Below are 288,358 nucleotides of genomic sequence, written 5' to 3' on the forward strand. Positions count from 1 at the left end.
GGTAGTATTCTAGTAGAGACCACTGAATGCAGAAGCAGTAAGTTTAGGGTTTCAAATTGAGAATTTGGAATTTTTTTAAAAAAGCAACACACCTTTTCTGCTGATAAATGCACCCAGTATTGCAGAACAATATGAAGCAAAACCCCTGCTTACCTTCATGTTATCCCAGGAGTTCTCAAACTGAGGGTCGTGACCCCTCAGGAGGGGCCACAAGGTTATTACATGGAGGGTCACGAGCTGTCAGCCTCCACCCCCAAGCCCCTCTTTGCCGCTCGCATTTATAATAGTGGTAAATATAAAAACAATATGTTTTTAATTTATAAGGGGGGGTATGAAAGGCTTGCTGTGTGAAAGGGTCACCAATACAAAAGTTTGAGAACCACTGTGCTATCCATTGTTTTACTCTATGTTAGGGATATTCTTACAGTTTACCTAGAAACTGAAATCCACTCAAATTTGGGGCATAAAATATCAAATGAGACTGTGCTGTCTGAAGTTCATTTTCCAGCTGTAGGCTCCCCCTTTAAGCACTGACTTAGGAAGCAATTTTTTAACACTGTGTTTCACCACAACCCAAGATAGCTAAATATAGCTTTGTGAGTAGACTGAAAGGGAGAAACAAATACAATGAAAAAAAGGGCAAGGAAGCAGCAGGAGTTTTGAAAGATAGTGCATGCTCAACTCCCGAAATGGAAAAGCGCTTAGTAAAGGCCTGTTCCTGTAAGGTGCAAAGCAAAGCCAATCCTGATAGAAGCTATTGGAGGGCACTTGCTACTTTTTAGGAGGTGCCCAGCACTTTGCTTAATCCATACATTAAACATCTATTTTAGTATTCTCAGTGGGAGAATGGAGGGGTTTCAGCAATTGAAAGCAAGAGGTTGGAGAACAAAAAGGGAAGGGAGAGAAAAGAGGGGAAGGAAGTAGAGCAAAAGAGTATGAGATGGTGATGAGGTAGCAAAATGAGACAGAGATTGGACCCTGGCTCCTATCTTTCTCAGTTTTCATCACAGAGCATATTAAAACAGCGTGCAAAAGGAATATGCTTGCAGAACTTGAACAACGTATTAGAAATCTCCTGTGTAGGCAGAGTATACAGCATCATCCCTGCTTCTGTGGATTGCAGCTAGGGTCGATTGTGGGCTGCTGCAGTGTACATATCCCATGGAAATACCTGAAATAGGGAAATGATTATATAAAAGAAGCGGTGGTCAAAGGTCTATGAAATCCCATGGGATGGGATGGACAAATCTCACACCTGACAGAAGTAGGAAGGGGTGAATAGTCTGTCCTGGAGGCTGAAACTGGCCAGGATCTCAACTCCTGCCAGTAATTTCAAATCTGGAGGGAGTGTTCTTCAGACTGAGATATGCAGGAATGAAGGAAGCAAGATTCAGAGCTGAGCTGCCTTGACAGAAAGAGTCTGGATTTGATGAAGCAAAATGGACATAAGTGGGGGTATGCTGAAGACCCCGTAGCCAGAGATGCTCTGAACTGCAGCCAAACCTGGGAAGAAGATTTGAACTGATCTTCGTTGTTTTACTATCTACTAACTCGTTAATCAAGACAAATCCTAAGAAGAGGATTGACAGTGTTTGGAGTGTGTCTTAGAATAGGTGGGAAAGCTACTTTCACTTGTACAGTACCACACTGACACACCAGAACACTAGAGTGAGCATAATGCAGATTAGTTTTGGGCTGTTTTAAATTATTCTCCTTGTAGGTGCCTGATGTGGTAATGCCCATATCACTTGTGTTCTGTATTGGAAAAAATACAACTCCAGGAAGCCTTTCATCTGCAAATTGGTCAGGCTTCGGCAGCAGCAGTTTTGTCTGTAACCCCATGTAGTTGGAACTATGCATACTTCTTGTTAGTGCCACTTCCTACATCACTAAGTATTCCTTCCTTTCTCTCTAGGCTGTGACTGCCGGGTATGGTTGTACGTTATTTGCTAATAATAATAATAATAATACCCAATATGGAGCAGTGTGAGTTTAGCTGGCTTCTTGGTCTTGCCTTTGAGCAGTTACTATGAACTCTCCATCATCACGGCATGTTGTCATGTGCAGTCATTCTGAGGCAGCAAAATTACTATAGAATAACATGACCATTTTGCAGTTACATGGAAAAACACCCATTCCCTTTATATAGTCCCCACTTCTCCAAGCCCCTGTTCTATGCACTGTGCTGAGGGAGCATTGATTACACTTACTTTTTAAATAGTTGGTATTGCTGTGCAGTGCACTTTATGTTCTAATAGGGGAGGGGTAGGCAACCTATGGCACGCGAGCTGATTTTCAGTGGCACTCACACTGCCTGGGTCCTGGCCACCAGTCCAGGGGGCTCTGCATTTTAATTTAATTTTAAATGAAGCTTCTTAAACATTTTAAAAACCTTATTTACTTTACATACAACAATAGTTTAGTTATATATTATAGACTAATAGAAAGAGACCTTCTAAAAACGTTAAAATGTTTTACTGGCACGCGAAACCTTAAATCAGACTGAATAAATGAAGACTCGGCACACCACTTCTGAAAGGTTGCTGACCCCTGTTATAGCAAATACAACCACCAGGCAGCTGATAGCAAAATAGAGAGAATGAGCCCTAATACAGAGAACACTGAAGCTGATTCTAAATATTTTTGGAGTAGTGGGGCCCAGAATAAAAAACAGAGAGGATTTAATGGGAGTTAAGCTAAAGAGAAGAGAATGGGGCAACTGAGGTAAGTGTAAAGGAAGAGAGAAAATTATAAGGAAAGAGAGAGGGGGAGTTTTGGAGTAGGGAGCCAGGCTGGGTCTTGGTGAGATAGATGGAAACATTCATGGATGAACCTTAGGATAACTGGGGAAGTGTGAAAACCAGGGAGAAATAAGGGGGCTTTCTAGTTGCATTACTTGAGGTTTGGAGACCTCCATGCAAGTTTTATTGTTAGTAGCAGAAGACTATTTCTGGAGAGTTTAAAACATCTTCCATGGTAGGCACATTTCCTCATAAAAGGGCTAAAGAACGGGAAATGGATGAGTAAAGCCAAGATGGTCAAGAAATAACTTCAGGGTCAGAAAGAAAGCCTTTGGGCACTTAAGTTAAAGGGTCCCATGTCACAACAAGGACTGTAAAGTATTAGCTTGTTATGTATTTTCCCAATTATGTAGGTAAACTAAGGAGAATAGATACAAGCCATCATTCTATGACAAGTGCACTGATTATAACAGAGAGGAAGGGTGGTAAGAACCTATTGAGGAAATAAAACTGTTAAAGCATTGTTCATATTCCCACCTACATGAGAATAAAATTTTCCATCTATATGATGAGGGTAAGACGTATTTAAGAGGAATTGAACCCTATGTGATCTTTCCAAGTATGGATGTATCTTTGGGGCTTGGGTTGTTGGTGGCCTCTGTAAAAAAAAAAAAAAAATCTAAAGTGATATGTGAAAAAGAAAAAATAACAGACAGGATCCCTTGAGAATGTGAGGTGAGAACTGGAATAGTTATCATAGATAGTTATTTACCAAATAACACCTACACCATATCTTGCAGACATTTTGGTGCCATTTAGATATTTCCTGAATTGAGATTCAGAGTTTCAGTGGTCCCCCCAACAAGATTCTGCCTTCACTAATGTAAAGCAACAAGTTACCAATGCAGGCACATTGTCGCATGAAAAAAGGTAAATAGATGCATCCAAGTGGAAGTGAGGAGGTGTGCTACTGAAAGAAAGGAAATTAGTCTTTTATGCATCCAGGTCTCTCACATCCACAGAAATAAACTGTGCACAGATTCAAAGAAGAGATGTATGCAGTTGTAAGAGGTTGTGATTGCTTCCATCAGTGTGCGCATTGAAGAAAAGTTAGAGAAATCTAACCATAAGTCCTCAAAGGCAATCATAAAAAATCTTGCAGCAGCATCACTTGGCTACAAAGTATGATGTTGTACCTATAAAATGCAATATTATGGCTAATATCAAAAACCAGGAAATGCTAGACCAGTCACTGGTCTATTAAGCAGATTGCTTCTGGCAAGGCATGAGAACATGGAGAAGTTATTGAAGTACAATTAATTTAGTCATGTCCCGTTTAACTGTGTCTGAGAAGAAATTGACAGAGCTAAGGTTTCAACAAGCGGTGGGGAAATATCAAAAGTTGAAATATTTTAACAAAAAATGGAAAATGTTTTTTGTTAAAATGGTTACTATTTTGTTTTTAAACATTTTCAGATATCTGGTGACATCTAAGCAAGCTTTTGGGTTATTCACATTGTTAGAAATTAAAACAGCTGATTGGCCAAAAGAAAAAAATGTTTATGTCTGCCACAGTGATAGAGTTCTAGACATTCCATGAGGAACTAACAATTATGGATGATCTGATCTTTAAAGATGAAAGACTTGTAGCACCACAAGTACCAAGGTCTGAAATGACAAAGATCATTATTTTAAGACACATGGGAATAGCTGGATGAAACACGGGGCCAGATATTTGCTATTATGGTCTGGAATGAATGTACAAATTGAAGTGGTAAAATGTCCAGTTTGCTTGAAGCATCCCATGCCAAATACATGACCCTTCTCAATGTGCCACCTTGCCCATGGCAAAAGGTGGCATCAAAGACCTTTTCACAGCACACACTTTTCATTATCTGCTTGTTATGAATCACTACAGTCTTAATATTTTGAGATGGAGCGACTGAGAAATGCAAACATTCCACAGTGATCAGTTAAGTACAAAGGCATCTTTGCCCAACACAGAATACTGTACCTGAAGAGCTGGTATATAATGAGGCCTGGTACAGTGATTCCACAGGGATGCCAACAATTTGCAAATAGCTTTGATTTTTATCACACCACACTAGCCACAATCAAATCTGGCAAATGGAGAGTAGACTGTGAAAATCCCACTAGGAAACCCAAGAGACCTTGCTAAATAGAAGTACAGGAATTATACCAAATAATGTCATGGGATCAGATGCTTAGCTTTGTGATTCATTGTTTCCATTTGATTGATTCTTCCACAAATCAGAAGCTAAAGACTCATTCCAGCTACCGTTCAAGACTAGGGTGACCAGATGTCCCAATTTTATAAGGAGAGTCCCAATTTTGGGGGGCTTTTTCTTATAAAGGCTCCTATTACTCCCCACCCCCTTCCTGATTTTTCAAACTTGCTGTCTGGTCACCCTATTCAAGACAATCTTAAAATTAACCAGAGCACAAGGCCAGATATTACAAATGGAACCTACTGCCTCACCAATTCTCCAGGTCTAAGTGACTGAGTATGCAGAATCATGATGGTCAACATGGCCATACCTTGAAGTCCCACTCCACACAGATGCCTTATTCTGTAGTTATTCCACCTGGAATATTCTGCCTCTTTTCATTTTTTTTTCTTTTGAACCAACTGCTGAACAAGACTGCATCTTCTGCATGTGTTCATTAAACCAGTGACTGGCACTGTTCCATGTCTGGCTGCTGAAACGCTGAGAAATATGGTCTTAGACTGACTGAATATACATGATGCTGTCAAGTATTGCTGCTTGGTGGCATTAATATTACTATTATTTATTATTTACATATTTAATGACCTTATTGATATTATGCACTGTTAGCAGTACTAATTATAACACAATAAACATAATTTATAAACATAGTTTATAGGGATATACATAATCAGCCCTTAGTGACAATACCTGAAACAGCTGTAGAGATATTTTTTTATACCACAGACCATTTTAAATTGCTATGATTGTGATACAAGTCTGTTTTGATAATTTTATGCATCAGCAAGTGACCTATATAGAATCATTTTTATCTTTGGCTGAGAACTGATCAAAGCTATAATTATGGTGTGATTACCTTGTTTTTAACTAAAGTTAGGGAGAAAAAAGACAAAATCTCATGTACAGAAGATTATGCAGAGAAAGAAAATTCCAACTTCCCTGACTGCATGTTACTTACTTATCTAATCTATAGAATATTTTCTGAGACATGTTGACTGTCTTCTGAACACCCAAGCAATGGCCAGTATCTTCCAGGATTTGGCATAATGTTCCCAAAAGAAAAACTTGGCCAAAAGTGTCAATCTCTTATGTTTCAATTTAGGCACCTAAATCTATATTGATAATGTGGCTGTATTACAATTTCAAGGAAATCTTTGTAAGGCTGATAGGAGTGAAGGAATTCATGTGAGTCAGATCCTACCCATAGCCTGCTAGCTCCTGCTGTGGCTAACCAACTGTCCACCATTTATTTCTGCCTCAACCTGTGGTGAAGTCTCCAGGAAGACTAGGAGATGGGAGGAATGACTGACTTTTCCTTAAGAGAAGGAGAAATCTGGATAGTCAAGAAGCCCTCACATGCCTGGTTTGGGGGAACAACCAGGTCCTTTGGTATAGATAAGAACTATCATTATAACATTACACATCACTGAAAATGATGAGGACCCAAAGCTTTGAGGGTCCCTTCTAACATATGATAGTAACTGCTGAGGGAGGTGATTGGTAGGGAAGTCAGATATGACTCAGCACCAGTCTGGCGTTTGCAAAACTCCAAGATATTAATCAGCTTTTGCAGTTGTAATGAAGTAGACTGGCTCTGTTATTGATCCCGTGATGGAAAAATCCCAGTGTTGAAACATATGAGGTGATGTTAATATCAAAGGGGTAACCTGAAGATTTGGAATATTCAAACCAGACCCAAAGACAGGTGGTTACTGGTCCTATAGAAGCTCTCTTTGTTGCTCTGGGAAAAACTTGGAGAGTCTATCACTGCCAAAGAACAGCAGCTGTACTACTGGAGCTGAAAACCTTATGTCCATTGAAGCCTCCTAGGACTCAATGTGGACTCCAAGACCAACTGCAACACCTGCTCATAGAAATCAACCATGAAATTGCCATAAATGAGGTCTACATACTAGCAGTAACATAAACTTCTCAGAAACACAGGAAATAGCAAGATGCTCAGATAAACTAAAGCCTGCATTTGTCACTTTCTACATGGAAATAAAAATGAAAATATCTCAGCCATTCTCCAGAATCTTCTGTGTAAAGTTGGAAGATCAACGAGTACCCGGGTAGAGCCAGCCATACCAAATGTGGGATGGCAACATTATTCAGGCAAATCTTGAGTATATTTGCCAGATTCAGGTGATGCATCATGATAGAAGTGTGAAGTGTATCAGCTTTATACAATTGCTTTGGTGTTGCTCAACCAAGCCCTCATACAGGGGGAATCTGAATGACTTTTTCTCTCCAGGCTACCTCAGTATAATATTTCACAGTGAGAACCAGGAAGATTTACAAATGAAGCCTACAAAATGTGTGCCTTCAGCCATTCGCTAGGCTTATTTCCTTTAAGGAGGATACTACTCATGGGTATTTTTAAGAGCACTAGCTCAGTTCCTTCATCCATCCCCTTATCTCTCTGTATGGAGCCATTTTCCATTTATACCAACAAAAAAAAAAAAACTAATAACAAAAACAAGGCACTTGGTCTAAAAAACACTCAAAGGATGGACACTCATTTCCCTGCCCTCAGCTAAAAAGTTACACCACCCACGAATGACATAAAATGCTTACTACAACCCTCTCCCCTCCCCCGTCCCCCAAAACCCAAACCTAATGCCACCACACAAACCATAACCCAAAGTAAAGCTAAGAATGAGGGGCACTTTTCTAAGCCGAGATGTGTGCTGTGAAAAAAAAACTGTGTATGTTTGTTCTAGTGAACTCTTGCTAGCAAAAAAAATGGTGAGTGAAACGAGAAAGCATTGTAAATATAACCCATGCTGGATGTATTCACTTGACAATTTTGAAAATTCTTTGTGAATTTTGATGTAACCCAACTAGGGAATCAAAGTCATATGATCCGTCACATAGCAAGAACAGTGAACTGTGAATAACTAATACTCAACATTAGTTAAGGTGAATAGTTCACAAACAATCTATAGGTTGAAATTTGTTTGCCTAAACCATTCAGCAACTAATTGTAAATAATGAAGACACAAGATGGGTGAGGTAATATCTTTTATTGGACCAGCTTCTATTGGGGAGAGAGACTAACTTTTGAGCTTACACAGAGCTCTTCTTAAGGAATAATGAACACATTCATAAAGATCTGGAGTGTGTTTGTGGGACATTCTGGAACATTAATGAATAGCAAAAGGGGCTAAATTCTAGAACCGATTTTAATTTTTTTTTTGTAAAAATGTTAATAATAATAATAATAATTAATAAAAAGCCTGCTTCCAGCTCTACTACATTCATTGAGAAAACTTTACTCCCTAGGAATAGTTTTCACCACTCCACCTACTACTCCTGACATCTAAACAATAAAAGGAAAAAAGACTTGAGGCTATGCTGCCACCAATGCTTTTATGGATTTGGGGCACTTCATTCTCCACCTACTTCTGCTTGTGCAGAACCTATTTTTATGTATTTAACCAGGATAGTTGTGGATATATAACACGTCCTGTTTTCTGTACTTTGGGGTTATAACTCCATATGAACTTATTTTTTGCTTAGAGTAGGATGATGGCGATTGCTATATACAACTTGCACATAGGGTGAAAACCTAGCCTCACTGAAGTCAGTGGCAAAACTTCCATTGGCTTCAAAAGGCCAGGATTTATCCATAATATCTGTTGTAATAAGTGGGCCTACAAATTTATCCTAATTGTGAATTATATTGTAAAAAGTGAATATAAGTTAGTGAGCTGTCACAATAACCTATAACAACAAATGTTATGTCATGATAACCTATAACAACGGTGTTAAAATCATGCTTGGTAAACAAGAAAAGTGTAGAACCAGAAATCAGTGAATCAGAACTGGTGTGTCAGAAACTAGGCCTAATTGGTAGACAAAATAATGAGGGGCTGCCCACCATTCCCTTTATAAGTCCAAAAACAGAGAGACTTTGGGGAGAAAAATTGTCTGCTGGAGTGAGCTTCACCATCATGGCTGACACCCCCACCATCTCCTGGGAACCCAGGTCTTCATAGAACTAATCCTGAGAGACATCCTGACCAGAACAAGCCAGAGAGAGGGACCAAGATGACATTGCCACCTCTCCAGCCCATCTCAATTAACTTCTCTTTTCCACAAAAGGACAGTTATTACCATCTTCAGTACCATCGAAGAGACTGTCAACCATGGCTTTTTTTCTTCTAACAACTCTCTCCAGCTAAAGGGAAAGAGAACAAGGGATGTTAAAATGAAAGCCTTTTAAAATACTTTATAGTTCAAATGCTAACTGTTTTACCTTCTTTTCTTTTTTAATGATGTGTTTGCCATGGTACTAAGCAGACTGAGTTCTCTCTGTATACCAGACTTGAATCTTGTTTAACATTGTTTAATATTGGACAGTGACTGGGTTATGTTAACACCTTTGGCCCATATATTCCATCTAAATCAATACAACATGTCTTCAATCAGGGAAAACAAAGAACAAGTTATTTAAAAATGTAGTCAGATTTATACCAGAAAATACATCATTCAGCCTGGTACAGTATTCTCAACATTGATTCTAGGAACCAAAACAGGGAGGGAAGAGAGAAGGATGCGGGAGAAAGCTGGGGAAGTAAAGAGAAAAGAAGAGTAGAAAATGAAGGCACGGGAGAGGGAGAGTAAGAAGGAATATTGAAATGAGTGGGAGAAGCACCTAAAAGGACAGACCAAATATAGTGTAGGCCTCTTTTATCCTGACACACAAAATAAGCATCTTGATTGATTTACAACTATGGATTCAAAAGTATGACTATTTGGCCTGTGTCTGGTGCCACAGGCTATTCCACTAATTTGAGACACTAAATATAAAATCAGTGGGAGAATAAATGACATTATGTTCAGTAAAATAAATATTTACATGTATGATATGACTTTGGTTAGTATAAAAATAAGGACCAGAACAACAGAGAACAGCAGAGGTATGTTTTACAGTACTCAGAAATGTAGAGCACTCTTTCAATAACATCCACAGATGACAATATCAAATAGTTAGGTATAAATGGCAAGTTTTTCTTAACTACAACTTGCTTGGCATAATTCTGAAAACCAAAATCTGACCTCCCTCCCCTCTATTGGGAATTGCTAATTTATGAAGATTTTCACCTGTGATATATGCAGAAGTAGCTCTGAATAGAGCTGGATATAGTTGAATGTAAGTGTAATTATATGTAAGTACTATAATTTTATTACCATGATGCTATAGCTATTGATTACAGATAATCATCTGAAGTCTAAAGATATGGTTGTGTAAAGCTGATAGTTGGTATCCTCTCTTAGGTGACATCTATCTGTGCTGGTGGAGGAAAATGAAATCACATTTTAAAGCATATATAATAGTTTTGTTTAAATAGATATCTTATATACAACGGATGAATACTTTACTCCACAATCTTGAAGTCAGGTTTTTCTCTGAAAAGTGACTGTAAAAATGGCACTGCAGGGTTCCTTGTTTAGTGTTTATCAATGACTTCAGATCAAATGTGCTTCGTTCAAAGGTAAAAGGTTTATTTGTTCCAATTGAAACTCCACCTAGGATCTGAAAGCCAAGTTGGTTTCTTTCTTGCTTATGCATCGTTATTAGTAACAAAGACTCTGGCGAGAAAATTCTGCTATTACTTACAGCCTGTACAATCCCACTCTTAAGATTTGGCCCTCACTTCCATCTGTGCAACCTGGTTGTCTTTCATTCAAATCATTATCAGGGTATGATTTGCCCCTGCAGTTGAAACTTAATTAATCATCACCTGCAAGGTTGTTTGAAATGTTTTGAATTTTGTAATTATGATTTAATTTGGGGGGGGGGCAATTTTGAATGTAAACATTTCAAAAACATTGCAAAAATGTTTGAGAAAATGTTCATGAAAACGCCATTTTCAACCAGTTCTAACCTTCTGTTATTGTTCTATTAGCCAGATTAGGATTTAGATTAGCCTCCTATAAATGTGCAGGCTATGCCATGCTAAGAGAAGTAAAAAGTAATAGAAAATTATTTTTGTCATTCAAGTCAGCAATTCTGACCCGAAACACATACTGTTTGCACTATATGTTGAGTAAGAAGGTATCATTTTTTTCATGGTCACATTTCAAACTATACTTTAAATATTCATTACTGGTGGAAATTTGGAAGAGGAAAAACACACAGACCTGCAATGTTGTTCTTCCACAGTTATCTGCTGAAGTTTTCAAGGGTCTCTGGACACATGAGATTAAATGCTACCTTGGCATGTACAAATCTCTCTGAAGTTAGAGAAGTGCACCTGTGAATGCCAGAGCTTCATAATTCCATAGACTTAATGACTTCAGATGGGGTAGCCTGTTGTGAAAAAATAAAATCAATACAAGACTTACCATGAGCCGCCAAACCTGGGAGAAATGTCAAAAAGGGCAGCTCCAGGAATGCTGGACAGCTACACAGGGTCTAAAGCAATCCTGAGCACCATAAGCCAGATATTAGCACGGGATCATGAACCACTGGATCACCCAGTGTGGGTGTCTAATGTGTGTGTGTATATGTGAATGTGTACATGTATTGGTGGATGAGGGGTGTAATAGCTATGTAATAAGGTGCATTTGTCATTTGACTTTTGTTTGCCATACCCACCCTCCTACCTATTAATCCATCTCATTTAGGTCTGCTTCTAAAATCCTAAACCTCTCAGCATGTTAACATAGTCACCAATTGGGTGTTTTTTTAAATGCCAGGGAAAATATTTCCATTTCCCCACCAAAATGTGGAATCCACCACCTCCAGCCCCACATACACACCCAGTGGCCTGAAGTCTAGGATACGGTAATTCAGTCCTGGACAAATGACACATTTAATGTCCAATATCTTGCCATAGGTGCAGTGGGATATGGTGATGGATGTGGGTGTCATGTACCAATGGAAAGGGCAGAGTCCTTTCAATGGGGATATACAACACTTGCTTTATGAAGACATTATTATGTAATAAAGTCATTTTGATAAATTTGTATGTGTTTCTAAAATTTATTCATTATAATTTTCCTCTTCTCCCTGAGACTCATCATCCTGAAGGATATGGATATGATCGGGTATGAAGAATAGGACCCAGGAATTTTTTTAAAACTTTGTCTAAATTCATTTTTCTCTAAAATACTTGATGTGCACAGTACGTAATGATGTAGTGTGGTATGAAGATTGCATTGGTTCATGTTTGAGACCTGTATAGCTCACTCATGCTTTCATCACTTGCGTGTAATGTATTCATCTCGAACTCCTGCCACTAAAACCTTGATATTACACCATGCCATAATGTATTTTCAGTACATCTCTTTCTCTCATGTATTTCAATATATTGCATATACACACACATCTCTTCTCAACTATCTATGTGTATGTTTGGGCGTGGGGCAGGTGTATCTAAACTATTTTAAAAGGATTCTGCAAGTGTGAGAGTTAGAGTCCTGGGATGCAAGGAGATGGAAGCCATTTGATAGGGTTGTGTGTAGGAATTGAGGCTTGAAAAGCAGGAGTAAAATGGATAAAGACCTTGTAGCCTCCCTCTCCCAACAATTCCAAGAAGGTCCGGAAAAAGGGCCAGATTTTATGAGTAATTTTGTTCAGTACTAAAAGCTCAGCCCTTGACAGCTCTTTGTAGACTGAGTTAATTTTAGGGTACTTTTGCTATAGGTTGTTTAGAATTATTTTATTCCCTGCCTTTTCTGCATCTGTAGTGAGCGTGCCCTCTACTTGTAGAGTAACTTCACTCAAAGACTCTCTTTGCCCACCGCAAAGAAGCCTGGCTCATTACAATTAGTTACACTGCCTCTTACTATAGATTTGTAAAATGCCCAAAATAACGGGGTCCTGACCTTGGTTGGGTCTTGACTCTACTGTACTACAAAAAATAATAATCGCTGATTCCAGTCATGATGACCTGCCTGGAAGCACAGTCCTTCAAGGAACAAACTGTCTGCTGAAAGTGGTGACAGTCTTAAAGAAAAGAAAAGGAAAAAAACCCACTGCTTTTAAAAACTTCCTAACTTCTTAATGAGACCAGGCAATGGCAGAACATGAATCCATTCCCTGGATGCTGCTGCAACATGGATAGGAAATTGTACTAACCTAACCTATTCTCCTTACCGCCTGCAGACTGCAATGGCGGAGTCCTCCTGGATTCGTCTCACACCGAAAAATCCAGTGAAACATCTCCTTTGGGTCACTAGCCTAATTAGAATATCCTGAATTCCAAAGTCAAAACCTGGCCAGAAGCCTTAAAGAGAAACCTCAGACTTAATAATGAAATTAGAATAACAGTGCAACCACTGAGAAACTCTTCACATGGGTGGCTTGTGTGTGTATGTTTTAAGGAACCTATTAAAGTGATGATGCTGTTCTTTTATTTCTGCTTACATACTCTATGGTACTGAATCAAATGTAGGTCTTAGAATCAGCATTCAAACCTGTTCACATGGTTTACTTTTACACTTTTACATTTAGCTCATTGGAACATACAAATGTGCTAAAATGAAAATATGGCGTGTCTCTTTTATGTTGCTTTTCTCACTAATGCAATGGAAAGTTGTGGAAAGGATCACATCATTGACAAATACATTCATGTTCTTGAGCATGAAAAATCTAACAAAATCAGGAGATGGGTCACATAATAAAATCTGGGGGAATCCTAATATGTGTGTCCCATCAACAAATAACTGCTGGTTGTTTTTAAATGCTGGGTGTTTCTTTAAGCCGTTTGCTCTGCTTGTAGCTACTATGTGCAGTGCAATGTGGTCAGGAAATATTTTTTGAAATGACCATCCCAAGCCTTAGTATTAACTTTCCTGCATTATAATGGCCTCAATCCAACAAAACACTTAAGCATGGATTTAACTTTAAGTGAGTGAATAGTCACATTGAAGTCAATGGGATTACTCATTTGCTTAAAGTTAAGCATGTGCTTAAGTGCTTTTCCTGGATTGGGGTCTAGGATTACATACACATTGCAGCTGGGAGGTGAAATTTCCAGCTTGAGTAGACAGACACCTGCTAACTCTGATTGAGCTAACATGCTAAAAATTACACTGTAGCCATGGTGGCACAGGCAACAGCTCGAGCTAGCCACCCGAGTACAATCCTGTCCCCGATCCTAGGTACGTAGTGGGCAGCTAACCTCAGTCACCACTCATGCCATGGCTTGTCTGTTATTTTTAGCACACTAGCTCATTCCACGCTGGCATGTAGATGTCGACCCGAGCTGGAAATTACACCTCCTGGTGCAGTGTAGACATGTTCAAAGTGGATATTTGTGGTTCTGATGTTCACATTCTGAAGAGTACACTGGGTTGATTACATCTGCTTTAGCAATGTAAGTGCACCAAAGACTATCAGCAGGCAAATACCAGTTTAATGTTTTACAACAGGCATCCACTCCAGTGCTGCCTTTTTCCTTTTAAAATTCCTCTTAGAATGTTTTATCCAGGCCTCTTTTTATGAGATGTTAATAGAGTCTTTAAAAAACTATGGGTTAGTTAAAAACTTCCCTTCGATGACAGTGTCATTACTGTTGGGCCCGTGCCGCTCTTTTGGCATTCATCAGCTGGAGGCAAGTGGATTGTCTCATGGGGAGTTGAGAACTTGCAGGTTATCACTTTGATTAGCTGCTGCAGGCAACTGGTGGTTACTGTAATTGCCTCTGCAAGTCTAAAATGAATATACATTTCCTCTGACAAGGAAACTGTGGGAATATATGCCGAGTGGAAGCTTTAGGTACCTATAATGCCATGGAGATCAAATTAAAAAAGGAGAGAGAGAACCTGTTGCTATAGTACTTCATTAATTAAACATTGATTTAGAAAATACCATGGCATTGACAGGTTTGGGGCTTGGCTGCTGATGCTGTTTGGCAGTGACAAATCTTCAAGTGGGTTAAAATGTAAGTTTCATAGAAGATAATGATAATGTGGTAATTGGGATCCTGCCTCTTTAAAATATTAGCCTAAATTAGTGTGCACAGTCAGTCTAATAACTTAAGTATTCTTTTTGAGTAGATCTTTCACTCATTAGCAGCCAAATGTAGGCAGTGCTCAAAGTAGCAGGGAAATAGTGGGGTACACTGAGAATATTGTAGTAGGGCAGGTTTGGGTTGGAGAAAAGCACCTGAGGGAAATGGAAGAATAGGAGGGAGCCCTGCAGATCAGATCTAAAAAGATCTCTGCATACCTTGCCCTGTCTCTCTCTCTCTCTCTCTCTCCCTTCCCATTTTGATTTACATTAGCTTTCTATTTTATTCTTTTAATCTTAGCATCATTCATTTTCTTTTTCTTCTTACAAAACTTGCTTGTGTGTATTTCTTCAGGAGACGTGCCAGTATTGGGCTTCGGCCATGGAAAAAGTGCAGGAGCTCAGCTCCTGGCAGCACCAGTCCGCTTTAAACATTGACAGTTTGTGTGCTGAAATGTGAATTCCAGAATAAGCTGTTTCCAGAGCTGGCTGGCTCACTGTGCTTTTGGCAGTCAGAGCTTACACAGTGCACTGTCCAGAATCTAGAAAATTCTAGAGGAAGAAAAAGAGGATACACGCTGATAAAGTACAGAAGGGTTCTACTCGTACCATTTAGCCAAACTTGTTTCTATCAAATGAACCAGCTATCTTTAACTTGCACGTCCACCAGTGGAATCATTATATAACTATAGACAGGCCAAAGACTCTAGTTCTTGATTTTGGTTCATTCCAGTTCAAATTGAGCATTGCATGAAGGTTTGTGTTGATGGATTCATTTTTTTTTTGCCCATCCCGAAAGTAATCTGACCCTTCACAAGTATCAACAGACATTCGTTAGCCAAAGAAAAAATGCATACATTGAACAGTAAATCCAGTGGGCCAAGTTCTGTTCTCAGTTACATCAGCACAACGGCTCTGAAGTCAATGGGGTTGCACCAGTATAACTGAGAGAAAAATGTAGCTCAATCCATTTAGGAATAGCAGGAAAATAAAATTAAAGACTAAAGAATACTTATATTGTCTTCCCTCTGTTTGCAAACATGTCTGCCATTAGCGCTGCTGGGAAGAATAGTGGAGGTGAGGAGGAGAAATATTATGTCCCTAAAATTTGCTTTGATTTGAATTTCTTAAGTCAATACATCATTTGGGGGAATTACCCCATCGTGTTTTCACCATGGCAATGGCACATTCCACTGGGGTTAATTTAGAAGGGGGCCTTCATGAAAAGTGTTATGTTTCCAAAGATTTTTTTTTATTAAAGTAGAAGATTCAGTCTACATTCTCTTTCCCTCTCCTCTTTTCAAGAAAATGAGTTGGCTGTTTGGCAATCACGTTCTTTAGGATAAAAGTGGTGTGTGTGCTTTTCACACATTTTCTGCATAAATATTTTGAGGTTCCTGTAAAACAGGACAACTGTTTTTTTTATTCTTCATGAATCAGCCCCTATGTTTGAAACAAATCGTTGCAGCAACAAGGAATGACAGCATGACAGCCTGGTAGGTTATTAATGGGAATGACAGCCTGCAAATCAGAAATCATGGCAGTGCATCTGTATGAACGGCAATTTGTGCTCAGCTGAATAACCAGGAAACCCAGAAAATCAGAAGAGGTTGGGGGAGAAGATGAATCAAACACACATTTTTAGATATCCCAAACTACCTGAAAGTAATTGGCAAGGTGGGGAAACGTCAGTGTTCAAAAGTTTGCCATGGCCAAATACTCAGGTTCATGTCAGCCTATTTCTATGTACATTCAGAATCTGGGACTGGACAAAAGAATGAAATGAATGAAAGAACAAAAGTGCTTTTTCCCCCCTTACTTTTCTAAAATTGGGAAAGTGCAATTGCATCCCATCTACTTGCTTTGTGCCAGATTACTAACTAGCGTTGTTTCAGAAGCTGGATGCAGAACTGGGTAAGCTGAAAACTGAAAAATTGTGCAATTTTTTGGTTAAGCTCAGTGTGATTCATAAATTCAGTTGCATTGCCTTGTCTATCCTTAGTTATTTTGTTCTGTATCAGAAAATAACCTCTTTATTTCTTCCCTAGGATGCAGTGGGAAGAACTGGTGCAGTTTAAAAGGTGAGTCTGCAGGATCCCAGGGATATTTTAAATCTAAGTTCATGAAGGAATGGGGTATTGCACTACAGAAGAAGTACTGCATTTTTTAATGTAAGACACAGAGGTTTCATAATCTTCCCTAAGGAGGTTGAGTATGGCTCCTTTGCATTTCATTCCCAATCTTCTTTCCGCTGCTCTGGAAATGAGGGTGTCCCACTTCATCTGTCTCTTGAGGGGGTCTATTTCAACACCTCATTCCTCTCTTCCTGGGCCTAAAGATCCCAGCCTTTTTTTTTTTTTTTTTTTACTTTTTTTAAAGCTTTTGATCATTTTTGAGACTCAAACAATAAAACATACAATAGAATGTATTTTAATGCAAAGTAGAAAACTTTGGTATCTATCTCTGTAATCTTAGGGTTTCTATTGTTCTCATCATGCATTATATTTAGACCCTGAGAAATACTCAGTCACAGTGTTCCAGATACATATAGAGACCAGCAAGGAAAGAATATTTTCCTGTGAGTTGGTTTGATTATTATTTAAAATAGATTATTTTACTTGGCATTATCAAAAATGCTGTCTGTGAATTTCATGTTTTAGTTTTCTTTTAAATGGTACAGTAGCAATTCTCCATCTCGTTTTCATCAGCCTCTGTGTTTGATTTGCACTAGAAGTTAGTGTGCTGCTGTGGGTTATGCTCCAGGCAGTGCTATAATTTTGCTCTTCAAGTTGAGAAAAAGCTCATGCCTTTCTGAGTAACTTAAAAAACTAAAATAAAATAACCAAAAGAAAATCCCTGTGGGCTAAAAACATTTTTATGTCAATTCAAAATATAAACAAAAGCGATTTCAAAATGGAGTATCAAGAAAAATAATCCTTGTTCGCAATTGTTACACTAAAATTGTCCGCTATGATCCGATATTGTGAAGACACCCATGCAAATATGGGTGACATAAAAGCAGACATATGCTAACACGAAAAAATGAAAATTGTTCATAGTAAGTTATGATCTGTTTGGAGAAATACAGCCAGACGTGGGAATACAATATCTCAATCCATGTGTAGAGCAGATATTTCTTTACCCACATACAATTGTTACATTTGTGTAGCCCCTTTCATCTAGAGGAACCCAAGGATGCATGATGTATCACCAGCAGCAACCGGGATGAGTTTAGTCTTAAATAAAAACTTTCCCACTTGCCTCGGAATCTACTCATGTATGTTTCAGGTAACGAGTTTATGACTATTTGGCACTATCAGAATCATTTCAGCTCATTTCGGAATGTGTTCCAGTGTCTAACTGAACATAAAAAAGCCCCCAAAATCATCTCTATTCAAACTTTAGAGAACATAAACATTATGGAAAATAAATTGTCTTTTTTTGTTCATCTCTGATGGAAATCAGTATTGTATAGTGCTGAATATGGGACAAAGTACAGGAGAGCAGGAATTGTCTTTCATTTTTGTTTGTAGTGTATTTTTACAAATCTAATTCAAGTCAGTAATGCCTGAAAGCGGTAACGTGGCAACTAGTCGGTGGGTTATGTGAAATGGATGAGTGGTCTCACTTGTGCTTCACTGAGAGAGGCCGTGTTGCCTACTGGATAACACTGGGTTCTCCTGGCTGAGTCACCTTACACTAGTCACTTCCCCTCTCTGTTCCTCAGTTTTTTCCTCTGTAATATGGGAAAATGACACTGCCCTTCTTTATAAAGTGCTTTGAGATCTACTGATGGAAAGCGCTATAGAAGAACCAAATATTTTTACTATTATTTATTAGAATGAGTAAAGGAAAGGTGATGGTAGCACATGCTTCCTCACACTGGGCTGCCAAAGACCGTCAGAGCTATATTCCAGAGGTGAGGCTAAAATCCTTCTCGTGGGTTTCCAGCCTTAGCTTTCACCTGATCGTATCTAGGCTAGAGAAGTGGTCTAATGGGCTGAACACATGCCTGGGAGCCTAATTTGACTCATATTTTACAGAAAATGTGCTATGTAGTGAAATGAAAAAGTAAACTCTCTAGAAAAGCTAAGTAATTTTATTTTACTTTTCGGGCATTAAGTTGCTTCTTTATTACCAATAAGACAAAACTGCTACTTAAGTCTTTATTTATAATTTTCAATATCCAATATGTTATGGGCTAATCTTCATAGATTGAGGATGTGATTAATAAAAAAATGAATCTAACTGAGTCTCAATCTCTTTTAGGAACACACAAAATGGGAGGTAGTACAATGGAACCTTTAATCATCTAGCAGCCTCTAAAGAAAGCCAAACACCACAGGCATTATTCAAGGTCCACCAGGACATAAAATTGAATCTGGCAGCCCAGTAACATAACTAGAGATTAAGTAATGCCGGGTCCCCTCATCCTTACGGAGCCATGAAATACGGACTCAGAGCAGATCCTTTCTCTTCTTGTGGCCTTGCCAAATAATCCTAACAAAGGTTTTGTCAGTGTCTTCAAATATCATTGATGGAAGATAGTTGAACAAATAGTAGATAAAGAAAGTAAGCTGCTGTGTTTATATTTATGAGATAAATTCTCACAGCTAGAGATGGGCCTGAACCAAAACCACAAAATCAGAACAACTCAGAATTTTAAGAATAGTCACATCCAGATTTGCTGCCGAACTTTGTGCTTGACCCATAGCTCTAACTAAAACCCAGAAGCAAAATTAACAGCTCAGATCATTCTCTGTTCATGATCCAGAACACAGGATTGCCACACATGTATGGATTTTTTCTCCCATCATGACCTCTCTTTCCCCTCACCCTTTTCCCCTCTTCCATAATACAGATACATACTAGGGTTAGGAGAGATGTGCTTTTATGAATTTTCAGATTTGCTAATGAAATTATATTTTTATGCCAAGGTTGGGATCATGATAGTAGTTCACATTCAGAATTCAGTGATTATTCAAGAATGGAGTTGGTGAAAAAAGAAGCTGGAGATTGGTGATAGTGGGGAAGGCTGTAAGATATCTTACCCCAGTCTCCATAAATCTTGGCTGCAGCTTGTCATGAAGGAAAAAACATATTAGATCAGGTTCTTGGTCCTGCTCTGGAGAAACTGCTTGGAGTCCTCATTGGCTGCAGAGCAGGAGTAGTTGGCGTCTCCAGTCCTAACATTCCTTCTGCCCCTGGCATGTTGGGAGCAGTGAGTTCCAGCTATTCTCAGTTGGTAGATAGTCACTTTGGAGACCACTGTGAAATGTGCAGTTTAGAAAAGCCCTAACCTGTTTTAACATGTGCTCGGGTGGAGCCTGGCAGAGAATCAGTGAACCCTAACTAGTTCTCCAATGGTCCCTCTGAGATGCAGTGAGTACATCTCATCTTTAGCAGACAATCTGGCACATTGCATTTCTATCTGTTCCCATAAATTAATAGTCAGCTGGAACTAGCCAAAGACCTTTGTGTTATCTAAAAATCCTTCCTCTGGCTGTATGGAAGAAGGAAGTAGTTAGGTACAGTGGTTAGGATGCTGACTTGGGAAGCTTGGGTTCAATTCTTGTTGCACCACAGACTTCCTGTGAGACCTTTGACAAGTCATCGAGTCTTTCTATGCCTCAGTTCCAGATATATGTTATGGGGATAATGGGACTTCCCTTTCTCCCAGGGGTGTTGTGAGGATAAATACATTAAAGATTGTGAAGCACTCAAATACTGTGGTAATGAGGGCCAGATAAGTACATAAAATAAATAGGTATTACTTCTGTTCTAGGTTGGACTCAGGTACAGTTATTGTTACAACTAAAGGGCGACTCTGTCCCATAGAAATATGGATGAAATTGGCTGTCTTCCTGAGCCTCAGGGAATTTGAAAAGTGATTTTGGGGTTCAGTACCAGAGGCTCCATAACCTGCAGCATCCTTCCTAAGATATGGCCATTATTTCACTGAGAATTATGGATCTACTGGGGGTTGTATTGCATTAGACCATAATTACTGTCCACTGACCTGATTTTCTCAGCAAAAAAATCTCATTGTATAATCATTTCAGTCACCATTTCAGTTTATAATCATTTCAGTCTCCAGTCCTCTAAGCTGCATACTGTACCCCAGATCATAAAGATTTTAAATAGATTTTTTCCCAGGCATTATCAAAAATGCAGTCTGTGAATTTCATGTTTTAATTTAATTTTAAATGGTACAGAAACCATTTTTCTTTTTCCTATGTCTCATTGGGATAATGTGTTATGGGTGAGTTCTCAGTTCACTGTGTACCTTGTTATCTCGTATATTTTTGTTTTTGTTAAATGTTTTTTTATGATATAAAATGTCAATCGAGTTTTTTCCTTTATTGCTTAAAAAAAACAAAAGTTTTCTTCTTCCCAAACTTCCCACTGGTGTTGATGAAGACTGGGAACAGACAAGAATAGAGAGGAAAATAAGGCTTGAGGGAAGTGGAGATAGGAATATATGCAGCTGGAAGATTTTTTCTTTCCTTCTCTAGAAGCAGATTTCATACTTTCTCTTTAACCTGATGTACTTAGAAACTAATTCTCAAAATCCAACAGGCCATGGATACCACAAGCAAGGTCATTGAAAATTGTGTGAAATAAATTGTGTGTAGAGAGTGAAATTATTATGACTTAGGAATCTACAATGTATTCCCGGACTTCTGAAGTAGTATTTTGCACTTATATGATGCCTCTTATCCCAGGATTTAAAAACACTTTGCAATGACTTATACTTTAAATATGAAGAAAGTAAGGCACACAGAGGTTAAATGACATGTCCAAACAGTGAATCAGTGGCAGAATAGAGATCAATGACTGAGACAAGCGAACGTTGCTACTGATAAGGAGCAGGAGAAATATATGGCAATGAGGATGCCACATCTTGTGTTGCTTTCGTATTCTGTATATGCACCTATAGACCTTTCAAAAGTGTTATAGGCCTCAGATGCAGACTGACTACTGGTGTATCATACTACTGGTGTATCAGACTTGCTGCAGATTTCTTGGCGGCAGAGACATCTCTGGAACTGAATAGTCTCTGAATAGAGAAATTGAACTGTGTGATGTAGGATGTTCAGGAAAAGAGGAACCTCTGATTGTTTATTTCTTTTGATTTCGCTCTCCGTGGCTATTTTATCTGGGTGAAATCTGTGTGCAATGCTCTTACCTCTGAAACACACAAAGAGCCCTAGTGGTGCAGCATTAGATTCCAAACTGATTATTTTTATAGCACTCACCGAAGTGTAGAGCTGGTTGCGGATTTTTCCTGGGAAAGTGCCGTTATGTCAACACCGAAACTTTGGATGGAAATACACAGTTCTGACTAGACTTTTGTTGGGAATGTCTCTCAGCTGTAGGATAGAATTTCTGGCCAAAACCAGAACCAGAGGCAGAGCAATGACTTAAATTGGGTCTCCCACATGTTAGGTGAGTGCTCTAACCCAGAGCTATTGGCTGCCCAGGGAATGATCTCTTGCCTTTTTTTTTTCTCATCACAATTTTTTTTTTATATTTCACTCCAGTGTGGAATGAAAACAAATTTCAGAACCTCAAAATTTTTCATGAAATGAAATTCTTGTTTTCCAGACAGCCTTACTATTGTGCTAGGGAATTTGCAGGAAACACATAAAAGATGGGTCCCTTCCCCATAGCGTCAACCATGTACTTAAGTGCTTTGCTAGATCAGGATCTAAACAGTGAAATGCACAGACAGCGAGCATATATAGGTTTGGAAGGATTCGATTTTTATTGGTTAATGTTGGTAATGTTGGCTATTTCACCTGACACACACAAACCAATGATAATCATTGAAATTTACAGATAGGCAAAGTAAGAAAAATGCTTCTTGAGAACTTATTAGAGTTTAAGACGGTTTACTCTTGACCGTGATATTGACAATTCATGTTTTAACTGTTGTAAGGTTTATAGTTTTGAATTGCAGCATCTACTATCATTAAATAATTATTGTCTGACCCCCACATACTTTCCCATAACTGTGAACATTTAAATTGATAACAATAAAAATAAAACCCATAATTTTATGCAACTGTAAAAATTTAAATTGGTAAAAATAAAAATTGCTTAAAAATAAACATTGATATTATCAGTGAACATTATTTTAAAAATGAATTTTGCCAAGCCAAGTATATAACTTACACTAAAAATGTAGGGGGAGGAACAGATATGGGTTACAGAAATAGGATTACCTGGCTACTCAGCATAGGCACATGCACATCTGAATAATTCAGGTGTCGTGCATCTCTTACTGTTTAACAATGCGAATTTTCTAAAGATGATGCTGTTGCTGAAGTGGTTTTTGAGTAGAGACTTGAGGCTTTATGAATAAACTTTGGAAGGGCATTGCAAGCAGAAGAGACAACAGAGAAGAAAGTGTGGAGACCACAATAGAAGGAGACAAAGGTGTTACAAAGCTGGTATCATTAATAGAGCAGAGCGGGTTAGAGGTAAGCACTTTGCTAAAGAAAATGTGGAGAGGGACAGCACATTCAGAGAAAGTGCAAAAGAGAGTGGTAGATGGCTATGCTGTATTGTTTAAATTTAGAGAAGTTGCATCAGTTTAACTAAATTTGTTTAAAACCAATCTCACTAAACTGGTGCAAACCCCCAATGAAGACACTTAAATTGGCTTAACCCGCAATTAAACTTGTTTCACTTAATATAGTCATTTATCAATGCAAGAATTAAATGGTTTAAGTGCATCAATTTAGCAGTTTAACCAGATATTTTAATTTGATTTAAACTGGTGCAACTTTTCTAAAACAGACACGCTGTTTATCAGAACAGAAGGAGTCTTCCTAGGGATGAAATTGTTGCAAGTTAGATTGATGTCTAAGACACTTTTATTCTGAATGTGATAACTGCTTGGTTACGCTGCATTGCATCCCACTATTTAGCTCTAACCTACTGAGGAAAATGGACTATGTTTGGTACTCCAATCAGTATTTTGTTCATTTTGGTGTTGTCTATTTTCATTTCCTGTGTCTTTTTATTAGGTGGCATTAAAACAAGTAGTCGTTTTGTTGCGATTAAATGGCCTTCTCCTCCTACCAGTATTTCCCTGATTCCAATGTAATTTACATCTCAAAAACTCTGCTCATTTGCTTTTACCTACTGTGACTTGAGTAATCAGAGTCCCTGTCATTACAATCTCTATTTGAGGCATTCCTCCATCTTTTTGCCTTGTCAGAATGTTTGTCTTTTCTTCTCAAGCAGTCTCTGAAAATCTCTTCACTTGTGTTTGAGTTTAATCAGATCTCCTTCAATATCCCAGGGAACTAGAAGGCATCTTCTACACCTTAATCTCTCTGATTCTCCCATAGCCATTGAGTGTGCTATGTATATCTAACTTCTGATCGCTTGGGGCATCTTGTGAACCATCTCTTAAGGCAGGGGCGGGCAAAATTTTTGGCCTGAGGGCCGCATCAGGTTTTGTAAATTGTATAGAGGGCAGGTTAGGGGAGAGAGTCATAGACTGGCCCCTACCTCCTGTCTGCCCCCGCCAGGACTCCTGCCCCATCCAACCCCCCCTATTCCCTAACATTACCTCTGGGATCCCTGCCCCATCCACACACCCCTGCTCCCTGTCCCCTGACCCCCGCCGCCCCATCCAATCCCTCCTCTAATTCCTGATGGTCCCCCATCCAACCACCCCTTCTCCCTGTCCGCTGACAGCCCCCGGAACCCCTGCCCCTGACTGCCCCCTGCCACCCCATCCACCCCCCCTCCTTCCTGACTGCCCCCCGGGCCCCTGCCCCCATTCAACCCCCTGTTTCTCCCCCGACCACCATCCACACCCCCTCCCCCTGACCACCACCCCAAACTCCCCTGGCCTCTATCCAACCCCCCCTGCTCCCTGCCCCCTTACTATGCTACCTGGAACATCGGTGGCTAGCGGCCACTGCTGCCGCCATCACACAGCTCTGAGCATTAGGTCAGGCTGGGCTCTGCAGCTGCGCTGCCCCAGGAGCTCACAGCCCCACTGCCCAGAGCATTGCGCCGGTGGCGGAGTGAGCGAGCTGAGGCTGTGGGGGAGCGGGAATAGCGGGGGAGGAGCCGGGGGCTAGCCTCCCGCGGCAGGAGCTCGGGGGCCGAGAAGGACGGTCCCACGGGCCAGATGTGGCCCGCGGGCTGTAGTTTGCCCACCCCTGTCTTAAGGGCTTTGCATTTGTGCTTGTAGTTGGTTCCCCTCTCCACCCTTTGGACTATCACAAACAGGCTGAAGGCTTCCCAGTTTATAAGCACCAGTGTGTTATTTACTGGGTTCCCTTCACCAATTCACCAGTACAGTCTTGTGCATCAACATACAATTAAAAGTAAACTTTCACCTCAGCTCACTTTTTGGGGAGGGACAGGACAGATTTCACCATCCTGGGACCCTGTTTCCCCAGGCCCCTGCCAGCCTCTCCCCTTGCACTTCCTTCTAGTCCTCTAACTGTTCCCAGCTGATGAGTTGATTTTTTTCATTAGCTCATCCACCGCCTGCCTAATTAAGCCACTGAGCACCCATCCCCCAAACTGGATCCATCCCAGGGGGAAAAACTAGTACCTTTGTGACCACAGTGCTGGGTCAGCTCTCGGCTCCTAGCACTCTGTCACGGTGCTATTCGTAGATGATATTGTGGCCCCTGCTCTTTCTTGGTTAAGAATAGCTGACAAAGAAGATGGCGGGAGGTGGGGAGGGAAAGCACAAATCATCAGTAGGAATGGAGTCCATGTGACCTGCTTTCTGCAAGACAGATAATAAGGATATGATTCTCCCTTACAACCAATGCATACTAGAGATGCACAGAGGAAGCAGTGCTGATGTTTTGGCGTTGCAACCTTCATCAGCCAGACTTTGGTTTAGCAAAATAAATATTTGGGAATCTCTGATGCAGAAGATTTCAAAGGAAATTATCTCCATGACACTCATATTACAAACCCCAGTCTACCTTGGGTGGTTCAGATTTGAGATCCATTTTGGCCAAATGCACTTTCTGGTTTGTAGTGTTTCTTTAACAAGCAAACAAAGTTTTTGTTTTACAAGATTAGTACCAAAAAACAGGGGTGGTCAGATCTGGATTCCATTGTATCTAAAGCACCAGCATTTGGGGACTTGAGATTAGATTCTGATTTTTGACCAAATTCTAACAAGTGCTGACAAATAGGATAAGATGACAATGAGCATCTGGACAGGAAAACGTCTGTGTTTGGAATTAGTGTGAGGATTCATGGCCCCCAGGCAGCCCGGCCTCCACCTAGTGGCTTGCTAGTGACAAGTGGACTGAGTGCCTAATGGAACCCTGACCCCACCAGAGGCACAGACAACGGGATTCATGACTGCAAAAGTGTCCAGCTCACCAATTGGTCCACCTGTATTATTGAAGTCAGAATGGGGTATAGGAAGGTGTCTGTGCAACTGGGTGAATTCCTGGCTGGTTGCCACATCAGACCCTGCCTTCTTGCTTGACTCTTGAGCCCTGCTTCCCTGCCTTGCTCCTGGTTCCAGCTTTCCTGATTTGTTCCTGGTCCTGCCTTCTTCCTAATACCTGCCCTGGTCTCTGACTTTGGTTCCAGCTCTGACCCTTGGCTTGATTCCCAATTCCAACTCTGGTCTGACTTTTGACTTGACTACTAATTCCAGCTCTAGTTCTGATCACTAGGTCTTGAACACCCAAGTCCCAGTCATGACAATTAGGATGTTACCTTAAATGATCAAGGACATCTCCTGGACTTAGCAGTATAGCAAAGAGTGTGCTTGGCCATGTCCCTTCCTAACCGTCATCCTTTATTATAGGTCTATTGTCTTTCCCCAGAACTATGAAAACTCAGTGCAATGTTCTATTAAGCTTTGTAGAACAGTGGTTCTCAAACTTTTGCATAGCACAGATCATATTTTAATACAGATTGTCTAATGGACCATGTAAATGCACAGTCCTCCCTCCATCCCATTTGTGCTCATATAACATCCCTGTAGCAAATATAGCAATTGCTTCCATGGTAAAGTAACATTAGGAAAACATTTAATTTATCTGACCTGTCTTTAATGGGAAGTAGCGATTAGAATCAGAGGAGGATCCATCACTCTTACCAGTCAACTTTCTGCAGACAACAGCAAGTGTTCCATGCATCAGAGTCTGGAAATCTCTGATGCAGAAGAGTTCAAGGGAAATTATCTTCATGACATTCATATTACAAACACTGATCTACTCTTTAATTGAGTTTCTTTCTTTGTACCAACTCCACAGTCTGCTCATTTTTCTGGCTTTAATTTGCAGGTTCTCTCCTCTCAAATCCTAAGAAACTATGAACACTATTATCTGGTCGCAAAGTTTACTCTGTGCCTATCATTGTGCCCAGATTTTATCTGTAATCTTTTAAATTATATAAAATATCTGTGAAATACAAATATAGATAGATGTTAAATTACAGTGACAATGGGAAATGAGGTCAATATAATAAACCAATATCTTCTAGACAGATGGTGAAGAATATACTAATAGAAAATAACTGTTGATGAAATAAGATAATTTTGTTCTCTGGAACATAAATATAAAAATCCCGTAAGCAGCAACAGTTGATTCTAACTATATATTATTGTTAATAGTACTTAGCTCTTATTGATTTAGAGCCTAATCCAATGCTCACTGAGGTCAGTGGAAAGACTCCCATTGGATCAGGACAAGAGTACTTTATTTTTTCAGGGTACTATGTAAACATTGTCTAATGAAACATGTGGGGCTGTATTATGGCCTTTTAAGCACAGGTCCGAAAGCTGGCATAAGCTATACTGGTAAAGCAGTTATACTGGTAAAAGTACATCAGCTCTAGGGCTTTTGTTAGCATAGCAATGTTGGTTAAAAAAAATTCACATTCCTAACCAATATGTCTACCGTCAAAATTTTTGCCAGCATAAGTTTATAGCTCAGGCCTAAGTGATTTTGCTCAAGAATCCACAGATATGCTGGCAGAGCCAGAAATTTAATTCCAATCATCTGAGTCCTAGCCCTATGCCTTTTCCACAAGACCATCTTTCATCCTACAACAGCCTTCTGCGTTAGGAAGGTAAGAATTATTAGCCCCATTCTACAGATAGAGGAACTGAAGCCCAGTGGTTAAAAGACTTTCCCAAGGCCTCAAAATGAGGTAGAGCATGAATTAGAAAACAAAAGTAGCTAGTTCTCAACCCACTAGATCATTTTAGTCAAAATAATTGCTTGTTCATTTATCCCAAATAGTTCCTGATCCAAATAGTTAAATGAAGCTCCCATAACATTTCCCAGGTTCCACATCTGTGAGATGATCTGCTACACTTTGAATTATGGTTAGTACATTGAGTTTACAGCATGGACACATATACTCTTTGGATGGGTAATGCTAGAACTGCAAAATTCTGTTCTCTTTGAATGTCTCTGATGCTATTCCCACACAGTTGGTGAAGTAAAAGGTCAAATATCAAATTAACATTATCTCCTTTTTCCTAAACAACAATAAGGGAACTGACTATCAAAACATGGCAGGCCCACACCTTATGCAAATATGTACAAAATACAGTCCACCTGAATGAACAGCTGTCAGAGCAGCCTCCTGTCAGCAGTTGGGAGAAAGTTTGCTAGAGTATATGCATATGCGGACACACATATTCAAATCTGTATAGGAAAAACAGATCCTGCCTTATCTCATGAAGATCAACACCTGAGCAAGAACAACCCTTCCAAGGCTTTTTTGCAGTAACTTTCTGGATACATTAGCTTTCTTTTGTCCTTTTATTTCCAGTCCCCATCAGCCACACTTTATTTTTCTGAAGTAAGTTTGTCCATCATTCAGCAATGATACTTTATCCCTATCTGAATTTTTCCCATAATTAACAACTGGTGGCAGGAATATTGTGTGACTTTTTAGCTTCTTGTTCTTTCATTGTCTTTTAGTATTTGAAATAAAGGGTTTATCGCCTTAACAATTCCACTGCCATATTCTTCAGCAGATAGACATTAGTATGAGTATCTCCCAGGGAGTTGCAGAGTACCGTGGCACTCTGGGTTCAATCCTGTAAAACCTTACTCCTGTGAGTAAAGGATTGAAGTATCTCTCCCCCTCTCATCTCTGCAAAATGTCATCACATGTGCAATGCTACACTGCAAACATTGCAGTTCAGTGTCAAGACTGTGTGTCTTACTTTCTGTGCCTCTTTGTGTAACACAATTACTCTTCTACTGCCTCCTTCCTGGCTATTAGGACAAAGATATTTTTCTTTTTTCTTTCATTTTCCTCCTGCCCTCAATTTGTGTCTCTTGCCACCTCCTGACTGCTTAGAGGGATGGGGACAAATCTTGGTTCTCTAATCTGTGTTCCCATTGGGTGTTGGATTGCATAGGAGCACTCCTGAGACCAATGCTCTTGTCGCTCTGACAAAGACTAGCCTAATGCTTCTGACCTCTACTCCACAATAGTTGTATGAGTTGCCCAAATAATCCACGCAGAGCTACAGACTAGGAATCACTTATTTAAGGTGTACTTACTGTCAACAACTATCATATATATACATATGAGTCTGTCACCAGCAACTGCCAAATTCTAAACCTGTCTCAGGAAGATGCTTCCACAAGGCCAAGAATCATGCCATTTACAAATAAATTAAATGTGTAAACATTTTCCTATGCTAATTGGCATAGATATCCCTTTTTTCCCAATTAGAACCAGGTGTTCTGAATAGCATAAATCCCTTTGATAGTTTCATTTGGTTTGATACTTAATGAGTTACTTTTCTGAGCAGTCACTGCTCAACACTTAACTTTTTAACTTTCCTTTCGGATAAGTGCCATTAATTTGCAAGGTGATTTAGAATGCAAATCATGAACAGCGCTCAATACTGTTAGCTCTAGTCCTTTATGAATCAGGACCTTATACACTTTAGTCAATATCTGTATTAAACACTTATTGACTGAAGTTTTATAGAGGCCTTATTCACAAAGGATTAGTGCTCCTAACATTATTTTAGATCTTTGTACAAACATGGCAATTGAGTTGCTTGTGATTGACTAGGTGTCAGCTCCCTGACACCTCCAGTCTGTTAGCCACCCAAATAATCTCCTCTGGGCTATATCAGCCCTTATTTTGCCTTGCAGGTTAACAAGAGAGGTTAACATCATCCCCAAGACCCTTTGAAGCCTTCTTCCTGCAGAGTTTAGCCCCTTATCCACTGAATACACTCAGTAATACCGGGTATGCTGTTGCCAATGGAACAAGGTACAGACCAGCTCAATTGATTCAACTCATGATCAGCTCCTTGTACAATACTACAGACATATGTTTATAGTGAAAACAGTTTATAGTGAAAACTCACATATCTTTATAGTGAAAACAACCATGAATGTATTATGAAATATCGAGATTTAAGAGAAGTGAGTACGGATAATGGAAACCGAAGGGTTACATATCAAACAAAATCAATACATACTTTCTAGAGACTAAACTTAACTTAACCTGCTAACCTCCTGTCTAAAACAATTTTATGTCACCCAAAGTCTTTTTCATCATTTCCAACCAAGGTTGGTTGGGATCCTGTTTTCATTAATGTGAACGTGCTGTCCAGTTACTTCCTAGGTGCAGGATAAAGGGATACCGCCTTGCCTTCCAGTTATAGCCCCAAAGTTCATTGTCTGTTCTCTGAGACAGTAGAATCCCATCGCTTGTTTTTCCTGTTGATTTCACATCCTCCTGTTGACTTCATATATAAATGACTCCCCATTGTGTTACCTTACAATGCTTAATTTACATATGGACTGATAGAGCCAGGTGAATCGACATCCTTTGTCTGGAAAAAACCTGTTTGTGAACTTGGCATGGATTCAGACTTTAGGAACAGATTTTTATTATACACACATAACATTTTACATATTATTTGTATGTACATTTCACAATGATATTAATGATCATCTGGTTTTCATTTAAGATCTTACATGACACACTTTGGTGAACCAGAATGTACATACCAGGATCAGGATCTTCTCTTACCCCTTTATCAGTAAGGTTATGTCTACACTGCACCTTTGTCATTAAAACTTTTGTCAGTCAGAGGTGTGAAAAAACACGCTCCTGACCGACAAAAGTTTTAACAACAAAAAGTGCTGGTGTGGACAGTGCTATGTCGATGGGAGATGCTCTCCTGCCAACAAAGCTAATGCCCCTCACTGGGGATGGTTTTATTTTGCCGGCAGGAAAGCTCTCTCCTACTGGCAAAGAGCGGCTACACTGCACACCTTACAGCAGCATGGCTGTAGCGGCACAGCTGTGCCACTGCAAGGTACGCAGTGTAGACATAGTCTTAGCATTGAGAGGTTCTTAGGGTCACCATATGGTTAGATGTATTCCTTACTGCTGTATTCGAGATGCTTTTATCAGTCAATGGCCATATGCCACTCTTTACTAACCCAGTGGTTTGTGGCCCTAAAATGAACTTCCAATCTATAAGAGCAGTTAGCTTGTGAATGAAAAGGTTTGCTTTAGCTCAGTTCAACTTTTGTGCAAAGATGCAGATCAATTCTTATTTTATCTGCACCAGTTCAATCACCCACATAATATATTATGCTTTTGGTTTTGAAAGCCGAAATAACTACATCTATTTGCCCTGTAATGACTCAATACATGCCCCAATATGTAAATTATCTGCTGCTACACAGTAATTAGATAGTCAACAATTCCTATGGCATCTAGAGAGATTTAAATTGGATCCTTTCAGAGTAAAATAAGTGTTACCCATAATAGGCTATCCCATCCCACCCCCATGTTTAAAAAGCTGGCTAGTTGAAGATTTAAACAGTATTAGGTTTGGCATTGTGTCACTATTGTGTAAATCCTTGTCAAATATTAAATATTAGAAAAATGTGTCTGGGTCATACAGTATGTGATTTATGTGACAAAATCAGCAAGGGCCATGTTTGTCAGCAGCAACCTATAAATCTGAATCATTCCACTAAATAAAAAGAATATTTTGTGGGGGGAAAAGATTGTTTTTCTTGCTATACTCTGCATAGGCAAGACTTTTCTTTGTGTTTAGGCACCCTACACATGAAAAAGTCAAGCCAAGCCCTCAGGCCAAGTGTAAAAAGATGCGGGGGTGGCGGGGGGGGGAAGGAGGGAAGGCTCCTCTTTTTGCATTAAACCAGTACTGATAACATATATATATATATATATATATATGCATGTTCTGGAACTCAGATTGTCAGATAAAAGTAATAAAAATATGTCATTTTTTCTATACATTTTTATGTGTATAACAGTCTGAAGCTCTTTCAAATACGAAGGCTGTAGGCCATATGGACTTTTGAAAGACTTGCATATATATATATATAACTTCACATCACTCAGCATTATTCTTCTGGGACTTTCCAAACAATTGTGTTCATATAAATCCCCAATGCTTTGTTAAAAATATCTCTATATAAAAAGTAGCTAATAATTTCCTTCCCCTGCCCCCAAACATATATATAAGTTACAGCCAGAAGTTATTGCTTGCGTTCTGTGCTAGGAAATACAAAGGCAAATTCAAAAAAGACCTGGTCTCCTTTCTTCCTTTAAATTACAATTTATTGCTTTAAATCATAAAAATAAAACAGTCAAATGTGGCATAAGCAGACTCTCAGTTGAAATAAAAGAAAAGGCAAAACTGAACTTCCCATAAACCCAAATCCCCTAAAGCAGAGCTTTCTTCAAGACCGTAATTAAATAAGCCCTGAAGGAGTTGTGGGGGGAGGGATAAGTATATGTAAACTTTCCAACATAATAAAAAAAACCCAAAACACTATTATTATTTGATTTGATTTTTTTTAACAAAGAGAGAACTGTGTGTGTGTGTGTGTATGTGTATAAAAACTGTACCAGCTACATATGAAAGACCCAACCAAGGTATGCAATAAAATACAATGGAAATTGTAATTTAGGAAATCTAAAGTTTGGTAATAACATTGTTTAAAAACATACCCACTAGGGCTGTCAAGCGATTAAAAAAATTAATTGTCATTAATCGCGCAATTAAAAAAATTAATCGTGATTAATCGCACTGTTAATAATAGAATACCATTTATTTAAATATTTTTGGATGTTTTCTACATTTTCAAATATATTGATTTCAATTGCAACACAGAATACAAAGTGTACAGTGCTCACTTTATATTTAGTTTTGATTACAAGTATTTGCACGGTATTAAAAAAAAGAAATAGTATTTTTCAATTTGCCTAATATAAGTACTATAGTGCAAACTCTTTATCATGAAAGTTGAACTTACAAAAGTAGAATTATGTACAAAAAAACTGCATTCAAAAATAAAACAATGTGAAATTTTAGAGTCTGCAAGTCCACTCAGTCCTACTTCTTGTTCAGCCAATCACTCAAACAAGTTTGTTTACATTTGCAGATAATGCTTCCCACTTCTTGTTCACAATGTCACCTGAAAGTGAGAATAGATGTTCTCATAGCACTGTTGTAGCTGGGGGTCGCAAGATATTTACTTGCCAGATGCACTATAGATTCATATGACACTTCATGCTTCTACCACCATTCTAGGGGACATGCATCCATGCTGATGACAGGTTCTGCTTGTTCATTTTCATTATCTGAGTCAGATACCACCAGCAGAAGGTTGCTTTTCTTTTTTGGTGGTTCGGATTCTGTAGTTTCCGCATCAGAGTGTGCTTTTCTAAGGCCTGGTCTACACTGGGGGGCGGGAGGGGAGTCGATGTAAGATACGGGAATAGAGTAGCTGAAGTCGACGTATCTTATTTCGACTTACCTCTCGTCCTCACAGCGCGGGATCGACGGCCGCGGCTCCCCCGGCGACTCCACTACTGCCACTCGCCCTGGTGGAGTTCCGGAGTCGACAGGAGCACGTTCAGGGATCGATATATCGCGTCTAGATGAGATGCAATATATCGATCCCCGATAGATCGTTCGCTACGCGCTGATCCGGCGGGTAGTCTGGACATACCCTAAGACTTCTGAAAGCATGCTCCACACCTCAGCCCTCTCAGATTTTGGAAGGTATTTCAGATTCTTAAACCTTGGGTCCAGTGCTGTAGCTATCTTTAGAAAGCTCACATTGAGGTACTTTCTTTGCATTTTGTGAAATCTGCAGTGAAAGTGTTCTTAAAATGAACAACATGTGCTGGGTCATCATCTGAGACTGCCATAACATGAAATATATGGCAGAATGAGGGTAAAACAGAACAGGGGACATACAATTCTCCCTCAGGGAGTTCAGTCACAAATTTAATTAACACATTATTTTTTCAACAAGCATCATCAACATGGAAGCATGTCCTCTGGAATGGCGGCCAAAGCACGAAGGGGCCTATGAATGTTTAGCGTATCTGGCACATAAATACCTTGCAATGCCAGCTACAAAAGTGCCATGCAAATGCCTGTTTTCACTTTCTTGTGACATTGCAAATAAGAAGTGGGCAGCATTATCTCCTGTAAATGTAAACAAACTTGTTTGTTTTAGCGATTGGCTGAACAAGAAGTAGGACTGAGTGGACCTGTAGGCTCTGAAGTTTTACATTGTTTTGTTTTTGAGTGCAATTTAACACAAAAAAATCTATATTTGTAAATTGCACTGTCACAACAAAGAGATGACACTACAGTACTTGTATGAGGTGAATTGAAAAATACTATTTCTTTTGTTTATCAATTTTACAGTGCAAATATTTGTAATAAAAAAATATACACTTTGATTTCAATTGCAACACAGAATACTATATGAAAATGGAGAAAAACATCCAAAGTATATAATAAATTTCAATTGGTAATCTATTGTTTAACAGTGAAATTAAAACTGATTAATCATGATTAATTTTTTTAATCACAATTTTTTTTTAGTTAATCGCATGAGTTAACTGCAATTAATCGACAGCCCTAATACACACCCAAGAGGCATGTGCCTCTTAGATACTATGTAAGTCCAGGAATACAGTTCTTATATCTTTCTTCCACAAGTTTGTCCTCAGAACTAACATCTGAGACAAGGTGGTGGATTCACCTCAGAATGTCTACCATCCAGAAAGTTTTTGGCTGAATCATAATCTTGAGACAAAAATGTGTCTTCATCTCAGGATTTTCTTGCTTGAGGGCTAAGACAGAATGATTCACATAATTTGATATGGCTGTTAATTTTATTAGATGACAAGGTAGGAACTAGGGAAGGGCAAGCCACAACATGAAGGGCATACAGTTTGGTTTTGGATAACCATCCAAAAGCTTGGATGCTTACCTGAGGTTTGTCCAAGATATTCATTGGGCTGGAAAATTGGACTGGTAATCTCACAAGAAGATGCTTTCTCATGATAATTTGGGACTTCAGCATCCAGGTGGAAAAGTAAATGAAGAGGTGTTGAAAATGAAAAAAATAAAGGGATGTTAAATGTTTTTAACTTTAAACAAACAAACAAACAAACAAACAAACAAACAAACAAAAAAGAGCTTGGTTTGGGCACAGACCAAGTTTTTGGTTGGTTGTTCAAGAGGAAGAGGAGTTCCTAATCAGTTCATTTCTAGTAGCAATGAGGATTAATAAAAATATACAGGGCCTGTTTATTTTCTCATTTATACCAGTGTGTATCAGGAGTAATAACGCTAGTGTAAGACGTGTATGTGAAAGCCCATATATTTGTTCTTAACTGAAATGCATATCAAGGTTTGCAAAATTTACTGCAAACTTCACACACTGACTTAATGACCCAGAATGCTAACTAATGTCTCATTTTCAGAGTAGCAGCCGTGTTAGTCTGTATCCGCAAAAAGAACAGAAGTACTTGTGGCACCTTAGAGACTAACAAATTTATTAGAGCATAAGCTTTCGTGGGCTACAGCCCACTTCTTCGGATGCATATAGAGTGGAACATATATTGAGGAGATATATATACACACATAAAGAGAGCATGAACAGGTGGGAGTTGTCTTACCAACTCTGAGAGGCCAATTAAGTAAGAGAAAAAAACTTTTGAAGTGATAATCAAGATAGCCCAGTACAGACAATTTGATAAGAAGTGTGAGAATACTTACAAGGGGAGATAGATTCAATGTTTGTAATGGCTCAGCCATTCCCAGTCCTTATTCAATCCTGAGTTGATTGTATCTAGTTTGCATATCAATTCCAGCTCAGCAGTCTCTTGTTGGAGTCTGTTTTTGAAGTTTTTCTGTTGTAAGATAGCCACCCGCAGGTCTGTCATTGAATACCAGACAGGTTAAAGTGTACTCCCACTAGTTTTTGAGTATTATGATTCCTGATGTCAGATTTGTGTCCATTAATTCTTTTGCGTAGAGACTGTCCAGTTTGGCCAATGTACATGGCAGAGGGGCATTGCTGGCACATGATGGCATATATCACATTGGTAGATGTGCAGGTGAACGAGCCCCTGATGGTATGGCTGATGTGATTAGGTCCTATGATGATGTCAGTTGAATAAATATGTGGACAGAGTTGGCATCAGGCTTTGTTACAAGGATAGGTTCCTGGGTCAGTGTTTTTGTTCAGTGATGTGTGGTTGCTGGTGAGTATTTGCTTTATGTTGGGGGGTTGTCTGTAAGCGAGGACAGGTCTGTCTCCCAAGATCTGTGAGAGTAAAGGATCATCTTTCAGGATAGGTTGTAGATCTCTGATGATGCGCTGGAGAGGTTTAGTTGGGGGCTGAAGGTGACAGCTAGTGGTGTTCTGTTATTTTCTTTGTTGGGCCTGTCTTGTAGGAGGTGACTTCTGGGTACTCGTCTGGCTCTGTCAATCTGTTTTTTCATTTCAGCAGGTGGGTATTGTAGTTTTAAGAATGCTTGATAGAGATCTTGTAGGTGCTTGTCTCTATCTGAGGGATTGGAGCAAATGCGGTTATATCTTAGAGCTTGGCTGTAGAAAATGGATCGTGTGGTGTGTCCTGGATGGAAGCTGGAGGCATGTAGGTAAGTGTTGCGGTCAGTAGGTTTCCGGTATAGGGTGGTATTTATGTTGACAGGATACCAGATAAGCTGCAAAACAAAGCAGAAAAACAGAAGTAGCTTGAAACAGAGGTGTGCCTGTTGAGCTGTATGTACAGATTTTAAGGGATACTAAAATATCAGTGGTGTTAGAAAATAAACCTTTTTTTAAGCTGTTCTACTTCCACCTGTGCCTAGATATGCCCCAAGAAACCAGCATGTCCATTCATGGGGGTAGGTAGGTGCATTTTGACATTATTTAAACATTTTGCATTGATTTTTTTCTAAAGGAAATTTAGTTGAAATAGGCTGTTGGAAAATTTTTGATCAGCTCTATTGCTCAAGGTGGAGTTTCCTGGCTATATAAGAGAGGAAACTTCCTCATGATAGGTCCTCAACTTTGGAACTTACAGATCCCCTTGGTATATAATAGCCCAAATCTATTAGACTTAGCAGCTGCCCTGGAAGGTCATCTTAGGGTTATGTGGGCATTTGGGAGGTGGGGATTCCATTTTGGGAATCTGGAGGTTGGGGTGATCTTGTTCTGAAGTGTGTTCTTGCTAACAGTGGTGCTTTTGGGGGGTGAAGGTATTTGTCACTGTTGTGTTCTGTATTGGTTTTAGTAGAGATGGTGGAAATTTTTAAAAATTATTTTGCAACAGTTGTTTCAATTTCACAGGGCGTGAAACTGGCCCATTTTTTTGGTTTTAGCTGTTTTTATTCAAAATTTTTCATGGAAATTTTTAATAAATACAATTATGGATAAGTTTTATTGGTTATTTGAATTCAGTAAATAATATGGGGCCACAGTGTCCCTGTATTAATGAACCTCTCTAGAGGAGTTCCATGGAAAGGGAAGAATTGGGTAGACAAAGGAAATGTAGTAGATCTAATCTGCCTGGATTTCATAAAGGTATTTGATACAGTTCCACATGGAAAATTATTAAAGTCGAGAAGGTGGGGATTAATATGAGAATTGAAAGGTGCATAAATAACTGATAAAAGGAGAGACTACAATGGTTCATACTGAAAGGTGAACTGTCAGGATGGATGGAGGTTACTAGTGAAGTTCCTCTAGGATAGATCTTGGGACCAATCGTGTTTAACAGTTTTTTTAATGGCCTTGGCACAAAAAGTGAAAGTGTGCTAATAAAATTTGCGGAGGTATAGCCAATATAGAGGAGGACCAGAATATCATACAAGAAGTTCTGGATAACCTTGAAAACTGGAATAATAAAAATGGGATGAAATTTCATAGTGCAAAGTCATGCACTTAGGGACTAATAACAAGATTTTTTTCTAGAAGCTGGAGAGTTATTGTTTGGAAGCAACAGAGGCCAAGAAAAACCTGCATTTATTGGTTGATCACAGGATGACTATGAGCCACCAATGTGATGTAGCCGTGAAAAAGGCTAATGAAATCCTAAAAGGCTAATGCAATCAGGCAAGGCATTTCCAGTACACATAGGAAAGTATTAGTACTATTATACAAGGCACTGGTGAGACCTCCTCTGGAATACTGTGTGCAGTTCTGGACTCCCATGTTTAAGAAAGATTAATTCAGACAGGAAGAGTGCAGAGAAGGGCTACCTGGATGATCAGAGAAATGGAAAATCTACATTGTGAGAGGAGATTCAAAGAGCTTGGCTTGTTTAGCAAAACCAAATGAAGGCTGAGGGGAGATATGATTGCTCTCTATAAATACATCAGAGAGATAAATACCAGGGAGGGAGAGGAGTTATTTAAGTTAAGCACCAAGAACAAATGGATATAAACTGGCCATCAACAAGTTTAGGCTCGAAATTAGGCAAAGGTTTCTAATCATCAGAGAAGTGAAATTCTGGAAGATCCTTCCAAGGGAGCAGTGGATGCAAAACTGGCTTCAAGACTGAGCTTGATAAGTTCATGGCAGGAATGGTATGATGAGACTGCCTACAAAGCATGTAGCTGATCTACCACTGCTAGTAGCAAATATTTCCAATGGCCAGTGATGGGACACTAGGGCTCTGCGGTACTACGGAGAATTCTTTCCCAGGTGTCTGGCTGGTGGGTCTTGCCCACATGCTCAGGATTCGACTCATGGCCATATTTGGGGCTGGGGAGGAATTTTCCGCCAGGTCATATTGGCAGAGACCCTGGGTTTTTTTTCACCTTCTTCTGCGAGCATGGGACCTGGGTCGTGTGCAAGTTTAAACTAGTGTAAATTATGGATTCTCTGTAACTTGAAGTCTTTAAAACATAATTTGAGAACTTCAGTAATTCAGCCAGAGGTTATGGGTCTATTATAGGAGTGGGTGGGCAAGATTCTGTGGCCAGCAATGTGCAAGAAGTCAGACTAGATGATCGTGATGGTCCCTTCTGATCTTAAAGTCTATGAGTCTATCAGCAGCTGGATGTACTGATCTCCTCTTACAAAGTCCCAGTTTATGCTGTGGCTACAGCAATAATGCCTCTTGTGCCTGAAAATACCTTTTGGGACTTCTCTTCATTATAAAATCAAGTGGTGTTAAAACACAACGTTGAGGAGTTGAATATAATGTTCACAGTCAGTATAGACAGGAACAAGTTACATTTAATATTCTGTCAGCTGAAAGTGGTTAACATTATGGTTCCATTAAGGTTTACCCAACACAATGTTAAACATTATAATCCCTGTCTATATTGATTATGAAGTCGTGTTTAACATCATGTTAACACAACTCCCAAAGATAGTATTCTAAGACTACCTAATTTTCTAATTAAGACAAGCCCAAGGGCAGGAGGTTGTGGGGGGTCAGAGGCAAGAAAAGCATATCTCCCTTGGATGAAGAGGGGGCCAATAGATCAGCATGGAGATGACCTTTTGTGGGAGTAGATTGGGGTCTGTGACACTCTTTCTGGATTCCAATTTTACTGACAGTTCCTTTCCCCTTTTGTGCTGGCCCAAACGCTTCCCACCTTAGGAGAACTGATTACTTGAATTTCACATGTTGTAACTCAAGGAGTTTCAGAGGGAAATTTTACCCTCTTGTGAATTCATCTATCGGAGGGTACAGTCACATGAGACCTGTAGTGCCCTTTATGATACAAAAGTGTTGGGACTTAGTTATAATAAATATAAAGGGGACTCTTAATGAAATGGCAACACACAAACAGGACTCTTTAGTTTCCTTTGCTATCCAGCTCCTAGACTAGCTAAACACAGCCTGTGTTGACTGATAGCATCAGATGGGGTCTTTCTGGACTGGAATGGAAGGGACGGTTGGCTGCATTACATGGTTAATGAACAGAAATATCATAATGTTTTGTAATATATTCCAGAAAACATAGTTTTCTTTTATTTAACCTTGCCTTGACAGTGTTGTGTGAAGCCACTCACAATGACACTGTGCTGCTGAATACAAACCAGAAAGTAAAATTGGCCAGAGACAGATGTGAAATTGGCCTGTCATTTGGTGTCCAAGTCGACAGCATAACTGGTGAAAAGTAAATTAAGCCTTTTAAAATATTTCAATTTTAGTAATCTAAGGTGCTGTTAGCAACACAATATTTTGATGAATATGATTTTTATCTTGACAGCATCCCTTTAAACAATGCAAATATGTTAGACCTCATGGACCAAATTCTGCTCTCAATTAAAGCCCTGCTATTATTCCAAAGTAACTTAATTGGAGTTACTCCTGGATTTACACTGGTGCAATTGAGAGCGGAAAATGACAAGGCAAATTGAGAGGCATGCTGAAAATACGTATTTGTTCCATGCTGTAACAGTGGCACTGTGCTTAAGCACCATATTGTTATACTGCATGGACTTTGAGCTGAAATGAAAATGAATACAATTCATCTTCAAATTAGATTGCAGGGCCGTGTGTGTTGTCAGTTTATCAGTATACTAACAAAATTGAGGTTGTTGAATGAAAGTGGCTAGGTGACTGTATGCAGCTGTAAGAGTCAGCAAATATTGCAGTGAGCTGACTCAGCCAACTGCTTCTTGACACTTCTCTATCTTTAGAATTATTGACACATCTCTAGTCATATGGAACTGATATTTAAATGTTACCTTACAGTCAGACTCACATAATGGCTGCAGAATTCGTGTCTTGGGGCAGGTTGAAGGATTAGTACATGGATTTTTCCTGCACAAATTGGGTTTTTCATTTAAGATAAAGTCTAAAATGCCTCATAGTTGATCTTGCATTCTGATTGGCTGATCATTTTTAATGAATGGCCTTAAGTCATAATAAAACAACATATTTTGCACTACTCCATCATGGCAGTATTTGTTTACTCTCAGATTAGCTGCTTCCACTTGCCTCTATAAAATTTTACTGTATTTCTTTTAAACTTTAATGCTTAACATTATTACAGTAGGTTGCAGCAGGTTATTTGTGTGATGTGTTGAGTTCATGCCACAGAGCAACTAACTATGGGTATTTTATTACAGTCTCTGAGATTAAAAAAAAAAAAGTATGAAATAGCCCATTACAAGTCCAGACCAAACCTTGGCATCATTCCTATGCTGAAATTTTTAACTGTCATCCCATCCTCCACCTCCGCCCTGGAAAAGCAAAAACAATGTAGGCACAACATTCCTAATTTCATATTTCCTTTTCAAATCCATTTTATAACATCCATGACTTCTTCAGAACATGCTTAGTTGTTTCATAAGGACTATTTAGACATTGTCTAACCCTAGTGATTCAGCCTAGTGTCATTTTGAGTCAGAAAAATCATGACATGTTGCCCATCTATATAACAGAGTGCCATTTTACTGAGTTTAGGTTTGATATTCTTGGCTAGGGCAGAGCTATTGGAGGGACGCCATAGGATGCCAACTGTAGAAATTGCCTTCCAGCTCAAGGGTCTATGCAGATCCCTGACTGAAGTGTCTATGACTTCCTCAGACCATGTGAGCATTTGGACAGGTGCCAGATTATCTGAAGATGTTCAGTGAGGTATATGAATATGTAGAAAATAATACGTCAGGAAGGCGATCTATCCCAAAGGAGCTAAAGACACAGCCTGCAGGCTTCCGAGGGAAACTGGAACTAGAAATAATATCCAAAGCATGTATATTCACAAGCTTCTAACACCTAATTGGATCCAAAAAAAGGTTTTGTTTTTTTTCCTTTTGGATCTTCATTTGCTGAAAGCTGAATTCATTGTTATCTGTATCCTAATCTCCAGAAAATGGTATTTTTCTTCTTTCATTAAATGACTGCTTTCAAAATACAAAAACTGATTCACAACATAGATTTGTTATCAACATGCAGTGTAGGCAAAAACACAACAAAATGTAGACACGACAAAATGTATGTATTCTTGTTAAAAATCTGACTAGCTGGGAAATTTCCCATGCATACCTCAGTCTTCAGTAAGTAGCACGTTTCACCAGAAATACTTTGGTCAACAAATTTGTACTGAAATAAACCTCATGAGTTGACACTAAGTTAATTAAAAAGTGATAAATCTCTCTTTCCCCAGTCTATCACATGGGTTTTTTTTAAAATAGAAGCTTCAGGTTCACAACATTAAGTCACATCAGCAGTCACTTGGGAACACAGTTTCCTTTTTATTTTGTACTCCTGAATCATATTCTGTAAAGGTAGATTTTTTTCATTTTATGTGTTATAAATAAAGGGCCAGATCCTCAACTGGTGTAGGTCAGCATTGTTCCATGGAAACAAATGTTAATTTACACCAGCTGAGGATCTAGCTCAAGATATTTAATTGGTTTATAAAATCCTCAACTCTTGGAATGGATTGTATCTACAGTACGCTAATACCAAACTGTCCAGTGTAAACTAAAATTGTACTGCACCGTCACCACTAGGAAATGTGCAATATTTTTCTATCAACTTCCTTAGGAAAAATCTTGATCTGTGTTAGAGTATTTATCTTCATATTAAATTTCTCCATGTTACAATTTTAGATCAGGGGTTTTCAAACTTCATTGCACCGCGACCCCTTCAAAAATTACTACACGAACCCAGGAGGGGGGACCAAAGCCTGACCCTGCCCAAGGCCCACTGCCCCGGGTGGGGGGCCAAAGCCCAAGCCCCACCACCTTGAGCAAGGGGGCCAAATCCCAAGCGCTTCAGGGGGACCTATAACCTAAGCCCCGCCACCCAAGGCCCTCGGCAGTGGAGCTTGGGCCTTGGGCAGTGAGGCTCGGGCTTCGGCTTTGGCCCTGGGCTCCAGCCACTCTAACGCCAGCCCTGGAGAGTCCATTAAAATAGGGTCGCAACCCACTTTGGGGTCCCGACCCATAGTTTGAGAACTGCTGGGCTAGATTAATTAAACCAGTTTCTTCCCTCATGGATGTTTATATGTGACTTCTATGCTACTGACAGTGAGAGTCTTAAACACACTCATTACAGCGTCGAGCATGGGGCAGGTCACTGATAGCTGAGCTTCTCCACACAGATGTGCCAAATGAACCTCATTCTTGAGCTGTAACACTGTCCTGTGGTTACGGTGCTCGGATTCTATCAGAATAGCAGCTGAACACAGTATTCTGCAGCAGCAGCAGCTGGGCTGAGTCTGGGCTTCTGACTCCAGCCCAGAGAGGTGTGGGGGCTCCAATATAAGTGCCTGTATTTTCTATTCATTTTCTGATCTTTGCCCTCAATGCTAAATCAAGTTGGTAGAGCAGAAACCTAGGAGCCTATTACTACTTCCAGTATCAGTTTTACCTTCAAGATCAAAGCTGGTGGACCTGCTCTCAGAAACCAATCAGGTATCTCCTTCCAGGAACTGACCAGATGACTCATTCCTCATTATGTGATAGTGACCTGATACCAACCCTTTAACAAATTCCCACTGATATATGCCTCTTCGCTTTAAAAGGCTTTCTGCAACTTATCTCTCAGTGTGCACCATGGCATTAGGAATCCTTCTCCATGCCTGGCTATAAGTTTGCTCCCTCCATGCCTGATAGGTCTTAACCATTCTCATTGGTAGATCTGGTTGAAATATTCATTGCAAATACTATTGATTGTGATATTAGGGCTTGAACCACAAAGGAACTTAGGCATTCCAAGGCCTAACTCCCTAGTGGAATCCTCAGCCCCAAATTAGGGACTCAGGATCCCATTATTAGCCATGGGGAGAGTTAGGCACCTAAGAAAGAGATCTTTGGAAGCCAGCAAGCTGAGTGGGGAACCACCTAAGATAGTGCAGAGGAAGCAGGTGGAGCTCAGAGCCAAGAGTCACAAAGGTGCCTAATACCTATTAATCTGAGCCTGAGGTGTCTATCTCTGATCAGAATTCTCAGCCGTGACCCCTCCCCTGGAGTTAGGTCCCTAAATCAGATCAGCCATTTCTCATGAAAAACTGTAAAAGGAGACCTCTCCCCCCCATTACAGTCAATAGCATAGTGGTGTCGGAGAAAAACAGAGTACTCGCTCTCTTTTTTGGGTGCAGCAAATCAGATACTTTATTCTCAAGCAATTGCATAGAGGGAGAGAGTGCACTAGGACACAGGGTTTGCCCCTCCTAGGCAGGTCTCTCAAAAGATAAACAATTAAGGCAAGCATTTATACCTTTTGTTACATACAATAATGAGCAACAGCTGCATTTTGTTTATACATAGGTCTTCCTGATATCTTATTTTTCACATCTATTTAGACTCTAGTCTACATTCCATATTTATCTACACAAGGTCGCAACAACTTCTCACACAGTTCTTTCCCACTCGCCTCACGCAATCCTCGCTTCTACAAATCTCGCGTTATTAGGGTTACAGCTAGCCTGACTCTTGCTCACAGAAGAGACTGTGTGCATTGAAATCCCCTTCAAATCCCTGTCAGTTCTTGCTCTACTTCCACAGTGGCTAGGTACTCATCTGGGATATGAGAGACATAGACTCAGATCCCTGCTGTGCCTGATTTGGAGCAGGGACTTAAAATAATAATTAATGGAGATATCCCATCTCCTAGAACTGGAAGGGACCTTCACTAGCAGGACTAAGTACTGATTTTGCCCCAGATCCCCAAGTAGCCTCCTCAGGGATTGAGCTCACAATCCTGGGTTTAGCAGGCTAATGCTTAAACCACTGAGCTATCCCTCCTCCTGAGATAGGAGACTTAAACCCAGGTCTCCCATCTCCCAGGATAAAGATGGGCCCTAACCACCAGGTTATGTGGTATTAATGGGTGGGGCTCTCTCAATCTCTTCTGTTGGGGCTATTCCACTTTGTATAAGTACTTAACTATTCATTGGGCCAGAGCGAGATGAAAAGAAAGAGATTGACTCTGGCCCAGTGGCTAGAGATGTAGGAGAATCAGGTTCAAGTCCCTGTCCCCGTGGCCATTGGGACCAGCTGAGGAGAGAGACAGAGGAATGCCTAGTTTAAGCATAAGCAAGGGCTCCAAGGAGTTTGTTAGCTGTGGTGTGGTATCAGGACTTAGGTGGCTTTAGGCTGGTACTCTATGGTGCATGCATGCCGACCAGCAGAACTTTAGGCATCTACAGGGTTAGGAGGCAGCTGCATGGTGATTTTGAGAATGTCAGTGGTACCTAACTGTTGTATTTAGGCAAAGTGGCAAAGGTGCAGTTAGGCACCTAAAGTATCTTTGTAGATCTAGACCTTAACCTCTATTTCTCTTCTTTAGTGTGAAGTCAGATTTCTACAATTGTAATTTCTAGTCAGAATGACCTAAATACCATGCTGTTTCTGCAAACCAGTTTCAGGTTAAGAATTGCTGCTGAACTGTTGTCTATTTCAGTTGTGTGACTGGTCATCTAGAAAATGTATTGTTTCTGCTCCCTGAATGAATGATTGAAACTTTTAAAACAGAAAAATAATAAAAACCAAATTACCCATTGACAAGCTTCCAGTGCAAATTGACAAAGAATCATCATGGGTAAAGTTTGGATAGGTAGGAGTAGAGTTGGTTGGGAAATGATTTATTTTCTCTTGAGAAACAGTTTGATTAAAACGATTTTTCTTTAGTTTATGTTGAAAATGTTCTTGAAATTTTTTTGTTTTAATTGAAAGCCCCAAAATCCCTCCCCCGCCCCAAATGTTAGGTTTCATTTTTTTCCCATGAAAACAGAACATTTTTTTCAAAAGATTTCTATTTTGTCACAAAGACATTTGCTGTCAAATAAAATATTTCAGTGGAAAGTTTTCTACCACCTCCATTTTCAAGATTCACAAATATTTTCATAAATACCAAATGGCTTTCAAAACATTTGAGAACTATAAATAACATGACCCCACATATAACTGTGCCTCGAACCTCACTGCTATTATGCCCAGATAAACTGGTAAATCACTTTCTTATTCTTATTCAACCAGTTCTTCCCACAGGAATGGAAGGAAATCTCCTCAGTTGCATGGGAAGCTCCACATTGAAAAATATTTGCGTAATGGTTTTGAACAATATTGAATAACAAATAAAACTGTACAAAACCAAATCTGCTTCGAGTTGCAGTAATTACAGAACTGCTATAGTGCTAAAATTTATCAAATAAAATATTTATTATAAATAGTTCATCTAGGTGTAGCTATGACCCAAAATAATTGGACTGAAATCCTTTTGAAAACTGAATCTCTGACTTTCATATTTATCATTAACTATATCTATATGTAGAGAGAGAAAATATTGGAATGGATAACCATATAGGATTTTTTTCAAATTTCACTTTTCTTGGCTTCTGGTACCACATACCCAAAGTGCACTTTTTTCAGATCCGATTTTCAGTAGATATTTTACCTGTGGGACAAATGCATTTTGTCAGTGGCCTATCTACTCATTACCTACCTAGAATCCTATTGGTAATTGTCTTTTTAAGATCACACATGAAGACAAACACTGCCATAGGTCTTTACTTGTTTTTGCCATATATCTGTTCATCACTCGGTTCTATTTTCATATCAAAGGGAAAGAAAAAAAAATGACAGCCATGGCAAGACAGGGGTCTCAACTACTGTGGATAAATCAATCCATCACACATACAAAAAAAAACCAATTCTGCCATGAAACTTAATCACTAAAGGTCATGTCGGGGAGTGAGGAACAGATTAAATTAGCATAGTATTAGATATGGAAAATGATTTCTGTCAAAATCATCTTTACCACAATTATAATATGTTAATTACGTATTTCATTAAGGAAGTTGATTATGGTTCACAGATGAAATCATGCAGACGAAGACACCTGGAAGGAAGCACTAGAGCCTGAAGCCTCTCTCTCTCTCTCTCTCTCTCTCTCTCTCTCTCTCTCTCTCTCTCTCTCTCTCACACACACACACACACACACACACACACACACCCATACTTTCCCACTCACGCTTTAGCAATTTCACTCAGGCTCATACAGAAGAGCCTTTGCCAATTTTCTTAAAGGAGTATCGAGTTAGTACAGGAGCTAAGGGAAGGGAAAGAAAATTGTACACACCAAAAGATGAGTATATAGCATTTTTGTTCATCCTCTTTAAGTGCTCAGAATAAGTGTTGGTTTATAACATCCTCTTCCTTTTTTAAAGTACCTGTAGCTTCTAGCACTGTGTGCAAGAGACTTCAGCACAGTTTTTTTCGCAGGGATATGACCATGCTGAAGGTTTTATTGTAGCTATTTACAAGAGACATAGTCAACCATATACATACAACACATCATCTAATGGGGGTGACAATGAGCTAGGAATCTGCACAGTTTGGATTCCACAGAACAGTTACTACCGTCAGCAATGTTACTGGTTAGTTAATTTCTCTTGTTTCTTTTCCTTGTAGTTATTTGAACATGGTGAACAGCCCACGTCTTTTGGTATTTAAAAGCAGCACCCAATAAAAACATGTGCACCCCTCCTCATTTTGCTTATAAAACTCTGCAGCTGAATCGAGAAGCCTTTAAAAGTACCCTGGTCAACACAGAGGTGGTGGCAGGAATTTCTGAGTAAATGTGATGGTGACAGAGAGGGAGGCAGCATTGGTTAAGTAGGGAAAAAATAATAATCTTGGTGAATTCTAACTCAAGTAGCAGCAGAAGTGGAACGAAGAGGGATACTCAGTGCCACAACGTAGGGAGATTATAGGTATCCTTACAAAAAAAAGGTCCCAGTGATGCCCCTGGGAGTGAAAGCGACTGGGTTTCAGTCAAACATAATTACCTCATTGTAATATTTCCTAGTGAGTGAGAATGCATCGATGCTTGTGTGCCCTTGTGCTGATAGATTTTGCCACACAGAATAATCATTGTTGGAATTAAGCATAATTGTCAAGAAAGACTTGGTCATCATGAGAGAGACTGTCTCATACAACTGTCCTTTTGCTTTCCAGCAGTAATTACTTTAGTAATTAATCTCTGTCATTTAACTGTATTACATTTTGAAAAGAGAAAATGGAAGAAAGACCGGTTTCTGACTAATTTACATCACAGTTTAAAATCCTAGAATAGGGTGAATCAAATGTCAACATTAGCCCTTTCGCAGGTTTCTAAATCGGTCTCATTCTTACATCCAGCAGGAGCAGAAATAAGGTTAGGTGGCAAACGTCAACTCAATAAAATCTGCTTTGCTTGAAAGCTTTCGGTTCTTCACACCAGTTCTTGTTATTGCATGTAATGGTGAACAACACACTCTGAATGAGCACTGATCACTTTCCCCTATTTGCTGCTGATCACAACAGCAGCTTCCCATAAGGCAGCACCAGCATTTGTTAATGCCAACATCATAAAGTAAAACCCATATTTCCAAAGGTGGTCACTGCTTTTGAATGCCTTCATTTTTTGGTGCGACAGTGATTGTGATTTTTAGATGTGTTGAATGCCCATAGTCCCAGATGACTTTGATAGAAGCTGCAAGTGCTCTCAACACCTTTGGAAATCAGGCTCAAGATCAGCACCCAGAATCAGTGCCCATTTTTGAAAATGATGGCCTATGCAAATAAAGATGTTATTCATGCTAATAGTCCCTTTGCTGTTGTAAGTGGGACTGAGAGTAAGGATTAGCCCTTGCACACAAGGGCTGCACGACTAGGCCATAAATGTCATCCAAGACCTACCTAGCTCATAAAGGCCAAATCCTGCTTGCTTTCAAAATCAAGGAGGTGACTCACATGAAGAAAGCAAGAAAGAATTGGTTCTCAGTGCTTTCCCCTTATTTCATATTTTTTTTTCTTACTGAGGGCCCAGTCCTGTTCCCAGTGAAGAGTCAGAATGAGTTTTGCCATTAACTTCAAAGTCTGTAAAACTGAGCCCTAAATTTCCCTGACTTTGTTTTCAAATATCAAACTCATTTTGCCTTTAATTATATCAGATTTATACTATGGTATATACTAATATGGTTTACTAGATAGTATAGTGTATTAGTACTCTACAGTATATTCACTACTATACATAGCATACTGTCTAATATTTTAGATATACTATAATTATATATTTGTTTAAAAATACCATTTAATTTGAGTTGGTTTAAAATTTTTTTTTTATATTTGGGTGAAATTGTATGATGATAATTTTCAGCATATTAACCATGAGCAGTTATTTCTACCCTCACACAAAAAATCAAGCCAAAAACTCTATGAATTCTGCAGCCAGCTAAAAATTGTTGTTTTTAAAAAAAGAGTATCTTTTGTAAATTATCTGCTAAGTTAATGTCACTGGTATGTAAAATAATCTCCCACAAATAAAATGAACCATGACACCTTCAGCCAAATCTTATTTCTTGGGAGATATACTTAGAAAGAAATATTTGCAACTTTGACTCTTCAAAGACCAAAATCAATGTGAGAGTCATATTGTCACTGGCCATACGAATGCCCTTTCTCCACCTTATGAACCATGAACCTTCCTCACCCCTCTTCCTAAAATGGGAGTTAGGGTCCTTCCGCCCATACTGTTGCTAGCCACAATCTGCAGAGGGGGAATGGAGACTACCATTCCAGACAAGCACTGCCATCAACACAAGCTTCCACAATATGAGGAACTGAGAAGACAGGCTCATGTCCCCACCAACCACTGGACAGTCGAGCTGGCTAGGTGCAGGGGGTAAGCATACATTGTACCATTTCAAAGGGTGGTAGAACTGCTGCTCCAAGGACCCTTACTCAGCCCCATCTCATCCCAACATGAGACCATGAGTTAGGGATTACACTCTGACTCTGAGATAGAGTGCCAAATTCTGTTCTACTGCAGTGGCGCAGCACCTTAAAAACTCTGTAGATATGGTTCCTGCCTTAAAGGGTTAGGATCTCAATGTCCAATGTGACACAACAAATGAGGCTGCGTATGGATGTGGATGACTGTCATAGGCTGAATTCTGTTCTAATTGTAACCCACATCCTTCTGCATCCCAAACCTACTTCATTGTTTATCACTCCACATTCATGTCACAGCTATTTTTCACATTGTGAGCTCCTTTGGTTTACTTTAGACAGTCTTTCTGCATCCTTAGTGAAGTGTTGCCTAACAACACCTTTGTGTGCTGCAAAATAAATAAATACATGAATAATCATCAGGTAAAATTTTCAAAAAGCAACAAGGCAACTTGAGCTTCTTGGTGCCTGTCACTGTTGAAAATGGGAGTTAGGGTCCTAAGTCACTTGGTCATTTTTAAAAATGTTGCCATTTAACTCTGTTTGTTTCTGTGACTCGCGGTAGTCATCCTCAGTCTTCATCGGAGTTAGCGCCTGATGGAGGATTGCAGGATTTGCTCCAATGTTGGTTCAAAAGTCACACACTAGCCAGTTGAGGCATTGTAGTGGATATTATAAAGCAAATCTTGCTGTCATTGCTAAAGCAAAACTCTAGCTGAGCTCAATGTTAGATTTTCCTGAGTAAAGACTGGGTATGGACTTCAGGATGGGGTCTGTTGAGTATGGGGGAAAACAGCTGGCTCAAATCAGCATAATTCTACGGAAGTCCAGCCCAGAGAATATGTTTCTCTGAGTTTGTAGACCCTTAAGGGATATGTGTCTATATAAAATCAGGATAGCTCTGAAGTGAATCACAATCTTGGTATTTGCTCTATAACCAAAAACGCTCTTAACATGATATAGAACATTTCTAGTTCAGTTGCTATGTAAAGAAACATAGAATTAAAGAAAAGTAGCATATCTGGATAGTGTAGTAGGAGAGGAAGGAGTCAGTTGTGACTGTGTAACAAGAGAGTCTTTAACGTGGTACATGAGGAGGGGGAGGAGGAGGAGGATGAAAAGAGCTATGGGAGAAAAAAAATGAAACAAAGGTGATTATGGTAAACAGTTATTTTCCTGTCTCTGTCCCCCAACTGCATCCAAGCCCCTTTTTAAACATTCTCTTTAGAATATGCCCTTAAACGTCATGAGGCTTTCAAGTACAGCCTTATAGGCAGAGTGTGTGCTGCTAATGTGCGTTGCTAATTATATTGTACTAAATTTAGTTTATAGTGTTAAAAAAATATCAACATGATGCTGTACAGCATCTATGTAATCTGAGGCGCTTTCTTGCAGGGCTATTTCTGGGTTATGCAGATAAAATAGGCCCTTAAAACAACAATGATTTTTTTTCCCTTCCCATTGTGTGATCTCAGTGCTCCACTTGTGATTTTACTGAGGTTACACAGTAATTCTCCATCGCTTTCTAGACAGAGGAAAGGGGGGTTAGGGCGAATGAGAAGAGTGGGGGGGAGACTATTTTTATAGGCCCAATGCATCCTGATTAGAACAGGCTTATGGTCTGCATATGTACATGGAAAAATCTCCCAGCAATTTACCCACTAAGTGAATATATATTAGAGATCAGTAAATAAAAAGACTATGAGGTTTTAGTTAACAAGAACTGACTGATACTTAAAAGCCAGGTTCTTCCCGCCCCCCCACCCTCTTACTCCTCCTCCAGTGCTAGCTTGTTATCCTTTCACACCGGACAATACAACAGCACGTCTGTCTCTCCCCCTCTTCTCCCCAAATCAAAGATCAAAGGCTGCATTTGTAAAGCAAATAGTTGGAGAGCTACAGCCGGGTTTGATGAAAACCCACTCCAGGCCTCTTGGGAGATATTACCTTCCTCATTATTCCACTGATTGGCCTTATTTCATCCAAGGATTACTGCACATTCTCCTGACGGCTGATGAGCAGCTTCATGAATATACAAAATAATCCGGCGGCACTGGGCCAGCACTGATTATTATTGTGGAACTCAGAGGAGCTGCTTCAAATGAGCTGCTGGAGACTGTGGAACTCTTCCTCCCCGTTTTCCATCTGATTTTACCACAAGGATCCTTATTAGGCTATTTTTCACATGTCTGTAAGAGAAGGAGAAAGAGAGAGAGATATTGCATCTAGTTAAAAATGATCAGGGAATTCTGGGTACCAGATGTTTTTTGCTTAATATTGCAAAATGGCTTTTATTAGATTACACTAAGCACTTACTAACTACAGTTAAACTGCTTTGCAGAGAAACCTGATGGGAATGCTGCCCTAAATAGCTTCTTTTCTTCTTCTTTTTTTTAGTGCAGTTTCGGTTTTTTGTGTATATCTGTGGTGTGCCTGTGTGTGCCTGAGTTTGGAGAGTGCTTGGTGTTGGTAGAGAGGAGAGGGTGTGCTAATGAAATGATCTGGGGCTGACCATTAGTCCTGGGATAATTTGACTTCAGACAGCACTCCAGCCTCTTTGGCCAAAGAGGTTGGCCCAGGTGTTAATGAAACAGTAATGACAAAGAGCAAAGGTGTTTATTTTCAGATTCAGTCTAGCAGAAACAGCTTTGACACGAAGTACCTCTGATGGATTCTGTACAGAACTGAATTGACTTTCTCTGGGCTTCTAACCCAAGCTTGGAACTTCTTGTTGGTGAAGTCCATTTCCTCCTCCTTTTCTCTCTCTCTATCATTTTCTTATTTTTTTTTAAGCTACTAATCCAATACACCCATGGATTATTTAAAAGTCCTGCAGGCAAGCAGTGCCCACATACTCTAGTCTAGTTCTTCTTTGAATGAACCCAACATCTGACAGAAGCCCTTCCTCTCTCAAACCTTTAATCCCAGTTAAGCCAAAAAAGAAGGTTCATCTTTTGTAGGACTCCTCTAGACCCAGAATCAATCAGACCTCATGATTTACAGTGCTGCCAATTTAATATCTGAGAAACGGGGGCCCTGTAATTATCATTTACAGGCATGTGCACTTGTTTTTAGTGATTGAGAACTACTGAACTGCCCTGTGCTATAAATGTCTGATCCTATGTTTTGTAATATGTCACATGAAATAAATGAGTGATTCCCTGCTCCTTCAAACCACTTTAACCACAGTGCTGTTCAACCAGGTATGTTATATTTTCTTAGCAGAAAAGTCAGAAAATCTGCTCCACTCCCATTGACAGTGACATGCAATCACCCTGTTTCAAATAAGATAGGTCAGTCTCTCAGTAGAGATACCAGCTGTTATCCTTTCTTGGAAATGGTTATAAATCCACCACCAGTTGGGTGTTTGCAATCTTGTGGTTTGAAACCAAAGGTTCCTTTTAGCCAAATTCAATTTGAAACAGTTTTTCAAAAATTGCAAAAGAATAGAGTAATGGGCATTGTTAGAAAGGTGTTTAATAATAGATCATTTTATTTGTTTGGCTTGAACCCCATTGCCGGGAACAGGGAGGGTGTATAAAAGAGGAGACTTGATACTGCAAGACTGACTGCTTTTTTTAACAGAGATTTGATGAATGAACCAGTGTTACATTTTAAACAAGGCTTCAACACCGAGCTACCCCAGCACAGTAATTTAATGAATCTACATTTCATGACTGAAGTGATAAAGATGAAACATTTTAAAATAACCCAAAAGGTAGATACACCAAAAAAGTCTGATGAAACATTAAATGAATGTAGTGTAACACATTATCTTTGCTTCTGCACATCCAAAAAGCGCAATGAACTAAAACATTGCATTAAGCCAAGAATAAAGCTAAAAATTAAATTGGCTCAGAAAGATCTAGTGTAGTGGTTTATGCACTAAGAACGCAGTAAATTTGGTCATTTAATATTATTCTCTTTACCTCTGATATGCACATTTAAAAAAAAACCAAGACTCATGGGAGAAAGTCAGGGGAAAAGGGCACAGCTGGATTTAGGCTTTTTCTGTATTTGCCTATTTTTAAATTCACTGTATTAATTGTTTTATTTACAGCACATCATTTAGGTACTGCGAATGCCCTGAGACATGAAATATAACCAGGTCCGTTACAGATGGAAACGGGACCAATAAAGAAGACATATTCAAATATATAATACTGCCCCTTCAAATCAATAAATAAAGACAAGCATTTCATACACTAATGCATATATCTATGACCATTATAAATTAGTTGCTTGCCAGAAAATACACTTCTTAGCACAAGTGCCATTATTTAAAGTTGTCTGTTTAATGCACACTTAGTATATTTTCTCATCCAAAGCTGCAATGCATAATTAGACAACATCCATTCTTAAAAACTAAAGTAGATGCCAAAAATGTAATACATAAGGCATGACGTTTTACAAATTTACATCTTCAAAAGTTATGTGTGGTTTCAGATAGAAAAAAATTGCAAAAAGATCACTATAATATAATGGTCCCGGTTTCATCTTAGCTTGCTTCATCTGTCGGCTGGCAGTAATGTAAGTTATAATGCATTCATTCTTATTCAACTTCAGTGAATGGGTATTTTCCAGGGTTGTTCTATTAAGTGGATGACTGGATAGGTGTCTTAATAGTTTGGTGAATTATGGCTATTTAAACCTTGGTTAGATCAATGGGTTGATTGCTGGTTGTTTTCCCGGTAGGCATTTATTGTCTTCTAGGGTTAGCATGGATTTCTCTGTCTGTGTCTGAGATTGGCCGGAGGCCTCTGTAACCCATTGATCACATGTTTCCCAACCTTTTCTATATGGGTACATCACTGGGGCTCCCCTCCCATCCAGTCAAAATATAGCTTGAAGCCCCACTCCCCCAAACACACTTTTCCATTTAGCAACCACAGAAAGGGAGAATTGTCACAATCTCCAGGGCGAGAATCTGCAGCATAGTTCTCTGTTCTCCCAGGGGCCTGTGTCACATCAACAGATATAACCCATCAACCATCTCAACTGTCATCCTTCAAGTCTCTTTTTTTGTGGTTTCATCAGAGTGGGCCTCAGCAGAGAATAACTCTCCCGCTTCCAGACCTAAAGCCATTTTCCCCATTCTCCACTTAGTCAATGGCATTTTTGGCTCTGCTTCCTGTCTCACCTTGCAGCCGGGCTTGCACATTTAAGCTGCTTTTGCACAATTCCGCAGCAGGGGCACAAAGACTAGTGAGCCGTACCAGCTGGACAGCATGCCAGAAGCCTTTATGATAAAGAGAAATGAGTCAGCAGCAGTAGATTGCAGAGTTGTGTCCCAATGCTGTCAGGGGCAAGGCCTGAACCACCTATGTCAATTAGTCAAATCAGACAGAGTCATCCTGTTGGACTAAATCTTGGTGCCTCACCTTCCCACTTGCCAGGTCATTGCCCATGCATCCCCTCACACACAGTCATGTCTCATACTGGTGAGATATCAATCACTATATATATATGCATTTTTCTATACTATATATTGCAATCTTGCACCAGTCCAGCTGACAAATAATTGGCCAGCCACTGCCCTAATCTTTAGGCTTCCCCACTACCAAATTTGCTGTCTGCACCCTTTACACATATCAAAGTGAGAAATACCCCGAAATTACTCATATTCAATCACTTTTCCCCCCTCTCTCTCCAAGCCAACAGAATGTAATAAACAAATGAAGCTGGAAAGATGGAGCCCAACTCAGTGATCGGAAGGGAGGGAGGGGAGGAAAGGCAGAGGTGAAGAAAAAGCCAATTGAAGTATCAGACATAGAAAAGGGGGCCGTAATCACACATGAGGAGGGGGCTGGATGGGACCCCCATCATCTCTTACTTCAGGCAGGGCACTGCAAATCTTAGGACTGGCCTACTTGCACCATAGTTGACCATCAGGGATCAGCACCTGTTTGATTTACTGCCAGGCTCGCTGCTGATCTCCTTTTCTGTCTTCCTCTGCTTCAAACTAAGTATATGCTAAGCTGCATGAGCCCTCCCTCACTCTTCTCCGGCATCTCACCTCCAAAAACATATTGACATTGCCTCTAGCCCTCGGATGTTGGTGGTATTTTTGTTTTATGTCTTTCCTAACAAGTTGACACAACTTAACAATGTTTGTCTTGTCACCAGATTATTGCTCTAAATGAGATGGTTATTCACAGTGAGTCATTGAATATTTTACAACCTGGTTACAGTAGCTGCTCCGACAGGCACCTGTGTATAGATGAGAGTGTACATACTGTCACAGCGCTGTCAAAATAGGAGATGCTTGCTGTACCTTTATTAATATATACCGTTCACCTTCCTTCTCCCTCAACTCACATTCTGCCCTTTCATCCTGCAGCTGAGTTACTGAGGCCCATCCTCAGGGATGGGGTATCTGTGAGATGACAAAAAAAAATGTGCTAGTTTGTTAGTAATTTTGGGCAGGACATGTTTTTAATATTTCACAGATCATTTGGAAGTGTGGCTTTGGGGCTTTCACCACCTGTGTATTTGTTCACATCGCTGCATGCCACGGCCATTCAGTATGTGGGAGGAGCATGAGTTGGGAAGGAAACCTCTTCAAAATCCCTGCCCCATCTTCCACTCAATTTCCCCTTCTTTGCCTTCTAAACGACTCTTCCGTCTTGCCAAGAAAGACCTGGATACTTTTCTGAGAGTCTGCCAAACCATTCTTAGGTCATTTGGAAAAAAAATATTTTAAAATGAAACAACCCCTAGCCCAGGGGCTGAATATATGGCTGCCAAACTCTCTACACTTCCGCTGGTTTAGAGAATGAGAACCTGAACGAGGCCCACTCCAGGTTTTTAAAAGCATGAATTTGTGTTGGTGAGCATGGGAGGAAGAAATCTGGTTCATCGGCTTGGATGACAGAGAGTCAGAACCATTTCTACAACTGACCCCCTTAGCTTCATAAGTCACTTAGCCTCTCTCTACCTCATTATTGTTGCCTATATAATAACTGCAATAATACCTGCTTCACAAGTGTTATGACACTTAATTAATTTGTGTTTGCTAAATGCTTTAAGATCCTGTGAGGAAAGGTGGTATATAAATGTAAAGCGTCATTATTAGAATTTGTGATTTAAATCGATCGGTTTCTTTCTTCTCATCCTTTTCTTGAAAGTGGCTGCTGCAAAACAAGTTAAACCAACATGACTTAGCGAGTTCCAGACAAAGCGCCCAATTCTATATCATCTTGGACCCTGTGCAGTCAGTAACACCTGTGCAAAGTCAGTGTAAAATGCTACTGTTCTGCTGTGGTCATATTTTGCACAAAGTTAGCAAACTATACAAGTTGTGTGGCCCAAAGGCCCTTGTTTCTGTCCATTTGGCATATATACTTTACAACAAATCTTAAGATTTCTGCCTTTTATTAAAGTAAAACCAAAGGGGTCCCCTAGAGGCATAACCAATATTTATTACACATGGGAACACAAATCCAGGTTTAGCCTGTGGCTGTTCCCAGGGGAGAGTGTTTGCTAGTGAAGTCTGAGCTAGTGTCAAGCAGGTACTGTAATGGAAAATACTCTGTCTGTTTATTCATCTAAATTACATAGAACAACCTGAAGTGCATTTCTGTGCCCACCCACCATGGAGCCTTTGGGCCAGGGGGGTGAGGTAATATATTTTATTGGATCAACTTCTGTTGGTGAAAGAGCTACACAGAGCTCTTCTTCAGGTCAGGTAGTTTCTCTTAAATTCTATCCAACATATGGCACTCCTCTGAGATGCTCTTTCCTTCATGGTACTCTGAATCCTCCTTTGGCCCAGGAGGATCTGAGATTAAAACTACATTTGTTCCTTCCCTTGATCAGCCTGTGCCAATATCTCCCAGGGGACCACAAGGTACACAGGAACATTACAGATGTGAAAATCCCAAACCTACACAGAGAGATTGAGATTAGTTTAAAATGAACCATAAAATAACATTAACATATAACAAGTGTTATCTTCTATGGCTGTGCACCGGCAACCCAATCCAACCCAACCAATCAGATCAGCTGCTGTTAAAAATGAGTGTACAATAAAACCCAAATCTGAGCACCCCTTTGGTGAGGGACATGTAGAACTATGCCCAGATCATTTCTTTGCAAATGGCTTCTAATGCTAAAACATGGTGGCCCAAAACACCCTATCCAGGTTTTCAGGGTTCAAAACCTGAACCAGGATCCTGATACACGATGTCCCTATCTTTATAATGGGACAGTCTTTATAAAACAGTCCAGGTAGAAACTGAACACATCTGATTAGAGATGGACCCAGAACCACCCCTTCCCCAGATCCAAATACCCTGAACCTCTGGGGTAATTGGGATTAAGATTGTCTGACCCCTCTGCTACCACAATGATGGGTGTCCTAGGTATGAGTACCTAGACATTGTAGACAGAGTGAATAAAAATAACTCTTCATGCATAGTAGCTGCTCTTATTTCTTGTAGTGCCTAGAAGCTCCAACCCACTTCAGGGCCCCATTGTGTTATACCCACTGTATAAACACATACTGCAGTCAGAGACATTCCTTGCCCTGAAGATTTGTACTCTAAGTAGACAAAACAGAAAAAGTATTAGTATCATCATCACTTCTTCATTTTCTAGGTGGGGAAACTGAGTTATAGAGAGGTGATTCTCAAAGGCACCGGAAAGAGAGCGCACCGCCAAATTGCACCTCTGAAAAAATCTTAGGCTAAGTTACCTGAGAAAGGTCACACAGGAAATCAGCAACAGAGCCAGGGATCAAATACAGTTCTTCCAGGCACTTTAACCATAAGCCCCATACTTCCTCATGTGAGAATCAGTGTCTAGACTCATCCCTAGCTAAGATTAAAAGGGACATGAACATCCCAGTTCCAGGTTCCACTGCTGCCATGGATGATAAGGGTCAGTCTGCCCTCAGACTGGCACTTGTTATCCTATCATTAATGTGAGATATAAGTAGATTATTCAGCATTGCACCCCTGAAATCTGGAAGACTGGCAGTCATGCGCGATGATTCCTTTTTTTTTCTGAGCAGTAGGTGCTCTTGACTGCATTTCCACCAAACAGAGATGCAGTATTTCGTGGAGCGGTGCACTGCATATTTCTTCAGGCTTTGATAGGCTGAGCCTACTGTGTAGTGCAAAGGCTTAGCCTCTAAGATTTGTTGGCAGCCTCCTGCTCTTTGTTCTTCAGAATGTGAAAATAGTGTAAATAGCAGCATCTGCATTTGCTCCTGCTGCTCTAGCTGCCAGCCAAGTGAGGTTCCCCCCCTCCCCTTGCAGAGCAGTCCACATGCTGCACACAGGATAGGACCAGAGAGGAATTATGTGCATAACAGTACAGCCTCAAGAGTGTCATGAAGAACACAGGCCATAAGACAGGAAGGCAGACAAAGTGCTTATGAGTTCTGGTATTCCCACATGAAATTTAAAAAATTCCTTCCCCACGTCATCACCCTTATATATTTTTTAGGATTTTTGTGACTAAATCTAGTTTGCTACCGAAAATGTTTAAAAGAACTACAGAAAATAATTGACTCTGTTTCTCTTGTGTAAGGGAAGTTATATTCTGAAACCAGCCCTGCTCCAAGCCATAATCCTATACATTCTATTCCATTTAAGTTCTTATAACCTCCCCTTCACCACTGGATACAATTTCTGCATCCAGAATTGCTCTTTACATTTTTTTGAGTCATACTTTATGCGTTTTCAAAAATGTAAACAGCTGGTCCTTTTTAGGAATTTACTAAAAGTAATCATTATCTTTTTTCTCCAAGGTAGTAGGCTCTTCAGGTCAGGTTTGTAACAGGATAATTATTCTGAATAGGACACTGGCCACTTAAAAATCACAAATTGTCTATTTGAAATTAACTAAAGAAAAGGAATTTGTGGCCAAATTCATCCAGGTTATGCATTAACACAAGCCAGTCCAGAGCCTTGCAGTAGAAAGTGTTCCTAAGAGGATTTGTATTGGTGCCACCTTCTCACAACCTCCCCTCCAACATGAGGTCTCACTCAGCCAGTGCTGCCCCGGAAGTGGGGTTTGCTTACTGGGAGGGTGGCATGGCTAGGATAGCCAGAGGATGTACTGATCCAGCACATCCCTGAGGCACCTTCTGCTGGCCAGACACTTATGAAACCCATAGTGCGATTACAGTTTGCCCTCCCTCAGCAGAAACATGAAGAAAGGCAGGTGCTGCAAAGTGCAATTCTAGTGGGAGTGAATTTGGACTTCACATAATTCTATATTTGTAGTTTTATCTAACTACCGTAGTCCCCTTTCTGTCTCTTCTACACACTTTAAAAGACAGATTGGACATAAAACTAAGATTGCAAGAGGATTCAGGTTTTGCCTTGGCTGTGTGGCAGCTGTCCTCAGTCTATGTTTCATCATAAAGTTCTTGTTTTGCACTTCAAGCAAAACATTAATTATCTTTTTAACTTCAGTTTTCAAAACTGCTAATCACAGGCTTTTTTCATACAGGATACCACAGTCCCACCCATCTACACAAAACTGTACTTCACATTAAGCCCACTTTAACATAAAGATTCACAGCTCCAAATACATGAATCTCTTTTATTTTTTATTTGTATTTTTCTAACACATGCCAACCTCTAGCATATAAAATGCTTGGCTCGGGAGAACAGACTTATACAACTGCACTGTAATTGTATAAAAAAGCACACTAATAACTCTTCGGTGCATTCAAAAACTTGTCTCATTGCAAGGGTCTGTGCAGATTGGCACATAGTGCCTAGGTGTATAGTATGTAGTACTTAGAGATTAAAACTGACACTGAATTTAAATGTTATGTAGCTAATATATATTGTATAGTCAAGACAAAAGTAAGTGGGTTTCTTCTAAATAGTGAATTTTAGCCAAATACTGGAGAATATTCATGGAAAGCAACAAATATTTGAACTGGGAACTTTGTTCTAAGAGATACACTCTTGCAATGGAGAAGACACATATGTGATGTAGGTGCCCAATCAAAACAGCTCAGATTTTGAATATCAACTGATCATGGGTGAACTACAACCTCAGGATTATTTTGAATAGCAAATAAACTTTGAGAACATTGTAATCAGGTCACTGGCACTTCATGAACAGAAAAGGAAGTGAAATACATTGAATAGATATTCACAAATTGCCTATCAGGTGTAATATGTTCTCTTGTGTATAATTTAAACATAGCTTTTCAATTCTAAATAAGCATCCTATACAACATGCATATGAAATTTTCTGTGACTAATATGGATGGAAAACTGGAGGTGATACTAGAAAGTAGTTTTTCTTATTCTGTACAAAGATTAGAACATTTACAGTGCAGAATTAATATTCACAAAAGCTGGCAGAACTCTACCTATTGTGAACACATCCACTGTAGCTTAGGAGTCTTGCTTCAGGAAAGCATCCCTATTCAGGAAAGGTGCTTAAGTATTTGCTTAACTTTAAGCATGTGCTTAATTGCTTTCCTGAATAGGGATGGACTGAGGCACATGCTTAAGTGGTTTCCTAAATCAGGGCCTAGGAGTAGCCTATTCTGAATTTATGTAGCCCTTTCCTTGAGGTGGCACTCAAGCCTACTCTCCCCTTCCATGGGTTGGGTCCTGGGTTCTTTTTGTGACACCTGGTGCCCAAGATACAACGGGTACTATTCCTTGGGAAAATGAATAATGCTACCACTGCTGGCAAGGATTATAAAACCCAGGACACAAGAATCAATAAAGTTCAACAGCACAAACCCCAGCAAAAAAGTGACAGACCCCAAAATAACAATATAACAAAAGGGGACTTTATTGGGAGCAGGAGAAAAGAATCTGGGGAAGGAAAGGGTTAGGGCCTGTGTTCCCTCAAAGCTGCATGGTTGTGCAGCTGCCCAAGAGTGAATCATTAGCAGAGTCGCGCACATCTGGCAGCGTGTGTTCAGGTGCCCCTGCCCCCGCTGCTCTGCTGCTATGCTACCATGCTGCTCCTGCCCTTTGCCTTGGAGTCCCTGGCCAGCGACTCCTGGGACCCTCCAGTTTGCTGTGCAGAGTCAGGGGAGGGGGTGCTGATGTCAGTTTGTCCCCCTTCCCCTGCCTCCCCCATACCCATGTACCCCATCTCTGTGGAGCAGGGGAGGAGGGACAGGGCTAAGGAGGAGGAAAGCTGCTGTGGTCTGAAGTCTGAATAAGCCTTCTGGTGGTAAGTGAGTGCCTTAAAGAGACAGTGCAGTCTCTCATAGACTTCCCCAGCAACCAACACACTCTCTCTCTCTCTCTCTCCCTCTCTGTCTCTCCCCCTCCTGCCACTTCCGCCCTGCCATGTACAGAGCGGGGGGAGGAGGGACAGGGCTCAGGAGCAGGAGAGCTGCTGGCAGCTGCTGGGGTCTGAATGAGCCTTCTGGTGAGTGAGTGCCTTAAAGAGACAGCCCGCTGTCTCATAAACTTTCCCAGCAGCGAGCGTGCATGCACACACACACACACATTGTCACACTCACTTCCCAACACATACTTGCGTTGTTGTTGTTACTTTCTTGGTACTTCTTGCAATGCACATATATTTGCTGTAATTTTATTCTTTCGAAGTGTGTTATTTTAGTGTTTTGACTGGTCTATGCATTTCATAACTTTTATTTCTCTCTTACACTTAAATTTAATTCTTTGAGTAATGTGTTCCAAAATGCCTAACCTGTCCTGGCTGGAGTAATTATCCCTATGGTAACTTTTTAAAAATATACATTATATCTAGGTTTTCTGTTTCTACTGGTGGCATACATCTGCACATTGCCTCGATATTGGCGCACCTAACAAAATTTATTCCGCACATGGATGGAAAAAATTAGAGGGAACATTGGTTATTAGGGCTCACTAGTGACTACTAACACATCAACAAACCAACCAATTTCCCAACACTCACAACTCTTCTCAGCGCCCGCTCCCTGTCTGGCACCTTCCCAGGATGATGGTACAGTGAGGATGAGTCCACAGACGAGCACTGCTGCACTGTGACCGTTGGCCCCCTGAAACAAAAAAGGTCCCCTTCCTGTGTCTTTGCTCCTGGATGGGACAGGGTCCTCTCCTAGTTCCCTGGTCTGGAGTCCTGTGGAGATTCAGTTTTTTGGGGTATGTCTACACTGCAATAAAGGACCTGTGGCATAGCCTCAGCTGGCCTGGGTCAACTGACTTAGGCTAGTGGGGCTCTGGCTGCAGGGCTAAAAACTGCAGCACAGATGTGCTGGCTCGGCCTGGATCCCACACTCTGAAATTCCATGAGTGTGTGGGTCTCAGCACCCAGGCTCCATCCTAAGCCCAAATGTCTATACTGCAATTTTAAGCCCCCACAGACTGAACCCTGTGACCCCCAGTCAGTTGACCTGGGCTCTGAGACTCAGTGCCACTGATTTTTTATTGCAGGGTAAACATACCCTTTGTCTCTGAGTCAGGTTGTCCCCTCCCACTAAGGGGGCTGGCAACCCCCTTGACTCAAAGCATGCTGGGGAATGGAGTCGGAGAGCTCTGGTAGCCTTTATTGTTGTAGTCCAAAAGGTAGGAACCCCAAAAGCTCAGTTCAGAGTTCCAGGACCCAGCAAACTCCAAGTGGGGGTAACATTTAATTTAAAAAAAAAGGTAAGTTCACTGCTCTCCCAAAGAAACCAGCCAAACAGTGCCACTTTTGTCAACTGAGGACCAATCTCTGTACATGCTGCACACTGATCCACTCAGTAGATATCTCCACAATGTGAGTCGCTATTGCATATTCAGCAGTCATTCTGCATTCTGGGCTCCCAGTGATATAAACAGAAGATCTTCAGAAAGGGCCAGATTGTGGCTTGCCACCGTAAGTTCAACGTTGGCACATTCATGCTCACCTGAGAACAAGTACTCCAAAGGGAGCAAGGAATAAGCAGACCATAAGCTTCCTTCCAACCAATAGAGGTAGCCCGCCATGGAAGGAAGTGCATGCTGTAGCGGTGGTCTTGTTTCCACTAATCACCGCTCACCATGGGCCAAATTTTCTGCTGGGGCTAATTGGCACATCACCACTGAAGATAATAGAGTTACACCCTATTTACAGAAGAGAATTTGTCCCTTTTTGGACCTGGAGCTGGACAGTGAAGTAAGTCACTGCTCCCAGAGTCAACAAGCCATAACTTAGGGAAGAATAACCAATGAGGAACTACTGAGTGGGTAAAAGAGAGTTTTCCTGTAAACATAATCAAACTCAAATAAACATAAGAAGGATCCAATCATCATCTTGTCCGTGGTGATGATAAACATGCTGTTTCAAAATATATTTTCTGTAGGTGTTTGGTTTGCATAATATTTGCATATATTTAGGATACAGCATAGAAATCTAGCCAACAAACACTATCCTAGCAGAATGCTGGCCTGTCACCGACCACATCCACGAGGCAAAAAGAATAGCCCATTTTATGTACTAATGTGACACGTGAATTATAAAAAAACATCAAACAAGCATTTCTCATTACATTTATTAAATTGCATTAAGGTTGTTATTAATTTACTTAGTTAAAACAAAACCCTCTCTAACTGGAAAACATAATTATTTAAGCTAATGTGCTGATGACTTAAAATGTCATGTTATAGCTTGTAATCCATACTTTTAAAATGAATGATAGAAACACTTCCTTTGACCTGATCCCACTGAATTCAGAGCTTGGGTGAAGACTGAAAAAGGGAGCCTAAAAGAACATGTACAATGGGTCTCATATTTTCTTAAGCCACCAACCTCACTGTTACATATATTGCACACACAAGCAGTATCTTTGGAAAACATATTGTATTAAGTTTATGAATGTTTTATGGAATATTGTGGGCCAGGAATTGTATGCAACTCTATGCGGGAAGGGTTGCCACAGCTCCTTCAGAGAATTGGCAGCTTTTCAAAGAGCATTATTAAGGGCACAAGAGCAAACTATCCCATTGCGTAGGAAAGATAGGCAGTATGGCAAGAGACCACCCTGGCATAACGAGGAGATCTTCAATGATCTGAAACTCAAAAAATAGTCTTACCAAAAGTAGAAATTAGGTCAAATTACAAAGGATGAATATAAACAAATAACACAAGCATATAGGGACAAAATTAGAAAGGTCAAAACAGAAAATGAGATTAAACTAGCTAGACTCATAAAGGGTAACAAGAAAACATTCTACAAATACATCAGAAGTAAGAGGAAGATCAAGGTCAGGGTAGGCCCATTACTCAAGGAGGGGGCGGGGGACAATCACAGAAAATGTGGAAATGGCAGAAGTGCTAAATTACCTTTTTGTTTCAGTTTTCACTGAAAAGGTTAGTAGTGATTGGACCTCTAAAAGCCAGTGAATGACAGTGAAAATATGGTAAGATTAGAGGCTAAAATAGGGAAAGAACAAGTTAAAAATATTTAGACAAGTTAGATGTCTTCAATTCACCAGGGCCTGGTGAAATACATCCTAGAATATTCAAGGAGCTGACTGAGGAGATATCTGAGCTATTGGTGATTATCTTCAAAAAGTCATGGAAGATGGGAGAGAATCCAGAGGACTGGAAAAGGGCAAATAGACAATCTATAAAATGGGAAATAAAGACAACCCGGGGAATTACAAACCAGTACCTAGAAAGATAGGGGAGCAAATAATTAAGCAATCAATTTGCAAACACCTAGAAGATAATAAGGTGATAAGTAACAGTCAGCATGGATTTGTCAAAAATAAATTGTGTCAGACGAACCTGATAGCTTTCTTTGACAGAGTAACAAGCTTGTGTATGGGGGGAAGAAGTAGCTGTGATATATCTTGACTTTAGTAAGGCTTTTGATACTGTCTTGCATGACCTTCTCATAAACAAACTAAGAAAATGCAACCTAGATGGAGCTACTATAAAGTGGGTGCATAACTGGTTGGAAAATCGTTCCCAGAGAGCTATCATCAGTGGTTCACAGTCAAGCTGGAAGGGCAAAATGAGTGGGGTCCTGCACAGATCAGTTCTGGGTCCAGTTCTGTTCAATATCTTCATCAATGATTTAGATAATTGTATAGAGAGTACACTTATAAAGTGTGCAGAGTATACCAAGCTCAGAGGGTTGCAAGTGCCTTGGAGGATAGGATTAAAATTCAAAATGATCTGGACAAACTAGAGAAATGGTCTGAAGTAAATAGGATGAAATTCAGTAAGGATAAATGCAAAGTAGTCCACATAGGAAGGAATAATCAGTTGCACACATACAAAATGGGAAATGACTGCATAAAAAGAGTACTGGAGAAAGGGATATGGAGGTCATAGTGGATTATAAGCTAAATGTGAGTCAACAGTGTAATACTATTGCAAAAAAGCAAACATCATTCTGGGATGTATTAACAGGCGTGTTGTAAGTAAGACACAAAAAGTAATTCTTTCACTCTACTCATCACTCTTCTCAGCACTGGATATGGCCTCAACTGGAGTATTATGTCAGTTCTGGGCACCACAGTTTGGGAAAGATATGTACAAACTGAAGAAAATCCAGAGGAGAGCAACAAAAGTGATTAAAGGACTAGAAAACATGACCTATGAGGAATGATTGAAAAAATTGGGTTTGTTTAGTCTGGAGAAGAGAAGACTGAGAGGGGGACATGATAACAGTCTTCAAGTACTTAAAAGCTTGGGAGGGAGAAAAATTGTTCTCCTTAACCTCTGACGATAGGACAAGAAGCAATGGGCTTAAAATGCAGCAAGGGCCGTATAGGTTGGACATTAGGAAAAACTTCCTAACTGCCAGGGTGGTTAAACACTGGGATAAATTGCCTAGCGAGGTTGTGGAATCTCCATCATTGCAGGTTTTTAAGAGCATGTTAGACAAACACCTGTCAGGGATGGTGTAGATAATACTTAGTCCTGCCATAAATGCAGGGGACTGGAGTAGATGACCTTTTGAGGTCTCTTCCTGTCCTATGATTTTATGATTCTATGTGCATATGGGTTAGTTACATAAGACATGCAGTAAGGGGACAGAAACAGTGCCACATGATGTAAGGTAACTAACCAACTCAGCACCAGTTGTGAATTGCAAAATGCTATAACACAATTGCAATTAGACCTTCTGTGACTGTCTGAGCATTCAAAACAAAATTAGAGCATAAAAAATAACTTAATAAATATTCAGACTAGGGTAACGCAAATACTTTTCTCCCCAATAATCATTATCTACATGTTTTTGATGAAGAGGAAAGTGGCTGTGTGATTAAGATCTTGCATGGGACCTTTCATCAGTATAAAGAACAGCTCCAAATGTCTGTGTCTTCCCAGTTCTTTTCTGCAACATGCACATAGAACTATAGATATTCACTACACACTTCCATTTTTTTCTCTCACTTCTGATTAGCTGAACTGGCATAATGCAGTTACGCAGCCAGGCAGATGAAGATGGTACATGCTGGGTCACGCTGTGCTTTCCAAAACCAAGAAGCACAAGGAAGCATGTGTACAACTTTTATTTATTTTTTTTTTTAATAGTGACTGCTTCTTCAAACAAACAGAGGTTTAACATGAGACAAAAATACCTGCAACTGGAAAAAAGCATGAGGGATTATAACTATGATATCAGTAGTTTTGCTAACTCTTTAAACAACACATTGGAGTCCCCTTCTAGTTTCAGAGAAGTTATCTACCAGAACACAAGAAGACCTGCTAACAAATACTCACTTGTGGAATGATGGTAGGCCTCACTTTGCTCCAGCAGTTGCAATTGTGACAGAAAACGCTGGAAGGCCATATCTTCACTCCCTCTTTACTGGGAACAGGTTCAGCAAGATCAGGAACCACAAATTCTTCCTTATTTTTCCTCCATGGGACAGTGATAACATTTTCTTCTTCCACTTTGTTCAGTCAGCGCAGAGGAGGAGAGAGAGGTGAAAATTGCCTTTGAACGTAGCAGTTGGATGATCTATCTGCCAGATGAGATTTGCTGTGTTGCAAGGGGGGTTAGCAAAGTGGAACCCACTTATAACAAAATGACACTTCACTTTAAACAGAGTGAAACTCCAGTATAAGCAAAGTCAAACTTCACAATAAAAGTGTATCTTCATTAACAACATTCATTGTCACTGTTCTGGCAGTGGAGGCAACTATAGAGTAGCTGGGTTCAGGTGCTTTTACTATCACGCCATTAAGTGGGAGAGCATAAAGTTCATTTTTTCTATATAATGGCAGAGGGGAAAATTCCTGTCTGTTTTGCAATGAGGAAAGGATAAAAATAACCCCCCCTTCAACAAGATGTGTGTATGTTTGTGTGAATATTATTGTTATAATTTATTATATGTGTTGTGATAGCAACTACAAGTGCCAATCAAGGACCAAGGTCCAGTTGTGCTAGGCTCTATAGAAAGATGAAGTACAAAGATGCTCTCTTCTCCAGAGAACTTACAGTTTTGGTCCAAGTCCCGCAATGTGACCCACAGACTGGGAGTTGGCTAACAACAAGAAACTATAGATGGAAGCTTATGGGAAGAAGAGAGGGTCAGGTAACTACAATGTGAACATGTTTGGAGGACTGTAGACAAATAGTGTACCCACACTCACAAGTCCCATTGAAAGAGGTTTTCCTTTATGCTCTGAGAAGCTGATTTCCTGATACTAGGACAACAACAAAACTGTTCTTCTTTCAGCATATAGCCTTTTAAACGTAGGCAGCATTATTGCTGGTGCTTAAAAACAGCTGGGCATATTCATGACAGGCCAGCAGCATTAGACCTGTCACAAAAAATGCCTGGTGCATCAAGAAGCCTCTTTAGAAAGCACCAAAATGCTACCAACCAGTTTTCCTTAATTTTTTTCTTTTTTGTACTGAAAAAGATCATACAGAATCAACCCAGTAAAAAGAATTGCCATAAAATCTCACACCGTTGACTTGTAAATGGAATTGAATCTGTAGAGTCTACATAATGATACTATCAAAAAGGGAAGGAGCTATCACATTCATATAACAGATGAGATATGAAATGACTACTATGGCAGATGAACACCCCAGAGGTATTTTGCTTTATTCTACTCACCGCGTTTATATCTCCAGTTTCTCTAATTTTAGTTATTTCTTTTCCCCTCAGGTCTCAAGACAAGAGCAGGAAGACTTTCTTTCAGTCTTTCTTGCTTTTATTTATTTATTTGTTTTAACAAATAACCTCATACGGAAGTCAATAATATAAATACTTATGTTTCCAAGGTCAGGGCTAGGGTTTTATTAAAACTGATTTTTCACAGTGTATTATTGTGCTGTTGTTTCTGCCGCTGCTGCAGGAAACCTTCCAGTCAATCCCTCCCTCCACCCCACCCCTTCCTATAACCATCATCTGGGTTGTTGAGGAGTTAAAGCACATGTAGCAGACAGGGACAGAGTACTGTCAGGCTCACCTTACCTGTTCTCCAGCTCAGAGAATTGCCCTGCTTAGGAAAATCAGATGCAAAGTCCTCCCAGCTGTCCCACCCCCAAACCCCACACATTCCTTCAAATCTTTTACTTCCCCCATTCTCGCATTCTCAGCTTTATTAGTGACTATGTAAAACAATCAGAAGATCCATTTAACTGGGATTCTCACACTCATACCTGAAGCTAAAACACGGTGTCAAAAAAATGAAAAGTCATCAGAATCGCAAAGCCTGTCCTTTGCATACAGCTGCCAGAAGAATGCGTTTATACAGCAGTGATTATGCGGTGCTGTAGTTAGTGAGCAGGATTAGTACACAGACCCTTCTATCTCTGCCCTCCAGGGATTCACACCCTGGGTTTAATTAGGGTTTGAGCCTAGTTCTTCTTGAAAGAGACACTGAGATAACTGCAGCCCCGGTATATTGAGCTAGATGATCTCTGTCTACATGGAACATAGACCCACTGGAGCAGAAATAGGCACTCACACACACACTCGCTCTTTCTCCGACCACTCTTTATAAATTATTGGTAATACTACAATTTACAAGCTGGAGGGTACTGGTTAAACTGTGTGCTTTGGACTTATTAAACATTACTGGCCTCAGGGAATGAAATGAACCAGTGCTCATTCGTATGAAGTGTTGTTGGCACTCTCTAATTGTATAGAACAATGTAATCCAATGTGATGCAATGAAGATCTATGGAGAAAACCAACCTTTTCCTTTGAAAAGTGTGCCAATGAGTTTTAATTTTCACTTCATCCAGGGACAGGTCAAGAAATGAAATGCACAGTGTGATCTTGCACCACATATACATCCTATATAAACCCTAAAGCCATGTGCACCTACTATGAATATTTAGGGGTAACTAAAGATTGGTTGGCAAATAAATAAACAAGACAGGAATTTCAAAGTTAAAGCTTGCACTGAATCTATCATTCACACCACTCTGAATGAAATAAAGAAAAGGAAATGCCCCACATTGTGAGTGAAGCATATATACCAGCCTTTGAATTACATGGTGTTCGCCAGATTGCTTCAGAACCTTAAGCTTACTTAAACTTCTTTTTTCCATCCCCTGTCTTTGTTTTGATTTGAAAAACCCTCAAGGAAGACTGTAAGATGTGTATGATTTATCTGAAAGAGCAGTTGTCTGCTGGATGAATATGTATTTAGGGTCTGATCCAAAGCCCATTGAAGTTAATGGAAATATTTCCATTGATTTCAGTGGGCTTTGGATAAGGTCCTTAAGCGGTTGTCTAAACTGAATATTTTTTCTAACTTTATGTTTATAATTCCTATATAGATTAGCAATGCAGGAAAAATAGAGGTAAAGCACTGAAGCCTTGCAAGAAAGGAACACGTATGGTAACATACTGTGTCTTGCTGTCCAGTGCTAATTGTGTCTGTTGTAGCAGGACATTTGATTTATTTATATGGGAGAGAGGGACTTGGCTCTGTACAGGGAGGACACTAGGCAGAAAAGGCAGAGAAGGGCTTGGACACCGAAGGAAAATGAAGAAAGGAATCAGGCAAGGAAGATGACACCAGGCTGGGAGAGAAATATGGGAACTGGGGGATATTTTAGAGAGAAGAGAGCAAGAGAGAGAAATATTTTTGAATACCAGAGAGAGGAAAGGAGACAAACAGGGGACAGGGAGGTGAGTGGAGGGGGCAGGGGGCAGAGAGCAGATAAAGAGTAAAGGAAAAGAGAGACAGTATAACATGGATCATTTGAATAAAAGGGACGGCCAACAGAGAATGAATGGGAAAGGTCAGTATGGTCAGTATGAATGAGAGGGGGAAAGATGCTTCTTGCCTGAAAGCAGAGTAACCTCCATCAGTGAAAATCACCATTTTCCTTTTCTGCACTGTGAGCATGCCCTGGTACAGCTGCTGATGGCTAAATCAGGGCTAGTCCCATGTACAGACAAGGCCTAAGCAAGAAAAAAACATGACAAAACTAAAAAAAAAAAAGCAAATGAAAAAAAAAGCATGTCTACATGGCAACCAAAAGGTCTGATTGCAGCAAGTGCCGACATACCTAGCTAGCTAGATCAAATAACAATAGCAGTGAAGCTGCAGGATCATGGGTTGTATGCCTGGATTCCACCTGGATGTGCGCATGAGATTCCACATGGCATATGTACTTGAGCGGCTTGGCTAAGCTGCTGCTCATGCTGCAGTGGCTAGATCAAAGCTAGCTTGTGGATGTCTTCACATGCTGCCTGCAGTCACACTTCTGATTGCAGGGTAGAGTCTCATAGCAGGCAGAGTAGCTGAGGATCCTGAGCCTAGCAAGAGGTGTGTTTTGGTGGCTCCTGCAATGGGAGGTAGCAAAAGGACCGGACAGGCTGGGTCCCACAAGATTTCCAGCCCCTCACAGTATTTCTGGGATAGGCTTGAGGTCTCGTGGGATTCGCCCCATGATTTGGAGCCATAAGATCTCATGGGATTTGGCAGGAGATTTGAAGCCATGATAAGATCCGTGTGCTCAGGGTCATTTCCTGTTTGCTGCTTTCCAGCAGTCACCCCACCCTCCCTCCTCTGCCTGACCAGATGGGGCCACAGCAGGCCAGCCTCTCTAAACTCCACCTTCTGCTGCTGCTGCAGGTGGGCCAGCAGCTGGGAGAGCCAGTGGGACCATGGCTGGATGGCTTTACTTCAGAGAAATTGACTGTCACGGTGCCCCATGCAGAGCTGCTCAAGGGCAAGGTCTGGGGTAAGGTAAGGACTGCCTCTCCTCCCCTGTGGTCCCTGCAGGGCTCAGCATACTAGGGTTGTGGGGATTAGGAATTCCTAGGGAGGACAGGAATGATCCCCACGGACCTGGCAGAGCCCTGGTGGGGAATCTTGGCTGCCTCAGGCTGTGGGCCATGTGCCTGAGAGGCTGTTTGCTGCCCTGTGGGACTTGAATTGGTGATGGCAGCAGCTGCTGGATGTGAGCTTGGCTGGCTTCACTCCAGCCAAATGCTCCCCCAGGACAGCCCAGTCTCTCTCCCCACAAATGGTGGTGGATTTTACCTGGTGACTTTGCCTAGCTGTGCTAGGTTAGTTGGTTCTTACCTTGGATCCATCACTGCTCCAGGGCAGTGTGGTGGCTGGGTTGATCCTCCTGATCTGGGACCAGATCTGACACTACTTGGCATGGTTCTTGCTCTTGGCACAGAGCCCTTTTCTGTTTGAGTATTTCCCGTGCTTGTGGTCTCATCCTAATCTCCTGTGTGGCATTAGCCAAACCTGCATCCTAAACCTCTGCACAACATGGCATTTACAGAAGTGACAGCGGAAACCTCTGATTGCAGACAATAATATGTCTGGTGTTGATGCTGCTGGTGACTTTGTCCTTCTGGCATGAGTCGCCAGGACTGATATAATCAGACACCTATTGAGGAGTGGTCATTTCCATTTCAAATTTAAGCTCAAGGTCCTTTCCTACAGCAGTTTAATGGTTAAAGCCCTGCTTCAAACTGATGCACTTTAGTTAGGGGTTTGCACACTTAGGTAGTTATTTTAGAACAAACTTCCTTAACATAGTTAGGACCTTAAATTGTGGATACAATCTGTCTCACCCCAAAGAGGGGGAATTTTCACTCCTAAGGGTATGTCTACACTGCAAATAAAATCCTGCAGCTGGCCCATACCAGCTGAGTTGGGCTTCTAGGGATTGGGCTGTTTCACAGAAGTGTAGGCTTCTGGGCTCGGGCTGCAGCCTGAGCTCTGGGACCCTCCTACCTTGCAGGTTCCTAGTACCTGGGCTCCGTTCTGAGCCTGGAGGTGTTCACTGCAAAGAAACAGCCCCTTAGCCCAAGCCCTGAAAGCCAGAGTCACCTGGCACAGGCCAGCCATGGGTGTCTAATTGCAGTTACCCTAAGTGTAACTTTCTACTGAGTTCTGGTGAACTTGGCTGTCAGTGCCCATAAATCCCACGCACAGCACTTACTAGGTAGAGGTTATAAAAGCTGCTTCCCTCCTACCCTCTCCCTCCAAAAAAGTGGGCTTGTTTCCTCTCTATCTCTGTTCCGCCCACTGGAGTGCAGAAGTCTTTGTCCAGGAGAATGCAGCCTTTCAAATTCTAATGTACAATACACTCTGGGGGAGGACAAACATCGGTGACTGAAGGCGAATGACTACTCCGACACCTTGCTGAGTCCTGCTCTGGCCAAGGGAAGCCAAGGCAATGGGGGTATGAAGAGATCGTCTAGCAAAAGGTGCTTGAAAAGCCCTGTGATAATCATGCACTGAGCAAACACTGGCATGAGCTGCAGGGAGGGACTTGTATGTGAGGCTGTGCAGAACTGATCTGGTTGTTAGCTTACTTTGGCTGGTGTAATGTCTCAACAGAGACATTGCCCTCCAATGAACCCTCACTCTGTGCTAGAATCTCTGCCATGCAGGGGATATGGATGAAGGTGGTATCCCTCTGATGTCCATCAGAGCTCATGAGACTGAACCATGTCCCCAAAGCATAATGTAGCCTTCCACTTTGCAGGCCTGCAGTCTGGTCTGTTAAATGGGAGAATCTGAAGGCAGCTCCCCTGAGCCCCATTGCCTACCTGGGGCCTCAAGGCAAGACATTTGTATAGGTGGGCCCCTCCCCAGCCAATGTCTGACTTATTAGATTATGCTTTAAATGGCTTTCAGTGTGTCCATCTCTGTCCTTGCATACCAGTCCTGCTCAAGGACATCAGTCAGTGCCAGTGCAGAATTCTTCCAATCAGACAGGTGTTTCATGGACCCACAGCCTGGCTACAGTGTAAGTGCACCAGTCACTCACTGGATGAACTGAACACGCATTATCAGATTCCTGAATGGGGGAAATGGCTCAACATCGGAATTTCTTTCATATCACTCCTTGTGTGCCCTCAAGTGGGCACGGGGAGCGCAGATCAGGTGCTGAGATAGAGCCACCCCTGGTATGGAGCACTGCTTGTCCCACATGGTCCATTCTTGTGAAATGTGCACATTGTGCTCAGAATAGGCTTGTCTGTCTCTTCTGTCCTCCCGGTGAGGAACTGGAATGCACTTAACTCCACCGTGCTGGAATGATGTAACGGCAGAACACCAGAACTTATTGAATCTCAGGTCTCATCCACTGGCCTGTGGAAGAGAGATTTGCCTTCCTAGCATGAGGCACAGCAGCCTTTCACAGGGAGGGAAACAACTGACTCCACCTGCATAGAATCCTTACTGTGACTAAGGCTCTAGACAGAAGAGATGTTTGACAATTAACACGCCCAACAGAAATGTGTATGCAATATTCATTTCATGCCAAGCATGTGCCTGGGCTTAACAGCATAGCCGCTGCTCTCTCAGTTGCAGGTCAACAGATTCAGAGCATTAGCCAAGGAAGAGCCAGAACAGATGCTAGCATCTGAAAGGAATCTTAATTGTTAGAAGCTGTATCCATGGCCAAGGGAGTACTTGTGTCACACACCTTTTTAGCTTACACAATGGCATTTGAGGAGTTTCAGGAGGGCTGAGGGCCTACCTAGGTTGAGTTTGGGGCAACCGGAGGGCTGGAACTCTCCCCCTCCCCAAAGGTCAGAGTTTGGACCTATGTAAGAGTCATTTCATTGTCACAACTTTTGGCAGATGCCCAGTGCAAGTTCTCACTGATTTAGGCTCCAGATCCAAAAAGTTGGGTATCCTCAGGGCCTCTCCTTATAAGATGGGGGCCACTAACCACTTAGGGGCAAATGTGAATCATGGGCCAGGACACTACCCCCGAGAAACTGCCCCACCAATGCACTTGACAGTGGTGCAGGCTGGGGGTCGAGGCTCCCTCTTGCATCACCCCCAAAAGGGGGAGGGATGTTAGTAAGCGAGTGGGTGCACACTCTACCAGTGTGAGTGTGATGATTGGCTCCTCATGCAGTGGGAGCCGCAAGAATTGGCAAAGGATCAGTGTGGTGGAGTGACTGCACTGAGCTGTCACCCAGTGGGAACCTTGGATGTAATTTGACTAATAAAGTTGCAGCTTGGTTAAAACCCATTGTGGTCCTTGCCTTCTTCTGTACAGTGAGCTCACCAAACTGCTGCTCTGAGAAGCCCTGTCTAATCCTAAAATGACTACAATACAAGCAGGAAATATGACCATGCTGTTTAAAGTCCTCAGCTCTCCCACCTACCACCAGCCAATGCTTTTATCAAAGGAACAGCAGTGAATATGCAGCGGGGTGGAACATTCTGTACAGTTGCCTTCTCCTCTGCCATGTCTTTTTTCATGGCTTTGCATCACATCCATCTGCGTAATGTTTTTCCACCATGTAATATTTTCTTTTCTTGCTTAGATGTAATCTATAGATACCAGGTAAAAACTCCAAAAGTGCCTAGGTGACTTTCAATGAGATGTAGGCACTTAAGTCATGTAGGTGCTTTTGAAAATGTTGCCCAGCATCACCGCACCTAAAAATGCATTCTTAGAAAGATTCAGGCAGGGCAGATGTGACTGACGATATTCTCACCAGATAAAAAGAACTGCATCACAGCTAACAAAAAGCACTTCTTCAAGAGCTAAATGAAGATAAACAGACTGTAATACACTCTCTGAATAGAGCCATCTATTCCAATAATATTATACACTATGCTAGGTACAAAGGGACAATGTATAGCAGGAATAATCAATTATTATTTGTCAAGGTCCAAATTTCTTGGTCAAGGTATCGTCAAGGTCCAGACTCCAGGAAAAAAAATTAATAATAATAAAATAAAAAGATTTCACAGTCTGTTCAAAAGCATCTGGCAGTCCAGATTTGACCTGCAGTCTGCCTATTGACTACCCCGATGTATAGATTAGTCATTTAGTTTGAACTCATTTAGTTCAGAGAAAATAAGAACTAATCATTACCACCTCTTCAGCCTTTACCCAAATTCAAACTGCACCCAAATCAAATCATTTTGAAGGTTTGAAATAGTTTGATTTCGCTATCATTACTATTAATCTTTATTTATTAGGCACCCCTGCACTTTCAGATCCCAGCCTGACTCGAGGCAGGAAGCAGAAATCTCACAAGATCCTTTTTTTCCACAAGTATGGCAGCCCAGAAGGTATGGATAGTGAAGATAAGTATCTGACCTTGGGGATGATTATCTGAATTCAACTTGCAAACCCTTTTTAGTTCACTGTGGTTTTCCTGCCCCCATCCCCACCCCAAATATATGTAGGATCTGCAAATTAGTGATCAGAAACATGGAAGTTGTGAAACAATCATATATTTTCCTTGTAAGAATGCAAAAAAAAAAAAAAGAGCACATAATAGCAGCATTTCCTTACACAGTCTCATAACATAAAAACATCTTACATTATTTTTTTTCACATATTGTGAATGGAATTTGATCCTGCACTGAGACCTTGTGTGGCCCCTTCTTTAAACCAAAAGAGAATTTTACTAGCTGAATTTTGAACCCATGAAAATATGGTCTAATAATGGAAATGCTGACAGACTTTTAAGTATAGCAACATGAATGGCACCAACAATAATAAATATGAGGAGTGATTCCCAAACCGAAGACTGGCAAATAGTTACCCAGCTGCTACAGAAATAGCAAGATAGATTTTTTTTTAAAGAAAAGAAATTAAATGAAATGGATATTAGCTGGAAACATCTGTGTTCACCACAGAGCAAAATGCATATTCAGCAGCCAGTTTATTGGCTCTTTAGAGGATGTGAATGGTGCATTGTAAATAATGACACGCCTGCAATAAATCCCCAGTAAAAAAGAGAGGGGGCCTGAGTTTGTTCCTCCCACAATTCACATTTCTGGGTCCCTGCTGTGAGTGATGATTCACAGCAGTCACAAATTCCTGTTTTCAAAATGCTATTGTATACTCCAGGGCTTTCATTAAGTTTTACACTAGCAGGGGAAATTTAAAACTTGTGTGTGTGTGAGAGAGAGAGAGAGAGAACGGCTCTGTGGTGACATTCATTTAACACTCACTGTACTGCACTGATAGATGTGATAGGATGGTGCACTTCAGAAATCAGTTTGGGTTGCTTTCTTTAAATGTAAAGAACAGCATGTAAAACCCTGACAGTGCATAAGAAAAATTCAAAAATCGCCAAAATTGTGTCTTGACAGCTTTTGTATGTTGGAGGTGTATAAGATGTTGCGTGAATGTATTGAGCTTCAGCATTTAATTTGTGCTCCTAAGGAATAGGCAGCAATCTTAATTTCCTTCTTGATGCAAGTATATCAGGTTCTGTGGCTGTTATGTATAAAAGATGTACTGCTCCCTGCTTCCAGTGTGAGGATTGAGCTAGCTGCAAAGAAAGATCTCACTGTGGAGAAAACACCTTTTCCTGTCAAGATGGATATCAAAATGTTCAGGCGAATCTGCTTGACCAGGGAATTCCTAGAACATCATTCTGGTATATGCTGTTCCAGTGTAATCCCTGCACTGGGCCTTTCACCTCCAGGACATGGTTTTATATTCAGTCTACATCATTTCAGTCAAACAGTTGTTCTTCAGCTGCAGAGCACACTAAGGAGATGAGTTTTTGGCAAACTCACAACGTTCTTGGTGCCCAGAGTTACACACATTGTACACTGTCTGTTGGCTATCTCCATTCACACTTAAGGAGGCTCTGTAAGATTTTTACAAAGAGAAAAAATAGCCCAGCTGCTAACATGCTACACAAGTTTGTACTCACACTAGCATATTTGCCAAGTCTCATTCATCTGAAGAGGGATTCCCTCATTTTAGACTAAATGTAAGGCAGTTTTCAAAGCATCTGGGTCAAATTCTGTTCTCTCTTCACACCACTGCAGTTTACTTGATTTCAGTGCAGTTGCTTAAAAGAAGGCAGAATTTGACTCTTTCTCTCTTACTGATGAAGTATTTTGCACGGTGTGTGTTTCAGTGAGACGTTTAAAATCTGAATCGTAATTTTTAGTCAAACCTACCAAATTCAAGTTGCCACAGTCTGAGAGCTCTGCATTCGACCTATCACAGCAGTCTAGATTAGAAACCGTTTGTATTCACACTAAGAGAGTTTGAAAAGGTTCCAGTTAATCCAGTTTATTTCACATTAATTTTAATGGTGCTGTGCACTTTGGGCCTTTTTCCATTTCGAATGGCTCCTTGGTCTAAAGGTTGGGAACAGCCTCATTATTTTTATATGGCAAAGATTTGGAAACATTTTCTTTTTTCTTATGTGGATCCCTCATTTCCACCAGGTTGGGGGTTAAGAGTCAATATAACCATTAATTATTTCACTTTATTAAAAAAAAAGCTGGAGTGGGAAGATTCCTGAAATACTAATTAATCAAATAATTAGACGTCATGCAGTTGTCATGTGAAGGGGCTGGAGTAGAGAAAATTAATTCCCCTTACCAAGGAGCAGGCTGCAATTCTTCAGTGCAGCCCCTCCGTAATGCTTCTGCTGCTAAAATGCTTCCTCTTCCTCTGTGCGGGGTCCTACCAACTAGAGCTGCCTCGTCCACTATCTCACCCGCATGCCAACCTATTTGAAGCCAGCATAGAGATCATCTCTCCTGTGCATAAGGAGGTGAGAGGCTCACATGTCCATGACCAGTCTTCCTCACTGTGGTGTTTGTAGGTATATAATCATTATTTTATTTTCTGTGTGTTAGACCTTGTTATTTCTAGGAAGCTGCTGTTTGCAGGGGAGCTGCCATTTTGTGGAGCAGAACTGATGCAGAAGAGGCATACACAGCACATTCTCTCAGGAGACTTTATTTTTGTTCCTTTCTTCCTTTGTAGTTATCCTAATCTTAAAAACAAAATCACAGAGGCTGGTAATATATTGTCAATCAATGTATGCAAAACATAATACCCCCATGCAACAGTACTGTGGGAGATCCACAGCAAAGTGGGCCTTCTGCTAATAGGTGATTTTCACCCATGGAGAATGTTTCATTGATCTTATCACCTCAGTTTGTGCTCAGCTTACTTTAGCTTTGTAGTGGATCTAGGTTTTTAATAAGGATGCTGTCACAGGACAAAAATGGGGATAGGGACAAGAAAGTAAGTTCAGTAATAAGGAAGGGCATATCCTGCACATTTTCAGATGCATCACAATTACAGTCAGTGCCCAAAGCATTTTTTGATTGTTTGGTTTGCAGCTGGATAATCTGGGTGCCCAAAGTGTGTTAGGGATATTCAGCTGATGTCCTATACTGTCTCAGAAAATGCACTGGATACGCCAACTGATAAATAGCTACTTTTTATATTCCAAAATAATATTCAATCCTGATCATATCTGAATAAAGAAAACCCAAAACAGGACCTCTGAGTTAGGAGAAAGGAAATTGGGTGTGGTTCTTTACATACCTTAGCTTTACATGGATAGAAACACTTTTTACTGCATTGAGCAGTTTACTAAAAAACAAAATGATCTCTTTTTTATAGTTCAGTCTTTGTATGTGGTATTGTTTTTCACTTCTAAATCCCAGTGTGATATGGTATAGTATGGTATGGTATTGTATGGTATCATACATTATGGTGTGGTGCAGTGCATGCAGTATGGTGGATATGATGCACCTTTCTCCCTGTGTGATTCCATGATAATTAAGGTCAGCTGAGGTGCTCAAATTAACAGGCCCATATGGTTAGTAGCAAAGGTAGAGTGCAGAGTAGACTCTGCACCATTGTCCTCCCAATGGCCTGTCAAAGCCCAAGTCCTTGGACTTTCAGCACATGCTCCAAAGGCTGAAAACAGACTTTGAGAAAGGGAGAGTTAAAGAAGGGGGAAAGGGAGCCACTGGTAATTCAGATGAGACAACTGGATTTGGGCAAGGGAGTATTCCTGGTTTATTTTGTAAATATTTCCATTGGGCTTGCATTTAGAGGAAATGGAGAGGAACACAAATAGATAAATAAATAAATAAATAAATGGTAGTGTCTTAAAAGACTATGCAGTATATTCACTATTTATATTCAATTGTTAAGACTAGCCATTTTGTAGTGTTAAAAAGTCATGGCATTTTTAAACAAACTGCTCATTGCAACATGGCCAATTACCAGTACTTTTTTTTAAATATATATATAATTAGGATTGTATTGCATGTACTAAAAATCCCACATTCTCTATAAATGATAGGAGTCTTTTTCCCTCCTAAAGGCACCTTTGGGCCCAATTACTTTAACATGAGGGTGGGAGTCATACTCTTTAGTGACTTCCATTACCCTATTTGCAAACCTCATTTCAGCAGTAAATCTCACAGGGCACATTGCTGTTTCTGGGGTGCACTTTTTAGAATTGAGATTGAAAAGGCCTTTTAAAATCAGTTCCTTGGGGCTTCAAGCACAAAATAAACCACTTACATATGCATTGCAGTGTGGGAAAACCAAATAAATGATATCACGATTATTTATACGTGTTCAAGACTTTGTATATGTTCTAATTCCAACACATTTTATGTAACTTAACCCACCTCCTTTGATTCCACCCAAAGAAAAGGAAGCAGAAAATCAGTCATGAAAGCCCAAAGCATTGCACAGAAAACTGCTTTCAATTCCCAGGAGAGACTGAAATATATTCCCAAACAGAGAAGTTAGAAACTTTTCCCAAAATTGCAGGCATGTGAATTATTCCTGCTAGAGAGAGAGAGAGAGAGACAGCAAGGCAAGAACAGTTGCTGCAGTTTCTCTTCACAAACCTATTCTTTCCTTCTCCGCTGCCTTATCAACATGTAAACTTTGTTTTCCCAGGAGTAATGATTGTACAGCCACCAGGGACAATAGTAAACATCAGATAAGAGACTCATTACACGTCAAAACAGCCCTGCCTGACAATACTGGAACAAAACTCAGGAAGAGAGAGCTGAATTTTAGATGTTTATGTTTTGTTTAAAGGTGGCCACTAACTGGTGGTGTTTTGAAGTCCTACATTTTCTGCACTCTTTTTTAAAATAGAACTGGAGATAGGCTTGACCTGGAACTCTGAATCCAATCCACCTGCATTCCCCAAACTTTGGAGAAATTCAGATCCAGATCTAGGTCAAAATCCAAACATTCTGACTATGGCTTATCTCTGACTACAATAGTATCCCACGACATGTTGCAAAGGGAGAGATCTGGCAACATATGTATACAGTTTTCGAATATTAGTGTGACACACATCACAGTGGCAATGACCAGCATGAAACGGACCCCTGTTATGAAATTCTGTGATTTTGCCAAGATTTCATGATGGATATTGTCTGCTGAATACTCAAACTCCTCAAGTCTTTAATTCCTAACTACATCTCCTGGTTGCGAATATTTGTGTTAGAATATATTGTGTGTTACATAATTTCAGGATGATTGCCAAATTTCTTTTCAGCATCATTACAACAGATTATGTGATATCTAATGATGGGCCACAAAAGTCTAGTATGAATCCAGGCTTTAAATTCCCCCTCTCTCCTCAAATTTTAAGGGTGTTCACACCAAGGTAACCATTACTACTAAGTAGTTACTGCAAATTAAAATATTGTTATGGACACTGCCAGAGTCTGATTCTCAGCGGGCTCTTTTGGTTGTCTTGGCTGTGCACTTACTCATGAAAGAGCACAGCTGAGACCCAATCACCAAAATGAAATATCCTTTCACCCACGCAGTGGAGTTTGACTAAGGCTGAACTGGGACTATTTGGTAGAATGGGCAGAGAAAATATCAGTGAGGAAGATTTGATAAAAGCCTTTTCCCCTTTATTTTTATCTTACACTTCTTTCTCCCTGAGCTGTTCACATTTTGCAGCTCCATTGTGGACGTGCAACTGATCGCATTTTTGAAGGCGACTGTGCAATCACATTGTCTATACAAGTCAAGTGCACTTCAATTTCTGTTGGCTCAGGCCTGCAAAAGTGGCCACACAAACTTTGGCAAACAGCACTGAAAATCTGCCCTTAAATAATTACCAAATTGTTTTGATGGGTTTGTCACCATCTTTATTTGGGATTGTTTACTAAGTGTGGAAAAAAACCTAAGGATGACCCTTAGCATAGGATCCAGTTCAGTACTGGAGAACCCCAGACTTTTGCCAGTACAGTATAGATAAACTGCAATAAAAATGCATCATGCTTGATCATAGCTGTTAAATAAATAAATATTTTTTAAAGAAACATGTTTTTAGCACACTAGTGAAGGAAAGTACTAAACTATTAAAGTGTATCTTTACCCAGTCACCTCCCAATAACTGGCTGCCCTTTCAGTTACATTTTGTGATCCAATAGTCATTTTTAATTCACCCTGTGATATTAGTTTTTATTATGGAAACTTATCATTCTTGAGTGTCTGAAGTCTCTCGGCCTCAGGTCCTGTATTTCATATGGTACCCAAGATGTAGTAACGCACACGCTGTGATAATTTGGACAGTTTGGACAACATTTTCAAAGTTGACTTGAGCGGCTGTGAATAGACATTTGCATGCCCATCTAGGAGCTTAAGTGGAAGTTGAGCACCCAGAGGATTTTCAAAGCTGGGGTTTGGTCACATCCATGTTGTATGGGAGCTCAGTGAACTGAGCACTTACAGGGAGTGTGGTGATCAGTGGGATGGGAGCCCAAACAACATAGTTACAAGGCCTAGCTCCAAGGATCCCCGAAGAGCTCAAAAGTTTGTCAAGTGAGAGGCATGATTAAGGCTGCTGGATAAGGTATTCAAGCAGCTGCAGTGTCCCCTTTTGGCTGCTCTGAACACAGAACACAGAATAAGGTCTCGTGAACATGTAAGTGACATTGAGACCAAGACAGGGATGGAGACAGAGAGACAGACAGAATTTCCTGAGTGCTTTTAGAATCAACATAGCAAAGGAGGAGGAGAGTCAGGATTGTGAGAGGGGCTTAGAGAAGCAAGGAAGAGGAGTGGAAAGAGGTGGGCCACATATATAGGGTTTTCTGGAAACAGCTGGGATTAGAGGACTAGAGGACAGCACCAGGGAGAGACTGCAATACAGCATCATTCCTTTTGTAAATTAAAACTACTTTTACTTCTTTTTTACCCATTTTTCTTGTATTTATTTTTTAACTTACGTGTTTTAATAAGAGATGAGAACATGATTAGGACATGTTGGATGTTGTGGTAATACAGTAAATATTGGCTTATTGGGCTGTTCTACCAACAATGCATATGTGACATTATATCAAAATGATTATAATCATATAGTTACATTATGCTATACATGCCAAAGGCTGGTAAATTTAACAGACATGTACAAATTATATACAGGTATCAGGTCATCCAGTAGTGAAATGCAGCAGAAGGTGAAGGCATTTGACTGGTGCACTGGGGTCAACAGCCCTGAGCATGCAAAAATTGCCACTGAATTTTTTTAATATACAGGGGGTAATCTTCAGACAGTAAATGGTGTATGAAAGCAGTCTGAAGACTGAACTTGCAGGGCTCTTGGACATCAGATACACAAATGATCTAAAACTAGGAAAAGTGGACTGACAACTTATTCATGACCTATAGTATCTGATGCTCAGGAAAGAGAGGTATAGGGAAATATTGGGTTAAGTGGACAGAATAAAGCTATACAAACAATCATCATCACCACCAGACAAGCGTTAAATTCATAAGCTAATGTGGACTCACTACAATGTACTGTATCCTTACATTGTTAATTGCCAATGCCTAGATTGGTGTAGCTGCTTATATGTAGAACTCACTTTAAGGAACTCAAGCAGTCTGTGCAGGTCTTCTAATTTAATTAGGATAGCTTACCCCCTATTGGTCATTGCCCATCAGAGGCTGATGACGCCAGCTACAAGAGAACTCGGAGAGCACCAGTTAATGTCTGCTCAACACAACAGCTGCCTGGTTCCTTACTCACAAGGTGCTGTGTTATGTTCTTAGAATATAACCTGACCCTGCTTCAGCTGAATCTGAGTCCATTGTGAGTGTTATCTTGCTCTATGACTGTTTGAGCAGATCATCGACTAACCTACGACACTGCTTCATTCTCTTCAAGGAATGGAAAACACTAACATACCTGTGGCTGATATGCTGAACCTGATATAAAGCGTCCAGAATCAAGTGGTACAACTACAAGTATAGAATACTGCTCTCCAGGCACAAGCCTGTCAACAGTATCCGGCCCCCAGCCAGTGCCCTATACCTTCATTGCTGTATAATTTTGATGGTGCAAAGGGCAATTTTGTGGTTTCCTGAATTGACATTGTCTACTTTTTCTGCTCCAGCTGCTTATGTGCTGTATGGCGCAGGCCAAGGTGGGGCTTATAATTAGCATACTGACTAGAGAAGCTCTGGATTGGGCACTGCTGCTGCTCAAGCAGTCCATTTCCATCTTGAATAACTGATGATTTCATCAGTGCCTTCTCAACTATTTTCAAATACCTGAACCACACTCACACAGTCAAAGCCTCCTTTCAGTCCCTAGAACAGGTTGCCGGCCTGTTTCAGCCTATGCTGCCCACTTGCAATGCCTTATCACCAATACTGAATGTAATGAAGAAGCTCGGGTTCACCGCTTCCATCAAGGACTAAATGACAATACTAAAGATGAGTTGGCCCGTGTGGAACTCCCAGTCATCCTAAATTCTTTTGTCAATTTGCACATCTGGATTAATGGAAATGGCATTCTGAAATTGGGATGGCCATTTTGAGTATCTAGTGAAGCCTTTAGGTCCTTCAAATGTCTTGGCCGCTTTTCAGCATTTCAGTAATGACATTTTTAGGGATTTTTAGCTCAATGTGTGGTGGTCTACCTGGACAAGAGTCTTAACTTGTTTGAAAACTAATCCTCCATGACCAACACATTCACCTAGTACTGGGATGTCTCTGGGAGCATGGGTTGTACACAAAACTAGAAAAATGTGAATTTGACCAGTCATCCATGCAATGTATTGGTTATATTGTTTCCCCCAGTGGCATAAGCATGGATTCTACAAAAGTATCCAGTATTCTGGATTTACTATGCTGGACTTGATCTCAAACAAAGACCCTTCATAAAACCCCTTGGGGACCTCATGCGTCTATCAACCCCATCCCAATCCTGGTCATCCATTTCATGTATTATGCTTATAAGAAACACACTAAATCTTTTTAAAGGGGATAAGGCAATACACCGCATTTATTGAGAGTACAATTTAAGCATTAAAATCAACATACTTCCATTCTCACATACACACCCCCCAAAAGGTTCTGCAGCAGGATTTTATAGTTACCAGTCCTTAGTGTTGCTCAGTCAGTTCCAGTGGCCAGCTGAAACGCCACATGAGGGTGGGGAGCTGGGCCTCTGTCGAATGTGTTCAAAGCTTCGATGTTGATTCAGGACAAACCCAAAGTCCCATGGCAATACACCCTTCTTTTATGATGATAAATTCCCACACAAGTCTATGGACCTTGCTGTGTCACACAGCTGTCAATCACGAGGTATTCAAGGTTGCTCTTAATTAGCATTATTTTGAGTTGTTGCCAGGAGGATCTGCAGCTGCTTCTTATCTCATCCCTTTGGCTCAACTCCTTATTTCGTCCTTGGGGATTATGCTTTTGCATTAGGGTTGCCAATCTGCCATCCAGGTGATTGATAATAAAGTTGGTGCCTCTTGACTCCTCCACTCCCTTCTTGACCATCCGGTCCAGTTGTCCTTTCTCAGTTAATTACCATACATTCTTTATTCACACCAAACAGGAAATAAGGCAATTACAGCCATAAAACTTCTATTCTTCTAAGTACAAATGTTAACATAATCAGCAAAAAATAAACTCAGAACAATATCTTCTTACTAATTCAAAGCTAGCACAATGGAGTATAATGCAAAATAAGAAAAATGGAGTACAATTTTACTGAAACAATTTCTTCCCATTAGGCTTTTGGCCTACACATGGATGTTATTGTTGACCTACCTTGCTTGGAGGGTAATACAGCAATTTTACCCATCATCTAACACCTAACTAAAACGCCCCACATTATCCCATTAGAGTCCCCACTGCTGAGCAAATGGCCTGGCTCTTTTTTCACTCATGTCATCAAACTCCACTGGCTACCATCTCTCTTCCTCACCAAGAACTTTTTAAGTTGCTGAATGTTAAGCTACATACTTCCCCTGCCTATCTTCCTCAGACTGATGGACAGACTGAATGAGTTAATCAAATCCTTGAACAATACATTTGTTGTTTCATTAATTATCACCAAGATGACTGGGTCTCACTCCTTCCTTTCACCGAATTTGCCTACAAGAACTCTCACCATATCTCAACTCATCCCAGCCCCTTCTATGCCGGATATAGATTCCATCCACAGTTCCATCCATCTTTACCGAAGGTGTGCCATGTCCTGGCAACCACCAGTCTAGTCCAGCATTTGTACCAGGTCCAAGAGAACTCAGCCAAGAGGTCTTACAAATACTATGCAGACTGATAGTGTTGGGAAACCCCTTGTTTTGTTGTCTGTGATGGGATCATCACAGAACCTTACATCTACTCGACCCTCATGTAAATTAGATCATCAATGGCTGGTACATTTAAAATTATCCAGCAAGTGAACCTCACCACACTCAGACTGCTTCTGCTCAGCTCCATGAGAATGCAGCTGGTCTTCCGTGTTTCTCTGTTAAAGCCATATACTGACAATCCCGTTCCTGGACAAGTCAAGCCTCTGCCTCTGCCAATTATCATCCAGGAACATAAAGAAATCCTTGTACAACATATCTTTGACTCTAAGTTAGTCTGCAGCAAATTGCAGTATCTTGTGTATTGGGAGGGTTATGGGCCGGCTGACTGATCATGAGAACCTGCCAAACATGACCACAAGCTTGATATGTTTAGGGAATTTCACCAAGCTTACCCTGCCAAGCCCAGACCTGGCTTGAAGGGACGGTAAATGTAAGAAACTCATGCAGCCTGTACCGGGCTTGTAATTCAGTTAGTATAGTTTACCTCCTATTGGTCATTCCCTACCAGAGGGTGCACATGCTGCCATATAAAAACCCAGCGAGCACCAGTCAGTGTCAGCCCAACACAACACTTGCCAGCTCTTTATCTACTAGGTGCTCTGCTGTGTTCACAGAATAAAGCCTGACGCTGCTTCAGCTGTACCTGTCTGTTCTTAGTGTTATCTTGTTCCATTAAACTTGCCACTTCAAACTGAAAGCCAAGCCCCATATTTTTTTAAGTGTAGCCTTGAATAACTAGAGTACTGCATATCAGCAAATATGCTTAAGAAAAAGCTGCATGAAAAGAAAAACTGAATTATTCTGTGTACAATGCATAGAACCTAGTACCCCCAATACTGGTCCCACTTAAGTCAGGATCATAAGCGTTACTATGCTGGATTTGATCGGCAATCCATCTAGTCAGGTATCCTGCCTGTGACAGTGGCCAATATCAGATGCTTCAGAGGAAGGTCCTGGAAATATAGTGAACAATTATAGAATCTACCCTGTCTGCCTTGAAATCCACTTGTGAATTTTAGTCTGATCCATTATTATATTCACCCATGGCACTGAATGAATAATAATATTTATATATTTTATTTGTTTATTTAGATTTAAGATAATAAAAATGCCTATCCCAGACTCCAGGCAGCCTAACATAACTAATCATACAGTAAATAAAATTACATTGAATTTCAGCAGCATTAAAATGAGTTTCACAGAAGCGTGGCCAGCCAGCCATCTACTCCCTTCCTCATCGGGGAAGCATATTCTCAGCCTTTTCCAGAGACCCTGTCAAATAAGTGCCTTTTGCAGACTGCTCAGAAAGTCATCAAGTTCAGGCTATTTTGGAGTAAGGTGGAGCAAGATCCAGAGTAACACAGTCCTCTGAGAGAACATTTTGCCAGCCACCTGCTCTTTTTTAGGATGGAAATCCATCTCAAGCACCCCTGCTGACTGCAGCTGTGGCAATATAGCCTGGGGAGAGAGGCAGTCCCTCAAGTAGGCCAGTCCCTGGCCCTTTAGGGCTTTATATGTCCTAACCAACATCTTAAACTCCACCCAGAGTCCAATGAGCAGCACAGATCCTGGAGCACTGGTGTCATGTGCTACCAGTGATATGCCTTACTCACTAAGCGAGCTACTTCATTCTGCACCAGCTTCAGTCTCCAAGTGGCTTGAATGTGTAGCCCCAGGTAGAGTGCATTGCAAATGTCTGATCTTCAAAAACAGTGATAAGAGTGGCAAGGCCTGCTTCCAAAAGCAAAGGTTGCAACCTCCTAGCCAGACACAGGTGGTGAAAAACTGACTGGGTTACTGCTGTAATATGATCATCAAACAGCATCTGGAGGTCTAAAACTATCCCTAAGTTGTGAATTTTACTAGGTAATGGCAGACACACCCCATCAATAAAAGGAGCTGATAGTACCTCTGCCATCTCCTATGGCTCCTTCCCTCAGCCCACCATCATCACCCCAGTCTTGTATGGATTGAGTTTCAGTTAGCTCACTTTCTCCTATGCCCCCATCTCAGCTAGACACGGTGTTGAACTGCATCAGCCAAATCAGACAAGAGAGAGAGAGAGACATACACCTGAGTGTCAGCAAACAGAAAACACAGTGCCCTAGCCAGGTGTCTACCCAGATTGACTAGGGTCAAGGAGATCAAAAGCATCTATATGCTGTGAGAGTTGTCTCACCACAACCTTCTCACAATCTGATCCAAAAAAGGAAGAGGTGATACTGGCCCTTAGCAAGATAGTCAGCATCCAACGATGACATCTTGACCAAAGGCTGCACTATTGCTTCTTTCAAAGCATAAAGTCAATCATTAGATGGGTAGTAGACAGACAGATAGATAATGGTGTCTCAGTCAACAATACATAACAATTTATTATTGGCTGAGATGTTGGTCTATCCTCAACCAAACTGGTTGTAAACATTAGTTCAAAATGAGTGTTTCTTCTATTCAATCTTCAAGTTGTTTCCTGATCTAAGTTTGGACTGTTGGAAGGATTTAAATGAAAGAAGGCTTTGTTTAAATTCAAAAGCAGCTCCTGTTCCAACTATGTAACTTATTGTCAGTTTAGGGATGATTTACTTTCAGTAATAAGTAAGACAGTAAATCATTCACCATTTTTGGACATACTTCTTCAACATTCATCTCAGCAAAATGCAACTACAATGTCTTCCCAACTGCAAATTCCTCTGTGAAACCTATTTGCTTGCCCGTTGTACTATGAAGTATAGATTAATTACTCAATAACAATTTTGAAGGTGATGCCTGATTGAAGATTCACACTCTCACATTACTGCATGAAGTCATACATGCACATGTGGTTTCAGTCTGGCTTTAACATATAAGCCACCCTATGAAGGGATCATAAAATAAAATATAACATGACAAACATGGATTCCAGTGATGTTTCTTGTGCAGAAGAGATGAGATTATGGAATATCCACATTGGTGAACCAGATGGGCAGGCCTTTATATGCCTGATCTGCTGATTCCCACCTGTAATGAATTTATTACGTTCCAGCAATGAAAGTCTAATCCATAGCTGACTGAAATCCATAGGAGTCTTTCTATAGAAAGTATCAGGGGGTAGCCGTGTTAGTCTGTATCCACAAAAACAACAAGGAGTCCGGTGGCACCTTAAAGACTAACAGATTTATTTGGGCATAAGCTTTTGTGCATCTGAAGAAGTGAGGTTTTTTACCCATGAAAGCTTATGCCCAAATAAATCTGTTAGTCTTTAAGGTGCCACCAGACTCCTTGTTGTTTTTCTATAGAAAGTAACTCAGAAGTTTTTCCATTGATTTAAATGGAAGTTTTGCTTGAATAAGGCCTCCAGAGCTTGGTCGTTAGTAAATTAATTGACTTATGCATTGGGAAAAAAGGTAATGTAAAGATGCTATTAAAATGGAAGTTTCCTGTTGCAGACCAATTGAGCCCTTATTAAGGCCATTACATAGTGATTATAAAGGCAGTGCAAATTTCTGAAGACCCACACACAGCCTCTGATTGCACTGCCTATCAAATGGCAATATAATGTCATTATGACATACACATTTAATGGCAAAACACTCTCAGCGCATTCAAAAGTGTAATGAAGGAACAAAAAGTATCACTAGTACCATCAACAAAAGCAAACACACTGTACAAACAACAAACGCAAGGAGCTTTTGAGTTAAGGTTGCCCCACAAAATTTAAGCCACAAAATCCTTAGGTGCAGCAGCCATTATGGTACCCTTCAAGTAGGGTGACCAGCCAGCAAGTGTGAAAAATCAGGACAGGCGGTGGTGGGGTAATAGGCACTTATATAAGACAAAGCCCCAAATATCAGGACTGTCCCTATAAAATCGGGACATCTGGTCACCCTACCTTCAAGACCTCTCCCACCACACTGGGTGGCTTTATATTACATATCCACAAACACGCAGAGTCTACTAAGGACCATAGCACCAGCCAGAGTCACCACAGTTGATGGTGTCTCACCCTCCATCCTGTAGTGAAGTTCCCAGACCTGGATCAATCCCACAAATTCACAAATCTCTGAGTGGTGCTCAGGACATATTGATGGAGAGTTTGAGAACAAGGCGTGCTGGAGTGTTTTTGTCTATCCAGGTGACATAGCCAAAAAGCATTTTAATGAGAGACTGGAGGAAGGCCAGATCTTTGCAAGATTGTGACATTTTACACAAAGTCAGCCCACTTTAAGCTCAGGATTTGGTTCTGCCTCTAGTTGCTCCAAGTCTGCCTGTAAGAGGGTCCAGGCTTCTGACCCATATAGCAAGATAGGTAGTACACAGGTCTGACAGATCCCGAACTTTGTCTCAGAACAAAGATGATATTATGTATCATTATATATCACTGAAAAAAGATTCATTTCACCAATCTGGTTTGAGCAGGAGAATAAAATATGTCTTGTGAACCACTGGTAATAACATTTGTAGAAATAGTAAACAAAATTTGCAATGAATAAGTAAATAAAAACTTCTTTATAATATCACATTGTATTGCTGACTTGAATATGGACAGAAAACACCATTTGTCCATATCTGTGAAGAGCTAACAACATGAAAAAAAAGTCACCCACAACTACTCTGTGCTGCAATGCTTTACCACAACAGACAGACCAACTGGTTAGACTTAATTGGTTTTTAATATTTTTGTTCATTGTCTATGGATTCTTGGCCCTGTCCCTGCAAACACATATGTACATGCTTATCTTTAAACAGAGTAGTCCCACTGAGTGCAGTGGAGCTACTCACAGAGGTAGAGTAAAGCACATGCACAATTGTTTTTAGGACTGGAAAAGACTGGGTCAGAGGTATTGCTAAGAACATGTGAAAATTGCACATGTGACAGCGGGCAAAGGCCAAGTCACTGCAATACCCTATAAAGGGGTCACCTTCATCATACCCTGAGCATTGGCCTACTAAACCCAGAATTATGAGTTCAATCCTTGAGAGGGCCATTTAGGGATCTGGGGCAAAAATCTGTCTGGGGATTGATCCTGCTTTGAGCACTAGGACCACTAGATGATCTCCTGAGGTCCCTTCCAACCCTGATATTCTATGATACCCGCTGCTTTTACAGACAGCTACAAACTAATCATTAACCCGAAATGCCTTGTCCATTTGAAAAGCACAGAAGAGTTCAATGAGTCTCAAAGCAAGTAAACAAGGTCTTCAGTTAGCCTGACTTTGTTCAAGGTGATCATAGATTAACCCCAGCCCCTTTATTTCTATGATTATGATTATTTAATGAAGGCCCAAAATTGTGCTAGGTGCTTTACCCAACAAATACCAACAAGATCTTACAATCCAGGCTTGATCCTGCAATTCATGGCATGCGCGCTCACCGCTGTGCCCATGCATAGTGTGGAAGCAGAGAAAGAACTGTCATGCATTGCATCCCCTTCCTGTCAGTTCTTTCTCTGCTTCCACAATAGCCCTACTGATTTCACTGGGGCTTCCTGTGAGTGCAGCATATAGATGCAACCATTTGCAGGCAGGACCGGGCCTAATTTTAGAGGCGATGAGTAAAAGATGAGGAAGGACAAGGATTATAGTAATATGGTAACACAGCGTGACACAGTTTCCTTATGGCAGAACAATTTGGCATACAGATTTATTCTTCCTCCTCAAGCGCTCTCCAGCAGATCACCTGTGTACTCTCCAGCACCCTAGCTTTTTGTACACAAAATGCAACAGCCTTGCAGTGACACCACAGCAGGCTGTCTCTCATCAGCCCCTGCTGCGATATTCCTAACTCTTTCCCTCCAGGGAGTGCTTCCCTGCTTGATGCTGCTAGCAGATTAAAGCTGCTCTAATTTTCCATCCTAAGCCAAATAGATGCATAAGCAAGCTGTTGGATTGTTTGACTATCAGTGCAGTACACCATCATAATGCTTTTTCTGTAGCTAGCAATGCTGGTGGATATTTGCTTGAAAAACGAGGGCAGGGGCAGAGGTGAGATTAAGCAATGAAATAAACAAGGAATGGTTCCAGGAATTTTTTTCTCCACAAATGGCTATTTTTCAAGGGGTTCTCCTAACTCCAATCTTTGGGTCAGTGTCAGGATTATGACCTGGAAATTAGGAAGTCTTTTTCTAGGATCAGAAGAGTCAGCAAGATCCAATGATTTTTAGAAATGGGCTGAATGAGCCCCATAAAGATTAGGTGCCAATCCAAAAATACAGTGCAATGCAATTTATTTTTATATACCATCCTTCACACAAAGTACCACAAAATACTTTACAGAGACAGAGAGATAATGCTTTACAGGGTTAGGTACAATGACTCCCAGACAGGCAGAAAGGGAAAATGACATATGGAAATGGAGCAGAGTAAAAGGGAAAGTTGAAATTTAAAAGCAATAAAGTACCCGTAGGGATGAGTCAGAGTGAAGGGCTCATGGAAACATGCAATGGTAGGTGGCGAGAAAGGTGAATAGAGTTTAGTGTCAATCAAAGCCCAAAGCAAACTGGAAGGTTTTTCACTTAAAGCAAGACTTGATGAGAGGAAGTAACTCAGAGGGACACCTGATTACCAGCAGCTAAGTAATTTACTTCTCCTTCAGTATCGTGGATAGATCTGGTAGTTTAGACCACCCATCTGAACCAGGCCCAAAAGAGTTTAGCTCAACTAAAGATTTCCTCTTGCCTCAGAAATCATTCCATCTGTGAGATGAGGATTTTATGATGCCCAAGCACTTCTGGAGTGAAGCCACAGACTGTATTACACAGGCAATGCTGTGTTCATGGCCCTAGGTAGAAACACACACACACACACACACACTCCTCTCATAAACCTTCACAGTGCATTCGAAATTTAAAGTTTAAACTATGTTTAATTATTCTAAAGGAACCTGAATGGCTTTGGGGGTATTTATTTGTTTGAGGGGATGAGAGGGAAGCAGGTGTTGTATGTGTGGAAGTATTCTCTTTCCCAAAGGATCTATCTATCTGGCTGGAAAATGAAAAGGCAGGAGCTGCAGATGGGGGTTGGGGGGGTGAGGGCAGTGCTTCAAAAATACAGTAACAATATGGTCATTCTATTTTGTTTTGTTGTGATCTTGACACTACCAGGCTTTGTGGGGTTTTCAGGTCGCACTTGACCTAATTATAGGTGCCTGAGAGCACATGGATGGCATTGCAATGATCATACAGCCCAGTCCGCATTGCCTTGGCAGAATAGGCACTGGGCAGGGGGGGATCACATTCCTTATGGGATTCAAGCCTTGCTACAGTGATATGTCATTACGTGTACTTAAATCAAAGAAGTGAAGCTTGAGATGTCTTCTATGCTATTGTTATTATATAACCACATCAGAGCAGTGATGCTATGGTTAAGAATTTATGCAATATGATTGTTATAAATCTCCATGTTTGCGACTGGGGCCTGTTTTGTTTATGTTTTTTCTATTTTGGATTGTAGTTAGATGAATCATATAGCATACAAGTTTTTAACCTGGTTGGAATTTTAGGCCCTGATGGTGCAAACTCTTATGCACATGCTAATCTTTATGCATATGAGTAACCCCATTGACAGATTCTGCCACCCTTACTCACATCAAATACCATCTTATCTCATGTCAAATACCATCTTATTCTGCAAATAGGCCTATTGAAGAAAATAGGTATTTGCCGTTATTTCCTCTTGGGTTTCTTTCTAAACAGACATACAGTTTGGCTATGTACATATAACCCCCCCAGAGAGTTTGACAGTTCCTGGAACTCTGGACTGAGCCTCCAGGATGTGCTACCCTATGGAGTACAATGGTAATGGCTACCAGAGCAATCTCCCAGCATGCTTGGAGCTAGGGGTGGGGACAGATAGGACTAGAAACTCCTGATGAGGTCAATAGGGAGGCTTCTGACGAGGCTGCTCAGGGTCCCCAGCCTGACTCAGTTATGAGCTTTAAGTTCGTGAGAGACTTGGGATTGGGAGCTGAAACACAACAATTCAAGAAAAAACAATGAGGCGTCCTTGTGGCACCTTAGCGACTATCAAATTTATTTGGGCATAAGCTTTCATGGGCTAAAACTCACTTCATCAGATGCATGGAATGGAAAATATAGTAGAGAGGTATAAATACACAGCATATGAAAATATGGGAGTTGCCATACCAAGTTGGGGGTCAATGCTAATGAGCCAATTCAATTAAGGTGGAAGTGGGCTATTCTCAACAGTTGACAAGAAGGGAGGAAAAATCACTTTTGTAGTGCTAATGAGTTCAATGTAATCAAGGTGGCCATTTTCAAACAGTTGACAAGAAGGTTTGAGTATCAGCAGGGGGAAAATTAGTTCTTGTAGTGACCCATCCACTCCCAGTCTTTATTCAGGCCTAATTTGATGGTGTCTAGTTTGCAAATTAATTCCAGTTCTGCAGTTTCTAATTGGAGTCTGTTTCTCAAGAATTGCCACTTTTAAGTCTGTTATTGAGTGTCCAGGGAGATTGAAGTGTTCTCCTACTTGTTTTTGAATGTTATAATTCTTGATGCAAAAGAATAAATGGACACAAATTTGACATCAAGAGACCAACATGCAGAGACCAGCATCCAGAATGGCTGAGATCTGACCCCCACATAACTTCACACCAGGAAGCTAGGAGAGGACCCTGCCCCGTCCAGGAGCAAAGACACAGGAAGAGGATCTTTTTTGTTTCAGCTGACCAACATTCACAGTACAGCAGTGCTCGTCTGTGAACTCATCCTCACCATACCATCTTGCCTGGGAAGGTGCCAGGCAGGGAACTGGGGGCTGAGAAGAATTGTGAGTGTACGGAGATGGGGAATTGGTTGGTTTGTAGATGTGTTATTAGTTACTAGTGAGCCCTAACCCTTTCTTTCCCCAGATCCTATTCTCCTGCTTCCAATAAAGTCCCCCTTTGTTATATTGTTATTTTGGGGTATGTCACTTCTTTGCTGGGGTTTGTGTTGTTGAACTTTATTGGTTCTTGTATCCTGGGTTTTATATTTCTTCCCAGAAGTGATAGCATTATTCATTTTCACAAGGGACAGTGCCCTTTGTGTCTTGGGTACATGAGGGAACATCTTGGGAGGAGACACCCAGTGTCACAAAAAAGAACCAAGGACCCAACCCAGGTGTGGAGAAGAGAGAAGCTACTCCAAGAAGCAAGCAGCAGGGAGGAGGCTTGAGGCCCCTCCTGGGTGGAAAGTGCTACATATAACACTTAAGAGGAAATGTGGTTGATCTGTGGCTGTATTGTGCATATTTACCAATGAAACATTGTATCTTAACAGAGTATTGTTTTTATCCTAGCTGTCCTTTTAATGACACCCTTCAGCTGTGATGTTTACATACTATTTTATTAAGATTCCCCTCATCCACTTTTGCATGCACTTTTATTTTGGCAGGAATTTATCAATAACTATTGATTGATTGAATAATTTCTCAAATATAAATATAATGCAGGATCAAGCCATTTAGAGGATCTAAACCAATTAAGCCTCCTAGTTGCAACACATACAGTGTAATCATCTGCCAAGGGAACTGGGCACATTTGGCGATCACCCATATTGGTATATGTGCTGCTGTGATGGTTAGGCTCCATGGGATAAGTTATAGGTGATGCATAGGCCTCAACCAGGAACTGTTTGTGTGGATTTTAGTAAGATGAAACTTAATTATGACTTTTTAATGAGTTTTATAGGTAAAAAATTCAGCACAGTGCCTTGTGGGGAGTGCATCTGTTGCACTTAGGGTGACCAGATGTCCCAATTTTATAGGGACAGTCCTGATTTTGGGGTATTTTTCTATTTTTTGGGGGGGTATAGGCTCCTATTACCCCCCCACCCCCTCCCGATTTTTCACACTTGCTGTCTGGTCACCCTAGTTGCACCGCTCTCAAAGAAGGTGCAGAGTACTCTCCTCAGTGCAGTCAGCAGCGCAGGGTGGGAGGCATGGCCCTGCCTCTTCACCTTCTCTGCAGAGGCCTCCAGCACTAGTGTCACTTGCTCTAGGGAATCCCTATGGGCACAAACTCCCATTTTGCCTGGCCCTGAATAGTGGGCACCAGTCAGGGAGCAAAACCTCTTGTACCAACTTGCTATCTGACACACCTACTCAGGCCTAGTACAATTTGGCCCCAAGGGTCATATTCTGCCCCCTTGCTCATCTGGAGAGCAATGATTTCACTGAGACTACTTAAGGAGTCAGATACTACTCAGGGTGACCAAGAGTGATAGAATATGGCCTTAAAAATATAACCAACATGGTACAGAAGAAATGACTAATGTAAAGCATTACTGCAAGAGAATGAATACAATAGGAAGTGTGTGTGTGTGTGTGTGTGTGTGTGTGTGTGTGTGTGTGTGTGTGTGTGTGAGAGAGAGAGAGAGAGAGAGAGAGAAATCACTGTTGCATAAACTGTAGTCATGAGAATTACACTGAGGATGAATTTGGCCCTGTGTAAATTCAGCAGGATTGGGACCTGAGAGAATATGATTCTCATTCTGTTGCCTTTCAGCTTGGCGTCAAGCAAAATAGGGTACAGCATTTTTTTAAAGATAAAAGGACTTTTGTGCAAATTTTACATAATCGTAGAATTATTCTTTACTGTGGATTTACATAAACATTGTCAGTGGGGAATTCTCTCTGTGGCTTCAATTACAGTATTTTCCTGTGCATTGTCTGATAGGGAGATGTGCTGGATCTCAAATACCTGCTTACCTGATTAATGTGAATTATTCATCCCATTGTAATTACCTGTGAATATTAAGGTAGCAAACATGTGATCAGAATTTGTTTAAAAGCTGTAGGATCTCTGAAAGGCAAATATATAATATATATGTATGTATATATATCAGGGCTGACATATCTCATTCTTTATGATGATATTCTTTTTGCTTTGCAGCATTTGACTTAATGCAAATGTGATGGTGCTAAGTAATACTGACACAATGTATTAAAGAGCCACACTAGAAAACAGCTGGCAATCGAAAGGTTTCAAAATCCAAAATTTTTCATTATTAATTTCACTCTTTCAAAACTCCATTCAGGAGTTTGGTGTCCTCTTTGTTTTTAAATAGGAAGGGAATTTAGTATTCATAATATTAAACAAGGCATGCCTCCCATAGAACTCTGTCAATGGTCCTTGCTCGGTCCTGGAACAACAAATGCTAGCCCAATGCTGAAGGGTCTCTTGTATATATGGCGTCATGCAGACCAATCTACATAATGGTTCTGTGGTGTGCATACATAGATATTAATATTTCTGAATTTTTCAGTAGAGTTTGAAAAACACCAGAGACGTTTAGGAACACAAGTCACATGGACATTGACTCAATGGGATTTGTGCTCCTAAGTCACTTAGGTGCTTTGGAAAATCCCACCATTCATTTTTAAGCAGTGAGTTTATAACTATATGCATCTCAATATTCCTTAGTAAGAGTTTATCTAACCTTGTGCCAAATTGTTTGATTATTGAAGGAAGACTTAGAGCTGGATGAAATATTTTGGTTGAAACTTTTTTCCCTTGAAAAATGCATATTTAGTGACACCAGCATGTTTAGTGAATTTGTGTCAGTTTTGCCGAATAGTTTTGGTAAAAACAAAACAAAAAACCAAACCAGAACATTTTATTTTGACATTTTCTCAATGAAATGTTTTGAGGTTTCTCTTCAAAATTAATTTTTGTTCAAAAATTTCCTTTATTTTTTTTTTAAAACCAAAATGGCTTTTTAAATGTCCATAATCAAAATGAAATATTTGATTTTTGTCAAACAAAATATTTTGTTTGATCCCGAATTAAGTTTTTCAACTTTTTGATTCAATAAAAAAAATAATTCATTTTCAGTTATTGCCTAAAAACTTTTATTAATTATTATTACTATTATTATTTTGGAATTGCCAGCGAATCAAAAAAATTGTTCTTCACATGGCTCTCTCTAATTCTGGAGCTGATTTCTTCCCATTTATATTTGACACCCAAAATGCTACCAAAATTAGGAGACCGAATCATAAGGAGCACGGCACAAGAATCTAGCCAATGGAATTCACAGAGATCACTTGTGATATTGTCTTGATTCTGCTCAGATATTGAAAAATATTCTTGTGAATGTTATTTATTGACTTGCTAATTTCCACCAAAGTCATTCCACAGCTTCAGGTCAAAATAGACTGAAGTGCTCTTAAAGGAGCCTGAATCATCTGAGGTACATATAAAGTTAAACAAGGTTGCTGATATGTACTTTATGATCTTGAGCACTGGAAACATATCCATGAAGAAGCAGAAACCAAATGCAGGAGCTCAATTTTCCCATTTTTTTTACAGTTCTCTCACCTTCCTTTCTTCCTACCACCATGTAGCATCCTTGGTGCTTATCATCTTCCTCAGATAGTCCTTTTTATTATCAGTGACCAGAATCCAGGGGTGACTGCTTCCTGACGGTGATGTATTGTATAAGGAGACCTGTGCATCCCCGCAGTTGAAAAATCCATAGCCCTTCAAAGGACTGGATCTAAGTCCTCTCTTGGGCATTCGTTCCATTTCCTGTTGTAAAGAACTGATGGAGAGTTAAATAGGTGTTAGATTTGTATTGACCAGAACTCACAGCACAGCTAAATTCTATTAGCATATTGTCACAATTTCACTGTTTTACCCATGTATTTGGTAGCAAATTTTATACTTGTATTGTCACCAAGGAAAATCTCAGTCTTTTACATATACATTTGCCAACAAAGTCTGCAGACTATAATGTCAGAGAGCTGTAATAGTTCCTATATACCGCTCCATCAATGGTTTCAACTTTGAGCCAATAGAATCGCTATCTGTTGTCCCTCAAGGGGACAAGCAAACGTCTGCTTCTTTGAGAAATCCAACTCAACCTCTCTCTGAAACATAGTGCCAGACATGCTGACATGCATTGAATGAAGTGTTATAATTGAATGGTTTGGACAATTTGAGACTTCAGATGTGATGAACACTTCAGCAGAAATCCTCCTGATACTTCCCTTTCATCTACAAAGAGAGTGGGTGGTTTGATGTCTGCATCACTTATTACCCACCAAACCTTACCGGGAATAATTAACACCTGATCTAAACATATAACCATTTTTTTCTAATGAAAAAAAGTGCAGAAATCAAGTGACATAATTTTTGATATTATTTATTTGATGTGTTGTACAGAACTGAATTCTATCAGATTAAGGGCCAAATTCTGAACTCAGCTATGTACATGAAGATCCCACCAAAGCTAACAGGAGCTGTACATGTGTATCTGATGACAGAATTTGGCCCTTGGTCATAATGTCACCTTTCCTCCTGTCCATGAGTAGGGATAGAAGAGACCACAAGGGTCATCTAGTCTAACTCCCTGGCAAGATGCAGGATTTGTTGTGTATAAACCAGTGGTGGGCAACCTGCGGCCCGCCAAGAAAAGCCGCTGGCGGGTCACCTGATCATTTGTTTACATTTGCATAGCTTCCCACAGCTCACAGTGGCCGCAGTTCGCCACTGGGGTTCCCCTTTGGAACCCCACTTCAGGTAGTTGAAGGCTGCTATCAAATCCTGCCTCACTCTTCTGCAGACTAAATGAGCCCAGTTCCTCAGCCTCTCCTCATACGTTATGTGCCCCCCAGGCCCCCTGATCATTTTCCTTGCCCTCCACTGGACTCTCTCCAATTTGTCCACATCCTTTCTGAAGCGGGGGGCCCAAAACTGGATGCAATACTCCAGATGCAGCCTCATCAGTGCTGAATAGAGGGGAATGATCACTTCCCTCGATCTGCTGGCAATGCTCCTACTAATGCAGCCCAATATGCCGTTGGCCTTCTTGGCAACAAGGGCACACTGTGGACTCATATGCAGCTTCTTCTCCACTGTAATCCCCAGGTCCTTTTCTGCAGAACTGCTGCTTAGCCAGTCGGTCCCTAGTCTGTAGCAGTGCATGAGATTCTTCTGTCCTAAGTGCAGGACTCTGCACTTGTCCTTGTTGAACTTCATCAGATTTCTTGTGGCCCAATCCTCCAATTTGTCTAGGTCACTCTGGACTCTACCCTTACCCTCCAGCATATCTACCTCTCCCCCCAGTTTAGTGTCATCTGCAAATCTGCTGAGGGTGCAATCCATCCCATCATCCAGATCATTAATGAACCTGTTATTAATCAATAAACCCGGTCGCCAACATCCCTACTGTTAATCCCAGTGATTGTGATAATAGTGGCTTTCATCTGCTTGGAAAGAAATACACAGCCAGACACATATCACTGGAGACCAAATTCACACCTGCTAGAAGCTGGAGACATATCCTATTATTGGAGTTGCACAACTTATAGCAGGTCTGAACTCGGTCTTGGATTAACGTGAAGGTTTCCTTTTGGTAGTTCACTTTATGGCTATTTAACAAAAATCTAGCACACACACAGATAAGTTTCACATAAGTTACCTGAGATTGTTGTAAAGTGCCTGAAGTAGATGTGAGGATATATGACAAATCACTCTAAGAGAGACATTGGAGTACCAGCCAACACAAAATCATATATTTATAATTCCTGCAGCTGCAGCCCGCTATTAGTTAACTCTTAAAACTGAGCCAGTGCTAGGTTTATCATAGACAAGCTCTCTCTCTAATAGAACAAAAATGTTGAAGGAAAATAGATGGCTCAAGTTTTTGGCTATATAAAGACTAGTCACTAGTGACTGCCAATCATTTCTATCTGAACCTTACAGTGTCCTTTGTGAAACAAAATGATGTGGTCTCACTCTAGTTCTTAGTGGAAAGAGACACGTGTCCAAAAGCAGAATTGGTATGATGCTTGACAGTCTTCTCACAGAGCACAAAGACTGTTTAAGCATAGAGACTGACTTATCTAGAGGTAGTACTTCAGCTCTAGATTGAGGCACATTGGCAGAGTATGGTAGGGCTCACGTGCACTGCTTTTGCCCCTGCTGAGTCCATTCTGAGGACAGATAGAGTAGAGTAGTGTTTCTGCTGCCAATCAAGAGCCTTTCACCAACACTTAATTCATTAAAAATACAGAAAAAAAGTACATTAAAAGAACTTTAACAGGAAACTATATAGGGATGGGCTTTTATCACAGGTTTCCACTTTGGGAGGCTATTATTCAGACAATATCACAAGTATTCAAATGTGGGGATTAGAATGTGAACATTAGGGCTAAAATGTAGGCTATGATGAGTACAATAACACCAGCATGATGACAGCAGGCAGGGAGAGAAGGAAAGCTAAGGTTTTCTTTTTCTTTTTGTTAGGAGTATGACTGCAAAATAGCTGAATCACAGGCCATGTGACATAGGGCCCAAGATATTCTGCCATGTTGCTGAAGCCTAACCGATTTAGGAGCCTACATTTCATTTTCAAAAAGGATTTCGGTTCTTGGGAACTAAAATCCCATTGACAATCAATGGGATATAGGCTCCTAAATCAGTTAGGCATTGCAACTGAGCAATACAACACCTACATACCTTTAGAAATCTGGGCCTTAGAGTCTAACAAATGAATTCAACCCTGCACTGGCACTAAAGCCTTGATGTGATAACTGCTGAGTTTCTAATGGCAAAGTAGGTTTATTTTAGTTAACTTGCGGACTCTTCAAGAAAAGAGCTCTAAGACCTATAAAGCGCTACAGCTTTTTAACATGGGACTGTCCTAATTATAACCTAATTTCTGTGCATTAAAGACAAAAATTACCATGGCTGGAAACCAGCTGAAGTCCAGCAAACATTTCTGGACACCAAACATGTAAAGGTAGGTTTTGTTTCAAACTCATAATGTAACACTAGAACCTGCTGATAGTGTCACTGAACCATCTGTGAGAGAAATTGATGTGTATAATTCATTACAAGGTCTCAGAAAAGTGAAAACTGCCCCACCTGTGTAAGTATAGAGCAAGCTGAGCATTATTAAACATGCCTTTTTGTGATTCTTAATGTCTATGTGCATAATTCCAAATCAAACATATTCACATTATTAACTTTTATAAGTTTATTAGTCTCAGTGCTAATGAAACCATTCATCCTTTGCAAATGCACATGGCTCCCTAATGAAACTTCAATAGATGGATCAGCAGTTAAGTGACTACATCCAAATGTTTATGCCAAATTCTGTTTGCTGCAGTGGGTAGGAAGACCAAATCACTTCCAAACAGATAAATGTAATCATAAATCTATGTAATATATACTCTCTCTACATAGATAGCCATGTATATATATTATAGTCTATTGATATACAGAATTGAAGAGAGAGAAATTCCACTGAAGTCAATAAAGTTACACTAGTGTAAAACTGGTATGAAGGAGAGCAAAATCAGGCCGATAGCATACACTCTATAAAATTCAATGTACAATATACTACACTACTGTGCATGGACCTGTTTATTTTTGGAGACTGTTTGTTTGGATCTGAATAAACCTTATGCTATCGATTTATGATTTTTAATTTTTTTCACCTGCCTGAATGTTTCACTAGTTCAATTTCTTAGCCTGGGTGTATTTTGCATCAGCTTTTATATGTCAGAACAGTGAGCACCAAGTATGATATATAAAAATGAGCTGCCTTTCTTTAAAAGGTTAGTAAGCATTTCTCATTTTTGACTATCAGTTTGAAAAAGTAGTCCAAACACAGGTACTCTTGTGTTTGAAGGTTTCTAAACTGCTAGTATCAACTCCCCAGTGTAACCATCCTGTCTTCAAACAGTGATTTTCTTTCTCTGTGTGAAATCTTTAAAAATTGTACATGATCTGAAAGTATAGGGTTTTTTTTCAATATTTCATGAAGCAAACTGCTTTTATTGTCAAGCAGGAGAAAAAAACACATTAGCTTCTGGACTATATATATTATCTCAGTTTTCCTCATTATTTTCTACCTATTTATTTTGTGCCTGTAGTAAAATATGTATCAGTACAAAACAAACACAAAACATTCTTAAACCACTGAAGTATTTACTTTTTTAAAAGCCATTTTAATCCTATTAACGGTAAATTATATTACCTATTGTGAAAGCAGACATGAAAGAAATATTTGAAGCATGCAGTTAATTATGATACCAAGTGAAACATAATATTTATGCTCTCCTTGTGTAGCCTGAACAATTTTTCTTTCACTAACTGTGAGTCATGCTCTGACTGAAGTTTTGAAACAGATGATGAGAAGAGTCGGCTGGCACATCTAATATAGATGTTTCATTCTACAGATAATTAATATTACAAAAAAATCTGGCTTTTATTTTATATTCCTAGTTCTTTCTTTTTTAAACAAAATCTCCTCTTCCTCCAAGATACCACCCTATTTAGATGTTATATATTTAGGAGTATTAAAAGGCATCAAAGCTTCTTATTAAGACATTGAATGAAAACTCTACTAAAGAAGGATCTGAACCACAAAATTCAGGTCTTGATTAGGAATTCAAACACACAAAACTTCACAGAAATTTCGACCAGGAATTTTTGTTTGGCCCATTATAGAGAAGGGACCATCACATAATTTGATTCATGATCTGAATTTGGTTTCTAAACCTCTTTCCCAAATTTCAAAGGTGTTCAAGAGCTCAGATTTTTGTCACGATATCCTTCCATTTCATGATGCCTGTTCCATTGGGAATTAGCAACTTTAAAACTGGAATGGCTGCGGCCACCAAAAAAATTGGAGGTATGCCTGATTTCCAGTCCTAGACTAAACAAAATTGAAGCTCAGGTCCACATAAAGGGTGAAAAGATTCTTTCTGATACTGTATTTGTGTAAAGTATCAGAGGGGTAGCCGTGTTAGTCTGAATCTGTAAAAAGCAACACAGGGTCCTAACAGAAGTCTGTTAGTCTTAAAGGTGCCACAGGACCCTCTGTTGTATTTGTGTAGTTTTTCTTCCCCTTTGAAAAATGTATATAATACTATGTATATAAAAAAGTGATGAAAGCTATCAAATTTACAATTTGGTTACTCTGGTGTGACAGAGTGGCTAGGAGACTATGAGCTGGTTAGCATTCTGTTGGAACTAAGGCTTTCAAATCAAGACAGACATCACACCTGTTTAATTAGAGACATGTTTTTTTAGTGGTAGGATTTCCAGTAAAGCCACATATATAAAGTTGAAGGATATGCTGGGGAACAAACAAGTGAGTGGACTGAAGGAATAACAACAGATAGTTCTAGTAAAATGTGATAATGTTGAGAGTTGTTAATTAGCCAGATAGAAAGAATTTCTGCTAATCTCAAAAAGTGCAGAATTTTCATTCCTTTGGATTTGTGAAGATCAAATGTGCCATTGAATTGAACTTTGCCCATTCAAGTGGAAGAGCATATCGCTCATGAGTTTGACAATCCTGCAAGTGAGACATTTTTAATCCATCATCATAATGAAAACATAACCAAAATGATAATTTTAAATCCCTGTTCCAGACCTTTTAACAGCTCTTCCACACCAGCTTCATTCAGGATCAGTCTTTGTTCATCTTTGTCACCCAAAAAAAGAGATCAGTTGGTGATTTTGCCATAAAAACATGTAAAAGGTAAAGACATGGATATAATAAGAAACTTGCAGTCATGCTGGTTTTTTGTGCATTGGATGGAATTTGGCACATTTAAGGGTTGTTGCAGATTTCCCTATGTAAAAAAGGGATTGATTATATCCATCAGTAGTAGGACCGAAGAATTACTCATAGTCTTTCTCTAGCCATAGGACAAATCAGGCAATTTTATGTGGTGATATAGGCTTTCCCAGTTGCCTTAAGAACCTCAATAAAAAACTCAACATCCTTAAAAAAAAAAAAAACATTGCCTTGGAGAGGAAAAAATCTCAGGCTTCAGTGGGAATTGGGTGAGGCCCTATTTGCTCATGTCTAGTTACAACACATAGGATGGATAGCATGGCTAGAACAATTCAGCACTAAGCTGCATTACAGCTCTGAAACACTCAAGGTACTTGGGGGGAGCAAGAAAAAGTGTGGATAAAAGGGTTTGACTTTTAAAGTTTTGTTATGGATAACAATAGGCATGATCATCAATTTGAAAAAAAGAAAAGATGTACAATTAAAGATGAACATTTTTCTGTTTCTTTCACATACACTGAGGTTGCCACTTGGTGACTCTCCTGATGGTTACTAACTATTTGATTTTTGTTATGTTCATGTTTTTGCTTTCTGACTTGAAACTAGATCTGGTTAAAAAATTGAATTTGCAGCCTATAGGACATACCAATATTCTGACATTCACCTTCATCCCAAATCAGGTTGAAAAGTTGAAATACCTAAATTTATCACAGAACAGAAAGTTTTTTAAAAAATTGATTTTGAAATGGCAATATATTTCATTTTGACATTTACAAATGAAACAAAATGTTTCAATGTGTTAAGTTTAGTTTCATCACTTAACTGTGTCTTCTTGAACTGCCATGGGGTTTTATGGAAATTCTGGTTTGTGCGCATAATGCCCCTATCGTCCTCTATGGGCTAGACTCCCTGGCAGGACTATCTCTCGCAGGATGCAGTGTCATCATGGGACTCCTATGGTGCACCATTGCAGTTCAACTAGAGGGCCGATGTCAACCTGAACTGAAATAAAATGTTGTGATGCAGTTCAAGAAACCAAAATGTTTAGATTTGGGTCAACCTAACCTGAAGTAAAATTTTTCATTTACATTTTCCCAATGGAAAATCAAAAAATTAGGACAATTTTCCTGTGGCAACTGTGTTTTCTGTGGAAAAAACATTTTGATAAAAAATGCCCAACCAGCTCTACTTGAAACATAATAATGTCCAGAATGACGCAACTCTGTGTAGACATACCTTGCTATATTTCCATTTGATACTGTAGTACATGGAAACTAATGACCTTTTCCTGTTCCTACTATATTTTATGCTAATAATTTAAAAATGCACTGATATGGGATGTTATATCCATTAATGGAATGTAACATCCAGTTCAATGTATTTTCATAACTGCAATAGGAAAAAAGATTACACCTCAATAATGAAAACTCAGCTACTATTTTCTGTCTGGAATTCCCCATTTATATTAGGTGTTCACAATGGCTGTTTAATTAGTAAACTAAGGCAATTACACTAGACGCCTGTATCCCTGATTGTGAGTCCCAATCTGGCAGTAAAGTTACATATGGCACAGCATTATTCTGCACTGTTTGCTTGCCAATTTTTTACTGTGTTTTCTTTTTTCATTCTTTTGTTTATTCCATCTTATTTTTTGTTCGGCTCACTTCCTTTCCTTTTGCTTCCAGTAAGCTGTCCTCTTCCCTGTGTTGTCATTGATGCGATTATTTTACCACCTTCCTCCTTTGAAAAGAGTTTCTTTTAAAGCCAGCTCAGATACATCCCTTTAAATAAGTACAGGAAATACGCCAGAAGGGTGTTCAGTGAGGAATACAGCTGCTGTCCTCTCCCCAAAGACTAATTCATCATCTCTTTGAAACACTCTGTCTTCATTGGCTTACAGACTGAGAGCTATAGAACTTGTAGGTGAGTGTGGGTATTCTGCACAGAAGCACCATGTACTGTTATGAGTAGCAGCAGGCCACTTAGACCTTATATCCTTTCTGTTAGGTTTTGTTTTGCAGATTGAATGACTTTATGTGCTTCAGTGACTCCAGCATCTTAAATTGCATCTGTATTCCCACTCTTAATTCTGGATTACAAAGAACATCTTTGCAAAGCAAATGGCCCCAAAGTGGTATATAGCCACTTGCTTTGGCAAGTGCTTCCTGTTCAGGGCAAGAAAGGACCACATCATATGCATAACTGAACTTAATACACAAAACATACTTCATTAGAAGAAAGCTCTTACAAAGGTAAAGATGAAGAGAAACTATGTAGCCTTTTCCAAAACCTTGAAAAGGCAGTTAAACCTCACAATAAGGAACAAACACTTTGCTTATACCTCCATGTGACCTTTAAAACACATGATAAGTGAAAACATTTCCTAATAAAAGGTGAGATCTTGCAGAAGATATCCTATCCTATCTCCTAGAACTGGAAGGGACCTTGAAAGGTCATCGAGTCCAGCCCCCTGCCTTCACTGGCAGGAGAAGATAGCAGTACCTGAATAAACAAGCTGTGGGCCACGGGAAATGCACTCAAACATCACAAGGCTTGTAGACAGAGTCCTCTGCGTCTACATGTGGTCAAGGAGTTGGTGAAGTTAGGTTGCTGCCACTACTGCGGGGTTTAGCATTATAGTGGCATGAGCTGTTCCTTTGACTTGGGTTGTTGGCTTGTGGATTCATGCTGTGCATGGACTCAAGGGCCATGCCCTTGCTGCCACCTGATATGACAACTGTGAGGCCTTCTACAGACCCATGCAGTAGGCCATCAGACAAGAAGATGCAAAAATAGACAAGCAGGGAAGAGCCAAAGTGTGAAGGATGTTAAAGGTAGAGGCAAGAAACTTTCATACAATGCTGTGGGAAAAGAAAGGTCCAATGCAGTGATTCAGTGCAGAGTGCAATATGGTCAGAATGACAAGCAAGGAAGCAAGGAATGACAAAAGGAAGATGATCTTAGCACCAGTGTTTTGAATAAACCCGATCAGGATGGAAAGGGTCCCAAGAAGTCCAAAGAGAAGGGGGAAGTAGGAGTCAAGAAGAGAGACAATAAGGGCCTGGATGAGAGTTTTAGCAATGTGGATCTTAAAATATTGTAGAGGAAGAAATGGCAGAATTGGATATTGCTTTGATGAGCAGGGCTAGAGAAAAGGCAGAGTCCAAGATGCCACACCAGTTAAAGTTGTGAGTGACAGAAAGGATAGTGATGTGTTTGGTGATGACAGAGAAGGGAAAGGTGGGAAAGGTTTGGGAGAGAAGACAAGAAATTCAGTTTTGTCCGTGTTAAGTTTAAAATGGCAGTGAGATGCCAGAGAACCAAGTTGAGATGTGGAATTGGTTGGACAGTGACAGTTCAGGAGCAGAGAGGAAGATTTTAGAATCATCAACATAAAGGTGGCAGCTGAAGCCCTGAGATCACCTAGAGAGAGAGGAGTTATCCAAGGACAAAACTCCAAAGCTCTGTGGACACTTCTGTAGACTGGGAGACAGGAAGATGAAGTCCCACCAAAAGAGATACTGTAGGAATGACCAAAGAGGTAGAAGCACAGTCAGGGAGGCGGAAGGTGTGACTAATGGCATCCAAAACAGCTGTGAGATCAAGGAGGATGAGGCTGGTGGAAAGACAATGAAATTTCTCCATATGAGGTTCTTAGAGTTTTTGGTAAGAGCAGTTTCAGAGAATTGGATAATTTTTATAGTTTTGAAAAGGATGTGACCAATGGGAAAAAAATCCCAAGTTTTGAATGGGGTGGTATCAGAAAATATGCATGTCCAATTTGACTGATAAATATGATATTGGTTTTACAGAAATAAAAGGGTTTAGATCCCTTTTTTTCTTTCCTGTAAGGTACTTGCAGGGGTCACCTAAGTAAGTAAATGTTATATTCATTTCCCATATCAATCTATGGCCCTTGTTTCTCTTCAGATGCCATTTTCTTTCTTTTAGTGATGGATGACATAGTGCTGTTGGTGGAGGTACATATGGTATATTTAATAAGCTTCCCAAACCCACAGCTATCATACTAATGTCATAGTTCAATGCTGTCATGTCAACAGAAGGCTGACAATACAGCATGAGTTTGAATGGCCTTTTTTACTGGCTTGACAGTGATACCTTATACTAATCAAACACAATACTTAGCAACAGACCAGTTCCACTACTGCTCTTAGCTACTTCCTCCTCTGGCATCACCTAACCAATCAGTTACAATCTGATTCCCTACTGCATGTGGTTGCATACTCTGCTGTCTCCCAAAATCATCATCATTGAGTGGGTAGGTCTCTAGTGGGGTCCCACAGGGATCGTTTCTTCTTGGCCCTATGCTATTTAGCATTTTTACCAATGGCCTGGAAACAAACATAAAACCATCATTGATCAAGTTTGCAGTTTGCACAAAAATTAGAGAGTGATAAACAATGGAGAGGACATATAATTGATTCAGAGCAATCTGAATCACTTGGTAAACTGCATGTAAGCAAACAATACATGTTTTAATATGGCTAAATGAAAATGCATACATCTAGGAACGAAGAATGTAGACCATTCTTACGGGATGTGGGACTATATCCTGGAAAGCTGTGATTCTGAAAAAGATTTGTAGGTTGTGGTGGATAATAAGGTGAACATGAGCTCCCAATGTGATGCTGTGGCCAAAAGAGCTAATGCTATCCTGGGATGCATAAATGGGGGAATCTCAAGTAGGAGTAGAGAAGTTATTTTACCTCTGTATTTGACACTGGTGTGACTGCTGCTGAAATAGTGTCCGATTCTGGTGCCCACAATTCAAGAAGGATGTTGATGAACTGGAGATCGTTCAAAGAAGAGCCACAAGAATGATTAAAATATTAGAAAATGTACCTTCTAGTGATAAACTAAATAGATTGAGCTCCTTGAGTCTGACAAAGACAAGGGTAAGGGGTGACTTGTTTACAGTCTGTAAGTATCTACACATGAAATAAATATTTAATAACGGGCTCTTCAATCTAGCAGAAAAGGGTATAACATGATCCAATGGCTGAAAGTTGAAGCTAGACATATTCTAACTGGAAATAAGGCATACATTTTTAATAATGAGGGTAATTAACCATTGGAACAATTTACCAAGAGTTGTGGTGGATTCTCTATCACTAGCAACTTTTAAATCAAGATTGAATGTTTTCCTAAAAGATCTGCTTTAGGAATTATTTGGGGGGAGTTCTATGGCCTGGGTAATACAGGGGGTCAGACTAGATGATCACAATGTTACCTTCTGGCTTTGGGATCTATGAATCCATGAAAAAGTGTGCTGTGAATGGAACCAATTGCTAAATAGAAGTGGAATTTCAAAAGATGTTTGTGCAGGAAAATCTGAATCTACGGTGCCCTAAAAGGTTCAAATTTTCTTAAAACATTTCTCTAATCTCATTCCCTAAATATTAATTGATAATGTACCCATGTCATCCTCAACTCTGGAAGCTTTTAGCAATAGTTATTATATATCAGCTTTCCATTGTTTCTGGATAACTCCTCTTTAGAAAAAGTAAGAACCACAATATAGTCCAAAGAGCAGAATTACAGGGAACACTATCAAACCACAGTAGAAGTCCTATGCAAATCCATTTCTGTCATAGACAACAAAAACCCAGCCATAATATATATCAGAATGAAAGAGCAATGATTTCACACAACAGAAATTAGAAGTTCCTCAGGTCCTTATTAGCAATCTGGACTAGGTGGGGGTCTAAACTCCCTGTTAGCAATTCTCTTTAAGAATTCACAACGTTTTCTTCTTCTTTTTCTTCTTTGATTGTGAAGAGTTCTTTTAATATCACTGGCACTTTATTAGTGGAGTTGGTATGTATATCCTGAGTGTTCCTAGGGACATACAATAGACACATAATATAAACTGGATATTACATATAAAGAATTCTGGTGCCATTAAATATATGTTGGTTTTGTGGCACCTTTAAAATAATCTGAAATCAGATCTTCCCTGAAAACTGATTTCAAAAAGGGGTTTTTTTTATGTCCAGAACTCTCATCCTATAAATCTTTTTGTAGAGCAACACTGGGTCATGTGAGCACTAATCATGTTGCACACACTGTAATTAGACTGATTAATTCATAACATGACAATGACGGTATGAACATTTGAAAGTGAATGACACCACAGCTAAAGATCCCTCTGAGATGAACATTTACAGTCTCCCCATCTTTCCTCTCACTATAAGCCAAAATGATGCCCCTCTGTGTTGACTTGTAGCAGAAGAGTTGGTAATTTGCAAAATGTTTCAGCTATTTTGTGTGCAGAGGTTTGTGCTAACATTCTGCCCCAGTAACCTCTCGTGTTCTTACACCTACTTTTTCTGCTAAGTGGTCCAGGGTAAATTCTGAAACAGGGTAGTGTTACAGACTTTACAGAGGCCTGCCTAAATAGGAAGGAGTGAAATAAGTGTTGGAAACACATACTGACTGGCCCACATAATCTGACCTGTCTCCTACTGAACATCAATTGAAACTGATTGATCTAATGCCTTGCATCTGCCAAACTGTCAGTCAAGCCAGAGGGGATTTGGATGAAGACAAGGAAAGCATTGTAAAAATGACTTTTGAGATTTAGTGTACTGAGCTATCCTTGAACTCCTAGGTACAGGGAAATCATCTTATAGGAAAGACCTTCTTTGTTGTGAAACAACTTCACCAAATGGAGGGAAATTTGCTATATGAGGAGTAAGTGGATTTTTCCTTTGATTTATGCCTGAAATGTATGAGTGGGAAAAAAATCCAGATGTCTGCTGCATTGTGCAAACATATACATGCATTTAAATTACTTATATCATTACTTACAGATGTAATTGTGAAATATGTTCTTTTTGCATTCAAAATTAGGGACAGAACAGATGGTGAAAACTCAGTTTAAAGCAATATGTCCATTAAAATAACCCATACTATTGGTGTGTATTATAACAATAGTAGTCTTCAATATAGCAGGGCTTTTGCAGCATTACATTATGGCAGAAAGATAGAGTGTTGTAGGAAAAAATTCAGTATGTGAGAAATTCACCCTAACAAAATGTCACTCTTTTCCATTCAATAACTGACAGCAGTTGAGTTGACCTATGTATTTTCCCTATATGTATTAAAAATGAATGGACAAATCTCAGAGTTCATGAATTGGCAAACCCCTCCAACAAGTTTTGAGGTTGACAGGAATCACAGAACTAGAAAAAGTTTGCAAAACTAGGAAAAAATTTCCTTCTTCTTGGGACTTTCCCCCCCCAAAGGAGGTTCAATTAAAAAATAATGTTTTTCAGCTACTTGTGAGGCCTGTGCAGTGTATGAAGGATAAAGACACCTATCTAAGCTGGCATCACTTAATGCCCTGTACATGGTGCATGTCTACTAGGACAGTTTCTGATCATATTTACCCTGGTCTAAATCTATAGTAACTTTGAATCTGGTCCACCGTATTAATTTTATTGTTAGATTTCATCTCTGTCCCTCATCCACATTACATTTTTATAGTTGCCCCTAACTAGAACACGATGAGCATTGGCATTTGAGTTGAATAAAACTTTTACATTCACAGCAGTCAAGTGGGTTTAAGAATGTATGAAAGCTGTACATATGTATTGTTTTATATCTTTAAAATATTGTACAGATATTAGCTAATTCATCATTTCAACATCCCTGATATATATGTTGCATTATTATTCCCATTTTACAGATTTAGAAAATGAAATACTGACAGGTTAAGAGGTAAATTTTCAAAGGGGTTTTCATGGCTCCTACAAGTGAAAGAACAACTGAACTGTGGATCCAAACTGTCACCTCCAAATGATCTGATTATGAGCATAGATCAGGCCTTTAGAGGTGCCTACACTTAGATATGTGCTTGCAATTTACTTTGTGGATGCCAATTACACATATCAAAATGAGAATGGGCTCTATCCTGGCTGAAAATTTCCCTCTAACCAGCTGGATCAATGACACACAACAAAGTCACTTTCAGAGATGGGAATTCCGAAGTTACTGGCTCCCAGTCTCGCAGTATTGCCAACACTCACAATGTACGGTGATTTACTTAAAGCCCCAGCTCCAGGGGACAACAGCTTCTCAGCTTTCATCTAAAAACAAAACAAAAAAAGTAAGTTTGTAGCCCTCATGGTTTCAGAGAAAAGTTTGAGAATGTGACCTGAGTGCATCCTAAAAGTTCAAATATCAGACAGCAGATAAAAAGGACCAACTTTTTTTGTAATCTCATGATTTTTGGGGACATGACTCATCATTTTTTAACATTTGGAGTTCCCAATATTGCAATTTTGCGTTTTCAATTTTGAAATATATTTTTCTGAATCCAGTCAGATCACTATCTGCAAAGCAAAAAAGTAGAATAGCATTGTAATAACGATGAACCATCTCCCCTGACATAAAATCTAGATCACCCTGTCATATTTTGGATAAGTAATTTCCATTCTATTTTTTCTTGCACAAGGAAAAGCAGTTAACAGAAACATTTACCCTTTTTGCTTATTCTGTCAGTCTTGCCATTTCCAACAATAGTGCCCAATAAATTTAATATCTGCTTTTAGTTCATTCATGCAAAGAAATAGCTGAACTTTTAAAAGAATAATCTGGGTCTTTGAGACAGAACTGTCTTCTTTGCTCTGAGTTTGTACAGCGCCTAACACAATAGGGACCTGGTCCCTGGTCACCTGATAGTGACTTCTAAATGCTACTGCAATACAAATCATAAATAATAATAATAATGGAGAGACTAGGTGGGTGAGGGAATATCTTTTACTGGTCCAACTTCTGTTGGTGAGAGAGACAAGTTTTCTTCTTTCTTCAAAGAAGAGCTCTGTGTTGCTCGAACACTTGTCTCTTTCAATAACACAAGTTGGTCCAATAGAGGATATTACCTCACCCACCTGTCTCTCTTTTATCATGGAACCAACATGGTTACAACAACAGTGCAAACAATGATAATGAAATGGTTACAGGGTTTTTTAAAGTAATGGGACACAATATATGTTCTCTGTCAGACCGGATGTACAGCTTTATGTGACATATATTGCAAACCCATGCAATATCTTTGGGGATCACATTGCATTCAGTTTATTTATCACTGCGGACCAAGGATTGTATGCTCCTCTAGGAACCAAATAGTGCGGGGGTGAGAAAGGTGAATCACTTAGGTTGTGAACACCAATCAGGGACCACAAGTCTCAAACCACAGTGTACAGGGTTTTTAGGAGCCAGTAAGTTCTGACCTGCCAACAGTTGCTAAAACTAGAAGCTCAACTCTGGCAAAGGACTCCAGTCCTCTGGTCTGATTGACAGAACTCTGGGGGTCCTGATTGGTTCCCTACTTCTATTCAAACCAAACACAGGAACAGAAAGTTGTCCATGCAGCTGGGTTTCCTCTGTTTAGAGCTGCTTCCCTTGTGCTAGTTGCTCCTACTGCCTGACCCGTGGTAGCCTGACCCTTCCTGCCACCTGACTCTCATTTTGTCTTCTGGCCTGTCTTGGACTCTGATCTTCTGGTATCAGACCCAGCCTGGCTCCCAATTCCTGCTCTTACCACTCATGTCCCAGTTGTGACAATACCACCTGAGAGGTACCAGCCCTGGTGAGGCTTGCATATACTGGGCTTCTCAGTAACCAATAGACAAAGAAAAGCTTTTGATTTTTTTAAAAAAAGGCTGAGTTTAAACTAACTCAGGGACTTCTTTCTGATGCACCAAAGGAACGGGGTCTTTGGTATGGGGGAGAGGGGTGAACTATAACATTCATGGGAGGGTTGGAAAGACTTTGGCCTACTAGGGTGCAGTCCTTGGAGAGAAAGCAAAGGACGGGCACAGGCCTTTAGGCAGACTGGCTTGCTGGGAATATCATAGTGTGAGGCAGGGAGCTGTGCAGCCATCAAACCTCTGGTCAAAAGGGAGTGGGATAAATACTGCCCAGAGACAGATGAAGGCTGGAGACCTGAGACGTGATTGGGTACTCCTAGAGTGGACCACCCTGAAACTGTAACAGTGTACACCTCCATTCTTCTGTTCATGGAGAGCTGAATTTGACCCAAAGAAGCTAGATGCGGGAGTCTGAAGATTATGGAAGCCAAATTACATTTATCAGAAGCTGTTTAAATACATTTATGAGCAAGATCACGCACCCTTAGTGCTGATAGGACAGCTGGGAAGTAGGGGGTTCACAATCCCACCACCACCACCAACCAGACCCTCAGGAAATCTGCAATGAATTTAAAAGTTCCAGAGGCTTTATAGCCAGTTGAGGGAAGATCGTTTCCTTGCCACTCTTTTCCTGCCCTCTCTCCCATTCAAGAATCTTGAAAGACAGCCAATTAGGGACCTATATTCTTTAGGTAGATGTCCTTTAATGTCTTAACCTTCTAAATCAAACGAGCATTCAGAGGAAAGTCTCTAACTTTTCTGGAGTGCTTTAGTTCTCCCTTTTTTAAAACAAAACAATATTATTATTCACTTCTATAGAACTGCAAGTGATTATTTTTAAAATAGATTTAATTGCTGAAAAGTCCTTATAAAAATGAGAATACTCTCTCCCATGTGTTAAGTTGGATAAGGCAAGCAAAATCCAAGTCGGGGTAAAACTAATCACACAGTAAAATGGCCTTGATAGATCACAACTATCCCGATACATGGGATGTCCACCATCTTCTTCAGAATTGTTTAAAATGTGATGTTAATTACCAGGTTAAGTCCTGTTGGTAGGAGGGGGGGAAAGGGTAAGGTAAAAGTAATGGACAAACTGTGGATGTGCTTGTTTATTAGGTGGCTCCTGATAATCAGAGGTAGGTGTAACCATATGCTACTTTTACACTGTGGCTATATTTCTCCCAGTAACAATTCTTTGTTAAATGTGAATAACAACCTTTAATTATGATTAGGGGTTTTGTATTGAAATTCCCATATACCTGTTTAATCAAAGCAGATGTTCTATCTGTGGTGCAGTTTTATTCATAATCTGTTGTTATGACAATAACAAGTTACTAACAAAATATAAAAGGAAAAACAGTATCTATCCAATATGTTCTGTTCTGTGAGTTAATAAAGGTGACTATTAGGATTGGTTCTTATTACTAACTTCTTGCCCTAACAATGAGTCAGATATAATACATGTGGATGTATCATTCAGTGCTCTGCCATTCAGCATCTAATTTGATTTTTGGTCATTTTCATAACCCTTTGCACTGATGTAGTGTTTTGCATTTGAAGGTCTCAATGCAGTTTTCTAAAGGTAGGTTTCGTACCAGTATTCCCATCTGACAGATAGCTAAACTGAAGCCCAGAGAATTGAAGTGTCTTGGCCAACATCAGACAGTGAGCCAAAGGAACAGCTGGAAATATAAATTAGATTTCCTAACTCCCAGTCCAATGGTGAAATCTGGCTCCCTTTTCCAGTTGCCTGCTGTTTGGTAAATACTCAGACATCTGATACAATCCTAGTCAATACAAAGCATTTTGAGCCCAGTTCTGGCTACATTACAGGAGTGTTCTCAGAATTAGTAACTCTCACTTTGAAATGTGCGTAGAAGAGAAATAGTGCTACTGATGTGCTAAGTCTCATTTAATTCCCTAAAGATTTTAATTATAATTTGTTTATAAAGTGTATAGAAATCATAATTAGTTACATATAAATATCTCTTCTAACTACTAAACAAAGTAGTTAATTGACCAATAAAGTTCTTCTGGATTTACATCGGTATAACGAAGATCAGAATTTGGCCCTTACTGCCTGCATGGGTTATCCAGGGTCAAACCACTTATTTCCAGGCTTTGGTTTGGGTGTTTAATACTTGTTAAATTCTTTATTATTTAGGGACAGATTTGGGGGGCAGTAAGGGGGCATAAAGAGGCGCCTTAGTTCCCTGCACAGGTTATCCATATTGCAGGTAGCACTGTGGAAGAGAGCAGCCTTCATGGAACTACATCATCTCCTTTCACACATGTGGATGTGGAGTGGCCAGGGAGAGCCCCTCTTTCTCAAATGCACTGACTCGTGTAATAAATAACAGTATTACTATCTGAGTCACAATCTGCATTCCTGGTTTGTGTAGCACAACTACACACTACCTCTTACTTAGGGCTTGTGACGGAGCCCTTAATACCTAGTATTCATACGGAGCTTTTCATTTGAAGAGTTCAAAGAGCCTTACAAAGCTGGGTATCATTGTTCCTATTGTGCAGATGGGGGAATTAAGGCACAGAAAGCTTGGGGAATTTATCCAGAATACACATAAAGTCTGTGGCAGAAGACAGAATAGAACCCAGATCTCCTCACACATAGGGTACATCTATACTTCGAGCTGGAGGCCCAGGTAGACGTACATGCTCTAGCTTTGTTCAAGCTAGTACACTAAAAATACAAGTCTAGCCACCACAGTGAAAGTGGCGAGACAGGCTAGCCATCCAAATAAGTACCTAGGGTCTCACCCATGCCACCACGGCTACACTTCTGCTTTTAGCTCATTAGTTCGATCAAAACTAGCACAAGTACTTCTACCTGGGCTAAAAATTACACCTCCAGCTCAAAGTGTAGCCATACATTGTGGCCCTATCCACAGGACCCTGCTGTATGTAATAGCTTTTATGCACTTATGAACCATTTGCTGAAAATGCTAATGCATGTGCAAATGCAATTATATTCTCAGGTCGATGTGCTATTAACAGTTTAGGGGTACAAGTCAAATGTACAGGTAGCACAGTGTGTAAGGTCCTACACTCTAGCTGCCAAAGACATTACCATGACCAATGGGCCCATTCCTTCTATCCTCACTCAGGGAAATCTCCCAGTGGCCTGAACTAGGCTATAACTGAAAATTGAAGTCTAACGCCTGTTGACTGATATCCGATTAACATGCTTAATGAACATGATGTAGACACTACAAAAAAATTGTTCCATGAACAAATGTGTATGTTGTGGAAGAAAGGTTTATGAAGTGGCCACATTAGCATTTACAATCGTATTAGTTAACATGGGTTAAGAAACAGTTAATTGTTAAGCAATACTTGTTATGACACAACTAAAAATCTAGTCTAGAAAATAATTTAATCTGTAGCAATGTGGCCGGTGCTTAATTTATACCAGGGCTGAGCCCCAAAACCTCTAGGCTTGGCAGTTCATAGTCCCAACACCTCTGGGCTTGCCGCATCAGTTATGAATGTAAAGAAATTGCTTGAACCCCAGCACCTAATTGCGTGAGCCCTGGGATCTCTTTCATTACAAATTAAGCACTGAATGTAGAAGCAGCAGCATTAAATGATCCCATGAGATAGCTTCACAAATGCCTAGGTGATTTAGTAGTCCAAGTCTTGTTTTCAGAAGTGCCTAAGTCACGAAGGGCCAAATGTACAAACTTACTTAGGTGCCTAAAGACGTAGCTAGGTGCCCAGTGGGATTTATAATATACCTACATTGATTAGGTGCCTTGGCATATTAGGCTTCTAAAACCATGTCTACTCTAGAAAAAAGGTGTATTTTAACATGTATTAGCTAATGCATGATAAAATCCTAGTATGGACAAAACAGTGATAGTTTTAACACATTAGCTGGTCAAAGTAAATACTAGGGGGCCCCCAGTATGAAATGGCCACATTAGCATTTACAATCATATTAGTTAACATGACCAGGTCTCAAGATGAAACCACAACAGTCTTATCTACACTCGGATTTTAATACATATTAGTTAACACATATTAGCTATCACCTGCCAAAAACAATTTCCCCCCTAGTTTGGGCAATGCCCAAGTGACTTGGGCACTTTCCAAAATGGGATTAGGCTCCTAAGTCACTTTGGGCCTTTTTAAACGTTTACCCATTCTCTTTCATGGGAATTTAGCCTGAGTGAGAACAGCAGTACCGGGTTCACCAACTGCCTGAGGAGGAACAGGACACTAGTGGCACTAGGATACTGAGAACTAAATCCTCACTGCACAGACATCACTATGACACATTGTTTCATCCTTACAGTAGTTAAGTGGGCTGTTGTCATGCCTTCTCTTTCAGGAATGTAAAATTGTCATATTGAAGGCTAATGTAACGTGTCAATTTATTTTATAAAGGCACTGGGTAGGTTTCTAATGTGATATAGATGTTAAGTAATCTGACAAGAAAGGCATTACTATAACACAAAGATACAAATTTTCTGCCATATTAGTACTTTTTATATTGTAATAAAAACATATTGTGCTTGAGAAGTTTGTATCAAATCTGCAAACCTTGTGCTTTGGTTTCATCCAATTTGTAAAATTTCTTTCAATCTGATTTCCATTCCACACTGCATTTGCTGCCATCCAGAACAATGGTTGGGTACACTTAATTGGTCTGTTGCCTTTGATGGCTTGGCTTTATCATTTCAAAGGATCAGACAAAACTCCCAACTGAGCAAATGATACTATTTTTTCTCATTTTTAAAACTGCTTTCAGTTTAAAAAATTAGGAAAAAGATGGGAAAATAAGCACCACACAAAGTATTTATCCCTCATCAGAACTAAATACAGGATGGTAAGTGTGATGCTTTCTTGGAGTGCCCAGGACTCTGAGTCACCCCCTACCTCCAGTGAGAGGAAGATTTGCTTGGGCTTAACTGGGTGTCAGATCCCTGACACCACCTGTCTATCACCTGCCCCCACAATCTCCTCCAGGCTCTTCCAGCCCTTACTTTGCCTTGCAGATTAACCACACATGCACCCCAAGCCCTCTTGAAGCATTCCTCTTCAGTATCCAGCTCTTAACCACTGGATGCTCACAGAAATTACCAGGTAAGATGTCCCCAGAGGAACAGTGCAGACACCACATTGTTCTGTTCACCGCGGATCAACTCCATATAACATCACAGCACTGAGATATATTTATAGCGAAAACAATCATCGGTTTATAGTCAAAGGCTAAGACTTAGAGACAGTGAGTAGGGGCAACAATGGAAACGGAAATGGTTACATATAAAACAAAAAGTATAACACACTTCCTACAGTCTGAACTCAATGTTAGCAGGTTAAAACCCTTGCCTAAAGTAATCTCCCAGGGTCTCCAACAAACATGTCTGGAATCCCCCTTTTATGAATGCAAAAAACGGTGTCCTCAGTGAAGGATAAAAGGACAGAAAGATTTTCCCTTCTTATATCCCCAACATTCATTGTTTTGTCCCCTGAGCCAGGATGACCCTTGTGGTTTATTCTGGGTGTGCTGGGTCCAAGTGTCTTTCACATCCTCAGGTTGACATCATATGCAAACAAACTTCCATTGCGTTGGCTTACAATGCTTATTTTACATGTGAATCAAGGCAGACAGGTGAACGTACATCCTTTGTCTGGTCAAAACCTGCTTGTGAAACCTGCTTTGATTTAGACTTTAACACCTATTTTCCAGTGTATACACACAATTCCTTAAACATCACCCATACATACATCTCGCAACAATTATGAAGATCAGTCGGACATAAGATTTTATTAGAACCTCACCTGGCCCTCTTTGGATAAATGCTATGAAAGCCATGTGTTGGGTATGATGAGTTTGTCAAGCCTGTCAGGAGTTACTGTTACAGAACTGTGGACCCTGTGCCAGTTGGCATTGAGAGATTCTTAGGGTCACAATAAGGCTTACATTTGCTTTTATCCTCAGAGAACTGAGCATTTACCACAGCAAGAAGAGCCCCATTACAAGATCATGGCAGAAATAACCAACACAAGTGATGGTTAGTTCAGGAGCCAAGGAATTCATGTTTATTCAATAAGCTAACATAACAGGAGAAAGGCTTCCTTCACAAAATGGGCCCAATCCTGCACTCATTGAATTCTTTGGAAGACCTCCCATTGAATTCAAGAAGAGTAGAGTTGAGGGCTTTATCTAAGGGCTCGTCTATACAAAGAGGTTGTGTTGATTTAACTTAAACCAGTGCAACACTGTGTTTGGACACTCATTTATCAGTTTAAACCTGCCGTATATCAGTTTAGCTTGAACCTGTGGTGCAATTAATATAACATGATTTAATCCAATTGAAGCATGCATGTGGACTCGTTTAACTCCTTCAGCCTAAAATCACACCTTTAGATATATCAGTGCAACTTTGTATGTAGACCAGGCCTAAGATGTGGCTGCCTACAGCCCAAAAGCCAAATATAAAAAGATATGGCTAGTAACAACCAAAATTCAAAGTGGGATTGGAATAAGGAGAACACCCAAAAGTTCTCCTCAAGCTTTCAAACTCCCTGAGCCCGTCCTTTACTAGAGCTGGTTGAATATTTTCAAATTAAATATAATTTATATTTTTATTTTTTTGTGAAAAAATTTCATTCTCTCCCCCACCAAAAAAATCAGAAAACGAAACAATGTAGCTGTTTTTCCAGTTTTTGTTTCTTTGGGGTATTGTTCTTCCTTCACCCTCCTCTTTCCTTCCCTTCCTGTCTCCCCCTTTTTCAGTAACAAAACGGGAAAGAGAAATAAGGATAAAGGTGGGGAAAGAGTGCAAAGAGGAGAAAGAAACCAAAAACAGAGCAAGTGAAAAACTAGTAATAAGAAAATTGTTTTCATTTTGAAACCTGTCAAATGGAAATGACTTCAACATTTTCAAAATTTTTAATGAAAAACCTCTTATTTTTTGATCAGCTCTATTGCTCTTTACACTGTCCCAAATGACCTGGTACTTTCTGCCAATTAGGCCCACCCACATGCCCCCACAGATTTCTGTTAACCAAAAATACAATTTGCTTCTAGCTAGTGTGTAGCCATGGGGTTGGGTAGCTGGCTGCATCTCCCTGAAGTGCTGAGACCATTTGTATCCAGTTTCATAGAACAGGGATTTAATCATCGGCATACTATATACAATAAACAGGGGCTGCATTCACCCCATCACCAACCTTTTGCTTCAGATTATAAGCATCTTATGAAACCATAGTTGGTAACAGTCCTAACCAGAGATCCTTTCCCCCCCTCCACATAGAAACTATTACTAATTTAGAGCTGAAACACAAGACCCCCTCAGTAGAAATATTGTGAAGTCAAAATAAATAAAAAAGAAAAAGTAGAAAGGAGTCAAGCAGGCAATTATTTGTAATAGAAAAAACTATTGATTTTTCTTTTGATACATAGTCTAAATTATCCCTCAAGAAAAGTAGTAATGCATCTTTAAACAGATTTATTGGTGCTAGCTGTAAAAAAGTGTGTTATTTAACTTCAGTGCTATCACATTTTTCTGTTTTTATTTGATATAGAGATAGACCATTAAGACAGACACTGGACAGGTTTGATTCAGGGATCAGAAAGGTTCCAAGTCTGAAGTACTCAAGAACATTTCAAAAAGTAATAAGGTTCTATGAATAAAAAAAAATCCTAACATTTCTCTTTTTATGGAGAAATTACTCAGATGCCAGTAAAACATGCTTTTCAGAACTAAAATGGCCTTACACGTTTACAATAAATTCATAAGCTTCACTGGATGGTAAGATCTCACAGCAGTGGATCCCTAAGTGCAATTTTCATAGATTCCAAGGCCCAGAAGGGACCACTATGATCATCTAGTCTGATCTCCTGTATAACACAGGCCATAAAACCTCCCCAAAATAATTTCTAGAGCAGATTTTAGAAAAACATCCAGTCTTGATTTAAAAATTGTCAGCGATGGAGAATCCACCATGACTCTTGGTAAGTTGATCCCATGGTTAATTACTCCCTCTTAAAAAAAAATGTGCCTTATTTCCACTCTTAATTTGTCTAACTTCAACTTCCAATCATTGGATTGTGTTATGCCATTCTCTTCTAGACTGAAGAGCCCATTTTAAAATGTGGTCCTTGTGTAGATACTTACAGACTGTAATCAAGTCTCCCTTTAACTTTCTTTTTGTTAACCTAAATACTTTTATCTCCTTGAGTCTATGATTGTCAGGCATGCTTTCTAATCATTTAATCATTCTCATATCTCTTCTTTGAACCCTCTCCAATTTTTGTCACTTTATAAAATAATTCATGTTCAGTATTCTGTACTGATATCTATCTATTGACCTGCTGGCTCTCTCTCTTTGGTTTTTCTATGATACTGATAACAATTAAACTGAAAAATGTAGTATCTGAACGAATGGAATGAAAATAAAAATAACTGGTAGATTTATTATAGTAAAATATGCAAAAATGGATATAATATTCTGTGGGATAACCATTCAGTTCTAAGGATGATTGGCAAAAAAAAAAAAAAAAAAAAAGCAGCAGCAGCAGCTAGCAATTGCAGCAATGAAAATGCCAACATTTGAAAGTACGCAGGTATTAGACTTATTTAAAAGATGCCCACAAGTATTAGACTCTGTAGCAGATGTTTGCAAGTTCCTGCTGCACTGCTGCAATCTGGGGCAGGAATAAAGAAGAGCACTCGGGAAAGTTTATCATAACAGGAGGGTGAAGCTCACCAGCTCCCATGGTTGGTGTGTCATCCTGGGTGTTGAAGTCATGTGATGATATGATATTGCATCATTTTGTGAAATGGGACCTGGCACAGGGGAATAGCATGGGAACAAGGAAATGACTGCATCTGAAAACAGTCTAAGACTGCAAGCAAGCCCACAACCAGCCAAACATAAGAGAGTCTTTGTGTGTGCGTGTGTCTATGAATACGGTGCAAAGAGTGTAGAACTACGGAGGGAAACATCCTTTGTGTTTCCAGCCACCCTACCCTGCCACACATCCCATTATTGAGGGCTGTGAGGGGGGTACTGACAGGGCCATTGTGGCTACTGGAGGGGAGGTGGTAGGGAGTTGGATGCTGCAGGCTCTTCTCCTTTCTCCCTCTGGATGGGAGGGGGAAGAAGCAGGGGACAAAAAGTGGTCCTACATCCAATGGACCTGGTACCTGGAAGACTTCTCCTGAGTAGAGGGATCCTTAGGTGTTGAAGACCTGTGCTAGGACTCTGCCACCTCCACACTGTGAGGTAGAGCTAGGGGAAAAGGGAGGCTGTGGTGTTTCCATGTCCAGGCAACCCTTGGCTACTATAATGTCTTTTTGGGCAACACTGGGGATATTGACTGCTGGTACAGGCTACGTTAGTCCTGGGGGAACAAAAAAGTCACCTTGTGTTCTACACGTCACCATCCTCAGCAGTACCAAGCATTCCTCAATCACAAATGAGGATCTGGCCCCAGATTTTCTCCCTTTCCTCTTAGCCTCATCCATTTGTTTACTCCCCAGGTCATATCTTTGTCTGCCCCATCATCTCTCTCTTATGCTCCAAAACTATCTTACTGCTTTCAGGTCTCTCTCTCTCACTCACACACACACACACACGCACACACACACGCACACGCACACGCACAAACTTTGATCTCTCCCCTCCATGGGCAAATCACCCTCTCTGATATTCTTTTCTCCTAGCTCATAGCCCCATTTTGCCTCTCTCTTGTGGAACCTCCAGATTGATTTCCCCCTTGTTCTCGTCCTCCCACTCCCTCAGGTTTTCTCATTATCTACTCAAGACCCCACTCTCATTACCAAAGCTCCCATTAGCGAGAACTAGGTGAATCTGCAGCCTTCACAAATACTGTGTTGTTGTGAATACTTCCCTTATTGTGCCTGTCTAAAATCTAGTTTATACAGGTGGCAGAATGAAGTGTGCCATCTCATAATTAGTCCCACATGCATTGCAGGCAATTTATCATCAAAACAATCAGCAGTCACCTTTTTAGTCAGTGAATATCAAAGAATATCAGAAAATTGAAGGAAGGAGAATAACACAACATTTTTTTTTTTAATTTCCATTTCTATATAAAAATATCATTTTCATTTAAATGCTCTGGCTAGCCCTAGTGACTCCATAACAAACATTGTCACTCAGCAGTCACATAGAAGAACTAGTCTCCTAGCCTTCACAGCTTTTTCTTTCTTTTATTTAAAAAACACCTGGAATTCTTTTTTTTAGCTGGACTTTTAAAAAAATGTATTTATTTAATAAACTGCTGTGGTGACAAGAATGAGCACAACCATGCTATTTCAGCTGGGATTTTTTTTTTTTTACCTGAATGTCAAAGTTGCTAGTTTTAGTGATGATGAGACGAATTATCCCCATTTTGTGCAAGAAAATGTGCAGGGCAAAGATCTGTATCCAAACATGCACCCAAATAGGCATGTGAAAAATGCTCTGTGCTAACAAGACAATCTCTGAGCACTGTAGCTGAATAAAGTCAGAATCCTATTTATTATGCATCCCCACTGCAACACTTACAATTTTGATGGTGAAATTCAGCAACTCATGAAAACAACAGGGTGCCACCTAGCTATCTAGGAATTGCTGTAAAGGCAACTCAGGACCAGCCAGGGCAAAGAAATGAACAAGTGTTCAGTGATAGGTAGAAGGCCTGGTGGACAGGAGCAGGAATGGCCACCTCTGCTTAATGGTGTGACAGGGTCAAGGCTCCTCATTCTGTCCATAGCGAGTTGAGTGTTCTACATTCATGAGAGCATAAAATGCTTTATCCTTCTCCTGCATGGCTGTGCAGTGTGTGTGTTTGGGGGGGAGGGGGCCACATTCCTAGTCGACTCTTCCCCCACGTTGTTTGTGCCTGGCCCTGTACAATGCACAAATCTTGCCTACTATATGAGGAGTATTTGATGCTCCTTGATATTTCTCTGAGTCTTGTAATATCCCCCAGTTTAGGACTAGACTGTGTGCAGCCCTTGCCTGACTGTGGAGGTATAAACAAGAAGCATTCCCCCCATATCACTGCTCAAGGACTGTGCACAGTAGCACTCCCTGTGCTCTGTGAATGAGGCACAATCTCTCTAAGCCTCCTGATCCTAGAGCGGTGTGGCTGACACACACACACACACACACACAAACACACACACAGAGCTATTGCTTAAAACATCACCCTGCCTTTAATTTTGTTTCCACCATCTGTTGCAAAATCATCATTACAGTCTATGAGTCAAAGTGCGTTTACTTTTAAAACAAACGATATGTCAATAAGAGGAATGGACTAATGCTAACTTCTGTTACCACAGACATGCCTGGAGATGAAAAGTGTTTGATCTATTACTACTTCTTCAGGGCAACTTTCCTCTCCAAGAAGGGCTTGTATCACTGTGTTCTCTATATCCTCTGCTTCCATTCGATCAACGTTCCTTTTGTTTTAGAAGCTCTTCAGTTAAATTAATATAGTGATCAACAGCAGAGAACTGAGTTCAGGCTGGGTTTAGACAATAAATCTAGATTGAAATGAGAAATGACACCACTGGAGTCCAGCCTTTGAGGTGAAATTTCACAACAGGTAGATAGGCGAAGGTCATGTTATTTTAGCCAGAATATACCATGACCTTCCTGATCATTTTTAAAACAGTACAATGTTTTATTACTGTGATGTTGAACATCAATTGGAATTATCATTTATTCCCTAAGGGTAAATGTAAACTCCCTATACTAGTAATAGTTCATGAAACATTAAAGGCATACACAGCACTCCCACAGCACTGAATGGAAGTCACCTGCATAAATTCTAGGGCTGCATTTACCCCATAAGGCTGTACCCTGACATAGGAAATGGCATTCACAAAATAAATACCGCATAACTTCACTAATTTATATTTCACCACCCCACATACTTTATAATCTGCATAAAAAATTGGTAGTCTTTCCTTATCCCCCTGAGATGTAGCTGACATGTAGTAACTGAGATCTCATATTACTACATTTCCATTATTTATACATCAACTACATTTCATTTCTAGTACAGTTTACTGTGAAGTACTACTGATAATTAAAACTATGGACAAAACAAATGAACAGAGCAAATTTTGCAGTATCCTTGGTTATTTTTTGTTGGTTTTTTTAACTATGTTTTGTTCACTTTAGGCCCTGAAATTCTCATTTGAAATGAATTAGGACACAGGCTCTGAAACCCCAACCACACAGGGATAAACTGTGACTTTAGGCACTGCCCTGAGCAAGAGATGGTACCTAAACTGCCCTACTCCTAGAGTACCTCTAAGGTGATGTTTCATCTACACTATGAGCTAGAGGTGTGATTCCCCTGCTCGGGTACACAGACTCATTCTAGCATGAGAGTATTTAGCAGTGTAGCCATGGGAGCATGGGCGGTGTCAGTGGAGGCATAACTGAGCCGTGCTGAGTACATACCTACGAGTTTCAGGAGAGCTTGTGGTTGGCCCAGCTGAGCCATGCCTCTGCTGTGGCTGCCAGTGCTACTGTGGTAACAGTGCTATTTATACTTGTACTAGCTCGGTGACAGCTAACACAAGTGCATTTACACAAGCAGGAGAATCACATCCCCAGCTCATAGTGTAGACATGAGACACTATAAATTAGAGTATGGCTACATTACACTAAAAAAACCCATGGCACCAAGTTTCAGAGCCTGGGTCAGCTGACTCAAGCTCTAGAGCTTAGGCTGCAGGGCAAAAAAATAACAGTATAGACGTTTGTATGCAGGCTGGAGCCTGGACTCTGAGATCCTCCCCCATCGTGGGATCTTAGAGCCCGGACACTAGACCGAGCATCTACATTGCAATTTTATAACCCCATGAGCCAGAATCAGCTGATCGGCCGTGACACGGGTCTTTTATTTCAGTGTAGACATACCCTTAGAGAGACACCAAGAGTAACATTGCCTCCTCTGGTAACCTTTGCTACAGAGGAGTAGTAATTTACTGAGTTCTGTCCCTGTCCTTCATGCTCCTACACTAGCCCAACCACTGTGGCTTGTGAGTAAAGCTAAGACCCAATCCATACCTGGCCTTCTCTGCCCATTATCCATCCACCTTTTACTGAGAGAGAGACAGTGGGGAAGTATTTTCCCTTACTCATGTGTGCAAGGACTAAAGGGCTAGCTAGCCCACATAGGGGCATAACAGGATTTCTTATGCTCTTTTACATCGTTACATGGGCACATAACAATGCAAAGCAATGAATCCCACCGTGGGCACATTGTCCTTGCTTCTGAAAGACCCGCGAGAGCTGTCCCTTTTTACATTTCAGCACCCCTTGTATAGCTTGTTATGCCAATAAAGAATTACTGAAATGAAGGAATGAAGGATAAGGCCCCAAATTCAGAACTCACTCTGAAAGAAATGATCAAGCAGCCAAGAAGATGGGTGGATCCCCTATTGTTTTCACTCTGGCACTAGTGGGCTGTTCACATTAGAAGCAGCACTATTTCACCAATGTCATCACTTAACAATATAATATGACAGCATCTATGGAACCGATTAGCATAAATCAACATAATACCCACTTTGCAGCATTAGTATTGAAAACTTTCATCTTGAAATCGTAGGGGGAAAAAGATAATATATGATGAATTGTGATGAATTTGCTGGAATGTTTCCAGATGTGTGTGTGTGTGTGTGTGTGTATAAAACACACATGCACACACATGCATGCTTTAATAATGTTAAGCACATGTGCATGCTGCCTTAGCCCCACAGTCTCTGTTGTACACTTCCATAATAACAGCACATGAAATTTTCTGTGATCTTTTATTGGATTAAAAAACAACTTTACAAGAGCTACCATCCAGGCATTAGTGGTATTCATTTTGATTTCAAAGCACATCAACAAGTCTCCCAATGCCCAAAGGGTCATCATGCATGGAGTCACACAAATAGAGATGGCTTAAAAAATAACTCAAGGTCATTCAGAGTCAGACCCCTAGCTTTGAATTACAGATAAATAGATTTCATAGTGCAAACTTTGGATATAAGGTAGAGGGGAGAACAACCATACATGGCACTTCCATCAATTTTGATAGAGCAGTTTCAGTTTTCAGTGTAATAATTCAAAAAAGTCTTGTAGCTTTCTGACAACACTAAACACTCTTTCCCTCCCTCCTCCTTCTCCTTCTCCTTCTCCATCCTTCTCTCCAGTTCTCCATACACACATTCTGGATTCTTAGCTTTTCAAAAACAGGATCTCTTCTCAAACTCTCCATAATTTGACTGGGTTATAAATCATTTGTTTGTGGCATTTTGAAGCATTTGGATTTACTACATGTCTTGTGCTACATGCATGCAAAGGAGAATAAAACAAAAGAACCTGTTTTGATCCAGTGCTCTTCCAAATTCTACATGCAAGATACCACTTTCTAATACAAGTTTGGATTAAAAATAGTGGAACATAAAAACACAGGGCAAGATTGTGCCTTCCTCTCGAAGGGTGTGCAAACTGCAAATGTAGGGTGTGGACATGAGAAGCCTTTTCTACCTTTGCCCCATGCAGTGGCTGCGCACAACGGCAGTCTTTGTAACTCTCCTAAGTACAAGGCCTACAAGAGCTACTGCTATTTTGACAAAGTGATGTCCCCAGTCCAGGCTGGCTTTAGTGTGGGTTCATGGGTTACACTCACAGAAATAATGAAACCAAAGGTGTCAAACCTCATGATGGAAAAGATGCCAGTCCAACCCAAGTGACACTGCAACCCCCTGTGGCAAATCGCCATGTCCAGAGTATGGAGTCAGGTCCCGCTCCACGGTACAGGAGTCACCACTTCAGGGTGAGTGTGGGGCCAGGCTCACCCTCTAACAGCCCTCTTCCCTCACCCCAGTCTCCCCTCCACACTGGGCCAGGACTAGGATTGCAATGCTGGGGTAGAGTGCTGCTGCGGGTGGTCGATACCCTCCTTTACAATTAAAAGTCATGTCCAAGATGAGTCTACTGAAGGGCATCCACTGAATTGGGAGGCTACATCTGTCCCTGCCACAGTCCCCTTCCTTGCCCAGTCAGCAAAGGTGACAAAATGCAGAAGGGACCAGATACTGTGCTCTCCCCCAGGATGGCCCTGGTCACACTCCTCCTGTGTACTGCAGAACTTCAGGAAACAGAACACCTATTTCAGATATTACCATCCTGCCATGGGTTTTCACTTGGGCAGTCCACTTCTGCACTGTCCCCTTACACACAGTAGTGCTCTTTATCTAAAGGACCTCAACTTGGCCTATAAATTTGTTTGTATGCATAGCTCTTTATGTGTTTCTAAAAATTCAGAATTTGATGCACATAGACAAATTTCATTTTTCCTGGGCACAAATGATTGTGAGTTCATAATTATGAGGGCCAGTTTATCAGCCAAATCAATTCTGTATATTTTCAATTGTATATGCCCTCCTCTATCTTATTCTTTTCTAGGTGATCTCATGATATTTCCAGAATGATGAAAACAAATGGTACTGAGATTCCATTTTTAAATCCCATTTCTGCAAAATTCTTAACAATTTCAATAAGTATCTGAAATTTGGAGAACTTATCAGAAATGAACCCCAGATCCCATCATGGCTCACCACTTCCTATGGAAACTATGGTGAAACTTGCATTGGACTCAAGGAGTTTGACCAAAGTAAGGACTGAAGGAGTGAGCTGTATGTGGTTCTCCATTAATAGTATGGAACTAAAAGATATTACTAAGGGCCCAGTTTAATTTTTTAATGTATCACACACTGTGAAACCTACCACAAAGTCAAGGAAAATGGATATTTTAAAAATTATCTTGAAGCCAAAACTGTGGTTGTGTTGAAGAACGTTTCCAATGGATAAGCCTAAGTGGAACTCCCTTTATTTAGTCTTTTCAACTAACTAAAACTTCCCACTCTCTCTATCTTCATCCATCCCTCTGTTCATCAATTGTATCACTGGAGAGTTCTGAGTACCTCATTCTTGCTTTCAACAAACCAATGGGGAACTCAACTGCTTTCTCTATAGGCCAAAGTTTGCCTCCAGTCACACCTGTGCAAATCTGCTAAAGTCAAGGAGGCTGCAATAAGGACAGAATTTGGTCTTACATGTCAATATCATTGTTACTCAAAGGCTTCTTTCTGAACAGTGTTGCCCCAGTGCTAGCACTGTAAGAAGGTGATTATGCAGCAAAGCTACCCCTATGTCATCATGGCCCACCACATATATATATTTGTGGAATAGATAGGTTAAAGCATTCCTTCAGCTTAGGACCTGAAATAAATTAGTTTGCAAATTCTTTAAAATAACTATTTCAATCATTTAAAAAGTCACATCTGATTGTAAGATTTGCTGAGCCTGAGAGGATGTGATCAATAATTTATATACTATTGGCTAACAAGTAGAGAAAACAAAAATAATGGCATTAGTTCCAGGATATATGCAGCTGTCCCATGAAAGTAAATATATTAATACATCCCTGTCGTGTTTTATGACTCTACATAAATATCAAAATAGGCTCATAACTTGAAAATAGAGCATGCATATTCTAAAATCACCACTCACATCACTTGAGTTTATCCAGTTAAATCTTCTTGCTAATGACATTCTGCAGGCAATTGTTATCCTGCTCACAAGGCAAAGCACACATCTTTCTGTGGAATGCCCAAGCTATGGAATCAGACATTAAATGCAGTCCTGCTATAACAGATTCAGAAGGGGAGGAGAAAAGGAGAGTCATCACAGGCACCAGGTGTAACACAATCCCTGCAGTGTACAGTGGGGGGGACATAGATGAAGCAATTTATCATGCTAGAACATCATGACATTGGCATATTATTCTGCCTTCCATTGCATTCTGGGCCCTAATTCCATTCTTCACCTGAGCATCAATATCTTCACCAAGAGGCACTCACTCTCTCTACCTTACTGGATAAAAAGGCACGTACGGAGAAAGTTATTTTTGCATACTGTGCTGAGCTAACATAATATCTTTGTCACTGGAGACTAGGTAGCATCCATTATGGGGCCACATTGCAGAGTCAGGTTGAAAAAGAAATGCCTTCATCAGGTATGTTTGAATTGAAACCTCCTGACAGTACCTTTTCTAGAGGTAACAGTATGTGAGTTACCAGAGATAATTAGAAGACTGAACTGAATGTGTTGAGTGGATGAACAGCACTGAAGCCTATAGTACCTAGATATCAAATGTTCAGCAGCCTCACTGGAGCAAAATGCCACAACATTTCCTGAAGACAACACAGCAACATAATCAATTAATGTCACTTCTGGCAGAAATGACATAAGCAGGAATGATAGAAATTGGTCAAAACTACATTTGTGGTGGAGATCTGCAAAAAATGTCTTTCTTCTTTTGGGTTTCTTTGAAATATTCCCTGAATTTCCTTAGATAATCTACTGAGGCAAACTGGAAACCAGACATCCAAGGGTTTCCAAATGTTTGTTTCTCAACAGATTTAATCATAATAAAGAAACCACCGGGGACAGCTTTTGGGGAGAAAAAAATCCAGGGATCTCATTTTCCTCTACCTTGTATACCATTTTGCACAGGTCTAAATGACTACACAAGGTGCAAGGTGATGCAGACTCAGGCTCACAGTCTTCAGTTTTCCACTGCCTTATCACTACGTGATAACTGATATAGTAAGTCCTAATGTAAACAGACAAAGTATACATTGTTCTTCCTCCCCTTATCCCATCAACTGCGGTCAGTTGCATCCACCATATTTGTCAGCCTGAAGCAGCACCAAGGTCCACCTGCTTTCTGTCTTCTTTGATGCAGTCCATCCAGCATTTTCTCAGATTTCCTTGAGGTCTCTTTCCTACTACTCTCTCCTGCTATGCTACCTTAACCAAGTCCCCTTCATAGACTTTAGATAATTATGATGGTCCCTTCTGACCTTAGTCTGATCTCCTGCACAATGCAGGCCACCCACTCCTCAAATAGACCCCAACACCTGGCTGAATTAGTGAAGTCCTCCAATCATGATTTAAAAGCTTCAAGTTACAGAGAATCCACCATTTACACTACTTTGAACATGCGACTGATCTGTGCCCCATGCTGCAGAGGAAGTAAAAAACAAAACAAAACAAAACAGGCTCTCTGCCAATCTGACCCAGGGGAAAATTCCTTCCTGGCCCTAAATATGGTGATCAGTTAGACCCTGAGCATGTGGGCAGGATCCACCAGCCAGACACCTAGGAAAGGATTCTCTGTAGTAACTCAGAGCCCTCTCCCTCTAGTGTCCTATCACCAGCCATTGGAGCTATTTGCTGCTAGCAGTGGCAGATCAGCTACATGCCATTGTAAGCAGTCTCATCATACCATTCCCTCCATAAATTTATCAAGCTCAGTCTTGAAGCCAGTTAGGTTTTTTTGCCCCCACTGCTCCCTTAGAAGGCTGTTCCAGAACTTAACTCCTCTGACAGTTAGAAACCTTCATCTAGTTTCAAGCCTAAACTTGTTGATGACCAGTTTATATTCATTTGTTCTTGTGTCCACATTGGCGCTTAACTTAAATAACTCCTCTCCCTCCCTGGTATTTATCCCTCTGATGTATTTATAGAGAGCAATCATATCTCCCCTCAGACATCTTTTAGTTAGGTTAAACAAGCAAGCTTTTTGAGTCTCCTCCATAAGGTAGAATTTCCATTAATTCATCTTCTTCGTGTATCCAAAACAGTAAACACTCACTTTCTGGATTTTGACTTCCATCCTAACACATTCATTTCAAAATCTGTCTCTTTGTGTAACTCCTCTTGTGGAGTGAAGACGTTTCATCTCAAATACCTATAGGCATTGAACCTCCAGTCACTTTATCATCCATGCTTCTGCACCATAAAGCACTGCAGGTTGTACCATTGTTCTATACAGCTGGGCTTTCTGTCTCAGTGGCATACACTTATCTGAAATGTTATTCCACACTCTTTTAGCACTCCCCATTCAGAACTGTATCTCACTTTCAAATTCACCATCTTCTGTGACCAGACACCAAGATACTCGTCAGTCTGGTTTTGTCTCACTCCATTAATCTCTATGTCCAATTTCCCTGTGGCACCGCTACTGACCCAGATGACTTCAGTGTCAGTCATGCTCATTTTCATCCCAGGCCAGCTTACCCGATCATACCACTGGTTTACTAGTTCCTCTACATCTTCTTTTGAGTATGTCCTTATTGCTATATCCTCTGCATGTAGCAGCTTCTGACTGTTTCCCATTGGGATCTTCCTCCTGACATAGTCCATGAATATGATAAACAGCACCAGACTTTGGGCTGGCCCCTGGTGCTTAACTACAATAAAGTACACATTATTATCCAGTAATTAGTTGTCCTTTTGTGTCAGGAAATTAGATATATAGACACAGAGAGAGAGAGAGAGTGTAAAATCCGGTCTCCATTGAAGTCAATGACAAAATTCCCATTGACATCAATGAAGCTAGGATTTCATCCCAAGTGTTTACACACACAGATATACATATTATATACAAATCTTATCCATATGGTTCACAACCATTTAGGTACTCCTAATTCTGAAGAAAGAACAACGCATGGCAGATGATAGGCCCATTTGTTAATGTGCTTCTGGAAGGTTCTCAGATACCGAGGTACTGGACATGAAGAGAATGTGGGTTTTCAGAGATCTGGTGAAGCAAAAGGTCACATATGCAACCTTTCTGAAAAGACACATGGTGTCAGTCTAAGAGTAGTAGTATATCACATCTATATCTTATACTACTACTTCGCACTTGGAGAACATCTTGCATCTGAAGATCTCAAAGCACTTTACAAATGTTAATTAATGAATCCTTACAACACTTCTTGAAGCAAGGGAAGTACTGTAGTATTATTCCCATTTTCCAGAGTGGGAAATGATGTACAGAAAGGCTAAGTGAGTTGCCCAAGGTAACACAGGAAGATTATAGCACAGCCAGAAAAAGAATCCAGATCTCGACTCCCAATCCTATGTTTTACTCACAACTATTTCTCACTACAGAGAAAGAAAAACATGTAAGTTAGACACAATAATTGTCCCCTTTTCTATAACATTTATGAGTAGACTCAATTACTGTTTTAATATTCTCTAATATATTTATTTCATAAAAACTTTCATTTCTATAAATGCTTTCCCCCTCTTTTTTGCTTTTCCCCATATCCTGTATATACCAACAGGGGCCAACTTTATTTCAGTATTGACTTTTATTTTGATGAATATGCTTCTATTTCATTTATTCTTTATTTGTTCAGAAACTACATAGTATTTTTATATTGTTTCCCACTTCCTTTTTTATTAAACTTTTTTATTTGATTTTCCAGAAATAAACCAGTTCAGAGAAAAAGAAAAGAGAGAAAAATGTTGGCCCTGAGTTGAACCTTCTAAGAGCTCTGATCCACAGCCCACTGAAGTCAGTGGAAAGACTCCATTTGGCTGAATAGGATTTGGTTCAGGCTTTAGTCATTCCACTTCTGAAAAATGAGTGCAAAGGAACCCCACATCAGAATGTGCCTTTTTGAATTTTGAAGGTGCAAAGCAATGGTGAATTAGGCTCTTTGATTCTAAAAAGGCTAAACTTACCAAACTGGCAAAACAAAAGCATTGAACCAACAACTGCATTTAAATGACCCATGTCACCCATTTATAATTGAATCCGTTTACTTAGTGACACCACAGACCCCCTCAAACTTTGCTCTGTTTGTTTAGTGTGTCAAGAAAAAGTCATGATTTATTAATTCAGTTGACTCCTTTATTTCAAGCGCACATAACTTCCTGAAACAAACTTCTCTGGGGCTGAAGTTTTCCATTCTTGGTTTCTTTCATATATATATTATATTAAATTATATATATTAAAAACAAACTTTCCTCAAATATTCATAACAACACTCAGCAATTAACTTTGGGCAGCAATATCTTTACCACAGCCAGCAGCAGGATGGTTCCACCAATGCCACATTAGAAATTTACTCTTACCAGAGGAAAAGGAGAGCAAAAGAAGAATGAATCTTTTCCTAGAGCCAAAAGAGTAAAGCCAGGTCCAGGAGTGGTTAACTGTGTTAAAAGCAGTTCCCATGATCTTCAAGCAACTGAACAACAAACAGCAGAGACAGATCCTGAATTTTCCCAACTGTTGCAATTCTTTTTGCTCTCTCCTTCCTTTTCTGTTTGTCTTGTTTTGTTTTGAGGAAACAGGTTTGAACTTTAAAGAGCTAGGTGCTGTCACCAAAACTTAGCCTCTCTTTTCAAAGTTGCCCTGCCGCCTTAACAGCTCATTAGCCTTACCAGTTATTGTTATTTACTTGTATTTTGGTAGCACTTAGAAACCCCAGTTGTGACTAAGGTCCCATTGTGCTAGGCACACACAGCAAGAAAGTCTCTGTGCTGAAGAATGTACAATTGTGCTAGATGAGACAGGCAAAGTGTGAGAGGGGAAACAAAGAGACTTGCCCAACTTCGCTCAGCAGGTCAGAGGCTAGGAATCAAAAACAACATCCAGTGCAGTGCTAGCTCTTGTCCCTTTAAGGATCCTTCTGGCTCTTGCCTCTTTAAAGAGCCAAGATCATTATTCCCGGCTTAAGGCACAATGCTGCTTCCTGGAGCCTGCAGGCTGTCACTCTATCCCCTACCATTCTCTATCTTGTTCTGCTTCAGAAGCTACTGTCCCCTGGTTCTCTGGACCCTATTCCGGCCACTCTGCAAATGAACTGAGTTAGCTTCTGACTTGAAACTGGCTACGTCTACGCCTCAATCAGGAGATATGATTGACATACCTGAGGAAGCTTTGATCTAGCTAGCTCAAAACTAGTTCATATAACAACAGCAATGCAGTTGTGGCAGCACAGGCTAGCCACTGAGTACATATCCAGGGTCCTGGGTGTGATTGTACTGAGGAGGGTAGTCACTGATATTGTTACTCAAGCTAGCTTTGATCTAAGCTAGATTTAGAGCTAGCTCAGACATGCCTACACATGCTGCAATTACATGTCCTGACTGCAGTGTAGCCATAGAATCACAGAAATGTAGAACTGGAAGGGAGTTCGATTAGTTGTCTAGGCCAGTCCCCTGCAGAGGCAGAACTAAGTATTATCTAGACCAGTGGTTCCCGAAGTGGGGTTTGCGAACCCTTGGGGGTTCGCAGAACGTTTCAGGGGGTTCGCAAGAAAAATTTCATTAATGGCGGCCAGAGGACTCTGCTGGGACGCAGTTGCAGGGCAGACAGCCCGAGCCCCAGGGAGAGCGGGGCCGGGCAGTTTGAGCAGGCAGCCTGAGCCCTCCCCTGTCAGCCAGGGAGCCGGCAGCCCGAGCCTCGTGGAGAGCGGGCAGTTTGAGCCGGCAGCCCAAGCCCCAGGGAGAGCGGGGCCAGGCAGCTTGATCCAGCAGCCCAAGCCCTCCCCTGTCAGCCAGGGAGACGGCAGCCCGAGCCTTGGGGAGAGCCCCAGGGAGAGCGGGGCCAGGCAGCTTGATCCAGCAGCCCAAGCCCTCCCCTGTCAGCCAGGGAGACGGCAGCCCAAGCCTTGGGGAGAGCGGGCAGTTTGAGTCGGCAGCCCCAGCCCTCCCCTGTCAGCGGGGGAGCCAGCAGCCCCGAACCCCAGCACTCCATGTGGGGTGCAGGTGGCAGCTCAGATTCCTGTTCCACCTTCCTCGGTGGAAGAAAAGCTGTTTGCGAGCCAAACCAGCCAGAAGCACGTTGTAGCCAGTGTAGGAGTGTTAAGGTGTCTCAGTAATTGTCCTTCTCTCTGGAGTGCTGATTTGCTTCAGTGAGTGAATCTTCTCAGTTTCTAATTTGTTGGTTGTTAGCAGTCTCTCTCTGTTATTTTTATTAGAACTTTTGTACACAAGTTCAATGGATAAGTGGCTGAAAAAGGAAAGTGTAAAGATTCTGGAATCAGCTAGTGTTTCCTCAAGTCCACACTGTGGAAAATCTAAGTCTAATGATCATGATGGTCCTGGAAAGTCACTTACAAAGAAAAGAAAATATGACGATGATTATATAAAATATGGCTTTACATGCATTGGTGATCAAGAACATCCAAAACCACTGTGTGTGATTTATGGTGATGTTCTAGCAAACAGCAGCCTCAAACCTTCTCTACTTCGGCGCCATTTAGAAACTAGGCATCCTGCACAATTTGACAAGCCTGTTGATTTTTTCAAGCGAAAATTAGCTGAGAAGAAAATTGGCATTACCAGTTTTATATCCAAAGCAAGTACTGATAATGAAAATGCACTTAAAGCGTCATACCACGTGAGCTACCGAGTAGCAAAACCATCAGAAACCCATACCATAGCAGAGAGCTTGATTGGTCTATGTATAAAAGATGTAGTTCATTGCATGCTCGGAGAAAAGGCTGCAAAAAGGATTGACACGGTACCTTTGTCCAATAATACGTTGTCACGAAGAATTAATTACATGTCAAATAATGGAGAGACCACAATTGTACATAGAGTGAAAAATAGTCCATATTATGCTATACAGTTGGATGAATCAACTGATGTAGCTAATCTAGCTGTTTTGCTACTGTTTGTACGTTATGTGAATGAAGGTATGGTTGAAGAAGACTTGTTGTTTTGCCGACCATTGGAAGAATGTACAACTGGAGAAGATATCTTCAATCTGACTAATGCATATTTTCAAGAAAAGGAAATAGATTGGTCTCATTGCCTAGGCATTTGCACTGATGGGGCCACATCAATGATGGGGAAGTATACTGGATTTGTAGCTCTAACAAAAAAGATTGCATCAAAAGTCTCTTGGACTCATTGCAGCATCCATAGACAAGCCCTTGCAACAAAATACATGCCAGAGGGACTGAAGGAAGTGCTGGACAATGCAGTGAAAATGGTGAATTTCATAAAATCATGGCCAACAAATTCCAGAATATTTCACGTACTTTGTGAAGAAATGGGTAGTATACACGACTGTGTGTTGACCCATATTGAAGTTAGATGGCTCTCAAGGGGTAAAATCCTTGTGCGCGTGTTTGAGGTTAGAACGGAAATCCTAGGTTTTTTTCAACAGCCACCCTTTCCACCTTACCAGCTGTATGGAAAATAATGTCTGGGTCCAGAGCCTAGCTTATTTAGCAGATATTTTCTCAAGAATTAATGACCTAAATTTATCTCTTCAAGGCCTCAATATAACAGTTTTCAATGTGCAAGAGCGAGCTGAATCCCTGATAAAGAAGTTGCAGTTCTGGGGAAGTTGTTTGGAAAACAATCAAGCTGAGTGTTTCAGTAATCTTCATGACTTCCTGGCAGAACATAAACTTCAGTTGGATCAGTGCACTAAAACCAATATAACTGCACACCTAAAAGGACTTTGCACAACTTTCAAGGAATACTTTCCAGCTATGTCAGGCGATAATGATTGAATTCGCAACCCTTTTGATGATACCACTTTCTCAACACAGATATTAAACACCAAGGAAAAAGAGAAATTGATTGAGATCTCCTGTGATTATGAACTGAAAAGGAGTTTCAGAAATCTATGATTGATCAACTTTTGGCTGAGTTTAAGAAACAAGTACCCCTTTCTGGCAGAAAAAGCTGCTGCAGTTTTGTTACCATTTTCAACAACATACGTATGCGAGAAGGCATTTTCCTCGTATGCACATCTGAAAACCAAATACAGAAACAGACTTGATGCCGAACCAGACCTGAGACTTTATCTTTCTCCAGTGGTTCCAGACTTCCAAGAGCTACGCAGAGCAAGGCAAGCGAATCCATCACACTGAGGAAATTTAAACTTAAATCCCTGGAAATATTCATTTTTAGGAGGGGGTTCACGAGATGTCACAATTTAGTGAAAGGCGTTCAGGGGCTGTTAAAGTTTGGGAACCACTGATCTAGATCATCCCTGATGAATGTTTGTCTAACCCAGGGACGGGCAAACTTTTTGGCCTGAGGGCCGCATCCGGTTTCCAAAATTGTATAGAGGGCCAGTTAGGGGTGGCTGTGCCTCCCCAAACAGCCAGGCGTGGCCCGGCCCTGCCCCCTATCCGCTCCCTCCTGCTTCTCGCCCCCTGACGGCCCCCCCCAGGACTCCTGCCCCATCCACACACACCCCCACTTCCTGTCCCCTGACGCCCCCCCAGGACTCCGGCCCCATCCAACCTCCCATGTTCCCTGACAGCCCCCGGACCTCCCGCCTCTCCATCCAACCCCCTCCTCCTTCCTGACTGACCCCCGGGACCCTTTCTCCCTGTCCCCTGACCGCCCCCAGAACCCGTGCCCCTAACTGCCCCCTGCCACCCCATCCAATCCCCCCTTCCTGACTGCCTCCCCACCCCTGCCCCCATTCAACAACTGTGTTCCCCGCCCTCTGTCCGCCCCGACCCCATCCACCCCCCTTGCCCCCCTAACCCCCCCCGAACTCCCCTGCCCTCTATCCAACCCCCCCCACACTCCCTGCCCCCTTACCACGCTGCCTGGAGCACCAGGACAGGCCATGCCGCCCGGCTGGACTCAGCCACGCCACCACACAGCACAGAGCACCGGGTCAGGCCCCAGCTCTGCAGCTGCACTGCCTGGCAAGAGCTCGCAGCCCTGCTGCCCAGAGCATTGCGCCAGCGGCAGGGCGAGCTGAGGCTGTGGGGGAGGGGAACAGCAGGGGAGAGGCCGGGGACTATTCTCCCGGGCCAGGAGCTCAGGGGCCGGGCAGGAGGAGCCCGCGGGCCGGATGTGGCCCACGGGCCGTAGTTTGCCCACCTCTGATCTAACCTGTTCTTAAAAACTTCCAATGACTGAGATTCCACAATCTCCCTAGGGAATTTGTTCCAGTGCTTTACTACCCTTACAAGTTAGGAAGGTTTTCCTAATGTCAAACCTAAATCGCCCTTGCTGCAATTTAACCCCTTTACTTCTTGTCCTATCCTCAGTGGTTAAGGAGAACAATTTATCACCCGCCTCTTTATAACAATCAAAGACTGTTATCACGTTATCATGTCCCCCCTCAGTCTTTTCTTCTCCAGACTAAACAAACCCACTTTTTTCCAATCGTTCCTAATAGGTCATGTTTTCTAGTCTCTTAATCGTTTTTGTTATGCTCCTCTGGACTTTCTTCAGTTTGTCCACATCTTTCCCAGAATGGACACAATACTCCAGTTGAAGCCATGTCAGTGCTGAGTAGAGTGGAAGAATTACTTCTCATGTCTTGCTTACAACACTCCCGAATAATGTTTGCTTTTTTTTTTTTTGCAACAGCATTACACTGTTGACTCATATTTAGTTTGTGATCCACTATAACTCCTAGATCTCTTTCCACAGTACTCCTTCCTAGGCAGTCACTTCCCATTTTGTATTTGTGCAAAATGTATATACTGCAGAAGCAGTACCATACTGCTGCCTGCTAACGAGTACCTCTTGTCTACACAGTGAGGAAACGGATAAGAACCTTACAGTGGGAATAGTTTATTAATTTATTTGTTATAAAATAAGTGGGTCAGTCAACAACGTGTTCAGAGTAGTAGTAGAATGGGGAAGCCAAGGTATTGCTCTATAATGCAGTTACTTTCTATTCACTAATGCACAAAAGATAAGCACAGAGCATCTCTGATGCTAGAAGGCCACAGCCTTGGCAGTGGCATATTTACAGTATCCTGATGCTCTACAGAGCTAACAAGCAAAGAGATCCTAAGCATTAGGAATGCTGCTGCTATTGGAATGAAGAGTTGTTTTTTCTGAGCCCTGGGTTGGCCAGACCTCACTTCTTGTCACTTACAGGGATTTCAGCTTTTCTGCTAATGTGAAGGTAACTCAATTAAGTATTTCTCAAGCCAATGTAGTGATAGAAAAGGGTTTGGAGACTTTGACTACACTCAGGAGTACAAAGGAGCCCTGTTCTTCATCCATGATTTCTAGGAAAGTGATTTTCCCATAGATACCTAGGAATATCTAACACTGACCTTGGGACAATGTAATATTTACTAACTTCCACTTGGCCCAAATGTTAAAAAAGCAGAACAAGGAAAACTATGGATTTAGTAATAATGGAAGCCATATATCTAGTCCTTGTCCAAACCTTTCAGGGAAAAAAATGGTTTAGCAGCATTCAAAAATGGGAACACCGGAAAAAAATATGTTCAGAGACCCTTTCCCCTAATCCTGTATCTCTCTCCCTCCGCCCCACTGTGGAGCGAGCAATGTTTATGGGGCCAGTATTTGGAAAAGTAAGCTTGAATAACAATGGCAAAGGGTTGGCAGAAACGAGATTCTTGCATTTGCACAAAAGAAATTAAGCTTTTCTTTAGCATCTTGGGACCATCTAGGGCTCACTATTGATAGACCCACAAGTACTAATTATGAGGTTCACACTAAGGGTCATGTTATGTAGTGAAACAACAGTTCATTAGGAGTGAGGTCATGACTCCATGTGCTACTCGATTGGTCCTGAAAGTTCAGACCTAAGGAGAGAGGGTGTTGTATGACAATGCATTATAATTCATGGCATTAGCTTCTATTCTGATTTGATAGAGTTTTGTTCAACAGCAGATCACCTCACACTTTTGCTGCATTTTTAATTGTTGCCTGAAGTCCAGAAATGGATCCATGATAACTATCCATGGAATTCCATAGAACTCTTCAGCAGGATTTATGAGTCTACAGTTTTTATGCTGTGTAAAGTTTTGTAACACTTTGCTTCTCAGAGATTCATGTGAACATTTTTACTCGTTTCCATTCAGAAGGCTCACAGCCCCTGAGGCCTTGTGATATTACTTTGAAACTAAGAGTCATGGGACTTAATCTTTAGCCATGCCAAGTTTATGCTTGATACAGCTGAGGAGAGCAAAGTGGAAAGGCATGTCTAAGTCACTTTTCTGCTCACTTGATCCTGGGCTTCCAGGGGCCAAAATGGACCCCAGTGAAATTTAGAACAGCCTAAGGGCCGCTCTTAGTTATGCCCACTGCAGCAATTTTATAAGGATCAAGCAGAATGCCATACACATTGCTTTGCCCCTTCCCACACCTGCCTCCACCTCTCCATACCCCCTCTGCCAAAGTGGTAGAGAAGCAGACGACATATAACAGCGTACACCAATCCTATACAAGCAGCCCTAGCAGTCCAGGGAGTCCCAGTGTCAGGAGGAATATTCCTTAGGGTCGCTTTCTGTCTCATTTACATTGCTGAAGCAATGCACAGTGGCTAGAGCTAGGGCCAAGGATTAAGCCTATGGCTTCAAACACACAACCACAAACAAGCACAGAATCATTTCAAAGGTCTGAGAACCTCAGCAGAACTTTTCATGACTCTGGTGAGAGTTTTGAGTCATTTAAAGCTGGGATGTGCAATATTCTAGGGATATCCCATCCATATTCCTGACTAGGAGTTTATAATAACAATAAACTGCTCCCAGAGCTTTAAATAAGCTCAGAGCATGCTGACATAGAACTGCGGAAAACGTATGAAGGGATCAATAAAACTCAAAGTTATGTACTCCACGATCAAATTGTGATGCTTTGCTTCAAGGACCTACCAGTAACCTGGCATATAACAAACCGAACTGCAGTGAATACTGTTGCATAGAAAGGGGATGGAAACAATGACACAATAAGTGAAATTGACTTCAGCGAAGTCAATAGGAGTTTTGCCATTGACTTCAATGAGGCCACGATTTCAACTAATGTCTTGCCCATCTCTAATATCTATGATCCTCTGAACGCTATTGAAGAGTCCAAGCATCACAGACTCTGATTTCTCAAGTACTCTATTTGTATTCACGATCTCTCTGTCGTGTTAAGGAGTCCAGTAATAAGCTATTAAAGACATTTAATTTTACCAATTTAAAACTGAAAAACATAAACTACTGAGGTGGTGAAGTTGCCAGAAGAGACATCAGGCCCTACGTCAGCATATCTGATTCATCAGCTACTGTATGTGCAAAGCCTGCAGATTGGATAATTACAGTTCCATCACTGAAAAGGATGTTTACTAGACCCAAATTTGGTGCAGTAAAAGAAGACTGATGTATCAGAAGTATTAACAAAAGGCCTGTCACTGAAAGAGTGGGACAAAGCAGTGACACAAATAGTCAAATAAGGGTGACTTAGTAAAAGGTGCTTATTGCAATTTGTTGTTACCATTATTCTCTATGTAGTTACGATGAAATACAGTACAGTATGGTTATGCAACTGTAATTTAATAAATGGCTTGCTGTAGGTCTCCACTACATCATAGCACCCTCTTTATGGGCCAAATCTCAAAGTCCTAGCTCAGCATTTACTTAGGAAAAATTATTATTGATATCAAATAGCCTGAGTAAAAACAGACTAAAAACCAAGGAGGACTTCAAGTTTGGCCCTGTGTGAGTTATTTTCAGATGGATTAGCATATAAATATGGAAAGGAAAAGAACTATGTGTACACAGCTTGTTAAAATAAAAGCAGATAATGAGAGCAGCTCCAGACAATAATCAAGCTCTAGAAAATGGCTAGAACCAGTTGGCTTTCAGTTGCACAGTCCTGTTGTGAGAGTGTTGGAATATGTGCGCTGAATGTTAGGGAAAAGGTTCCATTCCCACTTGACCCATTCTGGGAAGATACAGAAAATAATTTTATGCATTAAAAGAAACTGGAAAAGACTAGTGCAAAAGCTAAAGGAAGATTCTGTCCTGTAAGTCAGGGTGCAGCGGTGGTTCACAGTAATGAAGACATTCTGAAATAAAAGGGAGATTGCTGAAACTTATTCTCCCTCTTACAGATCTCACACTTTCCTACTTAGATTACCACACAACATGCTCCATTAGATATTTGGCTTAGCCTCGGTGTGATTCCAAAAAGAGATTTCTTCTAGCACTCACATTCCCGTTCTCTCTCTCTCTCTCTCTCTGTGCTCACTTTGTTGAAGATCTCATGAGTTCTATGAAACTATTCATAGGACAACAGGATCTCATTACGCTTCTCATGTTACCTCTTCAGAAAAATAACTTCAGGTGGAAACTTTTTTTTTCTCAAGTTAGTTTGTCAAAGTTGCACTTGACAACATAAAAAGTACAAATGTATTTCACGATACTTCATTTGCACCATTTTCAGAGACAGTGTTGTAAAAAAAAATGCCAGCACATTTTACAGCTTCTATAATTCTTTAGTGCCACATTCCTCAACCATGAAATGTTTTCATCACCAAATTCATCTGGCTATTCTGCTGGTGCGTCATACAAGTTTAGATAAACTTCAAGAAGTATGCATCCGAAGAAGTGGGCTGTAGTCCACGAAAGCTTATGCTCTAATAAATTTGTTAGTCTCTAAGGTGCCACAAGTACTCCTGTTCTTCTTTTTTCAAGAAGTAAAGTAGCTTCTGTCACATTGTAACATTAAATCTGTTTAACAAAATGCAAAAGACTTCTACAAATGTTAATATGCAATAATGTCCCACTATTAGACATTTGCAAATAATATATAGCTTTAAGAATTGAAAAAAATGAATGAAATAGCTTTTAATTGTGCTTCACTGCTTGTAATGATAACTTTTTGGAAGTTGGAAAATTTAACCGCTCTCTACAATTTTTGACATACTCCATTTGACAAAAGTAGATGATTTTGGAATATTTTATATGGTAATGCAGCCTTCTCAGAGTCTTTTGTTTTCTTAACTATTGAATGTTTGTGCTGTGCTTTGAAAGCATAATGTGCTAATATTACTATTTGTGCATGCACAATTATCAGTGAGATATCAGGAGGAAGGCACTCAGCTCTCTGAACAATATTCGTGGATTAATTTCTTTGTTCAGAACCACAGAACATTATTTTTGGTATATCACACAAAAATGGTGAAGTTATAGCTATTACATATCACCATTTTGTATGAAACACACACCCACACACATACATATGCCTTCTGTAGGTAAGTCACTGTGTTTTTTTTCTAACACACAGAACACTTTGAGACCCAAGTAGTAATATGCCTTAAACGGAGGCTGGGCAAATTTCATAACATTTATCATTTGTGTTCAGTTGTGTATAAGTTTAGAGGCTGATTTGACCTTCTGACATTTGTAAATTTGGGGCCTTATAGGTAGATGCTTACATTTGGGGCAGTGAGAACCCCTAGGGAAAATGCCTCCCAGAGCTCCTTGGCAGGTAGGGGGAGTGTAACTGCTACTATGTCTCTGTAGAGGGTACAGTATGTTGCCCTTTGCATGTCCAGCTAGCTCCACTGGCCAGTACATGGGGGGCAGCCCCCCAAGGAGGGAGGTGCTAGGAGGGAGAAGTCACTGCATTGTTGTAGCATAAGAATGGCAGTTGGGCCTGGCTGCATGATGAGGCCATAAGGAGGAGGATGCTTCTATCAGCCTGCCCCCCTTACACAATTGCAAAACAGCTGGGCACCATTGGCTCCCTGGCTGGCAAAGGCATGAAACCAAGCTTGCCAGTACTTCTTGCTTCCAGGGTGGGTTGTACTCTTCCTAGCCCTCCTCATACTTGCTTGTGCAGCCTGTGCTGAAGTCCACACCACTGCAACCTCTCTGCTATTTTTAGCAAGCTAGTTAGATTACAGCTAGCAAGAGTAATATCTACACAAGGTGCAAGTTACACCCCTGGCTGCAGTAGAGATGTAGCCACTGTGAGAAAAGCTTTGCATTATAGTTTGGCACTTTAGTTTCTGCTCCTGGATGGAACCTGAAAGGCTAGAGGAGAGAATGAAAAGTAATCATCATGACGGGACAACAGGGACAGGAGGTACATAACTAAATGTTCTTGGGGGAACAAATGTTCAGTTCAGAATGCATTCTGGGCAGAAGTACTGGTGGGAGGGGTCACTTATATCGAAACCAGCTGGCCAATTCCTAAATAAAGCTGCCAATAAACTGTGGCTGGAGGAAAGGAAAAGAGAACACCAAGCAGCATTCTGTCTTTTATTTGTCTATTAAGCACTATATGCCACTGTAGATATAGTAACTAATAATAATAATGTGGATTGCAGTACATTTGTGGATTTTGCAATAATTACTATCATTGGAAAAGAGATACGTCTGAAATAGAATATCTCTGGGTAGGAGGGTACAGCAATTGCTACCTATTTTACTCAGGTCTTTGTGTAATTGAAGAAAAATATATATGCAGATACTTTAAGCCAGAAAACTATTATTCCTAACCGGAGCCTAAAATCTCAACCTGAACACCTTGAACAATCTCTCAGCCGCACTGTTCTGTTGAGTGTTAGGAGAATTTTGTATTTCATTTTTACAGCAGTAAATCATCAAATGAAAGAGGCTTATATTGTACATACCATTGCTAGACGTGCTCATGATATAACATCAGGATGAACTATTTTTTAATCTAATATACAACCATTTAGCAGCATTAGAAGCACATAAAACAGATAAAAGTATAGCTTTTACAGCCATTCATCAATGGCTTTTTTTTTTTTAAGAGTGCAAATACTTCCTCAGGCTAAGCATACATCTCTCTAGTTCACATAAATACACGAAGTGACAGGGCTTCCAGTCAAAATAAACATTTGCTCAGCATATACCCGATTTCCACCCAGTTCATGCAACATGAAATACATTGAGGTTAACAAACGCATGCTAATCCCTAGCCTGCAAATATCTCAGCTGCTCTATGGCTCCACACACATGTATAAGCATCCTCAAGCATGTGACTGAAGTATAGGGTTTATTGTTCACATGGCACTTCCAAACCTACACTGGGACTGTTTAGGATCCCATTTTAAAAACATTTATAACCTGGATCCAGTAAAGCTGAGTGCCAGATAGTTATTTTAGGTTTCAGGCACCAAGAACGATTCAGTGTAGTGTGCTCCTATCTGGTTCTCTGATTTAGTATATAATATGGAGATATAACTATCTCATAGAGCTGGAAGGGACCTTGAAAGGTCATTGAGTCCAGCCCCCTGCTTTCACTAGCAGGACCAAGTACTGATTTTTGCCCCAGATCCCTAAGTGGCCCCTTCAAGGATTGAACTCACAACCCTGGGTTTAGTAGGCCAATGCTCAAACCACTGAGCTATTCCTCCCCCCCAGTAGTTGTGTAAAGAACAACAGGGGCTACATCCACAAAGGGATTTGTGCCCCTAACTGCTATTTCAGACACCTATGTCAAAATTTAGATCCTCAAAACCCTGTAGGCACCTAAATTCCCAGGGCACCTACATTTCTGCCAGCAGGTTTGCATACAGCTGCCCTGGCACTTTGCTCAATGGCTAAGCCTCAGCAGGATTCTCAAGATAGGTGTTCCCTCACTTTTCTAACCTGCGAGAAGGCTCTCTCAGAGGCTGCCTGAGAGCACTTCTAACAGATCAGAATCTGCACAAAACAGCAGTGGCGGTTCTCTTTCCCACAACAGCCCATGGTTACGGCAATTGTGTAGGAAATGGGAGACCTGGGTTCAAGTGCCAGCTCTTCTGAGGCAACGCAGGAGTTTGAACCTGGCTGTCTTACACCCTAGGTGAGTGCTCTAACCATTGGGCCAGGACTGGGGAGCCCTTACCTAGGGTGGGAAACACCCATTCCATTCCCCACTCTGCCTAAGAGCTGGGACTTGACCCAGATCTCCTACTTCCTCCCTGAGTTCCCTATCCACTAGGCTCTAGGGTATTTGGGTGCTGGGGGAAGGGGATGGGTCTCCCCTCTTCTGAGGGAGAGCTCTATCCACTGGACTATTGATTAAAAAGTGTAGCAGCAGCTCCTCCTTCTTTCCCTTTTGTGAGAAAGGGCTAATCAGGCTTGGACACCTACCTCAAGGAGAGCATTCATGGCTGTGAATCCCAAGTGGAGATAGGTGCCTCCCGCTGTCCAAGTGCCTAATTCCCTGAGAAGAGTGGGGCTTAGGCTCTACCCCTCTCCTTAGCACCAGTTAGCTTAGGTGCTCCCCACTCAGTATGCTGGCTTGTGTCTCCCCCATTCTAAAGCACCTAACTCTCCCCAGGCCTAATGTGAGACGTGGATTCCACAAAGTGGCGGGTTGCCTAAACACAAAGCATTACAATGCCAGCCAGATCCTCAGTGATATTAAGGTGCCTATCTCCTGTTGATTTCAGTGGGAGTTAGGCACCTAAGTATCTTTGAGGATTGAGGATGCTGAGCCTGAGTCCCCTCTGTGGCACTAGTTGCAGGGGTCATCAAGGAGGGACTGTATCACTTTGGAGAAAGTGTAGTGCAAGATGATACAATGATGATACCAGCTCTAAAGAAATAACTTATACTCAACAACACCTACTGGTGAGACCTCAGGGTTAAAATTTTCAAAAGCACCTAGATGCCTTAGGAGCCTATGACTCATTGAAAGTCAGTGGGACTCAGAGTACATCTACACTGTGGCTGGAACCGTGCTTCCCAGTCAGGGTAGACAGACATGGGCTAGATCTGCTCGAGGTAGCGTGTTAACCATAACAGCATAGCTGAGGGTAACATGGACAGTGGCTCAGGCTAGCCACACAAGTATGTATCTGAGGGTTGAAGAGGGTTTGTTCTCAGGGGGCTAGCCGGTGCCTGTGCTACCCTATGATGCTATTTTTAGCATGCTAGCTCAAGCAGAGCTAGTGCATGTCCATATACCGACAGTGTGAAGTACCTTCCAAGCTGCAAAAAGTAACTTTTGCCTCCTAAGTTATTTAGGTGCTTTTGATAATTTTAGGACTGAAGATCATAAAAACTGTGTCCCATTCCCACAGCTTCACAGCTTGGTGCATCCTCAATGGGATGCCTTACTTTATCGGTATCCCACATGTTGCCCTATGGCTGCCTAGATCACCCAGATTTTACGCCCATGACTCCACCGCCTCCCTGAAATATATAGCACTGTTTTCTCATGCTAGGACTTCCTCACTCCTAATAACAAGTTTGAGATATTTTTTTGAACACGATGCTAATGAAAACTGATTAACTGAGGGTTCTTTAACTCAGATTATCTCTAGAGGCTACCTACAAGCTAGATAGACCAGCCAATCAATTGATAAGTGCTCGTTTTTCCCCTTCTTAATTAGCTAAATATTCTTTTACTTAAACAAGCTCTCATTTTGCTACAGACACAGTAATAGATCCATTAGCAGGGTCTATATGAGACCAGGGATCTTTTATTTATGAGGACAAGTCCAAATGGTAACTACTTTTTAAAATATATTTTTTCCCTTGATACTGTACACTGTGTAATGGCTTTGGTCCAAATAGTGATCACACAATGGTGCCTTTTTTTCCTTTCTTGACCTACCACACTCCATATGATTTAATCTATTGTTTTGGATGTTGCTGATGATTTATGGTATGAAAAATGTAAATGATCTGGATGGCAGATGTTTTATATTTTCTGACCATTCATTTTCAGTGGGAATGTAATTAAAATTTATGAAGTGTATCTGCTGAATTGCATTGGCAATTGATGATCTCCTCCAGTGCTGTCTGTCTGGAGATGATGAGTGATTGTGGACAGTGAGACGTGTTGACAAGGGCAGAAACAGACGTGATGTTACTGTCACGAGTGAGGCTACCTGCAAAAAGGGCTGATTTTTTTCCCTTCTTTTTTTTCCCCTGCTGGAGGAAGGTGGCAACCAGAACTGTCTTTCTTCTCACGAGATGGAGTACCAAGCCTGTTCATACACCTGAAAGCTGTCACTCTCCACAAGTGCAATCTCTGTCTCCCTCACCACTGGGCATCTGGAAGTCAAGATATCACTTACAGCAGCGCATGTCAGAGATATTAATTAAATTCCTGATGGCCACCCAGAGAACTTAATGAATGCAGATTTCACAATGTCCCAACTCATAAAACTACATGTTTAACCCATTAAGTGTCAATATATTTCTTCCAGGAGGAAAGAAAAAGGGAAAGTTGGCAGCCAAGGGATTGTATAAGAAAGATTTGGGGGACAAAGGCATCTAATGGTCTTTCTGGAAGTCTGAAGAACAATGTAGTGCACCAAGATAAACTTGCCCACTGCTATGGTTTTGTAATAGAGATAGACTTGAACACAAACCCCCTGGATTTAAATATCCCTGCGCTCTGAGACATAGCACAGAGAAAAGTTTTCAAAATCTGGACCCAGGTCTAAATTTTGCAAATTACTCTTATCTCTATATTGGAATGAAACTCCACATCTGAACACCCTCCAATTTGGAGGCGTTCAACTCCCAGTCCAGATGTGAATTTTGCGATTCTAATTGTAACCTTTTACTAGTTACATTCACTTTATTTCTCCATTCCCCTTCTCTCCCCTTGCCCACTCTGCTTGTTTTAGAGCATTTGATAAATTTCTAAGGGCAGGTCTTCACTACAGGGGGAGGTCGATTTAAGATACGCAAATTCAGCTACGCTATTCGCGTAGCTGAATTCGACCTATCACAGCCGACTTACCCCACTGTGAGGACGGTGGCAAAATCGACCTCCGCGGCTCCCCATCGACTGCGCTTACTCCCACCTCTGCTGGTGGAGTAAGAGCATCGATTCTGGGATCGATTGTCGCGTCCCGACGAGACGCGATAATTCGATCCCCGAGAGATCGATTTCTACCCACCGATTCAGGCGGGTAGTGTAGACCTAGCCTAAGTGACATAGAGGAAAGAATAAAATACCTGCTACCATGCTATACAGCTGCCCCCACAATAAATTACACCTAGCCCAAACGATTGTGAGGGGAATAATGTAATTCCCATAAGCACAACTTTTGGAACTGACGTTTCTGACACCTAGTTCTCTTCTCAGATCTCTTGGCCACTTGGAAATGTTTACATTTTTCGTTCAATTCTCAAACCATACTAAGTTTTTAGACTGAGTCCTAAAAATAGCGTCCATCTTAAACACTATGGCTGCCACTAGCAGGAGGCTTGTAAATGAGGATTTTATTTAAAAAGATTACTCCAAATGCAGTGTTACAGGCATCCCAGTTCTGTTTCCATTATAGTCAATGGCAACGCTTCCAGTGACTTCATTGGGGAAAAGAGGAGGTCCATAATAAGGTGAGCATGGCCATGAAGCATCCAATCCCACTGTCACTCAAGTCAATAGGACTTTTGCCACTAACTTCAATGGCAATGGGATTAAGCAGAAAGAGTGGGTCTCAAGAACACAAGAACAACCTGAGCCTCTGACCTAGTGGACTATGTGACATTTCAATATAGCTATAAAATTAAAGTCAAAATGGGCAGAGAATCATTTCAAACTGGTCCATCAATATTTTATCCGTCTAGGTATTGATATGGTTCCCAGCACCAGCATGTGATTATTATTAATTATTATTATTATTTAAGGAAGGAGATTGAAAGGGGGAGGCCAAACCTGGATTAGGAACATTCTAGAAACACACAAAGAGGGCATGCACACTAAGCTTAAAGGGCCTGGTCCCACAGAATGGCCAGTGGATAGTGCAGAGCACTGGGAGACTGAGGGAACTAAGTTCCACTCCTGGCTCCAGGAGTGACTTGTTGTGTGACTTTGGACAAGTCAGTTAGTCTCTGTGTCTCAGTTTACCCATATGTAAAACACATATAATGGCACTTACCCAATTTTGTAAAGCACTTGGATATCTAGAGATGAAAGCTGCTCCATACATGCTAAGGATTCACTGATTATTAGTGACGCCAATGGGGAGCTGATGTCACTCAGCACCTCACAGGAAGCCCAGCACACCTTGCATGATTGGGCCCCATGTCACTAGGAACAGCACTTCTAAGTCTCAGAAAGACTTGAAGTGGGAGAGAAAACAGAAGGAAAACAGAATGAACTGCCCCTCCTACCCCACAAGTAAGCACTCTCAAATGTAATTTCCTTCCTTAAAAGTGTCAGCAAATGAAGGAAAAGAAGAGCGTGGGGGAGCCCCAAAGGCAGCAATTTTGAGTGCTTTAGGTTTCATTATTGACTTTAATTAAGCTCACCCAGAATTGTGGGCCTGTCACTCGGGGAATTTTTCCAAGAAGGAAAAAAAAAAAAAAAAAGAGCTTGCTCCCAAGGTGGGTTTTCCCAAGTTTCTCAGACTCTCACCACAATCTATGCTTGGCATCCATGACAGGATCGTCAAAACTAATAACTAAGGAACTCACTGTCTGTCATTCCAAAATAATTATGTATTGGGCTTTACTTGCACTTGTGATAGATCATATATTTCATTGAGAAAATATATGTAGACTAAAAATAATAATATATGTAATGCATTGCAGGCATTGTAGAGATTAACAGTCAAACAGGGGAAAGAAGTCTGTGTGTATGCATGTTAGCCATGGGTAGGTGGGGAGATGTCATTCCAAAGCTTAATTACAAAATGCATTCATGTTTTATTAGCCCCTTATCAGTAATTAATCACCCACTTTGATGTAAAGTTCAGGCTTACAAATGCACAGTGGAAATTGTCCCTCAGATGCGTGCCAGGTTTTTAGGGGTGAGCGGGAACGACAGCAAAGATACAAACGTATTGCCCTCGAACTGCTGAAAGTGACTTCTGGCATGTCAGTGTAGTGCCTGTATAATAGCATGTGTTGTGCAATAGCATCTAGGTGCCTTTGAGGCCAAAAATGGGAGGTGGGAAGGGTGAGGAAGGAAAAAAGGAACAGCAGTTGCAACAGGGAGGGGGAGGGATTGTACTCAGTGGTGTTCTTCAGGTGCACAGTTTGAATAAAAATGCAAAACAGGATGCTTCCATTCAGTAAATATTATCATTTTTATTCACTCATTAATTAAGTTGCTTAATTGCTGCTGTCAAAAGACTCTTGAGTTTGTGACTGAGGTTGTTGCACTGTTTTGATAGTAGCTGAAGAAGAAAAAGGCAATATCGCTAAGCTTGTTCTTTACCTGATAATAAGGAGGCATCAGTGATGGGAGATCATAATGACTCTGCAGAGTTTACACATGGAAAAAAGATACATTTCCAGAAAAGGAAAACAATAAAAGGTCAGCTTTATGAACCCATCAGATGTTATTTCATTGGTGTGATTGATGCACCATTTCCTGCATATTATCATTTCAGTCATTACTCTGTGAAAATCATTTTTATGCAAAATATTTTCCCCTCTTTTAATCCAACTTTCCCATGGGGGCCTGGAAATGGAAATGGGCTCAAGCCTTGTCAGTCAACGCAATTATAATTTTTTTTTCTAGATCTATCTCAGAAGGATTACTTTAAGCTGTTTTAGGAACACATCTTTTCTAGGGCACCAGACTGACAAATAGCCAACACTTATGGCATATTGTACATATAATTTGAGGCATCATTGTTTGCAATCTATGATGATCATGTCCTGTGAAGCTTGAGACAGTCTCAGAATCCACACCTACGTTACTCCATACATGACACCTACATAGCATGCTGATTACGTGCTATGACCGGGATTCAGGAAGACAATTTAGCAAATGCCTAACTTAAGCAGGTGAATGGTTCCATTGACTTGGGACCACTGAGAGTTATGTATTTATCCTACTTCTTATGTTAACCAAACTATTTCTGAATACTAGAAGCCACTTGATGGTTTATGGATTGGGTGCAAATTATATAAAGATAGACATACCGAATATGTCCACTAAGTCTGATCATTACCCATATTTTGATGTAGTGGTTTAATTCAATAAGCAGTACAAAGATGCCCCAGACACAGCTCTTCTAGGGCACAGATAGAGAACACTGCACATATAAACACAAGGTAAAAAGTAATGAGCAAGACAGGGAGTGAATGGGTATACGATTCTGCATTAATAGTGCACAGTGCATGGCCACCAAGTTATTCTTGCCTAAAAGCAAAAAGGGAAGCATGCAGCTATATTTGCATAGTGACGACTGCACTTAAGCCCCCGGGCTCCTCAGAAATGCCTCCTCTTTGCCCACAACTACTCTTTTTTATCCTGTGCTATTGAGATTAAGTAGGTTGGCATTCAGGGAGCTTGAGACTTATTTCTGCTCGATAGGAAGAGCTATGCCTAATGCTTAACCTTACTTGTCCAGAAGCATAGCTTCAGCTCACATGTCCAGTGGAGCGTGACTATGTCTTGATGTCCCTGCTGTGCACCATGCAAGGACTTACAGGATAGAGACTTCTTTTGGGTGGTTCAAGTCACTCATGCTGATGCCTAGAACATTTTCAGACATACTGTGACTGCCCAGAACACCCTGCTTGTTGAGTCTTTCAATTCTATACACTTCCCCACAAAGCTCTGTCAACACATCTCAGTTCTGACCTCAGCACCCTCAGCTAATCATCTCCTGGCCCTCTGCTGAGCAGAAACTGCCAATTATGCTAAATTATGCAGTGCATTTTGTACTGTGGACAATGATTCTCCAGGGACTCAGATGAGCCTACCAGACTAACATGCATGTCTCATCACCACAATCTTAACCTAGATCTCCAGAGTTGAAAGATTAGCGGCCCACAACTCCACCTAGTTTCAATTGCCAAGTTATTACAATGTTTTCTAGTGCCTTGGAAAAAAGGCCATATCATTGTATTACACATAGTCATGTACCTCACTCATTTGTTTCTAAATTTGATACAGAGTAAAATCAAAAAGCAAAATGTATATGAAAAACTCCCGTTTTATAAGTTTTCATATATTCAAATCTGAGGGTTATTTTTCAGCTAAAATATTCACAAAACAAAATCCATCCATATTGTTACAATTTAGCAGTATAATACTGTTTTCAATATTTTTAAAAATCCACAATGCTAGAGAATCTAAAGCACCCATCTACTAACTTAAAGGTGTATTGCCTGTAATCATGTGCCCTTGCAAAAATAAGTAAAGTCATAAGGGAACCATTTATAAGGGGTATAAATCCAAAACAACTACTAACTGCCCTTTCATGGGGTTTCTTGAACCATCCTCTGACATATCTGACCACTCTTCGCTACAGGTTAACTGACTAGATGAACCACCGGTTTCTCCAGTAGAGCAATTCTCAAATTCCTTTGTCTGAACTTGGATCCCAGGATATTGTTCTAGTTTAGAAAAGATCTCTGATTTCCTTATACAAGCTAAGCTGTGTACCCAGCCCCTTCTGCCACCACACACACATGCTTCCAGAACTACAACAAACTGAACTATGGTTAAGAAATGATATAAGAAGTCTGACTTTCTCCGGGGGGAGAGAGGGAGGGAAGAGAAGTAATGGAGAAGGTAGAGCTGAAAAGATAAGTGCTAGCCCGTTGTTATTTTTTATTCCAGTAACTCACGGATTAATGCATACTGAAATTTATGTACAGTGCTTGGAATAGAATCCATGAGACCTTCCTCTTAGCTGGAAGTACCTGACAACACACAAAAGATGATGTTGTTGCAACTAATGTTCTATCTTAAACCTGTGGAACTTTTAAAGAGCTGTAAAGAATAGCTGCCTTAGGACAGAAGAGAGACCGCAGTATGATTTCTATCGCTCCTTGATGAATCTTTCTGTGCCTAATAAAATTTAGGCAACACCAGAGGATTCTTTTTCCTTCCTTAAATCAATGTGGAACTCAGTGTGGAACTCAGGAAAACTGCAGAAGCTACACAGAGGAGGGTTTTCTCCTCAGACAGCTTCGCAGACAGCCCTGCAGATACACTCCAGACTTTGAAGAGGGGATATACAAAATCAAAGCCCTTCTCAGTCCTTTTCAGACCTGGTGACAAGCATTCTCCACAAAGTGATTTGGTAAGTGTTATAAAAAAGGAAAGAGTTCTTCCCAGACAACAGTAGTACAGCCAACCCCTAACACGTTTAAGATGTTGTCCTTGTGAGTTTATCATGGCCTAGACCAGGATTTCTCAAATTTCATTACACCGCAACCCCCTTTTGACAACAATTACTACAAGACCCCAGGAAGGGGACCGAAACCTGAATCCTGCCTCCCACCTTGAGGGGTGCCGAAGCTTGAGGGCGTCAGCCCTGGGCAGAGGGGCTTGAACTTTGGCGTCAGCCCTGGGCCCCAACAAATTTAACAACAGTCCTGGTGACCCCATTAAAACGGGTTGGCAACCCACTTTGAGAACCGTTGGCCTAGACTTATCCCGTAGCTTATTCAGCTATATAACTAAGATTCGGTTTGCCCATTTGGTAACTAAGTCACTCCCTAAATAACTCCCTGACATAGCAGTGGTTGTCTGTGGCTAAGGACAGCATTTTAAATTTTGGGAGAAAGTTTCCCCTGAAGAGCAGGCTGAAAGGCACATGGAAGGCTCCCTTGGAGAAAAACACAATGCTTCCCTCCAGGCTTCTGTTTCACCAGCATTTCTCACTGGGACTATCCTCACGACGACTGTCAGCCTAAATAACCCCAATGAGGAATCCACAACCTTTCGATTTTCATATATTTCAATAGACGCTATGTAATTTTCTGCCCTAGCAACGGTCTACAGCACCATGCTGAGGAGATAGTTTTGTCTTAGAACACAGAAAGGTGATATCTAGGCAAAGCAGCTCCTTTCCTCAGCCAAGTTTGTCAGAAGATGACTTTTTCCACAGAGAACTTGGATAAGGCCATTGCTGACTACTCTAAACTAAAAGGAAAATCCCTTCCTGTCACTTAGAGCCCTCAGAAAGTCTTCTGCAACTTTTCGTAAATTTCAGTCTTCCATTTGCCCATATTCCCAGACACTCGCAATGAGAGATTATGGGTACTCCAGGGGAAACCCATAGAAGAAAGGGAGCTAGTGACAGCATGTCAGATTTATGCCTTCCTCCAGTTCCACCACAACTTCCTTATAATTTGAGCTCACAACCCCTGAGATAGGTAGTCTTCTCTCTCTCTTTCCCTGGAAGAATTATATCTCATCTCCTCAGACAACTATGTTAATTAAAGCAGCTAACGCACATGGGACCGCCTTCATCATCAAAATTACAGGGTTTTATTATTCTTCTGACTAAAAGCTCAGCCACGTGGATGACGACTTTGGGGTGAGCACTGTTGGATGGGCTTTCTATGTGAAGAGAGATTAGCAACCAAGAAGAAATGTCCCTTTAGCTGTTATCACAAAATACCTTTGTCACGGCAGGAGTTGACTCACACAGTAAAGAATCAAACTGTCCAGTAGCGAAACTTACATATGTAACTACAAATGGCATCAGTAGGGGTTTGGTTGTGTGTTTGATCTCAGGCTAGAAATGAAGCTAAAGTGGGTTAAGAGGCCTCTTGGCCTGGCTGAGACCTAGTTCACACTTTAATGTGTGCCTGAGTTGAAGAAGGGGTCAGGAGGTGAAACAGAGTTCAACCATAAGTTGACTGATAGCTGTGTGTGTACGGGAGGGGGATGTCTAGACCCAGGAAAAGAGTCATTAGAGGTTCATCCTGCCTGAGAGAAATTCCTCTCAGCAGTAGCTATCCCATTGATGAATTGACCCATGGCCCTGTGGACAGGGCTGGCAGTTTGCACTCACTTGTCTTACACAGCTGTGATACAGCTCCTTAACAGATGTGTACTGCCAGGCCCTGGCTACTCTCCAGACCAGCAGCCACCCATTGTGGTGCACGGACACTCTAGGGCTTAGGAAATACATTAAATACAAAAAAGATCAGTGAAAAATCCCTTGGAGGTGGTGGATATTATTTATCTATCTATCTTGCCTAATCCAGTAGGAAAAACAAGTCCATAATTGCATCACTTGCTTTTGCTTTGTGGAATCCATCGTAAACTTTCCTCAATCCTTCCTTGCTTGTTGCTAAGCAAACAGTAAGGTCTGAGCTAGAATTTCATACAGAGAGGCTAATAGCATGCTAGCCAAGAGTCTGATCCTGTGAGATGCTGGGCATTCCTGAGACACGCTGAGCATCCTCAACTCCCACTGGTTTCTATGGTTGCTGAGGGCACTCAAAACCTCACAGGATTGGGCCCCAAATGTCCTATTAAGTGTTGTTTTTAATCTGTTCTTTGGTGGGAAGGGACAAAACAAAACATTTGTGACTATTAAAGTTTTGCAGAGCATTAATTTTAGCAGCAATAAGGGTTTGCGCTTTAGAGGCCTTCAGGAAAAAAAACACTGACATTTAAAAAGATTAGTTTGTTCCATGTTTAAACCAAAAATAAGAAATTAGAGAGATGCATATGGAATGCCTATTTTCCCCTCAGTAGAGCCATGATGGATCAAAGCAAGAAAGTAGGCATCTCAGAACTGACACATCCCTAAAAATTTCATGATTGTCGCTATTTGATGTGACATGTCACAAGACTGGATGTCAAGCAGAAAAAAAATCTGACAAAAACAGGCAGTATTTTCAGAAACAGGGTTTGTTTAACTGCAGTTTTGAGAGGCATATCTGCATGATTTCAAAACTCTCCTTGTTCACAGACATTTTTTTTAAAATCACCTCCCCATCTGTTCTAAACATCTATACCCCATTAATTAAAATCAGCACTTAAAAGTAATACAAAAAAATTGGCTAGATTAGAAAAGAGTGTTGCTAAATTGAGATGTTACTATCATACACACTTTAATAAAATCACCTTTCCTGTAATTAGAGGACAAATAGTAAAAAGTGGAGATCTAGCAATCATTTTGCAAAAGAAGGAAGTATGTTGGCCAGATTCTGTCATCTCTCTCTCGCTTTCTCCCCATCCAGCAATACTCTGAGTAGGTAACAGCTGCAGATGTCATGCACTGGCAATGGCAGAAAAAGGAATGCAAAAAGGGTTCTGTAGTATGGTAAAAAGGGGGAGAAAGCCAAAGGGCTGAAGACTGTTAAATAATAAGCGATTAATTTTCTGCTACTACTACAAAAAAGGATATGGTTTGACTTTACAGTTTTTCTTCCAGTCACTGTGCTTGAAAGATACCGTTTTAGAAGCCCTAAGCTTTCCAGTATTCTGAAACTTTTTCAAAACTTTGAATGTTTTGCAAAAAACAAACAAACAAAAAGACATTTTGCAAACTAAAAATACTTGTCCTATTTAAGGAAAATCACTCAACATTCAGGGCAATTATTTTCTTTCCCTAAGAAAGTAGATTTTTTTATTTGCTCATTCAAGGAAATATAGTTGAGAATAATTTCAAATCTAAAAATAATTGCAGCCTTCATGATTGGATGTGCTTCCCAGGAATGGATCCATAAGCAATTCTCTGCCTCTCTCTCTGACTGCTTATGGAATTGTACCTTTCTGCTTTCAAGGAATGTCCCTTCTTTGCTTCCAAGACCTTATCTTTGTTTTCAGAAACTTTCTCTTTTGCTTCCAGACTCTCTCGTCTCTCTTTCTACACTCAGCAGGTCCTCCTTAACTGTCTAGCCAAGTTCTCTCCTGCTCTGCTTTGCTCCCAGCTAGAGTCACTATATGTCAGATTTTCCTGTGGACAGATTTTTAACTGTGGCAGATACATAAAATGCATTTTATGAAGGAAAGCATTCAAATTCAAATTGTTAAAAAGTCCATATACTGCATCTGGCCATTCCTTGATCTTTTTGGCTTTCCTAAATCACAAAATTATGAACATTTGGTGCCCTATACTTCTGCCCTTGTGCACACACACAATCCCATTGACTTCAAAGGGAGCTGTGCATGCACAACAGCAACATGGAAAGTCTCCTGAATTCTTTAATCGTCTAAGAATGCAGTTTGTTTATTACTGTCTCCAAAGAAAATGCCTTTTCTTAAAGAAAGTATCTTCTAAGAATATTAGCAAAGTGTTTAAACACATGTTTAACTTTATGCAAATGAATAGCCTCATTCCTGTCCCATAGAAGAGAATTTTGTTTTTAAGTCAGTGGCACTATTCACTAATTGTATGTATTTCAATACTTTACTGAATCAGGGCCATCAGACAGAACTTCCTCTTTCAAATGCATTTCCTCCAAAAGGCCTATTAATCCTAGCCCTTCCTTCAGATATGGGCTAACTAATCAGATGACAGAAAACACAATTAGAGAAAACATTCCAAACAAAAATGGTGGAACTTACCACACCTACGATCAACTTCATTGTTAATTTTGTTGCATTACATCCACCTTCCTTCATCTAGGTCTAGACTGTGGCCAGTCATTCAATGGTTACCCATCCTGTGGCTTGAGGAGAGCACAGCTTCTGGAGGGTCACAGCAACCCTTGCACAAGGCCCAGGAGTAGATAGAAAGAGATACATAATGGATGGAGCCTGGGCTGTGGCTCTCTCAGTGCAGCAATGCACTGACCCATATGCTTGTGGCAAAATGACAGTTGTTCCACCAGTGTTTTCATATTTAGGGATTGATCATACTCCCATCTGAGTCAATGGCAAAATTTCCATTGATTTCAACAGGAGTAGAACCATGCTCTTTGGTTATAAGCAATTCTGAGCAAGGACCTTGGTCTAGATCCCCAAACGGAACTTACACCCAGCATTACACCCTGCCACGCAGGAGAATCCACAGCCCAGAGTCAGGTACACAGGCTCCCCATAAAATGCATGGGAGAGGTAGATATCTAAGAATGGGATCACAAAAGCCAGCATGCCGAGCAGGGAAGCACCTAAATTAACCAATAGGAAATGCATAAGAGAGGGGCCTAAATCCCACCCTGGAGGGGGAGCTAAGCACCTAACTCTGGGGCAGAAGGAGATGCCTCCCTCTGCTCAGGATTCACATCTGTGAACCCTCTCCTGGAGTTTGGTGACTAAGCCAGGTCTGCCCTTTCTGACAATAAACTACAGAGGAGCAGGCCACACACACATACACACACACACACACCATTGCCCAGTGGTTAGAGCACTCACTCAGGATATGGGAGACCCGAGTCCAAATCCCCACTTTTGTATAAATATGTAAACAGTCACTGGAACAGGAGCTCCAATTTGGGTCCCCAACATCCCAGGTGTGCACCCTAACCTCAGGGTGGTAGATTCATTCACATGCTTTCTGGCCCAAGGACTATTTCAGTATTTCATACAAAGAAGGACAGCTTCAACAGGAGAGACAGAGAGAGGTATTATCCAGTGGTTAGGGCAATCACCACTGGATAATACCTGGGGTACAGGAGACCTGGATTCAAAGTCCCTACTTTGCATCAGGCACAGTGATGATTTGAATAAGGGCTCCCATGTTCTGGCTGAGTGCTCTAATCACTGGCGTGTAAGCAGCAATGCTGTTATGTGCAGGGCCTGATCTGGTAGGCAGCTTCTGAATATGCCTACTGGATCCAACCCTTCAGGCAAGGTAAGTGGGGAAATGCCTAATCTGAGGATCCCACTGGTGCTTAGGCATGAAGTATGTGGCGAGTGTCAGGACCTATATGGTTTTGCTCATGTGCAGAGGCAGTAATTTAGGCATCTAGAGGACTTTAGCAGGGAAACTTAGGTGCCTAGGGAATTTAGGCACCTAGAGGGTTAGGCAAAAGCTGAGCAGTGGTTTTGAGAATCTAAATTGAACATAAAAAGAACAGGAGTACTTGTGGCACCTTAGAAACTAACAAATTTATTAGAACGTAAGCTTTCGTGGACTACAGCCCACTTCTTCGGATGCATATAGAGTGAAACATATATTGAGGAGATATATATACACACATACAGAGAGCATGAACATAGGTGACTAAAGTGGCAGTTAGGTACCTAAATTCCTTTCTTGAGCTAGCCCCTTTCCTTCATATCCATTTGCAAAGCACCTTGCACTCTGTTGTCATCTTAGTGCACCTACAAGCAGCTCCCAACCAAGATACATACATTTGCAATAACTGCCAAAGATCATGCAAATCTCGGATTGGCCTATTCAGTCACATGAGACATTGCAGACCATCTACATCATAGGCTGCAATTCCCACCGTCTCTCACAATAACAGTAATAGAACTGTTATAGATCTGGGTGTTCCACACGGGCAGGGAGTGCAGACTTTGTAATAGATACTCAGACTCAAGTGAGAAGAGGAGATTCTCTGGCTACAATCTTGGCACCTAGGAGTTTTACCATTGACTTCAATGAAAGAAGGATTCCACTCCAGGATTTGGACACAGTGAAAAATACAGACAGAAATAAACAGTGCTTCTCATTTCAATTATTGCAGGAGGGTGAAATTCAACCACCACAAAGAAAATGACCAGCACAAAACTTATGCAACCAGTTAACTCCCATGTATTTTAATTAATTATAAATTAATTTTAATTATATTATATTATATTAATACATGTACAGTGAGTCATGGTTTGGAAAATAGAATTTCAATTAAAAAAACTATACACAGATGCTTCCAAGAAGTCATTGCTTTCCTCTGTGCTGCTCCTATTCCCATAATATTGTTGCATATTTGTTATTTTTCCATAATATATGGTTTCTATTTCATACATTTTTCTTTCATTTCCATATTCCAAAAAAGTCATTTTACTATTTATGTGGTCAAATCCCTACCAATGTGATTTGATGGCACATAAATAGTAATATGATTTTTATGCTGTTTACTGCTTATGTAGAGGAGTTTTCAGAAACCCTATATTATAGCCTTGTGTTAAATCCTGATAATTTTCAGGGGTCATCACTGTAATATATGGATAGAAGACTGCTACTGTGATGCTGTTGTCAGCCAAAAACCTTGCTTTCAAATGTGTGTCCAAACCATGGTGTAACATAAATCAAAATATGTGTCAGCACAGCCATATATCCTTTTTGTGACTTTAAATATTTTTATAATCACTGGTGCAGGATGAGACACTGGGGACTCTTTATAACTAGCATTAGAAAAAGCTGAACATCAAAAGAAAATCTGCACATTACACTCCTGAAGCAGAAATGAACTTCTCACTACTTTTAACATGCACATAGATTTTGATGTTAAACCTTATACAACTTAATATTTATTTCTACACCGGAAGCTATCCACCAACCCTTTGGACCTAGCATTCTGTAGTCCCTCATTCCCCAACACACACTTACACAAAAAAAGTATCTGCATTTTTTCCATAAACTGCTCCCAGGAATGACACCCACTGGGGGTGTACAAGCTCCCCTAAACAGAGATGAGGCCAAGCACACGAATTGGGATCCAGATTTCAAATGGCCCAGAGTTCAGAGGTGTTCATATCCAAAGTTACGGTTTCCAAACCATCTCTAGTTACAAAGGATTGACACATAGCTAAACACCAGACCTAACCATTGGCCTCTGAAGGCCAATGCATTCTAGTGGTAGTTTTTAAACCATGCAAAACTTCTTTCTTGCTGTCATATTCCTGCAGCTCCTATAACCTTGGTACCTAAGCACCAATCAATTCTCACTGCATTTTGAAGTGTGTGTAAGTTTTGTTTTACATCACTTTCTACCAGGAAACTTTGTGTACCTTATAGCATTGTAGTTACACATTTACCGAAAGGCAGCATAAAGTGGGGGGTGAAATGCAAATACTGCAGCTATAATGACCAAACAGGCTGCATTCAAACCTCTTTCATTAACAAAACCTTCCAGACCAAGGTTCTTGTCTGCTCTGTCTGCACAGTGAAGATCCCATGGCACTTTTCATAAAAGATGGGATTTGACTCAGTGTCTGTTGCCAAAATGTCCCCTCCCCTCACTATAGCAAAGCATGCTGGTCACTGGTTGGTTACTGCTCTCCAGCTCAGAGGTGGCTGTATTTTAATAGAGCTGTATCTATCTATGTCCAATCTTGCAAAGCTTTATAAATGTGAGCAGCCCTTACTCAGACCAGAAATACTTGTGACTTTGATATGGATAATTGCATGAGTTAGCACTACAAATACAGGATGAAGCTCATAAACTGTGAAGTGCTTTGAGATCCTTGGAGAGGAAAGGTGCTACCTAATCATAAAACAGTATTATTACTAATAATTAGAGCTGTCAAGCAATTAAAAAAATTAATTGCAATTAATCATGCAATTAATCGCACTGTTAATAATAGAATACCATTTATTTAAATATTTTTGGATGTTTTCTACATTTTCAAATATATTGATTTCTATTACCACACAGAATACAAAGTGTACAGTGCTCACTTTATATTTAATTTTGATTACAAGTATATGCACTGTAAAAAAAACAAAAGAAATAGTATTTTTCAGTTCACCTAATACAAGTATGGTAGTGCAATCTCTTTATCATGAAAGTTGAACTTACATATGTACAATTATGTACAAAAAAATGCATTAAAAATAAAATAAAGTCCACTCAGTCCTACTTCTTGTTCAGCCAATCACTCAGACAAACAAGTTTGTTTACATTTGCAAGAGATAATGCTGCCCACTTCTTGTTTACAATGTCACCTGAAAGTGAGAGTAGGCGTTCTCATGGGACTGTTGTAGCCAATGTTGCAAAATATTTACCTGCCAGATGAGCTAAAGATTGATATGTCTTTTCATGCTTCAACCACCATTCCAGGGGACATGCGTCCATGCTGATGATGGGTTCTGCTCAATAACAATCCAAAGCAGAGTGGTCCGACACATGTTCATTTTTGTTATCTTAGTCAGATGCCACCAGTAGAAGGTTGATTTTCTTTTTGGTGGTTCAGGTTCCAGTAGTTTCTGCATCGGAGTGTTGCTCTTTTAAGGCTTCTGAAAGCATACTCCACACCTTGTCCCTCTGAGATTTTCGAAGGCACTTCAGATTCTTAAATTTTGGGTCGAGTGCTGTAGTTATCTTTAGAAATCTCACATTGGTACCTTCTTTGTGTTTTGTGAAATCTGCAGTGAAAGTGTTCTTAAAATGAACAACATGTGCTGGGTCATCATCCAAGAGTGCTATAACATGAAATATATGGCAGAATGTGGGTAACACAGAACAGGGGACATACAATCTCCCCTCCCCCAAAGGAGTTCAGTCACAAATTTAATTAACACATTATTTTTTTATGAGCGTCATCAGCATGGACGTATGTCGTCCAGAATGGTGGCTGAAGCATGAAGGGGTATATGAATGTTTAGCATAACTGGCATGTAGATACCTTGCAATGCCAGCTACAAAAGTGCCATGCAAATACCTGTTTTCACTTTCTGGTGACATTGTAAATAAGAATTGGGCAGCATTATCTCCTATAAATGTAAACAAATTTGTTTGTCTTAGCGATTGGCTGAACAAGAAGTAGGACTGAGTGGACTTGTAGGCACTGAAGTTTTACATTGTTTTGTTTTTGAGTGCAGTTACATAACAAAAAAAAAATCTACATTTGTAAGTTGCATTTTCACAACAAAGAGATTCCACTACTGTATTGTATGAGGTGAATTGAAAAATGCTATTTCTTTTGTTTATCATTTTACAGTGCAAATATTTGCAATGAAAAATAATATACACTGTGATTTCAGTTACAACACAGAATACAATATATGAAAATGTAGAAAAACATCCAAAATATTTCATAAATTTCAATTGTTTAATAAATTATACTATTGTTTAACAGTGCGATTAAAACTGCGATTAATTTTTTTAATTTCGATTAATTTTTTTGAGTTAATTGCATGAGTTAACTGCTATTAATCGACAGTACTACTAATAATAAACATCCTCATTTTCTACCCAATTCAAAAAAATGTTTCTCTTCTTAGCACATGGTGTTCTTATGTTGGAACCCCAATAGCTCTCCTTTGGCTGATTTGATCCCCCTTTTAAAAGTGAACCTTTTGTTTGCTCACAGACAGGCTCCTAAGGGAAATGCGTGGTTAACAAATTGCAAAACCAGGTAATTTGCTGTAATAAAATGCTGGGAAATTCCACATAAATGTGGTTCTATAAACTAGGACCTTAATTTCTTTGGCCTCTGCAACTTATCAGTACCTTTCAACAAGGCTAATGTCAGGTACTGTACAGTATTCCTGATTTTCAAAAAGCGGTTTCCTAAGGTCCAGATGATGTTATAAGTGGTATAACATGACTCAAAGTAGTTTTGCCAGATGTGATATCCCCTGTTGTAACCTCAAATAGACTGAGAATGAGGAATGCATGCTCCATTAATTTCCATTGGAGTGAAGAATATGTTACTCCTTTGCCATCCCCATCAGTATTTTCTAAAAAATCTTCACATAGTCATGGTTTTATTTTCTTTATTCAGGAAGCCATGTATTACAGCCCTCTACAGTGTTTGCTCTTTAAGGATATTCACTTATTTTCCTTTCTCACTTCTGCAACACACATGCACACACCCGTCTGCACACACAGACACAAATTATGTCCTTAGGGGAGTATCTAAAATGACCTGTTACTGTGGGTATTTCGTAGCTGTTTTTCTCCTTCCAGTGATTAAAACCACAATTTTAGTTAATGTACAGAGCAGGTTTCATGCATAAATCTCCTCCCCGCCCCCTGGCCCCCCATAATTGCTTTTAAAATGCTGGAACCAATCTTGGATGCTGTCATCCATTTCTTTTGTGTCTTCAGTAAATCAAAATTTACATGACTATTTCCCACCAGATATTTTTACAAGATAGATCTGTTTTCTGTGTGGTCTTTTTTGGCAGATATTCTGGCAGATTATATATATCGAGAGAGAGTGCGCACAGAATATCTGTATGAAAAAAATGACCAGAATAATCTTAAAGTATAGTGACTGCTAAGTAGTCTCCCACACGTTAGCAAAGAGGCAAATCTGTCTCATGACCCATGTCTCAGAATTGGTATACTGGTCATTACAGATTGTTCATCTCACACTATCATTCTGAAGTGTTACAATATTATTAAAAGCATCAGTAACTTTGACTTTTCTGAATCAACTGCTCCTCACCTCTAAACGTTGAGAAAAAGATATATCTTTTTAGCTCAGAGGTGGGCAAACTATGGTCTGTGGGCCACATCCGGCCCGCGGGACCATCCTGCTCGGCCCCTGAGCTCCTGGCCTGGGAGGCTAGCCCCCGTCCCCTTCCCCACTGCCCCCCTCCCCCGCAGCCTCAGCTCGCTCGCTCCGCCACCAGTGCAATGCTTTGGGCGGCAGAGCTGTGAGCTCCTGGAGCAGTGCAGCTGCAGAGCCCGGCCTGATCCGATGCTCTGAGCTTCGTGGTGGCGTGGCCCGGCTCCAGCCGGGCAGCGCAGCTGTAGCACTGCCAGCCACTGGTGCTCCAGGCAGCGCGGTAAGGGGGCAGGGAGCCAGGGGGAGGGGGGGTTGGATAGAGGGCAGGAGAGTTTGGAGTCATGGTCAGGGGGTGGGGGTGTGAATGGGGGCAGGGGTCCCGGGGGGACAGTCAGGAAGGAGGTGGGGTTGGATGGGGTGGCAGGGGGCAGTCAGGGGACAGGGAGAAGGGGTGGTTGGATGGGACAGGAGTCCCTGGGGGGCCATCAGAATGAGAGGAGGGGTTGGATGGGGTGGTGGGGGGCAATCAGGGGTGGGGTCTGGGGGCAATCAGGGCACGGGAGTGGGGTGTGTGGATAGGGCAGGGGTCCTGGGGGTGGGGTGTCAGTGAACAGGAGGGATTGAATGGGACAGGAGTCCCGGGGGGGTAGGGGGGGAGTAGATAGGAGGTGGGGACTGGGCCACGATCCCCTCCCCTAACTGGCCCTCCATACAATTTATGAAACCCGATGTAGCCCCCAGGCCAAAAAGTTTGCTCGCCCCTGTTTTAGCTAGTCCCAGTGCCAAATTCCTAATCCACAAACTGCACAATTCGCATACAGAAAATGACTGCCATTCCCTTCTTAGGAAAGATTTAATGGCCGAGATGGTGCTGTAACAGGTCTCATGTTACTACAACTGCCTTATATTTATAAAATCTACTCTAGAACATTTGCTAGTATACTACATAATATTGGCATATGTTAGTAAAGACAAATTTTACACATGAAATAAATGAAAAAAGTACATTTCAGGAAGCATTATCCTCATTTTAAAAAATGTTTTTTTGCTTACCAATTCACAAAATTCAGTAACACTACCAATGGACGTTCCAATCACTGGTGCACATATAACAATGTTCTAACTGTATTTACATAGGATTTTACTGAAGACAATTGTTTTCTTTTAACCACTTTATTTACATTCACCACTCTGTGGCTGAACCTATTTGCTTAATTAGCTGAAATATTTCTAAAACTTCTCACCAATGGAAGATAGCAGGTGGCTAAATGGCTTATCTCTAAATCCACCTCCATAGGCAGATTCCACCACCTTCCACAAAAAGTACTATCAGAAAGCTGGAAATTTGGGGCAGATCCTCCAATGGAGCTATCTAGCAGGGGATCTGTCATGATTCATCACTGCTTTAAAAATAATCTTGAGTCACAAATGCAAGTAATATTACTAAACACTTTTCCTTGTGCAACAAGTCTCTTTGCAATGCATAATCCAAACTAAATCTAAGATGTTAGATCCAATATTAAACCAATAACTTAATTATTAAACTAACTTCATGGCACTGAGACGGTGAGAATGGGTAAAACATTCTTGGAAGATATGAACAAGAAAGATAAAATGGGGAAACCCTTATAACAGAATGTGTTTTTTTTTTAAATAATGTAGCTCTGATGCTGATCTCAGTTACTCATGTGGAAAGCTGGTGATTTACAAAGTCACTGGAGTTCAACTGGATTTGCACCAGAGTGAGGTCAGAGCCTGAGTGTGGATCATTCTCAGTTCAGTCCTAAGATCATTCAAGAGGGACAGGCTACTAGACAATAGTTTTCAGCAGTCAAGTAATATTTCAAGTTGGATGAGCCCAGATTATTTCTCCAATACTAGTCCCAACGTTATAAGGCAACAATTTATTGGGCCACAATTTGAGATTTCCTGGCCTATCCAATTCATTTAAAAAATAATAAGCAGCATCACTTCTCAAACCAAAGCTGAAATTAAAAAGGCAGCTTTTGATGAGTCAGTTAGGATACTTGTAACTCAGTCCGTGCACTGACAAGAGAGGGGAAGCTCACAAATCAAACTAAAATGATCTTTCCTTTTGAACCATTCATTGTCCTCCTCTGCTCTCCTGAAACCACAGACTCTCAGTGATTTCTCTTTCCTCCTTTCTTTTCTTGTTAATCTGATTGGTCTCTCCTTCTCTGATTTCCTCCTAACTAGGAACTCCATTATGTATGTGGATGGAACCACTGAACCCCAGTTTCCTATCCATCCTTGACTCCCTTAATATCTTAGTTTGTCACCCCTCAAGCTTGTGCCCATGTCTCTCTTCAATCACATCAACATCAACTCTCCTTTCTTCTTTTCCTATTCCGTTCATGATCTCAACTAGTGAGATTCAAAATTGCCCTCCTTCATGGGTTTACCAGCCTATCTGATTGTCATTCCTCCCTTACTCCTTGTTCTGGCCTCCTCTCCCTCATTTGCACAACATCGCCGCTGTTTGCACAAGAGTCTTCTCTGCATGCAAAACAGCCTTCCTGTAGCAATGCACCTCATTGACTATCCATCTTATTTTAAAGCTCACTTGATAACAGAGAGGAAAGAAGATCTAAGTGATTAGGGGTGCCAGCTTGGGGCATGAGGGATTGGGGTTCAGTTCCCTGCTCTTCCACCAATCCCTGTGTGGTTTTAGGAAAGTCCCTTAGAACTTGTCTACATTTGTGGCAGTACGTAGGGTCCATGGAGCTACACGCCGCCGTGAAAGGTAGGCTGTGTCTACGCTGTGCTGTGTAGCTACATGTGGTAGTGAAAGGCTCCAATGGGTGGAAGGCTGCAGGGAGCTGCCAGAGAGTTTCAGGGCAGTGGGGAAAGACCCAGGGCACTAAAAATAGCAGGGGAAGCACTTCTTGGGTATGGAGAGAGCTGCGTAGGATGCATACGCCAAGGTTCAGGTATGTAGGGCACTATACTTGCCTCAGGGTCTGCACTGTTATTTATGCTCATGCTACTTGGGTGTGCAGTGTATGTACTATACACACCTCCACAAATGTAGACCTCCCTTTCATCTCTCCTGCTTCCATTCCCCATCTGTAAAATAGGGATGCTAATAAACCGCACCTCCAGAGATGCTGTGCAGATAAATACATTAAAAAGATTGTGAGGTGCTGCTCAGATACAATAGTAATAGGAGTTATATATACAGATATCTTCCTTGTCTCTATCTCATAATTCTTAAGTCCATCTTCTATTATTTGCTATTTGACATTGCAGTCATATTAAATGCCGCAGAGATGAATGAATAGACTGATTTTACCTCTTTCTGCTCATAGAACGATTTCCTCGCATTTATTCACTACCTGAATTTATCTGACAAATACCTATTCAAAAGTTTTTACTCTATGACTTGATCATGAATATGTAAAATTTGAGCAGAGTTATTTAATTGATGCTGGTCGTGTAAGTGACATGATATTATTTCTTTCCCCTGATTGGATGAATTCACAAGCACTTCCAGTGCATCTATTTACACGCACAATTTTTAAAAAATCTACTTTAAGCTATTAAAATTCCAGTGCCCTTGCACATTTGACTTTAAGTTTTTAAAAATTATTTCAAAATATATATTTTTATGATAAATAACAGAGGTAGATAGAGTGCCATCAATCTGGGTACTCAAAAATACTGCAAAGCGTGAGGGTTTCTGCCTTCTCTTTGAATGATTTCTAATGTGGTAGTATAATCCTTCCTTCTCCATTTATTATCCTATTTATAATCTTCTACTAACCTTTATGTTACCATTTGTTCTTAGTGCTTACTCAAATAGGGAACCTGAACTTAAAACCTTCCCTGGGGCCTGGCAAAGATTTAGGTGGCACTGACTGCAGCTCTGCCCTTCCTCGCATGGCAGACCAAAAAGTATGTGGATTTATTCTTGCCCACAAAGATCCCTTCCCATTCAAAGGTATTCAAAGTGCCACAGGCACATAAAAGGTATTCCTTTGGCTGTATGGGCCCATAAACACTTCACTGAGAGAAGAACCTTGTTTCCTCAATGGACCTATGAGGATAAAAATTAATACTATGGAGGGAAGTAAAATCATGTTATAAAAATGTACCCACCCATCACATCATGGTAGAGTATGTGCCTGATTCTAATCTCATTTTACACCACTGTGAATCTGCAGTAAATCCATTAAAGATATTAGACTTTGGATTTACCCCTGCATAGCTGACCACAGAATTTCATTCTATGCATCAGTCTTATTATACCAAAACATATGTAAGCCTAAGGCAGCATGGATCTGCTTTTCAGGTCCCAATTAGGTGTGCAATTTTTGAGCACACAAACATCTACTAACTTCATGCAAATGTGTAAATCCTAATATGATTAGCACATCTATGTTAGCTCAGTTTATCCACAAGTATTGATGCCTGCACATTTTCTAATGTCTCTTTCATAGTTGCACCATACTTCAGGATATAGTCCCGTAGCCAAATGCAAGTTTTTGGCAGCACCTTGCTTTAGGACTTGGTGGATTCTGACCCTCTAGTTCAAAGAAACTACCTGATGACACTTGGTCACTGTTAAACACTTTGAAATGAGTACTTATTAACATTTAATTTCAATTATTTTTAGTGAAATCTTCACACTAATATTTTGTAACAAAACATAATTAGCTAGGAGATATATGTTATATCTGTATTAGTAATATACCTTTCTAGTACACCCCTCCTCCCCTCCAAATTAAGACATGATGATATATGTAAGAGCAGAGAGAGGAGGAGATTGGTGACTGCATCTAGAAGCCATGAAACTGATGCTGCCTTACTTCTTTGCAGCTGGACATGCCACAGTAAGCATTGTATCACCTGTGATCCATAGAATCCATGCCAGGTAACATCTTAGAGCGGTTCATGAAGAGTATGCATGTCATGCACCATGTTCCAGGCATATGGAATAGTGTATGGAGTGACATGTATATTGAAACCACCTTCATTAGGTTTGGCCACGGTCATGGAATCATTCTGAAATCAAAGACTCTCAAGATTTGGACTCTTAGCCTCCACCTATGCAGCTGGCTAGTGAAGATATTTTCAAACCAATGATGTAAAAATACAAGAGATCCACAACGAAGCAATGAAGTCAAGGATTGCTGCAGATGCAGTGCACAGAGAAGCCATTAGTAAGAAGCCAGAGCTGTGCATTGATTCCTTCAAACCCACTTGGCACCCAGAGGCAAAATTAAACATTGTCAGTGGTAGAGCGTCACCACCAGCAGTCAATGTAGATGACACACATACAATTAGAATTCGCCAAATGCAAGAATTTGAACACAGCTGGCCCGGCGGTTCTGTGCACAATACCAAAGATAGAAGAAACACTGACAATGACAAATAGCATGAACAAAAGTTTGGCACAGCAAAGATATTTGACATTAAATTTATCTATTCAAGAGTGATAGGCCTACCAGCAAGTTCACAAGAGGTTGACATCAAGACTATTTTGTCATGACTGTGCCCTTGTACCAACATCAATGTTCAGTGACTGGTGACATGAGGATTGCCCAGGCTAAGTCTACCCTAAAGAAGCAGCTGCAGACACAGGTGCCAACTAGACATACTTCACAAGAAGTCACCTGCACAGACACTGACAGTTCCACAGTTCTTTGGATAGTAACCTGGCCAGCAAGTGGTATAGTCAAAGTACTGTGTCCCATTTCAGAGTCTCTATTGTACACAAGCTAACAGCGGGTGATGTATATCTCGTCTTTGATAGGTACCGAGACTTCAGCACAAAGTGTCACATGATCTAGCAGAGCTACAGAAGCAAGCACAGTGCATCAGCTGAGTACAAGTACACAGCTCCCTCCACAGAAAATTGTCTTGACGGCAACTTAAAATAAGAAACAGGAGATACCATAATTTGTACAGAATTCACTCAAGACACTAATGACACACACCAAAGCACAATCTAGTCAGCACAGGCAGAGACAACACCATAGCTGAACTAAACCATGGAGGGGTGGTGATCAACAGAGAAGACATGGTCATCTTGCATGAGGAAGCTGACAACATCCTTGCACAACAAATGGTAATGGCTGCAAAAGAGAAACAAGTGGTGATATCAGTATTATCAGATGACACTGTCATATTTGTCTTATACTTACACCATTACCTTAAATAGGGCCTAGCATCTTTACTGATTATGGAAACCTGAGTCTAAGAGAGAGTTGTAATAGACACCTGTTCTACTGCAAAGCAACACCAGAACATTGTACCAGGATTGTTACAGCCTGAGAGAGCAAAGGCTGTTATCAAAGTAGTTTCCTACTTTGGCCTCAGCAAAGGCATTGTGTTGAAGATTCTGCAATCTGGATCCATTTTGGAAGCACAGCAGAAATCATGGGCAGGGAAAATTGGCAAAGGTAGCACATCAACACTAAAGTTCAGCTCCTCATCACCAACAATTAGAGCAATATAGAGAATGTAAGACGAGCAACATCTTCAGGCAGGTTTGTGGAAAAGCACTTTGGATCCAGGAGGAGCACAACTTGAAGCACTGCAGTATGGATGGATACGCAATGACAATTCCAAGCATCTGTTTTCAAAACTGTACCAGAGCATGTTATGCTTCCTCCTCCAGATTAATCAAGTGCTCTTGTGAGAGTGATGCACTTTGTAGATCCATGAGATGTGTCTGTAACATGGCCAAACTGCCACATACCATATTCTGTGCATGCCAAGGAGGTATGGTGTGTTGCAATGACCTGACAAAATTAGCTTTAGCATTTGCAGATGAAAATAGCGATGACAAGTAGTGACGTGTATTACTCATATTAGGTCACTCAACTGTAGTTTGAAAGAGACGGAACTGGTAATCATTTATAATGATTCCAGAATGTAGTATTTGGTTAAAATTATCATCGTCATCATTTTGTTACATATATTTATAATTTGTTGACTATTTTACACGCTAAAAAGAGTGGTCACAAAATTAAATGAAAATTGAGGTTTTCTGCTATAACCACAACCACCATCCTCCTATACCCCAATTATTAAAATATGTATTGTTATTGATTTATATCACGAATATTAAATACATATATTTAGTGCATTAGAACACATCAGACATGATTTTTTATGCCCCAAATCACTGCAAACTCTTAGCAATTGTGGAGTAGCGGTGATGAAATGTTGATGTTTCAAAATGTTCAATAGTAACAGTGTGTCATCAGGCAGATTCTTAAAATGTATGGTCTTGAGACATAGAATCCACACAAAAAATCCTTGTATGGTCTCTAAAGCAAGGTTAACCAGCGTGGCTGCCGGAGAAATAATACATTGTTCATTATTTCAACAGTGATCCACAACAGGCTGCAATGTACTTCATTCCCCTATGATCTGGTACAATGACGTTACCTGAAACAGGTATTTAGACTGTATAAATGGAACTACAAAAACTTGAAAAAGATTAGTCTGGAGAAAAAAGTTCTTCCTCTCTCTATTGCTTTGAGAATACGTCCAAGTCTATGTAGAGCTTCAATTAAAGTTTCTGCTGCTCCCGTACTTTAAAATATGTCTGTGATATGATTGCAAATTCCCTCACTGCACTGTGTCAAAACCAGATATATTATAAAGTGACAGGTCTAAAAAATTATTGTTCTCCTTTTGTCCTCTTCCCCATGCTGCAGACTCCTATCTTGATCCCATCTTTGAGCCTCAATAAACGCACACACTGAACATATAATATGGATTTCCCCTTGTCCCTCAGCTGCAACTTCCCACCCCTTGTTCCCCCCTGTAGAGCCATAACTAACACGGCACTAATTCTTAAAACAAAAGCCTCCTTGCCCTCTGCCCTCACAGCTGCAGATTCCGCCCCTCTGCTGCTGTTTCCAGCCCTGCTTTGCTCACATACGTCACAGAAAAGTGAAAGTTGTGCCAGGGCTTCCCCCCACCCCCGCATTTTTTTTTTTGTACTGCAATTCTTTTAAATAATTGTTTCCAAAGGGTGACTAGACCAGAGTTCCTGATCAGGATTCAGAAAAGACTTTTTAGGCCCTGTTTATGCTAGAAAAACAATCCACTGACGATGTTGGGTGCTGGGTTAACTGCAAACATAGATAAGGGCAAACTATATATAGCACTGCTTCAGTAGCCATAGTTCAACTGAAAGGGTGATGCACGTGGTTTGTCCTTGTGTATACTTGCAACTAAATCTATGGCAAACCTATAGCAAACCACCATTGTCAGCAACGCACAGTTTATTTTGAGGACCTAAGTCATCGTCTGTATCTAACTGGAACAATTAAATAAATGGCTGAAGTCTATCAGGTGGTTGATACAGCATTTGAGTATGCCCAGAGCCTCACTGAACGGGCTCAGTGTCAGTAGCAAGAACTGACGTAAGCTTGACCAGTGTCTGACAGGTGTAAACGGAGCAGGGTAAGGCAAGGAAGAATTTTTATTGGCAGGGTGAAGACCTAGAAGGACATATAGCCAGAACGTGAAGCTCTGGCGAACAGCTCTACAATTTATCATCACGCCCTACTTGTGACTGTAACCTAACAGTGTGTCATCTTTACTTTTCATGTTATTTATTTACAAGTGCATTTTTAGTACCAACCCTTTCATTCATTAATCCTAATGTGGCCTTTTTCAATGTCTACTTACCATTTTAAATACTTACTATAATTTACAGGGCTTTCTTGAACACATCCAAGGTATATTATATGGGGCTAGCTTAATGGAAAGTCTTATATACACCAAAGCAGGAAAAAAACCACATTTTAATTTACAGTGGCTTAGAATTTTGATCATAATTTATTCCTAGGGAACTATTCAAAGCCACACCAGTAAGAATTTTCAGTGGCAATAGAGGGGAAAAAAACAATAAATGCTGATCTTATTATTCATTTTTATTTTGAAAGCTTTCCTATATTGCATTCTGGGATTATGTAAATTAGTTATAACTGCTGAATACTTAGCAATGTAATTTTAGCACCTCACTATGAAAGAAATCCTATGCAATGGCATAGGAGCCTTAATATAGTCTGTTTCAGGTGTGGTCCTAAGATCTATTTCCAAAATATCCATGAAACAGAACAGTAAAAACTCAGAAATAAGAACCTGTCTAATACAGGAGAAATACATAAGATCCGTTTCTGCGGTCATCGGAAGGCTCTCAGGACTGGAAAAGGGCTTGATGGTTTGACTCTTGAGTGTGATCACAAAACTAAGCAAGTTTCATGCGCTTTTGTACTTTGCTGTGAACATTTCACACAACTCTAATATTAATACTTTCTTCCTTTTTAAAACTTTTGCAAAAGTTAAGGAACTATTGTTTGTAAGGTGCTTTGAGATTTTAATATGAACGTTTCTGTAGAACAGAAAATAATTATGATTGTTATTTGTTGTTAATTAAAATAATAACATGCATGAAAATAATGGCTGGGCTTGTTTTGTTTTTTTCTTTTCTTTCAAACAGCCAACAGTTTGCAACCACAATTTTGTGTCTGCAATTAATTGTGGCTTCAGATTATATCATTTAGAGTCTGACTCTTTGATTGTTCCTGCAGAAATGGAGGCCCTTGTAAATACGCAGCCAAGTATCATTAAATGGAGTTAAACAAGTTCAAGAGCTCAAAGGGATGCATTAAATAGACTAGAAGATAAACATCATTTCCAGTATTCATATTTCATCAAAAGTAATCTCTGTGGGCTTAGCTGTGGCTTCGCCACTACGGTAATGTGCAGCATGTTGCCCCTGGAACAGACCAGGAACCACTGTGATTTAGACAGTCATACTCTCGTCTCTGCTTCCCCTTCTACTCCAAGGGGAAAAGAATCTGTGCCCACCCTCTAACTAGTGCAGGTGACATCCCTGGTGTGCCTGCTCAGATGTGCTGGCCAGAACTTTGGGGAAGTGAAAGGGGGTACAGAACCAAGATTCTGTCTATTCCCCTCCCCTCCTCGTCCATATGCTCATGAGCGGGACTGCTTTCATACTGTAATCTCTGAACAAGTAGCTTATGCCTTACTCCTTTGCATGGCTCCATATAGCAGCTCATAACTGAGCTCTTTGAAAAGTGAATGGTCAGTCCTCTCTACCTGATAGAAAACTGTGAAATCTCAACGTTAGGACATGGGACTTGCCTGGGGGGTGGAGCAGGAGGTCAGGAGACCTGGGCTTTAGTCTGCCATTAACCTCTCTGTGCCTCATTTTCTCCTAAATTGTAAAATGAGGCTAGTATTTCTGTGTTGTGAGGTTTCATCAATTAATGTCTGTGAAGCACTTTCAGAGTGTGATATTTAAGGTCAATGCATGAAACCTATCATTAAACACTGGCAAAAAGGGCTTCATAGAGAGAGAGCAGAAGATGATGGGCAGGACTAAAGTCCAGCTAGACCTGCCCTCTGCAGTTGCAGTAGATCTGTGATTTTACAGTCTGTTAGGGACGAGCACTGCTTGGTGGTACACAGGTTATAAGAAAACCAGCTGTGGCATCCAGAAATCATGAGAGACATGGCAGCAGATAGCTCCATACATCATGACACTGTATACAAACTGTCAGTAAGTAATAATCAGGTATCAACTCACACAGTGTTGGATATACACCAAGGAGCCAGATTCTGCCCTCATTTACACCAATGCAAACCCTCTGTTTTAAAGAACTAACATCCCCCCACGTCTACACAACAAATATCTCAGAATTACTCCAGGTGCTTGCCAGAAGTTCCGTCCTATTTTGTCTCTACCAGAGGTTCTCAAACTGTGGTCCATGGACCACCAGTGGTCCACGAGCTCCATTCAGGTGGTCTGCGGATAGTTCCCTCTAAGGTGCGTGCCTGGGCAGCCGCACAGAATAGAATGAAGGGCCACCCACCTAATTAGTGGAGCCCTGCAGGCGTGGCTCCACTAATTAGGTGCCTGGACCCTGGAGAAAACGCACATGTAAGATGAGGTGGTGGCCTTGGGGGGGAATAGGAGGTAGGTGGGAGGGAGCAGTGGGGTGAGAAAAGGAGATGGGGGGAATTTGGGACATGCAGGGCTATGGTGGCAGAGAAAGAGGCGACTTTCCCCAGCTCCAGGGCTGCTGCGGCAAGGGAGAGTGGGCACATCCATCGCATTAGAAAGGGTAAGACTACGGATATTAAAATATGAGTTTTGTGCTTTTATTTGTAGAACAAAAAAAATTAATTATTAAGTTTTTTTAAATATAGCGCTTTACAATAGGTAGCTAACGGTAAAAAAAAGAGTTGGAAAGATCATTAAGTGGTCCACCGAGACTCTTAGCAATTTTTGAGTGGTCCGCGGAAAAAAAACATTTGAGAACCACTGGTCTATACCTTCCAGAAGTTCATGATGATACAAAGTGTTTGGGTTCAGCTACCTCTACATGCATAAATGACACTTCAGAATGAGAAATCTCATTCTGCTATAATATGCTTTTTCTAGGAGTCTTGGATATGAAATCAAATCAGCCTGCAGACATGGATTGCCTCAATGCTGCAGACATGGATTGCCTCAATGCTGTTTCTTGTTGGCTCTAGAACATAAAATCATCCTGCTGCTATAGAAAATTGTTGGGGACCTCTTGCTAGAAAACTAGGCAGACTTTTCTGGCAATTACTTCACAATAGATTCTACTGAATCATACATCTTCAAAGAGAACCTGGAAGATTTCTGTGATAAATGAACCAAAACCTGGCAACAATGCATTGGAAATACAAGAAAAGAAGTATTAGGCTCCAACTGCAATACTAGCTAGATTGACAGGAACTGACTAACAAAACCTATGGGGAAAGGAACTGTCTACTTTTTGACTTAGGGTGTGCATAAGAGATTCATAAATTTGTTTTCTTTAACTGGTATAACACAGTTTATATTGATCTAGTGAAAAACCACCCAAAAATAAAGTTTAAAAATGTTTAGCACAGCTCAGTCATCAATCCAAAAATCTTATTCGACATGTATTTGTCCTCAAATTCAAAGGTAATATATTTTGATAATAGAAAATGATAGATCATGAAATCATGCCATTAGGCATGGATATGACATCTTTTCCCTCAAAAATAATTTAAGAATGTAAGGATTTGACCATCCATACTATCAACTTTGTTGGAAAGATGGGTTCTACATCCCTGGGAATGGAGCAGGGAATTCGCCTTTGTGAATAATTTGTATACATTCCTGCTTGGAATACACACACTTTTCATGTCAGTATTCCATATCCATGCACAAGTTCTAAAAACAGTTGTTTGGGACTGGTTGTGGTTTTATCAGCCATAATGGGGTGCACACACAACCACCCAGGAGATTTACCTACTGCAGCAAGAATAAGAACTCATGTAGTAATAATAATACTATGCATTTAATACCATGTAGGGATGAAATAGGACTCAAGTGGTGTATACATCTTGTGTTGGTCAACTGCACACGCACAAATATCACACTCATATCAGAATACGAGGGTCTCAAATATGCACACATGTACCAATTTCCTGAATCTAGTTCATATGCTGCTTTGCATCTGACGCCTTGACTCAGAAGTGTTACACAGTACAGTGTCTGACAGAACTGTTAGCATTAGTACTTACAAATGAACTACAGCTAGCACTAACTAAACTCATCTCATCCTTTAATACACAATTTAAACACACCTATTAATTTCATTAGATCAAATGTGGCCATGCATCGCTGGCAGGAAAGGGCAGGGCAGGGCTGAGCTGTAAGGCACATCCAAGCAGAATGCCTCAGTGGAAGAGAGGTGACTAGCACATCTAACACCTGCTTGAGAGAGGAGCATAGAACGTTCCCACCTTATACACTGTCAGTCACTGGTAGACGTGTAGAGAGAGAGAGAGTGTGAGCATGCTCCCCGCTAGCTGCACACACCCACTTGGAGCTACAGAGGTTGCAGGCATTCAGGTTTGCCCCTTGCCCTTTAGCACTCTAGAGAGCATTAGGTCTGTACTGTGCTCTTATGTAGGGAAACATCACTTTGGGGGACAGAAACCACATCGGCTGGTGGCCCCCAACCTGTTCAGAGATTAGAAATTAAGCTGGAGAAGATTAAATCTCCCTGCAGGCTACCATATTTATAAGTGCTTGGTTCAGTCTTCAGTTACTATCGTGGTAGGGCTTCCAATACTTCCCTTGAAAGACTAGGCCAGAAGGTATCTTCATGATGAGCTAGTCTGACCTCCTACACACAGGCTACAGAACCTATTTCAGTCCGAAAAATCTCATGACTAAGAAATGTTTCCTGATATCTTGCCTAACTGTCTTAAGTACCTCATCATCTCATCATACCCAATGGGATCACCCTAAACTATTCCGTTCCTTCCTTGATGTGTACATCCTTCAGTTACTTACAGACAGTTAATATATAGCCCTAATCATCACTTGCCCAAGAAACAATTATTTTAATTTTTCTTTATAAATCAATCCCTACAGACTCTTAATCATTTGCATTACTTTTTTCTGGATTCCCTCCAGTTCCCTGACATCTTTCTGAGATTGACGTGCCCAAAACTGTATTTTTGATGCAGTCTGAACAGTGCCATATGTAAAGAGACTATCACTACCACTGGTCAGAGAAACTTCAGCAGAACCATAAACTGATGGAGTGTGCAATTTCATTGAAATGGAAACACTTTGCAAAATCAGGTCCTCAGCCCCATGCACTCTGATTTTCTCAGGGTCAGTGGCACAAAAGACGACAAACCCAAACCAGGTGGCCAGTTCAATGTTCTGTCTTGTGGGAATCCCCATGTGTTATAGGGCCATTCTAGTGGTTCCAATGTCACCTGACTCCAGCCACCAGGAGGCATAGCCAGTGTCTGGCATGCCTTTGCACACTGGCAGTCCCCTGGCTGCGGGATTATAGGCAGCCGTTGAAATGCAGAACACCCCAAGAGTTGCTCCACTTTAGGCTAGGGTCTGGAGCCAGTACAGATTGGCCCCTTGATCAGACAGCCACAAAGGAGAATGAAAAATCACCTTTCCATCTCCCTTCTTCTCATCAATGTAAAGCACTCCTCCAGCACGGCTGAGGAACTGGCATTATTGTTTTCCAAGGATTTTACCTCCTGTTGGATAGCTGTATTTCAGATTATTTGGCCCCAGATATATTCGTTTGCATTTTCCCAGATTAAATCACTGGGCTATACTGTGCAATCCTTGCTCATATTGGGGAACACTGACCTATAGGAGCAGTCACGCTGATTTCACTGGGGTCCCTCATTTGTAAGTGCTCACAGCCTGAGCATGTGCTGCACAATCTACTGCTCTCCTGCCCATATTTCTAACCTCTTATAACCCCTTTGCATTATTCTGGTGTCTTCACTCATGCTCGCGCCATTTCTCAATCTATCGTTGCGTAAGAGTATAAATCGTTTGTTATTATCTCCATTTATAGGCATTTCTTGGGTGATCACCAAGTACAAATCCAATCACCTATTTCCCCACTCTTCCAGATCATCATCAAAAACATTCAATAAAAAAAAGGCCTAACACAGATCATTGTATAGCACCACTGTGGGCAGCCCCCAGCAACTCATCACGCTACATCACATTTATCATCGCCCTGGGTTTATGGTCCTTCAGTCAATTTTTAGTTCATGTGGCAATGCTGACATCCACATCAATTTCAATTAATATTTCAAGTAAGATTTGGTGAGGGCCCTGTGACCTGATGCTTTACTAGAGTCCAGATACATTACAACTCCTCTGTTCCTTTTGTCCACTACCGTAAATTGATCTAAAAAGCTATTAGGTTTCTCTGGCATGATTTATTTTGAACAAACCCATGCTGTTAATTGTGCTTATGATTCCATTTCTCTCTTAATATACATTCCATTACTTTACCAGGACTTGGAGTTGGACCACTGAACAGTCATGGCCAGAGTTGCTTTTTTTCCCTCCCTCCCTTTTTTCAGTGCAGTATTTCATTTGCTTTTTCCCCCAACCCTCTGGTACTTTCCCAGTGCTCTGTAACTTTTCGTAAATAATTGCCAGTGTTTCTGTAACTTCATTAGTTAATTCCCTTAACACTCTGAAATGCATCCATACCTGCTGATCCGTATCTATGTTCAGTTGTTTTAAGTATTCTCCTACCTGCTCTTCATCTGTAGCTTTGACAAAGTCATCATTGCTTCTTAAATTATCCATTCCTCTTTCCCTCATTTTTTCTTACATTTTACAGATTTTATAAAGCCGCTCAGTAGTTTACCCACTTAGAACTATAACTGATTTAATCTTCTTCCTCATTTATTAATGGGTCTACTTTCGCTCTAGTATTTTTTTGCTTAATCAATTTTGTAAGTTTTTCTTCCTTTGGCTAGCATTAACTCATTCTTCTTGCTGCACTGAGAAGCCTTAAACTGACTCTGTATTTTGGTTCGCTTCTCTCTCTCTCCCCCCGCCCTTGCCAATACAGGGCTTTTTTTATCCTTTCAATCACTCAATCAATCACTAGGCAATTTGTAAGCATTTGTTGTCTGGCACCGGTGAGGCTGGTGACTACCTATAACTATTGACACCACTGTGACTGCCAGCTGATGAAACCACATTTGTCTCTACAATTAGCTTGTCCTTCCAAAGCCTTCTGCCTCATTTGTCTATTTATTTAATCCTAGAGAGTGCACTGTTTTTGTCTGCTTGTACAACATGTAGTACAATGGATATTGAATCCTTCCTTCAGATCTTTAGGCATAACAGCAATTGAAGTGATAAGCAATCAAAATAATAATAAATAGTTCTGGATATTTGCAAAGTCCCTCAAGAAGCCCAAGGGATCTCATCTTGTTCCTTGCATTTTTCTTTTGCATTGGTATTGTAGGTCAGTCAAAGGGAGTTGGGTGTCGTCTTCCACATTGATGGGACCCTATTCTGCCACTACAGCATACAAGCTGCTCCATCTGAAGGGAGTGGGAGTCATATCCCACGGTAAGAGAATGGGGCACATAGATTTTATCTCTATTAGAATATTGAAGACTTACTGGTGGGTGTCCCAACATTCCAGTGATCAGAGATACTTACAGTTTGGTACTTGCACTTGGTCTACATTTAATAAATATCGCACACAAACAAACAATGACATTAAACAAGTATTAAGGTTGCAAAGTCAAGCACTGAAAAGTTAGGAAATGCCTACATTTGTTGGTCTCTAAGGTGCCACAAGGACTCCTTGGTTTTTTTTGATGATGCAGACTAACATGGCTACCACTGAAACCAGTAGAGAAAGAGTTTAGTTTATAGTATGCTGAGTGATTACAGAAACCTAACCTCCCCTTCCACCTTCCACGCACAGTATTTTATTTTCAGTTTGGTTACTGCTAACTATTCGGTGTTAGTTGCAAGCCAAGTGTAGAGAGTTTATTTTCCATCATCTATATTCCCTTTTCCTTAGTGGCACTTAATGAGTTGAAGGCATTGGAAAGTTGTCCTCAGCCAAGCCAATATCCCATGAGTTATAAATGATATTTCATCCTCATATGCAAATTTTCTGTGCCTAAGTGAATTATTTACAAGGTACAGCTTGTGGGCTCCAACAATCAGCTGCCAGAGATTTACACCTACACTGAGTCCCTGCCTTCCCACTAGGAGAATATGAAGTTTTCCACTGTCCTTTAAGATCTGAAGATTTAACAGAGACTAGTTCGCCCTGAAATTGGCACTGCCTTTCCTGGGATGGTAGCTGACTAGGCCTTGCTGAGGGAGAGAGAATAATGGTGAGCTGAGAAACACCAAGAATAACTGCTTCAGTATCTTAAAATAGTTTCTTTTTCTTCCTCTGCACGCAGCTGTAAATCAAATCCGTTATGGATCATTTAAATTCTATACTTCCAGCTTTGCATGTGTAATACCAAAAGTAGTTCTGCCATTGCTTTTTTTCTTAATAAGAAAAAAATCGCTGCTGCTGTTACCTAGAAAGTAAGGAGGAGGCAGATGAGAAAAATAAGGAAATTGTAGTTGCCTCACTAATACCCCCCTTAAAGTTTGCAAGTACAAATTGCACCATATTTTAAGACAAATTATTTTAAGTGCATTCAATGATATTTTGAAAGTTGCATTTACACTTACTGAGGCTCTGCATTCATAACACTATCTCAAGGAGCAGAGTATGGTAAAGAGTGGTTGTTGTTACAAGAGCAATTATAACATGATTCAGCATAGTTAGGAGCTAAGTTACACTAGTGTGAGAGAGTGTAGGCACAGGGGTGCATGTGGTTTCTTCCAAATATCAAAAAGCAAAATTGTTTCTCTCTTGTAATCTGTAGTTTTTCCACCAGCTTTCAACCCTATGGTAAAGTTTGTTAGACCAATGGTTTTTACACATGATGGTACTACTGAAAAAACAACAACAATGTGCTACAGAATAGTCTCCCAAGAGAATCAGTAGGACCTCAATCACTTGGTACATCTAAAATAGACCAGACAAAAACACTAGTAGGTATACAGTTGGGAACAATCCCGCACTGGGAAGGAGATGGACTGGATAACTTTTTAGGTTTTTCTCCCAGTTCTAATTTGTGATTCTGAAGGACTCCAGTCTGTATTGTTCTTCTTTCCCTTTCAGTTGAAACCCCACTGAAAAAAGGTAAGTTGCTAATTCTTTCCATTTCACCTTTTCTAGTTTATTTGATATTATAATGTTGGAAATTGTGTAATTGTTGAATATTTAAATGCTCTTTAAATGACTGGCTAAGTGCATTATAGAGGAAAGATGTCTTCTTTTGTCTGAACTATCATGTTTCTGTCACTGTCAGAGGTAAGATATTGGAACTAGACAAACCTATGGTTGACAGAGATCTTGTATAGAGTGTTACAGCTTCATTTGGGCACTGAAAAATCATCATCTTTTTTGTTTATTTAGTATGGCATTTTCCACTCTTTATGGCTGCTGTGCTTCTGGGACCTGGCCCAGCAACCCATCCCTATTCAGTAAAGCACTTACACACAATCTTAATTTTAGGCTCATACTTAAAATCTCATTGAACATAAAAGTTAAGCAAGTGCTTGAGGATTTTGCTGAATTTGGGCCACACTCTATATTTGGTACTGTCTGTTAATATCTGGCTGCATCCTCTTCTGTCTCAATGAGCCCCTGGATTTGCTAACTTTCTTCACTCCCGGAACAGGATGTGGAAAATGTAGCTGGGATTATTGTTTTGCAAAGTATGTTGCATTTTTTTCATCTTTTGTCAGAAACTCAGAATGGCTGTAAAGCACTTTACGAGATTAATCTCTATGTATAAGATTATTTCCTAGTGAGGTTAGCAGAGCCTTCTCTTAAGAACAGATGAAAAAAGTTAAATATCATATCTGTCTCCAATAGGGTGTGCATTTTTGCTCTGTCTCACTCATCCTGGGAGTAAATACATGTGATTTTTTTCACCTTTAAACCAGAGAACAGTAAAATGGTAATTAATGTGGACCGCTTAAAATATACAATTACCTGGTAATAGAAAGAACATAAAAGTAGTATTTTGTAAAATCCATTTCATTACTACCCTGTACATATAAGCTCTTTATTATACAGTGCACAATACTGTGCCTTACCATTTTCACATTACGACTTGCTTCTTTTTCCCCACAGACCATCAGCACACAGTCACATTACAGTACAATGGGCAACTACATTAGCTGCTCAGACTTTCACTTCTTTATATTGTCAAAGTTATTATGCTCTATGCCCTTAGCAACTCCAAAGCCCAAAATACCTTGAGAATCTAAATAAAAAAAAAACACGTGTTTTGGATACATGTGTAAAGTTTTGATGTGATTACATTTACTTTGAAAGACATTGCAATTTTTTACTCTCAGAGAAACTTTCATAAATAAATTGAGAAAGTTACAAAATATGGATAATCATCAGTACTATTGTCCTGCTAATTTCCATCACATCCTATAGTCCAACACTTTCTTTTAAATCTGACAAGTACTTTTTTTTTTATTTTTTACATATACCACATTCTAAGATGCACACATTTTTTACTATTAAGTGGTTGCTTCATGCAAAAAGAAAAATAGAACTGTATGAAATGTGGATGCTTGTTTGGCATGAGTTTTTCCATCTGTTTCACTCCAACATATCAGCATCATGATGTCTCCCAGCTCTGTGAAACTGCCCTGGTAGTGATCAAGAGCCTGAGCTGGAATAAAGAACTTCTTCATTAGGACATCAAAACTGTAGGAATATTTTCAATTGCTGGTATAACTTTTTCTTGCAAGTGCTTTCACTTATTTCAAGACCACCTAAGGCTCTATAAGGTACACAGCAACACAGTTTCAGACATCTCTGTGATGTTCTGTACATCATATAGTTGCTAACAACCTGTCAAAGTCATCCTGACACCAAACGGAGAAGCTGATGACTTGGTAACATATTAGCAGAGATGAAAAAAGATGGTCCTCATTACTGTAATAAAACCAGCAGAGACACACTGAGAATCAATTACTGATTTGTGACCTCTTGAACTAACCCTCAGTCAAGTAGGGAACTGCACAGAGCTTCTTACATTATCAAATGATTTAGGATGGAACACTGTCTGAAGACTTGCAACAAGTCAAGGCAAATACGTTTCCTTAAATTGTAGCTTACTTAATTACCTTGTTCCTGAGCACAAAGATCAAATTGAGCAACTTAAGGTGCTAAAGCACCGTGCCAGCTGGACATGAAAAGGAAATAATTAACACACACACACAAAGAGCTAAGTATAAGGATGAGATACCTGCTGACAAAAGCAAGGAGATCCAAAGTTAAGGCAGACACTGTGTCCTTGACTAGATCCACGTACCTAGGAGTTGCAGCACATATTGGTTGGGTACATAATGTCACATGCTGCAGTCATTTCAAATAACCAGATGAGATTTTAGGGAATTCCATTTAGGGAAGACAGAATTTCTCCAAGGCTGTGCAGCTGTCTGGACTATTACCTCTTGCCTTGTTGTTGGCAGGTGGTGCCATTAGTCTGCCTCTTGCCCCCACATTGAATGATTATGGCTGGTGACATTTCCATACATAGAGGGTGCTGTGCAAACACAGAACAAGAGACAAGCCCTGCCCCAAAGTGGTGAGCAGTGAAACAAGAGGAGTAAAAATAATATTTGGCATCTAAAAATTTTAAATAGTACCTAACAGTAACTAATTAGCACTCACAACATCTGTCTTATGGGTGGGGAAGCTGAGAATCACCAGCTTTTGAAAATCCCAGTAGGTGCCTGTCTGCATCTTTAGGCACCTAAAGACTTTTGAAAATCTGGCTGTAAGGCAATATCTAGCATCTTTCATAGTCCAAACATCTCCCAAATGTAGCACAATCACGGTGTAAGCAAATTCAGCTCAACGCGATTGCTCACATGCACCCTTACACATTAACTGAGGAACTGGAATTTAATCCAGGACAACTACTTTAAACTCTTAACAGACACTTGCTACCTGTTTTTAATAGGAACGTCAATGCCTGCCTGAACAGCCAGTCAAGGCGAGCAGAAGAGGCACCTCATTTGAACATCTCCCCTTGAAGGGTGCAGTCTTTTGTGTATGGCCCACGACATACTTGTTAGGAGCAGAGAGGCCAGATGTCACTAGCTGAGCAGTTTGATGCAGTGCTACTGCTGTATGTTGCTGCTCTAGCTGCTGCCCTGCCCTTACGGCGGCTGCTATGAGTCATTGGATGTAATATCGTCCTAACTGCCACTCCAGGGAATCTCACAAAGCATGATTTTCTAACACAGCATGTGCCGTTAAAAACCCCGCCAACAGTCTTGCGCTTTATAACAGGGCATCTTCATTAGCTCTCATTTTGGGAGCCAGAAAGTTCCAGTCACTCCAGTAGTCACAAGATAATTCCTAGTTATCAGAAACATTCCATTTTACTTCTTTATTCCAGCAGAGCAGGAGTCCACTGGTTACTAAAGACAAACTCCGCCTTTTAAATCATAGGAATTAGACAGGAAAGAGGCCTATTAGATTATTTTGTCAATCCCTCTTTGAAGGCAAAATTGGAAAATACACACCCTTTTCCACTAAGGAATTGAGTGCCACAAACATTCTGCCGCTATGTTACAGGCCAGTACACTTTTACTAGTGGTTACCAATATTTGGCCTTTCTCCTGTGACAATGATTTCCTGGACATGACACATTGCTCTTCTCTTGCCCTTATCTAAGGCCTGGTCCAATTTACTTCAACGGGCTTTGGATCAGGTTTTAGGATGGCTGTCTACTCTGGCACGCTCTCTTTGCTCTCCCAAATGTAAGGATATATAGGTGCGGGTCTTACTTGCATTGATAGATGGATGGATTACACCAATGCATGATAGATTACTTTCCTTTGCATCTATCTCAACATTTTATAGGTCTCAGATGGAAAACTCCTCCCTTTCCCGGAACGAAACAAAGTGTTCATATCACTTAAGACAAAACACCATTTTGAATTAAAATCCGAGTTAGGGTAACAGTCCCTTTGTCTGAACAAATAAACTTCATCCCTTTTTTTAAAAACCCACTTTCTATCTACCTAAGGATTTTGTACTGCTCACCATCATCAGAGTACCTGAGCACCTTCCATGTTAAATGGGCAATAACAGAATCCCTAATGGACTTCAAGGACTCTCTGGCTCTTTTCCCATTTGGGATTATAAAAACTCAGATTAAGGAGATATTTTTCAGAGGGTTGGGGAGGGAGGTGGTGGTGGTGGTTGTGAATGTCTCCTGGTGATGGTAGCAAATCTTTATCATAGAAGGAAAGCTTTACTGGATTTCCTGAAGATGGTCAGACTAGATTTGTCTAATCTCCTCTGGAAATGTATTCCCTGGCTGAATCCTCTGAATCCATTTACGCATGGTGGCCTAAACCACAGAGAAGGCAGTGTCTTTGCACTTCAATAGAGCAAAGACTACACTACCCACACTTGCGATTGTATACAGTAGCAGTTAATATCAACAAGCAACAACAAATACAAAATCACCATCCATCTCAAGTTCTCTCTTCGGTTCCGGACTGAATTCCAGTGCAATCCCGCACAAGGCTGCAAGGACAGGCTCTGGGCTAGGTTGCAGCTTCTGAATGGTAGCCAAGAATGAGTTCTAATTCTGTGGTAAGTTTATCAAATAGGGAGCAACCCTTTTTATTATGTATTACCTCCCCAGTCATTATGAAATCATTCGGTATTCATTGGGATAACACCAATCATTAATGCTCTCATTTGACTTTCATGACTGTCTTATGCAGTTCTATAGGAATTCCTTTGTAATTAAGTATTAGTTAATGTTAATAGTAATGGACATTTAAAGTAAAGTGTTACCAGATAGGGTCACTGGCAGCAGACAATTAATGTACGCAAGTACTGGAGACAAGAAATAGCACCTGTTGCGTCAGAAAGCTCCTAAAAGCTAAGTAGTAAATATAGCACTTATTTCAGGGTTCTGTAATTGGAAGAGGACATTTTACAAGCATCTCACTTGAAAAATATAACCAGCATTTTTCCCACTCTTGCTGCATCACCGGAATGTAAACACAAGTTTCTATTTATGGGTCAAATGAGCAAGTAATATCATTGCTAGTTTTCTCTTTACATCATGGACAGACAGACAGAGACATTGCATCAAATATGTCATCAGGACATCAAATAAAGACACTCATAATATTGTACAATTGATGGACTATGAATTATTTTATATACCTTAAAATAAAAAAAGAAAGCACCAGAAATGTGAACAAGCTTCAAGTTACACTAATTTTATTGCCTGCATCACATTAGCACCTGGATACCCCACAATGAACTGTGAGAGAACGGAATCTGGCAATACCTTGTTTCCTGCCAGATTTGTGGTCCTGAAGATGTTTTAGAGCTGAAATTCCCTGACCTTTGTACAACTGCCACAGATCTAGCTTTCTGGTAAAAAGCCACAAATTACCATCAAGTGGAGCTGGGAGGACAATTTCTTACACAAAGCAAAAGTAGCAAAACTTGATGTTTTGCCAGTTTTTCAAAAGGCCAACAATTTTCACTCTTCAGCCAGGGGAGTTTTGTGAATTATTGTCATCAGCAAGAACTGCCTTTTGCCAAGTATAATAGAAAGTGGTGCTTTTTTCACTGTCATAATGTATCCTGGCCAGAGCTCCTGTAAACAATAACAAGCCGGGATTTCACTCAACAAGAACCCAGTCAAAATGTCTTAACAAAACTGGAATATCATTGGTCACCACCATGTTAACATAATTCCACCTACTTCAGCAGTCATTAGCCCCACTGCACAGCATCCATCTAGAAAACTTGCAAAAAATCAAGAGTCTCCAAAATTTGTTGGAAAAATAAGCCAAATTGTGTATGCAGTTCTTCAACTGCTACTTCACTTTTGTTATTGTGTTTCAGTTTATAATTAACCAACAGAATGATTCCTTTTTTTCTTGCTTTTGGGAAGACAGAAAGAATGGTGAGGAAATTCTGGATGTGAGAGGAGCAAAAGGCTAGCTCTGTGCAAATCTTTCACGATAAAAATCTGAAATCATGCAAAATTCAGCTAGTTTTGGATTAATGGATGAAACAAAAGCCATCTTAAGTTTGCAAAGCTTTTTAAAAAAAAAAAAACAAACCTCAAACTTCTTGGTATCCCTGGATAGTCCCAAAATTGTCAAGACTAAATTTTGTGACTTTATTTTAGTTTCTTAATGAAAAATGTTAACAGTTCATCACAAGGTACTTCTTGGTTGGAAGAACTTTGGGATACCCTACCAAAAAAAAAAAAATCACCTTGCTATTCATAGAGCTTAACAATACTTGCTGGCCTCGCCTTTGTCTTTTTGCATTTGAATGAAACTCAAATAGTTCAAAACCATGCGAACAGAAACTAGTTCAAAGATTTGACAAACCTCCTGGCAAGCAAAGCTAGCATGTTTGAATAGACTAGTGAAGAGAGGTTATACAAATTAAAAAAAAATCTCCAGGTTTAACTCTGGTAAAGGAAAAGAGAATGAATGAAACATGGAACAAGGTGAAATATGGAAAAAAGCAATCTCTCTTTCAACCAGGATGTATCTTACCCCACCACTTTCTATCCAGAGAAATGCTACAGACGCATTACAACAGCGGTACAAATTAGAAGCATTATCTGGCATGGTCCTCAAAAGGCTTTAGGAGATAGTATACAACCTTTCTATACAATTCTGCTGAACAGGTTTCAGATAATAGAAAAAGGTCCCTTTGTCATTCTCTGTAGTCAAGTATACAGAGAATAGACTTCTACCTGGGAAATATCTCCCATTATACACTGTTTTGCAATTGTTATAGGCTACAAAGGAATGGAAGAATGTGGTCAGGTATTATGGTGATGGGTGCCAGTAAAAGAAACTAGATAGATAGAAGTGACAATATAATTTGGTTGATACTATATTATAGGTTTTCTTCTTTGCCTGTTGCCCATTTCTTGGCAGAGGCATTTGTGTGAATGCCTGTGCCTCCCAACTCTCCCTATAACATTAGGCAGGGCTACTTCCAGATGTGTTCTCAGGGCTTGTTATCTGAAGGCCCTCCCCAATGACCCATATTCTCATAGGACTTGGGTCTCTATCTTCTGTAATGTAACCTTCTATATCACAAACATACAATTAGCATACAATGTGATGGAGATTGAGGAAATGTCCAGTTTGGCAACAAAAAAAATGCATGAGGAAAAATTCCACATTTCGCATATTTGCCATTAAAGATTTTCTTCACTTCACTATCTTAGCTTATCTACAAAAGCCATACAGGAGAAATCTTTAATTACTCAGAAAGGTCAGGCTTCAAAACTGTATATTTAATCTGGATTTAAATGAGCATTTTCTGCACAGATGTGCTGGTGTGCAAACACCTGCTGCTCACTTTTTCCTGATATTAAGAGCATGCACATTTTCTTTTGCTTGTAATCCTTCCTGTTCAATATGTTAATTTAGGTCCTTTTATTGATGGGCAGTGTTTTTAAGTTTCAAATACTTAGCTGGAATGGATTTTTTAAATTAAGCCTCGTGGATGATTAGGAGATTTTTAGTTTTGTTTTGAGGGTTTTGGGGACAGAGAATAGGTCACTTTTTTGAGTATTGCTGTTATTTATTAAGCTAATTAGGAAAGTAGAACTGGAGGGATCTCCTGGGTCTGCACGTCCAGTCCCCTGCTAGCGCAGGCCACCATGTCACACAATCCTGTTCATAAACTTATCAAACTCCATCTGGAAACTAGTTAGTTTGTTTGCACCCACTATTTCTACTGGACGACTAATTGCTCCTAAATGTGGTGACGCTGTTCAGCTGCATCCCATCGCTATCCTGATCTCAATTACACCCAGGTTAATTGGAAGTAACAACACTGACTTCAGTACCATAATGCCAATGTAACTGCAATCAGCATATGACTCTCTGTATATGCTATGGCAAAATGGTCGATGTTATTGTGGTGGTTCCCGTGCTTTTCCTTGGTGTGGTGGGACCCCTATTCTTGGGGTCCGCTAGTGCCCTGGAGAGGGAGAGAAGGGGCGCAGGAGGAGAAAGATCCAGGTTCACTCCCTCCTCCAGTCCCAGTCCCTTCAGCTTTGCAGGCTCTTACCCTCTTTCCCCTTGGGCCAGCTTTCTCTCAGACCTCTGTGTTGGAGGAGTCCCTCTAGCCTGCTTGGGCAGGGTCCCCATATCCCTGGTTCTCTAATCTTCTGGTCAACACCAGTACTCCTCTAAACTACAGTCAGCTCTCCTTCCCCTCTCCTGTCTGACTAAGCATGGGTTATTATTAGGTCTCAGGCAGGGCCTTAATTGGCATCAGGTGCTGTAATTACCCTGTAGTAACCTCTCCTTAGTCCACAGGGAATAAGGCTCTGATCATCCTAGGGCTTATATACCTCCCATCTATCACTATCCTGCTGCCCTCTGGCCCTGCTGTATCACAATGCCAATACAGTAGAACCACACAGAGGACCAGTGTACACTAACAAGTTAGGTCAATGTAAACCACATTGTATCAACCTAATTGTGCATTTATCTACACTGGACTATAAGATGGATAGAAAGCTGGCTAAATCATCGGGCTCAATGGGTAGTGATCAATGGCTCCATGTCTACTTGGCAGCCAGTATCAAGCGGAGTGCCCCAAGGGTCCTGAGCACTATGTTCAATATCTTCATTAATGATCTGGAGGATGGTGTGGACTGCACCCTCAGCAAGTTTGCAGATGACACTAAACTGGGAGGAGTGGTAGATACGCTGGAGGGTAGGGATAGGATATAGAGGGCCGTAGACAAATTAGAGGATTGGGCCAAAAGAAACCTGATGAGGTACAACAAGGACCAGTGCAGAGTCCTGCACTTAGGACGGAAGAATCCTGTGCACTGCTACAGACTAGGGACCGAGTGGCTAGGCAACAGTTCTGCAGAAAAGGACCGAGGGTCCTTTTACAGTGGTCGAGAAGCTGGATATGGGTCAACCGTGTGCCCTTGTTGCCAAGAAGGCTAACAGCATTTTGGGCTGTATTAGTAGGAGCATTACCAGCAGATTGAGGGACATGATCATTCCCCTCTATTCAGCATTGGTGAGGCCTCATCTGGAGTACTGTGTCCAGTTCTGGGCTACATTACAAGAAGGATGGGGAAAAATTGGAGAGAGTCCAGCGGAGGGCAACAAAAATGATTAGGGGGCTGGAGCACATGATTTATGAGGAGAGGCTGAGGGAACTGGGATTATTTAGTCTGCAGAAGAGAAGAATGAGGGGGGATTTAATAGCTGCTTTCAACTACCTGAAAGGGGGTTCCAAAGAGGATGAATTTAGACTGTTCTCAGTGGTAGCAGATGACAGAACAAGGAGTAATGGTCTCAAGTTGCAGTAGGGGAGGTTTAGATTGGATATTAGGAAAAACTTTTTTTCTCTATGAGGGTGGTGAAGCACTGGAATGGGTTACCTAGGGAGATGGTGGAATCTCCTTCCTTAGAGGTTTTTAAGGTCAGGCTTGACAAAGCCCTGGCTGGGATGATTTAGTTGGGGATTGGTTCTGCTTTGAGCAGGAGGTTGGACTAGATGATCTCCTGAGGTCCCTTCCAACCCTGATATTCTATGGTACTTAAATGCCTCTCCCACTGCTGGAAGATCTCCATTAGGCCAACATAGTAACATCATCTCCTCAAGCAGCATTGAGCCATGGTTGATGGTCATTGAGCCGAGGTCAGTGCAGCACAAATGTAGACAGTGCGTTATCAATGTCACCCCTAACAGTTCTCCAACAGCTGTCCCACACTGCCTGACACTGACCGCTCTGATCACAATTGTTAACTCCACTGTCCAGGGGTCACGGAGACCGGAACCCTCACCCCCGCTTTAAAACACTGAATTTTTTAAATGTCTTTTCTTGATTGTCCAGCTTGGCAGGCACACCTAGCAGCTCTCCACTGTTGTCTGCAACTGCCCAGCTGACCATGGTGGCTACACGCTCCAGATATGCTCCAGCCTAGAGTAAACAGGAGATATTTGATCTTCTGGGCCTGTGGAGATAAGAAGCTGTGCAAGCACAGCTACTGACCAGCCCTCTAAACATGGACATCTACATCAGATTGCCTGAGGGATGCAGGAGAAGGGATATGACAGGGATCAGCAGCAGTGCCACCCGGAAGTGAAGGAACTGCAGCAAGCGTATCAGAAGGCCAGGATAGACAACAGCTAATCTGGGGCTGAGCAACATACCTGCTGCTTTTACAAAGAGCTGCATGTCATATTTGGAGGACAGCCCACCACCACCCAGCCCCACTATCCAGGATACTTCCAAGGAGCCCAAGACTCAGTCTCCTGCCCTGAACAGTGAGGATGCGGGACATGTGACCAGGGGTCCAGCTATGCATCAGCCAGGACCTGTTTGAGACTCCACTGCAGCCCAGTCAGTCCTTGCAGTTAAGCATAGGCGAGCCTGATGCAGGGGAAGGAACCTCAGCTAAGTGTGTACATGTATTTCCCATTACAGTAATGGCACCTTTAACTTAGCAGGGCACAGCTATCAACTTTTCACTAATTTATTCATACTAGAAGAGGTAGCAGTACAACCACAGGGGACAGAGTTGTTACCTGCTTTTCATTCCCCTGTAGAGTTAGGCAAGTGGGAGGGGCTGTGGTTTGTTTACATACATAGGGATGTCCCTTGAATCCTCCTGAGAGATCTCTGTGAAACTTTCATGAGAGTACTCCGCAATCCTCTCCTGGAGGTTCCTGGGGATGGCAGCCTTATTTCTTCCTCAGCAGCAGGATACTTTCCTACACCATTCGGCAATAACTTTGGCAGGCACTATTGCAGTAAACAGGCTACATCATACGGGCCCAGGTGGCCAGCAGCAGCTGCACCCTCTGTGCCTTTGTTACCCAAAGGAGTGAGATACCAGCTAAAATCACTACTGCCACTATTCAATGCCATTGCCCTATAATCATCATACTTTCATGTAACTGAGCAATTCCTTCCTCATTTCCTTCATGCCTGGCGGGCCCTTCTCCTCATAGCTGTTGCTGTGAGTGATGCTATGAAAAAACATGCCCAAGCAGAAGTGTCAATAGGCATGTCTTGTTTAAAACTTTAGGGGAGCAAGGGAGGGCATTCTGCAGCGTAACTTTCGCTTTCCATTGTGAGTATACTGACAATGGTATCTATGAGTTTTATCTGTAGCTGCTGCCATTGCAGCCTTGAAGGGTTCTCACTCCACATCCATGGGCTGCTTGAGTCAGATAAGGAGGAGAAAGAAGAGGCTTCGAGATGACATGTTTGCCAAGATCCTGCAAGCCAGTGCTGCATCAGACTATGAACAGAAGGTCTGGCAGATGAATACTGAAGACCCTTTTGAGAAGGAAAGAGAAAGGCCCAGGAGTCCCAGCAGGAAAAGGGGAGGGAGATGCACTAGGACATAGTGGGGCTTCTCCAGCAGCAAACACAGATGTTGGAGACTTATGGATTTACAGGTTCAACAATGCTGGGCTTGCCTCCCTCTGGAGAACTCTAGTATAGCATCTCCCTACAGTCCTCCCTCAACATTCCACATGGTGTCTGGGGCTGCATCTATACCCCTTCCACTCCACACCAGGGGACATTAAGGACAACCACAGCTTCACATACACTGACCTGTGAGAGACAGGGTTGATGTATGTGTAGTTAAAATGGACATGAATGTTCCTTCTCCAAGCTCAGTTCCATAAATTTATTAAATTTATAATGTATTTGTTTTCAACTTGCACTGAATTTTTGAAGTGTTTTAATTACTCAATAAAACTCTATTGTTCTGAAAATAATTCATCTTTATTAGTTCTCAACATATGTTGTAGAATGCCTCGCGGTAGCGAAAGCACCCACTTACATGTTATTGTACACTGCGACACAACTCATAGGATCAGTGACAAAGATAGTGTAATAATCATAAATGTACAGCAAGCACTGCAAAATTAATAGTTGCATTGTCAGTGATACCGATCATCACATAATTCCTAACAGGCCCCAAACTCCAGGGCCAGTTAGAGCACAGTGCAGCACACCACAGGACAGTGGCTCACTGTTAAAGTGCTCTTTCAAAGCCTCCCCGAGCAGTATAGCTCCACATCAAGCCCTTGTGTCTGCCAGTTTAAACTCAGCAGACAGCTACTCTACTTCCCCAGTGGCAACTTTTCCTCCTTTGTTTCACAGATATCATGCAGGACACAGCAGACAGTTATAACCATTGGGATATTTTTCTCACTGAGAACCAAGCTTGTGAGTAAACAATGCAAGCACTCTATCAATCTACCAAAAGCACATTCAACTGTCATTCTGCAACTGCTAAGCCAGTAGCTGAATCTTTCCTTGGTGCTCTTGAGATGGCAGGAGTACGGGTTCGTGAGCCAGGACAGTAAGGGGTAGTCTGGGTCTTCCAGAATCACTACTGGTATTTCCAACATCGCCAGCAGTAATCTGCTGGTTGGGAAAGTAAGTCCCTGCTTGTTGCATTCTGAACAGTCCTGTGCTCTTAAAGACACAAGGGTCATGCACCTTCACTGAGCAGCCTTCCTTGATGTCAGTGAAGTGTTCCCAGTGATCCACCAGTGCTTGCATTACCATAGAACAGGGGTTCCCAAAGTTGATTTGCGGCTTGTTCAGGGTAAGCCCCTGGCAGGCTGCAAGATGCTTTGTAAGTGTCCGGAGGTATGGCCGCTCTCAGCGGCCACGGTTCGCTGTTCCCCGCCAATGAGAGCTGTAGGAAGTGGCGCAGGCCGGGCCACTGTTTCCCGCAGCTCCCATTGTCCAGGAACGGCGACCCGCAGCCACTGGGAGCTGGAAGCGGCCGTACCTGCAGATGCTCAGGTAAACCAAGTGTCTTGCGGCCTGCCAGGGGCTTACCCTGAACAAGCCATGAACCAAGTTTGGGAACCCTTGCCATAGAAAAATAGCCTTTTCTGTTGAGGTACTATGTGGCAAGGTGGTCTGGTGCCAAAATAGGGATATACATGCTATCACTCCACCGCAGCTCTGGAACCTCATTGCTGCTAAACCATCCATTTTGTCCTGTACATTGCTGAGAGTCACAGTCCTGTATAGCAAGAGGCTGTTAAAGGCCCTGTGCACCTGTGTGACGACAGGCCCACAGTGGATTTTACAACTCTGAAATGATTTCCCATTGAGGGAAATCCAGCATTGCAAGTTTCCACAGAGCAATCACTACTCGCTTCTCCACTGTCAGTGCAGCGCTGATTTTGGTGTCCCTGCACTGAGGGGGCTGGGGTGAGCTCCGCACACAGATCCAGGAACGTGGCCTTGTGCATTTGAAAGTTCTGCAGCCACTGCTCATAGTCCCAAGCCTGCATTACAATGCAATCCCACCAGTCATTTCTTGGGCAGAGAAGCAGCACTCCACCCTTGGCAGCTGCTTTGTGAATGTCACCCACAACCTTGAATTGGTTCTCGCTATGTCCCACAGTCCTCCAGGAAATTGTTATGTTCTCCACAGCTTTCCTTGAGGCTCTTCAAATACCAGAGGACCATGCATCCTCTGCTTACAATGCTCATGACAGCAGTGCAGAGCTGTTCAGACTCCAGGCTTGTCAGAGATGATGGACAGCAACCCTGGCTGGTTCGTGGGATTTTAAAAATAGGCACTAAAATTATGGAATAGAGATGGCATGATGGTGTGGAGAAATTGCATGATGGATACTTGACCCCACAGTCCCAATCACCCCTGCACAACTCATTTCTGCCCCATCATACATTGCCAAAACTTCCCAAAATACAATGCGCAAACAGTGGTGAGTTGCACATTGGATGTCTACCCATGGTGCACTGCACATCAATACAAGCACTCCTGGTGAGTCTGTGCAGTGCTGATAGAAGCACCCAAGTATGCACATGCACAGTATATGCACAAGTGATATACTAACTGCGGTGGCTTTATACGGATGTACTTGCGGCAGCAAGAGTGTGTAGTGTAGACACACTGTAAATCTCATTTCACTAATTGGCAAAACTGGGATGAAGGAGGTAACGTTCCCCATTTGTCAACTAGGAGTTCATAGCAGATTGTTGAAGTGCAGTCTCCTGATAGTAAGGCATCATTTCTTTTATAAAATACACTATAATATTTGTATACTATAATGTATTACCATAAATAACCTCCAGCTGCAATAAAATTTGTAGACCAGCTTCTAAGGGCAAGAGGGAGAGCTGGAGATCAGATGGCAGTATCCCAAAAATTAGCTAGTGTGTATACAAGGGCTCTGATTTCCCATATGAGAATATCCCCCGGTTTTGAAAAGATAGGCCTTGGTTCTTCTGAGAAACATACACCTAAAAATTTAAAAAGAAAGTGCGAGTAATAGTTTGCCTGCAAATCTTGATGTGAGATGCAGTGAAAACAGTGCTTCTAACAATGACATTTCTACTTTTCTTTATTATGAATCATGAGTAAACATGACATTTCTTCAAAGAGATCTAGACATGTGATCAAAGATTAAAATTGAGCCATTTTAATATTTTAATTATTCTGTTAGTGTCAGGCTCCAGACTCTGTTATACCAACACCTAGAGCAGAGCAAATAATTTGTAACAAAGAATTTGATGAATTTTAGCTTCTATTTTTCTTCTATGAGAACTGTCTGTGTGCAGTTCATTATTTTCTCAGATTTGCTCATTATTCAAAATGATCCTCAATGAATAATTTCTGCTAATAATTCTTGTTCTGGAGCTTCTACGCAAGCAGTTTGGGTTACTTTTGACTGGACACATGAATCACATGCTATTGTTTCTGCTCCTTGATTGGTTAAGCCTAGCTCTTAGACACAAGTTGCTGGTAACAATACTTTTATGAGTTTAAAATTTGTTTTCTGAAAATATTCCCCAGTAGTTGCTTAAAATATGCTGTCTCCATGGCCATTCCTAGAAGTCAACTCATTCACAAGACCATTCACGGAAAATTAAACAGAAAAGGAGCACAAAACGCAGACAAAACAAATTCAAAGTTTTATTCAAATAATTATTTGCAGACATTTTTTGAGTTATTCACCCCATTCTAATACCACCTTTGGCCAATACATCTTCAAGGAGCTACTATAAGGTGGGTACGTAACTGGTTGGAAAACCATTCCCAGAGAGTAGCTATCACAGTCAAGTGGTTCACAGTCAAGCTGGACAGGCATATCCAGTTGGGTCCCGCAGGGATCAGTCCTGGGTCCAGTTCTGTTCAGTATTTTCATCAATGATTTAGATAGTAGCACAGAGAGTACACTTACAAAGTTTGAGGACAATACCAAGCTGGAAGTGGTTGCAAGTGCTTTGTAGGATAGGATTAAAATTCAAAATGATCTGGACAAACTGGAAAAATGATCTGAAGTAGATAAGATGAAATTCAATACTCCACTTAGGAAGAAACAATCAATCGCACACATGCAAAATGGGAAATGACTGCCTAGGAAGGAGTACTGGGGAAAGGGACCTGGGGGCCATGGTGAATCAAAAGATAAATATGAGTCAACAGTATAACACTTTTGCAAAAAAACAACAAAAAAACAAAAAACATCATTCTGGGATGTATTAGCAGGAGTGTTGAAAGCAAGACATAAGTAATTCTTTCACACGGATATGGCCTCAGCTGGAATATTCTGTCCAGTTCTGGGCATCACATTTCACCAAGTCCAGGGAAGAGCAGCAAAAATGATTAAAGATCTAGAAAATGTGACCTATGAGGGAAGATTGAAAACTCTGGGTTTATTTAATCTGGAGAAGAGAAGACTGAGGGGGGACATGATAGTTTTCTGGTATATAAAAGGTTGTTACAAGAAGGAGAAACTTCTGAGGATAGGACAAGAATCAAGAAGCTTAATTGCAGCAAGGGAGGTTCAGAATGGATATTAGGGAAAACTTTCTAACTGTCAAGGTGGTTAAGCACTGGAATAAATTGCCTAGGGAGGTTGTGGAATCTCAGTCATTGGAGATTTTTAAGAGCAAGTTAGACAAACACTTGTCAGGGATGGTCCGTGCCGGCTCCAGGCACCAGAGAAGGAAGCAGGTGCCTGGGGAGGCCAATAGAAAGGGGTGGCAGTGAGTCCATTGTCAGGGCGGCACGTCAGGATCGGCGGCGGCGGCACTTCGGCAGCAGCTCAATCGGCCTACTCCAGATCGGCAGCAATTTGGCGGTGGGGTCCTTCACTCGCTGTCTTGCTCCTCAGCGGCACTTCGGCGGCAGCTCGATCAGGTTCTTTTTTTTTTTTCCGCCGCTTGGGGTGGCAAAAAAGCTGGAGACGGCACTGGGGATGGTCTAGTTAATACTTAGTCCTGCCTCGAGTACAGGGAACTGGACTAGATGACCTCTCAAGGTCCCTTTCAGTCCTACAATTCTAGGATTCTGTGATTGTAGAGGAAGGTCAGTAAGGTTCACATAGATTCTTGCACCTTCTGTATTAGTATGGATCACTACTGGCTTCATGAGAAGTGCAGGCATCTCAAACCAGCTACAGAAGATTCAAGGTTAGGAACATCTATCCATCAATCCATCTATCTTACGTACCGGTAATTAACTATAAGATGCCTATCACAATGATAGCTAAGCACTGTATGACAATTAAAAAACAACCACAGATAGATGATTGCCAGTCCTAACTTCCATCAGATCTATTAATATAACCCTGGGGAGGGAGAAAAAACAAACAACCAAGCCCCAGCTTCATTTGATAAATCCAAAGAATCTAGCCAGCAAACTAGGTCTATATCTAGACTGCACACCACTGGGAATGTCATGTAGGGTATATGTAACTACATGCTGCAGTGAAAAGTAGGCTGCATCCGCAATGTGGTGTGTAGCTGCATGTCAGTGAAAAGCTCTGGCAATGGGGAGCTGCCAGATCCTTTCCCCACTGCTGGAGTCTTTTCCTGTGGTGGGCAAAGGCTCCAGAAGCTCCCTGTGGTGGGGAAAGGTTCCAACGCTGATAGACATGGGAGACACTGCTTAGACATGTAGAGAAACATATAGGGCACATACCCACAGGGTCAGGTATGTCTTTACTCATCTAAGCAATGCCTCACCCTCAACACTGCTCTAGGAGCATATGCAGTGCACATGCACTATACAATACCCTAAGGAGTATGTACTATAGACATGCCCTAGACCAGAATCTTTTTATTACAAGTTTGTGCATCTCCCTCAAACTTATTTGCGTGTCTTGTTTTCTTTCTGCCTTTGGCAATTCATCCCTGTGAATAACACAAAGCTTCCTGAATGTTTCCTAAACTGATTCTTCCATTTATGACCAATTGTTCTGGAATTAGAACACTGGCAACAGTAGGAAAGTATTATCATTATCATTTTACAACTGGAAAACTGAGGTAGAGAATTTAAGAGACTCAATCAAGGTCACAATGAGAAGTCCGTGGCACAGCTGTGAACAGACCCCAAATATGCTGAGTCCCAGATCACTGCCCTAACAGGATCCCTCCACATTCCTCATCAAGACTTTGGAACCAACTAAGAGGAAACCGTCACCAGGTAATCCATCCCAGTGAATACAGCTTCAGGAATGCTGGGTGGCTACTCATATAGTGCAACCCGATCAATAAAGCCTAGATTTATGTATCTCAGTATCAAGTTGTAGTGTCTTGATTTAAGGAGCTACTAGCCACCAACCATTTAGCCTTCCTCCTCCTTTTTCTGTGTTTTCCTCCAATGGGGAAAGTTCCCTGTGGGTTTCTTGAGCCTGTTCCTATGCTGCTGCCCCTAAAAGGACAAAGTGGAAAACAGCAAGAAGGAGATCTTCTGAAGTTCAGGACAGCAGCAGAGACAAGAACAACTTGTCCTTCAATCTGCTGGAGATAGGAAGTCAGAGTCACTTTTGTGGGGGCGAAGGGTTGCTCTCAGTGTCTTCCTAAGCCCTACTGGAGCAAAGTACCACTCAAGCACAACTTATAAATTGTGCAGCATGGAAAAGCAACAGTCATTGCACAGGTCCAAATCACCACAAGAATATGCAGCATGGGAGTTCTGAAATTTAGCCACCTCCACTTGTAATCCTCCTTGTGATCTACTCATGCATATCCCCAGCAGGCCCTACAAACCGAAATGCCTCCTTTCTAGCACTGCACCTGAGACTCACAGGAGTTTTTTCCTCAGATAGGATGCAAGTAAACATAATACATTCATTGTAGGTTTTCACTTTGTGATTTCATTTTTTAAATGATTTCACCAAAACTGATGGTTATTGAGTAATTTCATAGCCAATTAACATTGCTGTATAATTCCTTAATTTGCCATAGTAGCAATATTCTGTGCAGCTCTGGCCCTAAAATGGAAGGGGGGTGTGGGGGGAGGGTGCAGAGCTTGCCACTTCATTTGGGTCTTACATGCCACATAGTACACGGGGCTTTGATGATGAGACTATGCTGTTTAAGAGATACCATTATTCCCTGTAAGTCAGGGAGGGTGAGTCATGCACATGGACACAGGATCAGAAAACCTTCCATTCTGCAAATGGTAAGTGATGACGACAGTTAAGCAAGAGAGTCCACTGTGACTCTCCTATTCCAAGATGTGTCATTATAAAGCTGATGGAACACCCGCAAAGAAAATACTGTGTTCCAGCTGGTTCGTTAGTTGTCCTCTCTTAGATGAAAGGAACATTCATATACATTTTAAGTTTCACCTTCACATTCTTTTATGTTTTCATCCTCAGAGCTGGGGGGGTTCTGGTAAATGAGTGTAATGCAGCTATATCTATCTATCCATCTCTGCTTTATCCCAGCCCAATAGCAGCTGCTATACCACGCCCTACAATGGTACCTCCAGGAACAAGAAAAGAATATTTAACTTATTTAAAAGATATGCTTTCATTTGTCTCCCTCCATAAATAATCAGTTTTTTGATACTGAGTACCTCCAAAATTTGTCCACATATTATTACAACCATAAAGCACATGAGCTAATGTAAACATTAAATACAATATCCCACGCTTTGAAACAGAGAGGAAGGTCTCTCAATCCTACTCATTAGCACCTTCTAAATGCTATATATGTATTACATAAAAATACATTAAAAGACCATTGAAGTTGCCAAATCAAGCACTCAAAAGTTAGGATATGCTTTGTGCACACGCGTTATGATTAAGGCTACGTTTTAGTAATGGGTATTTTTAGTAAAAGTCATGGACAGGTTACGGGCAGTAAGCAAAAATTCATGGCCCATGACCTGTCCATGACTTGTACTATATACCCCTGACTAAAACTTGGGGGAGGGGAGAGGCCTGGGGGTACCACAGGTGCTGCGGGGGGGCACATGGCCCGGGACCCCCGCTGGTGCTGGGAGTGGGGGGTTGGGGGGCTGGCAGGCTTCTTACCTGGCTTCTCGTCTCCCCAGAATTGGCGACATCCCCCTCCCTCAACTTCTAGGCAGGGCGGCCAATGGGAGCTGCGAGGGTGTGGAGGCGGAGGCAGTGGAGGTGGAGGCAGGCCAGAGCTGCCTGGCCACGCCTCTGTCTAGGAGCTGAGGGATGTCGCAGGGAGCCCCCCTGAGGTAAGTGCAACCCAGAGCCCTCATCCCCAACTCCTGCTGCTGCTGGGGAGGAGGGTGCAGTGACCTGAGACTGCACCAGCAGCGGCCAGTGCAGCTGGCAAGGGGGCCACCTGGGCTGCTCAGGCTGCCCCCGGGCCAGCCATACCGGCCACTGCAAAAGTCACAGAGGTCCTGGAAAGTCACAGAATCCGTGACCTCCGTGACAAACTCGCAGCCTTAGTTATGATATCTTTAATTACGTGATGGCATGTTATTTTTCCACAGGACCTCAGGTTCATTCAGTACACAGGCTGGATGATGCTGACTAAATGGGTAGCTATTTAATATTTCTTTTTATCCTCACTTTTCAATGTCTAGCCCCATGCAATATTTACTGCACTCTATCCAAACTCTGCACTGAATATAGATTTATTACCATATGCACCTTTCTGTGGTGCTTTCATGATAGTATTCTAACTCTTTACCAACATTAATGAATTTCTCTTCAAAATGCCACTGTGAGATGAGGTGATATTATTTTCCCTGTTTTTCACATGGGGAACTAAGAAACAGAGATTAAAGCCAAAATTGTCAAATGTATTAACTAATGTTGAGTGCTCAGTTTGAGAAGACCAACGTCTCATTATCCAGAGTATTTAGCATTTTTATAATACTTTGTATGTTCAGAGCAGAGCTCCCACTAACCTCAATTGCAGTTGCCAGTGCCCAGCACTCCTGAAAATCAGACCTCAGGTGTCACACATTGGGTACCCAGAACATGAGGAACACTCCATGGCAACCTGTGAAAAGTTTGGCTTAAATAGGAACAACCATACTGGGTCAGACCTAAGGTCCTAAGTGGCCAATGCCAGGTGCTTCAGAGGAAAAGTACAAAACAGGTAGTAATCAAGTGATCCATCCCGTCGCCCATTCCCATCTTCTGGCAGACACAGGCTAGGGACACCATCCCTGTCCATCCTGACTAATGGCCATTGATGGACCTCTCCTCTATGAATTTATCTAATTCTTTTTTGAACCCTGTTACAGTCTTGGCCTTCACAACATCTTCTGGCAAGGAGTTCCACAGACTGTGTGTTGTGTGAAGAAATACTTCCTTTTGTTTGTTTTAAACCTGCTGCCTATTAATGTCATTTGGTGACCTCTAGTTCTTGTATTATGAGAAGGTGTAAATAACATTTCCTTATTTATTTTCTCCACATAAGTCATGACTTTATAGACCTCAATCATATCCCCCCTTAGTCATCTTTTTTCCCAAGCTGAAAAGTCCCAGTCTTATCAAACTTTCCTCATATGGAAGCTGTTCAATATCCCTAATAATTTTTGTTGCCCTTTTTTGTACCTTTTCCAATACAGCTTTTTTGAGCTGGGGTGACCAGATCTGCATGCAGTATTCAAGATGTGGGTATACCATAGATCTATATAGAGGTAATGTGATATTTTATGTCTCATTATCTATTCCTTTCCTATGACTAACTCAGCATCCCAGAGCAACTCTGTGGCAGAGACAGGGATAGAATCCAGTTCTGCGGGGTAACATTCAACCGTATTAACCGTGAAACCCTCCTTCTCTTCCTGCGGTTTCCTTCCTCATTCACTACACACCTTCCAACTGCTGCAACAAATGAGGCAGGTGGTCCTATAGACGGCTTCCTTCACTACACAACCCTGATTCACTCCCAGAGCATGATCCAGTCTGTGATCATATAATTAAAGACCATCTCATAATGCATACGCACAATGGGGTGAATTAAGGATAGATACAATGTGCTATTCATCTCTTAACTGGATAGTTCTGAGTTATGCAGATGGCCTTTATTCACAGATGGATTCTGTCCCCATTATTCAGATTGTTTAGTACCATACCTTTCTCAGCAAATATCCCCATTAACCATGGTAGCAATACATCCTTGATAGTAATGGAGCTACTCACTTAGTAGGGCACTAATTAGCATGCATGAGTGACAGAATCTGGCCTTTAGATAGTAAGGCCTGCCACACCAATCATCACCCATGTATTGTCTGGAATTTTCATGGATTAGTATATAGTTAAGCCATATAATTTTCATCTATCCACCCATGTAAGTTATTTGGCCCAATTCGTCACAGTACCTGAGCACCTCATTTCTAGTGAGTATCTGCTGCACTGGTAAGCTTATTCTTAGACAGCCTTAGATAAGCATTATGGACAAGCATTTCAAAGCTACCCAATTAATTTGGACACCAAGCTCCTAATAATTTCACTTAGATTGTAAGCTCTTCGGGGCAGGGACCATCTTTTTGTTCTATGTTTTAAAGCTCCTAGCGCAATGGGGCCCACGTCCAGGACTAGGGTTCCTAGGTTGTAAGATAATTAATAAATAATAATAAATTAATTATGGGACTTTGGGGTCCAAATCCCTTAAATAACATTGAAAATCTCAGCCGACCAGTGTTCAGAGCAAGGGGCATGAAGTAATATCTTTTATTGAACCGAGATATTATCCTACCCACCAGGTCTCTCTAATATCTTGGGACCAACATGGCTACAGCACCGTACACTCTGTTGGAGCATTCAGTCTGAAATGAGGACTGTTGGGATTGATGGTATAGAAAGAAAATGATAAGATCTAGTGTTAGCTCACTGGCCTTTTAATACTGGAGACCTATCATCCCTATCTTAGAGCAAAAATGAAAATGACTTGCTAGTTAACACCATGCCAGAAGTCAAGTGGGGAAGCCTGCCAGCACTATGATCAAGCTAGTGCTACTAATCTTTCACTCTTGGGTGGACTAAATTCATCAACCAAATTAGTTTTTTATATTTAAAGTTCTACTGGAAAATATTTAACATTAAACAGCTACTGATAGAAACTGTAAAACACGGTGAAGAACAGACACAAAGCATATACATATATGCCACAAAACCCATATTATCTAAAGGAAAATTTTTGTGGAAATAATAAAATAACCAGGGACTGAGGGTTTGGTTATTCAGGGGAGTGGTACTGGGAAAGTGATTCGCATTAGAGGGATCTGAATCAAATGGAGTTTCAGAATAAAATTGGTTCCGTTGGTAAAAAGACTGAATGGTACAAATGCAATCTAAAAATAAACGTTTTATTTTACTAGTTGCTCTGTATTTGATTGCTTTTGTCTGGAGTGCATGCATTTGACGTCCTAAACTCTGAATCTAAATACCCCTGAACTTTGGGGTACTTAAAATTCAGATCGATATCCAGTTTGGATTCTGTGCCTGGACCCTATCTTTATGATCAACTAAAACAAAATCCAGATACATCTGCCCCTGCAAAACAAAATTTGGAAGGGGGTGGGAGTTTAAAATCCAGATTTGGATCCAAATGTTTAATCTCAGCCCAATCTTTACTTATGTCCCATTATATCATGTCACATATCATGAGCATACAGCAGGGTGCTCTATAACAATCAGACATAACACAATGAAGTTCAGCATAACACATCACACACAATAAAGCATGGCAGCTACAGTTAAAAGTGAATGTTCTTTTTCATTTGATCATCACTGCCTATTTGGTTGTGCTATGAATGGTTTAGGAAATGCAGGACATAACATGCAGGATCACCTAGAAAACCCCACATACCTCCATCCCCGCGCTCTGTCTCTTAGTTACAACAAGGGTAATGTTATCAGCACCAGGCAACCTAGATGAGAATTATCAATTGGTGACTGAGAAACCTAATGATTTCATCAATAATATTTTACCAGTTACAAAGGTCATTTGGAGAAGTAATGCCACACGAAACATGCCTCTGAAGTGGGTGATGTGTAGGCGGCTGCTAAGGGTCAACACTTCATTTCTCATTTCCTTAATTGATACTTCTGAATGAGTATTAATTGAGCTGCAATGAGAAGAGTGTGCCATTTGACAATGCAAGTGACAGGATAGAAGTGCCATTTGCAGAGTGTATATAACCACAGCTAACACCCTCAAAGCGTTAATTCCATTTTATGTCTTTCACATTTAATAGCAAATTTGCCATTTAATCTTTAAGACAGAAGTTACTTATTCTCAATCTACCTCTCACTTGCACTGATATAATCTCATGCCACTCAGACCGGCCTGTGGCATGAAGCACATCACACTTTCAAATCAGGTCCATTTTTTCATTAGCTCATATCCTCCCTGAGATGCCCTCCTTTACAGATGGCTGATCAGCAATCAACACTAGTTTGTTTCAATCAGAAAAGCAGCCGTAACTTCTCATTTAAAGACTGTTCCTGGAGAAGCACATTAGTTGAAGGCATAAAGCTGGCAGTGGGGCAACAATGACTGTAACAACTGATATTTTTTTAAAGAGACATACCCATTAGAGGGGAGGTGTGGATTTATTTTTAAATGAAGACTAAGTTCATACTATAGCACATTGTGAAGAACCCCCAAAGAGGTGTTCAGGTGCCAATAGATTGTAAATCTGAAGAGTGAATAGAAAAAGGTACTGGGAACTCAAGAGAAGGCCTCAGCATATTTCCCATATGCACATGCGGACACTTTCTCCCTCTCTGGCCCTTGTCCAGCAATCCAGCATGCTGCCCTTTGACCCTACTTGACTGAGGTTAAGCATTTACACTGTTTGAAAGACTGGCTTGTCCACTCTGGGTGATACTGACTTTTATAGCAGGGGACTTCAAGATGATTTTCACTTTCTACTGATCTTTCTTATATTTTGCTTGAGTAGTTTAAACACACACACACACACAAGTCACATGTCGGGTGCCTGCCAAAGATTTTGGGACACATTTTTAAATGGACCTCAACCCAGTCTCTGATTTGATGGGGTTCGATTCGGCACCTAAGATTAATTCCAGCAACTTTAATCGTGGTCACAAATGATAGACGTTAGCCTTCCAGGCACTGAGCAGCAGGTGCAACCAAGTAGCTATGTCATTAGATCATACCATTTTCAGGCACAAAACAAAACTGCAATTAATTGTGGCAACACAACTGCATTGGAAAAATAAGAGGCCTTCTCTCAAAAATCAGGTTTTTAGCTCAGGTGAAAGAACGCAACTGGTATTATGTGGCTTTCAAGAAACAATGAAGCCACTTATCATTGCATTCACTGTGATTAACGTTCCAAGCTCAATGCGTGCATCTTTACTTAGCTTTTTTCATTCCATTTGCATTACTTGGAGTTGCACAGGTTTCACATCCTTTTTTACATTTCGTTATTCACTTCTTTCATCTCACATCCCACTCCCCCTCCATTTGTATTTTAGCTCCAGACAATTTTACCTCTTTTTCTTCCTATCTGTTTCCTTCCTCTCTTTTTTGCTTCCATTTCTCTTCTTCTTCCCGTGCCTTCTCTCTCTCTCTCTCCTTCTAGTATCCAGTTACCTCAACCAGATCACCTCTCTCCTCCCTTTTCCTTCTTCTCCTTTCCTTCTGGTCTTCACTTACATTTCTGCTTTTTTTCCCTCCCTATACGCCTTTCCTTTTCTTCTGTCCCCCAAATTGATTCCTAATACTTTGATGCCTAATTACTGATTTAGGGGCCTAGCTGCATGCATGAAAGAATGAAAATTGGGTTCCTGAGCATGTACTTTTCCCTAACTTTTATGCAAATGAACATGAAAATTAACTTTTTCAATATGATTGTGCATGCTGTGACGGGTTCGGTTACAGAGGCCCTTTTGAGGCTGTCACCTGACGTGCTGGAATTACCTCTGAGTCCATTTTCCACTGCCAGCTGGACTCCAGAACCCTGCCTTGTTGAGCCAGACACACTAGCCTGCTGCAACAGACCCAGGTCTGGTCCATGCCCCAAAACTGACTTTAACCAAAAATTGGTCAGCAAGTCACCTATCTCCAGAACCCAGACACCCAGCTCCCAATGAGATCCAAAGCCCAAATAAATCCATTTTACTCTGTATAAAGCTTATACAGGGTAAACTCATAAATTGTCCACCCTCTATAACACTGATAGAGAGATATGCACAGCTGTTTGCTCCCCCAGGTATTAATCATTTACTCTGGGTTAATTAATAAACAAAAGAAATTTTAGTAAATATAAAAAGTAGGATTTAAGTGGTTTCAAGTAATAATAGACAGAACAAAGTAAGTTACTAAGCAAAATAAAACAAAGCACGCAAATCTAAGCCTAATACATTTAAGAAAGTGAATACAGGTATCTCACCCTCAGAGATGTTCCCATAAGCTTCTTTCACAGACTAGACTCCTTCTTAGTCTGGGCCCAATCCTTTCCCCTGGTACAGACCTTTTTAGTTCCAGTTCAGGTGGTAACTAGGGGATTTTTCATGACTAGCAGCCCCCTTTATTCTGTTCCACCCCCTTTTATAGCTTTGGCACAAGGTGGGAATTTTTGTCTCTCTGGGTCCCCACCCCTCCTTCTAAATGGAAAAGCACCAGGTTTAAGGTGGATTCCAGTACCAGGTGACATGATCACATGTCACTGTAAGACCTCATTCTCCATTCTTTCAGGGCTGGCCTGCATGTACCCAGGAAGGTTTGCGAGTAAACAGAGCCATTCATGGCCAATTGCCCTAGTTAATGGGAACCATCAAGATTCCAAGCCACCATTAATGGCCCTCACTTTGCATAGTTACAAGAGGATTTCAGAGTAATACTTCATATTTCTAGCTTCAGATACAAAAATGATCATCCTATTTGTATGAATGTAACAAACTCAGTAGATAATAAGCTTTTTAATGATACCTTACAAGAAACCTTTTGCATAAAGCATATTCCAGTTATATTATATTTACACTCATAAGCATATTTCCATAAAACATACAGATTGCAAGGTCACACATGCATGCACCCATATGTGAGTGGAGAAGGGGGAAAGAGTTGTCTCTTGTCTTACATTGTAAGCTCTGTGAAGTAGGGACTGTCTCTGTGTTGTGTTTTTAGAGTGCCTAGCAGATTGGTTGGGTGCCCACTCATTGTTTGGGGCCTGTAAGCACTACAGGAATACAAACAGAATTTTTAAATAAAATTCTAGCAAAAACATTTGGAAATGCAATGTCTCACCCAGTGCAGAATACTTAACTCCAATGTCTGCAAACATTAAATATCTGTCTCGAAAAAAATCAGGAAAATGTTACGCTTCTGTTGAATTTGTAGCTAAACCAGATATAAGCTATTTGGAAATATGTACTGAAACTTAATTACTCACACAGTCTACTACAAAGCTATTCCTCACATTCTGCTTGGTTGTACAGTTTTAAAAGGACAATTGGTGATTACACTCAACGGATTGTTTGTGACAGGAATGGGTTAATTTTCCTAACCTTTTGGGTTCTTGTTCCACTCTCAGGGTTGTCAAAAGGATGGATAAATGTGAGGATATTTTCTGGTTTTGTTTCAGTGTCTATCACGAGAGTGGACCAATTTCATACCATTTGCTGCTTTCATTACTGTCTCAAGGTTGTCACAAGAATTGATAAATTTCAGACTGTTTTTCGTGTCCTCATTACAATCTTCAGGTTGTCATGAGAATGAATTGATTTTGTGCCATTTTCTGTTCTCATTATAGTCTTTGTCATGAGAATGGCTTCATTTGGGGCCATTTTTGTTCCTGTTACTTACAATCTTTTGTCACAAGAACAGGGATTATTTGATGAGAATGAGAAGACAGCATCTCAAATATTGAGATTCAGGGACACCTTGTTCTCGTGACAGAGACCATAACGAGGACAGAAAACGGTACAGGATGTATCCATTCTTTTGATGATTTTAAGGTTGTGATTTTGTGACCCCGATCATATTGGATGACTTCCCCAGGAGGAGGTGCACATACTTTCACTGCTGTTACTGCTAGTTCAGTCTCTCTGTAGGCAGATTTCTGCAACCTCTATGAAGAAGCATTTGTGTCTGTGTAGAAGGAAGACTTTGGCTTCAAAGAGAAGGGGAAAATGTAGTGAACAATTTCAGATTTGGATAATTCTAACTTGTTAGAAATATCCGAGAGGCTCAGATGTTGAGAATTCATGTTTAGGATTCTATTCCCTCCATTGAAATCTGAGGGATTTGGGTGCATAATTTTCATCGGAGTCAAGTGGAGTCACTAACAGGAGACTAGGCACATTTATCTAAATTCACAAGTTTCTTCTTTGACAGCTTGTGGTAGCTGAAGAGGCAAGTGGTTGAATGTAAGGTGCAGGCTGGTGATCTGCATGCGTGTTGTTGGTTTTAAGTTCTGGCAAAGGGATCTGTGCAATAAGCCTTGTCTGGGAGCTCCGTATAGGGGCTGTGAGATTCTAAGGCCAAATAAAGGAGTTAAGGTAAACCAGTGAGGCAAATATATGCAAACAAATGGTCAGAACTGAACTAAGAATTAGTTATTGGTAAATGAAGAGACAGACATAAGAGATCAAGGAGTGTCCAACAATCAAGGCCCAGAAAACACCAAGGTAATTGGGAGCTCTTGAAGGAGATCAAAGAGATGAAGCAGGAAACACAAAACATGAAGATGATTTTCCTCAAGCAGTTCAAATAGAAGGATAAGAAAAGGCTAAGATGGAGAGAGATTGAGTTCTATGTAAGGCAAATGAGGAAAACTGTAGAGAGAGACTCTGGGTGAAAAAAGAACAGAGGTGTGACAGTGAGATCTAAAGGATCATGGGGAGAGTACTAGACAGCAAGAGTCTAAAGAGTTGAAAGTGCTACGTCTTATTGTGTGAGGCAAAGGGTTGACCAAATGTACTGAAAGTAAAGCAAGGCTAGGAGGATGATATGCTACCTCCCAGAAGGGAGAACCTGTGAAGGTATACTGACAATGAATGAGCTCTTAAAAGGAAAGAAGCTGCTCATTGTTATCCAAACTGGAACAGACAGCTTGTCTAGAAACGGGACAGAGATGTTTAAGAATGCAGAGCCAAAGTCTGTGCTGTTGTAAATTAGTGCAGCTCCATTGCCTTCCAAGGAAGTTTATATTTACATTCTTTGCACTTTGTTGACTTAAATGGAGTGGCAACATTTTACAGCAGCAGAGAATTTGTCCCTGAATTCAGAACTCTGTGTCCTTCAGAAACTGAAGAAGAGCAATGAATTGGTGATATTTTTGGAGCACCTATTGATATGGAGGTCCATAGGAGAGAAAAGAGAGGAGAGTTGGCTTGGGAAATGGTGCTGAAAGGAAGGATTTGGGTTATAAATGTATGGACTGGAGTTCTGTCACTTGAAGAATTTGGGGAACCAACCTCCTAGATGATCAACTTGGAAAACTGTTTAGGAGAACTTCAGAAAACACCTTTAACAATAAATTCACCTAGACAATGAAACAGATTACCAAGGGAGGAGTTTGAAAGGAATATGCACAAATAGGCTAGGTACAATACAGTGGGACTAATATAGGAAGTAGGCCTACCAAGTACTCGGCAACCCAGCTGGTATTTCCTTGGCCTACTATCTCTAAGCAAAATCCTCAGTGGTACTGATCACCGGTACTCTCAGCATTTTGCCTTATGATTCTATAATCTTTTTTTGTTCTTTCTACCATAGCATCTAATCGCTATGCCTGTGCCTAATCTCACAGCTTTCTACCATGCATTTGGTAACACCCATCTGCCATTGTCTGATGTATACGGGAATACAAGATCAATCATAAAATTGGTAGACCTGGCTGCATATATTACATGAATGTTCAACTTTCAGGAGATGAAATGACCTCCAAGTGGCTTACTGCTCTTCATTAATTTCTCTGTATAATTGAACATTTTTAGGCATCTCATTTAACAAACTGTTAAGCTCCTTATTGCACAGAAGAGCCATGTGATGTGCAAGTATTCTAAAACTCTTCTACTCATTCACAATTCCCTTACTAATATCCTGGGCATTATTAGCAGTTCACAAAGCCAGCACATTTTCTTTGTGATAATTGTCCCTTTCTAACCTCCTTTGTCCACCTCCTAATTCCGTCTGGTGCTAATAAAGAGTAAAACCATGCTTCCTCTGGCCTGGTTGCTCTGAACTGCTACCCATACTCCATCTACTCCCTGTAAGGGGATGCACTTATATCAATGATAGATAAATCCCAGCTAGAAATACAGGTCCCTGACAACCTAATCACTGAAATCCTGTCAAGTAACCCCTAATTTTGAAGCAAGTGGTTAATTCCCAGCAAATTGATTTATGCACTGTTTGAGGTTTGGCGAGTTGTGTTGTTCATCTGTTATTACCAGGAACTCAGCTCAGCCTATTCATTTAGACCACTGACACAACACAGTGCATCTCCCAAGAAAATTTCCTTTGTCAGCACATCTAGAATTTGCTAATTAAATCAACGATGACATTATTCACTTTCTGGAGAAAAAGAAACCACTTTCTCTCTCTCTCGCTCGCTGTCTCACACACACACACACACACACACACTTAAATTCTGATTTTTGAAAATACATTAGATCTAAAACTTTTTGAATGACTTCTCCTACCTGGCTTATTCGGCTTTAATTCACCTGCTTAACACAATAAGCTAGTAGTTAGCTACTCAATTTGAATTCACTTTAAAGCAACACCACCATTACCACAATAAACTTTAGAGGGGGGAAAATATTATGCTTATAAGCACCTCCGAGTCTCACTTTTTCACTACAGACCCTGAAGTGCAGATTTCATTAAAATAATAGGGTTGGCCAGTAAGTACTTTTATTGTCTGTATTATTGCAGCTGAAGTGAATTCAGAATGCCAGAAGAGACAGGTTGTCCTCCAGACCCTATAATTATGGGTCCATAATATCACAGCATTTCTTTGTACTATTTAAGATGCAGCGAATAAAGCAGGTTCAAACTAAACCTTCTTGAGCATCCAGTAACTTTTCAAAGAATGCTTATTTCCTCAAAGAGGTTAAACAAAAGAAAGCCAAATGTGACAAAAAATATTGAATACTGTTTAATTGGTTTTAAGAGAAATTTGAAAGCCTGTATGTGTCAGTAGAGAAGTGTGCACATATGAAGGGAGGAAGTGTTGCTCGTGTTTGGGATAGCACTATACAGCTTTTTTTTCCCTTGACCATCCCTCTCCAATGGTATGATTTCTTCCTAACTCCACCCAGCCATGTCCTCGTAGGCTATTCCCCCCAGTGATACAACCCCACATTTCCATGGCTGTCTCTATGCCCCGTGATACAACCCCACATAGCGAGGGTTTACCACCATCCATTTGCAATACAAATCTGGACAGTCACACTGCGCACAATGGTGGTCTATCATTACCCCAATGCAATACACTGGTCACACTCCACACGGGTGTGATCTAGCCCTCCCCCCTCTCTCCATTACCAGACTGGGGCACCTGCAAGTAGGCAGCTATAAAACAAGAGCTGAATGAGGAAATGGGTGCTAAAAATAAGGCCTATTTCTTGTATCCCCATATGTAGCAATCCCCAAGCTCTAGCAGAACACGGGGAGTGGGAAAAGTGCATCATCACTACCAAAACATTTTCAAAGTTCCACCTTTTCATTGTGTCACTATGGATTTCCCATAGAAAAGGGAAGTCTGGATTCTACACTTCAACTAACATTCCTTTCGCACATGCTGGCTACTCCTATGCCGGATCTCATTTAATCACCACTGTCCTCTGGCTTAGAAAGCTGAGCAGACCTCCCTTCAGAGATAAGATAGTGCTACTTATAGTATAAATATATGTCACTACTGAAGGACCAGAGGTGCACCTTGCCATCCCTCTAGCAGAGCTCAGAGTAAGATCTTTTTAGTCAATTTCAATAGCCTTGATTCTTTCCATTCCCTTTAATATTGTTTATTGAAACTACTTAGTTTCCTTGTGTAATCAAATACATTTCTGATTCATGTTCTTGGCCCATTGTTAAAAGGTTACAGCATTTCTTGTCTTCATTCTTCACATCTGAAGCAGCAGTGGAGTTTTTCCCACCAACTCATTGCTTACTAATGAACTTTTTTTTTTTTTAAAGCAGCCTGTCATTTCGTTTAATGTTGCAAAATAAGGTAGTGTTTAAGTGGGATCTGATTTTGCTAAGAGATGTCTAACCTTAAGTGAGATAATGGATGTAACAAAATACCACCAAATATGACAGCTTTGTTCTGCCAATGTAATTTGCTGATTCTGGAAACCAAATGCAGAACAGTCTGTGCCAGTCTCAGAAAAAAAGAGGCTTGTTTGACAGATATAGACCCGCTTAAATACCAGCATACACTACATTAAATAGCAGACTTCTGCATTCATTTATGGGTTTTAGTCACTTGTCATAACAGGTTTCTTTTAAATACTCATTGTTCCTATCACTCTGATGCCCAAATATGCTTAGTCTCTTTTTAAAGTGGAAGATGGTATGACTTGACAAAGCTACCAAATTCTTTTAGTTTTAATAGTATTAAAAATAAAAGCTGCCTCTTCCTCAACTCTGGGAATACAGAAATCTGCCTGGTATATAAATAGGATTGTTAAGGGGGTGGCTCTCTCTATGTTAGCACTGACTAAGGGAACTTAAAAGAGCAGAGCAAGGTTAAGAATCTTGGGGTTAGACTTCGTGACATCATTTCCAGGGAAAACCACTTGTGGTAGAAAAACTGCTGCTTTGCAATTTGTGCCCACTAGGTCCTTTTCCCTTGATGACCTCACACCATCAGTATGTGCCGTTGGGATCACAAGGCATGATTACTGTAATTCCCCATTAGTGTTACTCCCAATTGGGTATATCCACTTTTGCAGCTTGTTCGGAATGCAGTAGCACATTTACTCACTGATTTGAGCAGCCCTGCTCACATCATGCCCACCCACTTTCTTTCCAATTGACTGCCTAAAAGGTGGTGGATTCATTCTAAGGTGCCACTGCTGGCATTTAAAGCTCTTAAGAGCATGGACCCAGACAGTCTTTCTGAACCTCATCCTGATATGCACAGCATTCATCTTTTAGGGATGGCACCATCGAGTTTGTCAAGGGCAGAAGATTAGACTTGTACTGCAGTGGGCTACAGAGTGTGGAACTGGCCTCCTGTCAGCCCTCAACTCTCTCTCTCTCTCTCAGAATTATTTTTCCCCACAGGAGGATTTTGTAATTTTAAGTGTAGATATAGATTTTTAAAATAGGTCTATCTAAGACCATTTCTGAAGTTATTCCTCATAGCTGTGAGACTTGTAGGGGAAGGAAACTGATAAAGACAGGAGTGAGTCCACCTTTCATTACATAGAATAGCTTTCATTTTCAAGTGCACTTGTATATTTCTACCTGATTTACTTTGCAACCACAGCATACATCAAATGCAAAATTAAATAAATAAAAGCAGCTGATCAAAGTCTTCTTGGCAAGTTAATACCACCACTCCCTTCCCCAAATCCACCTATAGACATGTCATGGGGAGCGGGTGACTTGCTCGCCCTATTCCTTTCATTCATTTATCAGTGGGAATCAAGAAGTGTTTCTTTGGTTTACTACTTAACTGCCCTATCTCTCACTATGGAGCTGGGAATCCCCCAAGTGCACCATGGAATGCAACAAGGAATCATAACTTTTACCAGTGCAATCTCTGAGGACCCCGTTTTCTTCCCTATCGAGCTCTAGAGGGTTTCCCCCCCGTCTTTGCCTCTAAGGCAATTTCACTTGACATTTTCAGGTTTGTACAATCCAGACAGACACAATTGATTTGAAGGCAGCAGTTGGGAGACAGTGTAGTCTAGTAGTTAGAGCACTGAAGAGGGAGTCAGGAGATCTGAGTTCACTCTGTCATTGATTAACTGTGTGACCCTGGGCATGTGTCACTTCATCTCACTTTCCCCATCTTTAAACTGCACACACCAGTGGAATGAACACAAAGGTTTTCTATTGCTAAAACCACAAGGCCTGAAATCAATGGGGTTTGCACATCCATAGCATTAAATGTTTATTTCAATGTTTAGGGAGAACTTAAAGCGGAAGTCATAGTGGTGTTGTACACTCTCTTCCAGGAACAGACACTCAAGTCTGCTCTTGATATATATAACTATTGCTTCATGACGTGAGTTAGAGACACTTTTCTGATAAATAGAAATCTTTGCCCTTTTAGGTAGCTATCCACACACGTTTTAGCTAAATTGCAAATTGCTCATACTGCAGCAAGAAGATTTCTTACCGCAACTCAAACTGGTAAACCTCTCGCCCATTCTGCTTTCAGATTTCCTCTGCCATAAGAGGTAGAGTGTATTTATTACTATTTGAGTCAGCAATGTGAGCAATACATATTCGTATAAAATCCCAGTTCCTTCTGAAAAGCTTTTCTACCAATCATGACCTATAGTCTTGGTGGGAAAAAAATCAGATTTGATACAGCTCAGAACATTTGAAATCCAGATTGTTTATTGTGGCTGGAAGTGTTTGTGTGTAAGTTGAGGACAAGTGTATTTTTACACATCAGTTTGGCACTGGCAAAACCTTGCACTTGTGTACACACATTCCAATGAGATGTCTTAATTGCCTAATTAGTAACAAAGGGTTCTTGCACAGATCAATCAGCCATTTGCAACGTACAAACGTAAAGTGCATGCCCAAAGCTGTGATGTGCACATTCCTGGCTCAGTTTGTAGGGAATGGGTTAAATGCCTTTTAAAAAGATGTCCCTAAAAGATTTTGAAGTGGGGCAGGGTTTGATCAGGGAGCGACACAGGGGAGAAGCTCTGGGATATTTTTTACTTCGACCAACTCTGATTCACCCTTAAAACTATTGAAGGAAAGTATTAGGTAATTCCTGTCAATTTACAATTGATGGAGAAATCCCAAAGGAGTGTACAAAGGTGACCAACAAGATCTTCTTTACCTACATTTCCCAACCAGCCCCAGGAGCCTGCTGGGAATTCACTACATAAAATCCTAGAAAAATTCATTCTGTCACTGATAGAACGTGAAGCACTGCTTTCTTTGAAGGTTAAAACTGAGGAAAGTTATTTGAAAGTGAATTCATCTACAGAAGATGGAAAGCCAATGGGAGTGGTTAGAAACCAAATAACGTGATTATGTGCCAAGGGTCAGAGCAGTCTGCTCCCCAAAGAGACCTGTAAAGGGGATACTATCACCAAATTAAATACATTGCAAAGCAGACAATATCCAAAATTTTGATGATCCTAGTTCATCACAAAAATGAGATAATTTATTTCCCTCTATGTGGAAATTAACACCCACAATCCTCAAATAAATAGCTATACAAGATCTTTACCAGGAATGCAAACAAAACACTGAAGACCAGATTGATACCCATACTCACATTGAATAGCACTTTACTATATAAATAGGCTCATGATTTCAGTGAGACTACATGAGCAGCAAGGTGCTATTCACAATGCATAAAGATATCAAAATCTGGCTCTTAAGGTGGTAGTACAGTTTTCTTTGTCTGATTATTGGGATCAGGACAGGATCTGTTGGGTCACTCAGACACTGTAAGATATTTAATATAAAGGACAAGCTCTTGTGTTTGCCCCTACTGTCAGCCAAAAACAACTCTGAGCAAGACCATTTTCACTGATAAGGAACATGGAAGCTTCTATCTTGCTCCTCATAGGTGCTGACTCCATGGGTGCTCCAGGGCTGGAGAACCCAGGGAAAAAAATATTGAGTGCTCAGCACCCACCAGCCACCCACTGATCAGTTGTTTGGTGGGTCCCACCAATCAGTTCTTCCCTCTCCCTTCCCCAGCGCCTCCCACCTGCCACTGATCAGCTGTTTGGTAGTGGGTGGGAAGCGCTGAGGGGTGGGGCCAGGAAGAGGCAGAGTGAGGGTGGGGCATGCTCAGAGGAGGGGGCAGAGGTAGGAAAAGGTGGGGTGGGATCGGAAAGTGCTCTCCTGTGGAAAGCTGAAAGTCGGTGCCTGTGCTCCTCCCCTCAGTGTCACCATTTAGCTCCATGTGAAATTTGACCATTTAGAGCTTTGCTGAACCTGGTTTTTCAATTATTTGAAGAACTAAATTGAGATTATAAGCTCTGCAAGTGGGTGATATTTAAGTTTTGTTTGTTTATTGACTAGATTTCATCACTGAAATTGTGATAAGACTTTGGGCCTGATCCCATTCTGGGGAATTAGTTGGGAATTTTGTTATTCACCTCAAGCAGAAATTAGGCCACTTGTTTCCCATTGCTATTTACCAAGGCAGAAGAAACATGTTTGAGTCAAATTGTGCTTTCAGATGTGCATGTGCAACTCCAGCTGCAGACAAAGGGAATTTCATCAATCATTGAAACGTGCAAGAATCTAAGGGCAGAACTTGGCTCTACCCGATTCAAATCCATTACTTTGAGCTCTTAAGATTGCCGTTCTTCCTTTATTCACTCTCCAACACCAGCTGTGGAAACTGTGATTATGAAACCTTATAATTTGATCCCATATCTTTGTACTGAAATATTGGCACCTGCTAAGTTTGATCTGTCATGGATACTAACATTCATCATGCTCATGTGTAGAAACATGCAAGGACCGAGGAAGGAGAAGCACCATTTGCAAAAAGTGTTTGGGAGCAGTACAATGAAGTCAGTCTGTGTGCACATGGCTAGAATGCTAGCTGCAGGATCTCTGTAAATAGTTCCCTTAATAAAGAGCCAGTTTAATTTTCACAAGCATGGAGTCCTTTCATGCACCCAGCATGCAATGCATAAAATACTCACGTAATTGTTCATTGAGATCCTGATTCAGCAAAGCACTTAAGCACATGCTTAACTTTATGCACATGAGTAGTCCCACTTAAGTCAATAGGACTGTTCACATACTTTAAGTTAGGCATGTGCTTAAGAACCTTGCTGAACTGAGGTCTAAGTGTATTGTTGAATTGAGACGGGCTCAAAAGTTAGATATTTGCTTAAGCGCTTTGCTGAATTAGGACCTAAAACTTGCTTAGGGAAAACTGGGTTTTGTTCCACTGAAAACAGTCTGAGTACGTCTTAGTAAGACCTGCAGGTTTAGGACTAATAAAAAGTAATTTTAGTGTTTACAGAAAACATAACCTTTCCTGTTAATTAATACACCTAAGTATCCACAGTTCATTTTTGTTTGATGTGTAGTAGTACTAATTATTAGCCATCTCTCAGAGTACACTTTTTTTTAGATTCATGCATTTTTCCCTACAAAGCACTTTGAGACATTTTTATGACTGCAAAGCACTGTGTAAATACAAGTTTGCAGTTGTCAACCTTTTTATTTCACAGTTTCAGCGATGAATCCTGCAGAACTAATTAAGTGATAGCCCCTACCGTTGCAAGTCCTACACGGCTGCTGCTACTACTATCCTGTGAGATAATTGATTGCTATGTGAGTTATGTATCCTAAGCTGAAGACGGGGGTGCATAAAGGAAGTGAAGGCCAATTAGCTTGCACTAGTGCCCATGAAGAAGGGGACATTGCATTTATACTTTGGAAGCCATACTAATCTTTTTTTCCTTAAATATTCAAGTGTGCCCATGAATACCTGTGAAGTCTTGGAGTCTCTTCTTGCTTTTGTGCCTTTGCCTTGTGCTAGGATGGTCCACAGTACAGCCCCAATTTTCTGACGAGTTTCAGAGACTTTGGAAAAGCAGGCATTGGTTCTACATGGATCATGGTATGTTGTCACAGACTTGTCTTCTAGTCACCTTAACCCCACATCTTCATTACACTTGCCATTATGACCCTGCCAGAAAATGGTAATGGATAGCCAAGGTTATTTCACAGTAGTGCTAACACTCTGGTTTGTCGCAAACATAAAATGAAGTGACCCCTTACATTAGGGCTCCAATTCAAACAAACACTCTGCTGTTTGTGCCACCTAATGAGGAATAAAACCTATCTGCCTGAAAGGTGGAGACTTTTGTGACCTTCCTTCAGGAAGCACTCAGAGTGAATGTCTTTAAACCATTTTGTGAAAAAGGCTCATAAACATACTTTAAGTTAGTCTGTGTCAGAGGCCAAACACAATAGCAAAGATTGAAAAATAAAAGTGGATTATCCAGAAAATGTTTTACTGCAAACTTAATACAGTCACTCCTCACTTAAAGTCATCCTGGTTAACATTGTTTCATTATTAGGTTGCTGATGTATTAGAGAATATACTCATTTAAAGTCACGCAATGTTCTGTTATACGGTTGTTTGGCTCGCCCACTCCACCCACTAGCCGGAGGTCAGGGCGCAGGGGCTTACCCAACTCCACACGCACGGCATTCCAGCTGGGGAGTGGGCAAACCCTTGACCCTGCTCCCCGGCAGGAGCACCGAGCAGCAGAGCAAGGCAAGCCCCCGCACTCTGACCCCACTACTCCCTGCCTCAACCAAGCTTCACAATCATCATTGGGGAGTACAGTATTAAATTGTTTTAAATTATTTTAAACTTATACTATATCTGTATATAATGTCTTTTGTCTGGTGAAAAAAAAATTCCCTAGAAGCTAACCCTTCCCCTCCCCCCCGCCCCCATTTACATTAATTCTTATGGGGAAATTGGATTTGCATAACATCATTTCGCTTAAAGTAGCATTTTTCAGGAACATAATTACAATGTTAAGTGAGAAGTTACTGTAAAAGGTTTTGGTTATGTGGCAGAAAGCTTAGTTACCAAAGCAGAGGTAAAGATACTACTTACCATACCAGTTATAGTCCATTATCTCTGAGATCTTCTCTAGACTTCAGTCTAGCCATGACACTGAAAGCTGGAAGGAAAAATATCACAAGTACTAACTTGCCATCTTTAAAGCTGAAATTCTCCTCCTCTTCCACATCACACATTTCCTGTCTCTGGTAAAGTCTAACCAAGTCAGACGTCATTGGCAGCTTTGGCTTCATTTAAAATTACCTGACTTTGGGATCCATCCCTTTGATGGCAGATGAATCTTAATTAGATTCACCAGCACTTTCTTTCCTCCCTAGAAGAAATCAGCCAAGCTCCTTTGAGAACTGCAAGGCTAACAAAAACATGAATGGCTGATACACAGCTGCTTCAGCTCATGAGTGAGAGCATGTAACAGGATGTGCAATCATACTCTAGATCACTAGCAGCTTTGCCCTCTCCTCCACATCTCAGATACAGAATTGGGATGTTGTTTGGTTTTTTTAATACATGCAGTTCTGAAGCTGCAGTACAGCCTCTGAGTCACTCTGCTGAGATAATGTTCCTTCCACCTGTCTCCAGTTAAAAAAAAAACACTTAAGCACATGCTTATAGTGCTTTCCTGCATAGGTCTGGATATACATAGGTCTGCTTAAGTGCTTCACTGAATCAGGGCCCTATAATGGAAGAAGACCCTTGTCCCTTATCCCCTCAAACCCAAAGTAACTCAGACTATGCGCAGGATCCAGGGTTTGGCCCATCAGCATTAATAATAATGTGAACCATTTTCAGCTAGGTGGGAATTCCAGTTAGCCAGAAGTCAGATGCTCAGGTTAATTTTGTGTTCCATGCACATCTATTGAGACATCTTTTCAAAGGATCCTCAAATTGCTCTCACACGCTGAGCAGTGATGGCTAGATTTTTCAAAAGAATCCAGCATGTGGATGTTAAGCATTTTTGAAAATCTGGTTCTAAATGTCCTAGATCCAGCCATTAGAGCTGGCTTGGCACAGGTTATGAACCATTTCTATAGTTGGCTGTAATCTTCATTGGATGAATGAAGCAGATACCCTTTTAGTGAATGAAACGTTCTTTTTTTTATTATTATTATTATAGCAGCTCAGGTGAAAATTGGGGGTGGAGGAAGGCACTAATAATTCAGGTATGATTAAAAAGAGGATATTTACTGGGTTGTAGGCCTTCAGTGTGTGGGGAGGTGGAGAACAGCATGACAGCTTCTATATACATCCCTAGGGAAAAGCTCAAGAAATAAGAAAATGCATATAAACATTGTTTGTGTGCATTATGCGTTGCTTTAAAAAAATACTCTGAAACTCAGTACTATCAGGAAAAGTCTTTGGACTGCATTTAAGTGAGAAGGATTAGCTTGCGTGATGTTGATTTATAAATGGCAACAACCAATCCCTTATATTCTCTACTGCAGTCATCTCTCCTCCACAGTAATTCCCAATGTTCCCTTTTGAAAGCCCTTGATACTCAGTTAGCCCCGAGGTATAATGTTTGATAATATAACTACTGCTTCTGTCACTGCGTTTTGTACAAACGCATTATATGTGGCCCAGAATGGTAAAGATTTATGTATGGGTATGGAAAATAAAAATCAGCATTGATTAAAAGCCCCAGATAGACCATCCAATACCGCCCAAAGAACATCAGTTATTTTGCATTTTGACGTGGCGATTGATAACTCATAAATGCAAGCAGGAATGACAAATGCGGATGGAAACTGGCTTTGACAAAAACGATAACAGTATCAGTCTCGAGGGGCGATGGAGGTATAAGCAGGAGCTGTTTAAAATATTTAATCATTTTATGAAGGCTGCAAGATGTTGTTTGACCCTGAAGGAGTGTGAATGTCACATGGATCAGAAATTGCCAAGTCTTTGAAGTGAAATAAAAAAATGGTGTTATTATAGATCCTTCTTGACATCCTATCATTTTTGTATAGGATTAAAAATATGTATACAAAGCTCTAGATAAAGGACTCCAGCAAAAGATGTCTTGGTTGAAGGGGAAAAAAAATAAAGACATACTGTTGTGAATTTTTACTTCAAAATCCCAAAGCGTCTCTTTTATATTCTTCTCGAATGGCATGAATAGATCCAGCAGACCCTAGTAAAAAGATTCCTTCGGTTTTTAACTACAGGGTAAATTACGCTTTACTTTTGTTACCTCGGGTCTGACTTTTGGTCTTCAAAGAAAATCTTTTATTTCCCTTGTACTTAACTAAGCAGTGGGTATTGTGTGTGAATGTATATAAGTATATCCATATGATCCCTAGCTGTAAGAATACATTCAAACATATTTATTTTATTATACACATGCACAAAGGTATGCAATTTGCAAGGTGTGGAATTTTTTAGGGGGAGGGGGTGGGGGTTCTGCAGTGAATTTTTATTTACATTTCTGCTTTTAAATTTCCCAGGTCTTCCAGAAGACCTGGAATCTAACTAGTCAAGAGAATCAAAGCCACAAGTAAATTCTCAGAGGATATTCCCATATGAATGAGGATTAATTTATGTTTCACTGTGGTATATCGACAAATGAAATATTACACTCTATGTTTTCTCTTCTTCTTGTGTATTTCTTTCCTTGTTCCATCCCCCTTGCCCCAACTCTTTATTTCTGTTTTATTTTATTCTTCTAATTTTGTTTTGTCTGGGGCAAGTGAGTGTTTAGGTGGCCATTTACTTCAATGGGATATTTTCCAAGAATCCGTGTTTTCTTTCAGGGTCTGGTTTTGTACTGTCCTTGAAATACGGTTTTTCTTTTTTCCTCTCCTGTTTGGCCTACTCCATATATTTCTTCAGGGCAATGAATCATTTAGCCTTGGCATATAATTTGTTTATTCAGAGGCTGTCTTTTATATAGGCAACACTTCTTTTCCTCTCCCATTAAAGATTTTGCTTTCTAATTACAGATGTTTCTCTCTTGCATTTTGTGACCTTAACTAATATTCCCTGCTAGAAACTGGCTAAGATCTTGCATGCTTGTACTGAGTTACCCTTATTTGCTAAAACCTCGTAGGAAGTTACACACTTTCAACTTCACAACAGTCCCCTCATAGTTACTATGTGGTCACAGTTCTTTGTGTATCCTGCAGGAGCTGATCCTTTTATTTGCTTAGGATATCACAGATGCTTTGTTCATAGCGGTAGAAGGGATTCTGCGTATACTCATTTACATGTCCCATTGATTTCAACTAAGTACATACAGTACATGGTATTGCTGCAAAGGCCATTGGAAGTATCTCTGTCAGAGCAGCATGCTGTGCACTCTGCAGCAAATCTGCAACACAATAAACCCTCTTCCTGCAGTATCCAGAGATATCGAAACAGCAGCAATGGGGAAATGTCTGATGGGCTCCTACGTGATGTTTTCCATTCAATTGTCATTTTCGCCTGCACGTTGTAGCCATTCAATCCTGGTTATTTATTAGAGAAATTTCATAGTCACTGGTTTTGCAGGCTTTTTGGTCAATTCAAAACCCCTTTCCTTCATCTGCTCACAAATGTTCTTTCCTCTGAAATCTGAATGTCAAGCTGAACTTAGTGATCTAAGCCTGCAGCCTTCCAACAGGTAGGTATTTGGATAGTAGCACATGGTTATTTGATGCTTAAGGAAAATTCAGGAAAGGAAGTATACCTTCAGTTTTCATTTTACATATAAGGTGGTTTATTAGGTATATACCAGTCATTTGAGGGACCACATTCTACCCCACTAGAGCCAATGGGAGATTCATTGCCATCTGAACTAGGTGTATTGGCCCATGATATTTGCCAATATACTAAATATAATGCAATTTCTTCACTGTGATTTTTTTTTATTTTGTTGAAAGTGGGACTGTCTCTATAATTCAGCTAGATTTGGTAGTTGCCTAAAGTAGCAAAATAATAGGGGCAGAAAAATGTTTGGTGACAGTTTATCATGGGAATGGCTGCAGGACTGAAAGGGCCAAGTGGCCTAGGTTAGCCAAAATGCTAGAACTGGACCTAGCTGGAGAAACAGTATTTGAAATTTTAATAGATACACAACATATTGTTGTACGTATTAGCGTGTTGTAGGGTATTAGCGGGACCTCTAATTTTGCACCCACACATAATTGTGGGTGCAGTGTTGCATGCACCATTAAATGCAGGCACAAATGCATGACTTTTGAAATAGAGCTATTTGCTGGCTCAGTCTTGTCGTTAGACGTCTAACTACTACCATTTGTACCTGTGATTCATTCAACATGAAAAATATATTCAGGCACAAAATAGGAGACCCATTTTATAAACTAGAGCCATGAAATGGGAGGAGTGTGCTTCAGCTATTTGTGTATTCTCTACATCTGAGGAATTTTGTACCAAGATGCAATATTGTGATTTGTAATCTGCAAAATTTGTACTAATGATGCAATTGGTTAGACTGCGAAGGGAGATAAAAAATAGTTATCCCCATTGTGTGATAAGTTAGAACTATACACATATTGGTCTTAAATGCAACACTTTACCAATTAAAATGTATTTGTCTGGAAAGTACACTTTAATAATGTTTAAGGCTTATTTAGAGCTTTCCAATTGTAAATCTCCAGATAAAGGTAGTTAAGTATCAGGACTGACCAAAATTTTTCAGTTCTGATTACCTATTTAATCAAAATTTTGAATTTTAACCAAAAAGAGGGGGGTGACAATTGTATCCCATTTTTCAAGCAGCTCTAATAAGTATTGTCATTGCCACTGGGGAAATTGAGAAACAGCTCATTGAATAAACTTAACATAGGTCACACGACAGGTCAGTGGCACAGCTGAAACTAGTACCTAAATCTCCTGACCCCCCGCCCCCATACTCCCGTCATAGGAGGGCCTTCAGAAAAGCTCTCTTTCAAGGTTCATCAGTTCACAGGAAGGGAGCAGCATGGTGCTGAAATATATCTGTACCCGGGATTATTCTCCGTACTTATATGTGTGGCACCTATGGGATGTTCTTGTGTATCTCCACCTGAAATTTTGTGGAATCTCTGAGTAAAGGGCATCTGGAGCTAACAGGCATGAATAATTTGGAAGAAGAGAGAACTGAGCCTATAATCTTAAACCAGAGCATGGACTCTTCCTTAAGCACAACAGAGCTACTGTGGATATATATTTCAGAGTGGTAGCTGTGTTAGTCTGTATCAGCAAAAAGAACGAGGAGTACTTGTGGCACCTTAGAGACTAACAAATTTATTTGGACATAGGCTTTCGTGGGCTAAAACCCACTTCATCGGATGCATGCAGTGGTATGCCATAGTTGGTATGGCAACACCCATTTTTTCATGTTCTCTGTGTATATGTATCTTCCTACTGTATTTTCCACTGCATGCATCCGATGAAGTGGGTTTTAGCCCATGAAAGCTTATGCCCAAATAAATTTGTTAGTCTCTAAGGTGCCACAAGTACTCCTCATTCTTTTTGTGGATATATAGACTCATTTATTCTACATCATATTCAAGCTTCTTATCCTCACCTCAACTCTGCCCTGCCTACACTTCTGCTTTCATTTCCTGCTAGTCCCCCACCCAGTCCCTGTCTTCTACCCATGCTGTTGTGCTTACCACTCCTTCTCATGCCCCTCCCGTTTGCAACTTCTTCCATGCTACCTCCTAAACTTGGACCTCCTTCCCTCGGCTTGTGCACCAGTTGGCCTCCTCCTCTTGTTTCAAAACCCTCCCTTAGTCATACTTCTTCTATCACAATTCTGAATATTAATCCAACAAAAGAATAGTAAAATCTGTACAAATTTGGGATTAGACCATTTCCTGGCAGGCTGGTGCACTGGTTGCACAAAATGTATGTAATTTAGAATGTTAACTCTTCATGCCAGGGAATGCGCCTGCCTCTATGTTCTTTAGCACTACCCAGCTGATTGTGCTTAACAGATGGATACATTTTGGTCAATGCATTTCATTCACGTAAATTATTTGACTGTTATATGTTTATCATGCAAAAATCAACCAAGACCCTAATTAAAATGAAGCAACATTTCAAGAATTCCCACCAGTTAGAGATCTCAGCACTTGCTAGATCTGTTCCAAGATGAAGAGGTTAATCATTTGCAGACAGACAATAAGGAAAGAACCTCTTGTCTCCTCCTTCATCCTTTACGCAGTTCCTCCATCCAACATCCTTGTTTCTAAATCTGAAACAATGTGTAATTATACAGAAGGAAATCTCTCAGGGGTATAGCTGAAGTTGCTTAAATTGTGCTGATTTACAAAGATGAAGGATTTTTATATTTTTCACCCCAACGAGAAAAAAATTACCTTTTTTTTCATAATGGCAAACAACCTCCTGCAAAGTCAACTCCTTTTCTGAAAGTCATTGCTAGTTTTATAATTTCTGAGTCATTAGATAACAGATAGAACTCCACACTTAGTGGTTTCAAATGTTTATGGTCTGCAATTCATTCTTAATGAGCTCTCTCCATGTCTTTATTCTTCTTCACACCCTCCTGCTGGGAAATGTCTTACTCTGCCTTGGCTTTTGTTAATGATTCCACAATCATTTCAGAGCCATTTCTTCTGCCTTATGTAATTCTGACACTGCATAAGAGCCTGGCTCTGCAGCCTCACAGTTGGAAATGTAACCTTTAATGTATTAATTTCTCTTGCTCAAAACAATTTAACCTCTGTCTTGGTTTTGTGATTGCTAAGTGTTCCAATTAAATGCCTCTTTCATTTTTTGTCCTGGAGGGCTTGATCTTACCAGTATTATGTTTAACATACCCTACCTAGCAAATGATGAGCACTCCTGGGTCCCCTCAAGTGTTGTTTATCAATCCATTATCTATCTCATGAGTGTCTGTCACACTTTCAAAACAAAAAATTAATTAAGCTCGTTTTAAACACTAAATAACAAAAAAACTAGTACAAATGGAAGCTAATAATTACAAAACAGGCAAAATAGAATCTGGGAGCAATAAATGACCTTTTCCACCCGATCAAGAGTAACCAGTGAATGGCTGTCTAAATGTTGAATCTGCCACATCAGGATGCAGCTGGCATCAGGAGTTGTAAGAATGTGAAAATTAATCTCAGTAACAGAAAGTCTCTGTGTGCTTGTCTTTTTTATTTCTCCACCTGGCACTGAACAGAAAACATGCCCACTGAGTTGTGGGGATCTTTGGAGAGGTTCTCCACTAGTGTCCTACAGAAAAAAAATGATTCTTGGGTGGGGAGGAGAATTTTAAGGAGAAATGTGAGCAAGCCAGCATCTCCTATAGTATCGCTGGTATTTGGGCTCCTGATAAGGATGACCAGTCAGCTGCAGATCTTATCGGTGGTAAAGTTCCCTCTACTGTCTCAATACCTCTCTAAAGTCTGCTTGACTAAAGATCAAACTCCTTTTCACACACATCCTTCCATGTTCACTGTTGTACCTTCCCATGTTTGACTTTGATTAAAACATCTTAAAGAATTTCAGAACTAAGGTGTCAATCCAGCCAAGCATTTAAGTACATGTTTGACTTTAAGCACATGAGTATACCTCAATCTCGTTTATTCACAACTGATATTCACCAAAATATGCCTGGAGTGGCAAACACTATATGATAGCTTCAAGACGGGAAGTGCAAGTGGAAGGGAGACTCTTCTGTATTAGAAGTACTGGGTCACCATAGTTGTTAGATAATGTTTATGCTAATACAGTCTCAGTTGAATGAGATTTTATTGGCACAACAACTATACAAGTACACCTCTACCCCTATATAACGCGACCCGATATAACACAAATTCGGATATAACGCAGTAAAGCAGCTCTCCAGTGGGGCGGGGCTGCGCACTCCAGTGGATCAAAGCAAGTTTGATATAACATGGTTTCACCTACAACGTGGTAAGATTTTTTGGCTCCCAAGGACAGCATTATATTGGGGTAGAGATGTATTGCCAAAGTATAAAGAAGAGAGGGAACCCTCAGGTATCTGTCAGAGGAAGGCAAGATCCACCCACAGTAGTTTTGCGTGGTCTGTTCACGTTTTATCCCCAATATTCATTTGTCATTACTTTCTGACCTGGAGTGACCAGGCATATGTGTAGAATTATTTTTTCTCTCTCTCTTTCCTTTCTTCCAGGGTCTGGCACAGTTTTTCCTCATTACTCTTTGATAAGAAGTCTTTTATAATTCCTAATAATTTGGGGGAAAATCTTTCTTGCATTTCCTGGTATTACAGCTATTGGAGCAGAAAGCGTGTCCCTGTCTCAATCTCTCCCCTAGCACATTGGCTGCACTGTCTCTGGTGGCTCGGCATAGACTGTGGCTTGTACCTCTAATTCCATGCCTAGTTTATGGTCATTGGTTCTGCATTTGAGCAGGGTCTGCCTTAGTTCTGCTGCTTTCACAGTAGTCTGATACTGTAACAGTTCTGTGCAAGGATCTGTAGCACTCTAGCTTCTTGCTGTTTTGGATTTACTCTTCCCATTGACTACAGATACAAGCTGGGACTCTTGAAAATGTAGGATCACCACTTCGTTCTTCCAATAAGGATGGCAGTCTAAGGCTTGTAACTAATAATTACCTTACACCCGTGTTTGTCACATGCTGATTTAATCCTCTGAACTTCCAATGCTGATCAGGATGCAGTTTTTTTCAGTATCAAAATATAATAACTAGCCTTCTCTTAGATTATTTGTCTATGTCTTTGCTCTTTCTGGGGAACCAGTTATTTCTGTTCATCTGCAAAGGTGCAAATTCCCCTCTGCAGGATAAAAGTAACTTCCACTGAAGTTAAAGGGAGTCACTTGTATCCTGTGATGGGAAGCTCAGTCTACAAAACAGCATGTTATCTACAGGGAAGATTTTTATTTTTATTTATTATTTTTTATTTATTTATTATTTTGCCTGAAATTTTGAAAAGCATTGGGTTTATTTCAACTACTGTAGTTCTATGCTGAGCATTACAGATCCCTCTCTGTTTTCAGTCTATCTAAGGAGACCTTTTTCAAGGATCCAGGTGCTGAAGAATTATTCCACCTCTTCTGCCTCTCTGCTCAGTTTCTCCTCCCCAACTAAGGGACCATTGACTTATATGGCCTTTGGCTCAAACAATTGTATTTTGTAAAGTACATAGGTACTAATTGTAGAAGTTGGAGGTACATGATACCTTTCAGGATCAGGCCTACAGTGGGCATTCCTGCATGCTTGAATAATGCTCCCTCCAACTTGAAACCATTCACAGGCTCTGGGCACCACTGCAGTACTTCAGCTCCAGGGATGCAATGACTATACATGTCCAACATGCACTATGTTCCCCAAAGTGTGTAGGGAAGGGCAAAACCCTTCCAAAAGTTGTCACACCAGCCATGCTGTCCACCCCCAGGTACAAGTCATCCAGGCACTCTTGAAGGGTGGTGAAGTTTCACAACCACAGTATGACCAATAAATACCTGAAGAATCATAATCTGACCCAATAATTGGGGGCACTTACCTCTTGAACAACTCCTTCTGGCTGGGTACAGTACTGCAGTCCTTTTTCCACTCCTGGTGCTCCCTGTAGGTTGTTGGCCAACCTTGGCAGGGTCTTCAGTGGTTTCTCCCTCTGGCCAAGGCAGAAAGTCCAAATGAACCCCTTCCCAGGTATTAAAGAGTCTAATAAATAGACAGACAGTCTTTTTACCCTGGCTCTGAGCCCTTTAAACTCAGCCCTTTGTACAGGCTCCCAGCTAAGTCCTGTCACCTTCTTGGGGTTTGTGCCACTTTACCTATGACCAATGCGGAACCCAGGTACACCCACTACTCTGGGTTCTAACCTAGGGGACCCTGTACACACAGCTATGTACTTCCTAATCCAATCTGTTGCTGCTATTTCACTGGGACTCTTCCTACCAGGCCCCTTTTATCTCCAGCCCTATCTCAGGGCCAGCATCCTCAGGTTCTTCTCCTTCTCCAGGCCAAAGAGGAGGACCCTTCTTCACTTCTCTGGTCCCAGACAAGAACTGAATAGCTAATGCCCTGCAGCCCTTTTTATCTGAGCCTGCTGGGCTCTGGCTGCTGCTCTGAGGCCTTTCTAGAGAGGCCTATAGGACCCACCTTCACTGCACCTTTCCTGTCACTTCACTGCTTCCTGGGCCAGGCCGTAGTAGGAATGCAGGGCCTCCTGTAGGGCGCCACAAAGGCCAGGTACACCCCATCACAGACCCCAACAGAGCAAAATACTGAAGGACAAAACTATTCCCGGTGTACTTCATGGTTGTCAATGTTCAGATGAGATTGACAGTTGGATGTCTCAAATCTTCCTTAGCTTCAACCTTGGGAAGTCTAGCTGAAGGACACAGAGGTCTCCCCTATTCCTTTGTGTCTATGTTCCCACTTATTGAGGGGATTGTTCAGCAGTAACAAGATCATAACATCTCTTTCAACCCTGCTATGTCCATGGAAAGCCATTGAATAAAGTGTTTTTATTTTCAGCTGCACATTTTGCACCTGTATTTATCACATGACAGCTTCACAACAACTCCTGCACTCATGGTCATGAAATTTGATTTTTGTAATTACCTCCTATCAAGGCTTCTCAAATACTTGTGGCTTGTTTAGCTCTTCAGTGATTTGAGCAACACTGATCATATTACCTCACCAGTTTCCTTTATATGCACTGCCTGTAAAGCAGAAGATTGATTTTAAGTTGGCTTTGTTGGACTTTAAAGCCTTTAATGGTGTAAGCTCTGGCTACATTTGACATGTCCTTCAGCCTCATCCTGATGAACATCTTTGCTTACATAACTTTTAAGGATTCTATCATTACATATTAGCAGGCAGACAATGAAGCGGGTAGTTTGTATGCTAGGTGTCTGTGGCAAAGAATTTGTGTGATATGTCCATCTCAGCAGGTGGGTGTGTTTGTGTTTGCTTTGTACAGCACAAACTTTATGGTTTAAAAATTTTTCCAAATCCTTTTAGCAACCAAAATAATATAAAAAAGGGCAATGAAAAGTTTGGGATAAGTAGATTTACATGCTAGAGATGAATTAAAGCCTTTTATGTGGTTATGTATTTTATATTTTATAAATCAGTGGCATGAACAAAGCAGGAACCAAAACAGAAATACCCATTTCATAAGTGTGAAGACAGTTAACCTTTAAACAGATGGATAATTCCAGACAGCAGTGTAAAATTAATAGAGCCTAAACTATAGGTCTCAAAGCTGCAGAATACATCTTTGGAGACCATGTTTTTGAGATCATCATAAATCAATTTTTTTCTTATCAGTCCCCCATGCATACATTGACTACAAGGCCTGCTAGGTTATGAATATGTATGTCATGACATGCCAACTGATCCAATTCTACAATATCAAAGGTTCTGTGATGTTACTCATACTGTACCATCAGCGAGTTCACATTTCATATAAATAGTCATAACACCAGTATTATTGCTAGACAGGGAAAAGGTAAGACTTGGAAAATTTCTACTGGGAGCATTATAGCAAATTCAAGCAGGATTTCTCTTGGGAAGGCCATTTCCATCTTTATTTTATTTGCAAATCTTTTATTCATTAAATCACTGTTAGAGACATTTTACTCTCCATGGCCAAAGTGTTTCAACTTTGGGGAGAAAGCCTAACTGAGAGGCAAAATGTGAGCCAGGAGAAACCTGAAGGTATTTATCCCCTCGAGAAGAGCTGTCTTAACTTTACAAAAATTGAAGTTGGGCCAACCTGTTGAAAAGTACATACACATACACATGTACACACGATTACCAGCAACAAAAATAATTAATCAACATTATTATTTTGAGCTGCCTTCAGAGGCACTGTTGAAAATATACTTAGTAACTGGATACAATTATAAATATTGATGTGATCAAAAACAAAACCAGAATGTGGGATGGGATGGAATTGTAGCTCAAAGAGTGATGTTACAGAGCTGCCAGCCTCAGATGTGCCAGTCCCTAGGAGACTTTCATTAGCAATAGGGAGGACGTTGGCTGTGGAATAAACATGAAACTTGATCTGATGATCTCTTGCCTTGATACCACATAGGCTGCTGGTAATTATGAAGCTGCTTGACAAGCAAACCGTGCTCCATATTTATAATGAAACAACAGACACAATCAGCCAATTTGTCATTTTAATGCTCTAAGTAAATTTGGATTTCTCATAAAAGCAGAAGCAATGAAATGGGGATGAGAGTTTCAAGTTTAGAAACTAGGGGGAAATATTTCCATGTAGTCTAATATGTCTTTATAGTTTCCCCATCATCCTACACTATTCACATCCTTTAGTCCCCACAAACAATATTTTTTTAGCCTCTGTCAATTAGATTGACACAGGTCACAAGGAACTGCAAGTTAGTAGCTCTGCATACCAGGACCAATCCTGTGATCCTTACATAAGTCATCATGCTAATCTCACTCACACTATCGTAAATCAGGAGCAGCTGTGTGCATTTACAGTGGTACAAAACTGAAGTAAAATCCCATTGTCTTCAGTGACTAAAACCAGAGTGAGAACTGGGGCATTTCGCCTGCAATTAGAAAATTAAATGAAGAAGCATTACACAATAACAGCTGGAAACTTTTAAACCCTCAAGTTTTCAGTAGGAAAGGATGCAATCTCAATGAAACACAGACAGCATGGACAAAGGTGATGCATTACTAGAGGTGACTTGCTTACTTCACACAGAAAAAAATTATTTGAACAGACACATGCTGAATGGAATACACAATATAAAGCTTCAAAGCTATATGTGACCCGCTTTGGCTGATATCTACAGCCGATGAGTGTTCAGCATCATATTAGCATAAATGCCATTAAGTTTTGGCCCTGTATCTTTTTTATTATTTTTTTAATAGATACATAATTATTGAGAGGAGGTTGTTAACTTTTTATAGACTTTAAATAAAGTCTATCAGTTCTTGCTATCTCATTTTGTTTAAGGCTTCTCCCAGCAGAGTGATTGTCTTTTTGCCCCATTACACTATTTAAAAAAAAATTGTGTTGCTGCTTCATGGAGTGAGAAGAAACACATCCACTGTAAACTCTCTGGTGCACATATACTAGGTACTCACATATTAGCCCAGATTCATCACAGGCAAAACACAGACAAATCCAGCCCTCTTACTTAAGAAAACTTGGCATCCACTTTTAAGACATGTTATAACTTCTGAAGTTCTGCAACATCATAAAAATAATAAAGAGCAATGTCCCATATTAAGAAATGGAAATGATTTCTATTGGAATTTATGTATTCAGTGTAATTAATCCAGATTTTTAGCTTTGTATTTAGTTTCTAAACAAGAATAGTCACTCAGGTCTGCCACAAGAACACATAAAAAAGATGTCCTTTATTGAATAAAATGAAGCAGTTGATCTTCTGAGAAGGGGCGAAGCCAAACTTTTCATAGCTTTTCAGCCTGTTTTGCTCCAATTGTTTTGTTTTTGAGCTTCTTAAAGAGACAGCCAGTAGAGGCAATGCTGTCCTTCGCAATCCAAAAGATTAAACAAAGTCTCAACTAATTGGCTTTCAGTGTGTCACTGTTTTTCCCAAGAAGGGGAACACTTCAACCATCTACATTTTGCACATCTGTCTGACTAAAGATATTGTGTAAGGGGAAGCTTAACAGGGATTTCAGTCTTGATATATCCAGAAAAATTCTTTAATACAGCTTTCCCCCAAAATACATATCATTACTAGGTATGTTGGGTACAGTTTTGAACAGATACTACATTTGAATTGCCACCATGTCCCGAAACTGTTATTTTACTGCTGAGTTTAGTAGCTAAAATACCTCAGTGTTTTCACTAAGCATTAGCATGTTTACAATAAAAAAGAAGGCCCTACGGGAGTCTCATTTGATTTCACTGCACAGTTTATAAATTAACAAGAAATGGAGACTGTTCTGAATGGCAGAAACAAAGAGAAGATACATACTCACTGGGAATTTAGTACTGGTAAAAACAAAATGATCTCTGATGATAGAACAAGTCCCTGACCAGTAACTGTTGATTCAGCAAAGGCCTTTCTAACTGTGACATAAAAAGAGGTCAGTATGTGGTCTTTAATACCACAACACTGCTAGTGATGATGATCAAGGTTAAATCTTGTTGATGAAATCCCAATTAATTGATTGTACTTGTTTACTACTCTCTGTTGTAGTGACTGGAAGCTGTAGTGAACTGAATCTTCACAGTACTGAATTCTCATTGGTTTTCTAATATAGTATTTTAACTGTTTCATCAATGTTGAAATATTGATACAACAATATTGACTTGAATTATTAGAAATACCATTGCTTATCCAGTGATTCTGGTCTTAATAGGACAGATAGCCTAATAAGTATATAAACAACAAGAGGAAAAGTACATGACATGAGAATCTCCAAGACAAAAAATGCATCATTATAATATCTACAGTTTGGGGACAGAGGGGGAGTACTTTATTGTAGGTTGCTAGGATTACACAACACAATCACATTCATTTTGACTATATTTTGTATATGGCCATCACATGAAAACCATTATTCAAGGGAATATGCAAGATATTCCAACCTTTGCAAATGTGTCTTCAGTCAGCTGAAAACTTTCAGAAGTTTGCAGTTCAAGAATCCAACAATTCACCCTTATATATTGAATTTTTTCCATTCATATTCCTGCCACTATTTTGTAAAATTTGAAGTCATCTTTAAGCAAGGAACAAATCACTTCTTTTGGTATTTACCTGGACATCAAATACCAACTATAGTTTTTCACTGAGGTCCCGACTCAGGAAAGCACTGAAATATGTTCATACAAATAAGCATGTCCTGGCACATGCTAAAGTGCTTTCCTGAATCAGGTTCTGAATGCTGTCTATAAAAAAAAAGTAATCTCACAAGACCTAGCAGTGATTTTTCCATATGGATAGATTGCTACCTCCACCAGTAAACAAGAAAACCTGATCACAGACTGGAAGTTTTAGAAAGTCTATGGGACTGGAGTGACTGAAACTTGAAAATGTGGATTCCATTGAAATGCAATTACTGGCAACTTCACAGACCTGAAACATCCCTATGTGATTACTCGATGGGCGGCAAAAATTTCTTTTCTTTTGGTTTTAATCTTCATAGATGTTCATAGACCTTAAGGCCAGGCAGAACCATCATAATCATCTAGTCTGACCTCCTGTACATCACAGGCTATAGAACCTCACCCACCCACTCCTGTAATAGACCCATAACCTCTGGCTGAGTTACCAAAATCCTCAAATCTTGATTTAAAGACTTTAAGGTACAGAGAATCCACAACTCACTCTAGTTCAAACCAGCAGATGATGACCTGTGCCCCATGCTGCCACGGAAAGCAAGAAACTCCCAGGGTCTTGGCCTACCTGACTTGTTCAGCAGATTGAAGAAATAGGTGATGGGAACTTAAATGTTCCCAAAATAGAGCCGAGAAATTCATAGTGAATTATTTATGTGATTAATTTAGCTCTCCCCTTTCTGTTTATGAAGTATTTGCAAAGAAATCCAATGTTTATAATAATTCTATAATTCAGAATTGTTTGAATACTTTATGTGAACATATGTGAGCCTATGGCTTGAGCACAAGCTATTTGTTATGGCTCTGTCTTCAGACCAGTACTGTTTTGGCCCCCTAATTGGATGACTGAAGCTTTTAGAATGGATTGGAGGGACTTTTGAGCATATACACAGGGATATGCAAGAAACCTCCCACGTTCTTCTAATCCTCCCATCATAGAATCATAGAAATGTCCAGCTGGAAGTGACCTGAAGAGGTAATCTAATCCAAACCTCCGCACTGCAGCAGGACCAAGTATGCCTAAACTCAGTCTTGACATGTGTTTGTCTAATCTGTTCTTTTAAACCTCCAATGATGGGGAGTCCACAGCCTCCCTTGGAAGCCTATTCCAGTGCTTAACCATCCTCATAGTTAGAAAGATTTTCCTAGCCTAAATCTCCCGTGCTGAAGATTAAGCCAATTACTTCTCATCCTATCTTCAGCGGATATGGAGGACAATTGATGACCCTCCTCTTTAAAACAGCTCTTAACACATTTGAAGACTATCAGGTTCCCCCTTCAGTCATCTTTTCTCAAAACTAAACAGGCACCATTTTTTTAACCTTTCCTCGTAGGTCAGGTTTTCTAAACCTTTTATCATTTTTGTTGCTCTCCTCTGGACTCCCTCCAATTTGTCCATATCTTTTTTAAAGAGTGGCTCCCAGAACTGGACACAGTACTCTAGCTGAGGCCTCACTAATGCAGACTAGAGGGGTACAATTACCTCCCAGGTCTTAGATACGACACATTGATTAATACACCACACAGTGATTTAGCCTTTTTTGCAACTGCATCACACTGTTGACTCATATTCAATTTCTGATCCACCATAGCCCACTATAATCTTTTTAAATGGTACTACTGCCTAGCCAGTTATTCCCCTTTTTGAAGGGGAATGTGCATTTGATTTTTTTAGTCCTAAGTGTAGTGTTTGGCATGTGTCTTTATAGAATTTCATCTTGTTGATTTCAGACCAATTCTCCAAACTTGTCAAGGTCAATTTAATTCTAATCCTTTCCTCCAAAGTGCTAGCAACCCCTCCAGAACCCCACTAGATAGTTCCCCCCAGACTGACAGTGAACCATGGATAACTATTCATTGACTATGGTCTTTCAACAAGTCTTGGACCCACCTTACAGTAATTTTATCTAGACCATATTTCCTTAATTTGCTTATGAGAATGTTACATAGGTCTATTCCAAAAACCTTCCTAATATCAAGATATATCAAGTCTACAGCTTCCCTCCACCACCCCATCCCCTAGGCCAGTGACCTTGTCAAAGAAGGAAATTAGATTGGTTTGGCTTGATTGTTCTTGACAAATCCATGCTGGCTATTCCTTATAACCCTGTTATCCTCTAGGTGCTTACAAACTGATTGCTTAATAACTTCTTCCAGGTACTGAAGTTAGGTTGACTGGTCTATAATTCCCCAGGTCCTCTTTTTTCTCCTTTTTAATGTTTGCCCTTCTCTAGTCCTCTCAGGCCTTACCTATCTTCTATCTGTTCTCAAAGTAATCACTGATGGTTCCAAGATTGTTTTGGCTAATACTTTAAGTACCCTAGTGTGCATTTCATTAGGTTCCACTGACTTGACTGAAGTAAACTGGCATTAAACACCTCAGCCTTCTTGATGTTGTCCATTATTAGCTCTCCTTCCTCACTAAGTAGTGAACTTATACTTTTCTTCATATTTCTCTTGCTCCTAATGAATTTATAGAACCTCTCCTTATTGCCTTTTATGTCCCCTGTAGTTCTTGCTCTTTGGCAGAGGGGATCAAGTTGCCAGAAAGAACCACCATGCACAATAAAATAACCTCCTCTTCCCCATCCCCAGTAGCTAGTTTTTCTCCAGTTTGGTGCCTCTACCATGCTTTCCTCTTTGCTGACACTGGTGTTCACTACTGTGCTTATTTTAGGTAACTGGCTAGGATATGACACCATAAGTGAGAAATTGCGCTCCTCACTAAACAAAAACAGAGACAGAGATAGACTGAAGCAATGAGTAACTCAAATTTTGTGCTTATTAGTAAACTCTTATTACTAAAGTACCCCTTATGTTCTCTATGTACTATCCCCTTAGAAATCACTAATATTACAGCTGAACAGACAGAGATGAACTGGGAACTACCTCATCATATATTCAACCCATAGCAGGACTGGCTAGACACATTTGCACAGGTACTTCCTTGAGAGTAGATCTCACTAGACCTTGCTCAGGCTCTTACTCAGAACATTGTTGCCACACTGAAATAAATTCAAGGCTCTAAATAGAGAGATCCTTCTGTTAAAATGGCACTGTGATGGGATCCCCAGGGTGCAGCCTGGGACTGTGGAACCACTGTGCCCCCTTAACTCTCCAGCCTGGGCTGTCTCTCACACTACTTTGCTAGTGACAAGCAGCAGACCCCCTCCAGATGCTGTTGTCACTCAGTACGCCATGTGGAGCCCCACACCCAGCTAGATTGCATGAATGCTCCCAGAGCCATATGAATAACACCAGAGAAAGGCACCCACGAAATCTCCCCAGCTCCCAGCCTAGTACATCAGGAATATACCATCTTGCACTATTCAGGACCCTTTCTTGAGCAATACAAGTTTATTAATTGGTTCACCACTTCATTAATGAAAAGTGGATGTACACCAGCCTTTGTAAACCTGAGCAGATTTACCACACACTTCAGGTGAACACACTGGCAAAGATAAACAGTAAAACAAGTTGAGTGACTACAAAAGAGAGATCTGAAGTGATTACAACTGTTAGGCAAAAAGTCAGAGTTAGTTACCAAAAGAAAAGAAAATATAAGTACGCAGTCTAAACTCTCAACCCTATTAAACTGGGCAACATCTAGATTCAGCAGTTTTTCTCACCCCACTGGATATTGCAGTTCATAGTACACAGGTTTCACCCTTGAAACTGGTGCCAGTCTCCTCTGTTGGAGACTTCAGACTTCTGAGCATCCTTGTTGCTTGCAGCATAGGTGGCGGGGGAGGCGGGGGATGAGAAAAGATGAAGCACGGTGCCATTGTGTGCTGTTTATACCCTTAGTCCATGTGCTTGGAGAACACAAGTGCAGGCATGTCTGGTGGGCACTGCTGAGTTACCAGAGCAATTCCCCTGGTGTGGCCTTGCGTGAGTCATTGTATTGTAGCTCCCTTGCAGGACAATGGCTGTTGATGGTTGTTTGACACCCGTCCAGGTGTTGGTTATCCCCCTGGTTATTGTCTTTGGAGAGCTAATATCTGGGCACTTCCCAAACCCTCAGCATATTTTAGTGACAATCCTACAACACAATTCTCATAACTTCATATGTATCAATGATATACATATGTAGATGGAACAATGGGTTTCAGCAGATCATAACCTTTCCCCTGATACCTCACATGGCATACTTTATATGCAATATCACAATTATATATCAATAAGGAATATGGAGGTTACAGGGGGCTCCCCTGTGGTAGAGTGTCACAGGAACACTGCTAAAATAATTGTAAAAGCCTTTAATGGACGCCTGGAGGGGAAAAGTCCATTCAAAAGGCCACGATAACTCAGCTGCAACCAGCTTAAGCCTTCAAATAACATATAGCATATGAATTGATTTCTATCCTTATAAACATCTTAGAACTCTGAAGTTTAATATTGACCTCACCTTTGTCTTGGTTAAGAAAAGAGACTTGTATTTTACTGGCAACAGCACATATCAGTCCACGCATTGCCACAGACGGAGGACCATGTGAAAAATCATTTGTCAAGTGTGATGTAAAGAGAAGCCCATCTAGGACTCCGGTAATATGGGCAACTAAAAAGAAGGAAAGGTTATAATGGAAACCTATTTTCAACCTTAACCATAGTATTTGCTATTGTTTGTGCTATATAATGAGCATTTGCATAATAAATATATCTATGCATTTGCATTTAACATGCTACATGATACAAATTTAGGAAACTCTATAGTAGCTGAGTTCTTTTCATCTTTATGAAAATGGCCCTACTTCTAACAATATTTTCTATTGAACCTATCTGCAGGTAATGTTAAGGTCAGAACAAGGATGGAACTATAACCTGCATGGCACAATACTTTCTGATGGAAGGACATATTCATGGCTTCAACTCCTCAAGCATGCTAATATTCAGCAAAATGAAGTGCCTGGCATGTCCTAGAGTTTAACTTCAAGGTCTGCTGGGCCACATTTTAAAATACTTTTAAATAAAAATCACAATATTTGTCCCTTACATGTGTTATGAAAGCTGCTAGTGAGTTTTTTTTCCTCTTCCAAGTTCATGCCCTGTGAATAAATGTATTCAATGTTTTAAGATCATCCAAATCACAAAACACAAGGGAAAAAAATATGCTCAGTGCTTAAACCATGAAAGGACTTGCAGCTACTCATAACAATGCATCTTTATTTTGCAGTTTCTTTCATACAAACTCCTCCCATATACTTTATAACATTCATACAGTTACAGACTTAAAGAACGAGTTAAAATGTTACAGAGTTAAATAATGAGGGGCCAGATTGCCCACCTATTCAGCAGAGGACTGTGTGGCAGAACAGCTCTGGAGGATTCCCTCATGGTGTTTCCCTGCATGGTTGCTCCTTCAGGTTTACCTCCCTGTTGAGGTTTCCTGGTTTCTAGGGTGACCTGAGACACCAGGGCCATCTGTGCAGTAGCCACATGCCACTTCTGGAGCTCTGTACATCTTTCAGTCCATGAAAGGCTCTTTCCCACTCTCCATAGCTATCACTAGAGACCCTCCTTAAAAGGGGATCCGCACCACCTACTGACCTCCATGGAGAAGTTTCAAGCTGCATTATCTTTTCTTAGCATCTTCATGGGTGAAAGCTGGTGACCCATCAAAACTCAGAGAACTGCCCCATACACTGAACACACAAAGAGCAGCATTTGCAATAACTCAGTAATAGGCCACCTGTGCTGACAAAGACTCTGGCTTCTTGCAAAAACTAAAAACATTCATGTTTTTGTCAGAGATATGGACATGACAAACCTATTCTCTTAGCCAAGGTACACAATACCTGATTGCTTACAAACTTTTCCAACAAATTTTTCTGCCCTGGTACAACGTACAGTTCCAGTTGTAATGAACGGGCTGTGTATTTGCTTAGTTTTTCTTATTAAATATAGATTTGTGGTCAATCAAGAGTTGCTAAAATATTATTAAGGTGGTTTTAGTATATTATTTAATATTATTAAGGTGGTATTATTAAGCCAATAATATTTCCCTTTGATAATGTTATGGTCCTGTGGTCAAGACATGCATGTTCAGAGTACAAAAGGAAGCAGAATCCAGTTCTACATGTAGTTCCCAACTTGCTCTTAATTAAAAAAATTAAAAGTAAGCACAAAAGTGTAATGTGCTCTCACTAGCTGCTGCTGCTAAGTAGTCCTACTTTCACACAGATCTGGTAGCCAGCTTCTCTCAACCGACATCACTTTCTCTCCTCTTTTCCTCCAAATTTTCCTTTACTCTTTCATCATTTATCTTTGGAAGCAGCACCTCCTCTTTCATTGCTATGAGAAACTAGAGGTGTCATTGGACCATTACTTGACATATTGAATGTATCTGCCCGGGAGGATAGTATGCCATTTAAGGATGACCAAGTTCTTGGCTGGAAGAGGTGAGCAATGTAGCTTTCCCCCTGGACTGCTAGAGCACAGGGTATCGCTATACTCATTGTCCACTCCTCATTCTTCTTTGGCCCTCTCAAAAAACACTCAGAACCCACAAACTGCTGCCCCCTTTCCTTCCCAGTTGTAGTCTTCCACAACTGTCCAAATGTGCTCCTATACCTGACCCATTCCACTTGCTGTCTCTACTGCTCCTCTCTTCAGACTACTCCCCTGCCCAACTGGTTCCCTCATCGAATGGCCCTCCTGACCTGCCTCCCAATTACTAATTCCCTAACAATAAGACCACACACTGGCAGCTGGGAGGTGTGTTGTATGGGGAACACAAGCCAGGAAGTCAGGGAAAGGGAGCCACTTATTTAGAAACAGCTTTTCCAGTTTAAAGGGTTGTTCCTGTTCTATTCAGGCAGAAAAAAGGCACGAGGTCTGGAGATGATGACCTGTTGAACTACCTAGGAGACCAAGTGAACTGGGAGCTTTGCCAGTTACTGATGACTGACAGGTCCATCCTGCCTCCTGGACTGCAAAGATTGGAATGGTGAAGCAGGGCAGGTAGGAGATAATGCTTAGTTGACAAGGTGGGGCATTAACACTGAGCCTTGTATTGTACAGCTCTGCGCTACCACATTTAGAACATGTGGATTCATGCTTCAGACTGCTGAAAACATATCTTTTGTCTGAAATGTACAGCTCCAAAATGCACGAAAAGAAGAAAAACTTGTAACAACTATAAAAATGAAGGGTGTTTGTAATGGTAAGCATACAGTGAATGGGGATCCACCTTCATGAAGCTATAGGTAGACCTAAGTCAGGTGGCAGAAATTAGGCAAAATTATATTCCTTGGACTCCACTTTTCGTACTTGGTTCATCACAAATGTTAAAAGCAAAAACATTCAGCTCATAAAAAGGGTTACCATTCTGACAGAACCAGACTGATATCCTCTTGCTAACTGAACATGTGTGATGCTATGTTTATTAAGGATGGATGAGCTGAATAATACAGTAATAATTGGCTGAAAAGCACAAATACTGTAGAACCTCAGAGTTACAGACACCAAGTTATGAACTGACCAATCAACCATGCACCTCATTTGGAACTGGAAGTATACAATCAGGTAGAAGAAAGAAAGAAAGAAAGAAAGAAAGAAAGAAAGAAAGAAAGAAAGAAAGAAAGAAAGAAAAGCTAGTACAGTAATGTTAAATGTAAACTACTAAAAAAAGAAAGGGAAAGCAACATTTTTTCTTCTGCATAATAAAGTTTCAAAGCTGTATTAAGTCAATGTTCAGTTGTAAACTTTTGAAAGAACAACGATAACATTTTGTTCAGAGTTACAAACATTTCAGAGTCACAAACAACCTCCATTCACGAGAGGTTTGTAACTCTGAGGTTCAACTGTATTGTACATAGTGAATATTAAAAATTTCTGCTCTTCAAATATTTGCCTGTCTATTCACACACATATCAACTAGCCCATTCAAACTGCCATTTCCCCCACCTCCCTGCCAGCATCTGCTTTTGTTGGTCTTTGCAGCGGCATATGGGGAGGCACTGGGGTACTTTCCTTCCTCTAGGAGTGGGATAGATTAAACAGGATTTAAATTTCCCCCTGGAAAAGAGCCCTTCCTCTAGTTCACAGGGGATAGCACATGAAGCCCCATCTCATCCAGCTTCCCAGTAGAGCTAGTCTTATATATAGGACTATTTTTTGCATTTTGCTCGAAAATTTTCATTCTTTTTTCCAAACAAAATTTTTAAACATTTTTGCTTCATTTTTTGGTGAAGAAAAAAATCTACCTTCTCTTGTTTTTTCCACCTTTTTTCAGCAGGAAAAAATGACAAAGTGGTTTTCCTTCTGCTTTCCCTTATTTCTCCGCTTTTTTCCTGCCTATTTCTAGGGCAAAGAAGGGGTAGAAAGCTCTAAAAGTGAGAGAAAAGGGGATTTTTCCTATCAAAACAAAAAAAAATTGAAATTTACTGAAAATAATGCAGATTTTTTCATTTCAGATTTTCATCAAAAAACAAAACTTAGAAGAAACTGAGATGTTTTTGTGAAGCACTGCAATTTCATCAAAACACTGTTTTTGACAATATGTTTGTCATTTGAAAAATTTCAACCTACTCTTCTTTCCCATGTTTTCTCTGGATCCATTTCACCAGCCGGTCGCTACTTACCTGTTGCTAATTGACTTACTCTTCTATCATTCATGGTGGTGACAAGGAAAGACACATTCCTCCCTTAATCCTCCGACATCTTCTGTCTGACGGGTCAACTGTTCAGCAATGCTGGGACAGGAAAAGACCCCAATCCTGCTACTGCAGCCTTTCCTTGACAGCGGACTGTGGGCTAACACTGAGACCAGATTGCACTGTGCAGTAACTCTGGAAATGTCTCTTTCTGCTGGCTTTTTTAATTCGCCTTTTGTGTCCGGGATTGTTGTTCCACCCATTATTATTTCTTCCTTGAATTATGAAACTGGATATAGCAGTGTTCTACAAATAAAATGACCTACAAATAAAATGTGTTCTACAAATAAAATGATCAACTGTTGACAGGGGTGGACTAGATTACTTAATAGGTCTCCCATCTCTAATATCTATGATCTGATGATAAGCACACCTGGATTTCAGGAAATCATTCACAAAAGCAATCAGATAATGTGGAACATTATTTTCAGAAGGTCCCTCCTGTATTTGAACAGGGGAAGCAAATTAAAAACTCGGGTTGTGTGGTCGCTTGGAAATTGTGCACATGGTGACTAAGACTCTTATCAGAGACAGCACTGAAATAACATTTTCTGCTAAAGAGCTTGAAGAAATACGTTACAAAATTATTAATAATGCATTAAAATTTGCAAAAGCATGAAGGCAGCGATCTCTGAGCTGTGTACTGCCAGAGTTTGAAGTGGAAAAGCAGAAGTGCTTGTAAAGCACAGACATGCATGTGGCTCCTAGTTACAGTCTCTCATAGCATTGCACAATACTAATAATACAGGTTTGTTATTGCTGCTGGTGCCATTACATGAGAAAATTTGCAAGGGCAAAACAGAATAGAAAAATGCTATGGGTAACAAATTAATTTGTATCTCCCCCTTTTTAGAGCAAATGATATGCTGTTATGATCACAGGGTCACAGTAGTCAGAAAGCAGAAAGTCCTACTACATAAGTGGTACTCAGTACTTTGGAGATCTGGAGAGATCTTAGCCAAATCCTCAGCTGGTGTAAATCAAGGGACTATGACAATGAGGATCTGTCCCCAAGTCTTTGAATGGAGTTCCAGTCAAACTCATGAAATACGGGCGTGGTGGGATACCAGCCAGGACATTGCACTGCAATGACGGCTCTGTACGATTGCATAACTGTGTCAAAGCATTGATACCTAATGACACAGTACCCTGAGGAAAATACTACAACCCATCAGGACATCAGCTTGAGATTCTCCCTCAGATTACAGTGCTAATATTTTGTGTGTCTCTCTCTGCAACTCCATTCAATCCAATATCTGCTTTCCTTGGCCAGTTTCAACAAAGCTTTTTTCCATAACCATGTGGATAACTTTAAGCAGGTGAGTAGTTCCAGTGAAGTCAATGGGACAGCTCAAATGCTTAAATTTTGTCATGTGTTTAAGTACTTGCTATGGGTAACAAATACTATTGTTAAATATGTAACTGGGCTTCACTCTACCTTGCCTTGGGGAGTGGAGGAACTGTCCCTTAGTCATTATCATATGCCTTAAAAACATATCATTATGCTCTATTAATAATCATACATCCACTAGAGGTGGTTGAAAGTGGTTCGATTAGGCTTTTTGCTTTTCATGGTGATATTATCTGAAAAGCCTGCACAGTTTTCCAAAGATTTCCTTGTTGCTGCCATAATATTTCCTGCCATGAGATGATACTGTACTATAGCGAACCCGCACCAAGACTGAAACCTGGCCCATTTCCTTTGAATCAGACAAAAACCTACTGCTTCACAATCTACACTATAGAAAAGAGTGTTTCCCATGCACGATCTAGCTCTGTAGCATACAGCAAGGAGAGTTGGTCAGTATAAATCTTTATTTTGTGTTTCAGAAGGTTTGCGATAGAAAACCCATTCTAACAATAAATGCTAGTCACCTGAGGTCTATAGCTTGTTTTGTAGCTAAGAAAAAAAGCCCTCTGTTCACCCTTCACCAACTGAGTTACATTTTCTGCCATTATTAATGCATTGCAAGGCTTTTTTTCATATCAATTTGAAATTATACATCTGGGAAATCCCAGTACAACGGCAGTCAATGCTTTGTTTCTCTGTGTGGCCCTTTGCAATTACTAGAATGTGCAAATATAATTTAGCTCAGGTAAAATTCAATCAGTCACCCCAAGCACAAAGAAATCTCCATCTCCCAGAAAAAAAACCCAGAGAGTGTTTCCCTGCAAAAGGCACAAGGGAGCTGTAAGAGTTTCTAAAACAAATTTATTAGAATATTTAAATTCAAGTTGTAATGGGAAAATTTAGCTGGATAGGTGAGATGGTGGTACGCTGAAATCAAGGCAAAGCAAGGAGATAGCTTTCAAGGCATCAGAGCTCCCTCAGATTACAGTGCTGTTCCTGTTTGCACAAGAAGGATTGCAGGAAAAAAATGCACGCAGGGGATTTAAAAACGCAAATCCCATCAATGCCAATGGGAGTTGCACATTATCAGTGGGAGAATAGACTCCTTAGTAGTAAATGCTGAGGTGACAACTCTTTAGCAAAGGAACACGTGTCGAGATATAAAGGTGAAAGGGAAAATTGTTCCAGATCCTCCAACAATTAATAGAATATTAATACTTGAAAAAGATGCATTTAATTCTCTACTGCCTTGCACCTTATGTCATCATTTTAACAGTAGATAGACCAGTGTGTGATGAGTGAAAAATGAGTGTGAAGCTCTACTGAATCAAAATAAAGGACTACACAAGGGCAGAGCAGGATTATGGCATAGATGCTATAGGGCTATGCCTAAAGCCAGGCTCCTGGAGTCATTTGATTACATCAAAATCTCTGTTTTCATTTTAAAACTGAAGTAAGTTTCTAGCTGTCATGATTGAGAAGCAAAAGCTTGAAAATGTGACTAGGGCGTAACTGATGCAGAGATGACTGCCTGAGTCTGCAGACAGCCTGAGTCACTAGAGCTGGGAGAGTAGAACTGCCCCATGTATCTCAATGAGGTGTAAATGCCAATGTACACTGTTCTGGGGGTACCCCAACATTACCCCAGCAGAGGCCTCTGTGTGTGGCAGACAAGTGCAGCAAGCTCAGTTAAGGATCACCAAAGATTATAGATATTTTGTTCAGCCTCAATTGAGTTTCAGTGACTCTTGGACCAGGGAAACCTGAAACTCAGGGCAAAATTTAGGCCACATAAAGGAAAAACCGAATAACAGGCTGAGTTAGCCACCTGACAACATGCTGCTCCAATGGGAAACTGGAAGCCAACCTCCATAGTCCTAAAAGTGCACAGGGCTGACCTATGACAGCAAGAGGCCAGGCAGGCTTATATATACGCTAATTCAACACAGCTCCCAGGTAGCATCCAATTAATTTTACAGTTGACATCTCCTTGACAGAACCACTGAAGGACTAGGGTTTGTGGTAGCCTGTGTTCCCTCAGTTTGAATCTTTATCGGGCACAGCTACACTTGTGGACACGCAGGGGGCTGCAAACTAGAGGTTCCTGTGCCCATGGAGGTAAATCTGACCCAATCATTTTGCGCAAAAGTCTGCTACCCTGAACTGCCAAGTTTTATGCAGCTAGAGCTGTAGGCACAATGGTTCTGCTGTGGACTCCATGATTCTGCTGCTGCTGGGGTAGATCCTTCAAATACAACAAAGGTTTATGCGGGGCCTTGTGTAATGTCTGCAGTATTTTGATATTTGACTAGGGCATCAGATGTACGGTAGTGTTTAAAGGTGTACGGTTATTATGAAATTAAATGGTAAAGAGGCAGTGATATCTTTAAGAACAAGCAAATTTTGGGTAAGAAAACAGCAACTTAGACCCGGATCTACACAGTGTTATTTGTAGTCTTCCAGTAATCTCAGCACCATGTTTAGTTGTTTATCAAGTAACAAAGGCCCCTCATCCACCTGCCTCTGATATTTTCAATGAGAGTTTTGTCATCTGCTTCAAAGGGGTCAGGATCAGGCCTTAATGCATTAATAAGCAACAAGAGTTACAGAAAGAATTACATTCAACTCAAACTCGGGTTGGCTGCGGTTATTACACCATGCAGCCTGTCACAGATTGCTTTGTGCTGGAAACCTACACCAAGGATTAATCAGTGGATAAGACAATTAAAAGACATTGCTGTTTTGCAGAAATTGACTGCTACTATCAAGGGGGAAAAAAGACAACAGCCAGATCAGCAACAGATATTTTGGGACTATCTGAAACTCAGGAGAGGATGGTTCTTCATGACAATGTGTTTGAGTATCTGAAGAGTCCTCCAGTTACTTCTGTGTGCCAGAGAAGCAATGTCGCTCGGTCTGGAACATTTCCGTGTTCAGTATGTAAGAGACAAGGGACTTTGCTTTCACTGTAATACGGTATAGAATATTTTGATTTTGCTCTGAATACACCCAATTTTGCTTTTAATAAGGTGCAATTAAAAAAACATTTTAAAACAAAATATTTGACTTATTACTTTTGCTAAATCCAGAGTTCATGCCTGTCAAATTTGTAGAAAGAAAAGCAGGGTGTTTTGCAGAGTGCTAAAGAAGAAAAAATTGTTTTGGGGGGGTTTTGCTCACCCTTCCCTTGCCACATTATCAATCTTTGAATCTATTTGTTAGCTCTTTTATATAATTTGATTTTCAGCCATATCAAAAATGGTCATCACCATTTAAAACAACAAACTAATAACAGTAATTTAACAAATCACCCCTACTACTTTAAAAACTCCAAACATTTTCTTTAAAAAGAGCAAATGCCTCCCGCCTACTTGCTGTTTGCCCATAAAGATCATCTTTGAAAAGGGCATTCAGACAAAGATCTTCCCTACCCTTACATGTAGGCCTAAGGTGGGCAATGCCACCAGCAGATGGATTTTCACTCTGTAGTCAGCATTTCTCAGTTGCTACATTGTCCTGAGTTTTCATGCACCTGCCTTAGCGTAAAGAAGACCCCTACATGGCAACTGGGAGCAAACCTCATAGCCCAGGTAGACTGGAGCTCAAAAAAAAAATCAGTGCGGAGGTTGTGGCTCAGGCTCTCAAGCCTAGGGGGTCTGAAAAGCTTGGGAACCTGAGCTGCAACATTCACACTGCTTTTTTTAGCACTCTTGCTCGACCCAAACTCGTGCAAGTCTGTCCACTCGGGCTGGGAGGCTTGTTCCCAGCTGCAGTGTAGACATGACTTACTAGGTCCCAAACCTCTGAGTTTCTTTTTTCAGCCTCTGTTGAGGCAGGATTTTATCCCAGAACATGGAGCTCCAGTAAAAACTGGGATGATATAGACACTGGTGGTATCAAGAGACTTCTGCCTGTCTTCCATGAGGAAGCTGAGATCCTGGAGTGAGAAAATGGTATAGCGGCTACCTCCTTTACAGAAGTATTATTACAGTCATTTTACAGATGAGGAAAGCAAGTTACAAGTATATGGAGTCATTTGCCCAGAGTCACACAGAAGCACGTGGTAGAGTTGAGAAAAAAAAACCCACAGGTCAACTGGCACCAACACCTGTGCCTAAACCACAAGGCCATCCTTCTTCTTGTGATCAAATAATTATAACAGGAAGCAGACTATATTTCCCCTAGCTTCTATCACATGCCCCCACTCCCGCCCGCGATTTGCTGCTTGGCTTCTACTCAGCGTGTTCACACGGACTGAGCATGTGCGGTAACCTCTGCAGAAGCCACTGCCCTCACTCTGCCCACCCCCACTCCCACCTGCTATTGGCAAGAACAGGTCGTTTCTGCTCATTCCCACTCCTCTGGTCTCAGACCCATTGATCTTCTTACCCCATTGACTTGTTCACTGCTCCAGACTTTGCCTTGTTTTTGAACCCTCTCCACAACTCTTCACACTTATCAGTATCTCTTATAACAGTGCTGTCCCATTTCTAGGAGCTCCCTCCCCTCCTCCTTCCAAGTCACTCAGTCACATCCTGTTTTTATATCTTGCCTTAAATCCTTCGTTTTGATCATAACTTACAACCAAAGCTATAAAACAACATTAATGTTGTAACAGCTCCTTTTGAGCTGATGTGATGGCATTTTCTAAATAGGCATATAAGCTCTTAGGAAATTTCTGTGGGGGCTGGGTTTGGGAATTGGAGCATATGGGCAGGTGCTGAATTAATTAAATGCTTACGTTATTTTTATGTTTGTCTTAAGGCAGTTAGTGTACGTATTGATCCCCCAAAGCGATATATACAAAACAAAAATAGAATTGTCTATAAAAAAATGGAAAAATGTACCCAAAACTAACTTTTTTGGGTTGTAAGGGCTTCCCCGCCACACACACACTTCTTAATTTAATAAGCAGCTCAGATGATTTTCTTTAATTTTTAGGAAAGGTGTATTGCTCTTGGCATAGCCCAAGCCTTCATACCCCAAATTTAAACCCAAAGCAATGTTTCATGTGAAATTTTGAAATTCCTGGGGGCATGGGGGGAGCAAGGGAATTGATCAGAGAAACACTGACACATCATAAGATGCAGCATTGTTAACAGGCACCATCCTAATATGCTTGCTTTTCTATAACACTCAAAATTTTGTGACCACAAAAACAACCCACACATATATGCCAGAGTGTGACTAGGAAGAGACAGCTCTCAGCATGTTAGTTTCAATTTGCTCAAGAGACAAACAAGATATCACAACTGAAACTGCCTGCAGTGCATTGATGTGAGCAGTAACATAGTTTTTGTCAGTGACTCTATGCAGCTACCAAACCTGGCTCTTTCTTTTCATGGCTTAAGGTCTGTAAAGCCTGCTACCTAAAAGCCAATCAAATAAAGCATTGAGTCACTCAGTTGCCACCTAGAGACAGATAGCAAAAGCAGTCACTGTATGAATGGTTGATGCAAACATTTTGTTCACAGTTAATTCAGTATGAATAACACAGAGTCATATGGTTATATTTATACTTAGGTACAGTGAAATCTACAGTGCATAAAATTGATGTTAAATGCATAAAATCTGCTGTTTTAAGTACCGAAATATAACCTGGAATGCTGATGTTAAATCTGAAACGTCTTCCTTGTATAACATGTACTGCAGCTGTACATTAACAGCTTTCCACTGCAACTGTTACTCTGCTGTAATTGGGTAGACAATTCTGCGGTCGGGGATTTCTTCAGAGACCTACTTTTCAATTAAACTTTAATTTTCAAGCTAAAGGGTTTATACAGAATGAAAGTATATACTAACTTCATTGTTGCAGAATTTTACATTTGTTTTGCTTATTATTCAAGGAAGACAGAAAGACAGAAAGAAGGACAGAAGGACAGAAAGAAAGAAAGAAAGAAAGAAAGAAAGAAAGAAAGAAAGAAAGAAAGGCTTTTCCAAAACTCCATTCCATATAGGTAGAGCCTAGTTTCAGCAGATTCTAGGTGTTTCAGATAGTGTTTCAAATGTTGTCTGGATTATTTCACAGAACATGTACTGGATTCATAAGCATGAATACAGAAAACATGAATTCCCTTTTGAGAAAGACAAACTAGAACAAAAGCCACTAGGAATACAAGAAAGGCGTTAGCTAGGTACAATGAAAGTCACTGTTCTAGTAGGAAAGCTCATATCTATATATAATTTATAGGGCGTGGCTCCAGAACCTCCACACTTCTTCTGCTAAAATGCACCCTTTCAAATGAAAAAATAACCATATGGGGCAAACAAGAACTAACAGCAGTGGTCAAATTTGAAAAGAAAAAAATGGTACTCTTCCAAGCTCCTCCCACAAACAAAGCTCCACCCACTTGAGATGCTACTCACAGTTAATGTTGCTGGAAATTTACCTGCCTATTTCTCAGGTTGTACAGAAGTTCATATGCCAGCCTTCTCCCTCATGAAGTTCAGGTACATCCCTAGGTTCAGATCTTTCTCTGTGGTTCAAGTGCTTGCTCCCAGGCACAGTGGCATGAAACAGTTATCAATTCTTGTTGCTAAATGGTTAAACCTGCTGGATGCTGAGATCGTAGAAAACAAAGAGAATGAAATGACTACATTTGTGAGAACATTTGTTTTGAATCCAAACCATTTCCTCTCGTGTATTAGTATGAATTACCAGGAGATCGCCTGAGAATTTATATGGATAGTATTTTTCCAAAGGAAAAAAAGAAATCTGAACAGGAATCATCCGTTTTCAATTAAGATGAATTACTCCAAGTTTTCTTTTAAATATATGCATGTTCATTGTTTATGACTGTAGAGTTCAAAATGCTCAGCATGTCTGTTGATAAGCTATATGCCTCCCCTGCATAACTTTTTGCTTTATTTATTTGAGAGACATCCTGATAACACTGCAAAAAAAGAATAAAAGCAATATTATTGCCAATAGCTAATGTTTGAGGCGTTTAGGCATAAACTAGAAATTTAATTTTTTGTGTACTAGAATACAATCCCCCTCCATTTACATAATTAAATAAAAGGTAAGATTCAGTAGCATGACTACTCGACCTGCCAGTAAAGCTGTCTGTTTCTTTGTGAGACAGAGAGAGAGAAATTTTCTTCTAGAAGTTAGTTCCTTTCTCATACAGTGTGTATTATATGTTGCACAGACAGCAGATACAGAATTTGCTACAATATATTAGTTTGATAACATTGTAAAGGCTTTCTCATCAAAATACAGAGATGGGGAATTACAATTCCAAGGCCTAAATTCAATATCAAAGTATGCATTCATTAAAGCCATTTTTTTGCCTGAGATATTTCCTGCATTCTATAGGCAGTGAGTGCATTGTATGTGGCATATGGGAAGAAAAATGGAAGAATTATGCGGACAAATACTAGTATGTGGCTAGGGCTTAGGAAAACGTGTAGCTGCCTCTCAGTGTCCTTATTGCCCATAAAAGAACATTTCACATGGTCAACAGCTCAAATTTATGTGGACCCTTAGGGGTAAATTTTCAGTACAGTGAATGGAACTCACACACGCAATTCACATTATTGTTAATGGGAGTTGTGTGTCTACTTCTTCTCACTCAGTGCACTACGCTAAAAATGTGCCCTCTGTTGTAAAAAGCTAAATATCTGTAGACTACTCCAGCTCCCACTCTTCTTTTTTGGTAAACACTCCCCATGCAGCAATAAATAGTGGCACAGAAAAGCACTGCCATGCAAACTCCCCTGTGCTCGGCTGTCACAATGCTAGGGAAGGAGTGTTTCCAGTGATTACAGCTGGGAGTCAGAGTTCCTGGGTTCTACCCCATGCTACCACTGTGTCGCCTGGGCCAGCCCATTAACCTCTCTCTGTCTCCATTTACCTATCAGGAAAACGGGGAATAATAACTCAGGGAGGTGTTGTTAGGTTTACCTCTTACCTGTAAAATGCTTCAGGATTCTCTGAAAGGTGTTATGTATAAATCCATTTATTCACCCTCTTCAAATGTAACTGTCACAAATAGGGTCCATCATCTCCACATTCTTACTGTTAGCAGATAGCAAATAAATTTGTCCTCAGTATCTGTTATCTGACTAGATCTTCACTTGCACCACAGCCGTTCCTCCAGCACTGCCAGCTAGAACATACCTGTCTAACATATCCAGGCTTGACTCTCGCACAAATGAGGATTATAACAGGATATCTGTATGCTGAAAGGATCTTTTGAAAGTGGGTGATTAGGGAGAATTGCCCAATATTTAAAATGCATATGAACAAAATAATAATGTCATGCCTTGTTGGTTAGTGTAATCCCTTTAGCTAAACCACCCTAGAGTTTAGCAACCCATGTCCTCTACTTTATGTCTAACAGACTGAGAGTAAGGGTCCTTTTTTATTTTCTGACCTTTGCGTGCAAGTGTCATTCTTGGCTGAAGCCAGCCCAAGGTATTCAACAAGGTATAACACAAGCCAGTGACTGGAAGTTGAAGCTAGACAAATTCAGATTGGAAATAAGGCGTAAAGTTTTGACGTTGAGGTTAATTAACCATTGGAACAGATTACCAAAGGGGCATGGTGAATTCTCCATCACTGATAATTTTTAGATCAAGACTGGATGTTTTTCTAAAAGATCTGCTCTAGGAATTATTTGGGGGAAGGTCTATGGCCTGTGTTATAGAGAAGGTCAGACTACATGATCACAGTGGTCCCTTCTGGTCTTGGGATCTATGAATAATCATGTCAGGCCTCAACAATCCATGAAATTGGCATAAAAATCATGAGATTTTAAAAAATATTTAGATTTATTTGATATATTTGAGGTTCTTTTACTTTGTCTTCTGGTGTTTGAGCCTTTAGTGTACACTAGGGACACATTTCCAAGCTTTTCTCTTCAACCATGAGGGCTAGAAATATACTGTTTTGCTTTGTTTTTAATGAAAGCTGAGATTCTCACATAATCACTTTCCTCCAAACACAATGGCTTTAAGCAAAACACCAAATATCACAAGATTTGCAACAGAATTGTCAGCATCACAACATTGGGAGCCACTAAGTGTTAGATGCCTAGATGGCTGTTAGTTTGAGCACCCAAAGTAGGTCTGTGGTGTGTTTGTCATGGGCAGCCAGAACTACTAAATTTCTGTACGTACTATCACAATGAGAATGGATGCATTTTCCTTATCTAGGACTAGGAGGAGATCATCCACCAGTTCAACAAGTACCTGGAGCATTTCTGAGAAGGATGCGGTATACTGACAGGTGTGGTTGGAGACTGTTTTTTCTAGCTCCTCCATTAGTGCGCGTATAAAAGGGAAGTTAATTGTTCTGCAGTAGCTTATGAGGTCTCTAAAGTGTAGTGATGATTACTTTAATTTTGGTCAGACCACTGCATGACTTCTGTCAAAGTAGGTGTCAACCATATCTATCAATCGGTGTGTTCTCTACTTTCTTTTTAGCCTCAGCATGGGCAAAGGCCACAGTTATAGTTGGTGCTCCTGCTGGTTGTTAGTACTCCCAGGGTTTTAGTTGTAAATGGGCCAAATTCATGGCAGAATGGTGTTGTCCTGCAGTCAGCTTCCTGTTGAAATGAAGCCATCCTGAAAGCAGGTGATCTTCTCTGTAAAATAAGATGATAATTTCTCACAGCAGGAGATGCAGTATTCTGGGGTCGGGGTTTATGAAGTGATTTATGGCCTAGAGAAGTTCTATGGGACATGACTTTACAGCCTGAACACCAGACTCTACCAGCCAGTAACAATAGAACTCCTACCTTTTCACAACACTTTCTAGAGACAAGAGGGAGCTGTTCTTTTCTTTCCACCTCCCCCCCCCACCCCATACCGCTGTGCTAGTTACGCAGAATGTTGGCTGGGATAGACCCCAGGATAGTCCCAGACAAAAATGGGATGACTGGCACTATTTAAAAGCAAAACTGATAAGAACTATCATGGGCACAAGGAGAACTAAACAACTGGACAGTCACCAGCCATTCCTCCATTTTTTTAACCCTTTTAGTACCAATTTAGATCATTTTGAGAAACATGCTCCAAACATTTATATCCCATGCTAAACACAGTTTGGGAAATCTCAGTGTCCCCTCTGGTGCAAGCTACCAGTGCACAAGAGAGAGAAAGAGAGAAGATGGACTGGGGGGGGTGGGGAATTATGAACTTGTCTTTACATATCCCACACTGTCCAAATGCAGAACATGAGAACAAACTATGCAGAAATGTGCTGAGTCGTTTTCCGAGGAGGGCCCTGGAGGCGTCAAGCAAACTGCAATCCTCCTCCAGAGTGACCTTGGCGGGGCGCATATACAGCTGAGTGACCTGAAATTCTCAAAAGGCGGCCCTGCAGTTAAACATGTGAATCGATGGGTTTTTATTTATTTAATTTGGTGGTATGCATCTGAGTGCAAAGCCTGGAGATTTTGTATTGTGTTCTTTGAATTAGTCATTTTCCCCCCCTTCCTCAATCTGCAGCCCTACTTTAGCTGAATATATAAACTGGAATCGTCTGCAGGTTCTGATGTAATAACAGTGCCATAGGTTCTCTTCACACAATGGTAAGGGGGAAAAAACAAAACCGTTCTCAAAACTTTATTTAGTAGCTCAGCAGAACTACAGTTGTGGCTACAAACAGAGACAACAACTGGAATATTATACATGATGCATAGGGCTGCAGCAGTACATACCCTCCCCAGAAGGCTGCTGATCTTTATGTACCATTTAACAGGGAAACCTCCCTGTATACTGTAAAGCTCCATTAGAGCACACAGGCAGGTGTGGCAACCCCAGTGCTTTCAGTGTTAGATCATTCAGCACCTCTGGTCTCCAAAGCACCCTCCATTGTCTGCCCTTATCCAGGTGTTTGCAGCAATATCTAATGATACTGACTGGGACATGCTGATCAGCTTCCATTATGGGCTGTTCTATAACAGACAGATTAATCAAAATAATGCTATATACTGTGCATGTGTTTTACAGCTACATCCAGTTGTGCATTCAGAACTACTAGAAGACACCTGTTTTCCCTACTCTGTCTTGCTGAACAATCCCTTTAAGAGCATACCCATGTTACCAAAGAGATGATATACCATCAGAGCTGTAAAGCTTCGTATGAACACAAATAGCACTCTTCAAATTGGTGTTTTTTCTACCAGCAAAATCTAATGAAAATAAATTCAGTCCAAAGGTCAATTATGGGCTTATTTTCATATTTATGGACTTAATACTTCCACACACAAAAAAGATTCTAATTATAGCCTAAGGCACAGAGTAATCAAAACAACAGCTATTGAAAGGGAAGGATATAAAGACAAGTACTGCTTTGAAATTCTACCCCCATCTCATAGTGTTGTTTATCAGCATGTACAAATAATGCTGTTTCCTCAAACAAATATGACTTTTACCTACTTACTGTCAGCGTGCTGTGAAAAACAAACCAAAGGCAAAAGTTGTTAGATGAACAACCATTTCTAAATCGGAGTTAGGAAGGATAAGGTAGGAACAATCATATCTCATGTTTCGGGACAAACTGATTGGCATAGAGAGTCAAGAAGGAATTTGTCCCTCTCCACTAATCTATAGCATTTATGGCTTTTTCCCTCCATTTCTGCATCCTCTGTATCATCAAGTATTAGTCACTACTGGAGGAAGGATGATCATCAGTTGATCTTCATGAAAGCCCAGCATCCTTCATGAGTCATCAGTTGATCTTGTATGGCCTACACTGATTAAGATAATTTTACCTGTGCCTATGTATTGTCCCATCACTTTCTTGTATTTTATACATCAGGTAAGGTTGCATGGGGGAAAGGAGCATGCATGTTTAATCTTCCAGTGCTAATTAGAACAATATAGTATGCTCAAGCAATCGCTGAACAATTCATGTGGTGCAACTTCATCATGTGGTTTCATGAATTAGTTATTTATTAATAAATACTATATTTAACCATCTTGCATTTGCTTAGATAAATGATATGTTGTTACTTGGAGCATTTTGTGAGCCAGTAATAATCTGTATTGATGATGCATCTATTACTTTGGAGCTATGTTTTTAGCCATCAAGGAGATTTTTATAGTTCACAATTCAATGTAAAGTGCCCTAAACCTCAGGCCCTAGTTCTCTGGAAATGTGATATGAGAAATAGCAAAAGAAAATGACATACTCTGCTCATTTGCTGACTATTTTCAGAGCTCCTGAATGCCTATGAATAAACCCTGCCACACCACCTGACACAAACTATTCAGGAAGCTTAACATTTTCTGTAACCCCAGTTTCCTGGAGCTGGAGTTCTCTTTTAAATAATTTATAACTCTAAAAGTGAGATAAGACTATCTACAGTCTTGGATTTGTTGTCTGTCCTAGGTTATTCCAAACCACTTTTTGCAAAGGGCATCCATCATGATAGACCCAGTTTTACCCTCATCCCACAAAGGCAACTGAGAGACACAGACTGGAAAGAACATCAGAACTGGAGATAGTCTGATGTCATTTTAATTACTATAAGTTATTTAAAGAAGCCTTGAAGAATTCAGCAACTGGGGTTATAATAATTTTAACATATTTATTCAAATTTCTGAAGTGTCCTGATCGTCAACCTCTAAGCACACATACATACAATGAAAACAAGAGTTTTACAATTTACAATTGTCTCCCATTTCCATCAACCTGCACCACTCTTGACACCCCAAGAAAAGCCTGGGAAAAGAAATAGGCCTTGCACATGCCTTGAAGGTGATCAAATCTGGATTCTGGTGGATCATAGGGGAAAATAAATTCAAAATCAGTGAACCCTCCCTGAAATTGGCCCTCCCATTAAAACAAGGATGCCTAGACTGACTGCAACTGGCATGGAATCAGATCAGCCAGTACCAGTACAGAGCACAAGTAAAAGTTATAATGTATTGTCTCCTTATCAAGTAATCCCCGGGAATCCAGTATGACCCCAGTTTGCAAGCCTACCCAGAGAGTGGTAGACCAGACTCCCAAAATTGGCAGTGCTGATATAATCATTGCCATTTCTTCTTGTGGCCTCCTGAACTCTATAACATCACTAAGGTCTTATCTAGATTGATCCCAACCAGCAATCCCTCAGCCAAACTGCAGTTTGGTTAGACATTGGGTAAGTCATTCAAACTACACCAATCAAGGTAGAAGAGATGCACATGTAAAGTTTGGGGTCATTCATATATTGAAGGCATCACAGCACACAGTGACCCTGATGATGACCATATGTACATGTCAAACAACAGTGGTGACAGAACAGACCTCTGTAGGACCCAACGTGATAGGGCAAGAATTCTCAGGGCAGGAGAGCTGTTGCCCAATACTACCCTCTGGGATCTCTCAGAGAAGAAAGGAGTGGAGCCATTTATGAACAACCTCATCTACTTTTACTAGGTTCCAGAGATGGATTAACACCAACACGTGGTCAGTAGTATAGAGACAGCAGATAGAGCTAAAAGAATCAGCTGACACCCATTTTTCATCCATTCCCAGGGGAAGGAGATGAAACAACATACACAATGCACTCTACGTACTATATCCAGGCCTAAAACCAGATGGACTGGGATATCTGGAGACACAAAGACCCCCAAGTGCTTTCAAAGCTGATTCACCACAACCTTCTCAATCACCTTCCCCAAAAAGGAAGTTTCAACATAGAATAATAACCAGAGAGACTGGCAATGTTAAGAGGTGGTGTCTAAAAATGTGGCACTGTGACAGAATCTTTCACAATGGTCTCAGAGTGTTTCCTTTTGTATCCATTTAACAGATGGGTAAATTGAGACACCAGGAAGTTAAGCCCAAGATCATAAATAGGGCTAGGAACAGAACCTGTCAAATTTTCAGCATAATTTCCCATTGACTTCAATGAGACGTCCTGCATAAAATCTGATGACATAATATTACTCAAAGAATATTACTCCACTCCTAAGCATGAGTCAAACCACTACACATTCCTTCCAATGTGGGTGGAAAATGGTAGACTTCCTGCACAGCTGTTTCTCTTGTGTCCCTCATTTTGGGCCATTGTTCCACACTGTGTCCTTTGTTTTTCAAGGCAGTAGGACAGAGAATATTAAGGAATGAAGGAATGTCTTCTCTTGAACACAATGTAAGAGAGATGTCTCATATTCTTTTTGTGTTCTGTGTATTCTGAGTTTAATCTGCGTGCAAAGGAAGTAAATTTAGGTCTAAAATGATAGGCATCCCTGGTGACAAGAAACTGAGAGATACTGGATAGGCCAAAGCAGTAAATAAAACCTTAATTTATTCCCACCTCTGAGCCAAAAATACCAAGCATAGTCTTAAATGTTTAGGGAAAAACACAAGCACATGATTTACTGTTGAAGAATGGAAATGCTAAGATTTTTAACAGTGAGAATAAGAAATTTCTCTTCAATGGTTTAGATATCACATATCAGCTTTACACTTGTATTTGATAGAAGGTGACAAACAACGGCATACAAATTGTTGTTAGGAGGCCTTGGCACTTGAAAACTAACAATTTTAGTTTCCTTGGTTTCACCTAAAGCTTTCCTCAAGCATTATCAGCCATACCCCTGCGCTGAAAGATTTTGTGCCATGGCTGATAACACTTAACACACACACACAGAATGTGCAACACAGATATGCAAAGAATTCAAGTAGGTAACTGTAGAAAGCACTGAAATAATTTGCAAATTTGTCCTTTTTGTTATTTTGCTTTATTTTTTTACAAGAACTGAGTTCATTTTCAATTGACCTTGTTAGGACGGGATTTTCTACACAGCCAGTGTCTTGGTATAAATTTAAGGAACACAAATAGAAATAAATCACAGTCAACATAACCAGGAATTTGACACCTAACTGTATCATTTCCACAATTTCAGGCCCTCTGCTGGCTGAGCTTTTTCAGAAATATGTCTGTGAAGTTAGGCTTGTAAGTCTGTGCTTAGGCACTTTAAAAAGCGGCCTGGTTTTCAAAAGCACCGAGCAGTCAGCATTCAACAGCCTCTACCAACTTCACACAGAGCCGCTGGCTGCTCAGCACTTCTGAAAATCACGCCATTTTTTTTTAAAGTGCCTAAATACAGATTTAGGACTAGGAGCCTAATTTTATGAACCCGTTTCTGAAAATCTTGGCCTGGGCATTCCTGTGGTTATTGTTTCAAAGCTCTTGAGGAAAGCAGAACGAATAGGGTTTCACTTGCCTGACCCTACTGGAGCATCAGCTCATATGTTCTTGTTCCTCACTTTTAGTTTTCAGATTGTGACTGGTGGGGTTTTCTTGAAAAAGTATTTTATTTCCTCTTCCCCATACAACTAACAACAAGCAACTTTTTCCTGCTCTGTTCTGGCCATTCACCTAACTGTTAGCCATTAAAATCCTGGTGGTTGGAGATTTAAGTTAAGTTCACTGGTCTGATATATATACATACACACACACACACACACACGTATGCACATATCTACATTTAAATACTGCTGTTCTTCAGAGAAAATGGCCTTGCTCTGGCTTGGCATGTATTGTGCATCATTAGTGGAAGTTTTCACTGTGTTCATGGAAAGGTGTCACTGTGTGTGTGTGTGTGTGTGTGTGTGTATGTGTGTGTGTGTCAGTGAGAGACAGAGAGAGTGCACCAGGAATTATCTATGCATAAAGAAATTAAAAGAGAATATTTTTCCAGAGCAATTGAAGCCCATCTCCTGAACAATGACGACAGCTCCTCATTTTCGACAACAATAGAGGGCACGTAGGAGTCAGCTCATTAGAATATCTGTGGCTCTTTTCTGTTCTCTCTGCATTAAGCCCCCATAATGTCAGTTGTCACTTATTAATGACAATTAACTAGTAATCAGCAGTGAGACTCTTCGAGGTGGTCCTTGCCTGACAGGTGAAGAAAGAGAACATTGCGTAGTGCCATGCAGTGACATGGAACCTTCAAAGGGAGCACGGCATTTCCATAAATTAGTTCAGAAAGAAATTTTCTTTTATACATTCTCTTTAAAGCTTTAGGATCTTTAACCCTAGAAGCACTAGCTGTTGTAGCTGTCCTCCTCTGCCCCCATATCTTTATTCATGAATAAAATCTGAAGGCAGCCCAAACTGTCATGTACTCCTATTTGGAATAGCAATAAACCCACCCTGCTGTAAATAATAATACCCGGTCCAAATATTCAACATTAGGTGCTGATTTACAATATGTGGGCATCCTTTTTAGGGAAATTGCTAACTGATAACAGCTAGGTGAATGGCCAGTACAGATTGCTGCAGATCTAATATAATTTTTTTAATTAAATGATTCAAAAGCATCTGAGTGTGCACATAGCCAGTCTACAAACTACATGTTCTTGTCAATGTTCTTCCTTTCCCAATGTTCTAATTGCTTTTTGCAGCCACTTGTTTTGTCTTTTCTTAAATTAGATAGTAAACACTTTGGAGCAGAGACTGTCTATTACTATGTGTTTGTACAGCACCTAGCACAATGGGCTTTGAAAACGATCTGAGGGCTACTATATTATATAAAATTAACTAACAAACAACTTTTTCCTGCTATTGTTGAACTATTCTAACGAGGCACAACATCAGAACCCTTTACCAATTTCTTTCTGACTTGTGGTCACGTTTATCTGATTTACTGTGAATCAGGTAGCATTTAGGGGGGAAAGCTCTTTGGGACACCTTTTATTCCAGGTGTGTACGGCTGCTAACACACTGGGGCTCTAAACCCTGACTTGAGTATGAAAATGCTATCACAATACAAATACATAATTTCTGCTTTTACAAAGACTTAAGTGACATGAGAACAATACTGTTTTCCTCACTCCTTACAGTTGCCCCTCCTGTCTTACATAACACTATTCAGACAGCATTCACTCCTCACTTTACTCAGGCTCTTTACTCAGTCTTCACTTCTTAAGCTTCCCTGGCCCTGAGCCCCCAACTTCTAAATGAACAGTTACCAGTTCTCATGCCTCCTCCCTATTGAGCTCCGTAGGCTTCATTAAGCAACTCCAATCCTCACTTCTTCACTACAAATCCTAAAATCCTCATTTTCCCTCACTGCAAAGTACCCCTGAAACAGAATCCTCCTCCTCCTTACTCCCAGACTCCTGCAACAGCTGTCACCCAAAGAACCTACCAAACATTGCTCACAAGCACCAGTACTCACATTTCTCAATGAAAAGTTCTACTGAGCTTAAGTCACTGCAGCCTTATTTCTAACCTCTCCATTCTCACACCACTCAGTTCTAGCTTTTCAAGATCACCATCCCTTCTTCTCTTGCTGATTGCCGAGCAGTTTATTCTCTTAACACAGATCCTCCAGTCCTTGCTTCTTGGCACTGTGCATTTACAAACCACATTTCTTCCTAAAGCAGATTTGCAGAGCCATCTGCCAGCTGTTATCACTGCTGATCTTCACTCATTTCTAGTCACGCCTTGGTCCTTTCTACTACTTTTTGTACTTTTCCAAATTCCCAGTCATGTTTGCAGTTGAAAGTTCATGCTTCATTCAATTGATTCAAATCCTTACTCAGTGGAGATCCTCACCTGTTTATGCTCTCTGTATATGCGTATATATATCTCCTCAATATTTATTCCACTCTATATGCATCCGAAGAAGTGGGCTGTAGTCCACGAAAGCTTATGCTCTAATAAATCTGTTAGTCTCTAAGGTGCCACAAGAACTCCTGATCCTCACACAGCGTTTGCCATACTGGAACAAGAGTAGCTTTTTTTCAGTTTGGCTTAAACTGCTTCCAAAGTCACATCAACTATATCCAGAAAAAGCCCTCTTATATCAGAACCAAAGTTTCCCCACAGGACTTAGATCCATATAACTATAGAAATTTAACTTCTGACCCTACCTTATATTGCTATAACATTTCCATGTAGACAAGCACTTATATACAGTGAAAACAATTAATCTACAATGCTACACCTCCACTTTTATAAATAGTAAGAAATGAGATGCTAAAAGACTGCTCTGAACCCAACATCAGGGCATTCTCCAGGTGAAGGAGGAGCGACTATGTGACCCTTGGAGTGAATTTGTTGTCTGCTTGTTTGTTGTTGTGGGGTAGTTTGCTTGCTTGTGCCTGCTTTATTGAAGTTTATAGTGTGGTCTGTTTTGGTGACTGTGTACTGAGCCTAGTGGTCAGCTAGGCAAGGCTGAGAGCTTTAGCCTACCATCCCTGTGATCCCTAATCCCTTTATGGTCCCTTGATGAGGGGGTAGGGCTAACTCAGGGGTTTAAAAAGACAGCTCCTAAACAATTAGAGGAGTTAATGAACAGGGGAGTTTTAGAGCGGAAGAGTAAGAACCAGATACACTTAATAAACTTAAACCAATATCCCCCCCAAAGGAAAAAAACAAAGAACCAAACACAAAGGGAAAAAAAATCCTGCAAGATTAAAAATAATACAGGTAGAGGATTAGCAGTAGAGTGGGCGCTATCCAATTTATTGCACTGAATGCAGCATGTATAATTGTGGGCAGATGGTGTATGTGGGCAATTAGTGCAAGCAATTGATGGCCCTCAAAGACCAAGTATAGGCTCTAAAGACCAGAGTGGCTGAACTGGAGGAGTTAAGGGAGACAGAAAGGTACACAGAGGAGATTTTCCAGGACACAGTAGAATGGTCCCACCCCCACTATGACAGCCTCTGTACTGTTGAGGAAGATGAAAGTCTCAGGGAAGGAGGACATCAAGCTGGAGTGGAGAAAAACAGTCCCTTAGTTGGGACTCTCTTTCCAGATGATGTCATGGTATCCTCTTGCACTGAAGATACCTCTTTGGGGGAGAGAACTTCAGTCATTAGGAAGAGACAGCTAATAGTAATGGGGGAGTCAATTATTAGAAATACACCTCTACCCTGATATAACGCTGTCCTCGGGAGCCAAAAAATCTTACCGTATTATAGGTGAAACCGTGTTATATCGAACTTGCTTTGATCTGCCGGAGCGCACAGCCCCACCCCCCCCCGGAGCTCTGCTTTACCGTGTTATATCCGAATTTGTGTTATATCGGGTCACATTATATCGGGGTAGAGGGCTGGGTTTGTGATGACCAGGAGAACTGCATGGTGAATTGCCTGCTGGGTACAAAGGTTGCAGATCTCTTGAGACATCTAGATAGGCTTATGTGCAGTGCTGGAGAGGAGCCAGTGTAGATACCAATGACATAGGGTACGAGAGAGATCCTGGAGGCCAAATTTAGGCTGCTAGGTAAGAGATTAAAGTCCAGGACCTACATGGTAGCATTCTCTGAAATGCTTCCAGTTCCAAGTGCAGGACCAGTTAGACAGGCAGAACTGTAGGGTCTCAATGTGTAGATGAGATGATGGTGTTCAGAGGAAGGAATTAGGTTTATTAGGAACTGGGGGACCTTTTGTGAAAGAAGGAGCTCTGCCTAACCCAAAACAGAAACAGATTGCTGGCATTTAAAATTAAAAAGGTTGTAGAGGAGTTTTTAAACCAAGGGCTGGGGGAAAGCCGATAGCAGTGGAGGAGCGCACTGTTCAGGCAGACACATCCCTTAGGGGAGGATTTATTAAAGGGGCTACATAAAGAGGAAAGGATAGAGGACAGGTAGGAACTGAAGCGAAACAGTAAAAAGAAAAAGAGTCCCATTCAATTACATCACATGAAGGCAGACAACTAAATATCGACAAGTTTTTATAAGTGCTTGTGTACAAATGTAAAAACATCTAAATACTAAGATGGGTGAACTTGAGTGCCTGATATTAGATGAGGATATTCATATAATAGGCACCACAGAAACTTGGTGGAATGATGATAATCAATGGGACACAGTAATGTCAGGATACAAATTATATAAGAATGACAAAGTAGGTCATGCTTATGGGGGAGTAGCACTATATGTGAAAGAAAGCATAGCGTCAAACATAGTAAAAATCTTAAATGAATCAACAGTACCATAGAATCTTTATGGACAGAAATTCCATGCTTGAATAATAAGAGTATAGCAGTAGAAATATACTACTGACCACCTGACCGTGACTGAAATGCACATGGAGGTTAGAGAGGGCAGAAAAACAGAAAACCCAATAATAATGAGGGATTTCAACTATCACCATATTGATTGGGTATATGTCACCTCAGGACGGGATGCAGAAAATTTCTTGACACCATTAATGACTGCTTCTTTGAGAGCTAGTCCTGGAAACCACATGGGGAGAGGCAATTCCTGATTTGGGACTAAGTGAAATCTGATCCAAAAAGTGAATATAATAGAATTGCTCAGTAATGATGTAATTAAATTTAACATCCTTGTAGGGTGGAAAATACTAAAGAATCCCACAACAGTAGCATTTAACTTCAAAAAGGGGAACTATGCAAACAGGAGGAGGCTCAAAAGAGTGAAATGCCTGCAAGCTGCATGGAAACTTTTTAACAACACCATAATAGAGGCTCAAACTATATGTATATCCCAAATTAAAAATAAAAACAAGAGTAAGAGGACCCAAAAAATGTCACTATGGCTAAACAGAATAAAAGAAGTGGTTAGAGACAAAAAGACATATTTTAAAAATTGGAAGTCAAATCCTCGTGAGGAAAATAGAAAGAAGTATAAATTTTGGCAAGTCAAGTGTAAAAGTAGGCTGGCCAAAAAAGAATTTGAAGAGCAGCTTACAAAAGACACAAAAACAAACAGCAGAAATTTATTCTAAGTACATCAGAAGCAGGAAGCCTGCCAAACAATCAGTGGGGGCCACTGGATGATTACAGAGTTAAAAGAGCACTCAAAGAAGATAAGGCCATTGTGGAGAAGCTAAATGAATTCTTTGCATTGATCTTCACTCTAGAGGATCTGAGGGAGATTCCCACACCTGAGCCATACTTTTTAGGTGACAAATCTGAGGAACTGTCCCAGATTCAGGTGTTAATAGAGGAGTTTGGAGAAGAAATTGATAAATTAAACAGTACTAAGTCACCAAGACGAGAGCTCTGAAGGAACTCAAATATGAAATTGCAGAACTACTAACTATGGTATGTAACTATTGCTTAACTCAACCTCTGTACCAGATGGCTGACAGATAGCTAATGTGATGCTGATTTTTAAAAAAGGCTAAAGAGGCAATCCTGGCAACTACAGGCAGATAAGCCTAACTTCAGTAGTAGGCAAATTGGTTGAAACTATAGTAAAGAACAGAATTATCAGATGCCTAAGTTAACTGCATATGTTGGGGAGGAGTCAACATGGGTTTTGTAAAGGGAAATCATGCCTCACTAATCTAACAGGGTTATTTGAGGGTATCAACAAACATATAGACGAGGGTGATCCAATGGATACAGTGTACTTAGACTTTCAGAAAGCCTTTGACAAGTTTCATCACCAAAGGCTCTTAAGCAAAATAAGCTGTCAAGGGATAAGATGGAAGATCCTCTCTTGGATCAGTAACTGGTTAAAAGATAGGAAACAAAGGGTAGAAGAAATGGTTGGTTATCATAGTGGAGAGAGGAAAATAGTAGGGTCCCCCAAGAAGCCATACTGGGACTAGTGCTGTTCAACACATTCATAAATTCTGGAAAAGGGGATAACAAGTGAGGTGGCAAAGTTTGCAGACGATCCTAAATTACTCAAGATAGTAAAATCCAAATCAGACTGTGAAGAGTTATAAAAGGATCTCACAAAACTGGGTGACTGGAAAACAAAATGGTAGATGAATTTCAATGTTGATGAATGCAAAGTAATGCACACTGGAAAACATAATCCCACCAATACAGACAAAATGATGGGCTCTAAATTAGATGTTACCACTCAAGAGATCTTAGAGTCATCATGGATAGTCCTCTGAAAACATCTGCTCAATGTGCAGCAGCAGTCAAAAAAAGCTAACAGAATGTAAGGAACCATTAGGAAAGGGATAGATAATAAGACAGACAATATCATACCACTATATAAATCCACAGCACACCCACACATTGAATACTGCGTGCAGTTCTGGTCTTCTCAGCTCAAAAGAGCTATATTAGAATTGGGGAAAAGTATTGGGAGGGTAACAAAAAATAATTGGGAGTATGGAACCGGTTCCATATGAGAAGAGATTTAAAAGACTGGGATTGTTCATCTTAGGAAAGAGAGGACTAAGGAAGGATATGATAGAGGTCTATAAAATCGTGGATGGGGTGGAGAAAGTGAATAAGGAAAGGTTATGTATTCCTTCACATAATACGAGAACCAGAAGTCATCTGATGAAATTAATAGGCAGCAGGTTTAAAACAAACATATAGAAGTACTTCTTCGAACAACATACAATCAACCTGTGGAACTCATTGCCAGGATATGCTGTGAAGGCCAAAAGTATAACTGGATTCAAAAAAGATAAGTACATGGAAGATAGGTTCATCAATGGCTATTAGCCAAGATGGTCAGGAATGCAACCCCATGCTGTGGATGTCCCTAAACATCTGACTGCTAAAAGTTGGGACTGGATGACAGGGGATATATCACTCGATAGAGTGCCCTGTTCTGTCCACTCCCCCTGAAGCATCTAGCACCCGCCACTGTCGGAAAACAGGATAATGGGCTAGATGGACCATTGATCTGAACAGAATGGCCATTCTTATGTCAGCACTTAAGAGGAAAGTCACTTTCTTGATTCAGTATAAAGTTAGTGCTGTTGAAGTGGTCATCTGAAAGTGTAAACCTTAGTTCCCCTTAAAAAGTTTTGTTTCCCCCCCTCAGAAGGTGCAGAATGATGGTGACTTGCTGAGGAGGAACTGTGCCAGTTCTTATGATTGGTTGGTGGGTGGGTTTGGTGTCTTTTATTTTGTTTTTATGACACTGAGCTTGTAACAATGCTTCCATGACAACAAATAAGATATTACACTTTGGAATGTCACAGTGACAAACTAAGTCTAAACAGGACTTAAATGTTCACATTAGTTTTAACAGAACAATAATGAAAGAATTGACACCAGAAATGTTCAGAGTAAATCCCATTATCTCTCTATTTGTGAATATAATGTTTATTATTTTGTATGGGAATCAGAAACCCCACCTTTTCCTAATGGATTTATATATTCAGCATCCACTTCAGAAATTTACATCATTGGTCCCCATTAATTGCAGAAAGGAATGATGGAAAATGGTATGTGACCCAATCTGTATATCTACAGTTGAGAAGGACTATATCCAATTCCAAGATTTTATCATGCCATTCAGAAATGCAAAAACCCAATTCCAAATAAATTAAGCAGGACCAACATTTGATCTCAGCACTCTGGAATCTGGAGTGTCTCTGAGAAGGTAAAGGGATGCTGGATATGATGACGTATAGTAAGATATAATGAAATTGAATTGCTCAGGAAGATTAATACAAACTGACGTAACACCTACAAGTCCACCAGTGAAGACATTGGATCTTCCAATTCCAGGTTATATTGGTGCTCTGTATATGTGGACTGGGTTGTTTGGGCTCTTTAAATTATAATATTCTTGGGGCAGAATAAAGTATGATGAAGAATCTGGTCTAGTGGCTAAGACATTAAATGACAAATCAAGAGAGTTTTAGACTGTCAAGCCTTCTGGGCAGGGACTGTATCTTACTCCAAGAGTAAAATAATTAAACATAGTAGAAGTTAATATACTAATATTGCTTTGTGACCATTAGCCTAGATGGCTTTTGGTTTAAAGGATAAGTAATTCTGGTGGAGATCCATGCAAAAATCTCAACACTAAGAAGTTTGTCAAAAGGTTGGCTGAGCTAACCTAATAAAAACAAAGTTGGGAAATGACTAATAAAAGTTTCAACTAAAAATATGTCTTAAAACACAAAAGACATCTAAAAAAATTAAAAGAGAGGAGGGTAATTAAAAAAAAGAATTAATCTATGGCTGGGTAGAGGGGCAACTGGGCTAGAGATCAAAGAGAGCCATCATCACTTTAGCTACTTTAGCCTTTATTCTACAATCCAGTCAGATTCATACAGGTGGCTGCACAGATCTGATTGCAGGATCTGGGCCTTGTGTATTATCTTCATTTCCCTCCACAACCATTTATCTTGTCTCTTTCTAAGCCCCTGTCCTTCCTGGGATCATCTGGTGCACTGAAGTCCATGGGATCCTGCCAATCCCAGTGCAGGACTAGGGTTTTAAATTGTAATCTTCAGAGGGCAGGGAGCATGGATTCCTCTGTGTTTGGGAAGTACTTAGCACATTTTGGGTGCCACTGCAATTTAAATACATGATGTTATTTTAATAACAATAACAACAATAAAAATATCTTCCGTGTATCTTATAGGGATGACAATACTGACAGTGTTCAAACAATAATAAGTGTATTAAAAGTGAAATCTAGGTAAGCCTTTAGGGCCATACATTAGTTTTCTAAAGCAGCAAAACAGAGGCATAATTATTGCTTAAGCTCCTGTGTTCCTACTTAGAAAGAGATTCTTGTATAATAAAGGTCAAAACAGAGATTATTACATTTTTAATCAGATAATTATAACTTAGACCCTACAGGTTTTCTATGGTGTCCTGAAACTTTTGGCTAATTATTTATTATAAATTCCAGTGTCACCTAGCATTATCTGTTTTTAATTAGACAAGAACATAAGCCCTGCTGTACAATGAGAGGGTGAGCTCTGTTCTGCCGTGGGTCAGAGAACAAAGGTAATGTTGCTTTAAAATTATTGAGTGTCAAGAACCGTATAATATTTTATATACATACACACACACACACACACACACACACATACTCATTTAAAAGAGAAAAATATTGTGAGAAGCCACAAAGAGTTGTTATACTATGATAAACTTTAGTTAGTATCTACTTGTTTGTTGATTAAGGTGCAGTGTTGAAGACATGACCTTATTCTAATGGAGAATGGGATGAAAAATTTGTATCAGGGTATTTTTATTTTAATTATAGTGGATGAAATTCTGTCCCCATTGAAGTGAGTGGGAGTTTTGCCATTGACTTTGATGTAGCCAGAATTTCATCAAATGTGTTTCTAATGCTTTAGTTTCCCTTCCATGCTGTACATTTTAAAACCTAGGTAATAATCAATTACAGGCCACAATAAACAAAACAGACTGGGGCATTAACGGATACAAGGAGTCACTTGCAATGATCACATTTCCTTATGGTTTATATAAGATGAAATACCACTGTGAAGAGCAATGTAACAAATGCCACATGAATAAAGGATTTCAGACTTCACAAACTTATTTAGATGATACAGATGCTCGAGGGTTAGCATTTTGTGAAGCATGTGTCTTGGTCCAGTTGAAGGGACCCCGTATCTCCGTTTGGCTCTGTGTTTGACAGTAGCTTAGTAAAAAGTCCTAGTCGCAAACCAGTTATGAGTATCTTCGAACCAACAGGTTAGCATTGTGAACACTGATAAATGGCTAATGGACACTATCACCATTGTAAAGCCAACTTCAGAAGAGATGATGTCTGTGAAAATATGTTGTTTACATATATGTGAGAGACTCCTGTTATTCATAGTTAAGCATCAAGATCCCCTTTATCCCCCCATTATTTTAATCCTCGTTGCTGCATGTGGCCTCTAAGACTATGTCTACTCTGTAATTAAAAACCCACAGCTGGCCCGTGCCAGCTGACTCAGGTTCTCAGGCCTCTGCCTAAAAGACTGCAGCCCGAGCACTAGGACCCTCCCACCTGGCAGCAAAAAATGACCCACAGCAAGTGTCACAGCCTGGGTCAACTGACTCAGGCTTCCGTGATTTGTGCCACAAGGCTAAAAATAGCAGCGCAGACATTTAGGCTGGGGCTGGAGACCAGGCTCTGAAAGTCAGCAGGCTGGGAGGGTCTCGGGGCCTGTGCTCCAGCCTGAGCCGGAACCTGAATGTCTGCGCTGCTATTTTTAGCCCCGCAATTCGAGCCCGACTCAGTTGACCTGGGCTCAGACTCATAACTGGGTTTTTATTGCTGAGTAGACATACCCATAAATACCCCCACCCTTGGACAGCACTACAGGCGTTTGTGTATTATTTGACTAACTTCATTATAATACCACCTTCCATTTATAGGACTGCTTTCATCCCAAAAGCCTCTCAAGTGTGTCAACTACAGACATGCAGCTACCTCTGGGGCAGAACACAGAAACTACTTAACAGTGCTTAGAAACATTACACAAAACATAAAGTGAAGGATTTGGCATCCAGTTATAACAGGAGGAAGAATTTATGGTCTCACCAAACTGGGTGACTGGGCAACAAAATGGCCAATGAAATTCAATGTTGATAAATGCAAAGTAATTCACATTGGAAACATAATCCCAACTATACATATAAAAGTATGTGGTCAAAATTAGATGTTACCACTTAAGAAAGAGATCTTGGAGTCATTGTGGATAGTTCACTGAAAACATCTACTTGATGTGTAGTGGCAGTCAAAATGCAAACAGAATGTTGGGAATCATTAAGAAAGGGATAGATAATAGGACAGAAAATATCATATTGCCTCAATATAAATCCATGGTTCACCCACATCTTGAATACTATGTGCAGATGTGGTTGCCCCATCTCAAAAAAGATATATTGGAATTGGAAAAGATTAAAGGGAAACAAAGAAGATTACAGGTATGGAACAGCTTCCATATGAGGAGAGGTTAATAAGACAGACTTTTCAGCTTGGAAAAGAGATGACTAAGGGGGCATATGATAGAGGTTTATAAAATCATGACTGGTATGGAGAAAGTAAATAAGGAAGTGTTATTTATTCCTTCTCATAACACAAGGGGTCACCAAATGAAATTAATAGGCAGCAGGTTTAAAACAAATAATAGGAAGTATTTTTTATACAACACAGTCAACCTGCGGAACTCCTTGCCAGAGGATGTTGTGAAGGCCAAGACTATAACAGGGTTCAAAAAAGAACTAGGTAAGTTCATGGAGGATAGGTCCATCAAAAGCTATTAGCCAGGATGGGTAGAGATGGTGTCCCTAGCCTCTGTTTGCCAGAAGCTGGGAATGGGCAACAGGGGATGGATCACTTGATGATTACCTGTTTTGTTCATTCCCTTTGGGGCACCTGGCATTGGCCACTGCTGGATACTGAGCTAGATGGACCTTTGGTCTGACCCAATATGGCCGTCCTTATGTTCTTGTCTACACTGCCTTGCAATATAGACTACAGGGTGTATGAAAAGTAGTGTGCACCTATGTGCTGTGCTGCAACTCCCACGTGTGGATGCTGCAGGCACAAACTAAAAGGTTCCTAGTTCGCATTAACATATTCCTCTTCAAATAGGATTACATTAATATGAATTCGGAACCTTTTAGTTCATGCCTGCAGAGCCCACATGGGGGAGTTACAGCACAGCATTTTGGTGCACACTGCTATTCTCAGCCCCTGGGACAGTATAGACAAAGCCTACATTTAGAAAAGAGAGTTACTCAAATTAGAATCTAGTCAAGAAATTGGGGCTAACATTCTATTCCTGTAAGTGGTTAAAAAGAGATTCTGTTTTATGTTTCAGCGAACAGATGGCAACTCCCACAGCCTCCTAACACCATGCTGGGAGAGTAGTTCACTATTCTGTACTGAGTCAGAGAGAAGAGTGCCACCTACTGAGTTTTTTAAACCACCTCCCACAGAAACTGGGCTTTCCTTGGAGGTCTCCCATCCATAACGCTAACCAGGGCCAACCCTGTTTAGCTTAAGAGACTTGACAAGCTCATATTTCAAGATGGCTTGGCTGTAGGCAAAATCTGATACTTTGTAGATTAATCATCTTGATTTAAGTTTAATTCCTCCATTTTTGTTCCACTGTACTTCAATATATTTGTATTCTTAATGTTTTCAACTGCAAGGACTGATTATGTCTGGTGCTCTTATCCACCAACATAGTTACCTAGAGAAACTATAACAAAACCATGTTGTAGAATACATAAGTGACTATATAACCAACTGGTATTTTATTTAAAAAAAACTACAACAAACCATTCCCATCCCTTCAGGATTGACCTTAGCAGCACACAGTTACCTCTTGAAACTTGTAACCTAGTGGTTTGCATCAACCTGAAAATAATAATAAAAGGAAGTATATAGGATACAAAACCCAACTTGAAAAATAGACAAACCAAGACCTTCACTTGTGAGAACAGATAGCTGGAGAATTTTAAACACTAAAAATGTATTGTTGACAAAATGTGGCTGCACAGGTCTTGGAAAAGAAATAGACACAATAGATTTTGAATGTTTAACAGAATAAAAACAGAATCTTACAGTATGTACACAGGCCCTGAGGCCCTTACAGCTTCCTTTCTTCATGAGTGGTTCTGAAAGGTTGTGCAGGTCACTGCCATACAGTAGCTGCTGTTATTAAGAATAGCACAAACTTACCTTCCCTTTATGAAATGAAAAGAGAATTGACCTGCATGCTTCCAGCGTCAAAAATTTAAAAGAAAAAAAACTAATTGCATATTACCTTTACTCAATAAAAAAAGAATTCATTTGGAAATACAATATTCAATCAAGGGCCACCATAAAAAGATTAAAGATCAGATTGCTTTTTTTTCCTGTGTCCTTTTGTTAGATGAGTCAAAAAATCAGAGAATGCAAACATCACACCCCCCATTTCTATGGTACAAAATGTTACATCAATGCAGTCACAGAGGACAGCTGCTAAGTTATTCTAAATGGACTTTGTTCAGGGCCAGGCTTGAATGATGAGTCATCAATTCACAGATTCCAAGGCCAGAAGGGGCCATTGTGATCATCTAGCCCGACCTCCTGTATAACACAGGCCATAGAACTTCCCCCAAAATAATTTAAAAGAGCATATACACCTCTACCCCAATATAACGCGACCCGATATAACACAAATTCGGATATAACGCAGTAAAGCAGTGCTCCGGGGAGACAGGGCTGCGCACTCCGGCAGATCAAAGCAAGTTCGATATAACGCGGTTTCACCTATAATGCGGTAAGATTTTTTGGCTCCCGAGGACAGCGTTATATCGGGATAGAGGTGTATTTTAGAAAAACATTCAATCTTGATTTAAATATTGTCAGCATTGGAGAATCCACTATAATTCTTGGTAAATTTTTCCAATGATTAATTACTCTCACCTGTAAAACTTTATGCCTTATTTCCACTCTGAATTTGTCTAGCTTCAACTTCCAGCCATTGGATTATGTTATATATTTCTCTGATAGTTTGAAGAGCCCATTATTAAAAATTTGTTCCCCACGTAGGTACTTATAGGGGTCGGCAACCTTTCAGAAGCAGTGTGCCGAGTCTTTATTTATTCACTCTAATTTAAGGTTTCGCGTGCCAGTCATACATGTTAACATTTTTAGAAGGTCTCTTTCCATACGTCTATAATGTAGAACTAAACTATTGTTCTATGTAAAGTAAATAAGGTTTTTAAAATGTTTAAGAAGCTTCATTTAAAATTAAATTAAAATGCAGAGCCCCACGGACCGGTAGCCAGGACCTGGACAGCGTGAGTGCCACTGAAAATCAGCTCATGTGCCGCCTTTGGCACGCGTGCCATAGGTTGCCTACCCCTGTTATAGACTGTAATCAAGATCCCCCTTAACCTTCTCTTTGTTAAACTAAATAGATTGAACTCCTTTAGTCTATCACCAGTGCCAAATAAAGAGATAAAATTACCTCTGTACTCCTCCCTGAGATTCCTGCTTATGCAACCAAGGATCACATTAGTCTTTTTGGCCTCAGTGTTGCACTTGGAGATTATGTTCAGCTGATTAGCCACCACGATCTCCAAATCTTTTTCAGAGTCACTGCTTCCCAGGATAGAGTCCTCCAGTATGTAAGTATGGCCTACATTCTTTGTTCCTAGATATATACATTTACATATAGCCATATTTGGTTTGAGCATTGGCCTGCTAAACCCAGGGTTGTGAGTTCAATCCTTGAGGGGGCCATTTAGGGATCTGGGGCAAAATCAGTACTTGGTCCTGCTAGTGAAGGCAGGGGGCTGGACTCGATGACCTTTCAAGGTCCCTTCCAGTTCTAAGAGATGGGATATCTCCATTAATTATTAGAATACATATTGTTTGCTTGCGCCTAGTTTACCAAGCGATCCAGATCATTCTGTACTTGTGATCTGTCCTCTTCATTAGTTACCATTCCCTCAACTTTTTCATCTGGTAACTTTATCAATGACGATTTTGTTTTCTTCCAGATCATTGACAAAACTGTTAAATAGCCTAGGCTCAAGAACCGATCCATATGGAACCCCAATAGAAACACACCCACTAGATGATGATTCCCCATCTTTTAGATCTATAAATTAGCTAGTTTTTAATCCATTTAATGAGTGAATGTTCAATCTCAGTCTCCATGTTAAAAATCCTGTAGCTATCAGAATTGAAACAGACTTGGCCATGCCCTAAACACCTCTCAAGGGAGTGCAGAGAACTTAATTTACATGCAATGTTTCAAAATGAGTTTTAATGGATTTACATTAGATTTGAACCCACTTTAGATGTATTATTTCTCCCTTTCAACCTTCTCACTCACTATTCCTACTGTTGCACTGCAATACAGTATATCCTATAATCATATATTTGCAGGCCTGTGGTAAAGTAAACAAAACTTCAAAGGGTTATTATGTAAAGAGTCTGCATTACTGCCATAGGTCTAATTGTTATTTTTCCTCACCACCCCTTGGGCCCAAAGTACATAATCATCCAGTAATTGAACTGAAATGCCTAAATGGCTGGATCCCCTAAAGGACATAGGTATTTATCAGTGAAGAAAGTAAAGGAAATTTAACAGACCCCTATGGCATTCTCCTGCACTAGTAGAAATACTATGTAAACATAGCTGACCTGGACCTGCTAGGCTCTTCTGAAATCATTACAGGATACAGAACAATGCTTGGCTGTTACTGGGACTGTAAATAATGTAAAGATAAGGAACAGAATTAAGCTGAAAACAGAAGTCTCAATTTGTGAAGAATGAAGAAAATACACCTATAACCACAGTATCACTAATACTATGTGAAAGCAAACCCCCAAAGGTCCTCACATTTAATAGCCCCTCCAAAATGTGTCTGGATAGTGGATCCCAGGCTTTCACATACTGTAAGTGTCAGAGCACTCGTGAGATAGAGCACTGAAGGCCCTGACAGCTCTCCTTTACATTCTAAATGACATCTGCATTCAACAGAACAGAAATAAAGATTAAGAGAAACACCTGATACGACTGGGCTCAGCTTACCTCAAAATGTAATATTTAAATAGTACAGAGAAACATAGGTCTGTCTTCTTGTACTGTAAGTAAGAACTGGTGTCAAAGCCTCAGAGGTCTTCATAGCTGCAGGAAAGGCAAGTAACACAGTATCCAAAGGACAATGGGAGCCAAAGCCACAGCATCTTACTCAGCCAAAACTCCTGATGAAGTCAAAAGGAGTTTTGCCTGAGGAAGGGTCTTATGAGGGGGCTCTGAATACACAGCAAAAATGATTATACGTACATTTACAGGCAAGAAGATTAACTTGGCAAAAGATTCTCAGCCCGTCTTACACTTCTGTGATCAATAGAATGCCCATTACTAATTAATAAAATCACAATGATTTTGTACCTGTAGGAGGGTAATTTACTGCAAGTATACTTTAAGAAGTTATTAATACTTATGGCTTACAACAAAATATGTCAGCATACAGATCATGAAAAGATGATTTCAAATATACGTTTGTTGGTTGATTGCATAAGTGATACCTCTTATTGCTTGAACAACACCTCAAAGGCAAAATAATGACGACATGACAATGAACGTAAATCAAGAACTGCATGTGGGTTTATTTTACACTTGAGAAAACAGTGGATTTAATTGTGTGAACCAAAATGTACTGTACAATATTAATGATAAAACATCAAAATGTATAATTCATAGTGCATTGCTTGCTTTATTTTTATTTATTTTTGTCAGATAGTTCCTTTAAGTACATGCATCTGGAAAGATGCAGGTGCCAGTAAAATTTCTCTATTTAAATCAAGCTGCAGGAACTAAATTTTATTCAAAAAGTGTGGTTTTACATTATATACACAGAAGTCGAATATAAAATGACAATATAAAAAGTTAAAAGAGAAAGCATACAGCCAGAAGGTACAAAGAAAGTTAAACAGTTTAAAATGGTACGATATGTAACATGTATTTTTTTAAGCTGATGCTGGCAATTTACAAGGAACGGAATCCAACATTTGCCCCATTTTTTTGTTTTGTTTTTTGTTTTCATTTATCAATGCAGCACACTATAGAAAGGTCAGCTTGTACCAAAGCTTAACATTTGTAAATAACTATAAACTGCAGTATTTTACAGGGAAAAAAAAGCATTTTTACACTTTTTTTAAATAACAGCTTGCATACTTTTTTTTGCCAAAAAAGTGGCAATTTTCAGCATCCAGAGGGTTTGGGCATAGTGGCAACTTGGTTTGCTATTTTATATTATTATTATTATTATTAAACTCTTACAGTTGTGGCTTCCTAACCCCGTGAGTAGTAGATAGCTTTCCTTTGTCCAAGAACTGCATGCATGTTTTCTCCACAAACCAGTTCTGCATTAAAAAATGCTCATTCAATTTAAAAAAAAAAAAAATCTTTAGTACATTTTGTTTTTGACACAGCTTTGATTTGAATGAAATCCCTTTAAGCCTCTTTATTCATTTAATTATTTGGAAAGGCACAGAAATGCTATTACAGTTCTTAGAGGGTTAAAACTTGACACTACTGGGTTCTGTGACCTTTATTGTCATGGCAACTTTGTAATTTTAGGATGTCTTTTTATCATTGTTCTTTGTGTCTTTCTTTACTGCTAAATTAATGTCTCTCAATAGTGTCTCCCACTATATTCTACAAAAGATAGCTTAACATCAAGGACAGATGTTGAAAATAAAGGTCAGACTTTGACTCACAAAAAAATCAAAACAAACAAAAAAAAAACCACCATGCACAGATCAGACAAAGAGCATATAAATATAACTACAAAATAAGTGTAAGAAAAACCAAGGTCCAGATAGGCAGTTCAGCAACAAAAGTAAGACTGATTTCAGAGGCTCAGGTCAGGCCTAGTGCAGTACTATGAAGAAGTTTAGTGCAATGTTCCTGTGGTCACTTGCATACCTAGCTGCTTACCTGGACGCTATTGTTTTTCTAACTCAGTTACATAGATCAGATGGTCCTCTGGGGACTTGCCGTGTGTTTTACTAAGGTGCAGTTTGACTGCGTGCTTGCTTGCAAAAGTTCGGTTACAGAGCTTACACTGGAATGTGGAGCCCAAGTCCTCCTCAGCAATTCCAAGTGAGCCCAAAGTCTTGTTCGTGAGGACTTTTGAAACATTCTGCTGTTCTTGAATCTGATTTAGTGGCAACTTTGACAGATCCTTCAAACTAAACCCTAAATGTGTCTCTAAGTGACTTATGTATGTAGAAGCAGTCCTGAATTGAGAGGCACAATCATTGCAAAAGAAAACAGGATGTCCTGTGTCTAGGTTCTTTAAAAACTTAGTTCCACCTGTCCTCCTTAACTGATACTTCACATTGGCCAGCCAGTGGCTAATTGTGGTCATGGAAAGACCAGTAAACTTAGAGATGTGTACCCGCTCCTGTGGACCGAGGTCTGACATAATATATTTGCCTTCTGGTGTCTCCCTCAAGCTGGAAGCAAACTGTGCTTGAAGGATCAGAAGATGCTGAGGGTTCCAGTTGGACTGCCTGCCTTTCCTCTTGTGTACTGGTGACAGCTCATCCAGAGCTTCCTCAAAACTGCTTCCATCAGCATCCGACTTCTCTGACACAGTAGATGGAGTCGAAGACTTGGGTGTCAAACGCCCTGTGAGATTTTTCACCATATCAGAAATATCCATTAGGGCGCTCTCCCTTAGAGGAGAAGAGACAGAGTCAGCCACACTGGAAACAAGAGGTTTGTTTTTGGACTTGGTTAAATCAATGGGCTGATCACTGTTTTCATAGTAGTATCGGTCAATCGCATCAGCCTGCTTGACCGGAGTGGTCGGGTAAATGGGTTTGTCCAACATACTGTTGCTAATTTTGTACAACATGGCCAAAGGGTCCAAAGAGGGGCTTACTGGCTTAGAAACTTTGCCTAGGTGGGTATTCATAATGGACTGTAAAGCACTCAATGGGTTAATGAAAGATGGCTCAGGCGAATGATCTGTGATGATTCCTAAATTATTACAGCCATTTGCGACTTTTGCTTTGAGTGGCTCTGTACCATTTGGAGTATGAGCTTCAGCTGGACTGTCCTTTTTGACCTTCTGAACTTCTGCATCGGGACTCTTTTTCTGTTGCTGTTTGTTGTTTATTTCCTCAGATTTTGGAAAGTCTTTGTTTTCTTTAGCAGCAGGTGACGTTGGTTTAACGGGAGAACTCTTCTCTTTCTCTGCAGGTTTTTCTTCCCTCTTTACATTGATTTTACCTGTAACTTTCTCCACCAGCTCCTCCATCGCCGACACATTACTCTTGTGAGGTGGGGGTGTGAGACTACCTGGGGAATGGACGAGTGCACTGTGTTCCGACGACAGTGATTTTACACTACTGGCATAGGATGGCTGCATTTGAACACTCTGCACTGTGGGTTGTAGGGACTTTACTGTTCCTGGTAGCTGGTAAGCTGCATGAATGCTGGGGTATCCTCCCCAGGAAGGTGCTCCATTCTGAGCCTTGCTGATAGCTGTTGTCACCGTGTTCTCAAGGGATTTCAATATGTCTATTCCACCTTTAGGACTGTCATCCAGATCCTCCTCTCTGAGGTACTGATATAAAGTTGTTGGCTCAAATTTTTCCGTAGAGTCCTCACTCTCCTCTTTTATCTTTTTGTCTGTTTCAGTGACAACCACCTTTTCCTTTTCTGGGTCCTTCTTCTCCTCAGAATTTGTAGACCCAGCTGGAGAATCAGGTTGCTTTTTAATGTTGGAGGCTGGTAGTCTCGTATGGGTGGTGGGTGGCAGAGGTATGGACTGTATCTTTTCCTCCACCACAGGGTCCAACACTAGTTGTTTTCCTTTTTTCGAGGCTGAGTTGGTCACCTTCAAAAAATGACCAGTGACCATCATATGAGCAGTAAGTTGCTGCAATGTGTCATGAGAACTGCCACATTCCATGCATTTCAGTATCTGGGCTTTACGGGCCTCAAACTGCCAAGTGTAGCTAGCACCATTCTGATAGCCATAGCGATTGTTTGGAGTCACATAGGGATTGGCAGTTTTCTGATCCTTTGCAGACTCACTCAATGCAGCCTCTGCAGTGATCCCTGGTGGCTCAGGTGAACAAGGTGAAGCTAAGTCCTGAAGTGCTCGCTTTTTGGTAGAAGGGACCAGTTTAGTGATGGCTGGTACTGGTTCCTTCAGAGGCACTTTCTGGTAATGCTTTGTTTTTATCATATGGACACTCAGGTCTTGCAAAGATTCAAATGAATGCCCACAGTACATGCATTTCAGCACTTTTTGAGCATCCTCTTTGCCTTCCATTTCCATAAGCGAACGTTTTCTAGGCTTTGACCACCGTTTGGTCTTTTCAGATTCCTTATCTCTGTTGTCATCACGGTAATGTCCAGTTTCATTCATATGCACTGTTAGCTCCACCAGTGTGTCATAGGCTGCACTGCAGTCTTTGCATCGAAATTTACTAGCACCGGTGAACACAGACCCATAGAGTTTATTGTTTTGCCGGTAAAGCTGAACCGTGCTGAACAGGCTAGGCTCTGGGAGAAGTCCATATGAAGAAGTCTGCTGCAAAGTTTTAGCTAATGCAGCTTGGTGCCAGTCATAACCTGAACCACCACTGTTACTGTTACTAGTATTACAGTTACTCGTACTAGTACTGGTGTTGGTACTAGTACCATGGGTGTTGGTATTAGCATTGCAATTGGTGGTGTTTTCATTCTGGCTGATTTCATTGTTGCTGGTAGTTGGACTGGATTTCTTTAAGTCCAAAGCTAAACTGGACCAGCAAGACTCTGAGAGTAAATTTGCATACACAGCTTTTATTTGTGCCAAGCTGTCCTGTGGATAGGAAGCATTGTCTGTGCACTGATGATCCTCTTTCTCTTCTTGCGAGGAAGTGCTTTTGAAATGGGCCAGTTGATCACTGTTTTCACTAAACGGTGAACCATAGCCTGCATCTTGATTAGTTGCAGTGCTGACTGGGGAGTTCTGGTAGCTTTGAGCCTCTTTGATCTCTGTTTCTTCATTGCACAAATACTCACTCTCCTGGATGTCGAGAGACAGCCCGTCATCCTCCACTCTGTCTTCATCTATTTCCGCTGCCTTCAATTCCTCCTCAGGAACATATGCTTAAAATATAGAAAAACAAGACACAGTTATGGAATGTGCACATTTTATATCACTGCCATCTCTTAAACTAAACACACTAATGATGAAGCCAAATTTTAAAGGTACAAACAACACTCCCCCACCACTTACACACTCAACCTGTACACTCTTAATTTAACATCAACCTTAACTCTTAATGAGTAGTATTAATTTTTTATACTAGTAGAGTAATATGCCACAGACAGTACCACAAGAGTCACCATCATTATTTTTAAAAAGCATTAAGCTGATTTCTCTCCTCAATACAAGAATAATTAAATAGAGCAATAGTCAGGCAGTGAGATACATTATGTGTGTACAAAGCAGATGTGTGAGGTTGACATCTGCTCCATGAACCTAGGTTCTTAGAATCACTGACTGGACTGATCCCATTTGCTCAAGCCCTGTAGCAAATTGACCTCAGCTGCACCCTCAAGGGCAATCTCCTTGGCAAAATCAGTTGCAGACAACTGACTCTAATGGAGCCATACTTGGCAAAAGTGTCAGGTCAATTATTGAGGCGGTTCCTGGTGGCTTGTTGCGTTGGGTTCATTAGAGAGTGGAGTAATCTCACAGCTCTTGGCTTTCACTGGCATAGGGCATTTTTGAATAGAACATTTAAATGGTAAACTGACTTAAAGGGGACAACATAAGGAAAACAATTATTATTGTTCTGCATGAACAGGAGATACTTTGCATCCCCCTACACTATAACATGACGTGGATGCCACGTTACTATTCTGGCAAGAGCAGTTGGTAGCTAAAAATAAAATAAATGAACTAGATGAATATTTAGAAGTGATAAACATAAAACATAAGACTACATTGATTATTGGCTTACAGTAAATATCAAACTTTGCTATTGTATTGCCATCTGGTGAAACTGTACAAATTACATGTTCTTCTATATCAAACTATTTTTTAAACTAGCAAATGTGATATTCATGAGCAGATGGCCACTATATCAAAATACATTTACTCCAAGGGTCCAATTCACAAAAGTGGCTTACATGCACATAAGTGATAAATGTACATTTTTATTGCATAGTAGCAAACATACATGTACACTTTTGCCTCCACATTTATAAAAGAAGCACTTGGCCAAAAAAATCACCTTGGTTGGGGAATGTGGGTGAGTTTATGTGCAAGTCAAAGTAGAAAATAAAAATGGGTTGAGAACAGCTTTCTGACATGGAAAAAAAATATTTTCACGTTGGGTGAATTGTGCACAGAGCCATTCTGAAATGTGTGCAATTCCCTTGCAGGAAGAAAGGTTGAAAGAAAGCCAGAAAAAGGCACTTCTGCTCCAATGTGATATGAAAAAAAAAAAACAAATAAAATAAAATACACTTATCACCTTAGGAAGTTTTAGTTGTTAGGTATTAATACAATTTGTGCCATTTTTTCCACAAGCAGTTGCTAATTCTTTCATTCCCAGAATATTTCTCCTTTAAAAAAGCAAAATTTAATCCTCCCATTTTAACAGGAAGACTATTTAAAATGCTTGTTTTTACAGAACAATAGTATCTACAATCAATATGTGACAATTCTAGGTTTACAGCAGAGTCCTAATACACTCCCTGCACAACTGCAGCCCCATATTTGAAGGCAAGAGGACATGTGACTCATCCACTTCCACCCCCCTACCACTGTAGTGCTGTAGACCTTATCATGTCCTCCTCAACCCTCTACCCAGTCTATAACTGCCTGTCTCATTCTTATCTCTGGAGATACTTTTGTTTTACTAAAAATGGTTAAAAGTTAAAAATGACACCGTTTCAGGTAAAGTGTTATTAAAAAGGGTAGCTGAGCCACAAGCCTTTTATTAAAAAAATATGTAATGGTATCAGGAATGAGGAGGAGGAGAAGACCGGAAAAACAGAAGAAGCTGGAGAAAAGGCTCGGCGGGAACCAGAAAGGCTGATGTTCTCTAACAAAGAAAAAAAAAAGCTACCTATTCATTTATTCTGTAAAAATCTCAGCTCTTACAGTGTTATCACAAGAATGTCACCAAGTGCCCACAATGTATTATAGCCTTGTGATGCTGTTACTTTTATAATTTTAAATTGTGTGTGTGTTGTAGCGGAATCTACTAGCACAGCTATAGTTAAGGGTCTGTCAGCACTCACATTATACATTCCTGTTTTCAGGTATTTATAACTGCAAAAGAAAGCATTTTATAGGAGGGCAACTATAGACAATTATGGAATCTGGGACCTTTTTTTCTGATAGTGTTTTTCAAAATTAAAATTTCCAGGCTCACAGCGCATAAAATAGACTAGGCCCTTCTGGCATTTTTTCTTTACATATAAAAATTGAACTATTAATGACTGACAGTCAGTTACTATGGAGGAGCTGAAACTTAATGGGTCATATTCTCAATTGGTATAAATTAATGTAGCTCCACTAACTTCAACTGAGCTATGCCAATTTATACCAGCTGACAATCTGATCCAATGTTTTTAATAAACATTACTAACTGCTTCAACTTGCAGATCAGTGCTACAGGTCAACAATCCGAATGACTGGTCCAGTAGGTTGTTATTATTTTTCAAAAGTGGTAAAAAAATTACATCTTAGTAATTACTGTAAATACCTGCTTCAAATCAGTTTCTATATGTAAGTTATAACGGATCCAAATTATATATCTTTTTTTTCTATTTATTTATGATGATCTTTCGTGTCAACTCTCATACACTGTTGATTGGTGGGGAAGTTTCTTTTATTTCCACCATAAAGGGAGTTAAACTACACCAAAAAATGTTTGTTACATGAAATGTCTGGTGCTAACCCATTAAAGCAAAGAACCTGAGTGTTAAAGTGAAACTCCATCTTTCATCTTCTTTCTTACTCTTAGTTTTTACTGAGATTACTACAAGAGTGAGTTCTTATATGTGCCAAGATATACTGAAATACCTAGCCAGAAAGTGGAAAGTGAACTTTCTGCCTTAACAATGATTTTCCTTTCTTTCCAAATTTAAAGTCAGATCCTGAAAACAATCCAAATTTTTATATATATGTATATATCCACACACACACACACACACATCCAGTTATATACAATTTCTAAACAAACACACACACACACACACACAAAATGCACATTAGGTAATATGATAGTTTATTTGAAATGTTTTAATTTATATTATTACCATTAGAAACTATTTCATTGAAACCCTCTGATTATTGTTGAGATAAATATAATACTTTTTGATTCAGGACTTTAATGATGTTTCTAGTAAGAACATTAATATAAACATCAGAATATGATATTTCACAAGGTCAATGCAATTTTCCAGTCCAAAAGTGTTCTATGACAGATATTACAGAAGAACAGAAAATAAAGACGAAGTTGTTACTTTTCAAAAATATATATTTACTAAAATTTCCCCCAGGGAAATCTGATGAATAAGTAGGCATTGGAATTTTAAACACAGCAAAAATTCCCTTTCCACAGTTATTTGTATAGAAAAGTGCTATTATCCTACATCAAATAAAACAGAGAAATTGAGATTCTCTCTCTTTCAAAATAACAGACAGACAAATGGACAGAAAGGTTCCAGTCATTAGTGTGTGTGTGTGTGTGTGTGTGTGTGTGTGTGTGTGTTAAAACAACTCCCATCAACCTTCTACATACACTTCCTGCACCTACATAGATATTCCAAATTGTGATACTGGTTTACATGTGTGTCCTGCAATCACACAGAAATATATAGAGCAGCAATGAAAATTCATCTCCAGCAACTTCACTATACCCAAAGCAGAAGATATTACAGTGCATAATGTTACCAATCCCTCTCTCTCTCTCTCTTTGAAAAAAAATCATCAAATTACAGACACAGGAAGAAATAACTAGTGATTGGAAGTGGTCTGCTTTTCTTTTTACTAAACCTTGTTAATATTTCTTGCACATAAGATGTGCCTTCTGGATGCCAATGTCTCCCCATAGATGTACTGTCATCTCTGAACAGCATTAAAATCTGTGCATTCTAATGTAAGTGGACATGAGGCGCTATATATCGAACATGTTAGTGGTACAGCACATTGTGTTTGCTTCAGTGAGAAGGTTTACACCATAAATACACATACATTGTCTGAAGAGGCAAACACACACTGGAATTATATAGATGGTTTTAAAACTATTATATTTTTTAAGGGAAAAATATATAAAATAATTTCTTAATCCTTTGCCCAGTACTTCTGAAGGAATTTCTCTCTAGCATAGATATTCTTTTCTATTTATAAAAAGGATTGTAGTATTCAAACATTATTTTAAGAATGGCAAAAAGTGATAACTATAAATGAAAACTCTATCAAGGCCAGACAATAATGGATCAAAAAATAA

At 40.5% G+C, this 288,358-nt stretch overlaps 1 protein-coding gene and 1 long non-coding RNA gene across 4 annotated transcripts in view; both read right to left on the bottom strand.

The window, feature by feature from the left end:
- Positions 1-97,260: 97,260 nt before the first annotated feature.
- Positions 97,261-223,363, bottom strand: LOC117873292. Of its 2 annotated transcripts, XR_004644685.1 has the most exons (5): positions 223,216-223,363; positions 223,006-223,072; positions 221,860-222,060; positions 98,979-99,201; positions 97,261-97,402 (listed from the first exon to the last, which is right to left on the bottom strand). It is a non-coding gene; the product is annotated as an uncharacterized LOC117873292 (long non-coding RNA). The 2 variants fall into 2 exon arrangements; XR_004644684.1 differs by having other exon boundaries at positions 223,006-223,363.
- A 56,699-nt stretch (positions 223,364-280,062) lies between these two features.
- The window catches only part of TSHZ1 (teashirt zinc finger homeobox 1), a 55,884-nt gene continuing 47,588 nt past the window's right edge, over positions 280,063-288,358 (bottom strand). Inside the window, exons 1-2 of one of the 2 annotated variants that reach the window (XM_034762504.1) lie at positions 285,128-285,284; positions 280,063-283,994 (exon numbers count right to left, since the gene is read on the bottom strand). In XM_034762504.1, coding sequence (XP_034618395.1) covers positions 280,825-283,994; positions 285,128-285,206 — 3,249 coding nt within the window. In that variant the 5' untranslated portion in view covers positions 285,207-285,284 and the 3' untranslated portion in view covers positions 280,063-280,824. Of the gene's footprint in view, positions 283,995-285,127; positions 285,285-288,358 lie in introns of those variants that run through there. The other variant, XM_034762505.1, reaches the window with a different exon arrangement.

Source organism: Trachemys scripta, chromosome 2 (assembly GCF_013100865.1).
Source record: "Trachemys scripta elegans isolate TJP31775 chromosome 2, CAS_Tse_1.0, whole genome shotgun sequence".
Classification (NCBI taxonomy): Eukaryota; Metazoa; Chordata; order Testudines; family Emydidae; genus Trachemys; species Trachemys scripta.